General features: G+C 42.2%; 1 protein-coding gene across 3 annotated transcripts; it reads right to left on the reverse strand.

The window, feature by feature from the left end:
• Positions 1 to 14105: 14105 nt before the first annotated feature.
• Positions 14106 to 243095, reverse strand: LOC121276870 (versican core protein-like). Of its 3 annotated transcripts, XM_041185461.1 has the most exons (18): positions 242922 to 243094; positions 239964 to 240146; positions 226017 to 226092; positions 224505 to 224903; positions 219344 to 219518; positions 215428 to 215555; positions 204681 to 204974; positions 165330 to 168923; positions 89303 to 96400; positions 88922 to 89218; positions 83808 to 83933; positions 75638 to 75751; positions 49356 to 49514; positions 45152 to 45234; positions 28069 to 28213; positions 18975 to 19157; positions 15341 to 15480; positions 14106 to 14502 (listed from the first exon to the last, which is right to left on the reverse strand). In XM_041185461.1, exons 3-17 carry the CDS (start codon positions 226084 to 226086, stop codon positions 15356 to 15358), a joined length of 12990 nt encoding a protein of 4329 aa, XP_041041395.1. In that variant the 5' UTR covers positions 226087 to 226092; positions 239964 to 240146; positions 242922 to 243094; the 3' UTR covers positions 14106 to 14502; positions 15341 to 15355. The 3 variants fall into 3 exon arrangements, with proteins under 3 accessions (XP_041041395.1, XP_041041394.1, XP_041041392.1); XM_041185460.1 differs by having other exon boundaries at positions 14106 to 14429; positions 88922 to 96400; positions 242922 to 243095; XM_041185458.1 differs by having other exon boundaries at positions 88922 to 96400.
• Positions 243096 to 259190: the final 16095 nt, after the last annotated feature.

Here is a 259190-nt window from a genome sequence, read left to right on the forward strand (position 1 = left end):
TTTTAAGGAAGGTCTTGAAGAAGGGAAATGGAAGAATTTTGGCTGGGAATTTCACTGCATCTCTGAGAAGATTTTGGGACATTTTTCTATATTTATTGCAGCTAGGAATGCTATGGCGAGTAACTCACCTCCTGGCTCCCCAAAACCTGTCAACCATCTACAACGCACAAGACAGGAATGTGATGGAATAATCTTCACTTGCCTGGATGAGTGCAGCTCCAACAACTCGAGAAGTTTGACACCGTTCAAGAAGCCTCGGCCACCGAAGGTTCAGCCACCAATTATGTGATCAACGGATGGGGGAATACAGAAGATGGCACAATCATCTGGGGCAAGGTGGGGATGTGGTACCATGGCTTAGCGCTGTACAGCTGGTTGAAGCTGGCAGGTATAAGAAGTGAAAGGCAGTGATAATATTTAAATGCTAGAATGAAAGTGTTTAATTTGAGGTGTTGAGAACAGGAAGTCAATGCAGTCAGCAAGGACAGGAATGATGGGCAAGTGAATTTTTTTGTGGAAGAGAATGTAGACAGAAGAACTTTGGTAACGTTGAAGTTTACACCCAGTAGAGGGTAAGAGGACGGCCTAGAAAGCCTTGAAATATTCAGGTCAGTAGCTGAAAAAGGCATAAATCACAGAATCACAGAATGGCTTTCTGTGTTGTAATCATTCAGCGCATTGTCTCTGTGCTGGACCTCTGAAGGAGCAATTTAACACATGCCACTCCCCAGCCTTCTCCCCTAGCCCTGCACATTCTTCCTTTTCAGATAATAATCCAATTCCCTGCTGAATGCCTTGATTGAACCTGCCTCCACAACACTCTCAGGCAGTGCATTCCAGATCCCAAACACTCATGTCTATTGCTTATTTTGCCAATTGCCTTAAATCTTGTTCTCAATCCTTCAACCAATGGGAACAGTTTATCCCTAGCTCCCTTTCCAGACCTCTCATGATTTTGAATATCTCTATCAAATCTCCTTGCAACCCTCTTTTATCCAAGGAGAACAACAGTCATAACCTTTCCAACCTATCTAAAAACTGAGGTTCCTCAACTCCAGAACAATTTTCCTGAACCTTTTCTACGTACTCTCGAATGTCTTCACATACTTCCTAAAGTGTGGTGTCCAGGACTGGACACAATATTCCAGTTAGGCTGAACCAGTGTTTTATACAAGATTAACATACCCACCTAGCTTTTGTACTCCATTCCCCTATTAATAAAGCCCAGGGCACTGTATGCTTTATTAACTGCTCTGTCAACCTGTCTGGCCACCTTCGATGATTTATTCACATATACACCCATATCCCTCAGCTTTTGCACCCCACTTTAGAATTGTTTCCTTTCTTTCATATTGTCTCTGCATTCTTCCTTTCAAAATGAAGTACTTCATACTGCATTAAATTTCAGCTGCCACTTCCCTGCCCATTCCACCAACCTCTCTATGTCCTTTTGAAGTTCTACACTATCCTCCCCACATCATGATGCTTCCAAGTTTTGTATCGTTATCAAATTTTGGAATTTTGCTCCATATACCAAGATCTAGATTATTAATATATATCAGGAGGAGCAAAGGTCCCAACACCAATCCCTGGGGAACACTTCTATAAGCCATCTTGCAGTACCACTACTCTCTGTTTCTTGTCACTCAGCCAATTTCGTGTCCATCTTACTGTCCCTCTAATTCCATGAGTTTACTCAAAAATCTGTTGTGTGGCACTTTGTCAAATGCCTTTTTGGAATCCATGAACATCACATCAACATCATTACTCTCATCAACCTTCTCTGTTACCTCATCAAAAACTCCAGCAAGTTAGTTAAATACGACTTGCCCTTAACAAATGGATGAAGGTTTCCTTGGCAGTTTGTCTGAGATACAGATTGAGGAAAACCCCACTACAGAGCTGGAAGTAGGCAGTCTTTGTGATGGAGAGGACAGGGGGGCAGTGTGGTACAGATGGTGTTAGAAGCTCAGCTTAAGGATCCATAAGATACTGAGGATGCAAAGAATCTAGCTTAACCTGAGATACAGGCTAGTAAAGGGAATGGATTTGTACGGCATTTGTGTAGTATTTTACTTTTGCCCTTTGCTTGCAAACTAAGCTATTGATTTAAAAAAAACTTTACTTCCTCTTTTTGGAAATTAAAACACTTTAGCGTCCTGAAATATAATGGCCTTGGAGATCTAGAAACATAGAAACATAGAAACTAGGAGCAGGAGTAGGCCATTCAGCCTTTTAAGCCTGCTCCACCATTCAACATGATCATGGCTGATCCTCTATCTCAACGCCATATTCCAGCTTTCTCTCCATACCCCTTGATGCCTCTTATATTCAAAAATTTATCAATTTCTCTCTTGAATTTACTCAGTGACCCAGCCTCCACAGCCTTCTGTGGTAGAGATTTCCACAGGTTGACCACCCTCTGAGTGAAGACATTTTTCCTCATTTCAGTCCTAAATGGCCTGCGCTGTATCCTGAGACTGTGTGGCACTTGGTTCTAGGCTCCCCAATCAGGGGAAAGATCCTCCCTGCATCCAGCCTGTCTAGCCCTGTTAGAATTTTATACGTTTCAACCTGATCCCCTCTCATTCTTCTAAATTCTAGTTAATACAGTCCCAGTCAAACCAACCTCTCCTCATACGACAGTCCTGCCACCCCTGGTATCAGCCTAGTGAACATTCAACACACTCCCTCTATGGAAAATACATCCTTTCTTAGGTAGGGAGACCAAAACTTCAGCAATACTCCAGGTGTGGTCTCACCACGGCCCTGTATAGCTGCAGTAAGACATCCTTACTTCTGAACTCAAATCCTCTTGGAGTGAAGGCCAACATATCACTTGCCTTCCTAATTGCTTGCTGCACCTGTCTATTTACTTTCATTGTCTAGTGTACAAGGACCCCTAGATCCCTTTGTACATCCACATTTCCCAATATATCACCATTTAAATAATAATCTGCTTTTCAGTTTTTCACACCAAAGCATATAACTTCACATTTATCCATGTTATACTGCATTTGCCCATACATACGACTTGTCTAAATCACCCTGAAGCTTCCATGCATCCTCCTCACAACTCACAACCCCGCTCAATTTTGTGTCATCAGCAAACTTGGAAATATTGCATTTGGTTTCCTCATCCAAGTCATTTATATATATCATGAATAGCTGGGGCCCAAGGGCTGATCCCTGCGGTACACCACTAGTCACCACCTGCCATCTGGTAAAAGACCCATTTATCCCCACTCTCTGTTTCCAGTCTATCAACCAATTCTCAATCCATGCCAGTATATTACCCCCAATCCCATGTGCTTTAATTTTGCTCACTAGCTTCTTTTGTGGGACCGACCTTATCAAAAGCCTTCTTGCAATCCAAACATGCCACATTCATTGGTTCTCCCTTATCTGGCACAGCAAGTATTGGAAAACCATACAGGAATTAATGGAAAGAAAAGTGGCATTTTTGTTTAAGGTAGAATTCTACCTTTTATTGAACATTATGTTAACTATGTACCATACAGGCTTAGTTTGAGTCTCTACATAGAACTACCTCTCTTCATGCTCTGTTGTCATGTGATCTTCCATCACTGATGATGTAGACTATATATTTACATATTTAACATTAACCCTTTATACTACACCTCCTCCCAAATCTCTGTCCCAATAATAGATTATTTACATTATCCTACACCTCCCCCAAATGTCTTTATCTCTGGTTATGTTATGGTGGCTTCAACAATCTCCTGGACCTTGTTCCGAGGTCTCTCGAAGATTGCATAGGATTCAAGTTCTTCATGTTCTCTCTCGAACTCTATAGAGTAGTATGTGAATCTTAAGGGACTATTGGTTTTCTGTTCAGGTTATCTTCCTGATCATATGGATAGTTAGTCCATTCCATTGGTCATCTTCTTCTTGTAGATATAAGTGCACTTCTGCTTCTTCTCACTATCCCATTTTCAGTCTCTACATGATAAGACCTCAGATTTTGTGTCTTTTCCAGTACTTGGCCTTCTTGATTCTGGTCTCTAATCCAGACTGATTCACCTAGTTGGAGTTCTAGTGAACCATGCACTCTATGGCGTTGATTGTAGTTTTTGATCCGATTTGCACAATATTCTCCTTCTCCCTTACTTTCTGTGTATCAGTTGCTTTTAAAAATGGCATGAACATATGTGGAAGAACAGGAAGTCGAGTCTATAGTCGTCTTTCCATCAAAGTTTCTGACGGAGCTGAACCATTCTGAAGCGGTGTGGAATGTAGCTCAACAATGCTAAGTTGATACCATCATTTACAGTTCTTATGCCTCTTTTGGCCCCTCCATTTTTGCAGGATTCTCTAATTTTAACACACTGTTCATCTGCTTTTTGTGCTTGTTGGATTTGATGCAGCCTCTGTGTTGTTCTTGGTAGGAATTTTGTAGTCAGTGAGGTATATGACTACGTCCTCAACTAAATTTATGTCCTCCTGTTCAGACTTCTCAACAGGAATGTGTGACAATGCATCTACAGTTATTTGTTGTTTTCCTTAGATATATTTGTCTATCAGTTTCTTGCTTGATGGAAGTTTCTCTTCCATGTAAAAGACTGGTGGTTTCTTCACCTGCTGTTCATGGGAAGTCTTCTGCCTAGTTTTCTCTAGGTTTTTATATGGTTCTGTTAGGTTTTGGTGCTCCCACTTCAGGGTATTTGTTTCAGTCTCCTCAAGACCTCTGAATAATTTTTGTTATTCTGTCCTAAATTCTGTTGATTTTTCTGGGCTTCCCAATTCATCAGCTTTATTCGTGAGTTGTGGATCTCTGCAAGCTGATAGACTAAACAGTGAACTTTCTTAGTTGTGGATCACATTGGTACTGGTAATAGTTTTGAAGACTTGTGCTCCAGAACCTGCCACACCCCTATCCAGTACAACTACAACACTGACATCTACCTGACAATGTGGAAAATTGCCCAGGTAAAACCTGGACAATAGTCTGGCTTGGACTGACAAGTGGCAAGTAACATTCGTGCCACACAAGTTCCAGGCAATGACCATCTCCAGCGAGAGAATCTAAACATCACCCCTTGACAGTCAATGGCAGTACCATCACCGAATCCCCCACTATCAGCACCCTGGGGGTTACCATTGACCAGAAACTGAACTGGTTTAGCCATATAAACATTGTGGCTACAAGAGTAGGTCAGAGGCTAGGAATCGTGCAATGAATAATTCACCTCCTGACAACCCAAAGCCTGTCCACCATCTACAAGGCACAAGTCAGGAATGTGATGGAATATTCTCCACTTGCCTGGATCAATGCAGCTCCAGCAATACTCAAGAAGCTCAACACCATCCAAGGCAAAGCAGATCACTTGATTGGCACCGCATCTACAAATATTTATTCCCTCCGCTACCAAAGCACAGTGGCAGCAGTGTGTATCATCAGTAAGATGCGCTGCAGAAACTCACCAAGGTTCGTTTGACAGCACCTTCCAAACCTACGACCACTACCATCTAGAAGGACAAGGGCAGCAGATAGATGGGAATGCCATGAGCTAGAAGTTCCCTTCCAAGCCACTCACCATCCTGAATTTGAAATATATTGCTGTTCCTTCACTGTCGCGGGGTCAAAATCCTGGAACTCCCTCCCTACTGCACTGTGGGTATGCCTGCACCACATGCACTGCAGCGGTTCAAGAAGATAGCTCATCCCTTCCTTCTCAAGGGCCATTCGGGATGGGCAATAAATGCTGGTGTAGCCAGTGATGCCCACACCCCAGAAATCAATCCAAAAAATCCTGTTTCTGTGATTTCTCTTCCTTTGTACTGGACTTTAGCTGTCAACTGTCCCTTGATGTTCAATTGAGTGCCTCTTGGACTGTGGGGTCTTATGGTCGATGGCTAGAGGAAGCCTTGTTTTAACCACTGTTCTGTGTCTGACAGAAGTGAAACCTCTGCTCCAGTGCCTAATTTCAAGTTTGTTTTATATCTGTTGACCTTAATATCTGAGCTCTAATAGTTTCCATTTGATCTTGTAATTTCTCCCAAGAATGGCACTTCATTATTGTTTTTGTTGCCAACTTCTTGAATGGTAGATGAATCTTGTTTCTCCTTGATTTTTGTGTTAGGTGTTTTTTACTATGGCATACCAATTTAAAATGACCTGTCTTTTGCAGGAATAGTATTCTGCATTTTTGACAGGGAATTCTCTACCCTGTGCAGCCTTTTTCTGCATCAATGAGAACACTGAATAATGGTGACTACCCTGCCCTCTTCACTTTTGCCTTGTTTTGGATTGGGTGCGCTGTTACTTCTATGTCCTACAAACTGCATTATATCAGGTGTTTTTCTCCACAAGATTTCTTTTTTGCCTTGAATAAAAATCTGGTTTTGCTTTCAAGAGGATGGAGAAAGTGTGTTAAAGTCTCTTCCAAGACTCCTATAGCAATGTGATCTTGAATTAATTTGTCTTTTAGGGCTCCATATTTGCAATTCTCAACTAATTAATTTGGAATTTTAATGAAGGAATCTACATGCTCTCCCAATCTTTGGGTGTGTCTATTGAACTTCACCCTCTCTGTAATGGTGTTTCTTCAAAGTCTATAATAAGTGTCAAAGGCTTTGATAACGTCTTCATATGTCATTGCCCCTTTTATGCCCTGTCTGTCGATTACATAGTTTGCACTACCACCTATGGCATAGAATAAGGTACTGACCTGTTCCTTGCTAGTCTTTTCTTCTAATCCCGAATATGTTCTGTGCACGGTAAACCTATGGCACCAGCTCTGCCACTTCTCAGCTTGATCCAGGCCTGTTGTCATGTAATTTTACATTACTGGTGATGTAGACCATATATATATTTAACATTAACCCTTTGCGTTAGAGGGTCAGCAGGACAATGTGGAAGGAGGTGGAGAAGGCAGTGAGGGGCAACCCTAACACCCAAGACCTTAATCGAGTAGACCGAGAAGTTTAAAACCTCACAAGGTCAGCAAAGTTAAGTGTGATGACCGTAATCAGGGCCACGATTTTCAATTGTCCATGAGGATGAGAACAGGAGCAGGTGTGCTTTAAATGTAGTGCTCCTGGTTGGCGTCTCAGTTTCCTGGTACGTTTGGGATGTGCAGCTATTTTCAAAGCAGGGGCAGGGGCAGGAGGAGCCAGGAACCACTTCATCTCCATGTCCATTAAACAGGCCAGGGAGGGCTAGAAGGTGATTTTCAATTCACAAATCGCCAAGCAGAACAGTCTGGTGCATGTAAGTGCTTTTGTGTTCAACATGGAGAACAATTAAGTGATAATTTTATTTGGAAAAATTTTGCTGTTTGTGTTTTTGTGTGCGATCGGATGTAGTACCTATTTGTTGGCCATTTTCCTGTGCATGCAGTGAGGCACCTAGCCCTCCAATCTGCTGCCTCCTCTCTTCTGCAAGGCAGCAGCAGGCTCTGTCATGTCTGTCATCTGTCTTTGACAATCATGCAGCTCCCACCTCCTGGTAATGTCACCGGCCCAATTAGGATATCTACATTTGAAGATTGCATGAGGGAGTGATGCAGATGTGACCCGCAAATTATCCTGGGGCGGGTTCCTGGCCCTGGATTAAAAACACCTGCTCTCTACCTATATTTTAAATTTATGTATTAGCCAATTTATATTAGCCCCAAATTTAAGGGTAAGAGCCTATGAACTAAATCACTTGGAACAAATACATTACATCACTGGAGAATGCTGCAATGAATGTATGCCCTTTGGAGAACCATTTTCTTGAAGGAAACTCGCTGAGTGAAGAGATACAAATTCTCCAATAGCCACATGACCCAGTAACTGAAAATATTTAACCATTTTGTTCTTTTTCAGGAAAAAAATTGCACTTCATTTCCAGGAATGATAAAAACAGGATGATTCATCCATTAGCCCTATGCGAGTTGGAGGCAATAGCGAAAATACTGGATTCACATTTGACTAAGGTGGTGGCAGAAGAAGGTACAGGAGGTTAACAGTTAGTTTGTACAGAACAAGTACAATGCGCAGAAATAAAAAAAAAGTTTTCAATTTCCTGACACTTGTACCCTGAAGAGATTTTCATATTAGCAGAGCTTATGGAGACAGTAGATTGTGGGAAACTCTTTGTATTTCTCTGTGATTTTCTCTTCAAAGGAGCTGGAAGCTGGAAAGAAGAGAAGCAGAGGGAGATAAACTGACCAAATAGTGGGGCCCTCAACAACAGGAATTCATGCACACCATCATTCATCCTTTCTCTTTCACCCCATCAGCCCATACAGTTTAACTCGTGAATATAGGTAGTTGAGAGGGGGAATGGGTGGTGGGCTGGCAGACGCCTCTGCCAATGCTGGTACAGCGTTCCTGCCATGCCCCGATTTTATCCTAAATCCCAAGCCCCCACAGCCCCTTTACCTGCAGGCCCCCTCCTGAGGAGGTTCTAAAATTCCAGAGACGAAATCCAGACTCTGTTTGCCTGTTTCAGTCGATGTAAAACATCCCACTGGAAGAGTTTTACGGTTGGTGAGCGGGGGTGGGGCCTGCTCGCTGATGCATAAAATGACATAAAATGACTTGGGCGGGCATCCCGATGTCACCACGCATCATTTAGATTTTCAGTTTGGCGGACCTGCAGCTCCCTGCTGCGTGCCCGCCGAACTGTAAAAGGCCTATTAAGGCCTGTTAAAAACTAATTAAGACAGTTAAGTGAACTGCCTGTCCAACCTTAAGGCGGCCTTTACATTTTTCACAGAACCTCATCCACAGGCGAGATGAGGTTTCATGAAGTGTTTTAAAACTCAATAAAAATTATTTAGAAAATTCATTGACATGTCCCAGCTCGTGTGACACTGTCACATGAGGGGACATGTTTTAAAAGTTTTTTTTCCTTTATTTAAATTTTAAAACCTTAAACTGATATCCCTGATATCTCTGTGTGAAAGAGTGCAAGCCCTGACTCAGGGAATTCCACCCCCCCACACCCCAACTGCCCACACAGGGAGGGCTCAGCGCTTCTGGAGGAGTGTCACGCTGCGTGAGCCTTAATTGGCCCGCTCACATATAATGGAAGCGCGGACCCGATCGGTGCCCCCGATCGGGTTCGCACTTTCCCGCCTGCTCCCGCACAACCCCCCTGATAGGGGGGAAATTCAGCCCCATGACTCTATTTGAAGAAAAGTGACAGAATTCTCTCAGCATCCTGATTAATAGTGATCCTTCAACCAAAACAGATGAACTGGATGTTTACCTCATTAACATTTATGAGGAGTTGTTACCAGGTTTGCTTATAAAATTTACAGTGATGACTCTTCAAAAGTAACCAGATGACCATGAATCATGTTGGTGCATCCTAAGTATGGAGAGAGATGCAAATTTATTTTCCTGGTCTGTTCTCAGTTTTATTGCTGTGTATACTAAGTAGCCACATGACCAATGTAGATATTTCTTTAAGAGTCTTTTGTGCATATTGTACGGCCAGATTTGACCATTGAGCAGTTTCCAAAGAGCTGGGATGCACTTTCATAGCCTAAGTGTACCTCAACTAGGCATTTGTTACTTGCCTATGTTTGAGAGTTTCCACGGGTCAGTCTCTCTAAGGACTGAGGCATCCCAGAATTTCTGCACTAACACTTTGGGTTTTCCACAATTCTGTAGTATGGTTAAGTGGCCCATGTTCCTTTGTTCAATTGTTGCCAAAGGCTACTGACAATCTTAGAAGGGAGGTATTACCACTAGACGAGTATAGCAGAGCCCCAGGGGAATGCTTTGGGGACCTGGTTTGAATCCTGCCATGGCAGATGGTAAAATTTGAATTCAGTGAAAATCTGGAAATAAAAGTCTAACGATCACCATGAAATGATTGTTGCAAAAACCCTACTGGTTCAGTAATGTCTTTAAAGAAGGAATCCTTACCTGGTCTGGCCTACATGTGACTCCAGATCCAGACCCACAGCAATGTGGTTCACTCTTAAAATGCCCCTGAACAAGGGCAATAAATGCTGGCCTAGCCAGCAATGCCCCCATGAATAAATTTTTTTAAAATTAAGTCCGGACCAGGACCCAGAACTGGACTCCCAGGAGCGACTCACTTCCTTCATTAAATCATCTAGTTTACCAAGTTCACTAAGAAGCCAGGGTCAAGAAACTTCTCAGAGGACATATTTCTCTCCTGGTCCCAGGCCCATGTGCAGTCTTCATAGGGCATTACTTGGTCTGGCTCCAATAGAATCCTGTATCCAATGTGCTCCCTCTATCAGCTGTTGGCATTAAGGATTTTCAGCATCTAATGCATACTTTTGAAATGCTATTACTTGCCATATTCTTGTGTTTATCATCTTTATTAACCAAGAATTGTTTGCAGTTCCATTTTTACATTGCTATAGTCAGAGGATAGGAATCCTGCAGCGAGTAACTCACCTCCTGACTCCCCAAAGCCTGTCCACAATCTACAATGCAAATGTCAGGAGTGTGATGGAATACTCTCCACTTTCCTGGATGAGTGCAACTCCAACAACACTCAAGAAGCTTGACACTGTCCAGGACAAAGCAACCCGCTTGATTGGCATGCCATCCACAAACATTCACTCCCTCCACCACTGACGCACAGTACAAAATACAAAGCAGAAACTCACCAAGTCTCCTTAGACAGCGCCTTCCTAACCCACGACCACTATCATCTAGATGGACAAGGGCAGCAGATAGCTGGGAACACCACCATCTGGAAGATCCCCTCCAAGTCATTCACCATCCTGGCTTGGAAATATATCGCCGTTCCTTCACTGTCGTTGGGTCAAAGTCCTGGAACTCCCTCCCTAACAGCACTGTGGGTGTACCTACACATAGGCCGCAGCGGGTCAAGAAGGCAGCTCACCACCACCTTCTCAAGGGCAATTAGGGATGGGCAATAAATGCTGGCCTTGCCAGTGTTCACATCCCATGAACAAATTTTTAAAAAACTTCAAGTCATGAAATTTTTCCCTGATCTCCAAGTCATCGTTAATGTGCTGAACCCATCCACAGTCAGGAAGCAAGGCAATGAATCTGGTTAAAGGACAATCCACTGGCCTCATAAAAGTTAACTTGCTTTCCATGGAACCTAACAATAAAGTCAGGATAGTGTCAAGAAATGGGTTTGAACTTTCGAATTTCATCGCACCTTAGCTGTATTTATGGACCTTTCACAAATGGTGATCAAGTTGCTCATTAGCTGCTTGAGAAATGTAAAGCTACCCATCACGGCAGACACAACCTGATTGATCTTTTGCAGCCAAGTGAGGTTAGTGAATTTGTGAGGCACTTATCTGGAAGAAATCCAAAGGCGCCAATGAGTTTCGATTGACAGGAGATATTCACATTCAGAAATGGAAGTCATTTATTAACTATTAGTGGATTCAATGGTAACTTTCAAAGGAGAATTGGATAAATTCTTGATGAAAAAGAATTTACAGGGCTAAGAGGAAAGAACAGGGAAATGGAACTAATGGAATAATCTCCAATGGACTGAATGGCCTCCTTCTGTGCTGTATCATTCTATAATTTCCATGATTCTATTTCTATAGACGCATAGAAGTTTTAGAAAAAAATTGCCATGCCATTTTCTGTCAATAGTTTGCTTTGGAATGTTATTTATTTTGTTCTGCCTTTTTATTTAGACTACAATATTCAAGAAATTAGCTCACTGTGATAGCATCCATCTAAGGCAGAAGTTAAATTCTTGTAACATTACATACACCACATGGTATTCAACCTATTGATGTTCCACTTTGAGTCCAAGAGCAGTGCATATGCTGCTGTCCAACTTATCTGAGAAGCAGCATTCACCAGTACCAATGATAGTGAGCGTTGCAGGCATGGCCTCAAAAGGTTATGTTATGAATCTGATTTTCCCCTAATGAGAAGATATCACACCTTGAAATGCAAGGAAATGGTCAGTCAGCAAGAACAGAGCTCTGAGAGAATTCTGAAAGCAAGTCTGATAAATATCAGCTCCGGTAGAGAATACTTATAATTGATAAGTAAACACAATCCCTCGAGCATGGACAGCTTATTGAATAGTAGCTCACCCAGCTTCCCGGAAAATCTTGCAGCCATAGGTAAGCAATAACATAGACATTCCATGGATACTTGGCAAAACCAAAGGCAATTTTGTGTTGATAATTTCTATCTTCAATTGGAAAGCTGAGGAACTTTTAGTATTGTAGGTGAATGACCACACATTGGTTCAAGGTCAAGTCGTTTTCTGGCCACATTGCTTGGATAATTTGAGTTCATGGAATTAAAGCCAAAGGGAACAAAAAAGAAGAAAAATATAAAAACAAAAAACTGCGGATGCTGGAAATCCAAAACAAAAACAGAATTACCTGGAAAAACTCAGCAGGTCTGGCAGCATCGGCGGAGAAGAAGAGTTAACGTTTCGAGTCCTCATGACCCTTCAACAGAACTGTTGAAGCAGTTCTGTTGAAGGGTCATGAGGACTCGAAACGTCAACTCTTTTCTTCTCCGCCGATGCTGCCAGACCTGCTGAAAAATATATGTCTGGTAAGAGAGTATTAGGAAGTAGGAATGTTTTAAAACAACATTGCTCCAACAAAGACAATTGTATAAGGATACCTAACACAGGCAAACTGCAAGAAGAAATGGTTTATGATGTTCAGGTCAATGATCTGAAAGATCAGCTTAGAGTGTGAAGTCATACACAGGTTAGTTAGGGACATTGGATTTGGTTGGATTTAAGAGCTCTTGTCCTACTATAAATCAGTGTGTATGATATCATAAAACCATGTAAATATACAAACAGAGAAACGGTGTGTGTGTTTTTTTAATTTTTAGAAGTAGAGTAGGGTTGCCAACTCTGGTTGGATGTCTTCCTGGATGTTTTATCACATGACCTCCTTCTCCATTGGCCTTGCCCCATCATTGGTTGCCCAACAAGTCCATTCTCACAGGACACCACCTCCCTACGTTAACTGGGAAGTGGACGGACTCTTCATTACCTGATTGAATGATTCTTGACTGTCAAATTCCAATATCTCCAATATTTTTATAACTAATCAAAGGAAGAGTCCAAAGAAAACGAAGACAACATCCATTTTTTTTAAGTCCTCTATTATTTTTCTCCCAAGTTGCTCACAACAGTGTCCTGAAGATGAATCATTAATTCCTGGAGACTCCAGGGCAATCCTAGAGGATTGGCAACCCTACAGTAAATTAGGACATAAATATGCAAGAAAATAACTGAGCTCCACTGTGTCCCAACACTGCAGTACAGCCAGAGGCTTCAGATTATTTTTTAATAATGCTCTTCAAGTCAGTTCTATCAGTAGGACTAATGCATGAAAATAGAAACAGCATGATCAAGATTTGTTTTGGTTTCTTTGGTGAACCACAGCATGTAAAAAAAAGTAACAAAAGGTTTTCAGTATTTCGTTCACAAATACCCAAACATTCACATTATACACTATACAAGTTAAAATATAAATACAGTATTGTCCTGTGTGCATTGTAAAGAATAAAAATCATACAGAGTGATTTTTGTTGCTGCTTATAAAAAGAAAGAGAAGACCGAAATGGTTGGAATAACCAGCATATTTTCCTCTAGAAATGAATTTACTGCAATGAAAAATTTGTTGCTGACCAGGCTAGTATTCATTTTTGCAAGAGGTCTTTGTTCTTACCACACGTTAACCACTGGGTCTATAGGTCATTTAATTGATTTCTTTCCCCCAAAATCTCTCCATGACTGAATTTAAATCAATTAAATTTGGTTCCTCTCATTATAATTTCTAAATAGCATCTAATACAATTTTGCCACATATATCCATAAATTTGAATGAAAATTAGACCTCGAGAATATAAAATACATTGTCTTGAAATTTGAAACAAAATGACGTACTTAGATCTTTTCCCACAGTGCAAATTGTAAAAGCCCGTGGTGCTTAATACAGACTCCCAAGGGTTAACAGCAGAACTGTTACAAAAATATATATTTCAATTCTTCTCTGTCCTGTCCTTTCAAAGCAAATAATAAAATCCCAAGAATTAAACTAAGTTGCCATACATTATCACTAGCATATGCTATACAGCTGCCACATTCAGACATAAACATTCATTTAAAAAATGCACTAAGATGGTTATATATACAAAAATTAATTTATTTTTTTTGTTTTTTTTTACAAAAAAAAGTAGGTTTATATTCACCCTTAGAAAAAGGCAGCTCCATATTGTAGTGTGGTTAGTGAGGGCTGCAAAAAGCTGCCATATCTGACAAAGTTAATATATTAGCACTTTGACCTCAGAAAGAACCAAATGGCTTTTGGGTAGGTCATGTAGCGTCCTTTTGCACTTGCTATTCTGATTGCTTGTTCCAGGTGAGTTAAAGAGCAGCTTCACAATGCAGTCTCTGGGCTTGATCCCACCTTGCATCCTTAGAAATACAATACGCAGGGGTCTTGTAGCTGTAGAAGTGAAAGATCGATTGAGGAACGGAGTGTTGAATGTTTTTGAATCAGACAATTAATCATCCAGGCTCTGCAAAAACAGTTTCCACTTACATTAATGGGCCATAAGCGTTTCCATTCTCCGCTCACGTAAAACTGCTTATTATAGAGATCAAAATAGTGTATTTGGAGCAGCAATCAAAATGGTGCTCATGCAGCCACCAGATTACTACAAAGCAGCATGTTAACACCTTCATTTCCCTTCATACAAAATACTTGCAACAATGTAAAATGTGGCAAGAAACTAAATTAAAATATCCACTAGGGGGCACTGAAAGAACAGCTAATCATTTTATCATATGCCTGAAATGAATGCAATAAATAGTGGTGTGTTTTTTAATTTTTACAATATATTTCAAAATTAGCTCGGCAAGGTGAAAAGGCATGACTGACATGTCAATTTATATTGGTTTGCAGAAACTGCTGAAAGAAACGTAACTACTTGCATATGCTGTAATAAACAGAAAACTAATGACATTAAAAATGGTGAAAAGGTGCAAAAACACACTAAAATACTTTATAGTGTTAAAATACTGCAAATGGATGTGTAGCGTATGCACATATAAATAAAAGGTTTGTCCAAAATTTGCAAGACAACAGCGGCACGAGATTTGTTGAATGTAAAATGCTGAATATCGGAGTTATGAAATGGATGAACAAACAAAAGGCCTCAGTTTCTTTTACTTTAACTTATTCAGATCATTTTGAAATGAATGCTTTGCAATCTTTAATTATCACATTTTTGAAGACACTGCTGTTTGATCTCCCCCTACGTGTTTTGTTTTTTAAGAAATATTCCCCACCCAATGTGTTACTACAGGCACTTTTTGGAACAGATCTGGCTCGAATTGCAAGGAACAGTTTCCCACCATTCAGTGGTATGGTCAGTGCCCTGAATGGAATTTCCTGATCCAGCGATGATGGTGCCTAATGGGGTCTTGTGAGCTTTTCATTCCTTTTCGGTACAATCCATGAATATACCTTCGAGAGTTTCGTTGATATGTGGAAGCTATCAAGCACAAAAAGAACATAGAAAATTAATATACACAACTGCAATGACTCGGCGGAGTGGACAGATTTCAACAAGAAACAGATAAACTTTATTACAGAGAACTTTTCAAGGTGCTACATACTTGATCAGGACTCTCGTCAGGAAGACCCACCCCACCTCCCATTTTGCCCGTGCTTAGGGCTGATTGGTCAGAGCCTCCCAGAACATCACTGTTGCCTGTAAGACACTGGCACTGTGGCAATGTCCTTTACTTGAATGAATTTTACAGTGTATGTCTTTAATTTAGCAGTTGTCCGCTCCAGGTTTATTGGCTGTCTGTCTTCACTAAGGTACCTGAAAGTGTGCTCTCCCACCACTGTAGTTCAGGCACCTGTTATTAGTGGCTTCTCATTAACTCGGATTGTGACAATGATAAATTCGGTTTTCACAACAGTTACGTTATACAGGGAATAAACGTTGGTGTCGGCAGCTTCAGGTTCTGCTGCATTCTTTAACACAATCATGTTGGTTTGTTGTCAACCTTGGTGAGTAAGTGGCACTGTATGGCGTCATCCTTAACTCCACAAACTAATCGGTCCCACGGTGTTCCGTCAACTGCTTAATGTTCGCTACATAGGTTGAAACAGACTCTCCTGGGGCCCTATTTCTGGAATTAAATTTAAAACGCTGCATTATTTCTGATGGCTTTGGCTGGAAGTGAGTTTTCACGAGGTCCACAAATTCATTATAGGATTTAGAATTGGGCGTGCTCGGGGCCGTCAGGTTGCGAATGAGATTGTATGTCTTACTGCCACATACGCTTAAGAAGATGGCTTTTTGCCTTTCCTCCATGTTCGCTATGAAATAAAATCCGAGGCGCTCTACATACTGGCTCCAGTCTTCCATAGTCAAATCATAAGGATCAGTTCAGCCGAAGAGTAGCATGGCTGGTGAGTAGGCTTTTATTTTTCTTAAGGTTTGATGTACTCACAGTAACAAGGCGAGATATGCCTCAACATGCAGATATATTTTAACAAGAAACAGATAAACTTTATTAAAGGGAGCTTTTCAGGGTGCTACATGCTCGATCAGGTCTCTTGTCAGGAAGTCCCACCTCCCGGATTGCCTGCGCTCAGGGGTCATTGATTGGACAGCAGGAGGGGCTATACCTTCAGTTACTACAATTACACAAAAAAAAATCAAAGGGCTTGCACTCCCACAGCTATTGTTAAAATCAGGAAAAATCAGCCAGTGCTTTAAGAGAGTAAACCCACCACCTGTGCAAACACTGACCAAGTCCCATGCACAGCTCTTGACTTGCAGTGACACCATGCAATAGTTGGGATGCTGCAATCCGGCACAGTGCCTTTCAGCAAGGGAACAGATAAGTCAGCCAAATTTCCAGTTCCTGTCAATATTTAGTGACTCCTGCTAGAAAATGTGTGGTCATGGATATTGGACTTGGACAGAATAAAAACTTGATTAAGATGCCATCCATAGCTGTTGGCACTCACAATGAAGAATACCAAGTAAACCATTGGGAGTTCCATGGAACCATGGAACCACATCCCACCATGAGTATATGCCTTCTTAACAACATAGGACTGCAGATTTCCTACTGATATTTTTAAACCATCTCTTCTCAAGGATCTTTCTATTGGTAGGAAAATCAAATTGTGTCAGCATAAAAAGGAGGTGGCCATTTGTTGGACCAGCGACCTGGGTATATTTAATGGTTGGCGGGGGAGGGATAGCTTCAGTTGCTGAGTGAGGGGTGGGGGGAGCAGTGAGGTTGAGCACGCTGGAAAGTGTTTGAACTGCACCTAACTTTTCAAAGGTTTTTTTTTTGCAGCAGGAATCAGGCCTCAAAAGATTTTTACACTAGGCCCACCATTAGAAAAAGCCTGGAGATTTAAAGGGGCCTCTCAGCCCTTAGCACTCATTCCGAATTCTACAGCAGCCATTGCTGCCTCAGAGTTCGCGACCCTAAGTGGGGGTTGCAACACAAAGTTTGGGAAGTCCAGATGTACTGCATTCTGAGACAACAGATAGGAAATGGCCTACATTTTCTTTAGCTTCAAAACTACAGACATACTATAAAATTGTCGCAGTTATGGCCTGGATGAAATATTAACTTTATTTAGGAGCTAGAATCATCAGTAAAACTTGAAAGCCCAAACTAACTGCTGGCAATGACTTTATTAAGGTTAACCTTCCCAGAATAAATTCCAAAGGAGGTGCATGCTATAGCCCTAGCGGTGACAGAAATGTCATGGTACATGTTGGATTCTGTACATCAAATGGCTTGTAAACTTTCTAGGCAAGAAAGTATGGGCAATTTAATGACATCTATAATAAAACTAGATAAAAGAGTGAAACTAATAAAATCTACAACTGCTTAAGCAAGCTACAGTCCCATCGTAAATACATAAATAATTTATACTATACTTTTTTTGTATTTCACAATCTTAACTGAGTCACTTTAGTCAAAGGCAAATGCAAATAATCTACACATTCAGAGTCCTTTATTGTAATATTTCAACCAACTTTCATCGATGCCTTAGAGAATATTTTCTAAAAGACATTTATTATTTGAATGTTTTGACCCACCACAATTCCAGCACTATAGTTACACTTTTTAAAATGATTAAATACAATCGTATTTCTTAATTACTTTTGGCTCCAAGCCCTGTAGGGAGAATCATTCAACCTTTCTTCTCTATGATTAAGCTTCCAAACCAGCATTTGCAGGCAGCTGCAAATTATACTTTAACAATTAAAATAAGCATGATGAAAGGGAAAAGCAAGTCACTGTAGCTGATCTGTGCTTCCATCAGCCCTGAGTATTCCATGAGGGTGTGGGTTGAAAAATCAACTTTGTATTAGGCAATAATTTCTTTACTGCCTGCTCAGACCAAAAAAAATCTTCTTGCGTGAACTAATAGACAGCGGCAGAAAGAGATTTAACAATCTTCAAGAAATTAGCAACTTCAAGATATTTGAATATTGTAAATTCTATCTACCAAGGTGGCATGGTTGGTACATGAATTCAAGATGCTGAGTCCAAATCAAAGCATCAAATGACAAATGTGATATTGGCTAATGAGTGAACTGGTTACCCAATGTTGGACATTTGGAATAGGAAGAACTTTATTTCAGTGGGGGAAATCTATCTTGCCATAAACCTTGAGAAAACAACTGGTCACAAAGCAGAACTAACCACTGCCGTTTACAAGTAATGCTCCTGAACACCTCATTGCAGAATGGCATGCAGTTGTAAAAGGGAAGAAGTGATTGATATAAAAATAGCTGGCACTTGATCTCTACTCAATGCTTACACTGCTCCAGAAAGCTAACAGTTAAATATAGTCTGATGAAGCATCTTTTCTAGAAAATCCAACAAGTATATGTGCAAATGTTTTAAACATGACATTGACCTTTTCACCTCTTCTATCTTTCCTTCTCTGTTTTCCTCACCTTCCCCCCACTTGCAAAACATTGACAAAACTTACGTGTTAAGCAGGCAACTTTTGGTTTATCCCAGTATCCATTGGTTCGACACTTAATGATTGGAAAGTGGCGTTGGATGAAGCCGGCACTGCAGTGGTATCTGATCATAGAATTTATTTCATATCGAGGCTTCATCTTTCCAAACGTTCTAGCATTTTTCACAACAGGAGGTTGACCGCAGGCAACTAAACCAAAAGAAACAGGATGTAAATAAAAATGATGACAATTTATTTGTATGTGAATAAATTTGCTTCTTATTGTGTAAAGTAATGGCAATTGTTTAGTGTATTAAATTTCAGCGCTAAACAGCATCGACAGACATAAGTTCAAGCCATGTTCCGCTCAATTCCTGATCAGAACTGCACCAGCTTTGGAGCAGCTTAACCAAGGCTGTGGCATCTTCCAGCAGTGAGGAGATAAAATCTGAGGAGATGATTGTCATGAGTGACAGTCCTTTCAACTACAAGGTGTGAGGAAACGGAGATGAGAAACAGAGAATAGCAAGTGAAGGCGGTACTCAATGGAGTGCAAACCTGTACCATGTCATGTTAACTCAACTTTAAGCTATGTGATAACATTCATGCATTTCTAGTTGATATTTTGTTTCATAAAACATTCCAGTGGAATTTACAGTCAAGTGTTTTTCACTGTTTTAGATATAGTGCAAATTTTGTGTAAGAGAACAATTGAATGGACTTAACCATTGTTGTTTCTTTACTACAATTACACAGCTTTTCCTTGAGCCTTTTCCATGCTTGGCTGATGCTCTGTAACTACAAAGCTGAAAAAGGAAATCTTTTTATTAAGAGCTTTCATCTCACTGAGGAGGCTTCAGGCCAATTCACATCCAATGACCTGCTCTGAAAACTCTGTTCACATTTTGACAGTTGTGACAATCCACATTCTAAAACATCCAACAGTATTCGAAAAAAAAAAAGCAAATTCAGCCTATCTCCCAATGTTAATGGTTCCTTTAAAAAATTCCAGGATCTGGATCTGCAATTTTGCCAGAAACTAATCAGTTTTTCCTTGGCCCTTACCCTATCTGTGTACTCCATTTTGTTGGAATCATCCATTAGTTTTTCAGATAAATTGGCTGGGATTTTAGACTCATAGACGTTAACAGCACAGAAGGAGGCCATTGGGCCCATCGTGTTCGTGCTGGTCAACAATGATCTGACTACAGTAATCCCATTTTCCAGCGCTTGGCCCAAATCCCTAGAGGCTATGGCAATGCAAGTGAATATCGAAATACTTCTTAAATGTTATGAGAGTTTCTGACTCAACCACCCTTTCAGGCAGTGAGTTCCAGACTCCCACCACCCTCTGGGTGAAAAATGTTTTTCTCAAGAGGGCATAGAATGATTATCTAAATAGAAACAATGTGCAGGGTTACGGAGAAAAGGCAGGAGATTGGTTCTAAGTTAAAATGCTCAGCGAGCCGGTGCAGACACGATGGGCTGAATGGCCGTCTTCTACACCGTAATAATTCTGTGCATTCTCCTTTTATCTTTCTACCTCTTACTTCAAATCTATTTAAATCTGGTTATTAAAAATATGGAACACTTCACAAATTTGGGTGTCATCCTTGTGCAGGGGATTCCACTATGCGCACACAGCAAGCCAACCAAAAGTCCATTAACTTTGGCGGGACAGGAAGATCCCGCTGGTTGGAAGGGCCAGAACATTCTGGCCATTGTTTGCAAACACACTGACTAACAACCAGGGATAAAAATATTACCTCTGCACACCTTCAGTGACAGAGGTAAATACAAAGAAAGATTCCCCTGGAACGAAACATATCACCTGTAAAGTAAAAAAGATTTATCTCTGTGCAGTTTAAAGGAAGAATTTGATTGCAATACTTCAATTTATCACAACATCTGATATGTCACACATTACTTAAAATTCTCATTCGCAAACTTTCCTTATAACATTCCCTTTGCCACAATGCATTTTTCCATACCTCCTAAAGATTCCTCTATGGAAAGCATTGGCTTTATTCTAAAACATAACCCTTCAGGTTGTAATGTGGACTGTGTAAGAGAAAAAATTTCTAAGATTTTTCAAGCGGGAGAGCCAATCAGAGAATCAGGTACAGAACCGATTCAGGCTTCTTGGATTTAATAGAGGCTTCTTTAAATTCACTAAGTCTACAGGCCTGAATATTTTGTTCATCGGGCATGTGCGATCAGTGGGCCCAGAATCGGATGGGAAATGGGCCTCTGGCAGCTTTCCGCCCCTGATCCTGATTTCATGCTGGCTGGCCAATTAACGGTCAGCCAGTGTCAAACACAGGTTGAGAAATGCTCAGCGATGCCGGGGTAGGGACGGGAAGAGGGCAGGAGCCAACCTAATTCACGCTTCTAGTGAACTCCCTGAAGGCAGGCAGCTGCCCCAGGGAGCTGCAGACCTCCACAGAATAAAAGATAAAACAAAAACGCTGCAAAATGTGTAAATGCAGCACAATCAAGCACCTGAAAGCACACCTCATAAAAAATCAGTCCCCAGATATCTTGTTATTTTATTTCCCCACGGAGAGATCATTCCCACCCTGGATCAATGTTTGAGCAAAAATGTGAATGCCGCCTGGGAGAATGGCCCATCCGCCAACCTTAAATGTGAATGGGCCATGTAAAATCACTGTTAATTGCATTGATAATGGCCTTAATTGCCCACTTAATTGTCAGCGGGTGCGCTTCCGGCTGCGTGCACCCCCGCCAAGCAAAATATTGCGCGGGTGTGCGATGACATCAGGACGCTCGCCCAACGTCATCTTGCGCAATTTCATGTCTGTTAGGGTTGGGTATGCACCTGCCCGCTGAACGTAAAATTCTGGCCTACGTTTTTCGGAGATATTTCTCAGACAATGCTTTTCAATGAGTTTGATCTCGGGTCCTTGAAGGTAGACTGAATGGAATCTCAGAAGAAAATTAGATAACACAACACAAGTGTAGTAATTATGGTTTTATTTAGTGTGTATTGTACTTTTAAGAATAATATTTGTTAGGGAGGATCACTTGACATGTAGTAACCAATAGGAGAGTAGAGAAGGCTACCTCTGCAGTCAGTGTAGAGATAGAGTTGGAGTTAAAAGCACACGTGTAGTTGCTGCTGAATATATTATAAATAAATTTAATGTTTCCACTCAAGAAGTGTCTGCAGTTCAATTCTATTACAAATAGGCAACTCGGCCACCCTATAAAACCTGGCAATGAGGATAAAACAGGATTGAACAGAAAAAATCAATTTAGAAAGAAATCGACACCATACCTCGCTCAGTGATTGGAAATAGCAAGCTCCATTAGAATTTAAGAAGTTATCCACTCTCAAAATACCACAATTTGGGAGGATTGATCCTTTTGAACCAGCCACAGGTGATTGGTCTCAATGCACAGAATGCCTCACAGTCTTTTCTCAAATGAATGAAATTACAGGGGAAGAGAAGAGGCGAGCGATCCTCTTGAGTACTTGTGAGAGCAAAACCTACAGTCTGATTTGAAGTTTGACAGCATCTAGTGCCCCAGATTTGAAAAATTTCAATGAATTGCTGGACCTCATGAAGGGACATTTTCAACCCAAGCCCTCAGTCATGATTCAGAGGTTCAGGTTTAATTCGTGAAATAGAGTCTCGGGTGAGACAATTGCACACTATATGGCAAAGTTGAAGCAACTAATGGAACATTGTGAGTTTGATATGACACTGAACGACATGCTCAGAGTTCATTTAGCGTGTGGTGTGGAAGAGAACACCATTCAGAAAAGATTATTGTCTGAAGTGAATCTGGATTTCAAGAAGACGATAGAGATAGCACTGGCCATGGAAAGACAGGGTGCACAAAATGACGCTGACCTCCACATCGGGCAGGAAACCTCAGCCGAAGGTGATGCAAAAAATCAAGACCCTGCTGAGAAGCAGGAAGCAGCCTCATTAGCCGAAGGATAAAGAAAAATAACTTAGCAGTGAAATTAAAGAATAATTTTAATAGAGGTGGAAATAATCAGTCTTTTAGTGATTGGCTTTTAAAAAAAATCAAATGCTATTAATGTCACAGAAATGGATATATGATGAGGCAGTGCAAGAGTGCAAGAGGACTTGTAAACGGAAAAAGCCCACTGAAATCTACAATGTACAACAGCCTGAAACAACAAATTCTGACATTTATTTGTTGTTTAATCTGAAAGTTGAAAAGACAGAGCCAATATTTGTCACAGTGAAAGTAAATAGCAAATCACTTAAAATGGAAGTAGACACAGGAGCATCCATTACCGTAATTGGGGAGCATACTTTCAGATATTTGAATTATGGTGAGCATCAATTAAGCTTGGAACGAACAACTGCCAAGCTAAAAACACATAGGGATGAAGGCATTCAAGTAAAAGGCAGAAGCAGAGTAGTTGTCCATTATGGAAGCCAATCGGCTAGGCTACCAGTGTTGGTATTGAGCGGCAAAGGACCAAGTCTTCTAGAGCGAAATTGGCTAAGGGAAATCAACCTTGGTTGGCCAATGACATTCCAAAAGGAAGCTGGAAGTGTTCCTGTTTTGAAAAAGGAGTGTGTGAGCACTCAACAACCTGTAGAAATGCAGGCTGTCTTAAGCCAAAACCTGCAAAATCAGCAGAAGAAACGCAAAGAGACCCTGCTTGATGACAGAGCTCAAGACAATCTTCACAGAGAAAAAGAAAACCTGTTGAAAGACCTTCACACACTATGGCCAGGATTTTCCCCCCATCGAGGGCAAATTTGAAGGGCGGGCGCACTTCTGATCGGCGCCCCCGTTGGGGGCACAGCGCCATTTAACATGGGCGGGCCAATTAAGGTCCACCTAGCATGACGTCTGCAAGGAAGCACTATGCGCTTCCTGTGCGGGTTGGGGGGGGAATCCTAAAATCAAGAGTGCGCTCTTTCGAGCATGCGCACAAAAGAGCGCACTCATCTCCCTGAGGCTAAGTGCAGCCTCAGGAAGATTGGCTCTAAAAAGCTAAAAATAGCAAAATAAAATTTCCCTAACATGTCCCCTCATGTGATATTGTGAGTCCACAATTTTTACAAGAACCTTATTAAAATTTTTAAAATCCTGCATGAAACCTCATCCCACCCATGGATGAAGTTTCATGCTTTTTCTAATTCCCACTGGGGCTCCTGGCCTGCCTGGCAACCTTAAGGTTGGATGGGCAGGTACACTAATTAGTTTAATTACTTTGTTAACCATTGACAGGTCAGCGGGCGCGCAGCTGATTTTGCTGCGCCCCTGCCTACCGGAAATTTTAAATGGGGTGCGGTGACGTCGGGAGTTCCGCCCAACGTCACCACGCATCATTTTACGCATCGGCAAGCAGGCCCCGCCCCCCCCCCCGACTGGAAAATCCTGCTCTATAAGATTCCCTCAAGTTAAAGTTTGTACCTCTAGAAAAGTAAGAAGAGAAACAGAAAGAATTCAGCACTTCTCTGAAGAAACTGAAGAATCAGTTGGCAGAGAAGACACAACAATGTACAATTTTCCAGGACACAGCAAACAAATACTAAAAAAAAATGGAAGAGCTGAAGAATCAGCTAAATGAAGCCAAAGAGACTTTGGAAACAAAAGTCACAGAATTTTCCAAGAAGCAGGCAGATAATGAAATTTTGAGAGACTCAGCCACTGAGCTCAGACAAGTTGAGCTTGCACCTGAGAGAAGTCTGGCCAACAGTAAAGGCAAAAAAAGGCCGAGATTAAAGTCTGCACTTGAAGGACGAAGGCATACAAATATACTAAATAGGGCCTTAATTCTGGCAGCTTACGATTACCCTTTCATACATAGGCCTAGCAATCATATCGCAAACGCCAATACCCTTAGTCGTTGCCTTTACAAGAAAATGATGAACACTTTCCAGTTCCACAGGAACTTGCTTTACTGTTAAATTTCTTAGATTCCTCTCCAGTGTGTGCTTGACAGATTAAAGATTGGACAAGTCAGGACCCAGCCCTATCTCAGGTACAAGAACAAGTGCTACATGGTTGATGCCAAGACCCCATATCCGATGAAATGTAACCGTGCCTGAACAAAAGTCAAGAAATAACCAGTCAGGGTGGCATCCTATTGTGGGGTGCACAGGTGATAGCTCCTCCAAAGGGAAGGGATCCACTTTTAATTGAACTATCCAGTGCCCATCCAGGAATTTCCTGAATAAAGACAGTAGCACACAGCTATCTATGGGGGCCTGGGATGGATGGCGAAATAGAGAGTTTAGTAAAGCACTGTGTGCCATGTCAGCAACTGCAAAACTTGTCAGTGACAGTTCCGTTACACCCATGGGAGTGGCCAGGTAGACCCTGGGTGTGGTTATACATTGACTATGTTGGACCTTTCTTGAGAACAATGTTTCTGCTCATTGTCGATGCCCATTCAAAATGATTGGACATATACAAGGTGAAGTCACCAACATTGAGCGCTACAATTGAGAAACTACATCAGAGTTTTGCCATTCACGGACTACGAGAAATAGTCATTGCAGATAACAGCACGGCATTTATGAGTGCTGAATTTCAACTGTTTATCAGCCTCAACAGTATCACTCATGTGAAGACTGCACTATACCACCCTTCCTCAAATGGACTGGATGAAAGAGTGGTTCAAACGTTCAAGACAGGCATGAAAAAGCTAACTGGTGATTCCTTGGCAACAAAGCTAGCACACTTTCTTTTTCATTACAGTACTCCTCACACAACAACAGATGCCACAACTGCAAAGTTATTGTTGAAATGCCGTCTCAGGATGAGACTGAGCTTAATAATGCCGAATTTAGAGGGGAAGGTGGGAAGGGGTAAGGGAAGCCAGAGAACTAGATGTGACTGGCATAATCATGAGAGTAAATTTACCACAGGAGAGTAGGTATATATGAAAAACTTTGGGGAAGGACCAAAGTGGTTATCGGGTGGAATAAGTACAGTGGCTGGACCTCTATCTTAGAGGAGGTGGAAGGCCGGATTATCCATAGGCATGTGAACCATTTAAGGAAGAGAGAGACAATTCATCAAGATATGGTTCCACCAGTGACCATGACGGGGTCTGCGTTTCCTGTTGAAAATGCCCAACCCAGGACTGACATATCTGATGATCCTGTAGGAGCTGAGGATACAGAACTACAAGCACCCACCGAAGCACCTGATGTTCAGGTCACTCAGGAAAAGGAAGTTCCTGACAATGAATCCGAAGTTGTGGAGCTGCAACGTTCCACACATACCAGGAAACCACCTGAAAGACTGAACTTGTAAATTCCTTACCCAGCGTAAATATTATGTCATCTTCAAAAATATGTACTTGTAAATTTAATATCTATAGCTGAGTTAAAGGGGGAGGAATGTAGTAATTATGGTTTTATTTAATGTGTAATGTATCTTTAAGAATAATACTTGTTGGGGAAGATCATATGATCTGTAGTACCCAAAAAGAGAGTAGTGTGGGCTACCTCCGCAGTCAGTGTAGAGATAGAGTTGAAGTTGAAAGCACACATGTAGTTGCTGCTGAGTATGTTGTAAATAAACTTAAATGTTTCCATGTAAGAAGTGTCTGCAGTTCAGCTCTGTTACAAATAGGCAACTCAGCCACCCAACAACAACTTTCATAGTTGGCGAGTAAAGGGCTAAAATATGTATACATATATATGGGAGGCGGTTATAACACAGCTTTGGTATAAAGTTGCAAATCATTTATGATTTTCTATTAACACAAGGAGTTAACAACTACTGTAGAAATCTTTAATTATTGCTAAAATCCTTCTGTGTCTATTTAATGCAACTGTTTGATTATTAAAGTCCAAAACAAGGGCTAACATCGCATTATTCTGCTAATTCTGGGGTCATGGAGACACAGGCTACGAACAGCAACTGAAGTAAAGTTTAAAAAAAGGCTTTGTTATCCCTGGTACACTATGATATTTTACCTAAATGTCAGAGCAGGTGAAAGCACACTAAGGGCTGAATTTTATGGAAGGGTGCATTGCTTGCCCCAGTAGAAATGTCGAAGGGTACGGAGTGCGGGTTTTGGAGGTAGGGAGGCACAAAGGGTGGGGGGGTTATAATCTTAGGACAGGGTGACCCCAATGCTACCAGAACATCCTCCAATGGAAGTAACCCCCTCTCTTCCCACCTTTGCACTAACTTTGGTGGAAAAAACAGTTTTCCCACTGTCATTCACCTTCCACTGCCCATCCATTATTTGACCAATTAAGGGCCTCAATAGTCCTAAGGATGGGCGGGCTAGTGGATGCCTTACCCCACCCCCCCAACCCATGTATTATGGGGACAGGGTCAGTTGTGGGTGGGAAGGCGGTGGGATACCCACCTGTCATATTTTGCATGCCCCCCTCCGCCGAAAAACCAACCAGCAGATGGATGTAAGATCCAGCCCTAATGCTTATGGAGCTAATGCTTAGCAAGTAATGTAGCCTGAAACACATAGGCCAAAATCACTCAGAGTAAAACAATAAAAGGACCTAAAAACATCACAGTTCATACTCTTGATCATTAATTCCAACTTCAAATTGGCCATATTCGTCAAGTGAGGACAAGGCCAGTTCAGCTGCGATGCCCTCCACAGTTGAATAACCTGCTAACACTCTGCTGAGACTCAACACATGGAAGATAAACAATTGGTTGAAGTACTGTAATGATTGCCAGAGTCCCAGGGAGCCATGCTGTATCGAGTGTATGCCTTCAGGAGAAAGGAGTTCAACCTTATAGGAGAGTAAGGATGGAGGTAGTGAGTGAAAAATGTAGTTCAGACATAATAAGCAGAATATCGGGGCACTTTTCAACTTTTGCATTCCAGGGGCATAACCAGATTGCACAGCAGGAAATTACGCGCACCCCCTAATCCTTGACTTTCCATCCATTAGAATAAAGAGTCACAGGTTTAGGGTTTACAGTTCACTGGTATGTGCTTCCATTATACACAGGCAGTGCAGAAGCAGATGTATCCTCACACCCCTTTACTAGTTATCGCTGTTAACTTCAGATTTAATCCATTGATGGGGCTTTGCAGAAACATTCAAAGGCAAATGTGAGAAATAGAAGAGGGTGGGGACAATCACATGCATTAAATGCCAGGCCTCACCTGTGCCCTTCTTACACGTGTAGGTAAGGTGGTAGTTACATGGAACATCATTCCACTGGCCGTCCTCATGCCAGATCATAACAACACAGTCTTCTCCAGAAGAAAAGAAACTGTCGGGCTGGTGCGGACGCCAATTTTCATATTGCTGTATGAGAAGCAGAAATGATAAAGTAGAGACATTGAGCAGGCTCAACTGGTTTATCCATAACTATACACATTAGGATCAAAGGATATTTAGAACTGACATAACATTTTCAGCATTGTCAGGGGTACAGAGGTATACGAGGTCTAAAGCTTCAAAACCCAAAAGCTACAATTCAACATTTTTTTCTGAGTTATAGTTGCTGTGATGTTGATTTTTAAAAATTCATTCGTGGAACATGGGCATCTCTGGCTAGGCCAGCATTTATTGCCCATCCATAATTGCACTTGAGAAGGTGGTGGTGAGCTGCCTTTTTGAACCACTGCAGCCCATGTGGTGTAGATATTGTGCTGTTAGGGAGGGAGTTCCAGGATTTTAACCCAGCGACAGTGAAGGAACGGTGATATATTTCCAAGTCAGGGTGGTGACTGACTTGGAGGGGAACTTCCAGGTGGTGGTGTTCCCATCTATCTGCTGCCCTTGTCCTTCTAGATGGTAGTGGTCATGGGTTGGGAAGGTGCTTTCTAAGGAGCCTTGGTGAGTCCCTGCATCTGTGATTGGTATCAAAGATATGCCTAATGTTGACGCAATTATGCGCTAATTATAATAAACTGCTGCACTCAGTACAGAAATTAAGTGTGAGTAGATGAGGTAGATGCCAACATAATAATATTTTGTAGGAATAATAATGTAATTTCATTTAGAATTGAAATATAGATAGTAAGAAAAGGTTTACTAAACTGAAACATTCTAGATTCAATGTCTTATTGCTCGATGATCCTGTGTTGCAGGCATTGAGAGCATGATTGCCATATGGTCTTGTTCTATTAGATTCAATACCTCACTAGTCCTGTGCTATAATGTCTCAGTTTTGCTCCTTGTTTTAAGGATACAGAGCCTAATGCCCCAAGTTCTTGTATAATAAAGATTTGGGGCCTGGCTCACATCCTGTGAAATAAGATTTAGTGCCTATCTCAGGCCTCGTAGCATATGATTCAGTTTCTAACTGCCCTCTATCCTAAAGCAAGTGATCACATTTTTTAGGAATGCTTTTCCTTATTTGATTTCAATGGATGTCTGCCATCGTCGAGAACCAACTTTCTTGTTTCTCAATTCACGTAGACCCTTACTTAAAAAAAACTGGAATTTATTTCACTAAATTAATGAAATTCTAAAAATAAAATGTTATTTGGACAGCTCAAAAATGAAATTGGATATCAAGCTTTTTTAGTTTTTGGTTAAAAGGACCAGTTTTTACCTTTGTATGTGACACAGTGTAACAAGACAACTGATTGCAAATGTGCCAAGAAGTAAGAATTCACCACATGAGCAATTTGGCCTGAATTTTATTCCTCTGGCTTACATCGGCATGCCTATCTGCTTTCTGATTTCGTGGTCACACAAAGCATTGCTGAATGTGCTGCTGAATAAATATCCTCAATTTGATCTCTCACCTTTCACACTTTCTCACCAAAATTCAAGTTTCGAGCCTCACCATAGAGGTTGATTTTTTTTCATAAAACGATTTACTTCACAGTTCAAAAAAACCATAAATCTTAAAAATATCAGTAAATTAACTCATTCAAAACAAGATTAATAAGGACATCGGTTGCATATTCCGGTAATCCAAAAAAGGGAAAGGCAAAAAAGTTGCACTGATTTACACCCTAGCATCATGAAATGTGACCCTCCCTGCACTTAAGATTAAAGGAAACTGAAATAAATATTCAAATTAAAATAGAAACTGCTGCAAATGTGAAGATCATCAGTCAGCACAAAAAGAAAGATAAGTTAACATTTTGGTCAAAACATGATTTAAATTTTTCAGCGTTTGTCTTTATCTTTTTGTTTTGAATAAAGCCTCTCTTCTTTTTTTGCTCAGTCCCCAATCTATGAATATCAATGTCAATGTCAAGTTGCACAGTCTTGCACTCAATCATGAATCGTGTTTTACCAATTTAAAAATGCAATTTAAACAGAACATCTGTGTTTGCATCCTGCATTAAGGTCTATTCATCTATCAGCTCATTTTCACAAATCTCAACTGTTCTCCATCATTCTGAATTCAAAATCTTCATTCTCTGCAAATCATTCCAGCCTCAGTTCACCTTGTTGCTGCAGTGTCCTCCCATCCAGCTTGCATCCTCCGCACTTTTGTCTCCAGCCTATAGCACAAAGTCCTCTACCTTCTACTCCACAATCTGAGTCTCTGACGTCAAATTCCTGCATGGGATTCCCTTTCTAAACATGACTGCCTTGCTATCTTGCAAGAAGTAGGGTGGAATCAAACTAGAAGGGTTTGTAGATAAAAATGAATATCTTGAAATCCTGCTGATTACCATCTGGCCCCCTTCCTTCAGTGCTCCTCCATTTGAACATCACTTGGAAGAAACACAGAGGGCAGTTAGAATGTACTGAGTGGAGGACTTCAAAGACTAGCACAAAGAGTGACTGAGTAGCACCACTACTAACAAGCAGGCTGAGTCCTGAAGGATGTAACTGCCAGACTGGGCTAGCAGCAGGTGGTGAACGAACCAACACAGGTGGAAAAAACTTCTTAACCTCATCTTCATCAATCCACCTGTTGGTGATGTGTCCAATCTTGACAGTGTTGTTAGGAGTGACCACCACACAGTCCTTGTGGAGGTAAGGCCCAATCTTCATATTGGGGACATCCCCTTGTTATGTTATGTGCTGCTATCACAATGCTAAACGGGATAGACTTAGATTGAGCAGCTCAAAACTGGGAACCTATGGGGTGCTTTAAGCCATCAGCAGCAGCAGAATTATGTTCTGCCACAATCTGTAACATCATCCCTCACTTTACATTATCAGCAAACCATATGATCAACTCAGTTCAATGAGAAATGTAGAAGAGCATAATAGGAGCAGCATTGGGGTTACCTCAAATTGAGATGACAGTCTGGTTTAATCACAGCACAGAATGACATGCATACTAAATAGCTGTAGCAACTTGTCATAGTCAGAACTAAGCAATTCCAAAACCAATGGATCAAATCAAAGCTCTGCAGTCCTGCCACATGCAGTTATGAATGGTGCTGAACAATTAAACAATGAATGGGAGGAGAAGTCTTCACGGACATCCCCATCCTTGATGGTGGCGGAGCTCAGCACGTGCGTCCAAAAAACAAGGCTGAAGCTCTTGCAACCATCTTCGGCCTGAAGCACTGAGTGAATGGTCCACATCAGACTACTCCTGAGGACCTTCACCATTACAGGTGCCAGTCTACAGCCAATTTGATTCATTCCATGTGATATCAAAAAACGACTGAGTGCACTTGATACAGCAAAGATCATGGGTTCCAACAACATCATAGCTATGGTGCTGAAGATGTGCTACAGAACTTGCCACACCACTAGCCAAGCTGTTCCAGTACAGCTACAACACTGGCACTGACCTGACAACGTGGAAAATTGCAAAGTATGTCCTATCAACAAAAAGCAAGATTAATCCAATCTGGTGCCCCATTAGTCTACTCTCAATCATCAGTAAAGTGATGGATCATATCATTGACCGCGCTACCAAGTGACACCTACTCACCAATAACATTCTCACCGATACTCAGTTTGAGTTTTGCTAGGAGCACTCAGCTCCAGATCCAGATCCCATTACACTTTTGGTCAAAGCATGAGCAAAAGGGCTGAATTCCAGGAGTGAGGTGAGAGTAACTGCCCTTGATATCAAGGTAACATTTTACTGAGTGTGGTATTAAGGAGCCCTAGTAAAACTGAAATCAATGGGAATTGGGGAGAAAAAAAAAAACTCTCCAGTGGCTGGAGTAATGAAGCAGCCCACAGCTGCATGCAGCAAGAACTGGGCAACGTTCAGCCTGGGGCCATTAAGTAGCAAGTAACATATACATGTCACACAAATGCCAGGAGATGACCATCTCCAAAAACAGAGTCCAACTACTGTCATTTGGAATGCAAAGGCATTACCATTGTCGAATCCTTCACCATCAAAATCCTGAAGTCACCATTGACCAGAATCATAACTGGGCCAGCCACATAAATGCAGTGGCTAGAGGAACAGGTGAGAGGCTGGGTATTCTGTGGTAACTTACTTTCTGGTTCCACAAAGCGTCTCTACTATTTACAACCCCCAAGTCAGGAGTCACAAGTAATGGGTCATTCTCCATTTGCCTGGGTGAGTACAACACCAACAACACTCAAGCAGTTCAACACATTCCAGGTCAAAGTCGACCACTTGATTGGCATCCCACCTTAAACATTCACTCCCTCTTGCAACTTGCAAAGCCTTCTTTATTTGCACCCTCCAAACTCAGAATCACTGCTACCTAGAAGAACAAGGGCAGTAGGCACATGGGAACACCACCACTTGTAAGTTTCCCTCCAAGTCACACCATCCTGACTTGGAAACATATCACCATTCCTTCACTGTTGCTAGATGCCTATCTTACAACACTGCGTATACCCACATCATACAGGTTACAGTGGCTTAAGAATGCTGCTCACCACCACCTTCTCAAGGGAAACTAGCAATAGGCAATAAATGGTGACCTTGCCAGCAATGCCCACGTCCCAAGAACAAATAAAAGGAATCATAATTGTGTGCAAATGGTTATGATAGGGGCAGAAAATGAATGAATCTTCATATGGATTATGATGTATTCTGGATAAATTGTGGCCAGGATTTTCCAGCCCCTCATGCCAGCAGGATCTTCCGTCTAGCCGACGTGAATGGGGTTTTCAATGGCTTTCCGGCCCTGCCGGGGTGGGGGGTGGGGGGGTGGTGGGGGGGTGGGGGGTGCATGAGGAGTCTACCGCGGGTGGGCTGGAAAATTCTGACTTGCATCTTTAAACTGATCAAACACATTATTAAAAGTCTCTTCAGCACCTCGCCTCTTTAACCATGGCTTCTACCGCCTCATCCCAACTTGATTTCTTTGGAAGATTCAGCTCCCTATGAAGCAGCTTAGGGCATTTGTTAGATTAAAGATGGCATTTAAGTAAAGGTTGGTGTTGTTCAAAACTCTCTAATGTCAAGTGATCTTTCTCTATCATAATTTTTTTACTTATTTGCAGCAGCTTGCTACTTTAACAAGCTTGCAGGAAATTATTTAAAATGTAAACTGTGTGTAGATTCAGCTTTAAAATGATGACACTGTCTCTGAGAGCACTGGGATTTTATGGTAATATTCCAAACAAGGGTTTTGAATGGTCTTGGCAGTGCTGCTTTGTGTGGCCGTTACTAGACTGTATTAAGTGCCAGGACACTGAATCAGACTGTAACGCCTTGTCAAAATTGAGCCAAATCTGATAAAGCAACTCATTAAAAGGCTATTCCAGCCAAATTGCTTAAATATAGCAGGATTATGCTGTTTGAATCATTTACATGGATAAAATTTAGGATTCTCTACATAACGGTAACTTGCCTTCACTTTACTTTTTCATTAAGTTTTTTACACAGCATATATTTCATGGAATGTACTGTACTTTAAAGTATCCCTTTACAATGTTTATCCAGTGAAATGTATGATGAAATGGTTAAATATTCTTTGCCAGTAATGAGCCTTATTATCAGGACAGATAGGCTGTTGCCAAGAGCCACCAACACTGGCTTTCTGCCATTCATATTCCCACGAGTAGGTTAGAACGCTTGGGTGTATCAAATCAGAAGGAGAAACCCTCTTAAAGTTCAACAGGGCTGCTCTTAAAGCAGACAGCAAACACAATCATGGTTCAAACAGCACATCAGCATAAGCTGTGTATATTACTGGAGATTGTGCTAACAGAACATAGATTGTATTGTAGGTTTGACCATTTGCAAGTGAAATGAAAGGTCACAGACTAGAAATGTTAACTGTTTTTCTAACCACGGATGCTGTTGGGTCTGCTGAGTATTTCCAGCATTTTCTATTTTTATTTCACCTTTCCAGAATTTTGCCCAGATCTATACTGGTTGCAAAATACACATTGAATATTTTCACAGTATGGGGAAGGCTTCAAAAACCTTAACAGTTTGAAAATCACCTTAGTATTTCCCCTCTTAAAAGCTTAAACGTTTGAAATCAAAAACACTAGAAATTAACAGTCATCATAAAACTATTATACATTCACACCAATCCTTACTGACAGCTTTTGAAAATGCTTCATGTACCTTGTTCCATTCATCCCAATTTGGAAATAGATGTAAAATGCAAACATCAAAATTGCAGTGATTACATTGCATTATATTTAACTTCTAACTTGAAGCCTCAGGAAAAAAGGCAAGTAATGTCTGCAACCATAACATTTGAAAAGCTATTAAAACAGATTCTATCTCCTCATGAGGCTTGCTATTTCCTAAAATGACACAAGCTGTGAAATGAGGCCAAAGTAAACCATTTGATGAAGTTAAATTGGGTGACATGTCCATATTTGACCACTGCTAATGATACAGCAAGACTTACACTGTGAATCAGCAGTGTAGCCAACTCATAGAATGATTTCAAAAGATGTAGTGTTGCTGATTTATAAACTTTTATAATACTAGATGCATTTCAAGGGAATCTAGATAAGTATGCGAGGGAGAAAATAGAAAATGTAATAGGGTGAGATGAATTAAGGTGGGCGGAGGCTTGTGTGGAATATAAGCACTGGCATAGACCTTTTGGGCCAAATATTCTGGTTTCTGTGTTGTATATTCTAAATAATTCTATGTAATGTCACAGTAGCAATACACAAAACATTGCACTAAACAGCTTTAATATTAGCTTCCATGCTGAGTTTTGGGTAATATTTGCAATATGAGTTATCGCATAGGAGTAAAATATCAATTTAAATAGGGCATGGACGAATTGCAGGCAATATGAATTTTAGTCACCTTATTAATAAAATGAGCACCATAAAGTGTGTTCTCAAATTAAATATGGATGTCTAATGGCAAATAAAAAATAGATTAAGTTTTATCTTTAAATGCACCTTTAGCCACTGATCCCTTTTTTGAAAATCTATTTTGAAAACGCCAGAAGATTCAAGCACATTCGGTTGTACCAATCATTGAGTAATAACCTGGTTTACACAGGGTGCATGCAGACTGCAACAATGCTGGGGGAATGCTGAAGCAGCTGAAGATGGTTGGGCCGAGGACACTATCCTGGGCTTTCAACAACCATAACCCTCTTCCTTTGAACTAGGTATGGCTCCAACCATGCATCAAGGCAGCATTTGACTAAGTATGGCATCAAGGAGCCCTAGCAAAATTCAAGTCAATGAGAATCATGAGAAAATGCCCTAATGGTTGAGGTCATATCTACTATAAAGGAAAGTAGTTGCAATTGTTGGAGGACAATATCTCAGCCCCAGGACATCGCCACACAAAATCCTCAAGGTAGTATCCTAGACCAACAATCTTCATCAGTTTCATCAGTCATGGTTGTGTCAGATGCCTGTAAAATTAATTAGGAAGATGGGCACTTTACCTTGTTAAAGAAAAAGTCAGGAGCATGATGGAATACTCTCCAATTGCCTCGATGAGTACTCCAACAACACTCAAGAAGCTCAACATTATACAGGACAAAACAGCCAACTTGATCAGTGCTCCATCCACCACCTTAAACATTCAATCTCTTGATCACTGGAGCACCTTTACTGCAGTGTATCCCATCTATGAGATGTACTGCAGCAACTTGCCAATGTTCCTTCAACCTGGATCTGCGGCAATTGGTGGGGGAACCAACAAGAGGGGAAAAAAATACTTGGCCTCATCCTCACCAATCTGCCTGCTGCAAATGCATAGTATTGGTAGGAGTGACCACCGCACAGCCCTTGTGGGGACCAAGTCCTGTCTTCACATTCACGATACCCTCCGTTATGTTGTCTGGTATTACCACCGTGCTTAGTGGGATAGATTTTGAATAGATTTTCAACTCAAAACTGGGCATCCATGAGACACTGTGGGGCTATCACCAGCAGCAGAATTGTACTCAACCACAATCTGTAACCCCATGGCCTAGTATATCAGCAAGCCAGGGGATCAACCCTAGTTCAATGAACAGTGCAAGCAGTGCATGCCTGGAGCAGCACCAGGCATACCTAAAAATGGATTGTCAACCTGGTGAAGCTACAACAGGGGATTACTTCCATGCCAAGTAGCAAGCAAAAGACAGAGCAAGGTGACCCCACAACCAATGGATCAGCTCTAAGTTCTGCAGTGCTGCCACATCCAGTCGGGAATAGTGGTTGACAATTAAACAACTAACTGGTGAATGATGGGTGAGCCCAGCACTTCAGTACAAAAAACAATGTTAAAGCATTTGCAAGCATTTCCAGCCAGAAGTACAAACTGGATTGTCCATCTCAGCATCCTCCTGAGGTCCTCAGCATCACAGATGCCAGTCTCGAACCAATTTGACTAACTCCACGTGATATCAAGAAACAGCTGAAGGCACTGGATACTGCAAAGGCTATGGGCCCTGATAATATTCCGACAATAGTACTGAAGACTTGTGCTCCAGAACTAGCCATACCCCTAGCAAGCTGTCACAACACTGACATCAAACCAACAATGTGGAAAATTACCCAGGTATGTCCTGTCCATAAAAAGCAGGACAAATCCAGCCCAACCAATTACTGCCCCATCAGTCTACTCTCAATCATCAGTAATGTGATGGAAAGTGTCGTCAACAGAGCTATCAGGGGGCACTTACACAGCAATAACTTGCTCACTGATGCTTAGTTTGGATTTCACCAAGGACACTCAGCTCCTGACCACATTACAACCTTGGTCCAAACATGGACGAAAGAGCTGAACTCCATAGGTGAGGGGACAGTTACAACATTTGCATTTACCCAGCAAAGTGGAAACCTACCCTGGTATGTCCTTTCCACAAAAAACAACACAAATCCAATCTGGCCAATTACAGCTCGATCAATCTATTCTCAATCATCAAGAAACTGACGGAAGGCGTTGTGGATAGTGTTATCAAGCAGTATGCAGCAACAACCTACTCACCCACGCTCAGTTTGAGTTCAGCTAGGGCCACTCAGTTCTATTCAGCTCCTGGCCTCAATACAAATATTCAGCTCCTGGCCTCAATACAAATACAATACAATACAGCCTTGATCTAAACATGGAAAAAAGAGCTGAATTCAAAAGTTGAGGTGAGAATGACTGTCTTTGACATCAAGGCAGCATTTTCTGCCCCAGAGGGTTGTGGAGACTCAGTCATTGAGTATGTGCAAGACAGAGCTTGATAGATTTCTAGGTACTAATGACACCAAGTGCTACGGAGATAGCATGGGAAAATGGAGTTGAAGTGAAGATCAGCCATGATTTAATTGAATGGTGGAGTAGGTTCAATGGACTGAGTGCCTACTCCTGCTCCTTTTTTTAAAAAGTCATTCACGGGATGAGAGTGTTTATTGCCCATCCCTAATTACCCTTGTTCAGAGGGCATTTAAGAGTCAACCACACTGCTGTGCATCTGGAGTCACATGTAGGCCAGACCAGGTAAGGATTGCATTTTCCCTTCTCTAAAGGATATTAGTGAACAAGATGGGTTTTTTATGATAGTCAACAATGGTTTCATGGTCATTCCATTTACTCCAGATTTTTATTGAATTCAACTTTCACCATCTGCCGTGGTGGGATTCGAACCCTAGTCCCCAGAGCATTACCCTTGGTCTTTGGAATATGAGTCAGTGACAATACTACTCGACTTTGGGATTCCCCCCCCTGCCCGCACAGGGAGCGCATAGCGCTTCTGCGTGGACATCACACTGGGCAGGCCTTAATTGGCCCGCCCACGTAAAATGGCACCGCACCCCCAATTGGGGGTACCGGTTGGAAGCACGCCTGTGTGCACCCAACATTCAACATCCCCCCCAACGGGGGGGAAGATTCAACCCTTTGTATCATTGCAAGTGTAGCAAAATAGCAGCAACCACAATTCAGTTGATCCAAGTAAATGTGCTGCAATTCAAAAATGATCTAATTCCCAGGCAGAGAAGTTTCCGTTCTCTTCCAGCACCTGCTGCAAACCATGTGCACTGACTTATCACAACCAAATATCTTGTTGGCATTGAACATACTGTGAGTAAATTGATCCAAACTTAAGGATAAACAAAGTGAAAAGTTGATTTCATCTGATGTCACTGGAGCTTAAATGTATTACCTTCAGAAAAATATATTAAGTGGGCCCCTAATGTCAACAGATGCCAGTTTCATTAAGACTTTATCAGTAGTTCAGTCAATAACTACGGTTCGAGTTCTACCTATCTGCCTCTGGTCTCAGCTGTCATCCATAAATTTTCACAACTTCATAAAATTTGCATAGTTTTCAGGAGAGAGCAGTGAATGATTCATGTACACTCTTTAATTATGTTTATATTATATGTTTATATAAAACAAAAATTAGAAATGTTCAACTTTTAACGGTATGGTTTGGAGGAGGGAATGTGAACCAAATGACAATTGTGGACCCCCTGAAGATTTTCTTTCAGAAAATTATTTTTTCTTCTACTTTTCTGCTAATGAAGGAAATTAATTGTTTCGTGATATACAGAAAAAATGTAAAGAAACTGAATCTTAAATGGGAGGAAATTAATGAAAAATTTGCAGTGTGTTTTGTAATTAAAGATTAAAGCTTGTTCTGGGTAACAACAGAAAGCTACAGGAAGCAGTTTCATTTAAATTGCTGTGAATGACAGCATGGTCTAGTTGATAGGAGGCTATAACAGCAGTGATGTGACAGAGAGGGCCCTCACTGTTATAATGAGAATCATGCCAATAAATATCTCTACCATTAACACCTGTTCTTACTTGGGAATGAACATTAATTAGGGGCAATCATTTTTTCTGTTAGGCACCAGGATCCTATTGCCGCAATTTAATTGTGCACTCCTGTCCTTCACTGTGAGTAATATTCACTAGGGAGGCCATGTCAATGCAGATTGCCTGCTTTCCAGCCAGATGTTGACAGGTTCGAGTGGCAGAGCTGTCAATTATAGAAGCACGCCTGTCCCTGGTGAAAGAAATGCATGAATTCTAAACTGGGCTGCCGGACAATAACCTGGTTACATACGTTGATCCATCAGTGGAGGTGAAAACTGAAGATGTTGGCTGCAAATACAACTCCCGCTGGATTACGAGACGCCACTAAAAATAGCCATAGTGAAACATGAAGCCTTCTTTCCCCACTCACCCATCAAAAAGAGATAAGGAAAAAAATGAGCATAAGTCACCTAAAAAAATTGACCAATATTTACTTTCCATGCGAATTCTTTGTTTCTTAATTAATTTCCTACAGTCAGGGACATATCTTAGGCAGAGGAAGCCAAATGCCTTCCTACCTTTTGGCTTCGCTGAGGTCTCCCTGCCACATTGGCTGTACTTTTCCCCCCAAGAGAATATAGGAATTTTGGTTTTGCTGAAAATCTTATTGCTCACTGTGGAATGTGGAAGGAAAGAGATGCTGCCTCCCCCAGTTATCTTGCTTTATGGCAGATCTGCCTACAATTAAGACTGAATATGATGCATTGTGATAAAAGGTTGATTTCTTTATTAAAATATGCAATTTAAAGGATATGATACACATTCTCTGACTCCTCTTTCGAGCACTCATAATATGTACTGCACAGAAAACTCATTGTTGCCTGAAGTGTGACTCAATTTTGCAATGCACAAGTGCTTCCATGTTTTTGTTCCAGTAATTCTTTTACTGTGCTGCATTTCTGACTTGTAAATGAAGTTATTGCAGTGACTTTGAGGCTTCCTCATTGTTATACAAGCTCCATCTCAGCTTTTTCAGTGATGCATTACTGACAGGCTCCACCATGTGGTGCTATTTACCAGCACCTTGTGATTGCTGGCATCTACAGCCAAAAAACCATTTGGATCATTTCAAATTTACTATTAACTACTAACTTACCAGGGAATATTGACTTCATGAAAAATAGATGCTGTGGATTCATACATGCTGATAGGTTGTGTATCTCAACTACCTGGTGGAAACTTTTCAAGGTTACTGCTGGCTTGTAAAAGTCACTTCCTTAAAATTTGGATTTTATTGCAGTGATTTATTTACTGACAAATATACTTTTAACACAACTCAGGCTTTTAGGTGTAACTGCCTGGTTAGAAATTAACATGTGATTTGTTGAAGAATGGTCAGCATTTCAATGAGCTAATTTTATCTGTCTGGGGTATCTTATTAGCCAGAAAGGATCGGTTCCTAGAACAGAGGGAATGAAAAACTATGGTTCACTGTGGGATGATGTTGGACTGCACGGGTTAAAGTGCCCATCTGCAATCCCTCTTCTGTGTGGAGTTTTGAGTTCTCTGCCATGCAGTAGTTGAACTGCTGGCTTCGGAAGGGTTCCTGTTTCTGAGCGCTATTAATGATTGAAGCATTGGAGGGTGTGTGAGGCAAGCTCAATAATGAGGCTGTCATTGGGAAACTAGCTTGCTGACTCTCACTGTTAAAGCACAGATATGAAGAATGGCTGCTTGAACCAAATGTCAGAGAGCTGGTGGCACCTTGAAACAGATACCCACCTACAATTAGGCCCTGGGAACACAGGAAAAGGAGGATGATTGGAAATGAAAAGAAAATCTGCTATTCTGGTCAGTGGTAAAAGTTGAACTTTAATGGAGACATAGATCACAAAAGGTCCTTTCTCCTTAGTTTGTTCATTTTCGGAGCCAGGGTAATTTTTTTCAAATTTGCTGAGAAACATGTAATTAATGCAACAATGACATCCTGTCTTGTCTAATACATTTTTGCTAGCACATTCATTTGTCTGAGACACTAGTTTAAGAAGATAATGCTGTTTGCTAAGGTCATGATGTACTTGGAGAACAGATCGCTGAAAGTGTGTTTGGACAATTATGATACCATGGATCTGGCCATGAGAGAAAGCAGAGCTACTGCTGTCCAACAGCCGGGTCATTGTTTGCCTTTACTATTACTTATTTATCCATCTATTATCCATGTAGCACTGAACTTCACAGTTCCAAAACTGCTGTCCTTTGCTGGGAAGCAGGGGTACATGCGGAGTGCTGGCTCACTAAATACATATACCCACCCCCACTAAAATAATTTGTGTTGGGTAAGGACAGGATGGACACCTCTGCAATAGCTAAATAACCTGTCCATAACAACAACAACTTGCATTTATGTAGAGCTTATAAGGTAGGAAAATGTCCCAAGGTGCTTCACAGGAGCATAGTCAAACAAAATTTGTTGCTGAGAAATAAGGGCAGATGACCAAAAGCTTGGACAAAGAGATATGTTTTAAGAGGTGGCTTAAAGGAGGAAAGAGATGTTGAGAGGCAGTGAGGTTTAGAAAATGAATTGCAAAGTGAAGGGCCTCAACAAATGACCATGAATGGAGGATCTAGGAGTGTTTGTAGGGCTGAAGGAGAAATACTAAGGGATGAGGCCATGGAGGGATTTGCAAACAAGGCTAAGAATTTTAAATCAAGGCATTACTTAACCAGGAGCCAATGTGGGTTAGCAAGTGTAGAGGTGATGAGTGAAGAGAACTTGATGTGAATTAGGATACCAACCGCAGTGTTTTGGATAACCTTATTTATAGAGGGTGGAAGATGGGAGGCCAGCCAGTGATGCATTGCAATTGTTAAGTCTAGATGTTACATAGACATGAGTGAGGGTTTCATCAACAGATGAGCTTAGGCAGGGGTGGAGTTGGGTGAAGTTACGGAGATGAAAATTGGCGGTCTTGGTGATGCTGCAGATGTGTAGTAGGAAGCTCACCTTGGGGTCAGATATGACACTAAAGTTGTGAACAGTCCAATTCAGCCTTGGACAGTTGTCGGGAAGAGTGATGGAGCCAGCGACTATGGAATGGAGTTTGTGGTGGGAAGCGGAGACAATGGCTGGGTATTTCCGGCTCTGGTGCGGCAGGCCTTTTAAAACTCCATTGATTTCAGTGGGACTGGAAGATCCAGCCAGCAGGAGGGGCTGGTAAATTCCTGCCAATGGCTTTGGTCTTCCCACTATTCTGATTCCCAGATGAAGAGAGGCCACAAGTAGGAAATTGGAGGGTTACTGGCATCTGTGAAACTGTGAGCAAGAATCTGCATTGATATAGCACCTTTCATAGTCTTATGAGGTCCCAAAGTACTTTACAGCCAATTAAGTACTTTTTTGAAACATCTTCAAGGAATGAAAGTGGCGAAAACCTTGGCAAAAATTTGTATTTATATTGTTCTTCTATAGCCATTAAGTTATGATGACACCAGTGATGATAGGCCTTAGTTATGAGGGGAGACTAGAGAATTTGGGACTATTCATTCGAACAGAGAAAGTGGAGGAGAACCTATTGATGTGTTCAAAATTACGAAATTTTTTTAAAGCTAAATAGGGAAAATGATTTCCATTGGTCAGTCAATAACTAGGGTATATAAATTTAAGATCATAATCCAAAAGAATGAAAAGAAAGGTTAAGATAATTTTTGTTATGTGGTTGATTGTAAGGATATGGACTGTGTGACTAGAAACACTGATGGAAGCAGAATCAATATTAGCTTTTAAAATGTAAGTGGGTACATATTTCAAAAAGAAAAAATTACAAGAGTGTGGGGGTTGTGATGGAAACGTATTAAACTAAGTAATTCTTCAAGCAAATGGCACAGGTAGATTTAGAATGGTCTCCTGCTATCTTGTAAGAAACAATTCTACAATTTATGTAATAACACGATTGTGCCACCAAATAATATTATTAAAAGAGAGTTAGAAACTGTGCTTCTATCAAGGATTTTAAGAGTTTTCATCCAGTATAAAACACTCTTCTATTTCTCCCCACCACTGACTCAGTAATGTAGTGCAGATCAGAGGATCTCTTCACTAATTTTCCATGCAGTCATCATTACGCAATGCTCAAACTGGCCAACCACACTAGACCAATTATGCTGCATCAAAAGCAAACATACCATCAAGGAGATTTTTCTTCTCTGAGCAAACTAACTGAGAACTTCTCCCACTGGGCTTCGTCTCAGTGAGGGTAACCTGTCATATATGCCAGTTCTGTGCAATGTTGAGGGAGTTTGGTGTCTCAAATTACACTTGCAATATTGGTGATCTAAACTATTTTACCACATGCAGGGGTGACTCACCTCTACATAGAAGCTCAATTATATCAGCAACTGTTTCTGGAGCACATTGTACACTTCAGCAACAGTACCTGGGAATGGCTCAGTACAGAAAATCTATAAATATCTCTGCCAGATCACCAATAGCATTTGGCAGAAAGCATTGAACGTTTTTTGGGTTGTATTCAGAAACAGGCTTGAAACGAAAGTAGCATTTTTAAACTGAAATACCTTATATAGTCAAACAATGCTAATAATTCAAACAGCATCATGTGTAAAGTCAGTTTTTTATATGGAAGTGCAAAGATTTTTTAAGGAAATGAATTATGTTCTGAACATATGTCTGCCAAGATTTTAATAATGGGAATTGTTTGATGTTTCATCCTGTAACAGGAAACTTTTTTAGCAACATGTTAAAATGTCAGTGGTGGAATTGCTTTTGGCTCTTCATTACTCAGTTAAACTATAACTCTTAATTTCTATCTATCTTGGTATTAGTGGTTCACAATCAAATGCCAGGATGAACAGCTATGAAGATCATTAAGATTCACAAATGTTGTTGTACTGACTCCAATGATGCAGCTAAATAACTAGGAATGAGCACAAAAAGTAGTTCAAACTGAGCCCTTCTACCTTAATTAAGAACATTATCTAGGCAACTTATTTTCAGAGGTAGAGTGTCACTGTGCACGTGTTATTGATGCTGTGAGAATTCCTCTTTCCCCCTTATAGGCCGGGATTTTCCGGCCCCGTCCCAAGCAGGACCCGCCGTGGGCGAGGCGGCGCCCCAGCCGGAACTGGAAGATGGCGGCAGTGGGCAGGTGCGGAAAATCCTGCCGATAGTGCTTTCTTGTTTCCTTAATCCTTGATAGTCTAGGGAGGCAAAGGTAGTGACAGCATTACAAAAATAAAAATACCTGGAAAAACTCAGCAGGTCTGGCAGCATCTGCGGAGAGGAATGCAGTTAATGTTTCGAGTTCGAATGACTCTTCAACAGAACTTACACTTGCAATATTGGTTCTGCTGAAGAGTCATACGGACTCAAAAAGTTAACTATGTTCCTCTCCGCAGATGCTGCCAGACCTGCTGAGTTTTTCCAGGTATTTTTATTTTTGTTTTGGATTTCCAGCATCCGCAGTTTTTTGCTTTTATCTTAGTGACAGCATTATGCTGGGTACATAGCCCTCACACTCTAGTGAGGAAGTCGAGGCCTTTGTGGATGTACATCTGACTAATTTCTGGTAATGTAATATATTATGTGGTTATAGTGTTATAATTAACATTGGAGCATGCATGTCTGCCTAACCCATTGTCATCATGTAGGCAGATATATGGGATTTTATTTTTGCTTCAGTACTCAAACCAGTCTATAGCAGTTTCAGTTCTTCAGAGCATGCAATTCACACGTACTGAAATAATGAATATCACAAGTTATAACTACCTCCATTGGGACGTGTACCAGTTCTTGATGTACTTGGGAAGCCCATTTTTTAAATGCAATCTTACAATTCCTTCTCTGGTTTTGAATGATTCAAATTTCTGATCAAAGTACAATCCAAATCAGAGGTTGGAGTTTACATGAACTCCTTCCTTAGTTACTATAGTCTAGCAATCACACTCTGTGATATTACCATACAAATGGCTTGTGTAATCCTAAGCAATTTTTTTATGTGTTTATATTATTGAAGACACTAACCCATCTGTGGTATAAAGCTGGCAGTGCAGTTTTCAGAACAATCATGTATTTAACAGTGGTAACATTTGTCTAGAACCTTGTGGTTAGTCCACACTGCCTGCTCATGGGTCCCTTAGGGGTTTCTCATTTGAAAGATAAAAAGTGAAGAAATCTTTCAAAGACTAACCAGAGGGCTTCCATCAGTCCAACGGAAATCATGTTCAAACATTTTGTCATTTAGGCCAATCCATTGGTAGTCCTGGCCAATACCTATGGGGCAGATCAAAAAAGGAAGGATGTATTTAATAGCAATTCCATGTATGGCAATGATTAATCCAGCAAAATCAGGAACTTATATATACATATATATATAAATTGCTTTCCTGTTCTGTAGATCTCAAACAGAAATCTAAACAACTGGTTGTCTTTCATCCAATCTTTCTGGGATTTCAATCTTTATACATGTGAACCGCTTTCTTCATAGTTTATTTTCTTACCACTTTTCCTCCCCTCCTCCTCTTCTGAAGGTATTTTGCTATTAACATGATTGTAGTAGTTTGGATATTTCACATTTCTGGTTATCAGAACCGTTCTTAATCTATTACTGAGTTACTGTTATCAGGACTGTGCTAACTCTCTTAATTAGGAACGGTTATCAGGGTTGTATTAATTCTATTATTCAGAACAGTTATCAGGGCCGTGTTAACTGTGTAATTCGGGAATGGTTATCAGGGCCGTCTTAACTCTATTATTCAGGAGCAGTTATCAGGGCCATGTTAACCCTATTATTCAGGAACAGTTATCAGGGCCGTGTTAACCCTATTATTCAGGAACAGTTATCAGGGCCATGTTAACCCTATTATTCAGGAACAGTTATCAGGGCCGTGTTAACTCCATTATTCAGGAACAGTTATCAGGGTTGTGATAACTCTCTTATTCAGGAACGGTTATCAGGGCTGTGTTAACTGTTATTCAGGAATGGTTATGAGGGGCATTTTAACTCCATTATACAAGAATGGCTTTTAGAGCCGTGTTAACTCTGTTATTCAGGAACAGTTATCAGGACCGTGTTAACTCTATTATTCAGGAACAGTTATCAGGTCCGTGTTAACTCTATTATTCAGGAGCGGTTACGAGGGCCATGTTAACTCTATTATTCAGGAACAATTAACAGGGCCATGTTAACCCTATTATTTAGGAACAGTTATCAGGCCGTGTTAACTCCATTATTCAAAAACAATTATCAGGGTTGTGTTAACTGTATTATTCAAAACAGTTATCAGGGCCGTGTTAACTATTATTCACGAATGGTTATCAGGGCCATGTTAACTATTATTCAGGAATGGTTATGAGGGCCATGTTAACTCTATTATTCGGGAACAGTTATCAGCATCGTGTTAACTCTATTATTCAGAACAGTTATCAGGGCCATGTTAACTATTATTCAGGAATGGTTATGAGGGCCATGTTAACTCTATTATTCGGGAACAGTTATCAGCATCGTGTTAACTCTATTATTCAGAACAGTTATCAGGGCCATGTTAACTATTATTCAGGAATGGTTACGAGGGCCATGTTAACTCTATTATTCAGGAATGGTTATCAGGGTCATGTTAACTCTATTACTCAGGAACGGTTATCAGGGCCATGTTAACTCTATTACTCAGGAACGGTTATCAGGGCCATGTTAACTCTATTATTCGGGAACAGTTATCAGCATCGTGTTAACTCTATTATTCAGAACAGTTATCAGGGCCATGTTAACTATTATTCAGGAATGGTTATGAGGGCCATGTTAACTCTATTATTCGGGAACAGTTATCAGCATCGTGTTAACTCTATTATTCAGAACAGTTATCAGGGCCATGTTAACTATTATTCAGGAATGGTTACGAGGGCCATGTTAACTCTATTATTCAGGAATGGTTATCAGGGTCATGTTAACTCTATTACTCAGGAACGGTTATCAGGGCCATGTTAACTCTATTACTCAGGAACGGTTATCAGGGCCATGTTAACTCTATTACTCAGGAACAGTTATCAGGGTCGTATTAATTCTATTATTCAGAACAGTTATCAGGGCCATGTTAACTCTATTATTCAGGACAGTTATCAGGGCCGTGTTAACTATTATTCAGGAATGGTTATGAAGGCCATGTTAACTCTATTATTCAGGAACAGTTATCAGGGCCATGTTAACTATTATTCAGAAACGGTTATCAGGGCCATGTTAACTCTATTATTTAGGAACAGTTATCAGGGCCATGTTAACTCCATTATTCAGGAACGATTATCAGGGTCATGTTAACTCTATTACTCAGGAATGGTTATCAGGGTCATGTTAACTCTATTACTCAGGAACGGTTATCAGGGTCATGTTAACTCTATTATTCAGGAACGGTTATCAGGACCATGTTAACTCTATTATTCAGGAACGGTTATCAGGGTCATGTTAACTCTATTACTCAGGAACGGTTATCAGGGTCGTGTTAACTTTATTACTCAGGAACAGTTGTCAGGATCATGTTAACTCTATTATTCAGAACAGTTATCAGGGTCGTGTTAACCAGTATACAGGAATGGTTATGAGGGCCGTGTTAATTTTGCTATTCAGGAACAGTTATCAGGGCTGTGTTAACTCATTTATTCAGGAACAGTTATCAGAGCCGTGTTAACTCTATTATTCAGGAACAGTTATCAGGGCCGTGTTAACTTTATTATTCAGGAACAGTTATCAGGGCTATGTTAACTATTATTCAGGAACAGTTATCAAGCTGTGTTAACTCTATTATTCAGGAACGGTTATCAGGGCTGTGTTAACTCTATTATTTAGGTATTGCTATCAATGTTATGCTAATATTGTTAGCTCCTGACTTGGAAATATATCACCATTCTTCCACTGTCGCTCGGTCAAAACCCTGGAAGTCCCTCCCTAAAAGTTCTGTGGGTGTACCTACATCCCAGGGACTGGAGTTGTGGAAGAGGGCAGCTCACCATTACCTTTTCAACAGCAATTGGGGATGGGCAATAAATGCTGACTTAGCCAGCAATGCCCACGTCCTGTAAATGAATTTTAAAAAGTTAATTTTTAAAGCATTTTTTGAGGTGTTTGGTATACTCTTATTCACATAAAATATCACTTCTGTCTTTTGTTAGCTGCAGGCATGGAGCCGATTGAAACAAATATGTGCTTGGGATTGGATTCAAGAAAGAAATTAATTAAATACATGTGAAGCTCCCCTCACAGGTATATGGCACATATCAGCCCTATTGACATATTACATTCATAAAATTTTCATGTATTGTGAAATAAGATTACACTTGTTGAGAATTTTATCCATACGTTAACCTATGCACTGGAGAGTTTTCAACTGAATTACAACAACCTTTATTTTTTCAATGAAATACAAATATAGACTCTCAAAAATATTGACTGCTTAATCACTCCAAATAAAATCTATTCTGACCAATGGTTCCTGATGATTTGAGTCTCCAAGTTGCTGACCCTTCAGATATGCTCACCTCAGTCGCTTTGAGTTTTGTCATGTCTTCACTGGGCTGCCAGGAGCATGGGGGAGAAGTGTGATGGCCCCCCTTCAGAAAGGGTAAATATCACTAACATGCTCCAGCTGGCCCCACCTCCTGCTGGCTAACAATGGAGTCCCACAGACAGCAGTCATGAGGAAGGCAGTGACCCAGAGTTCTGTGTGATACAGATGAAAGGGGAGGTGTGCAGGCAGGCAACCTCTGAAAGAACAGGGCTAAAATATAATCTTTACAAAGCTGAACTGTTGTATATGTCAGCCAATTTTGCTTGCACTTTTGTTTGTACTTTCATGTTTGAGCTTTACCAAGGTTCTTAGCTGTGGTCTCGAATCTATTTTCTTATTGTGTTGAAGACAAAGTTGATCCATAACATTCGGAAGTTGGTTCTTGTTCTTACTACTAACATAGAATTACTTTACCTGGAAGGAAAAAAGAAAAACAATTCTCTTCCAGGCAAAGAGAGAAATACTGCAAATGCACAGTAGCTTTATTTAAATGAAAAAGAAAGGCCAAAATTTTGGATATGACTAGTCATTATAATTGGCCAAGTACATTAAACCTTTTCTTTTTGATCTGTTTTCTTTTTACACTTCAGATTTTCAGCATTTCATAATTTTCCTTTTTTAGTTTTGCTTTTTTCTAATATAAATAGCTGAGACCAGTTGATGTATAACAAGCAGACTTAATTGTTTGCTTTACCCATATAAATCACTGGGTGCATGGATGCAGAACCCACATTGCAGTCAGGCTCATATTCTAAAGATGTTAGTGGGTGAAAATACGCTCAGTTCTCCTATATATATCTTTTTCAGAAAGAACCATTTCAGAATTGTCATGGTACGTACGGTTCACAAAAAGTTGCTCCTCATGTGTGAGGATGCTGGACAGGTGAGCACCCTGCAGGCGACATTCCTTTTCTGCATCTTCCCAAGCTCGTCGGTGGCCGAAGTATTTATAGCAATGTCCTTGGAATTTGTGCCAGCCAAAATCACAGACCTCCGTATCTAACAAACAAACCAACAGACCCATCAATCAACAGTGCATTTCAATTCCAGACTGTTTCAACAACTCAAAGTGCAGCAAGTGCATGTTTGCACTGTGCGAAGCATAGTTTTCAGGAGATACAAACCATCCAAATACTGACAGGCAATGTAGATAATGAAATAAATTAACTTGATTGCTTCAAATATCCTATTGTTCCATACAGGAGAGTTAAAATGTGACAGAAGAAACTCAATTTTCTGGCAATAAAGTGGAATCTCATGAGCCTGTAAAGCCTTGCAGCATTCAAAGGTGAGGACCAATGGGACAAAAGTTGCTTTTGAGGTCCAGTATGCCCACTTCTTTTTCATAAAACGCTTGCATAGCACAATAGCACAATTGTTTTTGTTTATTTAATCACCACCAACTTTAACCAAAACAGGTAAAATATTGATTTTAAGAACATATAAACTGCATTGGCTTTGAAATTATGCTGTTTCAACTTTTGTGACTGAATACTTAACATTTTCATATTCATTCTTCATCCTGCTAATTTAAGTAGGCTGCTAATCTGTTTAATTATGCATGAATATTCACATAGCATAATTTCAAGGAGAAACAGTTTTAGGCCAAAACTGAGAAGGCTGATTTAAGATGCAATGAGCTCTATCTTACTTATGAGATATGTGCTAGGCTGAATGCACTACTTCTGCCTGCAGGGCTTTAAACAGCACAAGTATTAGGTCATTAGCAACAATTTCTGCCACACATTTGCACAGATACATCTAAACTGGGCCACCAAAGAGGATCATGGGCCCACACACTGCAGATGTAATTTTAGCTGTGACATGAAAAAAGAAAAGGACTTTGCAGAGAAAACACCCGAGTTGTCACTTTCAAATGGCTATCTGCAAGTTAATTTTTAAAATATTTTTCAGACAAGCACCTTTAAAGCAATGAATAGGGTTTGAAAATTCACCAAATAGCCCCTGTTAGCAGACCCACCCCCGCACTGCAGTGCTGATTGACTTGACCTCAGCTGGAATGCCATTCAGGGCAACATTTTCCCCCCGTTGCAGGCAGGGAATTGCCGGAGCGGGCGGTCTTCCGATCGGCACCCACAGTCGGGGGGGACGCTGCTATTTTACGTGGGCGGGCCAATTGAGGCCTGCCCAGCGTGACATCTGCCAGAAAACACTGTGCGCTCCCTGTGTGGGCGGGGGGGATTCCCTCAACCGGGGGTGCTGCCTCAGGGAGATCAGCTCCAATTGAAAACTTCAAATAAAGGTGATAAAAATTTTCTCTGCCACTGTCACATGAGTTGGGACATGTCCATAACTTTTAATGAAACATTTCATAAAAATTTAAATACCCTCATGAAACCTCATCCCGCCGGTGGTTGAGGTTTCATATTTTTTCCGAAGCCCACCAGGGCTCCCAGCCGGCCCGCCAACCTTAAGGTTGGACAGGCAGGTCCATTAATCGTCTTAATTAGTTTCTTAATGGCCCTAATAGGCTGCTGACAGTTCGGCGGGCGCATAGCCGATTCAGCTGTGCGCCCGCCGAACTGCAAATCTAAATGATGCGGGGGGATATCGGGACGCATGACCGACATACCCCCGCGTCATTTACATGTCGGCGAGTGGGCCCCGCCCCCGCTCGCCAACTGGAAGATGCTGTCCTCAGGGTATTATGGGGGAGCCTGATTGCCTCTTGGTGCGCAGGGCAATATCTACACAGTTCCTGCTTCTGAACCCTCTTCAGTGACTACTGCAGGAAAGTCATTGTACAGACAGACGTCTGATAAGGAGAGGACCAGGCTCAAAGGTGAAGCCCACTATGGTCACATCTGCCGCTGAACATGCCATTTGTGGAAAGGTTACAGAGGACACATGGCACCCAAACTACAGAATGAATCAATACGTTCAGAAGAGGAAGACAGCATAAGAGAGGGAATTGGCAACATCTACAAGTAATTGAGTTTGTTAACACCTGTTATGCCTGTGAAGCGAGCTATACATCAATAGAGAATAGATGCAAAGGGCTGAACAACAAATAAAATAATAATTATTTTCCACCCTGGAAACCATGTTGGCATGAAGCCGACTGACTCCACTCCCAAGCAGCCCCGCAGCCATAAAGCATTGTGGGGCTCATAATGAGGGCCAAGTGCATCTTCCAACCCTTGTTGGGATGGAAGTCCCGCCCTCTGGAGCTGCCAACCAATTCGATTGTCCAGCAGCTCCATCAGTCCCAGCAGCGCCAAGAGGCATCACTGGCAGCTGCCAGGACTACAGCTGAAGCGAGGAGCCTAGGTAAGACCAGAGTCTTGGGCCAGGAGGGTTTGGGAACATTAGTGGCAGGAGCATTGAGGGAGAGAGGGTGGATTTAAGAGAGGCAGTGAGTAGGAAGGAAGGGGGGGGGGGGGTTCAGTCTAAGAGGGGCTCCCACCCCACCCTTCCTTCCCTCACTTTAACCATTTGACGTTAAAAATCAGGCTTCCCACTTCTGCCCTGCTGCCCACGCCAAATGTATTATTGCGTGGGGAGCATATTGTTAGCGTCATCTCGAAACGTCAACTGTGCTCTTCTCCACCGATGCTGCCAGACCTACTGAGTTTCTCCAGGTATTTCTGTTTCTGTTTTTATTATTGTTAGGGTCAATAGGCTTGATAACAAGTTTAAGTGACCCTTAAATGGGGGGCCGATTTTGGCACTTGCCCGCACCATGTTATGGAGGTGAGCTCGGGGGTGGCTATGAAGGTGGAGGATGTGCACCCATGCCATGCCCCCCCAACCACAGGAAACCAGCCCGCCGGGGGCACATAAAATTCAACCCTATTTATCAAATGACAAGGCAGAGTACAACTCAGTTTATTTCTTTTGTGACATGGTATCATTGTATGCTGAACTTCAACCCCCCAACTTCAAAAAAAAAGGAAACTGTCGCTGGAACAATAAACCAATAACTAATTAACAACCTACTGACTAAAGTAATTCATAGTCCTGGTGATGTTTTAATAATTCATTTCCCAGTTTTGTGCATCATTGGCAAGGTCTGTATTCATTGCCCATCTCCAAGTTGCCAGGTTTGATGTAACTCAATTGTTCTCTAGGTCATGTCAAAACACAAGTGAAAGACAGCCACATACATGATGCCATTATGATTAGGAAAGAAAAGCTCCTGGCTGCTGAGAATTCACTAGGGATTAGACTGTCACTTGTTCATTGCTATAATATCAGAGTAAACTTTCCCTACAGTAGCAGTTTCTAAACTCAATAAAACTCTAGGAGGAGAGATTACATTCATCTATCGTCAGCCCATTAATAAGCAGGTGTTTGGCTGTTAAGAATGACAGAGAACACAGCACCCCCATCAAGGACCTGTAACTGGGCAGCAACACTTTCATGGAGATTTCTGCTTGCCTATGCAAGTCAGCATCTTACTTGGATTGCAGGATTTTATTTGCAATTTTAAAGTACAAATAGGCACTGCGCACAGTTGGTGCAACCAGGCAGCGAGCACCCGAACCAGCAGTCTTCAACGGGATCACTGCTGGAGGTCATTCCAAAACAAACTGAAATATGTTTTGCAGGCATTATCCTGGGGCTGGTGGAGGCATGTTCTTCCTAGCCCTTCAGAAGCCCTGTGGACCACTAATTGGGTAGTCTACACCACCCTCAACCACTACCGGCTCAGCTCATGTGTAGAACCATAGAATTTTAACTCTTCCCCCAATTTTCAGGTTTCCCACTGGTGCTCACATTGAGCAGTGGACAGCTCGCTGACTGTGATCTAATGAGGTATGAATCTGAAAATGGTTCAGATCTCCCACTGAAGGCTTTGAGAAGAGGCGGTAAAAGCACCATGTATTTCACTCCAATTTTGGGTTTACAATTAATATCACCTTTTGGAGTCCTTAGTTGCCAATGTCCGTGAAGACATTATTGACAGCAGGTTAAAGTCAGTTTAAAGAGTTCACTGGGGAGTGATGAACAATAGCCTCCCCTCCACTAATTGAGCAAATGTTGAAAGTTTACCTTGCTTTCAGGCCTATGTCAAGGGCTGTATTTTTAGCCAAACCTGTATAAAGTATGAAAGATGTTCTCAAGGCAGGAGGGTTTAATAAAATGAAATCTGATTCCATTTTTGGAAGCAGCAATAAAATTGAATTATAAACAATAAAGGTAGCCCAAATCGTTAGTAATTAGTGGAGTGGAGGATACAGTTCACTCACCGCCTCCTCACATAACTGCATAAAGTCTTTATTTCATATAATATTTCAACAGTTATTAGCAAAGTGGTTGTTGTCAATTGGATTTAATGCAAATCTGGAAAATTCAAAGGTTATTAAAATTGGGAAGTTTTTTAATAAAATAAATAGTAACACAGAAATAATTTTAAAGTCTTGTTCCTGCTGATAAAATGTTCCATCAGTTTTTCCTCGAAGACCAAAGAATTCCTAATTTCCTAAGAGTCCGATTTTACGCATATCACTTTCAATGAAAAATGTTTTAGGAACAATTTTCTGCTGCCCAAATGAACTATTTGCCAATGTGTTTAAGACTGCCTTGCTCTTTTATCTCAAAGCACACTGTAATTCCTAAGAACAAAGCAATCTCCCCTCCCCAACAGTGGTTTCAGATTTATTGCCAGAGCCTGTTTAGAGACCTCTTCATCATCTCACAGGAAGGAAGTGGAGTGTAACGATAAAGCCTGTGGTAACTCCGAGAAACCATAAGCCATGTCTAAAGAGGGCTGGCTACCAACTACGCACTGGGGAAGAGAGGCAGGCTAAATGTGACTGCAAGAAATCTGAAAAACATTTTAGGATATGGTGTTCTTGTTTGCTAACATGAAAAATAAATAGATTAGACAGGAATTAAAACATGTGGGAAGGGAATTTTGGGGATGTAATGTCATCCAGAGCAAATGCATCTCACAGATTAAACTCATATTCCACAAAAAGAATGAAAGATATTAGTCCCAACATTAAGGGAGTGGAGAGATTTCCTTTCATGCTACGTGCAGCAAAACTGCAAACGCATTTCTGAAGATTAAGTTTTGAATTTTGTTACGCAGGACACGCAGTGAAGTTACTTATATATTTCTGTAAAATGTTATCCTAGCCTTAGGACCATATATTTTTAAGGTTACCGAATTGAGCGCTTTCACAACACAAATCAATCTTTCCAATACCTGGAACTTTCCTGGTTTTGAATAAAATTGGCATCTTTGGCAAACAATTTATTTTGAATTTGGCCAGAACCTAGCACTCATGTATCACATTCGTTAAGAGTCAACAACAACAACTGGGTCTTTAAACATTGTGAAATGTCCCAAGGCACTTTGTGAGCACCATTGTAAATAAGTTGCCTCTGAGTGCTGGTGGACTGAAATTAGTGCTAGAGCTGGGGCTCCACAGACTGGCCTGTGAAAGTGGCAGGGGAGGGGAGGGGGGGGGACCTCATTTCAGTGGTCAGCAGGACCCGAGGCTGCATCTTGTCAGTGGTTGGCTGCCAGTCAAGAGCTGCCAGACAATTGGAGGGCCAGCAGCTCAGCAGCCTCAGCAGTAACGTCAGAAGCAGGACTCTGGGCAAGATGTCCATCCGCCACTTTGCTCATCATTATCCGCTGCTATTTTACTAACCTCCCATCTTCCAGCCTGTCCTCAGAGGGCTGGTAAAATCCAGCCCACTGTTTCAAACATATCTGGATGTTTGCCACTACTGGAAAACACTTAGTTTTCAATCTTCTTCTCTTGAAGATGCTGAATAATTACTGGGATACAATTCCATCACTGCCTCGTTCAAATGGTCATCCTTGAAGAGAATATTTTCCAATCAGGCCTTCAATTGGGTGGTGTGTTTTTAGAACCTGCTCGACTGTTCTGTGGCGTCAGTTTAATTTACCTATTACTGGACCATTTTCAGCCCAGCATTGAGAGCTCACTTCCAAAGTACACACATGCATAGTATAAGTACATAAATATTTTTACAAAAGATTGTAAGTATAGATTTTTAGTGGATCTGGATGCCAGTTAAACTCCACTCAATAATAGGGCCAAATTTATTAGTGAAAAAGCAGGGAATCAATTCCTGTAAGCTGGTCTCTTTGTCATTGCCCTAATCCATATATGGGCATGAGAGCTAAATGCAAAAGCAGAGGTGAGTCATTTCCCTCAGCATCAAGAATTTGACCAACGAATTCCAGCTAAACTGAAACCTATGGGGGATCAGCATGAAAATCCACCAGAAACTGAAGTTATATCTATACACACGGGGATTATAATTGTTGGAATCTGATCATGGCAACTCCACAGGGAGGATTTTTCCCTTGTTGGGCAGGCTTGGTGGGGGTGGTCGGGAAGCAGACCACCGCCTGCGATCGGGGCCCAACTGCGATTTCACACTGGCGGGCCTATGTGGGGGTGAGAGTGCAAGATCGCACATGCGCGCTGTAAAAGCTCCTTGAGGCACAGAGCTGCCTTAGGGAGATGAACAGCTTAAAACATTAAAAATAAATATTTTTAAAATGTTATAAAACATGTCCCCACATGTGACTCTGTCACATGAGCATGGATATGTTATAGATGAAATGTTAAAATTTTTATTTTATTTTTATTTGCTGTTGGAAACTTCATCCCGCCCATGAATGAGGTTTCCCAAAGAATGCAAAGGCCACTTAGCCTTTTCAGATGCCCACCAACTGTAAGGCAGCAAAAAATTTCTTTCAATTATAACTTTTAATGGCCTTAATTGGCCTTTTAATTGTCAGTGGGCACACTGCCGACTCTGGCGCATGCCCGCTGACTGAAATATTGCGCAAGTGTGCCATTCAGCTGATGAGTATAGCATTGGGAGCACTCAAGAAATGTGCAACATATCAGACAAAGTAGTCCCCTGATCAGTGCCCCTAAACTCAATATCCACCCACTCCACCACCGTCACACTGCAGTTGTATTATGTACAATCCACAGCATGTGCTGCATTAACTCATCAGGTTTTCTGAGACAGCACCTCCCAGTCCTGTGACTAGCAAGAGAAGCAATGGCATGGGATCACAAGTACCTTCAGGTTCCCTCCAAGTCACACAATTCTCCTTGAATATTGCTGAAAAAAGAGACATGTCAAAGCCTTTTGTCTTGGACTCATCAGGACACTTTTCAAGAATACCAATATAAGGGGGAAACAACAATTTATGCTGTATGTGAAGACAGTGCTGATTGGTTGGCAAGTGAACTCTGATTTGCAGAGGCGTTGCCAAGGAGAATGCACTAGTGATGGTGACTGACAGTTAACTGCCAAGTATTGTTTGAAAATATGCTGCCCAAGGCCTACAAAAGCAATGTCCCTTTATGCCCTATCTTATCTATGACCAGTTCTGCACAACAAATTGGCCAAATGGTTGGGCAAATTGTTACAACCCAGTTTTGACCAAGTTTTCCACATACACGGTGAAGGAATCCTTCACATTTGCAAAGGCCATACAGGACTTGCATATCAATATCAATGCTGTGTCCATGTGCTCATTTGACATTGATAGCCTATTCACCAATGTTTCATTTAAGGAAGCCATAGATATTTGCGCTGCAACACTTGTTCATGACAATCTAGACCTGCCACCATTGCATGAATCAGTATTCATTTAACGTATGAACTCGGCAACTTGCACAGGTGAGTTCAGTTTTAACGGCATGATCTATGCCCAAATAGATGGTGTTGCCATGGAATCCCTCTAGGCCCAGCTCTCGCAATCATCTTTTTTGGGTTCCATGAGAAACATGCCTTTAATGGAAAGACACCTAACCTCCTACCCCTCACATAGTTCTGATGTGTGGATGATACATTTGCTATATTTAAACCCACAGTTTCTTTACATGTCTTAATGGGCTCCATCCTGCGCTCAAATTCACCTTTGAAATGGAGCAGTCAAATGAACTCCCCTACCTTGACGTACTAGTTGAGAAATCTGCTAGGGGTTCTCAACCATGGTCTACCACAAGCTTACCTTCACTGGTCAAAATACGCGTTGGGATTCTTACAGTTACATAGAACAGAGATGAGGAGAAACTTCCTTAGCCAGAGAATGGTGAATCTATGGAATTCATTGCCACAGAAGGCTGCGGAGGCCAAGTCATTGAGTGTATTTAAGACCAAGAAAGATAGGTTCTTGATTGATAAGCGGATCAAAGGTTACGGGGAGAAGGCAGGAGAACGGGGTTGAGAAACTTATCAGCCATGATTGAATGGCGGAGCAGACTCAATGGGCCGATTGGCCTAATTTCTGCTCCTATGTCTTATGGTCTTATAGTTCCTGACGTTATAAGATTGGTCTTCTCGGCAATCTTGTAAATAGGATTCAAACCATTTGCTCACCATGCAAGCTTGATGCTGAAATAGGGCACATCAAAGACATCCTACAGGATAATGGCCACCCTGATCAGATGATTTGGGGCTGTTTATCACACAAGCTCATGAACAGGCCTAAGGCTGTCACTTTCAGCCCTGAATAGTGCCCGGTTTACCTCAGATTACCCTGGAAGGGCAAGGTATCTCAAACGTTTGAGCAACAGGTGAAGCTAGCTGTTTCATGCTGCTACTTTGCAATAGCAGCACGAGTGGTATTCGCCATTAACAGGCTGCTGCCGTCAAGCCGAAAAGATGTTCTGCCTGTCACACAAATGAGTAATGCGGCATATGAATTTCAGTGCCAGTGTGAAGCTATGTATGTAGGCTGTATATCCCAAAGACTGGCAGGTTGTATCAAATAGCATATCCTAGCCACTGTTTGCAACAAGCAAGGTACAGACTGTACCCAACCAGCCCATGCATGAAAAATTCAAAACACATTGTCCAACATGAGATGTGATTCTGTGATTGGACAACATTTGCTAAATAATCCTCAGTGTGCAAAGAATTATGCTGACAACTAATTTAAGATTGTCAATCAAGCTCGCAGTGTGGCACATTTGCGTGTACTGGAAGCTACATATATTAATACACAGGGCCCTGTTCTTTGCAGACAGAAAGAACATGTACACAACATTGTGTCTATTTCAGCTAAACAAAATAAGTGACAGCCATTCGCTGACTCATTCCTCAGGACAATACTTGACCAATCACGATCAAGCTGCCTGGTTTAAATTTCAAACAGTGCTTGACAACTGTCAGTCACCACCACTGGTGCATTCTCCATGACAACGCCTCTACCAATCAGAGTCCACTTGCCAACCAATCAGAATTCTCTTCACATACAATATAAATTGTTTGTTTCCTCTATTCTTAATAAGTGCCCTGATGAGTGCAAGATGAAAAGCTTTGACATGTCTCTTTTTGCAGCAACATTAAAGTTCTGTACTACCAAACAATTATTTACAATACTCCTTCAGGTCAAAATTCTGGAATTCCTTACCTAACATTATGGCAACCTCCATCATCACAAGTCCGCCTTTCTTTTGTTAGAGCTACAAGAGATGAGCAATAAATGGCCATTTTCCTACTCCCGAGGACAGTTATTTAAGAAAAAACTGAAAAGGTAGTATAAAAACAATGACTGACCATTAACAACTCCTGATGGCCTGTTTACAGCATCAACAGGCACATTTCCAAGTGTTACTTTTTGGACATCTCTGCCCTAATCATGGCAACATTGATGTCAGTCATTCTTACAAAATATGATTTTGAACACAGATTTAGGAATGGAATTCTCGTTGAAAAAGACCAAACCATCTATTTCAACTTTACCATCCTGGTACTTGCTTACTACAATAATATTGGAGTTGTTGACCAATCACGGCAATCAATCTCTATCAAATATCCAACAACAGAGCCAGAAATGACACAAGAAAAACACCAGGGCTGGAGAGCTTTTGAGAAGGAGAGGTCCAAAGTCACCATTTTCCTTCCAAACAAATTGCACTCATCACACATCTCAAATGGGGAGATGGTGGCATAATAGTTACGTCAATGGATGAGTAATCCAGAAGCCCAGATCTGGGGACAGGGCAACTGGTGGAATTTAAATTCAATTGATTAAAAATCTGGAATTAAAAGCTAGTATCAGTAAAGGTGATCATGAATTAATTAAACAACTCACTGGAGGAAGAGACTCTACAAATATCCCCATCCTCAATGATGGAGGATCCCAGCACTTCAGTGCAAAAGATAAGGCTGAAGCATTTACTACAATCTTCAGCCAGAAGTACCGAGTGGATGATCCATCTTGGCCTCTTCCGGAGGTCCACAGCATGGATTGAGCACTTACTTACTGAAATAATTTCCACAGATTTCAACAAAAAATGATTATTTATGAATCAGTTTCATGTAACTAATTTGGCATTACATTCATTATTTAATTCTTCATTTTTAAACATAAAGATTGTGCAATTCTTCCTGTCATTTATCAAAAATAGCAAATTATTACTTAACTAGGGCAGAATGACCAAATCCTCCAGGTTAGTTTTATAGGATTTTTAAAATTACAATGAGCTGTGTGCTTAAACAGACAGACTGTCATTCTCTTTAAAGATTGAAGAAATATCTGACTTTATAACATCACCCAAGGCTTTTCACTGGCATTAAGAACACGGAAATATTTAACAATGCAAACTTTGCTGGGTTTTACCCATTGGGTTCCATTCATTTTCAGAAAAAAATGTGAAGGAATCCATTCATTATATACCAGAATAGGGGGGAAAGCACTCCTTCTTTGAAGACAGTGAGATGCAGCTGTGAGAAAACCTTAGCTTAATCAAGATGTCACTTTGTTGGCAATGGGTCCTAAGCATACTGCTGTATTGTTAATGAAAGTTAGTGTGATTTGATGCTCTGTGAACATTAATAAAGTTTGCTCAGCCCTGTCTCACACACACACAAGCTTGTTTAGGTAATGGAGCAGTGCCCGAAGGTCATGAAGGCCGCCATTTAATTTAAGATGGACTGACAGACCATGTGGGTACAATCAAGTTAGGCAGGAAACTCATTTTGATAGCTGAAACAGACAATTAGTTAAAAGTAGCCTATTACTTATGATAACTGCATATAAGAATGAATTTTATATAGGTAAAGATAGGGTTGGTGATTAAAGCTTCTTTCAAGGAGCAGCATATGAAGTGATATAATCCTTAGAGCTTAATCCTTTAAAGGCTGGCCTAAATGTACCATTTCCCTAAAGCTTTTAGTTTGCCACAGTGTCATAGATGTCCAAAAATAGATTTCCCAATGATGTCACAGAAGAAATTAACTATATGCATTAAAATGTCTGTCCTCAGTCATATTTTTCTATTTCATGGCTCAGGAGCTTATACCTGGGTAGATTTAACATCCACATATGGGATGCCATTCCTTTAAGGACAAAATGGTACGGCTGGTTACCAATGAAAGACTAAGCACTGTCAGTTGCAAATTAAAACAGATGAGATGAAGTATCAGATTTTGCTTTAAGTCTGTGAACTGCTCCCCTTGTGTAATCATATGCACTGAATGTGACACTTAGGCCGGAATTTGCCACTCCCGTTAGTGTAGGCCGTCATGGCTGGTGTGAGCGGACAATATGGTGAAAAGGCCAAAAAAGCAGTTTTACACCGTCTTGGAACTAGTTTGTGATCGTCCATTCCACCCATCAATGGCGGGCCGCGTTTCCCACGCCGCACATCAGGAACCTAGTTTTAATACATTAGCATCTCATTATAAGCCCTGCTTGCTGGAATCATCTCACCACACTGGATCATCCGGGTACTCATGCCGATGTGTTTCACAATTGTACATAAGTGACGTGCACTTAGTGAGTTGCTTTTTGTTCAGGACTTCGAGATTTGTTTATCTACCCTGATTCGGGTATAATTCGTGGTCTTAGTGCCAGGCTTCACAGGCTTCACACATATCATTCTTAGGGGGGCTCACAGACAGTTCTCTGCCTACTAGACCAGCCGTTAGGCGGGGCTGGCTTTTCAATGGCTGCAAGGCTAGGGCTTGCTTGGGGAAGGGAGAGAATTGGCCTCAGGCAAGGGAAGAGGCAGCAGGGCAAGGGCTGTACTGGGGAAGGGGGTATCCCAGGGTGTGTGTGTGGGAATACATGTTGACCTGTGCAAGTGACCTCAAGATAGTGAGGCTGAGGAGGCAGTCTCCAGAGGAGATGAGGTCGTGACTACTACCATCTAGAAGGATAAGGGCAGCAGACACATGGGAACATCACCACCTGTAAGTTCCCCTCCAAGCCACTCACCATCCTGGCTTGGAAAAATATCGCCGTTCCTTCACTATTGTTGGATCAAAATCCTGGAATTCCCTGCCTAACAGCGCTGTGGATGCAACTACACCACATGGACTGCAGTGGTTCAAGAAGGCAGCTCGCCACCAACTTCTCAAGGGCAACTAGGGATGGGTAATAAATGCTGACCCAGCCAGCAAAGCCCACATCCCGTGAATGAATTTTTTAAAATGGTAATGTGAGGGTGTGTGTGAGACAATGAGTAGTGATGTCCCTTGAGCTGGTAATGAGCAAGATGCCAGTGAATGTGTGATGGCCTTGTGAGCGTGTGAGCTTAGAGTGATAAGATGGTTGCCTGGCAGCATGGATGAGATCATTCATCCGTTTTCTGCACTGGATTGCCAACCTCTTGTGCGCTGCACTGGCACTGACCACCTCTACCACTGCTCCCAAGTCAGAGTGGTCAGGCTGATGGACATCCTGCGGCCAAAGCTGGGATAGAGACCATTACGGCAGGCCTCCACAGTTACCAGAAGGCATCTCAGGGGGGCGAAACTGAATCGGGGAACTACACTCTTCTTGGCTTTTGGGGCCATGCCTTCACCAGTGCCCTCCTGGGCTGCAAGTATTGAGAAGTGTGTGCACATCTGCAGCTTAAAAATGTTGCCCTGTGTGAGAAAACAGCGAGGTAACAGTGTAGCCGGCAAATTGGAGGCCACCCACCAGCAAGACAGTTTCCTGTGGCTGCATAATTAATGAGGCAGGAATGGAACAATACAGTGCAAAAAGCCACCATTGCGGCCAGTAGGTAAAACGTCCTTTTCCTGCCCGCTACCACACTTAGTGCAAGTCTGGGATGATTCCGCCCAATGGCTCATTCTATGGTTCTACCAATGCAGTACCTTCATAGCCCAATTTATTTTACTGTGAAGGATTATAACCCAATGAAGAAACCAAACAAGAAATCAAACACAATTGGGAGATCAAAGCAAAGCAGATGGGTAAGAAGCAGGGCGATTTAAATTTAAAATCTGATTTCTTTCATTTATTTTTTTTTAAATGGAAGAGTCTAAATAAGGGATTGTAAAAATGTTCCAAACAAAGCTAGCTATTATGGTGCAAATGATCTGGCAGGTCATATTTATGATGTTATACCATACCTACCAAGGCAATATCAGCAACAACAATAACTTATATTTAAAGCAGCCTAAATTTTTGCTCCTGAGTCAGGAGCTCAGAAAATTCCTGACACCGCAAACCCCCAACATAGGAAAAAATGGCTGGAATCTTTGGATTTTTGGGCCGGTGGGGGGATTAACAGGAGTCATGTCCACCAACCTCAGAAGTCCTGGTGAAGCAGAGGCAGGCACAATATGAGTAATGTGACCTGGTTGTGTTCAAGAGGTGGGCCAGTCAAGAGTTCCTGTGGTGAGGCAGCGAGCATGTGGAGGTACAGCTTTTGTTTGGAGGAGATGTCATTCATCAATCAGGTGAGTTCAAGCTGTATTAGTTGTCCAACTGATTGTTCACACTGGAAGGGAAGGCCCATCATGGGTTTTCCATCGGAAAATATTGTCTTTGTTGCAGCCTATTCACATTGCTATGAAGGAGTACACTCAACCAAGTGAGGGCTGGAGAAGATTCACAAGACACAGCGATGGAGATTGCAGCATTTTAGCATCATCAGCTGCTCACAATATTTTGTATTGACTGAGGTTATACAATACCTCAGAGGATGACTGATACACACATTTGCCATGATGCTTTACCATTCCACCTGACCTCTTTCCATCCATCTCTCAGGTGCAGCCATGCAATGGACCCTTGACCAGGACCCTCACAGCAGCACTCTGTCATGGCACAATAGTGTGACTCAGAGAAAGCAAACCAGCAGGGTAGTTAATGTTCGGGAGCACAGCATGCCAACTGGGAGTCACAGGAACAACTTCCAGGTGACCTTGCATTTATCCACACTCATTCCCCTGGACTCCCTAACATTAGGTACTAATAAGTTAAAGAAACTGGTTTGTGTTTGTCAGCAAATAAATGCATTTGAAACTATTCAAAACTGGAACCCTTATGTGCCTTTTCTTTTCACATTTCTCATACCTCAAAGTAGACAAAAAGTGGAAGAGCGGAATGGTCTGGGCCCAGCTTTAGTGACCAAGACCTGCAGATCCTGGTGGAAGAGGTGTAGAGATGGCGTTCAGTTTTATACCCCCTTGGCCATCACAGCCCACCCAATATGACCAAGAGAACATGGCAGGAGATAGCCACCGCCATGGATGCAGCAAAGACCTTCTTGGATACAGTGCAGGAAGAGGTTCCAAGACATGCTACACTGCGGCAAGGAGAGATATTCAGCACAAATAGTTTGAGGACCAACGAATTGTTCACATCTGAATGCTGCATTTACAGTCGGAGAACTAAAATTTACCTCTCCTATAACATGGAGGCTTGTATGTCCAGGGCAGTCCTACGGTTCCATATTTTAGGATGTTAATGTACATTGCTGCATTTTCAGAAGCAAGATATTTGTTCCTGGCGGCACCCTATATTAGGCTATCAACCCTCTTCATGCTACATTTGCAGGACAAGAAGCCACATAATGACCTGACTAGCGGTGGGACCACAAGGCTACAGGTGATCTGTAATGTGGGGGAGACAGCAATGGAGGTTTGGTGGAACAATCCAGCTGGTTGTTGGGAATCGAGAGCCGCCTGTAGTAGGTGCTAAAAGTGGTGGTGGAGATACTTTAAAACATGGTAGTAATGGCAGAAGTGATCCTGTTACTTCACTGAGCACAGAGGTTTTTTAATGAGCAGGTTTGGCTACATGGTAAGGGCTCCACAATTATGGTTAAAGGCAATGGTGTGTATTAGAGCGTGCTCTCACAATGTAAAGGGCTCTATCTCATTTACTACTTTGGTGTCTCACTCAGCTCCCAGCAGTGATCGCTCACCCTGCAAGACCAGATCATCCATCTGGCATCAGGTGGCAGGAGGGGACAGTGACCAACACAGATGCTAGCACATCAGAGGGATATAGCGCGCATGTAGAGTCATTGGCACGGGGTGGCACACCAGAGTGCAGGAGGTAGTGTCAGAGTCAGAGACATCTGTGAACAGCCCCTCTCGGAGGAGGGAGGAAAGTCATGACGATGCTCCAGTAAGCAGGAATGTGGGACCTCTAGGAATCGCCTTTTGGTTCACAGCATTTGGACAATCAGCAGCAGATGTGTGGACATCTGGTGGAGTTCCCTGAGGAAATGTGAGCACTCATTGCGCGAGTGGAGGAGTCCAGCACTGTGATTAGCTCCACATTGTCCTGGGGCTCCGCAGAAGCTCTGACCATGAGAGATTGACCAATCTCATGGAGAGACACATGCAGCAACACTCAGAGTGGATGCAAAAGCAGCACCTCAGCCAGGAAAGGGGGCAAGCCTCTGTCAGTAGCCCGGATCAGTCCGCTCAGAACATGAGAACTGACATCCATGGAGTACATGAGGAGCTGCGTACCCTTTACAGGATGGTGCACTGTTGGCACAACAATTGCTGGAATGGACAACTGCTGTGCCTCATTAGTCAGCCCCACCTAAACTCCCTGAATGCCAACCGAGATCTATGGAGGTTAGTGAGGAGGATGAAGGTACCGAGAGCATCTCAGCATCTTCATCTTTTTCTAACACCCCAGCTCCTCCACCAGAGTCTTTGTCTGCTGTACTTTTCCCAGTGATAACAGCTGCCCCTGCAGAAATGCCGAGGCTGCAGTCTGAAGTAGGTCCCCGACAGGTCCCTGCATGACGCAAGCCAGCCACAACAATCCTCAAAGCCGTATCAAATGAGAACTGAGCAAAAACAAAAACTGCTGGAAAAACCCAGCAGATCTGACAGCATCTGTGGAGCGAAAGACAGAGTTAACGTTTCAAGTCCTTATGATTCTTCCTCAGAACAGAAGTGAGCAGCCTGATTCCACCTCCTCTGAGGCAACACAGGGTGGGGGCACTTCGTAGGAGTGTTTCTGAGCACAGGACAAGATGTCACCTTGATCACCAATGGGTTCACCGTGGTGACACTATTTTGTACTTAACACAAATAAGCATTTTTGTAATACATTTCACTATGAATGAAGGCGGTCGTTACCAGTGGCACTGAAGACTGAATTCTGAAGTCTGTGTCGCATTGACTCCATCAGCATCAAGGGTCTGCCCATGCATGACTGGCAGTGCAAGGCTGATTCCTTCTCCAGACCTTCACATTAGGTACTGGCACAGCAAGGGTTGTTCCTTGCAGCATTTCTTGTTCATCAATGATTGAATTCATGGGAGAAGCAATGGTCAGAGTCAAAGATCAGATGGAGTTCATCAAGTTCATTTCAAGCATGAGTGCTATGTCAAAGGCAGTCATCTGTAATTGAGTATCACACAGTTACTTAAGTGGATGTTCCTCATGGTAAGATGCCATATATGCTCCAGGGAAGCATGTTAGCTTGGTCTCGCCACTACTTTAGAAGCCTTTGCCTTCCAGGTAGTAGAGGCTGTGGATTCTAAGGGGGCTGAGTTTTCTGGTAGCATTGCCTGTTGCCAATCTCACACATTATTGAAATTGGATGCCTGTGCTGGATGGCTAATGTGGAGGGTAATTAAAGTAGGTGATGTAACACAGTCTCACTGTGCAAATGTGCATTGGCTGCAGTACTGTTAGCACATACAATCATATTTGTAGATCTGGGGTGTGAAGTCTTGCTTCCTGCTGGCATAGTATGCATGGTTTGAGTTGGCACAAGGTGGCTCCTTGGCCACCTCATTGGCAGGCCCTAACAGATATGTACAAGGTCCAGGTTGTGAAGGAATTTTAAAGGTGCACTTGTACATCATGTTGAGCCCAATGATTATAATGGTCATGGTTTTATCCATGGTAATGGCACTAGCTTTCAGTATATGCTGTTGGATTTCTCTCTTGTTGGGGATGGGCATTTGCCTGAGCATATGTGGCTTCCATGTGAAAGGTTTATTATGTGGAAGCTGCTCATCAGATACTGGCTGTTATGAATTGTGAGCTGTCAGGAGCTTAGTTGAATCTATTCTGGATTAGCAAGCTTCTGGCAATGATGCCCTCCTGCAACAAATCAGCCATGGCTACATGGGCCTGACCCTCAGGTGGGCTCCCATTTCCGCCCTCTTCCTCCTCATCCTTGTCAGATCCATGAGCGTGGATAGGAGACTCCTGCCCCTGCTCCTCATCTTCCTCATAGTGCTCCTGCTCAGATGATGTAGCTACTGGCCCAGCTTCTGCCCTCTCTAGTTGTAGGCCCCTCCACTGCACCATGTTGTGCAGCATGCAGCACAGCACAACTATCCAAGAAATGCTTGCAGGGGAATACCATTGAGCTCCATTGGAACAATCAAGGCACCTGAAGCACATTTTCAGACTGTCAATAGTCTGCTCTGTTGTAACATGGGTCACCACATGGCTGTTGTTATAGTGCCATATGGGCCCAGTGGTTGCCTTAAAAGGGGGCCATCAGCCATCTCCTTAAGGGGTGCCCCTCATCCCCCAGAAATCAACCACGGACCTGTGTGGGTGTTTGAGAAAGCTGCAAATTCCTCAGGATGAATGAGTCATGACAGATTCCAGGGTACCTTGCACAGATGTGGAGGAGAGCCTTCGTGTGGTCACACGTGATCTGCATATTCAAAGAGTGGAACGATTTCCTGTTCATGAAAGTGTCAGGTTGATGAGTTGGTGCCCTTATGGCAATGTGGGTGCAGTCAATAGCCCCCTGCACCTGAGGGAAACCTCTGCTAATTCTGCAGACCCTATGGCCCTCTGTGTCTGAGACATCACATCCATCGGGATGTTAATGGGCTCTCCTGCGCAGGAAAAGAGGGCATCAGTGACGGCCTTGATGCAGGTGTGTGTGGCTGACTGTGAGATGCTGCAGAGCAGTCTCCTGCTGAGACTGGAAAGAGCCAGTTATGTAAAAATCTGAGAGCCACAGTAACCTTGAGAGCCACTGGCAGGGCATGAGGATTGACAGACTGTGGCTTGAGATCTTTCTGGACTATGTCACATACAAAGGTGATCAATTCCCAGGTTAATCTGAGCCACCTTCTCCATTAATTCTCAGTCATATTGAGGTATGACTTCCATAGTCAGTAAACCCTTACCGCAGGGTAAAATGTGGTTGTCGTTATTCTCCTCCTCCTCCCTGGCTGTGCTTCCTCTAACTCCTCACCTGATCCCCACCCTATGGCACGAATGTGTGAAGGTGGCATCTTCATGTTGCAGCCTCTTTGCCACAATGTGCAGTCTTGCCTCCTCTGGCATACTCTCTTTCCTTCCATCTGAGTGCCCAAGTCATGAGGGGCAAAAATACCTGGCCTTCCTCAGCCATAGGCCCCACCCTCCAACTCCCCTGTGTGTCGGCCACACAGCTATGATATAATTTGTGGAAGCTCTGAGGCACTTGGTGAAACTTTTTAAAGCTCCCCAAAAGGGTACCTCACCTCTCCAAAGAACTCCACTAAGCTCAGACCTTCTCCACACATGTCTAAAGTTCATGAGTCATGTTTCACAAATCGCATTTAACTGAAAACAGCTGTGTTTTTAACTGTGCAGCTGCCTCTGTGAAACATGCATGTATGAATTATGACCCGCCCCCAATTCCACCACACCTCCCCAGTGAAAATCGTGAGTGCCGGGTTGGGATGGGGGACTTTTGGAATCGAGGCTCCTGCACCAGTTTGGCTAAGGCCTACGTCCTTCCGTAATGACGAAAATTCAGGCCAGTGTTTAATGTAATATAACATCCCAAGGCATTTCACAGGAACATTATAAAACAAAGTGTGACACCGAGCCACATAAGCAGACGTTAGGTCAGATGTTCAAAAGCTTGGTCAAAGAGGTAGGTTTTGAGAATTGACTTAAAGGAGGAAAGCGAGATGGAGAGGTGTAGGTAGATAATTTCAGAGCTTGAGGCCTAGGTAACTTCATGACCACTAATGGTGGAGCATTTATGTGTGGAGAGAAACAGTCGCTGGCCTTTCATTAGAACGGAAGAAAAATAGAAATGGAAGAGTTCAACACCTCAAATAACCTCTGCCTCCATCTTGTTCTATGTGTTTTTTCCTTTGCTTTCTTTGTTTCGCTGGGTCGGATCTTGTCTGGTTTCTTTCTTTATCCCTTCATATTGTTTCAGATGATTTTCATGTAACAATCATGCTGCATTTGGACACAATTTGTTCCTTTACTATATTCATTACCACTCTCTTTGGCTGCTGCATTGTGAATTCCTTTGTTCTTTAATCTCCCTTGGCCTCCAACCTATCACAGACGTTCTCTTCTGTTCTTCCTGCCCCCTCCCCCTTTCATTGGCTTAAAAACTCTAACATTTCTATCTTTCTTCAGTTCGGATGAAAGGCCACAACCTTTCTCCATAGATGCTGCCAGACCTGCTGAGTTTTTCCAGTACTTTTTGTTCTTATTTCAGATTTTCAGCATGAGCAGTATTTTGCTCTTGTGGAGTAATTAGGAGGATTGGGAATGCCTAAATGGCCAGACTTAAAGCAGCATGGATATCTCAGAGGGTAATGGGGTTGGAGGAGATTACAAAGCCAAGGAGGGCATGAGGCCGTGGAGGGATTTGAAGATGAGAATTTCAAAATCAAGCTGTTGCTTGACGAGGAGCGAAAGGAGGTTGGTGAGCACAGGACTGACAGGGGACCAGGGCTTGCTGCAAGTTATGACACAGGCAGCAGAGTTTTGGATGACTTCAAGATTATGGAGGGTAGAATGTGGGAAACTAGCCAGGAGTGTGTTAGAATAGTCAAGTCCAGGGGTAATGAAGACAAGGGTGAGGGCTTCAGGAGCCGATAAGATGAGACTGGGGTGAAGTCGTGCGTTGTTTTGGAGATGGCATGAACATGAGATCTTAGGATCAAATGCGACGCCAAGGTTGTGAGCACTGGACTAGTAATCCAGAGACCCAAGGTAATGCTCTGGGAACCCGGGTTGGAATCCCACCACGGCAGATGGCGGAATTTGAATTCAATAAAAATCTGGAATTAAAAGTCTAATGATGACCGTGGAACCATTGTCAATTGTCATAAAAACCCAGATGGTTCACTAATGCCCTTTAGGGAAGGAAATCTGTCATCCTCACCTGGTCTGGCCTACACATGACTCCAGATCGACAGCAATATGGTTGACTCTTAAATGAGCTCCAAAATGGCCTAGCAAGCTACTCAGTTGTATCAAACTGCTACAAAGTCAATAAAAAAGAATGGACCACACGCCACCAACCAAGGCACTGCAAACGACAACAGCAAAACGAGCCCTGTCGACCCTGCAAATTCCTCCTTACTAACATCTGGGGACTTGTGCCAAAATTGGGAGAGCTGTCTCACAGACCAGCCAAGCAACAGCCTGACATAGTCATCCTCACGGAATCATACCTTACAGATCATGTCCAAGACACCACCATCAACATCCCTGGGTATGTGCTGTCCTACTGGCAGAACAGACCCAGCAGAGGTGGTGGCACAGTGGTATACTGTTGGGAGGGAGTTGCTCTGGGAGTCCTCAACATTGATTCTGACCCCCTTGAAGTCTCATGGCATCAGGTCAAACATGGGCAAGGAAACCTCCTGCTGATTACCAGACCATATTCCAGCAATAGTAGTGAAGACTTAAGCTCTTGAACTTTCCGCACCTCTAGCCACGCTGTTCCAGCACAGCTACAACACAGGTATTTACCCAGCTTTGTGGTAAATTGCCCAGGTATGTCCTGTACACCAAAAGCAGGACAAATCTAACCCAGCCAATTATCGCCCCATCAGTCTACTCTTCATCATCAGTAAAGTGATGGAAGGGGTCATCAACTGTGCTATCAAGCAGCACTTGCTTAGCAATAACCTGCTCATTGACGCTAGGTTTGGGTTCTGCCATGATAACTCAGCTCCTGACCTCATTACAGCCTTGGTTCAAGCATGGATAAATGAGCTGAACTCCCGAGGTGAGGTAAGAGTGACTGCCTTTGACACCAAGGCAGCATTTGACAGAGTGTAGCATCAAGGAGCCTTAGCAGTCAATGGGAATCAGGGGGAAAATTCACTGTTGATTGGAGTCATACCTAGCATCACAGAAAGATGGTTGCGGTTGTTGGAGGCCAGTCATCTCTGTTCCAGGACATCGCTACAGGAGTTGCTTAGGGTAGAGTCCTAGGCCCAACCATCTTTAGCTGCTTCGCCACTGTCCTTCCCTCCATCATAAAGTGAGAAGTGGGGATGTTCACTGATGATTGCACAATGTTCAAAACTGTTCGCGACTCCTCAGATATTGATGCAGTCCATGTCCAAATGCTGTAAGATCCAGGCTTGGGGTGACAGGTGGCAAGTTATATTCGCGCCACACAACTGCCAGGCAATGACCATCTCCAACAAGGGAGAATCTAACCATTGCCCCTTGATATTCAATGGCATTACGATCGCTGAATCACCCACCATCAACATCTTGGGGGTTACCATTGACCAGGAACTGAACTGGTCTAGCCATATAAATACTGTGGCTGCAAGAGCAGATCAGAAGCTAAGAATTGTGCGATGAGTAACTCACCTCTGGACCCCAAAGCCTGTCTACCATCTACATGGCACAAATCAGGAGTAGGATGGAATACTCCTCACTTGCCTGGATGAGTGCAGCTCTAAAAATAGTCAAGAAGCTTGACACCATCCAGGACAAAACGGCCTGCTTGATTGGCACCCCGTCCACAAACATCCACTCCCTCCACCACCGGCGAACAGTGGCAGCAGTGTGTACCATCTACAAGGTACACTGTAGAAGCTCACCAAGGCTCCTTAGGCTGCACCTTTCAAACCCACAACCACTAACATCTAGAAGGTGTAGGGCAGCAGATAGATGGGAATGCCATCACCTGGAAGTTCCCCTCAAAGTCACTCACCGGTCTAACTTGGAAATATATTGCCGTTCCTTCACTGTCGCTGGGTCAAAATCCTGGAGATCCCTCCCTAACAGCACTGTGGGCGCACCTATACCACAGGGGTTGCAGCTTTCAAGAAGGCAACTCAGTACCACCTTCTCAAGGGCAACAAAGGATGGGCAATAAATGCTGACCTAGCCAGCAACACCCACATCCCGTATATGAATAAAAAAATGACTGGCTTAATTCCTGACTGTTGCCAGATAAAGGAATAGAGTCGATAGTTAAAGAAGAGAATTTGGAACAGGGACCTAAAGCAATGCTTTCATTCTTCCCAGTATTTAACTGCTTTCTGCTCATCCAGTACCACATGTCAGAAAAGCAATTTGCTAATTTAGCGACAGTGGAGGAGTTGAGAGAGGTGGTGGTGTCATCGAGCTGGATGTCACCAGCATATGTGTGAAAACTAACACTGTGCAAGAGGCAGCAATTAGATGCGAAATAGAAGGGGGCCAAGGATTGACTCTTGGGGAACACCAGAGGTGACATATCAGCAACATATTTTGAAGTATGACATTAATGATTTTACCTAAAAACTGTTTAAAAAATTAAACACATGATTGTGAGCTGCAGGTAGAGTGCTTAATATTATTAGCACACTGCTAACTCACAGAGTTATCTCCTCCTTTAAGGTAAGTGAACCAACATGTTAGGCTAATGCCTTTACACAGCACTGCCATAAAAGGACTTCTACCATATTTATACAACTCCTATAATTCTAAATTACATGTGACTAACAGATTTAGCATGTATTTCCTAGATAAGCATCTACAGACACAATTCAAATTTGGAAACCTACATTCCCCCGATCCATAACCTCCAAAGGTCATTTATCACAATCTATGTGGCACTGAGGTATAGACTCAGTTGTACTTTGTGATGACTTCTACTCCTGTGGTCGTATCCTCACACCAGACAGCTATGTCTGTGCTTTGAAATACATTTTTGTCTGATGTGGTGGAAATCTGGCATGTAATGCTTTGCCCAGAAAGTTCTGCTGGGTCCTAACGTCTGAATTATTTTACATCCCAAGGCTGCAGGCAATATAAATAGAGTTAATAGCCTCATGCCTGATTTACTGCTGAGAAAACAGAAACTTCTCAGGTGAGAAGTTGCTTTAAAAAATGGATCAGGAAGTACAGATTATCTGATAAATATAAAACATGTATATAGGCATTCAGATGTTATTTTATTTCCGTAGATACCATTAAGGTCACAAGAAGCAAGTCATAAGAAGCAGACTTATGCAATGCAGCAAAGGATCCTTCCCTCACTAGATTTGCCTCCCCTCCCAGAGGCTATCTATGGGAAAATGGAAAACCTGGTGTATCATTGTAGCTATGGTTTGACCAGATTAACAGAATATTTAACCCTCTGAAGACAGCTTTTATGTCATCGGAAATCCTGCCTCCGACCTTCTCGCGATATTTTCCGATTGCACCCATCATGACGCCCACCCCAGTTGGTAGCAGAAAATCCCGGCCGTGGAAAACTGTCATTTTAAAAACATGCATGGTAGTGAATGTGCAACAAACAATTCAGAACTCGAGCGTTCAAAGACATGAACCCACACAGATGAGTTTCCTCAAAAGCAAGCAACTTAGTTATACTTCTTTTTCAAGAATAAAACATACTTCCTGTCTGCAGATTTTATGTACTATCAGTAAGTGTGTCTTCTGCATACTTACTCCCGCTAAGCTAAATTGTATTGTCTGCTGTACATGGGATAGTTCAGCTCATTTCTTACATTTTTATGTCCAAATCTATAACCATTTTTTAATACCAGTACTAGAGGGGATTTTTGTGCATAAGCATTTACTTTGCATTTCCACATGTCTGTTGGCACCACCACATAATTACACTGAAAAGAGTGATTTCAACTACTGCCTGCAAATTTGGCATTGGTTCATGTAACAGTTCACAGATTGCTGAATAGTACAGCTGCAGCTAACAAAGAATGCAGGGACTTAACTATAGTGTGGTGTTCCAATCTCAGTCAACATTGTAGAAACATTAAGATTCAAATATAAAATGTCATGGCCTCATAAGTAATTCATTAGATTTATCTTTTCCCCAAATTTTATAGGCAATCATTAAAGGTCTCATCCAAATGAATATGCTTCCAATGTAACCCTAGACAGTGGGTATCAGTAGGCAATTTGATTGTGGGGGCAAATCACAGCTGGTAGATCACTAACAACAATAGAGCTAACTTGTGCACAGCAAGCTCCCACAAACAGAAATGTGATTATTTTTTATTCATTCGCATGGTGTGGATCTGCCAAGGCCAGTATTTAGGGCCCACCTCTAATCAACTGTGTGGTTTGCTAGGCCATTTCAGAAGGTAGAGAGTAAACCATATTGCTCTAAGTCTGGATTCACATATTAGCCAAATCAGGTAAGAATGGCAGACTTCTTCCCCTAAAGGACAGTTTCTTTTATCCTTTCATGGTTATGAATGTCACTGGCAAGACCGGCATTTGTTTCCCAACCCTAATTGTCCTTGAGAAAGTGGTAGTGAGCTGCCATCTTGAACCGCTGCAGTCCATGTGGTGTAGGTGCACCCACAGTGCTGTTAAGGAGGGAGTTCCAGAATTTTGATGCAACAACAGTGAAGGAATGGTGATGTATTTCCAAGTCAGGATGGTGTGTGGCTTCAAGGGGAACTTGCAGGTGGTGGTGTTCCCGTTTGTATGCTGCCCTTGCCCTTCTAGTGTTAGATTTTGTGAGTTTAGAAGGTGTGGTCGAAGGACATTTGGCGAGTCCCTGCAGTATATCTTCTATATGGTGCACACTGCTGCCACCAATGGTGGGGGAAATGAAAGTTTAAGTTGGCAGATGAGTTTTTCTGAGAATCCAGGAGTTTCATGGTCACCATTACTGATGCTAACATTTTATTCAAGATTTAATTTAACTAATTGAATCTAAATTCCTCAGCTGCTGTGGTGGGGCTTTAACTCATGTCTCCAGATTAATTGTCAAGCCTCTGGATTACTAATTCTGTAACATAACAATTATGTTACCTCTTATATAATGACCAGTTCCTCTTATCTATTTCGGTGGTGTTGATTGAGAGGTAATTATTTACCATAGTAAATTGTCCCAAGGTGTTAACTAGTGACTGAGCCAAATTCGATTCTAGGATCTTAATTGATGTTTTCGGAATGGCATTCCATGATTCCGTCCATTTATGATTAGAATTACTGGCTTTGCATGACTGAATAAATCAAATTTGGTTTCTCTTATAGAATTCCAGGATTTTTAATGGCATTCAGAGGGTCATGGTCCATTGTTCCATCCACTTTCCACAAATGTCACTTGAGAACAATCAGGAGCAGGACGCCAATCTGATTACTTTTCCTTCCAAGTCAGATGCGCTGAGGAAATTATAGAACCCTAGTAAAACTCACTTGAGATCAATTAATTCAGCACAGCTTGGGAATCAAACCGGGAGCCTTCTGGGTGTGTATGATTCAGACCCACAATGGGTATATTATCTTTACCAACTAAGCAATTGGAGAAACTCAATTAAGACTCTTAGGGTCAGCGATCAGGCTGTATGTGAGGCACACATTGTACAATTGTGATGCTGACTCAATGATGTGTATCTACCTCAGGCTTAAAGTGGTATATTCTTCATTGCAAAGCATCTGGTGGGCTGTTTTTGCTTGCTTGCCAAGCGCTTAAGCAGGATGTTGTAATTTGTGCTAAAAATATGTCATGGTGTAAAAACATCATAATGAAAATGAAAATTAAATTTGCAGCATTTAACAGTTGTTTCCCCCATTATTGCAATATAATAATATTGTTATTAATCACCTCCCTACTGAAAATGCAAATAGGATTAGTTTGGCAGATGTGATGAATTCTGGTCTGTTTACTTCAGCTCAATACTCCAAGCAATGAGATTGTTTAGCTAATATATCTTTGAGCTTACCTTGTTCACACAGAGCACCGCCATAGCTTGGTAAGCAGATACAACTAAAACAGTTGGCACCGTCAATACACGTGGCTCCATTGCGGCAAGGATTAGATTGGCATTCATCAATATCTGTATGAAATAATAGATTTCTTTGGTTGGTGGTTACTTAAACTAAGCACTGCTTTCACAATTGCTATGTCTTGTTATGCCCACCAGAACTAAAGCAGCCAGTAATTAAAGCAAACCATTTGGATTGGCCATGCCTCTTCAAAGAGCAAACCAGGAAGTGGCTTCTTTTGAAGGTTTAGCCTAATTTCCTAAAAAATTGAAAACAGCCCTAATTAATCAGGATAACATTGCAGTTCAAAACTTTACTGAATCTTCCTGTGTCGTCATATAAACAAACAGTAGCATTTAAAGTATTTCAAAAATTAGTGCCGTGACTGACTGATAGCATTCAAAAGATTGAAAGTTCAGGTTTATTTGGGTCAGATCTAAAATGCAAAGTAAATACAATAACTAATAAAGTTCAAAGTACAAGAAACAAATTCTTCCAGTCAGCCAAGTATTCAATTGGATATTTCACACTCCCATAAAAGGAACACTTCAGAGATAGCCTCCAAAGACCATTATTAAGTGAATGTTTCAGCACATAATCACTATCTCCATATAGCAACAGATCCGGAAATTGAATTTTGTTTTTATTTATTTGAACTGGATCTTTTCATATAAATAGCACAAATAGCTGCGTTCATAGAGTCATGGGCCCGGATTTTCATGCCTCAGTCCATGTCTGAATGGCGGGGGGGGGGGGGGGTGGATTTAAAAGTGATAGACTGGACCTGCTTCCAGGATTCCCACCCCCATTCCCATCATGTGGGATTTTTATAGCCCAGGGTGCAGGTAGTGAGCCCAGTCACAGCAGTCCTAATCCATTGTCAAGGTGGACATTTCAGACCCCCAGCTATTTGCATGGAATAGGGCCTGTTTTGGTAAGAGATGTGTTTCACAGCACCTGAGAGGAGTTCATGAATTGCAAGGGAACCCAGCTCAACTGGGGAGCCAAAAAAATACAGTCACACACTTTTGGAATTCTTTCATTGACAGGCTTTGCAATGCAACAAAAAAATTGTTCTTTCAGTTTCAATAGTTTGATGCTGTATTGTACGTTAGATGTATTTTAACTGTCATGATTGATTATAGGGCTCTGTCCTGCAAAGGTAAGTTAACCATTACATTGACCACCATTGTGCAGGTACCGGCATTTATTACAGAACTTTTTCCATTGGAGTAAGTGCCATAATACATTGAAAACTGTAGAACTGTAGAAAGTATGCTGCAAAACTTTGCTGTCATACTTTGGATTGAGATTTAAATGTTCAGAGTTTTTCAACTTTGAAAAGAAAATGGCCCTGCTGTTGAACATTAAAAATATCTAAACACCTGCGACATTCCATTGATTAACAGGCAAAGTGCTTTGAAATGGAAAAGAAACAGCATCTGCAGCTTAAAAAAAGGCTATCTGGTATTTCAGTTTCATTGTTGACATTTCTCAGGATTTGTTTTGATAGCTGGAGCTATTCTAAATACTTGGCTGAATTTCAAGTGGTCCATAACTGCTTATCTCAATGTGGGGGAGGGCTATGTTCACATTTTGATTGACAATTTTTAGATGTTATTAAAGGATTATCTTTCTTTGATGTTGTAAGTGGATGTTTATTTTTTTATAATAGATTGACTACTTGCGGGAATTTATATTTTTTGAACAGGTTTTGTGGATAAGAGCATTTTTTTCAGACTATGACAGCTCTATTAGATAGTTTTAAAAAAAATCCATTTCAAAGATATCCTGAGGTCTGCCCATAATGGATATTGGGTGAGTGGCTATGGAGGATACACCGAGGTGGGGAGGGGGGCGGGGGGGGGGTGGGGGGGGGGGGGCCCCCCCCCGGGGGGTTGGGGGGGGGTGGATTATGGGGGGCCTGGAGGTGGCATGTGGAGTGGGTGGAGGTGAGGGTTTGAGGGCCTGTCATTCATCATTAAAATTGGGCTGAGGTCCCAGAAAACTGAGGCAGCCATTCCAGCCTGCCAGCCCAGCCATCCACCCAACTCCATGGAACAAAAATATGGCAGGCAAGGGCCCTTTTAAAGGTGAAGGATCTGCCAAATTGGGAGGTTCTTTGACTCGGCCTTCCAACTTCTTCCATGAAAATCAAGGCCACAGTGTCTTCGAGTCATTATGGTACAGAATGAGGCTATTCAGCCCACTGAGTCTATGCTAGCTCTCTGTAGAGCAATACAGTCAGTCCCATTAAACCCCCTATCCCTGTAGTCCTGAAAGCTTACTTCCCTCAGATACCCATCCAATTTCCTTCCGGAATCATTCATCATCTCCACTTCCATCACCCTTGTAGGCAGCATGTTCTTGGTCATTACCACTCTGTATGTAAAACGTTCTTCCTCACAGCCTCCCCTGCATCTCTCATCCAAAACCTTGGCCTGAATCTCATGCTCATTGGGTATGCGTGATCGGTGGACGCAGAAGGGATCATTTGGATATGTACTTCCTGCCGTGATTGGTCCGCGAACGTGATTTCACGCTCGCTGAACAATTAACTGGCAGCCAGCGTGAAATGAGTGCGGGATGAGGACGGGCGCCAGGGAGAAGGGAGGGTGCGGGCTGGCGCTCCCTGAAGGCTGTTGGCCTTTGTGAAGCTGCCTCAGGGAGCTGCAGTAATTTAAAAATGAAATGAGGTCAATAAATTGCTGCAAACTGTGACAATACCGCAAATTCATGCACCTGACAGCAGCCCACATAGTGGATCATCCCTCAAACGTCTTCTTTTATTTTATTTAACCCTGGCCATTTTATCCCTCCCTGGATGTAGCTTGTAGTGAAAATGTGAAGGCCACCTGGCCAATTGGCCCATCCGCCAACCGTAAAAGTGGACAGGCCACTTAAAACCGCTGACAAGTGGCCCTTTAAATGCCCGCTTAATTTTCTGCAGGCACGATTCTGACATCCGCGCTTGCCTGCCGACTGTAATGTTGTGTGCAAGTGCAACGATGACAGGACACACGTCCAACATCCTCTCAAGCAATTTCACATGATTATAGGTTGGGTGCGCGCCAGCACAATCGACGTAAAATTCTGGCCCTTAAATCTGTGTCCCCCAGTCCTTGCAACAGCAGCTAATGGAAACAGTGTCTGAAATATATCTACATTTTACATAAAAATTTTGAGATAGCAACAACGCTCTCTGTCCTTTCAAATCAATGCATAACTCGAATACTCGCAGTCCATTGTTTCCTGCAGGGGTGGTACAGTATCTTTAAAAGTGCTATTATTAATTCTTCCAGATGATGGTGCTGTTACGTCTTTAAATCAATTACATGGGCCCTGTTATTTGTGTTTGCTCCAGACAAGCTGCCCAACCTCAGCCAGTTGCAACATACGCACCTAAAAGTTGCCAGTTCCTCTGACTAACTTTGAGCAAAGTAATGATAAGCTGATCAGTAATTTAAAGAAAATTCAATTAGACTCTCAATATTAAATTCTTTCTGAAAGAATAACAGGATTTTATTCTATTGTTGCAGAGATATTAATAATTTAATTCTCTTTGTAGACATATTTTATATGATTAATGTGACTTCACTACACACAGTGACTTAGCAATCTTCAAAAGTGTGATTTGCGGTTTTGGTGGAAGAACAGCATGGAGGATCTAACCCTGCCCAAATTGGATGCCATGCACCTTCATGGAATTTTCAGTGTTGGGCTAATTATAACATTTTGGATATTTCCAGTGGGCGCCCTGCCTGTGCTGAGCAGGCTGCCTTGAATGGGGTGCAAAATGGTTGCTTGTAAGTCTTGGGTGAAATGGAGGTGGTTGCCTCTGGGGAAGTTTACAGCTAAAGCTGGAGAAGAGGAAGGCTAAACTTTGTTATAATTCCGAGGTGTGCGGCAGTGCAATCTATTGGCCTGTGACACTTTTTAGATTGTCTCCCCCATACCATGAAACATCAGAAGTGTTGTGCCATTCCCTGTATCTTGCACTGCTATGACAAAAAGATGGAAAATGTGAGGTCTGGCATCACTGTGTCATTGGTATGTAAATTGAATATTTGGGGGGATGTATTCGATGACTGACATAACTTCTGATGATAGCAATCCATGGGGAGGTGGCTAATTCCCCACCCTCAATGATCACTGATTCACTAGAACTTGGGTTGAAACAAAACTCTTGCTTGAATATAATGGCCTCAATTTTACCTTTGGCAAAGTGTACGCGACCAGCAGGCCAGGGAGCGGCCGGGAAACGGGCCCTCAACCGAGATCGGCTCCTGACTGCGATTGGCTCCCGATCGCGATTTCACGTTGGCTAGCCAATTAACGGCCAGCCAGCATGAAACACGCGCTGAAAAGTCCAGCGCTGCCGGGGTGGGGGCAGGAAGAGGGTGGACAACGACGTTTCTGTGGGCATGGGTGAGTGCTGAGAGAAAGCTCCCTGAAGGCAGACAGCTGCCTCAGGGAGCTGCAGACCTGAAAATCATCAAATAGAGTTTTAAAAAGCTGCAAAAAAATGTCCATGCATCACGATCAGGCACCTGAAAATATCGCTGATAAAAATGCTGTCCACAGAGTTTTATTTGTATTTTTACTTCATAACAGAAATTTCAACCCACCCTTGGATGAGGATTGATGAAAAATGCAAAGGCCACCTTGCCAATTCACCCATCCCCCAACCAAAAGGTTAGATGGGTTCTGAAAAATCTGAGTCAATTGCAACGTTAATAGCCCTCTTAACTGTTGGCAGGTGCGCTTTCGACTTTTGTGCGCGCCCGCCGAGCAAAATATTGCGCAGTGCACAATTACATCAGGACACTCACCCAATGTCTTCTCACACAACTTTATTCCCAATCGGGTTGGGTGCATACCCGCCCGTGGGACATAAAATTCAGACCAATGACTGCATTTGTGAGGATTACTGTTATCACGGTGAACGTAGCAATACTGTTTGGACCAACAGAAATTCATGCAAAAAATCTTTGAACATTCCAGGAGCAGGTTTATATTTTTTTGTGATATTTTGAATTGTTTCCCATGATCAAGGTTTGTGGCATCAGTTATTACAGAGACATGGCTGCAGGAGAGGACATTGATTGGGACTTGAATATTTAAGGGTATAGGGCATTTAGGAAGGATAGGAAATGAGGAAAAGGTGGAGGGGTGGCTTTATTAGTTACTGATGGTCTTACACAATAAAGAGGGATGATCTAAGTTCAGGAAACCAGAATGTGTAAATGGTTTGGGTAGAGATGAGAAATGGTAAAGGCAAGAAGTCACTTGTGGGAGTCGTGTACATGCCCCCTAATAATAACCACATGGTAGAATGGAGCATAAAGGAAGGAATAAAAGGAGCTTGTCAGAAAGGCACAGGGATAAGCATGGGAGATTTTAATCTACATATAGACTGGAAAAGTCAAATGAAAAAAAGTAGCCTAGATGAGGAGTTCATAGAATGCTTCCCAGATAGTTTTTTAGAACAGCATATTCTGGAGCCAACCAGAGAGCAGGCTATACTAGCCCTGGTATTGTGTAATGAGATGGAATCAATTAATGATCACATAGTGAAGGTGCCCCTAGATAGCAGTGGCCATAACATGATTGAATTTTGCATTCAGTTTGAAGGAAAGAGGAGTGGGTCCGAGACTATGTCTTTAAACTTAAAGAAGAGCAATTATGAGGGCATGAAAGCAGAGCTGGCAAAAGCAGATTGGCAAATTAGATTAAGGGAAATGCCAACAGAGATACGGTGGCAAACATTTAAGGGGATATTTCAGAATATACAGAATAGATACATTCCAAAGAGTAAGAAAAAGTCCAAGGGACGGATACACCATCTATGGTTAATTAGAAAGGTTAAAGATAGTACCAAACTTAAAGTAAAAGCATATAATTGTGCAAAGAAAGGTGGAAGACCAGAATATAAGCAACAGCAAAGGATGACTAAAAAATTAATAAGGAGGGAAAAATTAGAGTATGAGAGAAAGCTAGCCAGAAATATAAAAAGTAAGAGTTTCTATAAATATTTAAAAAAGAAATGAGTTAACAAAGTGAGCTTTGGTCCTATAGAAAGTGAGTCTGGAGAATTGATAATGGAAAACGACAATATGGCAGATGAATTGAACATGTATTTGCATCGGTCTTCATTATACAGGATACAAATAACATCCCAGAAGCAGCTATAAATCAAGAAATGGAAGGGAGGGAGGAACTCAGTAAAATTACAATCACCAGAGAAGTGGTACTGAGTAAATTGTTGTAGCGGCTGACAAGTGCCTGGGTCCTGAAGGACTTCATCCTAGGGTCTTAAAAGAAGTGGCTAGTGAGATAGTTGATGCATTGGTTTTAATTTTCGAAAACTCCCTATATTCAGGGATTGGAAGATAGCAAATATAACTCAGTTATTCAAAAAGGAAGGTGGACAGAAAGCGGGAAACTACAGTTCAGTTAGTTTAACATCTGTCATAGGGAAAATGTTAGAAGCTACTATTAAAGAAGCTATAGTAGGGCACTTGGATAAGCTCAAGATAATCAGGCAAAGTCAATATGGTTTTGTGAAAGGGAAATCATGTTTAAGCAACTTATTGGAGTTCTTTGAGGAATTAACATGTGCTGTGGATAAAGGGGAACTGGTGGATGTACTGTACTTAGATTTCCAGAAGGCATTTGATAAAGTGCCTCATCAAAGGTTAAAGAGGAAATAAAAGCTCATGGTATAGGGGGTAACATATTGGCATGGATATAGATTGGTTTGCTAAGAGGAAGCAGAGAGTAGGCTTAAATGGGTCTTTTTCAGTATGGCAAGATGTAACGAGTAGTGTGCCAGAGGGATCAGTGATGGGACCTCAACTTGTTACAATTTATATAAATGATTGGATGAAGAGATGAATGGCATGGTTGCCAAATTTGCTGATGACACAAAGATAGGTAGGAAAGTAAGTTGTGAAGAGGACATAAGGAGGCTACAAAAATATATTAGATAGGTTAAGTAAGTGGCCAAAGATTTTGCAAATGGAGTATAATGTGGGAAAATGCAAAATTGTACATTTTGGCAGGAAGAATAAAAGAGAAGCATATTATCTAAATGCTGAGATATTGCAGAGCTCTGAGATGCAGGCGGATCTGAGTGTCATTGTGCATGAATCGCAAAAGGCTAGAATGCAATGCAGCAAATAATTAGGATAACTACTAAAATGTTATCATTTATTGAAAGGGGAATTGAATATAAAATAGAGAGTCTATGCTTCAGTTATACAGAGCACCAGTGAGACCACACCTGGAGTATTGTGTACAGTTCTGGTCACCTTATTTATGGAAGAATGTAAATGCTTTGGAAGCAGTTCCGAGAAGGTTTACCAGACTAATACCTGGAATGGGCAGGTTGTCTTATGAGGAAAGGTTGGACAGGCTGGGTTTGTATACACTGGAGTTTAGAAGAGTGAGAGGCGACTTGATTGAAACATATAAGATCCTGAGGGGTCTTGACAGGGTGGATGTGGAGAGGATGTTTCCTCTTGTGGGAGAATCTAGAACTAAGGGTCACTCTTTAAAAATAAGGTGTTGCCCATTCAAAACGGAAATGAGGCAATTTTTTTTTCTCAGAAGGTCGTGAGCCTTTGGAACTCTCTTCCTGAAAATGTGGTGGAAGCAGAATTTTTGAATATTTTTAAGGCAGAGATGGATAGATTCTTGGTGAGCAAAGGGGTGATAGGTTATCAGGGGAAGGCAGGATGCAGGTTTGAAGTTACTATCAGATCTGCCATGATCTTATTAAATGGCAGAGCAAGCTCAAAAGGCCGAATGGCCTACTCCTGCTCCTTGTTCATATGTTATTACATCTGCATCTAGCTTGGCATTTGAGTGCTAGCAATGTGTGTGTACTTCAGATAACATTAGTAGAGTGTATATGAAATGCACGGAAGTCATTTGTTGTGTTTTGTTGGAAACAGAATCAGATTGCTGACATTATGTGTGGAAGCCCATCTACTGAAACGCTGATTAAAGCCTAACATTCCTATAATGCTGGCATTCTAAGAATGAACCTAAATTGTTTCCAATAAAAATAGTTGAAAGCATTGTATATCACTCAAACACCATAGTGTCTAAATCTGCTCTTACCTATTTCACAGTGCTCCCCAGTGTATCCTGGCAAACAGGTGCATATATAACTAGTTTCTCGTGGGTAACAACTGCCTCCATGTTGGCAAGGGTATTCCTCACATGGGTTAACTTCTGGTATTACAGCTGAAAGCAACAAGTACAGGATAAGCATGGTTACTTTTTAGCCTCTCAATATTTCCTTTTTGTTGCAGATACACCTAAGAAAAATCAGAGTGTGAATAATCGTAGCCACTATTAGTTTCAATGGTATGTATTGGATGGAATTCAGTTCACTGAACTTTTTACAAGATAGTTTCTTAATTTTGATTTTTCTTTATTGGAGTACCACTTCTGCAAATCAGTACCACATTTCCTTCTCTTAGAAGGAGAGCCAGCCTTCAAACTGTACTGAAAGCATTAGCCAACCTGCTGTTAAAGGGTTAACATCTTCACAAACTGTTTTACATTGTTTCAGAAACTTCAAACATATTTATAATCAAAGAGTCTTCTCTAATAAGTGACTCTCTTTTTTGAGTATTTGGATAGTTATTAATAGCAGATGTTTATTGGAAGTAGCTGAGTGCTAATGTAGAATGGCAAGTGCACTGCCATAGTGTTAGCAGAAACTTCAGCTGTGGACACGAGTAATTTTATGGATCAAATTGCCTGAACTAATATTTTAATCTTGCTATGACATAAAAGTTCTCTCCTCAGGATTCAACAGTCAGAAATTTTGAGCAGAAGTCAAAGAAAATACATTTTAGAAGAGCAGGAGGTTAAAGGCAGAATCTTTTAGACCCACCAGCAGTGGGAATCATAGTGGGGGGGGCACTTAATTTGATGGGAGGCAGAAAATCTGTTTCCTAGCGGCAGGATAGTATGTGCGAATTTTGTTTTCTCGATTCTCAGGCAGGTTAAAGGTGGGTCGAGCTTCCTGACGATGGGGGAAAAGAGTGTGTTTTAAAGGGCAGGTTTGATGGTATCAATAGTGCGGTCCGGCGCAGGGGTGGGGAGTGAATTCAGGGTACTGGTAGTAGGTGGAAACAGTCACAGTCAGACGGAGGAGTCAGATGCAGTAGGGTGGCTGGTTCAGGGTGAGGGCCTGGTAAGTGAAGATCTCATGGAAGGTCAAGGAGACAGACTAGGCAATTGGCTCAGATCATGAGAGGGGGCAGGGGCTGGGTGGGCTTGGAGATGGTAATAGATGTCGGCTCTGAGGGGGGGGAAAGGCAAGTGGAGGTGGATTGTGATAGGGTCAAGGGTAATGGGGGAAGGTTCAAAGGTGACAGAGGGGAGAGGAATGGTGATATTGGGTGGGTCAAGGGTGATGGGGGGAAGTTGGTGCGAGGGTAGAGGGTGGTGGACTGAGTTTGGAAGGTGACCCGCATCAATTTTCAAACCTAACCTTGAATACACAGTTAGTCAGTAATGAGATCCCTCAATGTGGGTCTTTTTTGGGTAGGTGGAGTTCAAGGTCAGCACATGTGGCTGACTAAAGGGACACCCTAATAATTATGAGGCAACTGGATACCAACCATGCTCAGTTGTGTTCTCCTCTCTATAGTGAAGTCAACAAGGCAGCAGGTTTGTTCCTGACTCATGGGTCTCATAACCTCGAGATCTCAGAGCTGCTGTTCATTCTGTGCCATTTGCCATTGGCTACAGTCAGAAGCAGGGATGAAGTAAGAGAGGGAGGGAAGTGGATGCCTCCAAGGGGCACAGCTGGTGGACATCAGTCAACTCGCAACTTCAAACTTCCATCCTCCCAGGTGAATGGTCATGCCTGACAATAGCTCATGTGGTTAGTCTTTTTATGCTGCCAGGCCAATGGTCTCTCTGTAAGAAGGGAGGGTATTGGAGGCAAACTGAATAGTGTCTAAAGGCGGGTTCTTGCACATGGCTCTCTTAATCCTGGTCAAAGAGCAATGTATAAATGGGAGGAACACCCATCTCTGGTCCTACATATGGAAAGGGTTAGGTGGGAATGTCATATCTCGATGGAGGCCAGGTGGAGGGCTTATCACTGGCCTGCTGCCTTGAGATAAAGGCAAACCTGTAAAGGGTATGCTCATTAAATTTATCGCTTCAATTTCTTCACAGGTCCACTGAGGCCTCAGTGATCCAGGCTGCAGGCAACCCTGCCTTGGTAATGGCTCTTATCCAGATAAGGAGAAGAAGGGCCCATCGTAGATTGGCACTGGGCCTGATGGAGCAAGGGCCTGAGCGGTAAGAGGTAGCAGAGCCACAAGAAGGTCAAGATGCTGGTGAACAAGGTCCACTGCAATAACAAGCATTGGCCCAACCATGGGTGTATCACAGGTGGTCCTCTTATCTAGAAATGAGCGAAAGGCAATGCCAGAGGTGCCTTCAATATGTGCCTGGTTGTGGATGCTCACATCTGCAGCTTCTCCAATATGAGCTGTGGCTGCAAGGACTCTGGAGGAGTAGCGTGGAGCTCCTGGCCTGCAGTGAGTGAATGGCTGCCTGAGTGCCATTTAAAAATGACTCCAGGGCCTTCAACCTCATGAGGTAATGGCAGGGCAGGCAACTTCCTACCTGCCCCGCCACGTGATTTGCCATGCTCCTTGCAGATGCATAATTAGTGAGCTGAACAGCAGAAGATCGTATGTGTTCAGTCCACCTGCCACTGGGCTCCAGATTCTGCCCGAAGTAAGGAAATAATTGAAAGAAGAAAAGTATCTGTAACCAGGAGTATTGATTTGTGTTCAAACTCTTGGGGTTATCAGAGTCTATTTGGCTACAATGGTTTATAATGTAACTGTATAAGTATTTGGAAAATGTAAGTTGAACATAACAAATCAGAAAAAGATGACAACAGATGACTTGTTGGAATATCCTTGAGTCCTGAACTAATAGATTGCAAAAGCAAAATTGTTCGCTCTGTAGACATAATAAGAGCAATGAGACATCTGGGAATGCAGTGGATCATGGGATTAACAATCAATTTCCTTCACCAGTGAGTTTTAAGAATTGTGACAAAAGAATGGAGCAACTGAGGAGGGTAAATGGGAGTCATATCAGGCTCAGAAAAAGAAATACAGAGAGGGGGAGATAAATCAGATTGAGAGAGAGAAAAGAGAGACAGAAAGGAAAAGTATTAATTTTAAAGTTTGACATTCTTAAAAGCTTTAAGAACAATCTTCCACCTGAAGGAATTAGTCTCCACAGTTTAAACTGTTCAATTTTTTGGCCAAAGAGGTTGAGTAACATTGCATTGGCAATTACAACATCATTAAAAAATGTGAGTTCTTAATTACAAGACTCAATGTTCTGTGGTGAGTTTAATGGACAATTAAGATGCAAATCCAGCAAGCTCTTAAAGCTGGGAGGCTGATGAGGAGATGCATGAAGCATTTGGTAATTGGTGTAAATCGACCAGCAAGTTCAGGAGACATTTCATTTCTTAATCCACTGAACTTGCTGACTAATATATACATTAAAATTGCACCAGAAATACATTGTTATTTTTACAGCAAGATCCAGCCTATTATTGTTGTTATGGTATATTAAATTGAAGCCAAATGAGACAATAATACAGCAATTCTAAGTTGAGTTATGTTTAGTTAGTGAACAGTCAATACTGTAATTCTGAAACCTTTATATTATAATTAAGTTAACAATCATCTTATCATTGATTAAGTAGAAGTAGTAAATTAAAGTTATTATTAGCTGTTCATCAAACTGTTCAGTTCATTTCAAACCTAATGTATTTGTTGCTCACAGTGCAGCCTCCTTTTGCACGGGAAACCAAATGCAAATTAGGTGCTCACTTTGCTGAGCATCTCTTAACTGTTCACAAGTGCAATCTGAAGCTTCCTCTTGGTTTCCATTTAATCCTCTATCCTAGTTTGACCCCTTTATCTTTGGTCTGCTATCCTGTTCCAATCAAGCTCAATGTAAGGCTGAGGAACAGCCCCTCGTCTTCTTAATGAGCTCTTTGCAGCTTTCTGGTCTTAACATTAACTCTGTTTATTCCTTAACTACAGCTTCCATTCCTCTGTGGGAGTAGGAATTGATACTGTGGGAAAGGGTTGCTAATATTTCTTGAAATGGGGGAATGGAGCGGATTGGTATTTAGATTGTGGATTCCCTATTAAAACATTACTGATGGTTACTGTTGTCACCAGAATCCCTGGCCACGGGAGCCTGCTTTGTATTTTGCTGTTTCCCATGTTTCCATTTCTACGTATCCCTGTACTGTATTTTGTTTCTCCGTATGTTCCTCCTTTTGCCTCTTGTTGATACCACTACTTTCACTGAATCATTTTGTGTTCTCCATCCAAGCACTTCATAGCTCATTCTACTCATTTTCCTGTGTATGTGCTTCTTTTTTATCTTCCCTATTCCCTTTTGCTTATTCTGTTCTGAACGTTGTTCCTCTGTAATATCTTGCAATCCTGAGGAAGAATCTTACACCTGAAGTGTTGACTGACTGACTTCTTTTTCTCCACAGATGCTACCTGAGCATTTCCATTATTTTTTTGTTTTTTGAGTCATAGATATCTACTTGGTGAGTCAATAGTTAAATATGTCCCTGTAATTTGATCAGTTTATGTAGGACAACTCAAAAGCCAAATTAGGGTTCATAAGTTTAAAAAAAACTAGTAACAAGCTTAAAGCTAAAACTTTTATTCCTACAAGACAGACCTAATTAATAGGTTTCTCTATAGCTTTCATCAATGTCACACCTAGGCTATATTAGGTGTTCTTATGTGGAGCAAAATCAATTCTACTTGCACTCTGTTCTTGGTAAGTATTTGATTTGGCAGAACTTTCCAGACAAGCACTAACATTTCTCCATTGAAAGAAATAGAGTATAAATATACAAACACTCTTAGTGCACAGTCTTGCCTGCTGGGAGCACACATCAAAAAAAATGGGTGGAATTCTGATTTTCCAACAATTTCCCAATACCGTGCTCCCAGTGGGTGAGGCTCTGCCCCAGGAATGCTCATTTGGAAAGTGTCCCTTAAAGTAAAAACATTTAGGAATATAAATTACCAAAAGTAATGTGATTGTTACACTAAATATTTCAACATTGTATTTTTCTTTGCATCATCATTTGACATTAAAGATCTGGAGGCAGGAGTAGTCTGACTGATATTTCATACCTGGTACATGAACAGTCTCACCATCCTCTGGCTCACCAGTAATTATTGGTTCGCTCGTGTTACTATGTTCCCAAGACTCAATTTCAGAGGTGGTCTTCGAGCGAGCTGTCATTGCCAGTGTTGTTTCAGTAGTTTTGTTGTCAGTTTCTACCAAATCAAAGATAATTTTACCAGAATCATCAGTACTCTTTATCAATAGTTGAGGTGTTTGTGTGGATCTCCAGTCTTCTGGTCTGTCAAGTGGTGACGGTGAAGGAACGTCTTTGTGAATGTCAGTGCCACTTGTTAGAGATTGTTCTACAAAAGGCAAAGTAGGTATTGAAGGGGATGTCTTGAACTCTTTTAATTCTGTGACCATCTGAAATGACACTACTGTTATACCTTTGAAATCTTGCTCAACAAATAAGCCCAGATCCTGTGAAGTGCTCTCATGTAAAGAGGATGATACTGTTGTAACTCTGACAGGTTCGGCAATATCCTTTTTAACCTTTTGTTCTGTGGATGGCCATAATGATGTAGCACTGACTACAGTCTCTTTAGAAATTTCAACATAATTATTTTGCGCTGGTGAAGCTTCTACTTCTCCAGGTTGGGCAGTGTGTGGATCTGGTGGCAGCATAGTTCCTATAAAGTGTTCTGTAACATATCCTTCAATATCATGTAAAGCAATTTTCCCCACTGTGCTTGGGTAAGCAATTGTTTGTGACACAGATGACTCCTTTTCCAACATTTTGGTGGGAACTGAGGGAGTTGCAGGACTTTCTACTCGCTGTAATTTCAAACTGAGGTCTAACAAAGATGATGCAGTAGGCTCAGTCCTGTAGCCCATTGTCTGTGAAAACTCTTTGTGACTAATGGTTGGCTGTATAATTATCTGATTTGTTTCAATCTCTTTTGTGGGAACATTGTCAAAGATCGCTGGTGAAGGCAAACTTTCCAGTTCTTCCAATTGAATTCCGTGTGTTGTTTGTTCCATTATCGCTGTTGTCACCAATTCTTCATCATGCTTCTTTTCAGGCAATTCAATTGATAAACCTTCTTCTGCATTTGTTGTAACTTGTGCAGATGGGAAAGTAAAGTTATTAGTAGATACATAAGCATGTTCTGTAGACAGTTTTTTCAAAGTCAGAGCATGCTCTTCAGAAGAATACACAAAAGTTTCTTTTGTTGGTAAACTCACAGTGTTCGTTGTTTTAACACCAAGTTGAGATGAAGTCTGTGTGGAAGGGGCAGCCTTATCCAGTAAGTGGGTAAATGGTTTACCTTCAGTACTTACAAAATATTCGCCAGAAAATTCCCCTTCCAATAAACTGGAAGCTGGCGAGCCTTCAATTTCCTTATGTTCTGTCATAGGATGAATGTATCCTCCACTTGCATGGGCCTTTGAACCATTGACCATTTGATATGTAATTGATTTTTCTGAAAATGTGCTTGGGCCATCTGCATCCTTTAAAGAAGCCTGCACAGTGAATGTGTATATGTCACCCTCTTCTTTACCTGGAATTATTCGTGACACAGGCTTCTTGGTGTCTTCATTGGGTGAGATAGATACAGTTTCTAGAGAGGTGTCTGCAACATGTTGAGGTATGATTGTGGTCATAAATAATGGTAATATGTCCTTCTCTAACTGTGGTTCGGACATATCTTTTCCAATTTTATCCAAGGAAACTGTTGTGCCAGCTGTATTGGTTATTCCTTTCTGCTCTGGTGTTACTGTGATTAGAGGTGAAGACAGATCTCCAGAGCCATCAATTCCAGTCTCTTCGTCAGTCAAGATGCCAGTGGCAATGTACTTCACTGCCTCAGTTTGTGCAATTTCTAATCTTTTTGTAGCATTATCAGTTGGCAAATAAGTTGGAGACACACTTAATTCCTTGTCAACATCAATTATAAAGTCTGATACAGTAGTAGCTCCAAATTTCTGTTCTTTTTTAATATCTATTCCGTTTTCCTTACCACTAACATAAATTACACTAATATTTTGAGGTGCCAGAGAGCTACCTGTAATTTTATCTTCTGGCAGTTGGTCATCTCCTCCATCAAGCACAACGGTCATGTTTCCTGCTGTCCTGTCGTAAGGTTTTACAGTTCCCTCTTGGGTTTCATTCAGCTCTGCTTTAACAGTTTTTGGCAAGGTTTGAATTTTTTTATGATCCACTTGACTGCTTGCAGTGCTAGAAATTATTTGTTGTGTATAATTTGTTTTGTCACCTGCTTGGATGCTTGGGCTATCAACCAACTTAGGTTGAAATTTATCCTTTCCTCTTTCAATTGAAACAGGAGTTCCAGTAGTTACCGGTGACATTTCCTTTAAATGTGCGCTACTAACAAATAATTTAGGTTCTTTCGCTAAGGATACTTCACTAGACTGAGCAGAAACAGTAGTAGATAACTTAATGCCAAGTTCAATCTTTGTAAATTCACCAGAACTTTCTTCTTCTGTAAAAGGAACAACTGTTTGTTTGCTTCCTTCAGTAACATATATAAATGGTTCCCTGGAAGTTGATGACTGCCTATGGTATTCTACAGATGGTTTTGATCGTGGTTCACTAGTAGCCTCAATTATCTCTAGTGCTTTGGATGTGGACATCTCAGTTCTTTCCTGATGTGCAGCCACAGTAATTGGCTGAACTTCTGCTTCTTGCTGGGAAAGTATTCTATGAATACCTTCACCAGAGCTTTCCTGCTCAATTAATGAAACAGTTGTGTTTAAGCCTACTTCCACAGTTTCTTCACTTATCTGCATTGTACTGTCACTTTCCATCTCACTTAAGTCTTCTTCCCTTTCACTGCCTCCACCATCTCCAGGATAAACAGATAGCAAAGTATGGTCTTGTTCAACTTGTTCACCAGAACCCTCTTCATCAGCAACAGGGGGTTGTTTATGTGCAACTTTCGCTGTTTTTGTGGTTTCTTCAATTCCTGGAGAAATCCCTGAAGGCTTCATGAATCCATCTCCAGGCAGCCCATCCATCCCAGTGACTGTTTTAGTTAATTCTGATGTGAATTCAGGAGACTTTTCTTCAATTGCTGGTGTAACAGTGATATGGGGAATTCTCGCATCCATGGTTTTTGTTGTGACTGAGACTAATGTATCAACAGTTTCCTTCTCACTAACCGAAATTGTTGCTGGGATTCTGTCTGCAGGTTCTGTATGTACTGTTACCATCAATATTCCCATCTCTGTTTTTGTTTCTGGTAATCCTGGTATGAATATTCCAGCCTTTCTATCAGGTGCAGCTGTGACATTGGTTTGGAGAGTTTCTTCATCTAAAGAAATTTTGCTCGTCACTGGGACTACATGGCTGCTCATTTCTAAAGTAGAAACATCTGGAATTACTTGCATAGGTTCGTTATTGGTAAACGTTCCTTCACCTGAACTCTCAATATCTGTGAATGCTGTTTGTTCCTGCAAATCTTTCTCCGTTTTTGTCGCTGCATCGATTGTTGGGGATTTTTCAGAAGGTTCCATATCCTTTCCTGGCAGCTCTTCAATCTCAGTGATCACTTTTGCTGCTTCTGATGTGAATTCTTGAGAATTTTGTTCAGATGCTGGTGTAATGGTGACATGGGAAACTCTCACATCCATTGTTTTTGTTGTGACTGAAACTAATGTATCAACAGTTTTCTTCTCATCAATTACAATTGTAGCTAAAGGTTTATCTGCTGGTTGTGTAGATTCTTCTACTGACAATTTTTCTGTTTCAGCTTTTGTCGCCAGTAATCGAGATGTGGCTATACCAGACTCTTCAGCATGTCCAGCTGTAATAGCGTGGAGAGTTTCCTCATCCAAAGTTGTTTTGATCGTCACTGGAGCTACATGGCTGGTTGAAGTAGAAACATCTGGAAGTGGCCTGGCTGGTTCTTGGATGGTAAATATTTCTTCACCAGAACTCTCCATATCTACAAAAAGTGTTGTGTCCTCCAACTCTTTCTGTGTTTTTGTGGTTTTCTCAATTGCTGGATATTTGTCAGAAGGCTTCACCGAGATTATTCCTGGTCGTTTTTTTATCTCTGTTGTGATCACTTTTGTTGCTTTGGATGTGAACTCTTGAGAATTTTGTTCAATTGCTGGTGTAATGGTGACATGGGGAACTCTCACGTCCGTTGTTTTTCTTGTGACTGAAACTAAGGTATCAAAAGTTTCCTTCTCGTCAATTAAAATTGTAGCTGAAGATTTATCTGTCAGTTGTGTAGATTCTTTTACTGACAATTTTTCTGTTGCTGGTTTGGTCTCCGGTAATCCTGTTGTGGATAATCCAGCTTCTCCATCATGTGCAGCTGTAACATCTGTATGAAGAGGCTTCCCATCCAGTGAGATTTTGCTCGTCACTGTAATTACATGGCTGCTCATATCTAAAGTAGAAACATCTGAAATTGGTCTGGCTGGTTCTTGGATGGTAAATTTTTCTTCACCAGAACTCTCAATATCTGTGAAAAGTGTTGTGTCCTCCATTGTTTTTCTTGTGACTGAATCTAAAGTATCAACAGTTTTCTTTTCATCAATTAAAATTGTAGCTGAAGATTTATCTGCCAGTTGTGTAGATTCTTTTACTGACAATTTTTCTGTTGCTGCTTTTGTCTCCGGTAATCCTGTTGTGGATAATCCAGCTTCTCCATCATGTGCAACTATAACATCTGTATGAAGAGGTATCCCATCCAGTGGGATTTTGCTCGTCACTGTAATTACATGGCTGCTGATATCTAATGTAGAAACATCTGGAACTGGCCTGGCTGGTTCTTGGATGGTAAATATTTCTTCACCAGAACTCTCTATATCTACAGAAAGTGTTGTGTCCTTCAACTCTTTCTGTGTTTTTGTAGATTTCTCAATTGCTGGATATTTGTCAGAAGGCTTCACCAAGAGTTTTCCTGGTCGTTTTTCTATCTCTGTTGTGATCACTTTTGTTGCTTCGGATGTGAATTTTTGATGCTTTTGCTCAGTTGCTGGTGTAACAGTGACATGGGGAGCTCTCACATCCATTGTTTGTGTTGTGGCTGAGACTAATGTATCAACAGTTTCCTTCTCACTAACCAAAATTGTTGCTGGCGATTTATCTGCCGGTTCTGTATGTACTGTTACCATCAATTTTCCCATCTCTGTTTTTGACTCTGGTAATCCAGGTCTGAATGTTCCAGCCTCTCTATCACGTGCAGCTGTGACATCGGTATGGAGAGTTTCCCCATCCAAAGAAATTTTGCTCGTCACTGGGACTACATGGCTGCTTATATCTAAAGTAGAAACATCTGGAACTGGCCTGACTGCTTCTTTGATGGTAAATATTTCTTCACCAGAACTCTCAATATCTGTGAACGCTGTTTGCTCCCGCAAATCTTTCTCAATTTTTGTGGTTTCATCGACTGCTGGGGGTTTTTCAGAAGGCTCCATATCCTCTCCTGGAAGCTTTTCAATCTCTGTGATCATTTTTGTTGCTTCTGATGTGGATTCTTGAGACTTTTGTTCAATTGCTGGGGTAACGGTGACATAGGGAACTCTCACATCCATTGAATGTGTTGACACTGAAATTAATGTTTCAATAGTTTCCTTCTCACTAACCAGAATTGTTGTTGGTGATTTATCTGCCAGTTCTGTATGTTCTGTTACCACTAATTTTCCCATCTCCGTTTTAGTCTCTGGTAATCCTGGTGTGAATATTCTATCACGTGCAGCTGTGACATCGGTGTGGAGAGTTTTCTCATCCAAAGAAATTTTGCTCGTCACTGGGACTACATGGCTGCTCATTTCTAAAGTAGAAACATCTGGAACTGGCCTGACTGCTTCTTTGATGGTAAATATTCCTTCACCTGAACTCTCAATATCTGTGAATGCTCTTTGTTCCTCAATATCTTTCTCTGTTACTGTGGTTTTGTCAGTTGCTGGCATCTTTTCATCAGGCTTCATGTCCTCTCCTGGCAACTCTTCAATCTCAGTGATCACTTTTGTTGCTTCTGACGTGAATTTTTGATGCTTTTGTTCAGATGCTGGTGTAATGGTGACATGGGGAACTTTCACATCCATTGTTTTTGTTGTGACTGAAACTAGTGTATCAACAGGTTTCTTCTCATCAATTAAAATTGTAGCTGAAGGTTTATCTGCCGGTTGTGTAGGTTCTTTTACTGACAATTTTTCTGTTTCTGCTTTTGTCTCCGGTAATCCTGTTGTGGATAATCCAGCTTCTCCGTCATGTGCAACTATAACATCTGTATGAAGAGGTTTCCCATCCAGTGAAATTTTGCTCGTCACTGTAATTACATGGCTGCTCACATCTAAAGTAGAAACATCTGGAACTGGCCTGACTGGTTCTTGGATGGTAAATATCTCTTCACCAGAACTCTCAATATATGTGAACGCTGTTTGTTCCTGCAAATCTTTCTCCATTTTTGTGGTTTCATCGATTGTTGGGGATTTTTCAGAAGGCTCCATATTCTCTCCTGGCAGCTCTTCAATCTCTGTGATCATTTTTGTTGCTTCTGATGTGGATTCTTGAGAATTTTGTTCAGTTGCTGGTGTAACGGTGACATGGGGAACTCTCACATGCATTGCTTTTGTTGTGACTGAAACTAATGTATCAACAGTTTTCTCCTGACCAACCAAAATTGTAGCTGCAGATTTGTCTACCAGCTGTGTAGGTACTTGTAACAATGATTTATCTGTCTCCGGTAATGCAGGTGTGGATAATCCAGCCTCTCCATCCTGTGGAGCTGTAACATCTGTATGAAGAGGTTTCCCACTCAATGAGATTCTACTTGTCACTGGAACAACATGGCTGCTCATTTCTAAAGTAGAAACATCTGGATCTGGGCGACCTGGTTGTTTGATGGTAAATATCCCTTCACCAGTGCTCTCAACTTTTGAAAATGGAGGAACTTGTGGTTCTTCTTGAGTATCTCTGGTAGATTGGGCACCCTGTGTGGCTGATGAGATGATCCAGTGTTCTCCATCTTCCACCGCCGAATGAATTTTTATTGGGTCTTTTGTAACTCCTAGAACTTCAGTTTCATTACCAGTAGGAACTATTTTCAGTCGCTCAGTAGAAATTCCTAGTTCCTGTGTTCCAGCAATTCCACTTTCAGTCATTAAACGAGTCTTACTATCATTGTGTTTTTTTGTAATATCCACATCTTGTATTGCTCTTATGGTGGGTGATGCACTTTCTAGTTGGCCTGCCTTTGCTTCCTCCCCATTTAGTTTCTTATAGGGGGGGTCAAATTCCATCTGGCTCTTCCCACTAATAAAGCTGAGTGATGGAGGGACATCCTCTGTTGTAGCTGCTGTTACTGCTTGTGATTCAGATAGAAATGAAGGCAAGCTAAATCCTCCACTGCTTTCTGCTCCATCATCCTCTGACACAGCAATGTGAATGTGTATGAGATTAATCTTGGAACCCATTGCCACATCTTCAGTTGATTGATTGTGTGAGATTGGAATTGATTTGGTCGAAGTAGTTTTGTCATCTTCGAGTTCTCCTGGTTCAAGCCCTGAAATTAAATTCACAAAATATATGTCAGCTACAGGCATAGAAACATAGGAATAACAGCAAGCTATTCATCCCCTCGAGCCTATTCTGCTTCTCAATTATCATTATTTCATGACGAATCTGTGTCTCAACACCTTTTATCCATCTTGGTTCCAAATTGATATGGATGTGCCTACACCACAAGGACTGCAGCTATTCAAGAAGGCAGCTCACTACCACCCTCTCAAGGGTAATTAGGGATGGGCAATAAATGTTGGCCTGGCCAGCGACAGCAATATCCCATGAATGAATGTAAAGAAGTACCTTTAACTAACAAAACTCTATCAATCTCTGTTTTTAAAATTTCAATGAACTTAGCCTCAGATTTTTGGTAGAGTTCTAGGTTTCCACTTTCTGAAATGATATGCTTTTGCTCCGGCTGCAAAGAATATGAAAGAAGCTTTTTTTTTGGTTTGGGAAGCTCCTGAAATCCCCTCTGAAATGCCAATTGTTATAAGTAAATAAAAAAGCATTGAACAGAGCAGTGATCCTCATAATGATGCTTTGTTTAAAATACAGCGCCGAGAACTCCAATTTACTGCGCAGTTTTTGTCTACTTCCAGTTCACAAATGAAAAAAAAAACAGGCACATGTACACTCCTTTAGTGATAATGGGTGAGGGAAAATAGTCAGACTTGACAAGTAAAGAGCAAATTATTGCAGATGCTGAAAATCCAATACAAAAACAGAAAATGCAGGAAGCATTTAGCAGTTTAGTCAGCAAATATGGAGAAAGCAGACATAGGCCGGAATCTTCGGCCCCTGCAGGAGGTGAGGAAGGAGGCAGGTGGTCCTGAGAAAATGGCAGGATGGCGTCAAGGCTGATACCCGACACCTTCCTGCCTCCACTGGAATTAAGTTCCAGGTGGAAAGGTCCATAGTTGACCCTCCCACACCGCCTCCTCTTGAGTCCCTGAAGTGCATAATTAATGATGACTTAAGGGCCTCTTCCTGCCTCCGCTGCAATCTGCCCAGGTTTCCAGGTGGACCTTCCAACATGTGGGCTGCATGCCTGGTAAAATTGTTCGGCTGCATGTCAGTTGGAAGGGTGGTGTCCCTCGATCTGCACTGATCTGTACATGATCAAAGGCATGGACATGGGGCAGGGGAGTGGCCGCTGACAGCCAGCCCCCTTCCCTTGCTGCTGATCCCTATACACCCCCTCACCCCCCACTACAACACTTATCTTTTTCCTGGGCTGCTCTGTAATCCTAAAACTCCGGGGTGCAGGGAGGTGGTGGGGGTGGGGGTGGGGTGGGGAGGGTGGTGGGGACTGGGGGGAGGGTGAAGTTGTTCCAGCAGCAACCATGGCATCCACTGCGGAGCTGCTGAGTGCAAGAGCTGCTGGCCAACAGGGTGGGAAGTCATCTTCGCAGGGTCCTCAGTCTGGAGGAAGACCCGCTGCTGTCCACTTAACTGCCTGAGGGGTAGAGGATACTATGGGCCTTCCTCCTCAGAGTCAGTGTGGGTGTCTCACCGCACTTTCAGGCAGTGAGCGAGACACCAACCAAGAAGGAAAGCTTCCGCCCACAGACTCAACAGAGGAAATTTTTATTTGTAGGGGTAAGTGGGTTTGGGAATGGGCACTGAAATTAACAGTGTGTCGGGAAGCCAGCTCCAACTCACCAATTTTTGCATCTAGCAGGGCATTAAACCACATGTGAGCAACACCCTCAGGAAAGGCAGGTTGTTAATTTCAATATGCCAATAGCTAAAAGATCAACTCCAACACAGGATTTGAGATTCTACTATGGCGCCACAGATTTCCCAGGCTTCCTGGAAGTCACCACAGAGAGCAAGGCAAGGGCACAGCAGAAACTCAGGAGGATTCAATAAATTATATGCAAAAGTTCCCATTAGTAGAGAAGCCTCAGAGCTGATTTCTTACCAAACTGTGTGAAAGCCTCTTGCTCACAGTACTTGTTCTGACAGGTTACTTCCACTACTTTGGAGATGATATTCATTACTTTGAAGGTTTGTGCATCTGATCTCCACTTGCCATCTGTGATCGATCAGATCAGCAAGAATGACACTTAATGCTATATTAGCTTGGACTTCAGATGAGAACCAAGATAATCAGTTGCATCGATAGCATCGGAAGGCACAGGAGCAGCAAGAGGACCAACAGCAGGAGGAGCACCAACAAGCGCAGCAGCAGCACTCTCCTCACAGGTCTGCCATTCCGCAGGAGGGAGGGGGTGAGTGGAGAAGCGCAGCTCACAGCAGCTGAGGTGATAACCCATATAATATAGGTTGGAAATGTCTGAACACATGTCATAGGGGGCTCAGGGTCTCAAGTCAGATTGTGGAAGACATCTGTACAGCCTGTTGAGAGAAGATGTGCTGCCAAGTAAACTTAGTGTAGTGGCGTTACCACTGCCTGCCAAAGTCACCACTAGCCTCAACATCTTTGCCTCTGGCTCCAGGGATCTGCTGGAGGTATTTGCACAATCTTGCAGACAGCCATCCACAAATGTATCACACGTAGGACTAATGTCAAGTTTGTCTGGGCAGGCAGCTATGTTTGCCACTGATGATGCCAGTCAGAATGGACAGGTGCTTGGGTTTGTGGCTTTGGCTGGCTTCCAACAGGCACAGGGAATCACCGCCTGCATGCATTTAGTGATCAAGGATCCTCAGATCATCCAGAAGTATTCATCAAATGCATGGATGTCCACTCCACACAGGTATTCATGAGATTCCAGGGAGTTACAATGATGCATTCATCCTGCAATGGCCCATCCTCACTGATCTCTCTGCACCTCGAAATAGACTTACCAGCTGCCTGCTTGGAGACAGGGGTACCCACCTGAAACATGACTGATGACACCCTTGAGGAACCCAACCAATGAGGACCAGCAATGTTACAATGAAAGCCATGCAAAGTATGTGTCACTGAGCTGGCCATCGGCATGCTGAAGATGCCTGGGCAGCTCTGGAGACATCCTTCAGTATGTACCAGTCAATGTTTCCAGAATGGGTGTGATTCACTGCACTCTGTACAAAATTGTGAGCCTGGATCTTCATGAGGAACACAGCACAGAGCACAGAACCTCTACAGAGGAGGAGGAGGAACAGTAGGAGGATGAGGAGGAGCTGGAACATGCTGTGATTAATGCACAACAGTAGCACACATTACTGCCCAAATATGGCTGGAATTCCTTCATGATGGCAAGGGTCAGTTATGTTCCACCAGTGCATACACATGCAAAAGCCAATTGTGGCCACCACCCCAACCACCACAGCGGCCCCCCACCCACCCCCACGCCCCCCACTTCCTTTCCCTCAACACACAAAACAAAGCAATCCTGCAATCAGCCAAACATCCATTTCACAGTCACCCATCGCCTGATTTTAAATTTTGTCTTATCATTTTGTCTTAGCCGGAAAGACAGTGGAACAGCAATGGCAGGAGTTTCTGGGAGTAATTTGGGAGACTCAGCAACAAATTTATCCCTAGGAAAAAGAAGCATACTAAAGGGAGGACGAGGCAACCATGGCTGACAAGGGAAGTCAGGGACAACATAAAAGCTAAAGAGAAAGCATACAATGCGGCGAAGAGCAGTGGGAAACCAGGGGATTGGGAAGCCTACAAAGACCAACAGAGGACAACTAAAAAAAAAATAAGGAGGGAGAAGATTAAATATTAGGATAAACTAGCCAGTAATATAAAAGAAGATTGCAAGAGTTTTTTTTAGATATATAAAGGGTAAGAGAGAGGCAAAAGTGGACATTGGGCCACTGGAAAATGACGCTGGAGAACTAGTAGTGGGGAACAAAGAAATGGCGGAGGAACTGAATAGGTACTTTGCATCAGTCTTCATGGTGGAAGACATGAGTAACATCCCCAAAGTTCAAGAGAGTCGGGGGGCAGAGGTGAGTATGGTGGCCATTACCAAGGAGAAGGTGCTAGGAAAACTGAAAGGTCAAAAGGTGGATAAATCACCTGGGCCAGATGGATTACACCCCAGAGTTCTGAAGGAGATAGCTGAAGAGATAGTGGAGGCATTAGTGGTGATCTTTCAGGAATCACTGGAGTCAGGGAGGGTCCCAGAGGACTGGAAAATTGCTAATGTAACCCCCCTGTTTAAGAAGGGAGTGAGGCAAAAGATGGGAAATTACAGGCCGATTAGACTGACCTCAGTCGTTGGTAAGATTTTAGAGTCCATTATTAAGGATGAGATTTCAGAATACTTGGAAGTACATGATAAAATAGAGAAAAGTCAGCATGGTTTCATCAAGGGGAGGTCATGCCTGACAAATCTGTTAGAATTCTTTGAGGAGGTAACGAGTAGGTTAGACAAAGGAGAGCCAATGGATGTTATCTACTTGGACTTCCAGAAGGCCTTTGACAAGGTGCCGCACAGGAGGCTGCTCAGTAAGATAAGAGCCCATGGTGTTAGAGGCAAGGTACTAGCATGGATAGAAGATTGGCTGTCTGGCAGGAGGCAGAGAGTGGGGATAAGGGGGTCCTTCTCAGGATGGCAGCCGGTGACTAGTGGAGTTCCGCAGGGGTCAGTGTTGGGACCACAACTTTTCACTTTATACATTAATGATCTAGATGAAGGAACTGAGGGCATCCTGGCTAAGTTTGCAGATGATACAAAGATAGGTGGAGGGACAGGTAGTATTGAGGAGGTGGTGAGGCTGCAGAAGGATTTGGACAGGTTAGGAGAATGGGCAAAGAAGTGGCAGATGAAGTATAAGGTGGGGAAGTGTGAGGTCATGCACTTTGGTAGGAAGAATAGAGGCATGGACTATTTTCTAAATGGGGAGAGAATTCAGAAATCTGGAGTGCAAAGGGACTTGGGAGTCCTAATCCAGGATTCTCTTAAGGTTAACTTGCAGGTTGAGTCAGTAATTAGGAAGGCAAATGCAATGTTGGCATTTATTTTGAGAGGACTAGAATATAAAAGCAGGGATGTGCTGCTGAGGCTTTATAAGGCTCTGGTCAGACCACATTTAGAATATTGTGAGCAATTTTGGGCCCCGTATCTCAGGAAGGATGTGCTGGCCCTGGAGTTGGTCCAGAGGAGGTTCACGAGACGATCCCAGGACTGAAAGTCTTAACATATGAGGACGTTTGAGGATTCTGGGTCTATACTCAATGGAGTTTAGAAGGATGAGGGGGCATCTGATTGAAACTTACAGAATACTGAAAGGCCTGGATAGAGTGGACGTGGTAAAGATGTTTCCATTAGTAGGAGAGACTAGGACCTGAGGGCATAGCCTCAGAGTAAAGGGAAGACCTTTTAGAACAGCGATGAGGAGAAACTTCTTTAGCTAGAGAGAGGTGAATCTTTGGAATTCATTGTCACAGAAGGCTGTGGAGGCCAGGTCATTGAGTGTACTTAAGACCGAGATAGATAGTTTCTTGATTGGTAAGGGGATCAAAGGTTACGGGGAGAAGGCAGGAGAATGGGGTTGAAAAACTTATCAGCCATGATTGAATGGCGGAGCAGACTCAATGAGCCGAATGGCCTAATTTCTGCTCCTATGTCTTATGGTCTTATTCATCATATGTGAAACAGTCACTTACCAGGCGGCAGCTAAAATTAGCAAGATGGGAAAGTGAAGTTAACCACTTATATGGCTCAAAAATGTAACAGCAACTTAATGATCCAACATTGTGTAACACGTCCAACTGCACACTTTTGTGCAACTGCAAATTTATACTCTTCCTCTTCCTAACACTTCCATTTCAGTTACAATGAATGATAAGACAAAATTTAAAACCGAGCAATGGGTGACTGTAAAATGGATGTTTAGCTGATTGCAGGATTACTTCGGGCTGAATTTTACATCTTGTGGGCAGGTGCGCGCCCAACCTGATCGGGTGTAAAATTGCACAATATTACACTCGGCAGGCATGCGCAAAAGGCAGAAGCATGCCCACCGGCAATTAAGAGGGCAACTAAAGGTGGCCTTCACATTTTTCATCAAACCTCATCCAAGGGCGGGATGAAATTTCCATGATGAAATAAAATAAAAATAAGTATCTGTGGATAGCATTTTTATCAGCTTTATTTTCGGGCGGTTAATTATGATTCATGGAGACTATTTTCAGCTTTTAAAGCCTTCATTTTAGCTTTTACAGGTCTCCAGCTCCCTGAGGCAGCTGTCTGCCTTCAAAGAGCTTTCTTGCAGTGCTCACCCATGCCCACAGAAATGTCATTGCCCGCCTCCACCCTGGCAGCACTGAGCATTTCATGGCATGTTTCGCGCTGGCTGGCCATTAATTAGCCAGCCAGTGTGAAATCACAGTCAAGGGCCGATCGTGGTCGGCAGTCTGTTTCCTAACCGTTCCCGGGCCCATCAATTGGGCCTGCCCACCAAAGGTAAAATTCAGGCTTTTGTGTTGTGTGTTGAGGGAAAGGAGGTGGCATGGGGCGCAGGGGAGGGTGGTGCAGTGATGCTTGGGGTGGCAGCCACAATTGGCTTTTGCACATGGCTGCCTGGCGAATGCACTGGTAGAACATGACTGACCCTTGCCATCATGAAGGAATTCCAGCCATATTTGGGTAGTAACATGTGTACTGCTGTGCATTAACCACATCACGTTCCACCTCCACCTCATCCTCCTGCTGTTCTTCCTCCTCTGTAGTGGTTCTGTGCTCTGTGCCTTGTTCCTTGATGCAACCCCTGTGGCTAGGAGACCTATGAGTGAGAGTAACGTGTTACATGGATTATTAGACAACATTTGTTCAGGGTGACTAAGAGAGAAAGATGTAGCATTGCACATGGATGAGGGTGAGTAAGTGTCAATGTTGGATGTAGTGTAGAAGTGTAAAGACAGTGAGGGATGGGTACACCTGCAAGGTTACGTTGCTTGTTTTTTTATTCGTTCATGGGATGTGAAGGTCGCTGGCCAGGCCAGCATTTATTGCCCATCCCTAATTGTCCTTGAGATTGAAGTAGTGAGCTGCATTCTTGAACCGCTGCAATCCATGTGGCGTAGGTACACCCACAGTGCAGTTAGGGAGGGAGTTCCAGGATTTTGATCCAGCGACAGTGAAGGAACGGCGATATATTTCCAAGTCAGGATGGTGAGTGACTTGGAGGGGAACTTCCAAGTGGTGGTATGAGGAATGATGTACTGGGCCAGGAAGGCAAAGTGAGGAATTTTGGGTGATACACACAGCAGAATATAGGTGAATGTACCACTGTGCTCACGTTTCCTGCCCTGATTAAATTGCTTTCGGCATTGAATCCAGGAGCATGGCACCACCCCCTCCAGCACAACCTTCAGCCTTCTTGCTTTCACTTGTGTGCTTCTTCCTCAGCCCTTAGGGAACAGTATCTCCCTGCAGGATCTTACAGCCCTAGCATCACATCCAGGGAAGCATCACTAAAGTGAGGAGCAGACTTGGAACATTGGGAACTGGATTTTCCCACTGCTCCCAAATGGAGGCAGGACCAGGAAAAACATGGTTGGAGGTTCCACCTCCATTTTCATCCTCGGCCATTTTCCCAAGGGTGGAGGAAAAATCAGGCCCTGGAGAAAGTCCACTCCTTTCAGGAACTCATTAAAAGCCACATGGGCTCATTAATTTGCCTGCCAAAGTTTAGCAGATGTTTGGCTTCAGGCCAGCTGCACAGAGGCATGAACCATGGATTGGAGATGCGAAGAGTTTAAAATGTAAGCAAAAATGATTTTTAAAGTTTTAAGGGCTTACCCTTTTTGCTGTTAAAGTTCTATTACAGGTCAGTGGAGGGGGCAGATTTAAGAAAATTGCCAGTTCAGGGCTTCCTCACCCTCTTGGTATTGCATACCATCGTGTGGGTATTGGAGCAGTGGGCGTGGCTGTTTGGATTCCATCTGGGCATCATAAAGGGCACAGATGGAAATGGGTGCTGCACACTCAGAGATTGAGGCTATTGGAGATGAGGAACAGCAGCCTGCACAGGAAGGCCAGGTTGCTGGACATCAGGAGGCCAGAAGAGAAGGACTGGGGAAGAAGGAGAACAGATCTACAGGCAGAGGGGAAGCCACCTGCAGTTGACCAAGAACCAGTGGTGAAAGATGCTGAGGCTCTCTAAGGAGATAGTCACAGACATCAGTGTGGACCTTCACAGCATCTTACAGGCGTACAGCATCTAACACTGGTGCGTTACCCAAGTGACAGATTCCTTCTTTACTGATGTTGGACAGCATGCGAGGATTACAATTGATGGGCCATCATGGGATCAGAGGACACTGGGTCTGGTGCCTAGAGCACCCTCAGGCCAAGGGAGCTGATGCTGAAGTGAGAGGTGCCCCTGCTGCAGGACAGGAGGCCTCCTCCTAGCATATTCCAGGAAGAGGACCTTCCTACTCTTCCTCATGGGTAGAAGGCCTCTGGCTCCCCTGTGCCCCCTGCAGTTCTTATGGTGCAGTGGCAAGCTTTGGCGCAAACTCTCTCCTTTAGGATGAGCAACAGCCTTAGTGATTGCTGCCAAGGGTGTCTGAAACCTGTCTTCATTCCTGTCCCCACTACCTTTAACTGGGTGGGAAACCCACCTCATCCCAAAACAGGGCTCACCCCCATGAAAATTGCAATTGAAGTCAGATTTCTGGTGGAGACAGGTTTCTGACCCAAAAAAAACCCGCCTCCTGTTTCCCATCTCCAATGGAAAAACCCAGCCCTGGGACTCCATTCTGACAGTTTCTTATTTTGTTCCCTCATCTCCAAAATCCATCACATGTTACCTTTGCATTGTCCCTTCAAGTATTGGTGATTAAATCAATTAATTCATCATGACCCGTCATCTTGATTGCTTGGTAATCTCAGAAGTCAGGTGCAAAAACAATGGCTGGGTTAAAAAGCCACTAACAGACACACTGCAGTTAGTTCTCGGTTTCTTGCATGCTAACAGGCTCGCCCAGCCCCACAGCTCCCAGTGTGACTTCAAGTCAAAAATCCACCCAACATTTCAGGTGTTGCCCATTCCCCAAAGCTGAAAAAATAATCAAGTCAATTGAGCTTTGATATCAAAAGGCACAATTCTTGATCCGATTCTCAGTGTTTCAAATATTTCTGTACAAAAAAGTCCTATGAACTGGGCCTGTTTGTTCATGCCTATCCTATTCCGCCTTAGGACATTGTTGAGCTGGCTAAGCTTTTCCTTTCAGATCTCCCAACTAAATGGCTTAGTACAGCTGTGACAAAAATTAGATGGTTTAAAAAAGCATCAGATCACTAGGATAAAGAAACACCTCGAGCTGAAATTACAGTTCTCAGCACTGTAATTGTAGTGGATAATTGGCATAGTTTGTTATGCTGTGCAAAGAGTAATGGCTACAAATTGTGTTTAATTATTCATTGAAGCCCATGATATTATTAGTACTTTTGGCCTGTACAATCAATAACTTTAAATTAAAACATTTTACTTCATGATAGGTAAGTTAGCTACACAGACTAATAACAGTACTAATAGACTCCAATAGTCTCTGACAGTAACAGTAATTGCAGCCTTTCATAAGATCCTCCTAGAGTGGGATGCCCCCTACTCCATGATTCAACACCACTGCCAAACACATAGATTATCATTATTCCTATCCACCAGCATCCCGACTACATCATATTGAGCTCTGCTGAAAGATTGCTGACCTGAAACATTAACACTGGGAGGAATTGTCCCAGAATTGCACTAAGCGCGGCAGTGGGCGTGAAAAAAGACGTTTTACTTGCGATGGCGGGTTTTTACACCTTATCGTCCACTTCACAACTCATTTATTAAGCAGCCACAGGAAACATGCCATTTCATTGGCAGGCAACCTCTGAGTCACCTGCCACACCATTACCTCACTGTTTCCTCACCCCAGGTGTCATATCTAAACTGAAGCTGCGCAGATAGTTCTGAATGCTTGCAGCCCAGGACAGCTCCAGTGAAGGCATGGCCCTGAAAGCCAAGAATAGGTCAGTGACCTGTGACTGGACTAACTTTTGGAGACCTGCCCATGATGTCTTCCACCCCTGCTCTAGCAGCAGCAGGTGCAGTAATCTTACTATTCCAGCTTGGGAGATGGTGACAGTGTTGGTCAGTGCCAATGCTGCACACAAGGGATTGGCCATCCAGTGCGGCAAGAGGATGAATGATCTCATCCATGCTGCCAGGCTAAGGCAACCATCTCAGCACTCTAAACTCACACACTCATAAGGTCATCACACATTCACTGACATCTCAATCACTGCCAGCTCAAGGGACATCACCACTCACTCTCACATCTCCATCCGGCCTCAACTCCTCTGGAGACTGCCTCCTCATCCCACACCATCTTGAGGCCACTTGCACAGTTCAACTTGTGCTCTCACACACACCATAGGATAACACCCTTCCCCACAACAGCCCTCGCCCTGCAGCCTCTTCCCTTGCCTGAGGTCACTTCTCCCCCTTCCCCAAGCAAGCCCTAGTCCTGCAGCATTTGAAAAGCCACCCATCTTATGGCTGGTCTGGTTAGTGCCCATAAGCTGTCCTAAAAGTGATGTGGTGCTGTCTGCAAAGCCTGGCACTGATGACCGCGAGTGTTGCCCGGTGCAAGGTCAGCAAACAAATCTCGAAGTCCCAAGCGAAGTGCAGCTTGTCGGGTGCACGTTGCTTATGTACAGTTGTGAAGCAGGCCAACATGCAATCATGCCAACGTGCCCATATGATCCAGCGTGGGGGATGATTCCAGCAAACAAAGCTTAAAATGAGATGCTAAAGTATTGAAATTAGGTTCCCGAAATGCGGTAGCGGGAAACGCAGCCCACCATTGACAGGTGAAGCGGATGATCGCAAACTGGTTTCATGATGGCATAAAATCAATTTTTGGCCTTCTTGCCACATTGTCCACTCATGCCCGCCATGATACCCGCTGCCAACAGGGGCAGAAAATTTCGGCCCCTGTTTCTCTCTTCACAAACATTGTCTGACCTGTTGAATGTCTTCCAGCATGTTCTGTTTTTATACAATATTGGAGGTAGTTTTCAATCATAATTTCTTTCTAGTTAAGGCACTTACCAACTGCACTGCATGCATCTAATTTCCCCAAGGCTGATCTTAAGCTATTGTAAGCTGGATTGACAAAACTCAATACTGTTGCTAAGTATTAAAAGTTGGGTTACAGCTTGTAATAATATAAAAGTAGGAGGAGACCATGTAGTCCATTGAGCCTGTTCCGCCATTCAACTGTGACCTAACTCCATATGCCCACCTTTATCCCATATCCCTTTGGTTAACAAAAATCCATTAATCTCAGATTTAAAACTTACAATTGACCCACCATCAACTGCCACTGGAGAAGAGAGTTCCAAACTGTTACCATCCTTTGTATGTAGAAATGTTTCCTAACTTCATTCTTGAAAGGCCTGACTCTAAATTTAGGCTATGTCCCCTAGTCCTAGATATCCCAACCAAAAATAGTTTCACTCTATCGCCATATCTGTTCTCTCAATATATGGAAAACTTTGATTAAATCACTCCTTCACCTTATCAGTTCCAGGGAAAACAACACTACCTTCTGTAATCTTGCCTTGTAATAACTGTTGGAGTCCAGGTATCATCCTAGACAATCTAACTTCACTTCCTCCAAAGCCAAAATATCCTTCCTAAGGTGTAGTGCCCAGAACTACTCACAGTACTCCAGATGTACTCTAACACTCTGTTATACAGATGCAGCATGACTTCTCACCCCTTTTACTCTCATCTTCTAGATTTCAATGTCAAAATTCCATTTGCATTTCTGATTTTTATTTTGGGACCTTTCCATGACATTGTAATGATTTATTTTTGGATCTCCAGTGTTTCTAGCCTTTCACTATTTAGAAAGTGCTCTGCTCTAACCATTTTAGGTCCAAAGCCTATGTTCTTGCATATGTTGAAATCCATTTGCCACAGTTTTGTCCATTCACTTAATCTATGAGTATCCTGTTGTAATTTATGATTCCGCCAACTGTTTACAATGCCACCTATCTTTCTGTCATCAGAAAACTTAAATATGTAGCTCTCCACTCTATTAAGTAAGTTGTTACTAAATACAGTGAATGCTTGCGGTCCCAACTCAGATCTCCATGAGGCACCACTAGCCACATCTTTCCAGTTAGAGTATTTGCCCATTGTCTCTACACCACTCACCTAACCATGTCAATAATCTGTCTTCAGTTGCATGAGCTTTAACGTTAGCTCACAGTCTCACAAAACATACTTAGATATTCCCCTGTCCGCTACTTTACTTGCTTCCTCACAAAATTCAATTAAGTTCATCAGGCATGGCTGACCCTTTACAAATCTCTGCTAGCTCCCTCTGATCAGCAGAAAATTTTCAAGGTGTTCAGTCACTCCATCCAATCAACGTGGTTTTGTGAAAGGGAAATCATGTTTAACCAATTTATTGGAGTTCTTTGAAGGAGTCTCATGTGCTGTGGGTAAAGGGGAACTGGTGGATATACTGTACTTAGATTTCCAGAAAGCATTTGATAAGGTGCCACATCAAAGGTTATTGCAGAAAATAAAAGCTCATGGTATGGGGGTAACATTTTGGCAGGAATAGAAGATTGGCTAGCTAACAGGAAATAGAGGGTAGCCATAAATGGATCTTTTTTCTGATTGGCTGGATGCAACGAGTGTTGTGCCACAGGGATCAGTGCTGGGGCCTCAACTTTTTACAATTTATATAAATGACTTAGATGAAGGGACAGAAGGTATGGTTGCTAAATTTGTTAATGACACAAAGATAGGTAGGAAAGTAAGTTGTGAAAAGGACATAAGGAGACTACAAGGGACATAAATAGGTTAAGTGAGTGGGCAAAGATCTGGCAAATGGAGTATAATGTGGGAAAATGTGAAATTGTCCACTTTGGCAGGAAGAATAAAAAAGGTTAATATCTAAATGGTGAGAGATTGCAGAGCTCTGAGATTCAGATGGATCTGGGTGGCCTAGTGCATGAATTGCAAAAGGCTAGTATGCAGGAACAGCAAATAATTAGAAAGCTAATAGAACATTATTGTTCATTGTGAGGGGAATTGAATATAAAAGTAGGGACGTTATGCTTCAGTTATACGACACAATGATGAAACTACATCTGGAGTTCTGTGTACAGCATTGGTTGCCTTATTTAAAGAAGGGTGTAAGTGCATTAGAAGCAGTTCAGAGAAGGTTTACTATGTTAATATCTGGAATGGGCTCTGTAGAAGGGTCATAAGGACTTGAAATGTCAACTCTGTTTCTCTCGCCACAGATGCTGTCAGACCTGCTGAGTTTTTCCAGCATTTTCTGTTTTCACTTCAGATTTCCAGCATCTGCAATATTTTGCTTTTATCCTGGAATGGGCGGGTTGTCTTATGAGGTAAGTGTGGATAGGCTAGGCTTGTATCCACTGATGTTTAGAAGAGTAGGAGATGACTTGATTGAAACATATAAGATCCTGAGGGGTCTTGACAGGGTAGATGTGGAGAGGATGTTTCCTCTTGTGGGAGAATCTAGAACTAGGGGTCACTGTTTAAAAATAAGGGGTTGCCCTTACTTTTTAAGACAGAGATGAGAAGAATTTTTTTTTCTCTCAGAGGGTAGTGAGTCTTTGGAACTCCATTCCTCAAGCAGCAGTGGAAGCAGAATCTTTGAGTGTTTAAGGCAGAGGTAGATAGAATCTTGATAAACAAGGGGGTGAAAAGTTATTGGGGCAAGGCGGAAGATTACAGCAATTTCAACCATAATCTTATTGAATGGCTGAGCAGGCTCAAAGGGCCGAGTGGCCTACTCCTGCCCCTAACTTGAATGTCTGTTTGTATGTTAATTATCAACACTTATTAATTTCCCAACAATGACATTAGACTTGCTGGTCTATAATTCACTGGATTCCCTCTCTCACTGTTCTTAAATAAATAGTCATTTGGTGGTACAGAACTTGAGTATAACTCAAAAATGAGACACTTTTTGTCAAAAGCTTTCATCTTGCACTCATCAAGACAATTCACAAGAAAATACCAATGTCAGGGGAATCAACATATTTATACTGTATGAGAAGAGAGCGCTGATTGGTTGGCAAGTGGACTATGATTTGTGGAGGTGTTGCCATGGAGAGTGCACCAGTTGGTGGTGACTGACAGATAACTGCCAAGCATTGTTTAAAATTTAAACCAGGCAGCTTTACTGTGATTGGTCAATCAGAGCTGGTGAGGACTCAGGATACAGTATCCAGATGAGATGAGGCCAGATAGAGGTGTGTGAGAGAGAGGGAGTGGTGATGTCCCTTGAGCAGGCAGTGAGTGAGGTGCCAGTAAATGTGTGATGGGCTTGCAAGTGTGTGAGTTTAGAGTGATGAGATGATTGCCTTAACCTGACGGCAGGATGAGATCATTCATCCTCTTTCTACACTTACACCTCTTCTGTGCAGCATTGGCACTGACCACCACTGCTACCGCCTCCCAAGCCAGGGTAGGGATATTACTGGAGCTCCTGCAGCCAGACCGGGGTGGAGGACCTAATGGCAGGTCTCCAAAAGCTGTTTCAATGATGGGTCACTGAACTCTTCTTGGCTTTCAGGGCCATGTCTTCACCGGAACAGTTACGGGCTGCAAGCATTGAGGACTGGGTCTGCAGCTGCAGTTTAGATGTGACACCAGGAGTGAGGAAACGTTGAGGTAATGGCATGGCAGGTGATTCAAAGGCCATCGGCCTGCAAGAACGTGTGTTTCCTGTGGCAGCATAATTAATGAGGCAGGAAGCAGACGAAACGGCGTAAAAACCCGCCATTGCAGCCGGCGGGTAAAAAGTCTCTTTCACATCTGTTACCCCACTTAGTGCAATTCTGGGATGATTATGCCCTTAGTGACTGTTTTGTATTTCTCCCTTTCAAACACTACATTGACTTCAATCATGTTATGAACAGTACTAGATAAATGTTCACATACAATCAGACGTAAACAAAAATCTGGCTTAATATTCATTGTTAAATCTAATACTGATTTAAAAAAAACTATCCTGGACGCATTCAAGAAAGTTGCTGTCTTTCTGACATGAGCTCGTCTGCTTATCCCAATCTATATAAAAGTTAAAACTTCCACCTCCACCACATGGACAGTAATTCAGCAGAGCAGATCAACCAGCCCTTAAAAAACCCACCTATTTTGATCCCGTTGCAGTGAAGGTGAAAATGTACCCCTGAGGTTTACCTGCTTTCAATAATTTGCCATTCAGATACATCATCAAGGCGCTGAAAACTAGGGCAGCATTTTTATTTAAATTTCTCATCGTTATCCATCATTTTTGTTTGAAATGGCTAAAACGCAATCAACTCAGTTCAGCTACCCCCAGCTTCAGTATTCCAATACACCAAACTATTGGATCGAAATCATGCTGTGCAATATTAGTATGGTCACTGGATACATATGAAATCTTTAAAGAAGATTCTTTTTATGAAGTTTGCTCTTTTAATGATTTCACCCTCCTATGATTTTCACCATAGTTGTTGGTAATCAAGCACATCAACATAAAGAAGGTGCCCAAGAAGGTGCCCTAATCCAATCACAAACATTGCCTAACACATCTGTACAACAAAAAATACTATCAAAGTACACCCAAATTACACCTTGCATCACCTATGCATTTAGGACATCTAATCCTATTTGTGTCAGTCTGTGCATTTATTAAGTGGCTTCTGCAGTTTGGATCAAATTCCTTCCTACCAAATTGGAATGTGATACCAAAACTCGCCAATAGTTTATTTAAATTGTCAGAGGTGACATTTCTTGGTAACCTACTTGTATTAATCAACATTCAACTCAGCTGTGCATCAGATGCTATTAACTAAATAACTTTGCTCAGATTTCCAACGCTATTGTAAAATAATAAAAAAACAGATAAAGCTGTTAAACTGCAAGACATTTTCATAAACTAAAATATTATAATCTCATTATATTTTTGTCTTCGGTGCACAGAACAAAAATAATGAAAAACAGAAACAATGTCCTTTTCTGACTGGAATCAGCCTGGGAATTAAATTGTGACAACTTGCAATTCCTGAGAATGCAATTTCACTACAGGCAATAAAAAAATTAATACTCTCAAGCTGCCTATAATAATTAACCTTTAACACATTTAAAGCTATTAATAAGTGTCTTCACTGGCAAAAATCTTGAAAACGTTTGTAGCAGAAGTGACCCAGTTCAATCAGAGCTTTTTAAACCTCGAGTTTCTTCATTCACTGTCACAACGAAGGTCTAGAATTTCCTCAGGGCTTCTCTCCTGTAAATGGGAGTGTTCTATCCCATCTAAAATGAAGTTACAGCAGCAACGAGGTAGAATGCCCAAGGAAATTCCTAGAGCAAGTTTATTGATTGTTGTAGAGGCCTGCTGCCTGCAGTAGTGTCCACTGTAAATTGTGGACTCCACATACCTTCCGTGCTCTTAATCATTCTTCCTTATAACACACCTGCCAAGTACTACTAAAGTCATGCTATCAGGTAGAGAATTGCTCAATACTATTCAGGTCTTCTTCTAATGTGGCAATGATTTGAAACATCTTATGCTAAACTCACTTCACACCAGGCCTGGCCAAGTACAAAATTATCAGCTTCACTCCATCATGTTGCTTAGTAACGCTACTCGAGGCAGGAGAGGGAAAAATGGGTACAGGGCCAGAGGATAAATGAGACATATAATTTGCAAAAGATACAACTCCAAGCAATGGTCAACCTTTTGGACATGGGGTCAGCCTTGACTCAGTTAGCAACACTCCTGCCTCAGAGACAAAGGCTCAATAATCCAGGCTGACACTCTGATGTAGCACTGAGGGGATCTTGCACTGTAGGAGGAGCCATCTTCTCGGGTGAATGTGAAATATCCCAAAGCTCTGTTCAAAGAAAAGCCTGAAATCCTTTTAGTGCTAACGCTTATTCCTCAGCTATCACCACTACCAATAACATGATGTCATTTGTAAAAAGCTGCTTTGCATAAATTGGTTGCTGTGTTTCCCTATATTTTAAATTTCAATTTTAAAACAAATGAACATAAGAATTAGGAGCAGGAGTAGGCTACTCAGCCCCTAAAAGTAGTTTGCGAAGCACTTTAGGATGTGATGTGAAACACATTATGTAAATACAAGGCATTGCTTTATTAGGTTACAAAGCCCTTAAGCAAAAATTGTCTTTCTTGAATGATCTTTGGAGCCAATTTTCCAACTTCACATTTCTGGATTTTTGCCTGCCCAGAGTACAGAAACAATACCTGTTGGAAATTCAGGCAATGTTATCCATGATTTTCCAATCAATTCAGGAAATGTGTCAGGATTTCCAAATATTAGTCCCAGCAGGCAAGGCTGTGAATGTAAAGTTAGAATTACCCCAGTTAGGTAATTTTTTAGAGGTTTTTGAATTCTCAAAGCAGTATTGACCACAGTTAAAAGTTAATTACCACTGTATATTGATAATATTGCAAATGCCTACTAAAGTTAGCAACAAGTAAACAAATGGAAAGGGGAAAAATATAACAGATGGAGAAGGTGTTAGAGAGAGACCTGCTTTGATTCCAGATTAATGAGCTTGTCGCCCGCATTTTGCAGAACTAAAATGCAGATCAAAGTTGCCAATGGTCGGTCAATTGAAAGGTCTGACCACATACAATGCCACTACTGCAATAGGGTAAAAAACAGGGAAAAATGTAAATGAAAGCTCAAGATGAACAGCTGAACAAGATATGGAAGCATGAAGCATCTTTTTACATGCAGGAATCGATGACTAATAATCTATTCAGACCCCATTTTCCAGGAATCTGAAATTGGAGAGAACTAGTGCATTGTATGTCTTTAAAATCAGGGTAGGTGATGGTGTGGTGGTATTGTCGCTGGCCTAGTAATCCAGCGACCCAGGGTAATGCTCTGGGGACCTGGGTTTGAATCCCAGAGCAGATGGTGGAATTTGAATTCAATAAATATCTGGAATTAAAAGTCTAACAATGGGTTACTTGTTGCATGGTTCCTAGCCTCTGGCCTGCTATTGCAACCACAGTATTTATATGGCTAATCCAGTTCAGTTTCTGGTAAATGGTAACCCCCAGGATGTTGATTGTGGGGGATTCAGTGATGGTAATGCCATTAAACATCAAGGGGCGATGGTTGGGTTCTCTGGTGTTGGAGAAGGTCATTGCCTGACACAGTGGTGCGAATGTTACTTGCCACTTTTCAAGCTCCATATTGTCCAGGTCTTGCTGCATTTGGACATGGACTGCTTCAGCATCTGACGAGTCACAAATGGTGCTGAACTTGGTGCAATCATCAGTGAATATCTCCATTTCTGACCTTATGATGGGAGGAAGGTCATTGATGAAGCAGCTGAAGATGGTTGGGCTGAGGACACTACCCAGGTTGACACCCCATTTTTAGGTATGCCTGGTGCTGCTCCTGGCATGCCCTCCTGCACTCTTCATTGAACCAAGGTTGATCCCCTGGCTTGATGGTAATGGTAGAGTAGGGGATATGCCGGGCCAAGAGGTTACAGATTGTGGAGTACAATCCTGCTGCTGCTGATGGCCCACAGCGCCTCATGGATGCTCAGTCTTGAGTTGCTAGATTTGTTCAAATTCTATCCCATTTAACACAGTGGTAGTGCCACACAATACAATGGAGGGTATCCTCAATGTGAAGGCAGGACTTCATCTCCACAATAACTGTACGGTGGTCACTCCTAACGATGCTGTCATGGACAGATGCATCTGTGGCAAGCAGGTAGGTGAGGATGAGGTCAAGTATGTTTTTCCCTCTCGTTGGTTCCCTCATCACCTGCTGTAGACCCAGTCCAGCAGCTATGTCATTTAGGACTCAGCCAGCTCGGTCGGTAGTGGTGCAACTGAGCATCTCTTGTTGATGGACATGGAAGACCCCCACCCAGAGTACATTCTGCGCCCTTACCACCCTCAGTGCTTCGTCTAATTGTCAATTGTTGTAACAACCCATCTGGTTCACTAATGCCCTTTAGGGAAGGAAATCTGCCATCCTTATCTGGTCTGGCCTACACATGACTCCAGACCGACAGCAATGTGGTTGATTCTTAAATGGCCTAGCAAGCTACTTGATGTAAAAAACTGCTACAAAGTCACAAAAAAGGAATGAAACCGGATGGACCACCGCATTGACCTAGGCACCGGAAACTACAACGGCAATCTCAGCCCTGTCAACCCTGCAAAGTCCTCCTTACTAACATCTGTGGGCTTGTGCCAAAATTGGGAAAGCTGTCTCACTGACTAGTCTAGCATCTTCGTGGAATCATACCTTTCAGATAATGTCCCAGACACCAACAACACCAACCCTGGGTATGTCCTGTCCCACCGACAGGACAGGCCCAGCAGAAGTGGCAGCACAATGGTAAACAGTTGGGAGGGAGTTGCCCTGGGAGTCCTCAACATTGACTCCGGACTTCTTGATTTCTCATGGCATCAGCTCAAATGTGGGCAAGGAAACCTCCTGCTGATTATCACGTACCACCCTCCCTTAGCTGATGAATCAATGCTCTTCCATCCTAAATACCATTTGGAAGAAGCACTGAGGGTGGCAAGGGCGCAGAATGTACTCTGGGTGGGGGAATTTAATGTCCATCACCAATAGTGGCTCGGTAGCACCACTACTGACTGAGCTGGCTGAGTCCTAAATGACAAAGCTGCTAGACTGGGTCTGCAGCAGGTGGTGAGGGAACCAACAAGAGGGAAAAACATACTTGGTCTCATCCTCACCAACCTGCCTGCCGCCGATGCATCTGTCCATGACAGTATCGGTAGGAGTGACCACCGCACAGTCATTGTGGAGACAAAGTCCCGCCTTCATATTGAGGATACCCTCCATTGTGTTGTGTGGCACTACCACCGTGCTAAATGGGATAGATTTCAAATAGATCTAGCAACTCAAGACTGGGCATCCATGAGGCGCTGTGGACCATCAGCAGCAGCAGAATTGTGCTCAAACACAATCTGTAGCCTCTTGGCCCACCATATCCCCCACTCTACCATTACCATCAAGCCAGGGGATCAACCTTGGTTCACTGAAGAGTGCAGGAGGACATGCCAGGATCAGCACCAGGCATAGCTAAAAATTAGGTGTCAACCTAGATGGTGTCCTCGGCCCAACCACCTTCAGCTGCTTCATCAATGACCTTGCTCCCATCATAAGGTCTGAAATGAGGATGTTCACTGATGATTGCACAATGTCCAGCATCATTTGTGACTCCTCAGGTACCGAAGCAGTCCATGTCCATATGCAGCAAGAGCTGGACAATATCCAGGCTTGGACTGACAATGGAAATTAACATTCATGCCACACAAGTGTCAGGCAATGACCACCTCCAACAAGAGAGAATCCAACCATCGCCCCTTGATGTTCAATGGCACTACCATCACTGAATCCCCCACTATCAACATCCTGGGGATTACCATTGACTGGAAACTGAACTGGACTAACCATTTAAATACTGTGGCTGCAAGAGCAGGTCAGAGACTAGGAATCATACAACGAGTAACCCACCTCCTGATTCACCAAAGCCTGTCCACCATCTACAAGGCACAAGTCAGGAGTGTAATGGAATACTCTCCACTTGCCTGGATGAGTGCAGCTCCCATAACACTCAAGAAGCTTGACACCATCCTGGACAGAGCAGCCCGCTTGATTGGCACCACATCCACAAACATTCACTCACTCTACCACCAATGCACAGTAGCCGCAGTGTGTACCGTCAACAAGATGCACTGCAGGAATTCACCAAGGCTCCTTTGACAACACCTTCCAAACCCACGACCATTACCATCTAGAAGGACAAGGGCAGCAAGTAGATGGGAACACCACCACTTAGGAATTCCTCTCCTAGTCATTTACCTTCCTGACTTGGAAATATATCTCCGTTCCTTCACTGTCATTGGGTCAAATTCCTGGAACTCCCTTCCTAACAGCACTGTGGGTGTACCTACACAACATGGACTGCAGCGGTTCAAGAAGGCAGCTCACCACCACCTTCTCAAGGGCAACTAGGGATGGGAAATGCATGCTAGCCCAGTCAGTGAACCCCACATCCCATGAATAATTTTTAAAAAATATTGCTTTCAAAATCATCCAGTATTTACTAAATATTCTGGTGGCAGTGGCAAAACACCAATGATGCACTAACCTTTATTTCTTATTACGTTTTCAGGCTACTGAATTGAGCGAGTATAGATTCTGTCTATACATCAATGGAATGCTAGTGGTTCATTAGACAGTTAAAAGAGTAATAGATTTAATAGTGGGAAGACTTCATAAGATGTGAATGAAGAAATAACTCCACATTTATTAAATTTTTTACTGTTTTGTTTTCATCAGCAAAAATAAAACGTTTCATTGGATATATCAATTCTTTTGTCTGACATTTTGATTTTCTCTCATTTGTTTCTCTTACCCTTGCTCTCTTCCTTTAGATAATTACACATCCACAAATATGGAGATTGATGAAACAAATGGTTGGAATGTTTTGCAGATGCAATGGCTGGAATTTTCCGCTCTTGCCCATGGTGGGAAGCGTCATGGGCAGGACCGGAAAATTTGGAGAGGCAGCCAAACATCTATTAACTTTCAGTGGGAATTTCCGGTCCCGCCCGTGTCAAAGAATGAAAATAATGAAATGTACTGAATCAAGTAGATCAACCAATTCTGAATAACAATATTAGTGATTTCAAATAAAAAGAGAAACCTTTTAATACATCAGGACAGGCTGCTCTGTTGCTACTTGTTCCGTTGCTACTTGTTCAAAACTTGGTCTCGTCTCTGAAGAGTGTTGCTCATTCTCATTATTTCAAACTAGGGGAAATAAACTATATGTAGCCACCTTTACAGGTCAATAGTTTAATTCTTAATCAAATGAAGAGACAAAAATGTGCCCAAGATTAAATCATCTCTAAAGCAAAATCAAATATGGTTAATGATGTAAGCAATTTATATAGATTCACTTTAATTATGACCAAATCTGAACCTGATGTTTGGATGCCTATAAAGTAGGGAGGAAAAGGTAATGCAATGCACAGTGGCAGATGGGTTGAGACTGAACTTAAAAGTTGTGTTTGTTCTGTAACAGGACACTGCCAAGCCCTAACATCAGAAAAGCCTCCAGTGTGCGATTCTCAATTCCCACATAATCACATCAGCTCCTTCCACAGAGCCTAAGGCTTTGATTCAGATGGAGGAAATGGCTGGCTGGTGATTTAACCTGTCAATAAATCTCACTGTTCAAAGCAAGTTTAACCCATTATTTCCCATATGTGACAGAATCTCTTTCCTGCTAGAGGCATTTCAATAGACGGACCAGTAAGTCAGCCTATTTGATTATTTAGTGAAAAAATATCAGAAAACCTGTATTTGGAGTGCTCCAATTGGCTCCAGGAGTTTTGCTCCATGGAAGTGATGGGGAAAAAGAACAAAAATGTTAACAGTCAATTCTTAAAAGGCCGTTTAATTCTGCAAGATTGGGCAGGCGTCTCATGTGGGACATTGTCAGAGAATTTGCTGATTGCTATCTTTAATTTTATTGTTTTACAAGCATATCCACAGATCCCTGAAGGTAGCAGGGCAGATAGATAAGGTGGTTAAGAAGGCATTTGGAATACTGGCTGAGTCATAGAATACAAGAGCAGGGAGGTTATGCCGGAACTGTTTAAAACGCTGGTTAGGCCACAACTGGAGTATTATAGGAAGGATGTAATTGCACTGGAGAGGGTGCAGAGGAAATTCACCAGGATGCTGCCTGGACTGGTGGGTCTGAGCTATAAGAAAAGCTTGGATAGGCTAGGGTTATTTTCCTTGGATCAGCGAAGGTTGAGAGGGGACCTGGTAGAGATATATAAGATTATGAGAGACAGAGAGGGATAGGAAGGCACTTTTTCCATTAATCGAGGGGTCAATAACCAGGGGGCATAGACTTAAGATAAGAGGTAGAAGGCTAAGAGGGGAGTTCAGGAGAATTTTTTTCGCCCAGAGGGTGGTGGGAGTCTGGAACTCACTGCTTGAAAGGGTGGTTGAGTAAGAAACTCTCGTAACATTGAAGAAGTATTTAGATATTCACTTGCATTGCCATAGCCTGCAGGGCTATGGGCCAAGCACTGGAAAATGGGATTAGTGTAGTCAGGCCTTTGTTGACTGGTAGGGACACGATGGGCCGAATGGCCTCCTTCTGATCTATAAATGTCTATGAGTCTATGAGTCTATGAGGAAAGCAGAAGACCAGCAAAGGCTCTGCAGTCCACCTGGCCAGTCCCAAAAAATAAATGTTTCTCAGTCTCCCATTCCCTCAAATATTGATGTAATTGCTGCTTCACAGTTGATTTTCAGTCACAGGACTGGGAAATTTCACCTTTGAAATTTATCAAATGTTGACATCTTTGGGTTCCAAGCCTCAGTGTGATTCAGTGGCTATACACAGAAGCTCTATGAAGGTTGGGTTGGGTTGGATTTAGCTGTGATGCTCCCACTTAACCCATTTCTGACTGATTCAGAGTTCAAAGATATTCATGAGAAGTGGCCAAATAAGCAAAGGTACAAGGGGGGTGCTGCTGTTGTGTGGGATCATGCCCAAAATGAAAAACCAATTTAACGAGAAAAGGAGTCAGGTAAAAGTGGTTAAGATTGATGTAAGTTAAAAAGGTTATTTTAACTCATTAAAATTTCAATATTATTTAAAAACTTTTGTCTGCAAGTAAATGGATTATGAAAGATGGTGAAGAAGATGGTGAATACAGGTGCAGCTCCTTAAGAATGTCATGCTTTCTACTATTTACCTATAAAAGAAAAAATATATAATGTGGGAAATTTGTGTAGTCTTTATAACCAGGAGCTTGAAATACTGAGTTGGGGAGGAAGAGCGCAGAAAGCATCGTAATCTCTGCGACACAACTGCCAATTGCAGGATAATTGCTGGGCCTGGATTTAATCAACCAGAGTAATTGTTGCACACACTCTATCATTATGAAGCTTTCCTCAATCAATGGGAATTTAATGAATACGTGCAGAATAACATCAGGTTTTAGATACAATTTTTATAGTTGTTAAATATAACTAGAAAAGTGTGTAGAAGGCTATATCATTTTTGTAAAGTAGCATTTTACCATAAACCGTTTTCCTTCAAACACAAGATTCTAAATAATTTTGCAACTTCAGTGAATTAAAAATAACATTTTTACGCCACTACAATTGTTTTTCCAGCAGCTGTTTTCTGACTCCTCTTCTTAAATTGGTGATTCATTTTGGATATGACTCCACAAACAACCGCAGCGCTCTTGTACTCCTAACATTCATTGCACCAATGAAAACCGTTGGAAAAACCTGCGGTGCCTATAGCACCCTTAATAAAATGTCTCTCCCCAAATGTTAACCTACATTTTCACTACTCATGCATCGATAGACTACTATTTTCTGCACGCACTTCTGTCTTAAACATTTCAACATTTCTATTTTTCAATTTTATTTTTTTAAAAAGGGAATCTATTGTTAGTGCTTAGCATACTACCCACAGCTGAAAATCTTCACACGTGGGATTCGCCCAAAGTTGATCGCTCTGAAAAATCTGAATTTGTGAAACTGTAGGTGGTTGCCAGGCTGGAAACAATGTCGGGACATTTGGTTGCTTCAGAGGCTCCTTTGGCAGAGCCACAAGACACTTAACATGAAGGGAATTCAACTTCACTTGCCCTCAACACATCTTCCTATTTCTTTGTGAAGTTTCTTAAGGTAGTGTGCTATGCAGTGGCCAAGAACTTCACCAAGGAACGAAAATGCACAGACTACTTCTGATTCATCATGTCAAATAACAGACATGTTCCCTGATTCGCGCTGCTATTGCTTTCAAAAGAGATGGCCCACAGTTTTAAAAGAACATCAATTCCTTCTGTGATAACACAGAAGCAGCTTCCTGTGAGCTTCCCCTATCAATTTTAAGAGTTTTCCTGAAAATAATTTAGTAAAAACAGAGAGCTTGACTTTTAAGATTCTTTCAACGGAAACAAAGCTCATATACACTGATGTCATGTATATCTTATAATGTCACACTGGTATTTTCAGAGCACTTGCAATGACCCATAAATGTCTAGCTTCATTCGGAAATATCCAACGGAACTCAGGGTTAACGCCTCATATATGTCAATCTTGCTGCCACCAGGGACAAAGATAAATAGCGGTTGAGTTGAAGTCATTGCAAATTGTTAGAAATTTTAGAAACTTGCCTTTGAAAGTTGAAAGATGAGCAGGAACTAGCTACAGGATTACTGGGAGAAGCTAAGGTACAAATGGTTGATTCTTTCCTTTTGCAGAAGAACAACCATCATGTTTTTGGAAAGGAAGCTGCCATAAGGCAGAAGTCCACAGACAGCTATTTTAAAGAAAAGAAATCTTTTTTTTTCTCTCTCTCTCTCTCTCTCTCTCTCTCACTATGCTTATGTCAACAACAAATAAGGAACTTTGCCATGGCGGTTACATTTTGATTAGGAGCCAGCACTGAGAAATAGAGTACTGTTCCAATTGTGCACCTATTCAGAATTAAGCACCCCCAGGTAACATGTTCTATAGAGAAAAGATCCTTGTACTCTGCCGAACAATGACTCTCATCTTCAACCATAGAAGAGCAATCCCTAATGCACTAATGTAATTATTTCCATTTCCCAAGCCAACACTCTTTGTGGTCTCTGTGGCTGCCAATTTGTTGCTGCATGGGAAATTTTATTCTGTGTATTCTAACACACTGGAACTAGGTTAAGGCAAGCCAAGCACATTTCACTTAGGACTCTTACAGTCAGCAAAGAGAGACTTTCATCCATCTGTCTTATCTGGATTTACACCCAGCCTTTGACATTAAGGGACAGCGTGTGGAGCCAATGCAGCATCCAGTCCTCCATTAAAAGTGTATATTTTAAATATAAACCTCCTTTTCAGGAATAAATATATTTTACAAATAACACAATGAAATTACAAAATGTTCAAAGCCAGGTCATTAAAAACTTTGCCTTTGTTCACGGCAAATGTTTCACTCTCCTGGACATTTGTTTTGATTTCTTGAGAATTCTTTAAAGAGCAGCCACAGATTACAGAGGGGGGAAATATGGGCTTCCCCCCGCCACCAACCACCCAACCACCCCCCCCACCCCCCCACCTTTCCCATTAATTACTAACTCTATCCATTCAATCACCTTTTAGTCACGAATGTTTTGCGTTATTTTTACCTTTCCTTGTGAAAAAAATATTTTTAAAATAATGACATGCACTACATTCCAGTGTAGTTCAAAAGCCAGTCAGCATATAGGAAAAACTAAAAACAATCAAGCGGATGAAAGATTGTAAATTAGTATTTTATAGGGCATTATTTTCACAAGTCCCTTTCTTAGGAGAGCTCCAGAACCGGAGCTGTAAATGAACCTCAGCCATGCCATTCAGTTACAGAGCTTTGCTAGTGGTTATACTACAAATGTGAACTCCAATTTGTGGCAGTAACCAGACTATAGTAGCACAGCCCCCTCCCCACGACCCATCACCATCACTCACCTATGGCCTCATGAGATCCAGCAACAATACTTGGCCTCTGGTGTGTGTAGTACCTCCCTAGTGACGCTGACATTCAATAGAGCTACTGACCTCTGATGGCTAACAGCCATCCTTGACCCGGGGAAGGCCCGCCGCTGCCCAGTTAAGTGCCTGAATGGCACTCAATTTAACAGGCCTTCTTTCAAAGGGACAACACAGGGCTCTCGCCAGCTCTCCAGGCAGCAGGTGAGACCCTGCCATCTCCATGAAATACTGACCAGAGGGGCATTTGCCAGAGGTTTTAAATGAAACGTATCTCTGATTAGTCAATCATGCAGTCTGTTGAATCAGTTCAATAAAGTGGTCCTAAACAAAGAAATAAAATCTGCAAAAACTGCAAGCTATTAGAACCAATATTAAAGCTGCCTGGGAGACACTCATGAATCTGGGATACTTGGGGATAGGATTTCCATTTACAATGATGTTTGTGTACAGAAGGTGGGAGACAAGCCGAGTGTGCTCAATTGGGCAAGTCAGATAATAAGCTTTCACATAGAAAGGAGGCTAACAATTCCTGGCATAATAGTAAATTGATTGTGTATAAAATATATTAAACAATCTGGTGCTGTTAAAAGAATGACTGCACTCTTTGCTGAAGGCCAAGTAAAGTTGATTCAGTTGTAAAAAGAGCCTGCATAGTTTGTCCAAATGGATTACAAATAAGCAGAGGAGTGTACACCGAGACTGATGTGTTGGAGGCCTGCCAACACCGAAAGATCAATGACAAAATATGGCTCAAATACACCAGTCAGGATAGCCAAAGAATCAACCATTAAACCCCCACAACCTAATATTCAAAACATCTGAAATCTGATTTGAAAAAAGTAAGGGCTGGGGGGGGCACGGGGAGGGGTGCTGGGGGCAAAGCCACCTATAGCATATGTTAATGATTTTTCAATTTGCATCCTGTTTGGCTGAATTGTCCATTGTAAAGATGCCAGTAATGAACTAACATTGCTTAATTTATTTAAACCCACACAATTGTATGAGACAAAAGGATAATTTGCATCAAGTACAATCTATGAATAAGGGACTTTCAAAAGTAAAAGTCAAGAACAGGATAATTTAGACTGGCTGATTAATCTGTTGATTGATGTTTAATTGACACAGCTTCTTTTGCCTGAGGGCAATCCTTTCTGTTGGTCCTGAGATGCTGGGAAAGAGAAGGTTTTTGTTTCATGCTGCAATTAAAGGTTGGGGCCTCCTGTATGACTCCATGCTACCATTACCCTCACCTCCTTTGACAGGCCTTTGTGCAAGACCTAATTCATTCATATTTAAGTTTGTTTACAGTAAAGGTTAATATACTCCAGCAGAGAATGTGCCTGCAGCTGTCTACCAAGAGATTTTACAAATAAAATGGATATCACATCTCTTTTATATTCTCTACCTGAGCTGGATGTTAGTGCTGAACTAGCAGAAAAGTCACAGCATATAGTCTCGTATCCTGAAGAGGTCAGGGTTAAAAACCAAACTACTGACACTACTGTAATAAAAAAAAAGCTTGGTCAAGGCATGAAGGTAAAACTATTTTTAATAAACCTGAAAATTCATTCATTTTGTATTTTCCAGGAACTAAACAGAACAGAATAAGTACTTAATTTATAAACAGTAATTTGTGACTTTTCTTGATGTATCTCTTCATACAGTTGTCTCTATGTTTGTCTCTCACTCTCTAAATCTTCCATCTCCCCATAACTCTTTGTCTTTTGTGAATTTTAAATGGAGGTCTTTAGTTGTTGGCTACCCTAGTGCAACACCTTCGCAGCTGGCAGCCACATCAATATAAAGCTGCCAGATTTTCTGAAACCAATGATCCGGAGGAACTGTTTATTATTGATTGTAGTTGCTCTTCCTCATTGGAAGTGCTGGTGACATTATTATGCCTTATCTGCATGCTATTCTCTCTGTAGCGAGGTTTTAATGTCACTACATTGTGCATTTGCAAAATGACATGGACCATCAGTACATGTGTAGAATGGTAGGCTCCACACATTGCAGGTTTCAGGAAGACCAAATGCATATTATACAGACAAATTATGATGGCTCATCACTGGCTCAGTTTCCCAAAACTGAGGCTGCAATATAAAAATTATTTTTCACACATTCTTTCTCTATGTTTCCCACACTAATTTTCTCATTATCCTCCCTGATCCTTTCTTCCTCTTCAGATACTTTTGTATTTAATGCTTCTGGTTGTGCACTACCAAGGTGTGTGGGTCGACCATTTTGTCATCAAAGTAAGGGAACCAGTTTTAGCAAGTAAAAGCAGAGAGTCTGCATATAAACACCAGCCTTCCATGATCCAAACAACAGAAGGACTAAATGCGTAAGTGGCTTTTCTGTAGCTTTGCTGCCTCGTTCCGTTGCATTCGTGCTTCCCCCTCTCAATATTTCATCTTCTCTTTCTTTATGTCCCATCTTATTTCCTCTAACATCCCAATGAAGCCTGGATACAGTCTTAGGGGCTCCCTCTCCTTGTGGCATAGAACTAATCTTATCTTCCCTTGTTATAAAGGTTAAAGGTTCTCCTCTTGAGCATCAGCCAAATCCTCAATCATGCTTCAGAAGAACGGGACCACTACAGAAGTCTCCAAGAGAGGAAATGTGCATTATGGAATTGGACTTGGATAGGGAGAATAATATGGGGCATGGAGTGGTTGGTGATCACATGACCAATAATACATTCATAGGTATGTGGTTACATCAGATCATCAAGATGTCTGAGAATGGCCATAAGCTTTTTTTCATCTGTCCACGAGATGTGGATATTGCTGTCTAGACCAGTATTTATTGCCCATCCCTAACTGCCATTGAGAAGTTTGTGGTGAGCCGCCTTCTTGAACAGCTGCAGTCCATGTGGTGAAGGTACATTTAGAGTGTTGTTAGAGTGAAGGAACAGCAATATATTTCCAAGTCATGGAGGTATGTGGCTTGGAGGGGAACTTGCAGGTGGTGGTGTTCCCATGTTTCTGTTGCCCTTGTCCTTCAAGGATGGACAAGGTGGTAGAGATCACAGCTTTGGAAGATATTGTCGAAGGAACCTTGGTGAGTTGCTTTTATAGCTAACAATTGCTATTATTATTTATATTTTATAATAGGTATTGATTGTATGATTATAACTAAAATAATTTCATTTTTGAAAGGGCTTACAAAATATTCTTGTCTTATGAAGAATGGTTGAGCAGGTTGGGCCGTTACTGAATGAAAGATGCTCTTACTAAAACATATAAGATTCCAAGGAGACATGACTTGGTAGATGTTGAGAGGATGTTTCCCCTCATGAGGGAATCCAGAACTAGGGGGCACAGTTTCAAAGTAAGAGACCTCCTATTTAAACTGGAGATGAGGAGAAGTTTCTTCTCTCAGAAGGTAACTAATCATTGGAAATCTCTGCCCCAGAGAGCAGTGGAGGCTGAGTCATTGAACATATTCAAGGCTGAGTTAGATGGATCTGTGGTCTTCAAGGGAGTCAACTATTATGGGAGACAGACAGGAAGGTGGAGTTAAGGCCGCAATAAGATTAGCCATGATCCTATAGAATGGTGGAGCAGGCTCAAGGGGCCAAGTGGCCTCCTCCTGTTCCTGTTTCTTATGTTCTTATTCCCAGACAATTAACTATTTCACTGTAGTGGCACTTCTGTACCAAATAAGCTAGATCTTAAATTCATATAGATCAGATAAAACACACTTTGCCGATATATCCCTCAACTAGCCCAATAAATCTAACCTAAAAGTATAGTTTCCATATCTGCAATTTACTTATAAATCAAATATGCTTCATCAGCTTATATGTACTCAAGACTGGCGCTGAAAACTGAGAAGAAAGCTGAAGCTAGTAATGGAGCTTGAAGCCAGGAAGCAGCATGCCTGATGCTGAATCTAGAATAGGTACATGTCAGTAGTGAAGCTTGCATCACATGAATAGATAGAGAAGAGTGGGATGAAGTGATATAAAGCAAGAGTGGCTAGAGTTAGGAATTGGGTCCCATGGTCACTCTAAGCAAGAGTGATGAATTCAGAGAAAGCTCATTACAAAGGGTCTCCATTGGAATATTAAGGATTAGTCTTTGGTTATGAGGTAATCGGTACTATTTGAAATAACAAATGAAAATAAAGGACAACTGGAATTTTATGCATCTAGATTTTGGATACCTTTCTTTGTGGTTAAGGAGTGATAAATATCCAAAATTACTGGGATTTTTTTTTTGCTGGTTATTTTATATCTTTTGTAATTCGATTAAACATTCTACATTTTCTTATTCCATGAAGTTCTATGACATGGAGTGCAGAGCTAGATCAAATTCAGCAATCTTCCAGTAATGCATACTGCAGCAGATTTCTCTCCTCTTTGTTCTCCTATTAATTTCCACACAGCCACGGCAACTGCCCCACCATCTGTCGGTAGGTAACATGTCCAAAACAGTCGTGGTGATGCACGGCTAGCAGGTGTGCCACTTCTGGTTCATATTGAACAGGACTGATATTGCTACCAGTTTTGTCATATATAGCTAGAGAAATCTAACTCATAAACATTAAGATTAAATTTTAACTTCATTCTATGCCAAAATTATAATTGAAAAGACTTACATGAAAGAAACTTACTCATCATTTTAGAATGATTTAAGTTGGAAGTAATCCATGCAGTTCCCCTAACGGTAACTTTGAATAGATGTCAGTGATCACTATAACTTTTTGGAATTATCCTTTACACAGTAACAAGTGGTATTTATATTGTACGTAACAATGCGTCCCTCGATTCTTTGCAAGAACAGCACTGGACATCATGCAGTGGAGAAGTCAGGAAATGGCCACATTCAAAAAAATTATGTTTTATGAGGCTTTTGAAAAGAAAGATAGCAATACAAGGAGACTTAGTGAGAAAGTTCCAGATTACAGGGGTATGATAACTGGTGGTCATCAATCGAGGAAGAGATTGGGAATGCACATCTGACCAGAGTCAAAAAAGCAGGCTGGATGTTTTGGGGAACCATAAGAAGGGAGTAAATCACAGTGATAGAGGGATTATAGGCATTTAAAATTAAGGTTTCAATGGAAGCAAAAGAAAAGAATGTAGATGGCTGTTGTCCAGAGGTTAAAGTAAGCTATGTTGGCAATTGACCAGATGTGGGTTTTCAGCTCAGGACAATGTTGAGGATGATAGCAGTTCAGTCTAAGCAAACTAGCCTGAGAGGAAGGTATAACCCCAGGCACCTGTAAAAATTAAAGGCCTAGATTTTCACAACCGTAAGAAAATGCTGAACAAGCCCAAGATTCAGAAATCCAACCTCCTCCAAACATAGCACATCCCATTTTCGCCAGGGCAGGAATGGACCTAGGTTGGAATTCATGCATGTGCATTTTGTGGAGGAAGCTGCCCATTTAAATCAGCAGTTGCCTCTACTCGTGTAGTTTTAGTGAGGTAAGTGTATGAAACACGATATGCTAGGAACAGGTCTGAACTTTTGGAGTCTTGTGGAGAGGTGGGGTACCCCTTTGGATATGGTCCCAGGACAGCTTTGGGGAAGGTCGTGTGCCTTTAGGGGAGGTTAGGTGTCCCTTCAGATTGTTAAAAGTAGGCATGAATGTGCATAAAAATTGCATAAATTAATTAACTGCCAAGCTCATAGGAATTGTCAAAAGTGTCTTAATAAACTATCATAAGCAACTGTCAAAAGTAACTGTCAAGCTGTCAAGGCATTTAAAACCCCTTTAAATCTTTGAAAAATTGTCTGGCATGTTTAAAAAAAAAATCCTTGCTATTTTACCCTGTTGATATAAGCCTGAAGGATACATTACTGGATTAGTGCTGCATGACTCATTTCACAACCTTCAATTTTCACAGTAGGGTGCCTTCCATTTCACAGTTTGATTGGCAGCTCCAAGTGGCTATAGACGCTTTGAAGTGAGACTGTGAATTCCAGTGTTTATCTTTATAAGGAATTAAGCATTTCAACCAAATGTTTGTTTTATAAGAATGTAGTTGAAGGAATGCAAATGTCCTGAAAGATTTTTAAATGCATTTTATGTATTTAATGCATAAGATTTTTAATTTTTTTAATTCTTTAAATAGTGAATTTATAAATAGGCACTTAGAACTTCATTTTATTTAATCTCACCCTGGCTCCTCAGATCTGCCCATGATATTGGGTGAGGTGGCATGGTAGGTGTAAGGGCAAAGTGTGGAAAGTCAGGGGGTGGGGGGGCATGGGTTGAGATGAGTTCGCACTAAGGTGTCATAGGGGCTATAAAGGGCTATGGCAGGGGTGGGTGGGAAAAAGGGCATGAGGTGGCATGGAGGGTATGAGTGGCCAAGGGGACTGGGTGTGGGTGCACGGGTTGTCAACAGATAGGACAAGGGGTGTGTGAAAGATTGAGAGTGTGTGAGGTGTGAGGGCTGTTTTATGTTTTAATGTCTTTTTTAAACATCAACACACTTCGGGAGCACAGAGACAGGCTTTCCGCCCAGCCTGTCTGCACACACGGCAGCCTCTTGCATTCATTCTGAGGGTGGTTCCAGAGAACCCCCAACACTGCGGAACGAAAAGTTCCAACTTTGAGGCACTTTTTTCTCGGGCCCGATTTGTGGAGCCAGGAAAGTCCAGGCCAGAGTCTCACTTCCCAAAAATTTCTCCAGTGGTTCAGAGGATAAATGAGCGCAGATTGAATGAAAGTCATTACAAACCAGGAAGGTCTCCAGTCTGAGTGAACGCACCCTAACTGGAGGCAATGATACAAGTGCCCCAATAGATCATTAAAGACCGTAAGAGAAAAACAGATGAGCCAGGTTTGCTGGTCATTAACACTATTTCATGGTTTTCTGCTGGAAAGTACGTGTGTGGATGTTGAACAAGTTCACTTTCTAATTTAGCTATAATGTCCCAAGAATTGAATAACCTGTCAAAACTCACCATCTGGTCTCATACATGAAGAACAGTCTTTCAACACAAATTGGAGGGAGGCCAACACCCATTAATCACATTATGAATTATATGCTGTCCCTTTTCAATTGCTCCATACATTTCTCCACTGACACATTTGGTAAATACCAGTATAGATAACTTTATTTGCTGAGGCTTTGCTGAAATCAGGACCATTCTTCAAATAAATCATTTACTTAAAATAGGTAAATAAAGGACTTCATTATTTGAGAATAATACAAACAAGGAAAATAAAATTGCCATATTCAATAAGATTGCAGCCTTGATGATACTGTTCAGAAATTCTTTTCTTTCCATTCAGAACCCTTTTGAGTTTTTTTTATGTTTTTTGCATTATTCTTGTGAATTTGGACTTAAGCAACCTATCCTAAACCCTAAGTTAATATTGGTTTCCCAGCATCACCAACCCAAATGTGATCAGTGCCCAGCATATTAAGCAGCCAATGACAGTCTCCAGAAGATTCAATACACAACACTGCTTACTAAACTGCCACTGGGTGACTCTGTACTTGAAGTACTCATTCTCTGGTGTGTAATTCTGATCTGAACTCCCCTGAGCTGAAAATCTGCTTGACTGGGCTCATGCATTTTACATTGAGTTTTTGGCCAGGCTTTAGTCTCCATGTCAGGGTATGAACCGACTAATAAAATTTAACAAACTGCAATCTGTGTAGAGTGACTGCCTCAAATGAAAGCGGTTACAATTTGCAGATCATTCCACCCCCACCACACCCACCCCCAAACCCCCTCCTAGCCAACCCTTTTGGGGAAACCATTGTTGTACAACTGCTTCTCAGAACTTTTAAGCTTATCTCAAAGTGGGTGGGCAGTTTTTATGGCAACCAGTCAAACATTGTGCAGCAGAAGCTGTATAAATCTCCAGTGATATTTCTCCAACATGCAGAGCTGGATTTGTTTTTTTAAGAATTCACAGTCCTCTTCTCTGCTCACAACTTCCAGACTGACCCCGTTCCTGGCACCCAACAGGAGCACCTGTAATGGGAGATGTTGCGCAGACAAACACCTGTTCTCCAGAGGGACTAGGACCAGGAACAGTTTAAAGGAGCCTAAGCCAGGTCTGTGACACAAGGGATGAGAGAATAGGCATAGTGGGAAATAACAAATTGCGCAATAAACAAGAAATGTCTTTTATTCCTGGTATGACCTTACATATGGAAATCAGACTAAACAAGTAACATTTCTACTAATTGCAAAACCAAGTTTCACCCAACTCTGACCTCTTTTAAAACTGCTAACATCCTGTAGCTTCAACTGATTTTCCAAGTTTCAGAAAGATTATATCTGGGCTTTCAGACACTAGCTAAATAAAATATGTTAGATTTGTGGTTCAACAATAACTTTATTGTCTATTTATTGCTAGCTTTTTTTGAACTCATCAGAAGTGCCTCCAGGTCAATGAATGCATCAATACTTTTGAACAGTATAATCTCAATGATCAACTTTCATGATACATCAAATCCACAATTTATACATAATCCGTTCATTGTACTGTTATTTACTTATTTCTAAGTATTACAGATTTAGAAGTTTTCAAAGCATTTCTCCAAAATAATAGAAATCTTAGAGCTTTACCCACACAGATCGATAAATGGGGTGGAAATTGTAGGTTGTAAACAGTAATTTCCTTATGGCCCTCTGACCATAAAAGATGCAGTAGTGTATTTGAGGGTTTAATGGAGTACATATGCATAGTCACACCTGTGGTGGTGCATTACAGCTGTTTGCTCTCTTGGGTCAAAGATCTATAAGTTATACAAGCGCCAGAGGCTGAAGGGAGACTTTTAAGGCCTTTCACATGAAAGACCATTTGGAACAAAGGAACAAATCACCAGGGTGAGGATTTTATACTCATTCTACAACCACAATTAAGGTTCTGAAAGTGGGATTATCAGCACAATGTCTTATCGATGTAGTTTTCTGATATGTGACATCATTTGTGTCACATAAAAGTGATCATTTGCAGATGGTGTATTTGTGACAGAATTGATGCGGTTTTCTTTTCTGTCCCAAATGGTAAAGATCATAAGAGAGAGACTCCAGAACATATTGTAAAAAAAGAAATTGCTGCACTGAATTTACATTTTTCTTTTTGTTTGCAGAAAGACAATGTGAATGGTGAGGAAGAAGACGATGAAGAAGAATGGACATTAAAGAAACATTTAATCCTTCATGTGTCGCCCAAAAACATGGGGCTAAATTGTACACTGAGAGCAGGCTCCCCGCACCAAAGTGCAAATGTTGGGGGCGAGCCCACCTCTCATCCCGCTTTAATTTGTCAGCTGACGAGGCTTTAACTATTGTGAAGCGAGGCTTTCATCCCTCTTCTGGATGAAGTCCCGCCTCAGAGAGCTGCTGGCCAATTGGAGGTCAGAGCTCTGCAGTAACTGCAATGCTACCAAGAGCAGTGGCCACTGCCGATACTGCAGCAGGGTTGGAAAGGACACCCATGGATGCCCGCAAACTCAAGTAAGTCCGGGATCTTGCCAGAGCAGGCTGGCAGGCCTCAGAGAAGTGGGTGGGAGACTTGTTGGACAGGGCGGGGGAGGGAGGGTGGACGCAGGGAGGAAATACTGTAGGGAGAGGTCTCTAATTGGCACTGAGAGCCTGGAAAGGAGGAACCCGCCCCATTTTCCTGGCTGGCAACCTGCAGGGTCAAAGCTACCAGACTGCACACTGGGTGCATGCCTCTCCAGCTGCCCGTTAAATATAAGCAGTGGCAGAATGAGGTCCTTAAGTGGGCATTGATTGCCCATTTAAGGGACTCAGCTGGACCACGGGCAGGCGACCCACCCAACGCCTCCTCAGTCACTTGTAAAATCACAGCAGGACTGGTAGACATGCCACTGCTGGCACAGGTCCATCCACCTGCTTTCCCACCCACGGGTGGCCCATAAAACCATCCCATGGAGTAACATGACAGCACAAACCTATGGCAGCCAGACTTTTCTTAAGTTGATGATGCATCACACTGTGTGCATATCTGTGCATAGCAATGGAAACTTTCTTGCCAATAGAGGTTTCTGAGACCTGCAATAACCAAGCCAATAACTGGACACAACACTGGAGTATAATTCCCATTTGTTCTTGTGTAGGAATAAAATATGTCCCAAATTGCAGGGCTGATGTGATTTACATGGTCAGATGGCTGATTCAGTAGCACCTGTCTTGATCTGGTATTGCAAGATTGGGTGGTCCATTGCCTCACTGTCCAAGATGGACTTTCCTGACCAACAATTAAAAAAATCTTTAGTGTCTTTGGCTCTGTAAACAGACATTTTGTGCTAAGGCAGAAAGTAATTGATCTTCTCTTAGAACAATCTGGAAAAGATTTGATGTATTTCAGAAGGATGCATGCCGGCTCTGAGATGGTTTTAATTCAATTCAAAAACCTGAAGAGCATAAAAGGTGGAATTCCCACACCAGTCTGACCAGGTCCTCAGAGAGGTCAGCTTGACATAATCAGGCAGATGGACAATCCGCACATTGTCTCCTACCAGAAAAAGGGTGGAGAACCCACTGCCTTCCCACCTCTGCCCTGATTAAGTCCAGAGCGGGAAGGCTCATGAGCAATTAATTCCTACTTAAGAGCCTTATCCCATTATCCCAGGGCAGGGCAGTCACCACGGGGTCAGCCCAAAAAGCAAACCATGGGCTCTGAGGGCAGGTATTACTCATTGTTAGGCACTCAGTTCCTGATCGAGGGGCCTGGCATTGGAAAGGGGGCAAAGCCCGCTGAGAGCCACCCCCTGCCCTTGCCTCTTAACATCCCCTCTCCCTTGACCCCTCTCCCACCCTCACCCTCCTGTGGCCTGGGTCCCTTGCTGATCCTTGGTCTTTGTTGAGTACACTGATGGCAGCTACCACTGCTCCCCCTGTGGCACTGCCTGCTATGAGGAGCTGGTGGCCTTTGATTGGCTGGCAGTTCTCGGAGGAGAGGGATTTCTGCCCCCAGACTCCTTGATCCTGGGGAAGGCCTGCCACTGGCCACTTAACTGCCTCACTGGCACTTAATATGGTAGGGCTCTCGTCAGCTCTCCAGCTGGTGGGTGAGATACTGTGGCCTGAACTAACACTGCCCCTAGACTTCCCAGCAAGCAGCAATAGTTTCTATCTACCCTATGAGTTCCCCTTAACACCTTGAAAGCTCTGATCAAATCTTAACCTTCTAAATAACAGGGAATACAACCCTAGTTTGTGTAATCTCTCATCATGGTTTAACTTGTCCTGCATTCCCTCAAAGCCAAAGTATACTTCCTAAGCTGTGGTGCCCAGAGCTACTCACAGTACTGCAAATCTGCTCCAACTAGTAACGAGCTTTCTTTTTAACTAAATTCATTTTGCTTAAATAATAACAGAAAGTGCTGGAAAAACTCAGCAGGCCTGGCAGCATCTGTGCAGAAAGAAACAGGTTTAACGTTTCAAGTCCAATATGAATTTTCTTATTCTTCTTGTTCCAAAGAAGAGTCAAATTGGACTTGAAACATTAACTGTTTCTTTCTTCACAGAGGCTGCCTGACGTGCTGGGTTTCTCCAGCACTTTCTGTTTTTATTTCAGATCTCCACCATCCGCAGTATTTTGCTTTCATTTTTTTTACTTGTTTTGGGACTTGCAATTTCCTAACTATCCATTTTGGTACTCAATAGTTTAATATATCTACATTCATCTGTTATCCGTATACACTAAAAATCCTACAAATAGCAGGCATTGCACTTTAAATGTTTTTCTGGGCATTTTGAGTCAATCAATAAAAGCACTTTCTATTTATATTGTTATATCTCATATTCTTCAACTTGAGGAAAGCCTTAGAAGATTGTTTAAATTAAGTGTTTTATGAGCAGAATATATACATATCAATTTTTTTTCATTCGTTCATAGGATGTGGGCATCACAGGCCAGCATTTATTGCCCATCCCTAATTACCCTTGAAAAGGTGTTGATGAGCTGCCTTCTTGAACCATCCATGTGGTGTAGGTACACCCACAGTGCTGTTAGGGAGGAAGTTCCAGGATTTTGACTCAGTGACAGTGAAGGAACGGCGATATATTTCCAAGACAGGATGATGAGTCACTTGGAGGGGAACTTCCAGGTGGTGGTGTTTCCATGCATCTGCTGCCTTTGTCCGTTTAGATGGTAGCAGTCGTGGGTTTGGAAAGTGCTGTCTAAGGAGCATTGGTGAGTTCCTGCAGCGCACCTTGTATATGGCACACGTCTGAACTATCATGTTAGTGCAGTCTGATTCAGCATATTTCTTCACTTACTGGGCAAACACAGACAGGTAAAACTTATGGAAGATTCAAAATATGTACAGTTACAAAATACTGTGCACTAATTTTGTCACCTATTCATGCCTGCCTATTATTGAAGTCCATATGGATAGCTGCACTATGATCACTTCGCCTGTCAAATTATAATTCCAAAACTGCAACAACTTCCACCTTGAAAAATTGCAGCACAGATGCAGTAGCACCAAAGAATAGGTGCAGGGAGAAAAGTATCTGAAAGTGATCGAGGGTGTGAGCCCAACCCTCTAAACAGCAGCAGTTAGAACTTAGCACACAAAACTCTGACACCAATAGATGACAAATCAGAACTCTGTTGAGGACCATAAGGGGTTGTTTGACACCAGTCCTCAGACTATCACCACCTGTGCAGGAGCAGAGAATAATTTTACATAAAGGGAACTCATCATATAACTGGCGGGTATCACCAAAGGACAATATGTGAAGGAAGCTCTCAGTTGCAACTTTGGCACGGGCTGTTACATAGAGTTGCTCAACAAGAACAGAAACTTCAATAATGAAATGTATCTGACAGATTCATAGGGCAGAATTTTCAGCTCGGCAAGCGCGTGCACGCCCAACCTACTCAAGTGTAGCGAGTGATGACATCGGGCGAGCATCCCAGCATCATCCTGTGCTCATGCAACATTTCAGTCGGCGGGCACACACGGAAGTCAGAAGTGTGCCCGCTGACAATTAAGAGGGCAATTAAGCCCATTAAAGGTCCAATTGTCCCCAATTTTTCACTGTCCATCCAACCTTACAGTTGGCGGACAGGCGAATCTGCCAGGCGGACTTTGCATTTTTGATGAAACCTCATCCAAGGGCGGGATGAGGTTTCCATTATTTAAAAAAAATGTAGGGCTGAATTTTCATCATGTATATGTTCAGGTGACTGATTCTGATGCATGGGCATTTTTTGTGGATTTTAAAATCTTCATTTATTGCTCTTAAATTATTCAGCTCCCTGAGGCAGCACTCTGCCTTCAGGAAGCTTTCGTTCCACACTCCCCCCGTGTCTGCGCTTACGCCAGCGCCTGCCCTCCTCCCACCCCCACTCTGGCAGCGCTGAATATCTCAGCGCACGTTTCATGCTGGCTGACCGTTAATTGGCCAGCCAGTGTGAAACTGCGGTCGGGGGCTGATCGCAGGTGACAATCTGTTCCCTGGCCGCTCCCGGGCCCACCAATCGCACCCACACGCCAATCTAAAAACTCTGCCCATACAGAAAGTAATCTGAATAAGAATATTATATCAGTAACGATGCAGCCACCTGATGCTGTGAAGATATTTGGTGGCATCCAGCACTATAATGTCACTATTGATGTGTGTATTAAGGGCACAAAGAAGGATTAGACTGAAGTCAGTATTGTTCCACAGGTGGTCCAACATTGTTCTTTTGTTATCAAAGTAAGCAAGCCTGTTGTATTTGCAAGAAGCAATACTCAAAGTCCTAGGGGAAGGCAGGATGTGAGAGCAGCTTTATTTCAGAGCCCACACAGTCATTTCTATGGGGCTAAGTGCTATTTCTTCATATGTAATTATACAGTAATTAGTCCAAACACAATGTGGGTTTGTTACTGGAGTTCTAGATGCTGAAAGGCATTTGTCATTTGTTGTGAGCTAGTGATTTAAAAGTGCTGGAATGCACATAGTGAGTCTTGAGGTGGTAAAGTTGACAAAGGCAAAAGAACAGCAACTACTGCAATCTTCACCAAGAGCTCTAACACACTTTCATATTCAGTGGCTTAAGTGCGGGAAAATTGTCCCAATATTTTCCGCAAAACAACTTGGGAATTCATGAGAGGCTTGAACCAGAATATCTAAACGTCCATTGTTACTCTTACATTTTTGGACGCATGCTAATATACATTTGAAGTCTGGAGAGTCTGTAATTAACCCAATGCCACCTTCACATGCAAGTTGTCTAGTAACGCTGCAGTAATACCACAAAATATTTGCCTCCCTATAGAGTCTGGTCAAATTTGACATAGATCAGAAAGGTTTCTAAATTGTGTTCCTCTGCGAGTGAAACAAAGATCTATTGTTGAAGTGATGCAGTTAACTCTCACCAGGGCCTAATTTGAACTTAAAATTAAGTGAAAGCTGATTGCATGAATTAAGCCAAAGCATCAGGAGGATTGGCGATGAGGCAGAAGATAGAGCTGGAATTTCTCCAGGGAGGTAATAATTGCCTCCAGTCAGGTTGACCATCAGTAATTAGTTTAGATTAAAGTAAAAGTTTATATATTTAACCAAAATAAATATTACTGACTGCTGGCCCATTCCTTTTTATTAGCAAAATGAATTAAAACTGCAGGAGGTTTTGTTGTGGTCAGGCCTGGAGTGGGAATTTTTATTCAACACCTGGGCTGAATTATCCATAAAGCTGTGAAATGTCCAGCAGCAGTGCTTAATACCACTGTTTTGCTTGTCAGAATCAAGCACTTCAAAGCAATAGCCACTGAGCTCCTGGATACTGTTCCTTTTGTTGCTCTGAGCCCTAGAAAAACGTCCACTTCTTTTAGTCGATTAACCAGAGGAGTCATGTGGAAATTTACACTAATTCCAACTTCCTCAAGCATGAAAATGTAGCTACACTCCAGTGAAAGGCAAACCCAGGGCACAAAAGTAGTTACTCAATCCACTGACCCACGCAGCCCCTAAAGCAATCACTGGATGATCTGCAGGATTCCTGCACAGTCCTCTTTTCTACAATGGCTGTCTTACACTCATAAGATGCCATCTGTTGAATGAAACATGTTAAGGTTTTACTGCAGGGTCAACTTTTGCTATTAAATTAATTTACGAGGCTCACTTTGGAGAGGTTGTACAGGGAAACGGGGATGTGTTCTTAGCCTCTCAGTCTTTCTTTGGCTAGAAATGCAAGATTAATGCAGTAGTGGATTTAGAATGGCAATGAAGAGTGTCTAGCTCTTCCTGTGTTTGCTTTATTACTGATACAAGCCTTCCTGCTGAACTTTTCCTCCCTATTCCTGCTGATCGTCCACCTCTACCTGTAAGGTGCTGAGGTTAATTTTAAAACAAGGAATGCTAGGTACATGCAAGTTAATGTTGCTCAATGAACAACTTGATGTAAAAAGTGGTCCTGTCTGCAGCCATTTTCCATTCTCAAAATAGAGACAAAACAAACTGATTTGAGTGTAATGTCCAGTACTTGTGTTATGGACACCACAGTATTGGGATTTTCAGTTTTGCAGGCATTCTGGACAGCTGCATTAAATTAATGCTGGCCCTTTTGAATATATTAAAAAAGGGCCTTGAATCTGTTTAAGGACCTCGTCCTGAAATTTATAGGTGTTGAATGTGCAGGCGCTGAACCCACTCTGTTTAAATTTATACAACTCAAAGGCCACTTCTTGAAACCACAGGAGCACACACCGATACAAAGTAAGCAGCTAAGAGGGACTGCGGAGGGGAATCACAGTCACGGACCGGGGAGGAGGGGGGGGTTGCTCAGACAGAGAAAGCCCATATTTTTCTTGTGGGGTCCAGAGGAGATTTGGATGAGTGTTTAAAGTTGCATTTAATTAGACTGGCACAGAAACAGACTGGCTAAACATCTCATTCCATTTTAACGTTCCTTTTTTCTGCTTTCTACTGAGGAGCAATCTGTGTAGTGGATAATAAAACTTATGTAGCGGATAGTAATAATTATTAAAGAAACACTGACCCCCCAGCAGTGGGGCATATTCCCAATACAGTACATATGCTTAACTGAGATTAGTGGCAAGCTTACAATGAATTAGTCCTCCAGACTCATTAAGATAGCATTGGTGAATTTGTGACAATTCACAGCCCCAGAGGCAGCTGACAGGTATAGTGTTGAGAGGAGGGGGTGGTGGCAGCAAACTCAGCCAGCACAGACACAAACTGGGGTCTCAGGAGAGTCTAGGGAAAGAATATTGTGAGGTGAGCAGGGAATGGAGGGCGACGGGCATGGAGCATTGACCAGAAGTGACCCAGAGTGCTTTTAATGTGGAACCAGGATGATCAAATAAAAGCAAGTTAAAAATCTTTGAACTTACCTCTTGAGTGACAGCAGTCAGCAGGTATATTTGGCAAAGCCTGAAACAGGCATTTAGACCCTAACTTATGTACTTTACACAATGCTAATTTTCAGCAAGCAAGCAGGATGCCTAATGAACTCCTAACCAATTGACCCTTAGCGGCCATTTTTCCACCAGTAAAATGTCATCAAATTTACTAGGCCTGCATGTTAGGCACTAGCAGGACATTTATAGGTGTACTTATCCTGATATTTTTGCATTTTTTTGTAATCAGGACTCAATCATATACTAGAATACGCACAAGGCAATGAATAACCTGGAAAAGTTGTTTTAGCCACGCACCATCCATAATATGGATACCACACGCTATTTTGTTTTGCATTAGATAGTAAAGCAACAGGATTCAGGCACATACAACTGTAGCAGGCCAGCATGTTTCTTTAGGTTGCTGTTAATGTAGACACTTCAGAATTGTTTCTGGATATCAACAGTCAGTAGACTATCTCACCTCAGCAAGTATGTTCTGGCAACCCTGGTTCAACAAGTGGTATAACCTTATTAGCAAATTTGCATCCCATTGCTCAACAGGGATCTAAAGCAGCTCCAAAGGATTTGTGTGTCTCACTAATGACAAAATCACATGTACAGCATTATAAAAGTAGGTCAGTTGGAGGGAGATAGTTAGAGAGCAGTCTACTGGGGAGAAAATGTTTCCTTGTGGCAATGGGTTGCATGAGGAGAAATGGATTGATCAAGGCAAAAGTATAAGTGTTGTACATGGGACAGAAGTTTTCTAATGAGAAGCTTTACAATAACAGGACAGAGCAGATTTCAGACATGTACATATTACCCAAAGCCCCTGCTGCATCTTATTAGGGTATCTGAATCCTTCATTGCATCGCTGCCTTGAAATGAATTCTCCAGTTATTTGACATGTATCATTGACAGCATTAAGAATGGTTGACAGAGTTTATCAACAGGCAACAAATTACAGAAAAGAAATGGTTAAAATATTTCAAAGACTCAGGTTTTTCCTTTGATTCCCTTGCGTACTAGTAGACTGATGGTAATTATTGTCTGTAGTTATTGCCTTTCACTTGCAATGCATGGAGCACTTCTTATAGATTTGCTCAGTCTCTACCAAAGAAGAAAGTTGTTACATTTTTTTAATGAATTAATCTTGAGTACAACTCAACTGAGACAGTACAGGCCCTTCTGACATCTTTTTTTGTAATGTTGAAAATCTGATGCAATACGTCTCATTTCTTGGGCGGGGAGGAGAAACAGTAACTCACCAACACATTAAGAGAAATGTAACTATGGGAAATCTTCTGTAGCCGTAATCAAAATCTGTCTCATTGGGATATTTTAGTTTGCGATTAGTTTACATCAACAAACTACTGTCAGTAAGTTAAAAAAAGCCATCTGTTTGAGAATGAGCATATGGAGCGAGCTAGTGTCTAAGACATAGACTTAGAATTTTTGGCCAAATTGAGGCTGGAGAGTCTAGTGGAAAGCATAACATCTGTGTCCTGGGCTGTATCCTTCTGAAAGAGGACACACAACATTTACTGACTCACTGTGAAAACTGGGAAAGTGCTGTGCTTGAGTCATGGTCAAAGCAGGTGGCCAAGCTGAAAAATTCATCTGGGCAGGATGCATTTTACTTCTAATTTTCTCCACAGAGTCATAAACATTAACTTACAAGTTCTAGGCACAAAACCCAGTCTTCATTATGTGTGTCTCTTATGAAATGTTCTGTCAGATAGTTTATATTTTCTCTCTTTTTAAAGATGTTTTTCACCTTGTAGAAAGCGTTTTTGTCTGTACATTTGTGTGTGCACAATATACATTCACTCAATACTTTATACCACCACACCTCACCACACCACATGCCCACACCCCACCCCCCAATTCACAAAGAAAGATTTGTACAAAATGTTGTTCAACTTAACACAGTTTTAGTTTGGTGTCAGACATATTCAACTCCTGCAATAATGAAAACATAATAAAATCATTTATTCGCATTTTATGCGAAAATAGGTGCAAGCTTAAGCTTTGGTATAACCAGTTAATCCAGTTACCAGATATTCCACAGTCTTCAGCTGTCCATCTCTTTCTTTGTTTAAAGGGATTATTTAACTGAATGGGATGCATTTTTCTTGTGCACTTTTGATCTTTCATCTTAAATAGCGCTTCCTTGCACAGTTGAAACATCTCAACAAAAGCAACTGGAGTTGCTGTGATTATCTCCTACAAAAAAGAGCTGAATAAATATTTGATCAGGAAAGGGAATGAATGTTACAGAGATAAAGATCAAGACTGTTCCTTGGAATACAACAGTCCCTATTGCTGCTGGCATCACAGAAACGTCACTTCTAAAAAATGAATGGCCAGAATTGAATAATGAGATAACATTATATTGTTATATTATTTGCAAAAAATTAGGCACTAATTATGTGGATATATATCCTGAGGTGCCACATTCACTGTAGCACTGCAGTCATGTGCCAAGTAGCAATGTATGAGGCCACCAGCCACATGGAGAGCTGAAAGAAATACACCCGACAAAACTCCAGCATTTTGAGTCTTGATTGAAGTGTAATTATTTCTAATTTACAGGAATCAGAAGACAGTCGATAGTAGGAAAGGTACATTTCAGGGGCAGATAAACTCACTTCCCCTTGCTTGTAAAAACTCCAACCTATGTTTCCACAGATTAAGGTTTGAATTTATTCCCACAAGAAACACAGGTCATGTTCTCTTATGCTGGACAAGGTGAACCAGCTGGTTCTGACCTGCATTATCCAGTTCCTTTAGATACTAAGAATAGCAATCATGTCGCCTTCCTTCTCCTTTCCAGTTAAGAATATGCCCAAAATTTTCAAATGAAATCAAAATAGAAGGTATACTTAATTGTGTAGAAGATCAACTGAAACTGCAAAGGGATATTGATAAAATGGAAGTAGTAATGGGGCATTTGGAAAGTCAAAATGCAATCCATCAGACTCAGCATGGTTTTATGAAGAGTAAACCAGTTTGACTAAATTTGCTAGAGTTCTTCGAAGATGTGACAAACAAAGTGGATAATGGGGATCCTGTAGATGTAGTATACCTGGACTTCCAGAAGGCCTTTAATAAGGTGCTGCACAAAGGATTAATACGCAAGATAAGATCACACAAAGCTAGGGGTAATATATTAGCTTGGATAGAGGATTGGCTAACCAACAGAAAGCAGACAGTCAGGATAAATGGGTCTTTTTCTGGATGGCAAGCTGTAACCAGTGGGGTGCCACAGGGTTTGGTCCTTGGGCCCCAACTATTTACAATCTATATTAGTGACTTGGATTCAGGGATAGAAGGTACTATAGCTAAATTTTCAGATGACACCAAAATAGGTGGGAAAGTAAGCTGCAATGAAGAAATAAGAAATTTACATTTGGACAGGTTAGGCAAATGGGCCAAAATTTGGCAGATGGAGTTTAACGTGGATTAGTGTGGTCAGAAGAATAAAAAGGTGACTTATTATTTAAATGGAGAGAAACTTCAGAGTGCTTCAATGCAGAGGGATCTGGGTGTCCTCGTGCTTGGATTGCTGAAAGCTAGTATGCAAGTACAGTAGGTAACATAAGGAAGGCAAATGGAATTTTGACATTTATTGCTAAAGGAATAGAGTATAAAAATAGGGAAGTGTTGTTGCAACTGTACAAGGCATTGTTGAGACTGCACCTGTAGTACTGTGCACAGTTTTGGTCTCCTTACTTGAGGAAGGATGTAGTTGCATTGGAGACGGTTCAGAGGAGGTTCACTAGATTGATTCCAGAGATGCGGGGCTTGTCTTATGAGGAAAGATTGAGTAGTTTAGGCCTTTACTCACTAGATTTTAGAAGGATAAGAGGAGATCTAATTGAGGTATATAAAATGCTAAAGGGGATAGACAAAGTAGACGTAGAGTGGATGTTTCCCCTTGTGGGGCATTCTAGAATGAGACGCCACAGTTTTAGGCTAAGGGGTGGTAGATTTAAATCAGAAATGAGGAGGAATTACTTTTCTCAAAGGGTCATGAATCTATGGAATTCACTACCTCAGAGGGCAGTGGATAGCAGGACGCTGAATAAATTTAAGGAGGAGATAGACAGATTTTTAATTAGTAATGGGTTGAAAGGTTATGGGGAGAGGGTGGGAAATTGGAGTTGAGGCAGAAATGAAATCAGCCATAATCATATTGATTGGCGGGGCAGGCTCGAGGGGCTGAATTGCCTACTCCTACCCTTGTTCTTACGTTCTTATGTTCTTATGAGTTTGGACTAATAAGTGACATATGCAAGTCAATAAGTGTGAGGTGATGCAATTTGGTTGAAAAAAAAAGCACTGGCAGAATTTTACGGGTGGCGGGCTTCCCACCCACCATCTGAAGAGTCGGTGAGAACCACATTCCCACTGGTGTCAGCTGTTCCACAGCCATTTAACGATCCAAGGAGCATAGGCTGGAGATGAGACTTCTGCACCTAACTTGAGAGGAAATCCCACAGCACTGGGAGCATGGCAGCTGGAGCACCACCGGGAGCATGACCACTGGAGCACCATTGGAAGCATGACCACTGGAGTGTCACTGGGAGCATGGCCACTGAAGTGTCACTGGGAAGCATGGCCATTGGAGCGTCACTGGGATCCTGGCCACTGGAGGACCACCGGGAGCATGACCACTGGACCGTCACCGGGAGATTAGCCACTTGAGTGTCATGGGCAGCATAGGCACTGGAGCATCACCAGGAGCATGGCCACTGGAACATTACTGGGAGCATGGCCACTGGAACATCATGGGGGGCATGGCCACTGCTTGGAACTGCAGAGTTTTTTTATCCAATCAAGGGTTGTGGGCTTCACTAGGTATGCCAGCATTTATTGTCTTTCCCTAATTGCCCTTCAGAAGCTTGTCTTCTTGAACCGCTGCAGTCCATGTGGTGTAGGAACACTTACAGTGCTGTGACCCAGCAACAGTGAAAGAACGGCAATATATTTCCAAGTCAGGATGGTGTGTGACTTGGAGGGGAACTTCCAGGTGGTGGTATTCCCATGCACCTGCTGCCCATGTCCTTCTAGATGGTAGTGGTCGTTGGTTTGGAAGGTGCTGTCTAAGGGTTCCACACTATAGTAAATATATATAGAGAGGGTACAAATGGATGAGGAAATACAAATACATGGAACCACTTGAAAAATTATGTCTTTTTTTATTTGAATATCATAGATTGCCGGATAATACAATATAAGTGTTTGAAATTAGGAAAAGATTGGGCAGGGTTGATAGAAGTAGATTGTTTAAAATAACTGAGTATCAAGAAAGAGAATCAACTGACAAATGCAAGAGATTTAGAATAAAGAGGAGAAGAAACTTTTTCACACACAGATTCTGAACCATGGAATTCACTTCCAGGGTTAATGATTGAGGCAGAAACTATCTCCACATTCAAGATTAGATTGGATTGGTAGCTCTTGAAGGGATGTGGACCTGATTTGCTAGATGTGTGGATCTGGAAACTACAAAAGCAACACTTAAAATTGTGTGCAATCACCAATAGTAAAATACCTGATGTTTTCTATAAAATGGTCAGTAACAGAAAGCTGATGAGTAAATAAGAATACAACATGCTCTGGGTGGTTTGAACCACAACTGCAAACTTTCTCACTCTTGCAGCTTATAACATCATGCGAAGCCCTCAAAAATGTTCCTCTATTGCAATGTACTACCAGCCAGCTACTGCTCTCTGAGATCTTAATTATTATTCCGATAACATACGGTAATAAATAAGTCTCAGATTTTTTTTCTTCCTGTCACATGCTGGTGTCCAACTGGCAAAACTTGGCAATGCTGGAGGAAAACATTGGCATAAATGGCATTTGGAAGGTAGTTCATTACAACAAACAAAGAACTTTCTTGGATGGGTGTTACAAAACTGCTGTGTTGTTATGTTTTATGGCTTCATCTGAACCCATGAATTGTAACTTTCTCCGAGGCAACTGTTACTCTACTTCTACTACGCTATTGTTACTAGCTGCTTTATTTGGGCGCTCCTGTTGTTTCAGAGCAGAAACTGACCTACTTTGAACATCAAATAAAATAAACTTAATGAGTTCATTTATGAAGTGTATTAACAATTCAAAATGAAAATAAATTGTAGTCAATTGCCACCCAAAACCTATGCAAGAACGATGATTAAAGCCCAAAGGAAAGGGATCTGCAAAGTAATGTGGAACACTGCAATATTATTTTTGATTTATAGTAATATTAAATGTCCTCATCGCCACAGGAGTTCTTCAGGGCAGAATTGCAAGCCCAACGTTCTTCATCTGCTTCATCAATGATCTTCCTTTATCATAAATTCAGAAGTGAGGATTTTTGTATTTGATCGCCCTGTTCCATTCCATTCACAAGTCCTCAGACAACGAAGCAGTCCAAGTCCACATATAGAAAGACCTGGACAAAGGTTTGGGCTGATAAGTGGCCAGTAGCATTCATGCCACATAAGTGCCAGGCAATAGCCATCTTCAGCAAAAGCGTATTTAACCACCTCCTCTTGATATTTAATGTCATTACCATGATCAAATTTCCCCACCTTCACTATTGACCAGAATCTTAACTGGACCAGCCATACAAATATCGTGGCTACAGGGCAGGTCAGACTCTGGGTACTCTGTGGTGAGTGATTCTCTGCTCAACTTGACAAAGTCTTTACACAATCTACAAGGCACAAGTCAGGAGTGTGATGGAATACTTTCCAATTGTCTGGATAAGCGCAGTTCCAACACCAAAGAAACCCTACTTTTGAACTTTAATCAGCTAGGACAAAGCAGTCTGGCACCCCCTCGACCACCAATACATTGTTGCTGCAGTGTGCACCATCTAAAACATGCACTGCCTCAAGTCATCAAAGCTCCTTCGACAGCACCTCCAAAACACATGAATCTATTGCCTAGAAGGACAAAGGCAGCTAGCACATAGGAATACTACCATCTGCAAATTCCCCTCCAAGCTATACATCATTGTGACTTGGAAATATATTGCCGTTCCTTCGGTGTTGCTGGGTCAAAATCCTGGAACTCCCTACTTAACAGCACTTTTACCACATGGGCTTCAGTACTCAAGAAGACATATTTATATCAATTTTTATAAGAAATCAGGATCGATATGAAGAAATGGAGAGTGCATTGAATCAGCTCAAGCACTGGAGTAGATTTTCAACATGCTGCATGGCAGGAAGCTGGTATTGCAGATTGGGTCGATTATAGAAAACACCCTATTGAAGTAAAAAGAAAGAAAATTGGGCAGTTTTTATAACAGGTGACTTATCCATGATGGCCGTTTAACACCTAGAAGATAGGTTGAAAATATCTCTGAGTTAGAGGTGCTGAAGAATCAGTCAGCACTCTATAGGAAAATGAAGGGATGTGATGTTTCTTATAAATACAAATGATTTGATCCCATGATGAGCACATCTGACTACAGAACATGAAGACAAGTGTGATGGCTTTATGTCCTGAACTATAGAGAGCATAAAGGTTACATGTTCAATTTCTGGATTGCAGTGAATTAGCCCATCTCAGAAAGACAGCTAAAGAGTTATTGGCCAGAGCGAAGGAGAGGAGAATTCAGCAGGAACTACTAAAACTGATCACTAGCCCATAACATCTGCTGAAAAGTACTCAAGAGGTGGAATTTTGGTGAGAACACGATAGCATTTGGCTCCGATCCCAGCCCTAGCATGGGCCACTACCTCTAGGAGTGCACAAAGAAAGCTGGTGAAGGAGGTGAATACTAAAAAATAATCAGCATTATTAGTTCATAAAGGTGAGCATTGTTATAGATGCCAGATGATCTCCCATAACTAATATGGATAACAAGGTTTATAATTGTCCAACATATCTTAAGGGTTCCCAATTTATGGTGATTAAATATGGCATTGTGCTTTAATTACAAAATATTATAGGAATACTACTGTTATTTTTAGATCCAAGTTATGTCATGTGTATGGCTAATGCAGTTTGCTGTGCCCAGATTTCCCAGGTAGCAGTTCGGTTAAAGGTGTGCAGCACTATCAGAAGAGTGATATCATGTGGCTTTGAACTTGGAGGGCAGTCCCAGGGTCTGTGAGCAGTGAGAGGAGTGATGTGGGAGGCAGAGGGGTGTTGGGAAGGGGGAGTCCTTGATTCTTTAACTGGTTAGAAGTGCTGGAAATGACATGCTTAATGCCTGGAAAGGATGAAACTGATGGCAGGTAATAGTGGTAGGAAAACAGTGTGAGGACACTAAAGTAGTGTTTGCAAGTTTCTGCATTAGGTTATGTTATCTGGAAGAAATGGGAATGGTATCTTGGGAGTCTGTGATCAATAGAATGTGTGCAATTGGATTAGGCAATAGCAGACTCTGGAAACATTAGGGAAGGGATTATATAGATTTGGAACTCTTAGGAGGGATGTTCCCTGTTGAAACATGGCACAGAAGCTTGGTGCACAATTGCAGAGAGGTGTCTTTGGGTGTGGGAGGATTGGGTGTAGGATGTAGAAGCATTAATAGGCATCTGGAATCTCTCCTTTAGTTCCCCACCCTTTGGGTGGGGTTGGTAGTACTTTTGAGCGGGGAACTGCAGATGATTGAGGCTTCCATGATTTCCACCCTTTCCCTTCTCCCACCCCCATCTTTACTCCCCTAAGTTAATGCATATTTTACCAGTTCTGGAAAGCCTGTTTGATATATTTAAAATACCTTACGCTGCTATTTCTGAAAATGTGCCCCAGAGGAAAAGCTCTATACCAGCATTCCTAGCTGTGATGTGGGAACTATCTTCAATTCCTTTAATGCCTTTACCACATTTCTCCTATTTCTTCTAGTGCAGTAAGCAATTTAAGAAACTTAAAAAGTTGGTTGGTGGGTCATGCTGAGGCTGCAGCTAAAGGGGTTTTTGTGTGAACGTGCCTGCCTCTCTCCTTCTCTTTCCATCTTGTAGAAGTTTTGGTCATCTGCTCTAATATCTCCTTCATGTAGCTCAGTGTCCAATTTTGTTATTATGTTTTGCTATGTTAAAGTCGCTGTATAAATACAAGTTATTGTTGGCAGCATCAAGCTCGGGGAAGGCATGAACATTCAAGATGAAGGCTTGCAAAAGTGAGAAATGGTAGGAGGGACTGTTGAGGCAAGGAAGTCCTCCAGTGTTTGAAAGAGTTTACAGGCAGGGAAAGGTAGCCAGAAGGAGTGTGTTGATGAGGGATCTGATGTTTATTGATGTCAGGTGTGTGTCGCAGCATTACCTAGCTAGTACATGGAACTAGGATCTCAATCAAAGATAAGGATAACAAGAAGATAAGTTTAACCATAATGACAAGTGAACAGACAAGTCACAGAAAAAATGGGCTAGATTTTCACCTCAGTCAGGATGACTCAGGAGCCTTTTAAAAGTGGTAGCTGGGACCCCTTTCCAGGGGTTTCTAATTTTAGGGAATGCCTTTTAAGGTTGCAGGCTGTTGACCCGAATTAGCCCACAACCTGCATGCCTGACATGGTTGGCTCCATTGCAAGGATAGGCATGTCCTGTCCTCTCCAATTTTCATGGAATCAGGCCAGCTTTTCAAGATTTATGGTTCATGGCAAATCAGAGCCCAGAGTTACAAGAGGAGACTTTTTGAAATTAAAGTTCAAAAGGTCCTCCTTATGCCCACCACCCCTGTGACAAGCTATGACCTCCAAACATCCCCTATAGACCCTCATGCCCCCATGCTAGGCTATGGCACGTCCATGCCCATTCAACCACAATACACTGTATATAAACAATGAACCCTATAGTGACAGTAGGATGTGTAAAGTTTTTTTTTATATATAAAACTTTATACAAGCTTTAAAAATGCTTCATTATGTTTTGGTTAAGAGCCCAGGAATCCACTAGCTTATTGAAATACCTGAGCCCCAGAGAAAGCATTGCTTGATTGACAGCTCTGGCTCTCTGATCTATGCTGTCAATTTCACAATATTTATTTGAGGGTTCAAGTTCTTGCAGTTTCTGCTATGAAAATTTAAAGGGTCTGGATAATTGACACTTTTGTTGGTCTGTAATAAAAATGAGTTTCTTTAAGAAAGTAGAAAGTTATCAATGAATGACTGTTTTATTTTAAAGCTTTTTCTACTCATCCACTGTCACTATAGCCTTCATTGCTTGTACACAGTATATGCTGGATGAATGTTCAGGGAAGTGCCATAGCTTATTACGAGAGGCATGGAGGACCCATAGGGGTTGTTTGTGGGGCGTGGCTTGGCATGGGGGGCATGAACATTGGAACATAGGACTGAGGAGTAGGAGTACGCCAGTCAAACTTTCAAGCCTGCTCTGCCATTCAATAAATCATGGCTAATCTGGTTGTGGCCTCAACTCTACTTTCCTGTCTGCCCCCACCCCCCATAATCCTTGACTCCCTAGTCTATCAAAAATCTGTCTATCTCTGCCTTGAATAAATTCAAAGACCAAGACTCCACTGCTCTCTGGGGATAAAATTCCACATACTAATGACCCTCTAAGAGAAATAAATTCTCCTCATCTCAGTCTTGAAAGGGAGACATCTTATTCTTAAACAGTTTCCCCAATTCTAGCCTCCCCCACAAAAGAAAACATCGACCCAGTATCCACTCTATCAAGTCCCCTCAGGATCTTTTTTGTTTCAGGGAACCATAGGGGTTGTTTAGGCTTGGCATGGGGGCATGGGGAGAGTGAGTGGCGAATAAGGACAGGTGAGGGGTAAGGGCTGGAGGGCCTTTCTGTTTTTATTTTAACTGGGATGAAGTCCTACAGCACCGAGGCAAGCCTTTTAAACAGCGAATTCCTCATCCGGCAGCCCCTGTGGCTGCTTCAGCACTTTTTCCCAGGTTGGCTGGCCTGATTACAGCCTGCACCCACAGCCACCCCCCACCATCCCAACCAACAATGGAGGTCCCCTTCTTCCTGGGCACTTTCTCCCGAGGCAGGCAGGGCAGGCTGGGAATTTTCCCAACTCCTGCTAACATCGCAAGGATGAAAATCCAATGTAACAAAAAACTGCAACAGGAAATAAGTGTTCTACTTAGAGGCAGAGTGCATTATTTAAACTCCTAACCTATTAGAGACATGTGTCAGACAAAAGAAAAGCTGGTTGTTAAATTAATTGCAGGCGTATGAGAATTGGCTTCACACTGACCATGCTACCATTTTCATTGCATAAAACTGCTCCTAATGCCTTTTACATTGCTCGAGATCATGCCGCAGCTGCTCCGTTTATTTGGATACTTTTACTGGTTGCATAAAAAGACAGAATGACCCACTCCAAATGTCAGATAAAGTGTGTTCAATAGTTAGTGCATTCATGTAGTACGTTGTAATAACATTGCAAAACAATAAATTGTTTTTAATTTCCTATTGCACTGCTACCATTAATGCTGGAACAAAACAATATAGGTCTGTTAAGTTCTTTCAGTAAATTGATACTATTAGTTATTTTTGTTAATTTAATAGGCGAGGATTATTATCGCTTGTCCTGGTAGAATTTAATTTTAAAATTATAAAATGGAACAGACTGAATTTAAATGGTAAGTTGAAAGAAGGAAACAATCTCATTATAGAAACTTCCCAGAGTTAAAAATGTGATCTTGATAAAAAAAGTGAGGCCCATATGTGTGTGCAGTTTAAAATCAACAGGAGTTCTCACAAGCTATTCATCAATGCCTGGCTATGTTTCTTTTACTTTCTAACATGAGACAATTGTGTTTAGACATTTTTTATCTCTTTCTCAAATTTTTATTCCAGAGTATACAAACAAAGTTTCTGAATCATACATCCAGAATTTTTACATCATATCTTTGTTAGTATATATATTGTCACATTATTTAGTTTAATCAATAAATAAGTATTCCATGAACGAAAAAGCTACTTATTACGTAAATCTTTTTTGAAGTAAGAGAAAGGCAGATTTATTTTTTTAACATATCAGTGTAAGCAATAATTGTGTGCTCCAGATGGGAACTGTGTTTTACACCTGCATTTTTGTCGCAGACCTGCTTTAGAATCCAGTGCAGCTGGAATTACATAAAGACAAATGCTGATGTTCAAGCTGCACCGACGTGATTGCTTTCGAGTTACAATTTGAGACTGAATTAGATCACTGTATATCTTTTCACAGTTGGGTAAGGTATATGCAGGCCAGTGACTGCAAAGCTGCTTCAGTGGCCTCTAAGGAGGACTAAGCTGCTAAGGCTCATAGGGGTTAGATGACACAGCCAGCTCTGCCCTCAATAGGTAAGACTTGTTTTTATTTATGTTGCTGCTGGGCAGAGTGCTGCATCTGGAAATGTTCAGAGACCAGGTTCTTTTGATGGTGTTATAAAAGCAAAAAACTGTGGATGCTAGAAATCCAAAACAAAAATAAAAATACCTGGAAAAACTCAGCAGGTCTGGCAGCATTTGCGGAGAGGAACACAGTTAACTGTGTTCCTCTCTTTTGATGGTGTACAAGGTAATGTTCATTTTTCTGCATTGCTACTAACAGCAGGACTATGATTGACAATACAGTAAGCGCTCATCAACACTGAACACTTCCAGGCTCTGTGATACTGGGCAGATGCAAACATGAAATCTTTTCTACATGGTGTTTTCTATTCATTCACAGGACATAGGCATCAATAGCAAGGCAGGCATTTATTGCCCTTTCCAGATTGTTCCTTGAGAGGGTGGTGATGAACTGAATGGCTTGCTAGACTATCTCAGAGGACAATTAAGAGTCAATGACATTGCTGCAATCACCTGTAGGCCAGGCCACATAAGGATGGCAGGTTTTATTCCTGCCCTAAGAGACATTGGTAAACCAGATAGGTTTTTACAACAATCTCATAGTTTCAGGATCACCAGTACATTTTATTCCAGGTTTATTTAATTAATTGAATTTAAACACTCACTGCTGTAATAGGATTTGAACTCATGTCTCTAGGTTATTAATCCAGGCCCCTAGATAGCTGGCTCAGTGACATTACCACTATGCTACTGTCCTCCCCTTAGCGATAAAGTAGCTCAAAGCTAACTTCAGAACCACATCACCTACTGAAACCACACCTGGCTCTATTAGGTGACTTCCGTTTAGGTTAGGATGGCACAAGGTTGGGACACTATCTTACTACTAACATTAAAAATATTTCAAAAGTGCCCAAATGATCAAATCGAGCACTTGGGCATTTATAACAGGCTGGATTCAGGTGCAGGATGTGACCAAACATGGATTGAATTATAGAGGTTAATGGCAGGTACTAAAATGCTCAGATCTTAGGGTACTGTGTGCTTAACTTCACATTAACATTCCATGTAATTGTCTTCATGACACTGTTCCCTTTGATCACGATTAATTGACTTTGAATAACAGGAGTAGGCCATTTAGCCCCTCAAGGCTGTTCTGCCATTCAATGAGATCATGGCTGATCTGTGACCTAATTCCATATACCGCTTTTGTCCCAGATTTCTTAATATCTTAGCAAAAATCTATCAATCTCAACATTACATTTAATAATTAACACAGCATTAATTAGTTTGCGGAAAGGAGTTCTAAACTTTTACATCCTTTGTGAGTAGAAGCATTTCTGAATTTCACTCTTGTAAGTCTAGCTCTAATTTTTAGACTGTACTCTCTACTCCTGGGGCCAAATTTTTGGGTCGGTGAGCGGGTAGAGGGTCCACTTGCCACGTGTATAATGATGCGCAGCGACGTCTGGTGTGCATCCCGACGTCACCACACGTCATTTAGATTTCCAGTTCAGTGGGCACACAGCCGAGTCAGCTGCCCACCCGCCGAACTGTCAAAAGCCTGTTAAAAATGAACTAAAATAGTTAAATGAGCTGCCCGTCCAACCTTAAGGTTGACAGGCAGGCAACGAGCCCAGGCAGCCTTCGCATTTTTCATGGAACCTCATCCACAGGCAGGATGAGGTTTCATGAAGTTTTTATAAATTAAATAAAGATTTTCATTAATGTTCCTTGACATGTCCCAGCTCATGTCATATCTTAAAATATTTTCTTTCCTTTATTTGGTTTTTAAAAACTTTAACTAATCACCCTGAGGCACCTCCGTGCCTCAGGGAGATTTCTTCGCTCTTTCGCGCACAAGCCCGCTCCCGCCCACCGTCGCACAACCACCCCGATGCGGGGAAAATTCTGCCCCTAGACTTCTCCACTAACACAAATAAAAGTCTATCTATCTTATCTGTTCCTCTTAACGCCTTGAAAATTTCGATCAAATCACAACTCAACCTTCTAAACTCCATGGAATACAAACTAGTTTGTGTAATCTCGTCTTGCAATTTAACCTTTGGAATTGAAATAACATTTTCTATACTGCATTCCTTTCAAGACCAATATACCTTTCCTAACATGTGGTGCACAGAACTGCCCACAGTACTCCAGATGTGGTCTAACTAGGGCTTTATGTGGTTGAGGCATGAAATCTATCCATTAGCAATTTTGATTCTTTTCATTACTTATCGACGTTTTAGTGCTCAATGTCCCTAGACCCCTAAGTCTCTTTGGACATCCATTGTTTCAACCTTTTCACCATTTCGAAAGTACTCTGTTCTATCATTTTTAGGATCAAAGTGGATGACTTCATACTTTAAAATCCATTTGCTACAGCTTTATCCATTCACTTCATTTCTCAATATCACTTTGTAATTTTATGCTTCCATCTATACTGTTTATAAGGCTGGACAGGCCACCTGGCATTGACCGAGGCACTGAACACAAAAAAGGCACACCTAAACAGCAAACCTCTAAAACCCTTCTGATGAACTTCAATTTTAGCTAATAGCCTCCTATCAAATGTCTTCTGGAAGTCCATATAAATGACACCCATAGACATTCTTCTGTCCACTACTTTAGTTACTTTTTCAAAAATTCAATCCGGTTTGTTAGGCATGACCTATCTTTTACAAATTCTTGCTGGCTCTCTCTCTTCGGTTGAAAATTTTCAAGGCGTCCAGCCACCCTATAGACTCTTGTCTAAATCCCCTGATAACTAATTTTAAGCCAACTGGTCTAAATTCCCTGATTTCCCTCTTTCTCCATCCTTAAATAGTGGAATGTAGGCACAATTTTCATACGTGAGAAAAGGCTACAAGATATTTGAACTTTACAGTGTTCAGCAGTTCTGCTGAGGGTGAAAACATGACACTTATCATGGGTACAAAAGTATAATACTGCAGATGCTGGAAATCTACAATAAAAACAGAAAATGCTGGAACTACTGAGCAGATCAGGCAGCATCCGTGGTGAGTCAAACAGAGTTAACATTTAAAGAGTTAACATTCTGACTTTTTGTCAGGACTACATCATTGACCTGAAACGTTAACTCTTTCTCCCTGTACAGATGCTGTCAAACGTGCTGTTTTCAGGTAGACAAAAGAGAAAATATTTAGGTCTTTATGAATTAGCTCTCCCATTGTGGAACTCCACCTTCCAGGAGCATTTAATTGGAATTTGAACAGCGATGACATGCTTCTGATGGCTGAAGCTCTGAGCTTGGATCATAAATGCATCAAAAAGAAATATTGGATAATGCCATCTGTGGTCTGGTTCGGTCAAACTTAAAATATAAATTTGCACCAGGAAAAGGGTTAAATATTCAAAAGTTGCATGTGCTAACAGGTTGTTGATCTTAAGCAGTTAGTAAAAATACTGCATGAACCTACAAAAGGATATAACCTCATTGTTCCCCTGGCAATTCTTGATGAATGCTTTGCATTGTATTGAGTAGACAGATTACTCTCAGGGAACCTCAAATGGATAATTCACCCACTGGTTATCTCTTCCACTGTCTTATCTTGAATTAATATATCCTGTTGTAGTCCCAGTAAAAATCTCGGCTTGCTTTGCTAATTCATCGTGAGCTGATCCAATTTACAATGCCATATCTATTTTCCTCTTCGTAGAACAATGAAATTCTGAATCCATTTCAACAATGTAAATTTAGAAGGAAAGGATTCATTTGCACATGAGCATTTAGCTTTTCCATTAAAGTTAGAACTCATTTCTAAAATGAGCACAATCTATCAGCACTTCAGTTATCAGCAGCGCCTCTTCTGTGAAATATTAACTCTGAGAGAATACAACAGGTTTGGATCATTTACCCTCTATGTTTTGATATGATTTGAATTTCATTATTATTAAAGCCCCTCAGAGTCTGATCAAAAACAGAACCCAACATGCCAAATAATCCAATGTAAAGCAGTAACTATTGAGAAATCAGTTGTTTTTGGAAAGCTTTCCTACAATCATTTTCAATGTCAGACCCCAAGAATTGGGGCCACTCTTGAACTATGTGAACTTTCAATTAGGAAAGTACAATTAATTTTATATTAATGTTAAATAGAATTTAGCTCTTTGGTTACTAAATGGTCTGACTAGCGGAATAGCAACTTAGCACCTTTTTTCCATGGTATGGCCTGTGCCAGCTGATAGGGCTTGTTAGATTGAAGAATTAAGTTGCAGACCGCATATGGAGTACAAGCTAATGATGGTGTGGTATAAAAATTCAGTAGAAGCCTTGATTCATTAGGTGAAACTTGAAGCCATTTCACAGATTTAAGTGATGTTAATTACTGTATATTAAAACAACTTGATGTAGTTTTGCCAGTCCTTGATGCAAGCAAATTATAAGTTCAAGCAATAATTGCATTATTGTTGCTTTAGCAGCAACATATTTTGTGTTATGTATGGTAGTATGGCTATCTGATAACTAACTTCTGAAAATAATGATAAAGTGATCTAAATGATATGCAACGACACACAATGTGGTACTTCAATAGCACCTTTAAGGTAATAAAGCAGGTTTAAACCCCTCTAGATGCACCACACTTACATGGGACTATGTAAGTTGATACCTGTGGGAATACAATTACAAGTGCAGCTTGGCTGCCCATTCGCCCTATGGTCCAAGGCTGCCTGCCCTTCCAGAGAAATACTTTTTGCATCTCCCCTCAACACTAATACAAAATGGGTCAGTACTAAACATTTTTTGAATAAACTTTCCTCATTTTCTGTGTTTGGGATCTACTCAATGCACTCTTGTTTTATTTATTTCTGTATCATCTGGCATTAAACATCAGCATTCAAAGAACTGAGCAACAAAATGGTCAGGGCACAGAAAAAATACAGATGTGACGCCTGCCAGGAAGTGCTTTGTGCTCCCTGTGGGGGTGGGGGGAGGGAATTCCCTCAGTTGGGAGTGCGCTCTTTCGTGCATGCGCGCTAAAAGAGTGCACAGATCTCCCTGAAGCTAGGTGCTGCCTCAGGGAGATGAGCTCCAATTTAAAACTTTCATTAAACATGTTTAAATTTTTTCCTGCCATGTCCCCTCATGTGACACTGTCACATGAGTTTTATTAAAACCTATCTTAAAGATTTAAATATCCTCATGAAGCCTCATCCCACCCGTGAATGAGGTTTCATGCTTTTTCCGAAGCCCACCAGGGCTCCTGACCTGCACACCAACCTTAAGGTTGGACAGTCAGGTCCATTAATGACCTTAGTTAATTTTTCAATGGCCTTAATAGGCCGTTGACATGTCGGCAGGCGCGGAGCTGACTCGGCTGCGCCCCTGCCGACCTGAAAATGGAAATTACGCGGGGTGACGTTGGGAGTTCCACCCAATGTCATCCTGCATCATTTTACACAATGCTGAGCAGTCCCCCGCTCACCAACCAGAAGATCCTGCCCACAGTAGTGATTACTGAGACATGGCTACAGAAAAATCAGGACTGGGAATTAAACATTGCGGGATATAATATGTTGAAAAAAGATGGAGAGGAAAAGGGAGTGGTGAAGTAATGGTGCTTATTAGAGATAAAATAATGGCAGTAGAAAAAGTGATGCAACCATCAGAAAAACAGAAATAGAATCCGTCTGGATAAAGCTTAAAAGTAATAAAGAATCAATCACACTAAGAGGCTATAAATAGTAGAAGGGAGGTGGGGAGGAAGAAATATGCCAACAAATTAGAGAAATGAGTAAAAACATAGAATTATAAAGATGGGGGATTTAAACTACTCTGGAATTAAATAACCAGAAGAGGTAGTCAAGGGCATAAGGGAGTTCCTGTTAGACTCGTGTGGAGCATATACAGTGGCATGGACTGGTTGGGCAGAATGATCTGTTTCTGTGTTGTACATTCTATATAATCTGGGGTATACCAGTATAGATCTAGACAGGTTTCTCAACAGGGGGTGCATTTAAAATTCATTGATCATAATTTTTTTTTGGGATGAGTAAAATTGCTTTGGTAATGATAGTTACCCACACCAAAATATGTTATACAGTCACATTAATATCACAATTTGAAAGGCAACTTGTATATTATACTGAAAAGGTAGATTAATGTAACATTAGAAATGAAAAACATTTGGCCTTGTGGAATGGAACATAGCCTAGGGACCCAGCTGAGAGGAACAGATTAATAAGGGTGAGTTGGCACTTATGAAATTGAGATATATTTTGCAGTAATGACCTGGTTAGCCTTCACTAAGACATTGGCCCTAAAATTGCTCAACGCCTCCAGTAGGCTCCCAAAATAACACTGTGATAGCTTTAAGCTCTGCAACACCCAATTTGCTGGGTCACATACTAGAACAAAGCCTCATCCATCCCAAACAAAGCCACCAGGTGCAAAGAGACCAGGATTGAAGATGTTGGAAACCCCACACTTGGAGAACACAGACCTTCAACCCATCAAAAGGCTGATGCACCATCAGAAGCTGGAGCACCAAGAAGGAAAATTGTACCGACCTTGGGATCAGCAGTAGTGGAGTCCTGGGTTCAAGACCTGAGTCACAGCAAAGAAAGAACCTTCTTATATATTGCTAGTTTCAGCTTCCTTACCATTTATTGTCCTTTCAGGGAGCAGACCAGCTAATCCAACATACTGATGACAGCTAGACTTTCTAGCCTGTGTGAGGCAATTTGCATCAGTAATACACTTAGCAAGGATACAATGTATCAAGGATACATTTGTTTCCTATCTCTAATTGCCCTTGAACTGACTGGTTTGCAGGGCCAGTAAAATAAAGTAATATAAGCAAACCAAAGGACATTAAAGTTAACGTAAGGGAAGTAAAGTTAAGACATGGCAGGGCAGCTCAGTCATGTGGAAAGCGTGTCCTGTTAAATGTGGGAAGTCATGGACACGGCTGGTGTCCTAGACGAGCACATGTGCAGGAAGTGCTGCCAGCTGCAGAAACTTGAGCTCCAGGTTTCAGAGGTTAAGCAGCGGCTGGAGTCCCTGTGGTGCATCTGTGAGGCTGAGAGCCATGTGGAAAGCATGTTCAGAGAGTGGTCACACTGCAGGCTAGGAGCATGAAGGCAGAAAGGGAATGGATGATCACCAGGCAGTCTGAGAGAACCAGGCAGGTAGTATAGTCCCCTGGGATCCTGCTCACAAATTTCTTTTCCATTTTGCATACTGATTAATTCCTCAGGGGAGTGCAGTCAGAGCAAAGTTTGTGGCATCACGAGTGGCTCGGCTATATAGGAAGGGAAGAAGAAGAATGGAAGAGCAATAGTGATAGGGGATCCATTAGTTAGGGGAACAGACAAGCACTTCTGCAGCCATCGATGTGACTCCAGGTTGGTATGTTGCCTCCCTGTGCCAGGGTCACCAAGTGGCTAAAGGACGTTCTTCTGGAAGAGGGTGATCAGCCAAAGGTCATGGTCCACATTGGTACCAATGGCTTAGGTAGGAAAGGGGATGTGGACCTGCGATCAGAATTTAGGGAGCTAGGTCGAAAATTAGGAAGCAGGACCTCAAATGTAATCTTCAGATTACTCCTAGTGCCACGTGCCAATGAGTACAGAAATAGGAGGATAAGGCAAATTAATGCGTGGCTGGAAAGATGGTGCAGGAAAGAGGGCTTTAGCTTCCTGAGACGAACTCTGGGAGAGATGGCACCTGAACAAGCTGGACGGGTTGCAGCTGAACAGAGCTGGGATCAAGTTCCTTGCAGTTCATTTTGCTGGTGCTGTTGGGGTGGGGGGGGTGGCGCTTTAAGCTAACTGGGCAGGGGTGTGGGAAGAGGAGAGAGTATTAAAGAGGAATACCATGGTACACAAGGGAAAGGTGGATAACACAAGTGTTTTTTATTCATTCATGGGATGTAGGCGTTGCTGGCTGAGCCTGCATTTATTGCCCATCACTCATTGCCCTTGAGAAGGTGGTGGTGAGCTGTCATCTTGAGCCGCTGCAGTCCATGTGGTGTAGGTACACCCACAGTGCTGTTAGGAAGGGAGATCCAGGATTTTGACCCAACGACAGTGAAGGAACGGTGATATATTTCCAAGTCAGGATGCTGAGTGACTTGGACGGGAACTTCCAGGTGGTGGTGTTCCCACTTATCTGCTGCCCTTGTCCTTCTAGATGGTAGTGGTCGTGGGTTTGGAAGGTGCTATTGAAGGAGCCTTGGTGAATTTTTGCAGTGCATCTTGTAGATGGTACACACTGCTGCAACTGTGCATCGGTGGAGGAGGGAGTGAATGTTTCTGGATGTGGTGCCAATCAAGCGGGCTGCTTTGTGCTGGATGGTGTCAAGCTCCTTGAGTAGTGTGGGGAGCTGCACTCATCCGGGCAAGTGGGGACTATTCCATCACACTCCTGATTTGTGCCTTGTCGATATATGGACAGGCTTTGGGGAGTCAGTGGGTGAGTTACACATCACATAATTCCTAGCCTCTGACCTACTCTTGCAGTCACAGTATTTATATGGCTAGTCCAGTTCAGCTTCTGGTCAATGGTAACCCCTCAGGATGTTGATCGTGGACAATTCAGTGATGAAGCCCAGGATGTTGAGGTCGGCGAGGCGGGGCGGGGGGGGGGGGGGGGGGGGGGGGGGGGTCGCCTACTCGCCAATACGTAAAATGATGCAGGATGACATCAAGCAGAACTCCTGATGTCACCACATGTCATTTCAATTTTCAGGTCGACGGAGGCGCAGCCAAATCAGCTGTGAGCCCGCCGACCTGTCAACAGCCAATTGAGGCCATCTAAAAAGTAATTCAACTAGTTAATGGACCTGCCCATCCAACCTTAAGGTTGGTGGGCAAGTTGGGAGCCCTGAAGGGCTTCAGAAAAAGCATGAAACCTCATCCATTTAATAGAAGTTTGATTAAAAGTGATGGACATGTCCCAACTCATGTGACAATGTCACATGAGGGGACATGTGAGGGAAATTTTAATTTTGTGCATTGACCATTTTTAAATTTGGCGCCAATCTCCCTGAGGCAGCACTTAGCCTCAGGGAGATGTGTGTGCTCTTTCACATGCATGCACGATAGCGCTTCCTGGTGGACATCAATCTGGGTGGGCCTTAATTGGCCCGCCCACGTAAAATGTTGGTGCGCCCGCTCCTGAACTTGCCCCCAAATGGGTGAAAATTCTGCCCGATAAAGTCATTGAACATCAAGGTTAGGTTCTCTCTTGTTGGAGATGGTCATTGCCTGACACTTGTATGGCGTGAATGTTACTTGCCATTTGTCAGACCAAGCCTGGATGTGGTCCAGGTCTTGCTGCTTCAGCATCTGAGAAGTTGCGAATGGTGCTGAACATTGTGCAATCATCAACGAAAATCCGCAGTTCTGACCATATGATTGAAAGAAGGTCACTCATGAAGCAGCTGAAGATGGTTGGGCCGAGGACACAATGTTGGGGAATTCCTGTACTGGTGTTCTGGAGCTGAGATGACTGATCTCTAACAACCATAACCATCTTCCTTTGTATGACTCCAACCAGTGGGGAGTTTTCCCTCTGATTCTCACTGACTCCAGTTTTGCTAGGACTCCTTGATGCCACACTCAGCCAAATGCGGCCATGATGTCAAGGGCAGTCAATGTCACCTCACCTCGAGAGTTCAACTATTTTGTCCATGTTTGAACCAAGGCTGTAATGAGGTCAAGAGCTGAGTGGCCCTGGCAGAACCTAAGCTGGGTGTCAGTGAGCAGGTTATTGCTAAGCAAGTGCCGCTTGATAGCACTGTTTCTGACCCCTTCTATTACTTTACTAATGATAGAGAGTAGACTGATGGGGCAGTAATTGGCCTGGTTGGGTTTGTCCTGCTTTGTGTGTACAGGACATACCTGGACAATTTTCCACATAGCCAGGTAGATGCCAGTGTTGTAACTCTACTAGACAGATGCATCTGTGGCAGGCAGGTTGGTGAGAATGAGGTCATATCTGTTAAAAGGTGAAGTCAGACTAAGGGAGAAAGTGATGAAGTCTAAATCAGGGTTACTGTGCATGTATGTGAATACATGGGGTATAGTAAATAAGAATGGGGAGTTACAAACGCAGATTGCCATTTGGAAATATGATGATGTGGCGATAACAAAGACCTGGCTCAAGGAAGGGCTGAACTGGGTGTTAAATATTCCTGGGTACAAGATGCTTAGAAAAGATAGGAAAGGAAGGAAAGGAGGAGGGGTGGTGGTATTAGTTAAGGTGAGCATTGCAGTGCTGGAGAAAGAGGACATCCCAAAGGGTTCAAGGACAAAATCAATTTGGCTAGAGCTAAGGAACAAAAGGGTGCAATTACATTGCTCAGTATAGTCTGTAGACTGCCAACTAACGGTAAGGTTGTGGAGGAACAAATCTGCAGGGAAATTACAGAGCGGTGCAAACATTATAGAATAGTTATAATGGGGGACTTTAATTACCCGAATATAGACTAGGACAGTGGTAGTGTAAAGGGCGGAGAGGGGCAAGAATTCCTAGACTGTGCTCAGGAGAATTTTTTACAGCAGTATGTGTCCAGTCCAACAAGAAAGGATGCACTGTTTCTGAAGGGGAAATCATATTTAACTAACTTGCCAGAATTTTTTGAAGAGGTAACAGAGAGAGTTAATGAGGATAATGCTGCTGATGTGATATACATGGACCTTCAAAAGGCATTCAATATAGTCTCACATAAAAGACTTGTGAGAAAAATTATAGCTCATGGAATAAAAACAACAGTAGCAGCATGGATACAAAATTGGCTGAATAATAGGAAACAGAGGGTAATGGTTGATGGATATTTTTTTGGGCTGGAGGAAGGTTTGTAATGGAGTTCCGTAGGGGTCGGTATTGGGATCCTAGCTTTTCCTGATATAGATTAATAATCTAGATCTTGGTGTGCAGGGGACAATTTCTAAGTTTGCAGATGATACAAAACTTGGAAGCAACGTAAACTGTGAGGAGGAAAGTATAGAACTTCAAAAGGACATAGACAAGTTGGTGGAGTCGGCAGATAAGTGGCAGATGAAGTTCGATGCAGAGAAGTGTGAGGTGCTTCATTTTGGTAGGAAGAACATGGAGAGACAATATAAAATAAGGGGTATAATTTTAAGGGTATGCAGGAGCTGGGAGACCTTGGTGTATATGTGCACAGATCATTGAAGGTGGCAGAACAGGTGGAAAGAGCAGTTAATAAAACATACAGTATCCTATTAATTAATAGGGGCAGACAGTACAAGAGCATGGAGGTTATGCTGAGCTTATATAAGACACTAGTTAGACTCAGTTTGTGTACAATTTTGGGTGCCACATTATAGGAAGGATGTGATTGCAGTGGAGACAGTACAGGAGAGGTTTACAAGAATGGTTCCAGGGATGAGAAACTTGAGTTGTGAAGATAGATTGGAGAGGTTGGGATTGTACTCCTTGGAGAGGAGAAAGCTAAGAGGAGATTTGACAGAAGTGTTCAAAATCATGAGGGGTCTGGATAGAGTAGATCGGAAGAAACTGTTCCCGCTCATCAAGGGATTGAGAACGAGAGGGCACAGATTTAAAGTGATTTGCAAAAAAATTTTTCACACAGCGAGTGGTTCGAGTCTGGAATGCACTGCCTGGAAATGTGGTGGATGTAGGTTCAAGTGAGGCATTCAAGAGGACAATAGATGATTATTTGAATGGAACCAATGTGCAAGGGTTCAGGGAAATAGCAAGAGAATTGCACTAAGTCATGATGCTCATTTGGACAGCCAGTGCAGACATAATGGGCCGAATGGCCTGCTTCTGCACCATAACAATTCTGTGATTCTGTGATTTCGGAGGGCAATTAAGGGCAGAATTTTCCACTCATCAGGTGGATGTGCGCCCGACCCAAACGAGCGTAAAATGATGCGCGATGATGTCAGATGAGCGCACTGACATGATCACGTGATATTTCAGTTGACAGGCACACACAGGAGTCAGCAACGTACCCGCCGACAATTAAAAGGCCAATTAAGGCCATTAAGGTAATAATTAAATTAAATTTTCCCCAGCCTGTCCAACATTACAGTTGGCGGGCAGGCAAAAAGGCCAAGTGGCCTTTGGAGTATTTAGGAAACCTCATCCATGGCCGGGATGAGGTTTCCAACAGCAAATAAAAATTAAATATAAATGTTTAAATTTCATTCACATGTCCCTGCTCATGTGACAGAGTCTCATGAGAGGACATATTTTTAGCATTTTTAAAATCTTTCCTTCTTATTTTAAAAAATCTTCATCTCCCTGAGGCAGTTATGACCTCCTTCCCTGCCCCCTCTATATGCAGCCCTGAGTGCTGCAGCATTTGTTTCACACGGGGTAGACTTTCATTGGCCCACCAGTATGATATCACAGTCACAGCCTGATTGCAGGTGGTGGTCAGCTTCCTGACAAGCCCACTTGATGAGGGCAGCCTAGGAGTCAACCACATTGCTATGGGTCTGTAGTCACATGTGAGTCAGACTTCCTTACCTAAAGGACATTAGTGAGCCACCTAAGTTTTTACAACATTCAATGATAGGTTCATAGTCATCATTATTGAGATCTTTTATCAATTGAATTTAATTTACACCAGCTGTCATGGTGGGATCTGAACCCATATCCCCAGAGCATTAGCTCAGGCCCCTGGATTGCTAGTCTAGTGATATTACCACCAGGCCACCGTCTCCCCTTTCAAGTTATAGGGCCTCCCACTAGCCCCACATTTTCCAATGAGGTCAGTGTTACAGGTCCCTAGCAGGCATGATCTGCCTGTGATTGTTCGGATCGCAGCATAAGGAATTACAGAACTTACATTCATATGGCATCTCTTGCACCCTCAGGACATTCCAAAGCACTTCACAGCCAATAAATTACTTTTGAAGTGTAGTCGCTGTTGTTTGTAAGCAAAGGCAAACTTGTAAGCAAAGGCAAACACTGCAAACCCCTGAACAGCAATGAGATGAGTGACTAGCTGTACCATTTTGTTTGGTGATGAAATGAATTCTATGTTTTTCTTCAAAGTGACATGAGTACTTTCCATTCATCTGAACAGCCAGACAAAGCCCTGGTTTTGTATTTTTTTTCTGAAAAATGCAACCTCTAATAATGATACATTTGTTCTGTCCTGAACTAACGTGTCAACGTCAATTATCTACTTAGTCCCTCCATGAAGCTTGAATTCATCACCTACAGCGTTAACAGGCAGTGTCCTACTACTGAGTTAAGCTGGTTCTAACAACATGACTTTAACATTGCCCTATTGCGAGATGGAACATTGCTAATTAAATTAAACCTAGAATATCTCATTCAGCATTTGTGTCTTTTAGAGAAGTTTTGAAATCCACATGAAAAAGATAACCCTAATGAAACCAAAACAATTGCTTCCATCACTCTGCCAACAAGCCACTTGTTTACTGGAATGTAAAGATTATATCTACTATAACAATTATATTGATATATTTAATAAAAGAACAACGAAAAAGCCATAGCACTCAGATAGTGGAGTACAAAAACAATTTCAAATCATGATGCCATAAAACCAAACATAGCCTCTATATAATGGCTATGGTAAAATTGGTTTCCAACACTATTAGGATTCTATCTATTTTGAAAAGCGTCAACCACCACCATACTAATTCTTGGATAAGAGATTGAGGTTCATCAAAATCATAATGTCACCAATGGCTAATAAAATTTAAACAACTGACCCTTAATAGATACAACAGATTAACCCTACTACAACAAATACATATTTATAGAAATATGTTTTTAAAAAACAAATAAAAATAACTTACCTTGGTCGGTTGGTGTTTTCTGCGCTGTAATATTAGCAATTAACTTTTCTTCAATAGTCAGAGGCTTCTGCTGCTCCTCGCTATCTACTGGAGTTGGGGAAGCCGTGGTTGATGATGAAACAGTGGAAAATGTTGAACCTTCCACAGCCTTTTGAGCAGCTTTAGAGTATGCAAGAGAAGGTTTAAAGGTTGTCGATGCCAATTTTGTTCTGGATGATGGTGTGGTGAAATATTCGTCATCGATTTCCGGTTGTGATACTTTGCTAGTCATATCAACCTCCAAGATATCGGGAGGCAGTGTAGCTGATTCACCAATAATTACAGTCTCTTCGGCTGTTGTCTCACCAGGCTCATTTTCAATAATAATTGGAGTTATAATCGTTTCAAAATGCTTAGGTTTCACAGAGGTTTTTAGTTCACGTTCAGTCGTAGAAGTACCTGTACCAGGTCTAATTTCAGCCGATGGAGCTGTGACTGTTGACAACATTTTAGGTACCATTGAGGTTATGTTAATCTGTGCTGTGGTGAAGGGTGCAGAGGTTTCTGTTTTAATATCTGTAGATCCTGTGGTTTGATAGCGTGTTATGTTTTCTTTCTGTATAGCTGTGGGCTCTTCTGTAGCCTCTGTTTTTTCTATTGAAATGGGTGGGGAAATAAAAACTGATTCATTCTGGAAAGTGGAAATTTCTTGTTCCAATTTAGGCATTTCTGTAATTTTAGGCATTTCAGTAATTATTACAGAGCTTACTTTATCAGGGGTCCTCTCAACATCATCTGAAGTGGGGTATTTTACAAAAATGCTTGTTTCAATCTCAGGGGTTAAAACGGCCTCCTGTGTTAAGACAGGATGGTGGGATGTTGCTTGCTCTGGCTTATCCTCAACCTTAGCAGGAAATGTTGATGTTGATGGGGTGGTTGTACGTAATTCAGTGCTCTTTCTCAATGTGCTATCTTCCTTGCTCACATGTTCAACTGTAATCCTTTCAACAGTGCTCATTTCTAGCTTTTCCTGGGGGCTTGCCACTGTGGAACTTTCAGTAAGTGACACTGTATTTGAGAGAGTAGCTATGGGCGCAACTTTTGTGGCCTCATAATCTAAATGTATTGGTCCTACTGGGTGAGTTTCATCCACAGACACCAATTTAGTTTTTGCTGTTTTCTGTGGATCTATCATTGTAGTAATATGACCTTCACTTTTTGCTTCTGATGTTTGTATGGTTGCAACTATGTCATATGTGTCATTTTTTTCCCCCGTTGCTGAGACTTCCGGAGTCTCAAATGTTATTTTCTGATCAAATACAGAGAAGTGGATTTTCTGACTTTCCTCAATAACTTTTGTTTGAGAACTCAGAACAGTGGTGACTGGTTCTGGTGCAAAAGAAGATGTGGACTCATCCTTTGGTAACCGAGTTGTCATATCCACTTTTCTATCAGGTTCAACAGTTGAAACATCTGGTTCCACTTTAGAGCTTGTAACAGTGTGGTCTTTTCCCAACTGGCTTGTGCCATATTCTGGTTCCTTTTCCTTGTATGCATCTGTTTGATGACTTACAGAAGCTACCTGATCGAAATATTTTGTGCCACTTTCTGGTTCTCTATCTGCATCTGGGGTTGTCTGAATTTCCTGAATCAATGGACCTTCAGTTATGATTGGCTCTCCAAGTCCACTGGACTCATACGTACTGCTCTCATGTAAATCCTTTATTGTGGAAATCCCCAAAGATAATATATCAGAGGTGGTAGTTTCCTCTATCTGGTCAGGCTTTGTTGACTGTGCCACTGCCTGAATGACCTTACTTTGATAAGAAGTCAAATCTTCATCCTTGGGGCCTTTACCTATATATTTTGTTGATGAAACTTCCATGATGCTTTCTGGAGTGCTAATTGTGTGATAAAAAGTGGACAGTAAAGTAACCTGTTGAGGTTCTAACGTGGCTGATTGGACTGTTGACCTTTCAATTAACTTAGTTGACTCAGTATGAATAGCCTTAATGTCTGTGTCTTCAAAAGCTCTGCTGGACACTATTTCTGAAGAAAAGGGTTCAACTTCCAAATGTGGCTCAGCCTTATCTATTTTACTGGTGTGTGGTAATGAAACGGAAGTTCCTTCAGATTCAGCAAAGCTCACTTTTGTAGGTACAGAGACTGTTGGTTTTATTGTAGAAAAAGCGTATGGTAAAATAGTTTCTGCATCGGCTTTAATGGTCCCTGGCTCAGCTGTTTTTTCTCTTATAGTTCCTGGGGCTACAACAGTACCAGTTACAGGTATAGCAGTTGCTGAGCTGATTCCTGACACAGTTGTTGCCAAGGTAACTTTTTCAATATGCTTGGTTTCTTTCTCTTCAGTTGTTATGGATTGGATTGTAATGATGCCAGTATCTTGTGTGGAGGTACCCACCTCTTTCTTGATGCCCTGTTCTTTCTTTGGTTCAAAACTGAGGTCATCGGTTACCATTGGGGTCAAATCTGTTCCAGTATCATGTTCAGCAGACACTGCTTCATGTACCATTAAAACTGGTACTACTGATGACATAATGAATTTCTCATCACCTTTATCTTGTATTTTCTCACCATCTCCAATCTTCACTCCATCCTTATATGTCAAATCTAGTTCACTAATGCTAGCTCCTGTAACAGTAGCAGTTTCAGTTATTTTCTCAGTCTCTTTTTCAGTTTCCAGCTTTTGTCCCTCAATCTCTGAATGAGACACTGAAACGCCCGTGATGTGTGCTTCTTCGGTTAGTTGCCATTTACCAGTGGTTGGCAATGATGTGGTTTCCACTGAAAACATTGTCCTGTCATCCTCTCCCTCCACTGGCTGAGTAATCTCACTTGCGTGTTCTACTGTTATTTTTACAGTATCAATTGTTGCCAGTGTTGTGCTGCTGGTGGTTTCCTTGATCTCTTGTTGTCTAATAGTTTGGGAGTCTTTTTCTGAACTTTCCATTCTCACAGTGCTGGCAGCTACAGATAATTTCAGCTTATCATCCTCACCCGTTACAATATCCATTTCTGCTAACAATGTGGTTTGTGTGCTAGGTTGAATTTTTTCTTCCTTTTGGGCAGGGGTACTTGTACTTTGAATTTCTCTTGTAATTGATGGTCCAAAGGGGGCAGCTAAAGTCGCTGTCTCTATGACTATATACCTACTCAAGTCTTCAACATGTCCAACGACACGGCTTTCACTTTCTTCAACTGGAATTTGCACACTGTGTACAACTGCAGGTATCTCAGTTCTTGTACTTTGTTCTACTGATGTTTTTACAGTGGTTTCATCACTAGGCCTTGCTTTAATACTTGGAATTACACTGTGGCTTTGTGTGAAAACTTCATCCCCAAGTTTGATGATATCAATTTTCACAGGATGAATCTCAGTAGTCACTACAGCACTTGATGTAGGCTCAGTGGCTAAATGAGCACTTATCTGAACTTTTTCTTGAAAAGGCTTTGAATCAAGACTCCTGCTTTGATTATAACCTTCAACAGCGAATGTGACAGGTGGTTCTACCTTCTGAACAGTCAGATTAGTTGCAGCTTGATGCACTGCCTTTAAGCCCGAAGCTATTTGTGGTGTTGTTTTCTTTACAGGCCTACCTATGAACACATAAAAAGAAAATGTTGGAATTTTGTCAGATTGCTTATAACAAACCAATTTAGGGTTATATTTTATATTACACAAGAATAACAGTAAAAAATACAAAAGCCATTATGTTTTCCATTTAATTCTACAAAAGTATTGTGGAAATTCCTCAGTTTGATCTGGCAAGCTCCTGTGAAATCTTTAGCAGAAGCCCAACACAGTGTTGAGGCTGGAATTCCTGTCAGAGTGGTGCAGGTGGGGACTCAAGATGTACTATTAGTGACATGGGCTACTTAGGCCCTATGTAAATTCGGTGACCTCCCCAATTCCACATATTCTGAAGGGGTACAGTAGCTTAACAATCATTTCACTGGATTAGTACACAGGAGACCTGTGTTGAAATCCCAACATGGCAGCTGGGGAATTAAAAATGCACTTAATTAAATAAATCTACAATAAAAATATAGGAACAAAAGAAATAGGAGCAGGAGAAGGCCATTTGGTCCCTTAAGCCTGCTCCACCATTTAACTAGATCATAGCTGATCTTCTGCCTCAACCCCCAAAGCACTATCTTAATATGTTTACTCCCTAGGAATCAATCAATCTCTGTCTTCAACATTCTCAATGACTGAGCCTCCGCAGCCCTCTGGGGTAGAGAACTCCAAAGATTTACCACCCTCTGAGTGAAGAAATTCCTCCTCAACTGAGTTCTAAATGGCCTACACCTTATTCTGAGGCTGTGTCCTCTGGTTCTAGCCCCCCAAACCAGAGGAAACATCCTTTCTGCATGTTGAGCCCTGTAAGAATGCTATATATTCCAATGAGATCGCCTCTCTTTCTTCTAAACTGGAGAGAATACAGGCCCAGTCACATCAGTCTCTCCTCATAGGACAATCCCACCATCCCAGGGATCAGTCTGGTGAACCTTCATTTCACTCCCTCTATGGCAAGTATATCCTTTCTTATCTAAGGAGACAAAAACTATACGCAATACTTGAGGTGCAATCTCACTAAGGCTCTACACAATTGCAGCAAGACATCTTTACTCTTGTACTTAAATCCCCTTGCATTGAAAGCCAACATACCATTTGCCTTCCTAATTGTTTGCTGTACTGCATGTTAGCTTTTAGTAACTCATGAACAAGGACGCCCAGGTCCTTTTGGACATTAACACTTCCCAATCTCTCACCATTTACAAAATACTCTGCATTTCTGTTTTTTCCTGCCAAAGTGGATAACTTCACATTTTTCACATTATATTCCATCTGCCATGTCCCTCCCCACTCACTTAGCCTGTCTAAATCCCCTTGTAGTCTCTTTGCATCCTCCTCACAACTTACATTCCCAATAAGTTTTGTGTTATCAAGCTTGGAAATATTACATTGGGTCCCCACATCCAAATCATTGATATAGAGATTGTGAATAACTGGGGCCCAAGCACTGATCCTTGTGGTACCCCACTATCCACAGCCTGTCAACCTGAGAATGACCCATTTATTACTACTCTCTGTTTTCTGCCATTAACCAATTTTCAATCCATGCCAATATATTACCCCTAATCCCATAAGATCTAACTTTGTTTACTAGTCTTTTGTATGGGAACTTATCAAAGGCCTTCTGGAAATCCAAATGCACCACATCCACTGGTTCCCCCTTATCTATTCTGCTAGCTACATCCTCAAAAAACTCCAACAGGTTTGTCAAACATGGTTTCCCTTTCATAAATCCATCTTGACTCTGCCCAATCCTACCATTATTTTCTAAATTCCCAGTTATCACATCCTTTATAATAGATTCTAGCATTTTCCCTACCACTGATATCAGATTAACGAGTCTGTAAGGCCCCATTTTCTCTCTTTCTACTTTCTTAAATAGTGGGATTATATTTGCTGCATTCCAATCTTACGGAACTGTTAGGGGAAAATTAAAAATGCTAAAAGAGAATACAATGAGAATTTACTGAAAAACCCTAAAATCTCCAGGCAGGCATGGCTGCTAAACATATTAAGAGATGAACATTGCTCAGCCTTGAGAGTCAGACTGGAAGACTCAAGAAGGGACATAAGTTAGATTAGGTGTACTCCCCTCTCACATAGGGAAGGGGCAGATGATTTTAGCTTAGATATGGGAAGACATACAATGGACAAAGAGGGGGCTTTGATGAAACACAAACAGTCTTGAGCTGTGAGAATCAAAGTCTTTGCATACATATTTTAATTTTGATTGGGTAATATAATTATGTATATATAATTTAGAATAATTGGTTAGCAAAATCACATGTTTATGTACTCAATAGGATAGTTTTAACATGGGATCGGTGTGTCGGTTACCGATTGGATGTATTCAAATGTACTCAAATGTATTGTGATAAGAAAAAGTACAAAAGTAATGAAATGTAATCAGTCTGGGAGCTGGATCTTCATTCTTAGGAATGATTGCGGCTCCCTTGCATATGCTTGAATAAAACCGGTAAAAGGAAGCCTGAGTCTCTGTGGTCGCTGGGTGATCGGGGATTGTAATTTCTCCTCTACAACTGGCCTCTGTGGTAGTTGCTGGATTGGAGGGAGTACCTTCTTCAATTGGCACAGTCGGCAGGATTTACCCAGACCTCTGTGAAGGCGGAACAATGATCTGGTGAGTATTATCTTTTTGAAAGATACTCTCCGGTTGTTCGCATCAGACTAGAATGGAGATCTAATAGGGTGGATCTGAATGTTTCGGCCAGGGAGATTCAGGTGGACAGTTGAGGCGAGTGAGCCTCGTGGAGACGGAGTGTCTCGGAGGAACTGTGGGTCCCTGTTTAATATGTGAATGTGAGTATGACTGACAAGGATGAACTCGAATTTGTTGCAGAACGGGGAGGTGAAGGAACCATGTCCCTTCACCTCACCAGGAAGCATAGAAAGTTGATCAGCAAAATGAAACAACAAGGGTGGCAGCTGAGTCATCCACCGTTACGCTCCAAGGAGTGGTGGAAGCTCAGACTAACGATAAAACTGACAAAGCTACAATACTCATTATGAGTCTGTATCTGCAACAAACTAAACTAATACAGAAATACATCGGTCAAGTTGCACCGGTCGCAGTGGCAGGGAACCTGAAATGTCCCCTACTGAATGTTTGTAACTTAAAAGAAAGGAATTGATCTAAGTTTCAAGAGCTGTTTGTGCTGAGGAGAGAGAGAGAGAGAGAGAGAAAGGGGGTACCCCTAGGGGGTTAATGAGCAGTGACAGGCATCAACAGAGAAAATATGAGCTTCAGTCAGTTTGATTGTCCCTAAAGGTGGAGCCTCCAAGATCCCTTTATCCCCCCACTGCTACTTCAAGCTTCGTTTAGAGTTAAGTTCAATATTATAGGAATATAAATACATACCTTTATATATATGTTTGTTTGTGTGCAAGGAAGCATTTGTATGTGAGCTTTAATGTGTTTTCGTCCCTAAATTGTCATGTGTGTGTGTAGTTCAGCACGTTAGAGTCAAAAGCCCTATATTAGATTAAAGGAAAGGTATACTCAAACATTCCAAAGTTGTGTATAAGGTTTGAGTTGAGATTTCTGGCAAAAATCGCAATTTGAAGGTATTGTAAAGATAAAACAGGGCTTGCTTTTGTTTGTGATGAGCCAACCCTTGTACCACCCCCTTGCAGACTGGTAGGGAATAACCCTCATCACCAGCTTCCAAGCTGATTGGAATTGATACATGAGTTGGTATTCTAAATTCTGAGGGGAAAAAAAATTACCTGAAATTCAGAAGGATTCTAGGAAAACCAAAAGACATAAAGACATGGTCTAGGTAGTTCCAACTGATAAAAGGGGTTTTTTTTTTGAAGAGATGAATTAAATATTAAAGGAAATCTGCATTCCAAAATTTGAATTTGGGACAATCTTGAGATGTAAAGTGCATTGTAATTTAACAGATTACTTATGAATAATGAGGATAATGAATGTGTCGATAAACATATGGGACTTCTAATCTGAATACAAATCATTATACATGAAAAAGAGGCTGTTTTAATTTTGATAGTGTACATTACAGTTCTTACAAAGTTGAAATATTTGAGGTTTGGTTCTTGACGAAGTTCTCAAAAGGGAATTTTTATTTTAAAAGGCTTTTGACAACAATTGGCACTAATTCAATGCTGCAAGCTTTTGTATTTGTAAGTCTGTTCCCAAAATGTGAAGTTAAGCTCAAGAGATGACAAAGTTTGGCAGAAATCCAATTTTTGGCTTAGTTAATGAATCTAGGATAATGCTAAAAAAAGTTAGACATAATTTAGTGGGTTACCTTTGAGACAATAAGATATTGTTTGAGAAGAAGGAAGCAAAACATGTCAATGCCTGATTTCTGTTTTAAAACTGTTATGAGAATACTTTATTGGACTGTAAAGTCTTCCAGACAACCTAAACAAGATAAGATGGTAGCTATTGCATGTGTAAATTGGTATGAGGAAGGGATTAAGGATAGAAGAAAGAGATAGGGAAAGAGGACACCACAATGTACAAACTATTTTAAGGAAACTGAATTTGATAATCTGGCCATCAACTGAGACATTGGAACCACACAGGAGAAGATAAGCAAAGACCTAGAGTCAGAGATCCCCGTTGATATGGAATAGTTAATTTGGCCTAAAGAGTAAGGAAACATTTTAAACGATCAAGACAATAGAGAAACTGACTTCAAGAGAATCTTAGGATGATCGTGGTCAGAAAAAAAACAAAAAAAAACCTTAGAGGTAAAACTATTCGGAATCTGTAGTTGAGGTAATTGAAGGGTAAGGAGAAATAATACTTAACAACAATTTACCACAAGATGGATACAGGTAAAGAGAAAGTTGGGAAAAAGCTAAAAGATGTATTACTGACTATATTAATGTGCCTGTGAGCTACGAAGAGTAAGACCACAGGATTAATACATTGCTGACAGGCAGAGTTAAACGGCTCCCAGAGAGAACTGCCACTGGAAGTGAAGATAGTGAGCCATTGAAAGATAGGATAAGAAGGTGCATTGTAGAGCTGTGTAGACAGCTTGAGGAATTTTGAAGTCTGACATGAGACAGCAGCAGGAGATAGTAAACTGGAAGGAGTGGGGTGACTACTCAGATGGATTCAGATCAGGGAACTCATGCCACAGGGAGAGGACTTGCATATGACTTGTCACAACTACCAGGATTCCATAAAATGGGCTAGAAGCCAATTGAAGAGGATAGTCAATGAATATAAATTTCGAATCGTTCTGGGAATTAGAGCAAAAGCACAGGCTAGGCTAAAAAGAAGTATAGTAGGAGACATCGGAGGGCTATTTGGGAGTGCCAATTCCATGCTTAATTCAGGTCAGATCTAAGACTTAAATGATTATGCCTCCTGGGTGGCTGCTGAGACCACCCGAGGATTGCACTACAGTGCGTGTGGGACAGGTTATGCCCTAACATCCGTGGAGCTACAAGGAGAAGGTCTGCTACGGATCCTTAGGCAGACTGCAGATGGGATAACAGACACAGCCGAATCGCAAGCCAGAGGGAGGGCACGCGATATGCTAGCACGAGATTTAATTGATGGGGTAAAATCCGACATTGAAGATATCAGGTTCAGGACAATTCCCGAACAGATGTTCGAGTTAGTCTACCAATTAAACCTCGTAAATTTACGCCCGGAGCGGCAGGAATTGATAATTATGCAACCTCAAGGTGGAGGAGAGGATGGAGTTATAAAATTTGGCATGGCCATTCCCCAAGAACATCATCCAGATGGGCCTTTCCTGAACAGCTATAGGTTCGAGTCCCTAGGAGTAGACAAAGGGGGGATGGTATTCCGTGTAGGGCTACATGGAAATATACCCTATGTAAAAGACACGGTACTGATGAGTACTACAGATTGTTGTTCAGAATCAAGAAGTTACATGGTATGCTCATGCCAAATGCTGGAGGTATTTACAAACACCAGCAAAGTTATATTCACCGATTTACCGATTCAGGAGCATTTAAGGCAATTCAGGTATTCTCACTCAATGGTGCTTCATGACCAGCGAGGCTGAGTTCCTTTATGGGGACTTACTTTGTGCTAGCAACTCGCATTTCTGAACAGATGACCGATCCATTTACTACAGGAGACTTGCATTTGCCAGGCAGAGCCACAGGATACTTGTTTAGCCCTTGGTAGGATGACACATTGTTCACTGATCAAACTCCTGTCAGAATAGCATGCCTAACCATGCAGGAAGCCACAAGAATAGTTCAATTGTATGTAGAAGCTTCCAGAGAGCAAATCGCGAGGAGGCGTTCTCAAGTGGATTTAGCCACCCAACCAGCCAGGAGGTTAGCCCAATCAGCTTCTTCCTATGCTACAACCAGAAGATTGATGAATTGTTGGGAGACTGTTAGAATGGGTATGACGATACCCACAGGAATCTTATAGGCTATCAGACTCTGCTACTACCAATGTAAAACCTGGAAAGGGACTCTCCAGGCACAGGCAGCAACAAACCAAAGGTGCGCTTCAGTTCTCCGACCTATGCCTACTTCAAGGGGAAGGACAGAAAAAAGGAAAGTTATGTTATACAACCAGGTGGTTTAGGATTCCTCTGGCGGCCTGGACGACTGGCCACCCGAAGGACCAGAAGAGGAATTCTCAACTTAAGGTGTGGCCAGCTTGGGCTTTGTCAAGGGCCAAAAGGGGACTGTTACGGGAAAATTAAAAATGCTAAAAGAGAATACAGTAAAAATTTACTGAAAAACCCTAAAATCTCCAGGCAGACATGGCTGCTAAACATATTAAGAGTTGAAGATTACCGGATGAACATTGCTCAACCTTGAGAGTCAGACTGGAAGACACAAGAAAGGACATAAATTAGATTAGGTGTACTCCCCTCTCAGATAGGGAAGGGGCAGATGGTTTTAGCTTAGATATCGGAAGAGATACAATGGACAAAGAGGGGGCTTTGATGAAACACAAACAGTCTTGAGCTATGAGAATCAAGGTCTTTGCGTACGTGTTTTAATTTTGATTGAATAATATCATTATGTATACATCCTTCAGAATAACTGGTCAGCAAAATCACATGTTTATGTACTCAATAGGATAGTTTTAACATGGGATCGGTGTGTCGGTTACCGATTGGATGTATTCAAATGTACTCAAATGTATTGTGATAAGAAAAAGTGCAAAAGTAATGAAATGTAATCAATCTGGGAGCTGGGTCTTTATTCTTAGGAATGATTGCAGCTCCCTTGCATATGCTTGAATAAAACCTGTTAAAGGAAGCCTGAATCTCTGTGGTCGCTGTGTGATCGGGGACTGTAATTTTTCCTCTTCAACAGGACTCTGTGTTAGTTGTTGGACTGGAGGGAGTATCTTCTTCAATGGAACCATTCCAGAATCTATAGAATTTTGGAAGATGATCATTAATGCATTCACTATCTCTCCAGCCACCTCTTTCATCACTCTGGAGTGTAGATCATCAGGTCCAGAAGATTTATCAGCTTTCAGTCTCATTAATTTCTCCAGTATGACTAGTAGTCTCATATTCTACTTTCCCTTTTTTTTTATCAGTTTCTTGGTCCTCCTTTGCTGAATGCTTATAAGTTCCCAATCAGGCTTATGACAATTTTTGGCAATTTTATAATCCTCTTCCTTTGATCCAATACAATTTTTCACTTCTCTTGTTAGCCATGATTGGATCATTTTTCTTGGTGTGTTTTGTGTCTCAAAGGAAGATATATTTATTGTAAACCATATATTAATTCTTTAAATGCTAGCTATTGCCTGTCTACTGTCATATCTTTTAAGGTAGTCTCCCAAGTTACTGCAGCCAACTTGCCCCTCATTCCTTTGTAGTCTCCTTTGTTTGGACTTAAGACACTAATTTCAGATGAACTACATCACTTTCAAACTTACTGGAAAACTCTACCATATTATGGTCACTCTTCCCTAAAGGCTCCTTTACAATGAGATTATTAATTAGCCCTTTCTCATTGCATAATACTAGATCTAAAAAAGCCCATTGCCTAGTTAGTTCCTCAAAAAGCTGTTCTAGAAAGTCATAATGTATATAGTCCAGGAATTCATCCTCCACAGCATTAGTGCTAATTTAGTTTACCCAGTCTATATGCAGATTGAAGTCCCCCATGATTAGTGTATTACCCTTGTTACATTCACCTCTAATTTCCTTATTTATACTGTGCCCTATATTACCATTACTGTTTGTTGGCCTACAAATAACTCCTACCAATATTTGCTGCCCCTTGCTGTTTCTGAGCTCCACCCAAACTGATTCTACATCTTAATCTACTGATCTAAGATCCTCTCTCACTAATGTACTGATCTCATCCTTTGTTAACAGTACTACCCTACTTCCTTTTCCTTTTTGCCTATCCTTCTTAAATGTGAAAACTCTTGAATATTCAGTTCCCAGCTTTGGTCACTCTGTAGCCATGTCTCCCTAATGGCAAATAGATGATACCCATTTACTGCTATTTGTGCCATCAATTCATATACTTTGTTGTGAATGTTGCATGCATTCAGGTAGAGTGTCTTTAGTTTTGCCCTTTTAACATTTTTCAGTATTTTGACCCTATTTGATGCTGGCCTTTGTTTCCGCTGTCTTCCAATTTCGCTTGCTACTTTTCTTCCTACCATTACCAGCTTGGTTTCTCTCCTATCTGAATTCCCTCTCTCTGCCAAGCTAGTTTAAACCATCCCCAACTGCACTAGCAAATCTCCCAGCAAGGATATTGGTCCCAGTCCTGCAAAGGTGTAACCCATTTACCTTGAACCAGCCTCACCTGCCCCAGAACCATTCCCAGTGCCTCAGAAATCTAAGTCCTCTCTCCTTCACCATCTCTCCAGACATGCGTTCATTCGCTCTACCTTCCTATTTCTATACTCACTGGTACATGGCACGTGGAGTAACCCTGAGATTACTGCCTTTGAAGTCCTGCCTTTTAATCTGTTTCCTGCTTTCATCTGAAAGAAATCACTTTCAGGACCTCATCCCTCTTTCTAACTGTGTCGTTGGTACTAATATGGGCCACAACCTCTGGATGTTCACCTTCCCCCATAAGAATGTCCTGTAGCCACGCGGTGACCTCCTTGACCTTAGCACCAGGGAGGAAATTTGCAAGCAGCAGAAATGCACGTCTGTTCCCCCAAATATTGAATCCCCTACCCTTATTGCTCTTCTACTCTTCTTCCTCCTCTCCTGTGCAGTTGAGCCACCCATGGTGCCACAGACCTGGTTCTAGCTGCATTTCTCTAAGGAATCATCATCCTCATCAGTATCCAAAACAGAAAACTGGTTAGTGAGTGAGATAGACTCAAGGAACTCCTGCACAACCTGCCTGGCCCTCCTGGACTGCCTGGCAGTCACCTATTCCATCTCTGCCTGTATTCTCTTAACCTGCAGTGTGACAACCTCCCTAAGCATGATATCCACTTAGTTCTCAGCAGCACAGCTGCGCCAGATTGACTTCAGCCATCACTTGAGCCCTGAAACCCAGAACTCAATTTTCTGCAGCTAGTGACACTTCCTGCACATGTGGTCATCTAAGCTACATGAAATGTCCATCACTTTCCATATATTACAGGATGGCATTCCATGTGGCCAAGCTGCCCTGTCATACCTACACTTTTCTTTACAGGCTATTTATTATAAATCCAGAAACTAAAAAGCTAGACCCTACTGTTCCTAAGATTTAATACTATGAATAAAACTTAATTATTATTACTAAAATACCCAAGGTTTGAATAATAAATGAGCAAAATACTCACCAACCAATTACTTACCTATTTCCTGTGACATCACATTTCTAATTTTTTCAGAACGCGGCCGGTCCACAGATTGAGCCGCTGATCTCCACACTCTTCTAAGCTCAAAGTTAAGGTAGCTACTTACGTGAACATCATCTCTTCCCTCACCAAATCCTGTGACTCTGTGACTAACTGCACTCGGTGACCAGCTGCTGTTTTTGTGCTTGCTTACTTCCTGTTTTTGTGTTTGATTACTATCATCTGTAAGGGTGGCCATGAAACTGCAGGATTATCTAAAAAACATGTGGTTCACTACTCACTACTGTCCTTTAGAGAAAGAAATCTGTTGTTCATACCTAAGGCTATCTGGTGACACCAGACCCACAGCAATGTTGGGTGTGGGTTGTGGGGGAGGGGGGATGGTGGTGTTGACTCTCAGCTGCCCTCTGAAATGTCCTTGCCAGCCACTCGGTTGTATAAGGATGGGCCATAAATGCTGGCCTTGCCAACAATGCCCACATTCTGTGAGCTAATGAAAAAAGAGTGATCCTATTTCGATTGCGGAGATCATATGGAAATTTAAGCCCCTAAGTGTTGCTTAATCAGTCTCCTAATTCCTAATAAATTTGAAATTCCTAAATTAAAATGTGCCTATGATAGGTCCTAGGTAAATATGTTTCATGCCAGAAAAAAAGGACTTCCAACATCAATCCATCATGTCAGGAACAAGAATAGGAAGCATATCTGTTGTATAGTTATGGTACTGACTTCTGCTTTTTTCACCCAGTAACTCACTTTGCAATTTGCAGGGATCAAAGCCAAACACTTTAGAGGTCAACATAGTAAGCATACAAAGCCAAACACTCCCAGTGACTCACAATTGTCACTTGAATAAACATATAGGGCTGAATTTTCCCTGAATAGCCTCTGATTCTCTCACCATGCTGTTACCTCACTACTTCCTCACTCTGCGCGCCATATTTAAACTGCAGCCACGTGCACAGTTCTCAGTGCTTGCAGCCCAGGACTGCTCCAGTGAAGGCATGACCTCAAAAGCCAAGAAGAATGCAGCCCCCAGATTCAGTGACGTGAACCTGGAATGGCTTTTGGATGCTGTGGAGATCCACCATGATGTCCTCTACCCCCACTCTGGCTGCAGGAGGTCCAGCAATCTCACCACTCCAGCTTGGGAATCAGTGGCAGTGGTGGTCAGTGCCAACGCTGCACAGAAGCAGTCAGCCATCCAATGATCTCATCTGTGCTGCCAGTTTAAATCAACCATCTCATCGCTCTAACCTCACACACTCACAAGCCCATCACACATTCACTAGTGCTTCACCCATCGCCAGCTCAAGGGACATCACCACTCGCTCGGTCACCGACACCCTTAAATCCCCATCTGGCCTCATCTCCTCTGGAGATTGCCTCCTCATCCTGTGCATGGCTCTACTCAGCACACACACACACGCCTGGCATCCTTCTCATCTGCCCTGGCACGTGCCTTGCTCACACTCTCTCCATCTTTCTTTATGCAGGTCAAGGCCACACAGAATAAAAGGGAGAGGTCCCAGACCCAGGGTGGAGTACCAGACATCAAGGTCCTCACTGCCTTTGAAAATCATGCTATTAAACTACCAGAGACGACATGGACTGTTCCTGCAGCGACTGTGTGGTCAGCGGCAAACACCCACCTGCACCAGATCATCCCTCACTCAATATTACTGTGAATGCTCTCTCCTGTTTTTCACTTGGCTGTCATGCACTAATTATCTCTGCTTTCTTTCATAGGCAGCTCTGCCAAGCACCCAACACTCTCAGCCAGCCAGGTTCTCAGCTCCAGTTAAGAAGACACCTCAGATGGGGAATTAGAAATAAGCATTCTCGAAGACCCATCACAGCACTCACCTACACCCTCCACCAGTGCAGAGACACACAACCTGGTGGGACCGAGATCTACAACAGGATTTGGGTCACAATCTGGCGAGCACAGCGCACAATCTGCTCCACAACAGGCGGAGGCAGGGATATCTGAGGTTGTCAGCACTCAGAAGACTAGTGGAGGCAAGGAGTCTGTTGAGTCCAAGTCAGCTGACGAGCCTCTGGATTCGGTCCTAAATCAGTTGGTGGAGCTGCAGCAACAATCATGGGAACATCGAGAAGGAGTATCAGCTGCACTCCTCAGATTGCAAGGCATAATGGAAGAGTCCATCTGCCTTCAGTCCGAGGTAAGAATGTCATCATGCCAATGCATGGAGGTCAACACTGGTAGGATGGCGGCTGCCATGGAGACGTTGGTTGGCCTCCAACAGTGTCAACGCAAGAGGGGTGCAGAGCAGCTTGATCTCACTCCAACTGTCTTTTCTCCTCAAGGAGTCAGCAAGGGCCCTCGGGCGCCCATAGGGAGGACAACCAGCAATGGGCACCCAGGAACCATCCACCCAGGTGACTCCAGGAGTGTCCAGTCAATCCAAATCCCCTTTTCCTATGACCCCATCATCTCCATCTCCAAAGTCCAAGGAGGGTGGACCTGCCCCACAGCAGGACACCCAAACCAGGCCGGAGTCCTTCAGGTCTCAGCCCTCCAGAGGATGCCCGCCAAGATCGTCACAGACAAAAAGGTATCGCAGTCAGCAGGCTGCCTCCACCTCCACTGTGGATGTCGGGATGCACCCAGACATAGTGTTAGATTTAGGGAAGCCAAATACTATTAGGAACACAATGGTGGCACAGGTGTTCACAATATGTATATAATGTGCACAGCTTTAAATACAGTCACACCCATTCCACACCCTCTTTTGTGTTTGTCTCCTTTTCATGACAAGATTTGTTGCAGTCAATCAGGTGACATGCCATGGTCCCTCCCCCCACTTTACACAGTTGCCACTATCATGGGCATCTCATCTATGTAATCTGCTTCAATTTCACCACAGTGTCTGGCCATTTTCAGATTATTTCTGACATCAGAGGTGCCTCGTCCTCAATTTTAAGTGTGCTTGTGCAAGGCTCATCCTTCACATGCTTTGCAGGATCATGTAATGTTCACTCATGGCTGTGACATAGAGGCAGAGGTGTTCTCCCCTCCAGGTGGCGTGATTGAAAAGTGAAGGTGTAGTGTCGAAGGACAGATGTGCTAACACATGGAGAAGGGTCATATATCCTGGAACTCAATGTACTCTGTCTCTGCCAAGGCTTTCACGCTATAAGCCCAGACTCAAAGCTCATGTGTGCTCCAGTATGGTAACTGCATTTGCGATTTTCTGACTGTACAGCTAATAAGCTGACCAATAAGTGCGAGCTCATTGCCACTTCAAGTTGATGAAACTCTGGCCTCTCAGCATTACTATTATCCTGGCACTCAAATCTACAGCCCTGAGCATCTCTCACCGTGTAGTTGTCTGTTCGCAGTCATAAGACTTTCATCTCAATGTACAGATGCAGCACTGTGCCTCCCCTCACATGAACATTGGCTGAGAAAACTGATGCTAATTCCAAATGGTCAAACCTGGCAGGCAATGGAGCCTTTGAGCATAATCTGGACGTGCACATTGTTGCTTCCAACAATGCTGCCAGATCAACTTGGACCTACCCTGTGTCAGTATGGAACACCCCTCATCGTTGTCGAGGAAGTTAATGTCAAAGACCTCTCAGTCCTCCCATGTATCACTTGATTCCATTGTTTTGTGGTGGATATCCGTTTGTTAGCCCATGGACATTCAGAGATGGAAATGCATATGCCCTATGTGCATCTCAGCCTTCATCAACTTGAGGCCACTTACACAGTTCAACATGTACCCCCACACATACCCTGGGATATCCTACAGCCCTAGCCCTGCAGCCTCTTCCCTTGCCTGAGGCCACTTCCCACCCACTCCGCCCCTTCCCCAAGCAAGCCCGAGCTCTGCAGCTGTTGAGAAGCCACCACTGCCTTACTGCTGGTCTGGTAGGTAGAGACTTGCCCGTGAGCCTCCCAAAAGCGATGCGGTGTTGCCTGTGAAGCCTGGCGCTGAGTGAGTGCTGCCCGAAGCAAGGTAGGCAAACAAACCTCGAAGTCACAAGCAGAGCACAGGCCACCAGGTGCACGTCAGTTACGTATGATTGTGAAACAAGTCAGCATGACTGCATGCGGATATGACCTCATGATCCAGCGTAGGGTCGGGTAGGGGGGGGGATGATTTCTGCCAGCAGGACTTATAATAAGATGCTAATACATTGATGGGTGGAACGGACGATTGCAAACTGGTTTTGTGATGACAACTTGAAATTGATTTTTGCAATCTCCTGCTATTTTCCGCTCACGCCCACTGTGAATGGGGCCGGAAAATCCTAGCCATAGGGTTTCCATTACACATAAATGGGATTTACCCCAAAGTTTCACCAGCACTTTGGAAATAGTCAGAATAAACTCACCTCACAAAATATTTTCAAAATGGGTTACATGTTAAATTTTAATGTTCTCTTTATAAATTAATAACCTTCATTTCGGATCTGTCTGCAAGCAAAGGAGTCCATTATGGAGCACCGCAATCCTGAATATACCTTGCTGGTCTGCATGATTATTTTTAAAGCTATTTGGCAACAAGGCAGAGTGAAGCCCATTCTAAGATCCCAGGACCTAGCCACGCTAAAGGGTAGGCTGATAAACAGCAGCAGGTAAAAGAAACACATCTTTAAGTGATTTTTATTCATAAGTAATGAGATTTTGTAAACAGGGATTATTTTGAAACATGCTTCAGAATGTAATTTCGGGTTGAATAATTGTAAATCTTTACAGCACTACAATGAGACTTTGGCAGCTTTGACAGTACAGTGAAATAAATTTTGCATTAATGTGTTTTGTATAAAAACATGGGGATGAATCACCCGTGAGCATTTCCTTAATGATAATGATTAGTTTTCATTTTTAGAAGTTCTTTAAAAAGCACATAAAACCAAGAGTTGGCTTATTTGCTTTCATATTTAAACCTGCCATTTCCTGACTTTTTAGACTGGCTCCAAAACTACTAAAAATCGTAATTCAAGTCAGACAAAGCTGCTTTTGGCATCAAATAGCAGCTCATGGTCAGGCACAAGACAAAATGAATCATTTGTCACAAAAATAAACATTTTCGGCATCACCTCAGAATAACTGTATATTTTCATAATATTGTGGTTGTTGTGACGTTATAAGTAGGCATTAAATTGAGATGGTTGCCTTTTATTTTTCTTCTAATAGTTTAGTCCTAATGTGTAGACAACTCCTAACTACAGGAGGGGGCATGTTTCTAGGCTAAGTGAGCATTTCAGATAACCACAGCCTCAGCAGGATTGCTGCAGCCACATATCGCACTACTAGTTGAACTATTGATACAACAGCACGCAGAAAAGTTAGAGGTTGGAATTTTTCAGACCTCCCCCCCTACTCAGTGCAGCGGGTTCCGCCACAGGGAGCCGGTGAGCCATTGAAATCTCCATTCACATCGGCGCGAGGGGCTCGAAAATTCTGGCCAGAGACTTTACTGTATTTAAGGTTTCTTCCACCTCTCATTCAGATCAATGATGCCAATTGGCTTATTAAGTACCAAATTCAATAAGAAAATTTACAATTAAGCCAATATGCCTTAACTTTATACCAAATATATAAAGTTGCTTGTCTGCTCATCCTAGTTGATTATCTCAAGTTACTCCGAAGAACACCACAACCAGTGCAAATACTTCACCATATTTAACATAGTTCAAAATGTTCTTTCTAACCAAAAGTTTTGGGTAACATATTCTGGATTTATTGTGCTTTTACAGTTTAAATGAAGGATGGTATGAAAATTTCAAATACCCACCGTTATGATTTACTGAAAACCTCTGAAAAATGTCTAGTGTAGCCTTGTGGAAATTTCACATGCCTACCATTACACATTAGTTCTTAATCCGCAATTAGCCACTTCTGGTGAGGAGCTGCAACCACACAGAGAACAAGTCAGGAAACCGTGTGCCTGCAGTCTGAGCCTTTGTCCTGTGCGCACTGCAAATACCAGCCCTCACTGGCAGCAACCAATCATTGAAATAGCCCCTTTACATTCTTCTGGCTATGTTTAACTTGAGGCATGCTTGATGTGCAAACTATTTGCTTAAAATAAGATGGTGCACCTTTCTCACATCTCAATTAATCTCACCATCAGAAAAATACAACTTCGCTAAAAATAAAAGTAGGTCTTTGATCTGTTTTCTGAGCATGGCAGGAAAAGTATTATGTCGGAGTGTGCACATTTCCAAGTACAATGTTATTACAAAGTTGCAACCAGTCATACTCATACATAGGAAAAATCTCAACGTGTTTAATGATGCACCAGTAAAGTTCACGTGTTTTAATTCATGGGCCTCAAATTGTTGCAAGAATGGCCAATTTGTTCATCGGATGTGGCCATCATTGGACCAGCATTTATTGCCCATCCAAAACTGCCCTTGTTCAGAGGGCATTGAAGAGTCAGCCACATTGCTGTGGGTCTGGAGTCACAGACCAGGCAAAGGACATTAGAGAACCAGATGGGTTTTTACAATAATGGTTTCAGGGGCATCATTAGACTTCTAATTCCAGATTTTTATTGCATTCAAATTCCACCATCTGCCATGACAGGATTCAAACCTGGTCGCCAGAGCATTACCCTGGATGTCTGGATTACCAGCCCAGCAACAGAACCACTATGCCATTGCCTCCCCTGTGTGACAGTCACAGGTATATAACCACAAGTACTTTACAATAATGCCTGCCTACAATTCAAAGTACTTACTTGTTTGCAAAGCTCATTGGGAAATCCTAAAGATGTTATGCAAATGCAAGTCTTTTCCTTTTTATTTCACTCCAGCTCAAATACTTTAAAATTGCAGCATATGTTTGGAAGGATATACTTTATTACTGCATTGCTGGTTGTTTTTGCGGTTCAAGTGGACATGTACTAACATGCCATGTTATTCCACATTGCAATCATTATCAACCCTGTCAAAAATGGGGTTAGGGTAGTTGTCCCTCTTGATCTAGTATGCAACTAGACAGGAATTCCTAAATTCAGCATAGCTAGCTCATCATCTTTATTTGAATGTGCACTCTGCATGTTTTCCATTCACTGGATTGAACAGTTCTAAGAGGTCATGATGGACATAAAACAGAACTACCATGTAGATAATGGTAATTTGGATATTCTACTCAAAGGGCAACAGCTGAAGGTGACCAAAGCCAAAGCAAACCACTCGCTGAGCCACAACGTGCAGCACGCATAATTGAATGAATACCGTCCCCCATATCCAAAGCTTAGGGGAGAAGTTGAGCAGACCTGCGAGCTGAGTATTAAGTAAGGTTATCTATAGATTGACCACTCAAATTAAGACTATGGCCAAAGTCTGGATGTTTTGGATATGATACAGCATCAGCAATGAAATATGGGAAGCACTGCCACAATCTCTTGTATCGGCCACAATCACGCTTCTACATCCATAATGCTTCATATTCAACTTTATGGCTGGCACATAAAAATGCTCCTAACATCATATGTTATTGTGGGTTGCTTCACCTCAAGCATTTTTCATTGTATTTGTCACTTTTTCTTTACGATAAGGAGGTTTTAATGTGTGACTAACTTAATTATGAACAACAAATTATGTACTATAAAAAGGCTAATGTGCACTTCATGCAATGGCCCCCCAAAAGGGTTGGAAAATTTAGCTTCAACTGAATTTGACACCTCCCATATTAGGCTATGGGCCTAGCTGCCCAATTTGGAGAGGTGTGCGCCCAGAACAAAAATCACAAAATGGGTCCTATTCTGTTTTACTGAAACCCTGATGACAGTCAGTATTGCAGAGTGTGCTTTAAAGAAGAAAGTTATTTCAAGCTAATATTGACTCCATTTAAATTAAATGTTACTGAAACTGAAGCAAAGTCATTTTTGTGGTAAACAACTGAAAGCAATCAGTAATGGAATATTCAAACAACACCAGTGGAACTGGGAGAGAAATGGACGACAATTTATAACATGCAGAGTGGTTGACAGGGCCCTCAACCATGTCCGGCCCATCTCCCGCGCATCCGCCCTCACTCCTTCCTCTCCCTCCCAGAACCATGATAGGATCCCCCTTGTCCTCACTTATCACCCCACTAGCCTCCACATTCAAAGGATCATCCTCCACCATTTCCGCCAACTCCAGCATGATGCCAACACCAAACACAACTTCCCTTCACTCCCCAGATGGCATTCCACTGGGATCGTTCCCTCCGGGACACCCTGGTCCACTCCTCCATTACCCCCTACACCTCAACCCCCTCCCACGGCACCTTCCCATACAACCACAGAAGGTGTTACAACTGCCCCTTTACTTCCCCCTCCTTATCGTCCAAGGGCCCAAACACTCATTTCAAGTGAAGCAGCATTTCACTTGCACTTCTCTCAATTTAGTCTACTGCATTCGCTGCTCTCAATGCAGTCTCCTCTACATTGGGGAGACCAAACACAGACTGGGTGACCGCTTTGTGGAACACCTTCAGTCTGTCCGCAATCATGACCCAGACCTCCCTGTCGCTTGCCATTTCAACACACCACCCTGCTCGCAAGCCCACATGTCCGTCCTTGGCCTGCTGCAATGTTCCAGTGAAGCTCAACACAAACTGGAGGAACAGCATCTCATCTTCTGACTAGGCACTCCACAGCCTTCCAGACATAACATTGAGTTCAACAACTTCAGATCATGAAATCTCTCCTCCATCCCCACCCCCTTTCCGATCCCCCTTTTTCCAATAATTTATAATTTTTTAATATATTTTTCTTTTCCCACCTATTTTTAAATCTATCGTTTTATCTCCACCTTTTAGTCCATTCCAATCCCTTCCCCTCACCCCACCCCCACTAGGGCCATCTGCCACTTGTTTGTCCTGCCTTCTACCCTTAATGTCACCATTAGCACATTCCTTAGATAATATCACCACCGTCAACACCCCTTTGTCCTTTTGTCTACCACATCTTTGGCAATCTCTTCTTTGCCTCCACCTATCAGTGGCCCGCTATCCAGCTCTACCTGTCCCACTCCCCCTCTACCAGCTCATATGTCACCACATTTCTATATTTCTTTAGTTCTGATGAAGAGTCATACAGACTCGAAACGTTAACTGTATTCCTCTCCGCAGATGTTGTCAGACCTGCTGAGTTTTTCCAGCTATTTTTGTTTTTGTTTCAGATTTCCAGGATCCGCAGTATTTTGCTTTTATTTATATTTTAGCCAAGTGCAGTATACACTTCTAATAGTTACTCAGATTGAGGCTAAGCCATTTATAGAAAATGCATTTTTTTGTATCTGGAGAGTTAAGGAACACACAGAAATTTTTGAGTGTTGCTGAAAAAAGATTTCTTGTGGAAACCAATGAAAATGTTAGCACCATATTCTGAATCTGTATACACTGAACTTATGAACTTAGCAGTTGAATTCAGCTTTAATGACATAAAAGCCAGCTCTGAAGAAGGGTCATACAGACGCGAAACATTGATTCTGTTTCTCTCTCCACAGATGCTGTCAGACCTCCTGAGTTTTTCCAGCATTTTTTGGTTTTATTTCAGATTTTCAGTATCTGCAGCATTTTGCTTTTATCAGCTTTAATGACACTATGTATACCCGAATAGATGTTGTTGCCATGGGTTACCCTCTAGGGTCAGCTGTCACTAACATTTTCACGAGAAACGCATTTTCGATGGAATGATCCCTAACTTCCTATGCTTTGCGTATTTCTGATACATAGTTGATATGTTTGCTATATTTGAATATGTGGCTGTTTGTAAGAATTTGCTTACACTTCTAAATGTGCTCCATCCCGCATTGAAATTTATCTTTGAAATGGAGCAGTCTAATAAACTCCCTTTCATCAATGTGCTAGTTGAGAAATCCACTGATGGGCTCTCTACTATTGTCAACCACAAGCATACCGTCACCCATCAATATATATGTTGGGATTCCAACAGCTCCACATGCTACAAGATTGACTTTATTGGCAATTTCGTAAATAGGGCCTGAGTCATTTGCTCACCGTGCAAGCTTGACACCGAAATAGGGCACATCAAAACTATCCTGCGGGACCATGTCTATCCCAGTCAGATCAATGCTCACTGTGCATCATGCAAAATGATGAATGAGCCTAAGGCTGCCAATTTCAGACTGAAAAGTGCCCAAACTTACCTCACCTTACCCTGGAAGGGTTAAGTATCTCAAAAATTTGAGTAGCAGGTGAAGCTAACCATTTCACATTGCTACTATACAGTAACAACATGGGTTGTGTTTTCCACTAACAGGATGCCTACCAGACAAATGAGTAAAGTAGTTTTTGAATTTCAGTGCCATGCGATGCCAGATATATAGGTCGTACATCTAAATGACTGCCAGCGGATCATATCAAACAGCACATCCCTTCAGCTGTTCACATTAGGCAGAGCACTGACTGTACTCAACCAACCCATGCTTGCAAAACTCAGGACATAATGTCTACCATTAGATGTAATTAGATGCAATTAGGCAGCACTTCTGAACAATTGCAAGTGTTATAAAAATTACACTAACAACCAATTTAAGATTATCAGTCAAGCTTGTAATATAGGTCACTTATGCTTGATAGAAGCTACATATATTCATAGAGCGGCTTGGTAGTACAGAACTTGAGTATTGCTGAAAAAAGACACATGCTGTCGAAACTTTTCGTCTTGCACTCACCAGGACAGATTCGCAAGAATGTCAAATTTCAAAGGGAACAACAATTTGCACTGCATGAAAAGATGGTGCTGATTGGTTAGCTGATTGGTTGGATACAAGAGCAGGTCAGAGGCTAGGAATTGTGCGATGAGTAACTCATTTCCTTACTCCCCAAAGGCTGTCCATCATCTACAAGACACAATTCAGGAGTGTGATGGAATAGTCCCCGCTCACCTGGATGAGTGCAGCTCCATAACACTCAAGAAGCTTGACATCATCCAGGGCAAAGCAGCCCACTTGATTGGCACCATGTCGACAAACATTCACTCCCTCCACCAGCCACACACAGTTGCAGCAATGTGTACCATCTGTAATATGCACTGCAGGAATTCACCTTAGACAGCACCTTCCAAACCCACAACCACTACCATCTAGAAGGACAAGGGCAGCAGATAGATGGAAACACCACCACCTGGAAGTTCACCTCCAAGTCACTCACCATCCTGACTTGGAAATATATCACCGTTCCTTCACTGTTGCTGGGTCAAAATCCTGGAATTCCCTTCCTAACGGCACTGTGAGTGGACCTACACCACATGGACTACAGTGGTTCAAGAAGGCAGCTCACCACCACCTTCTCAAGGGCAACTAGGGATGGGCAATAAATGCTGGCCCACATCCCATGAATGAATTTAAAAAAGGTAGCAATAATTGGTAGTGATAAAGGCCTGTCCTCTGTAGGATAAAGGAATACATCCAGATATTGCATCTTTTTTGAATAAATGAAAACATGAGGGACATTAGCTCCATGGTGCATTCACCATGGCAGTGTTTCTGCCTATCAGGGCCAACTTGCCAACCAATCAGCACCCTTTTCTCATTCAGTGTAAATTGTTCCCTTTGAGACTTGGCATTCTTGTGTCTGTTCTGATGAATGGAAGATGAAAATCTTCGACAGCATATCTCTTTTTTCAGCAATGCTGTTGTGTACTACCATCCGACTAAATTTTTATGGTTGGTTTAACATAAATATGATAAAACTAATATAAAAGGCTTACCAAGGTTTTTAAGACTAGGATAGGAAGCTGCAGCCAAACATTTTAAATTTTTAATTACTCGGGTCAATTATTTTAAATATTTCATTTCCTAGGTCTTATATAAGAGTGTTACTTTTTAAAAGGAAAAAGGCTTTAAGTACACTGAATAAGCAGTTTGCTCCAATTATCTTTCAAATATACATTGAGATGTTGCTTATAATAAGCCTGTACACAGCATCATCAATGTAATGCAGCTTTGGCTGCATTAAAGTGTAGGGTTTTCGGGTGTGAAGTCCCCCAGAGAACTCAGGCAGAAAGTGTGAGCTCATTTCCATGGAGCAAGCAGTCTGGGAACTTTTCAAACTTTCATTTCGTTTTGTTTTTACTGTGAGCACAGAGCCAACAGGAAAAATCTGCTAGCATTAACTGCAATCAGATGTTAGTGAGCGAACCACTTCTGGGGACCATCTTCTAACTCTATGCTGCAATTGAAATGGTCGGAAAACCCTGTGTGGCTGGTGTCCGAGTTTCCAGTGTGTGCTCTCAGGGGCAAGGTCCCCTGCTAGGATTGTGAAGAGAGAAATTTACCCTTAGCATATCTGCTTACAATTATTCTGAGCTCCAATTTGCCATGCTGAGGAACGAAGAAGGAGCAATAATTTTATGAGGGTCTGCCTACCTGAAATCACTTTAATATCTCATATTAAAACTTTTATATGAGCTATCACAACATCCTAAAAATGACTGCCAGGTGACTTGCCAAACACTTATGAACAAGTCAGCAATCTCAATAACAGACTGGGTAGAGTCAAATTTCCTTGGTATTTCCACTTGACTCCTGTTGTAGTTTGGGCAGAGACCCAGCAGAATCATCTAGAAAATGGTCAGGAATCAGATGCACTGTATCCTGACCTGAACTGGGGAATCCTAAGCACCTGTGTACGGGACAGAGCCTCAATTTAAAATTCACAAGGAGAGCCAATGTCAGAGGGAAAAGGGATTCCCTTTGCTGAAAGTTCCCAATTCCTAGGGCAGGTAAGACACCTGGCATAAGAGCAGATCAGCCACAACTGGGGGACTGGGAGAGAGGAGGAAGAGCCAAGGCAAGACTTTTCCCTTTAAAGCTGAAGTAAGTTTTAGGGTCACCCCTCCCCATCCTGCTTCCACAGCAGGGCTGCGTGCAGATTCCAAAGGATGCCAGTCTGCACTGGAGCCTCTGATAGAATGTAGAAGGAAGGCACACAAGGTACAATCATGGTAACATGGCATCTGTCAGCTTGATGCAAATAGCGTGCCACCCCTAACCTCACAAACACTGGAAGGCTCAGTGATGGGGGTTCCATAACTGCCATGATCATTATTTCCAAATTTTTGGGGTTGAAATTTATATTATTTTGCTCTATGTTTACCCTAAAATCGAATTCCCACATTCCTTAGAGGTGCAATGTAATCATAAAGATTTGAACAAGGTATCTAAGTGCAGGGCAAGATAGAAAAGGTAACTTAACAGATCATGAAACAACTTGAAAATGGCACATTGAACCTTGGGCCAGGATTTTCAGCTTGTTGTGCAGGCAGGCGCCAGAAACACGTCAGACACACGAGCGTGAAATAGAGTGTGATGACGATGGTCGGACAAGAGCTGGCAGCACGTCCGCCGACAATTCAGAGGCCTATTAGGGCCTTCAAGCAGCTAATTAAGTAGAACTTTTCGCTGCCCATCCAATCTTACGGTTGGCTGGCGGGCGAATAGGCCAGGTGGCCTTTGCATTTTTTGCGTAACCTCATCGACGGGCAGGATGAGGTTTCCAACAATGAATTTTTTAAAAAATCAATAAAATTTTTTTAAACTCATTTTTAACATGTCCCTCTTCATGTGACTGAGTCACAGGTGGGGGACATATTTAGATTATTTGCGAAATCTTCATTTTTCATTTTAAAAGCCTTCAGCTCCCTGAGGCAGCTCTGTGCCTTAGGTGAGTGTTCCCCCATGCATGTGCAAACTTCAGCGCTCACGCTCCTCCTGCCCCCACCCCGGCAATGCTGAGGCTTTTAGTGCGTGTTTCAGGCTAGCTGGCTGTTAATTGGCCAGCCAACGTGAAATCGCAGTCGGGGCCCGATCGCGGGTGGTGGACTATTTCGTGGCCACTCCTGGGCCTGCCCGTCAAGGGGAAAACTCTGCCCATGAGATAAATATCCCTAAAATTGGAATGTGTGGGCATTCAGAGTCTGCATGGCTATAAAGCACAGGTTTGTTATGACGATTGCTTAAAATAGTATATCCTGTAGGGTTTTACCATATTACACAAAGGCCACGTAAATCGTTTTTCTCTATGTGTTTAGTAGGTCAATCTCCAACTTCTACTGCTCATTCCCAGATACAGCTGCTTTTCATTATTTTAACCTCCCTCCCCCCTCCACCCTTGTATTGTATCCTCAGTGGCAACTTCTAGTAGCAGTCAGTGATGTAAGATGTGAGACAGATTTTCCCAATAAAAAAACCATGAATCTATTAACTCTCCACATCCAATTATCTCAGCAACATCTGTTTACATGAAAAGCCTTTTTGTATTTTTGTCAAACTTTTCATTAATCAAACTGGGGCAGAAATATTTAAAGAAAAGCACTGGGAAAAATATACACCCGTTTATAAGGGTGGGATGTCTAATTTTTCATGCACTCATTACTTTTTCCACAGTCACTCTATATTGAAAAATATGTGCACTTTTCTCACAAATTCAGTAAGAAACAAACACACTATGAGCTTTGTCTTGTGTGAATTAAAACTAAGTTGCTGATCTAATCCAGAGTAACCGGAAAGTATTAAACAAGATATGCGATGTATGTGAGTACATTTTATTTTAAGAATCCAGCCGTCTCCCTTCCTCTCCTGACTCTGTACTCGGGTACAATTCCACTAGTATTGGTACCTTGCCCAACTTGCCACATTTTTCCACATGGATGTCAGCAAACCATTTGACTGCACAGAGGCATAACAAGCAAACTCAATTCTGTCCATACCCAACATCCACTCACACTCTCACCAGGACTGTCAATGAATAATAGACAGGAGCAGGACACCTGACTATTCCCCACCCCATCCCCCCAACACACATGAGACTACTGACCCAACTACTACCTGAGCTGAGATCAGTTGATTAAACACAAAACAGTAATCAACTCTGAGGTGCTCCTGATCTTCCTAGCTCATCATGGCCTTATCAATTTGAAGGGAGTTATGTTTTCAAGAAGTAATCAGAGTTTTAAATCAGGCAGACAAGAAAATTGTTCTCATTAGCTGTTGGTACAAGGACCAGGAGAAATATGTTTAGGCTCTGGGCAAGAGGTGCAGAGGGAATGTGAGGAAGAACCTTTTTACACAATGAGTGGTAATGACCTGGAACTCACTGCCTACAAGGGTCATGGAAGTGGAGATGAAGAATGATTTCAAAAAGAAATTGGATGGGCACTTGAGGGAAGTAAACTTGCAGGGCCACAGGTCTAGAGCAGGGGAATGAATCTAATTGGATTGCTCTACAGAGACCTAGCATGGACTCAATGGGCTGAATGTCCTCCTTCTGTGTCATAATTGTTTTATGACCCTACGACTCAACTTATTATATCAGGATAATTTTTGCACTGCATAGCGACTGGTTACAGAGCAACATTGCCCTGATAAATTTTATAGAGCGCCCACTCCCTCAGTTGATGGAGGAAGCGAAAGGGGAATGAAGTTAAAATCATAAGAGAACAAAACCAGAAAAGATTTGAAATTTTTGTTAATTTTTTAAAAAAAGAAATATTCATATAGTTAATTCCTATTATCCAACAAACTGTAGAGTCACCAGTCTGAGTGAACTCTGTAGAGATATATTAAAAGATGACATAATTCTTAATAACAGGAAGAACATGTGTTCCACAGACGCTGGTCAGAGTAGAAGTACCTGCCTACTTGAAAGGGTTCATTGGCAATGTGCTTTTATGTTCCAACTTAACAAATCCGATCTTTACATGAAAGTAGATCAATCATCTTAATTTATGACTGTGATAGTTAAAATAAATATGACTTATACAGTCTCTTGCTCTTTTTTCCAATGGAATCCTGAAGCAGCAAAGCAACAAAATCTAGCACTTAACTCAAATGCCAAAGAACTAGTCACAGTAACTTGGTGTACAAACTCATCAAAATTTCCATTTGGTCAGAATGATAAAGTTCAATGAAAAAGCCAATCTGAAACTTTAAATGTAGGTCTTTGGGAGTTTTTTTAAAGCAGCAATGGCTTCAGGAAAAGCTGTTTAACAGGTACTTTTGCTTGAGGAGAGAGAAGCACCTTTGTCTTTTTTGTCACAGTATCATGCATAAAAACACACTAATGAATGTCAATGTGACTTATGTTGATTTTTTTTATTCTTTCATGGTGTGTGGGCATTGCTGGCAAGGCAGCATTTGTTGCCTATCCCTAATTTCCCATAAGGTGATTGTGGTAGTGAGCCACCTTCTTGAACCGCTGCAGTACATGTGGTGTAGGTAACACCCACAGTGCTGTTAGGGAATTCCAGGATTTTGACCCAGTGATAGTGAAGGAACGGCGATATAGTTCTAAGTCAGGATATTGTGTGGCTTGGAGAGGAACTTGCAGGCGGTGGTGTTCCCATGCATCTGCTACCCTTGTCCTTTTAGGTGGTAGAGGTCACAAGTTTGGAAGGTGCTGTCCTGAAAGCAGTTCCTTGTGCTGGTCTATAATTCCACAGGTGGGGTATGCCTCGAGAGCTTCAGCCCAGTAGCCAATCCTTGCCTGTTAGCCTATGGCATGTGTGACAGAAAGTGCATGGATAATGGGAAAAATCACAATCGAACCTGATCCTGTTTTAATCTGCCACCTACAGATCAGTGAAGCTTACAGCACAGCAAGAGGCTTTTCAGCCTATTGTGCCTGTGCCAGGTGTTTAAAGAACTTTCCAATTATGTCTTCCCCATTCACAGGATATGAGTGTCACTGGCAAGTTCAGCATTTGCTGCCCATCCTTTGAGAAGGTGGAGATGTAAACCAGGTGGATTATAGATTTTCATTGCAATTTTCTTATAACTGAGCGGCTTCCTAGAACATTTCAGAGGGGAGGTAAGGGAGATCACATTGTTGTGGGTCTGAAGGCACATACAGGCCAGACCAAGATGGCATATCTCCTTCCTAAAAGGGCAAGAGTGAACCAGTGGGCTTTTACAACAATCAAGTAGCTTCATGGTGACCGTTACTGTTACTAACTCTTTATTCCAGATTTATATAAATAGATGAACTTAAATTCCCCAGATGCCCTAGTAGGATTTGAATTTAAATCTCTGGATTATTAGTCCAGCCCCCTGGACTACTAGTTCAGTAAAATAACCACTATGCTACTTCACCTGTTTTTTTTTTCAATCGGTCCCATTCCCTTGCCACAAGACCATAAGACATAGGAGCAGAAATTAGGCCATTCGGCCCATCGAGTCTGCTCGCTGATTCAATCATGGCTGATAAGTTTCTCAACCCCATTCTCCCGCCTTCTCCCTGTAACCTTTGATCCCCTTACTAATCAAGAACCTATCTATCTCGTTCTTAAATACATTCAATGACCTGGCCTCCACAGCCTTCTGTGGTAATGAATTCCATAGATTCACCACTCTCTGGCCAAAGAAGTTTCTCCTCATCTCTGTTCTAAAAGGTCTTCCCTTTACTCTGAGGCTGTGCCCTTGGGTCCTAGTCTCTCCCTTGCCCTTTGCCATTGATTTGCAAATTCTTCCCCTTCAAGTATTTGTTCAATTCCTTTTCAAAAGTTGTTGCGGCGACGTGTCGTGTGCAATGTGGAACATTAATCTTTAATTTCATCCACTGGTGTGATGCCTTGAATTGTTTTGAAAAAGGGAAGAAACAGCTAGAACTGCAAAGCGACTGGCCAGAATTTTTACCTTGATGGGCGGGCGGGCCTCACCTGCTCGGCGGCGGGTAGGCAGCCAAACTCCGCCGCAGAAACAGGGCCTGCTGCCATTTTGAGTGGGCAGGCCAATTAAGGCCCACTCAGTGGCCTGCCTGACAGAAAGCACTATACGCTTCCTGTGCGGGGGTGGGGAATTCCCCATCTGTCAAAGTGCGCTCTTTCACGCATGCGTGCGAAAGAGCGCACTGCTCCCTGAGACCAAGTGCTGTCTCAGGGAGATTAGTGACAGATTAAAAATCTTTAAAAATAGAAAAATATTAAAATTATTAACATGTCCCCCTCATGTGACAATGTCACACGAGATGGGACATGTTAATAAGAAGCACATAAACTTTATTGAAGGTTTTAAAAACGGACATGAAACCTCATCCTACCAGTGGACGAGGTTTCATGTATTATCAGAAGCCTGCTGGGGCTCCTGGCCTGCCCGCCTGTCTTAAGGTTGGACGGGTAGGGCATTTAGCAAGCTTAATTACCCTGTCAATGGCCTTAATTTGCCATTGACAGGTCAGCGGGCGGACACTGATTTCACTGTCCACCTGCCTTCCTTAATATTTAAATGGACCGGGATGACATCGGGGGTTCCTCCCGACATCATCCCGCGTCATTTTCCCGTCAGTGAGCGGGCCCCACCCCCAAATCGCCGACGGAAAAGTTCTGCCTGTGTTTTAAAATGGCTGCAGAAGTCACCTGACCTGAAAATTGGCCAAATTTCTAGAAGCTTCTGAAAGGGGATTACAAGAGGACATGGCTGGGCAGTTCCCCTAATGGGCTTCACACTCGCCATTGTCTGAGCTCTCTGCAAAACATAAGGACAATAGGCCACCAGACTTCCTGACTCCAGAAACTGCCAGGAACAAACAAGGACTAAAGAAACTTCATTCTGCAAGGAGGATGCTAAGGATAAAAACAAAAAAACTGCGGATGCTGGAAATCCAAAACAAAAACAGAATTACCTGGAAAAACTCAGCAGGTCTGGCAGCATCGGCGGAGAAGAAAAGAGTTGACGTTTCGAGTCCTCATGACCCTTCGACAGAACTTGAGTTCGAGTCCAGGAAAGAGCTGAAATATAAGCTGGTTTAAGGTGTGTGTGTGGGGGGCGGAGAGATAGAGAGACAGAGAGGTGGAGGGGGTTGGTGTGGTTGTAGGGACAAACAAGCAGTGATAGAAGCAGATCATCAAAAGATGTCAACGACAATAGTACAATAGAACACATAGGTGTTAAAGTTAAAGTTGGTGATATTATCTAAACGAATGTGCTAATTAAGAATGGATGGTAGGGCACTCAAGGTATAGCTCTAGTGGGGTTTTTTTTAATAATGGAAATAGGTGGGAAAAGGAAAATCTTTATAATTTATTGGAAAAAAAAGAAGGGGGAAACAGAAAGGGGGTGGGGATGGGGGAGGGAGCTCACGACCTAAAGTTGTTGAATTCAATATTCAGTCCGGAAGGCTGTAAAGTCCCTAGTCGGAAGATGAGGTGTTGTTCCTCCACTTTGCGTTGGGCTTCACTGGAACAATGCAGCAAGCCAAGGACAGACATGTGGGCAAGAGAGCAGGGTGGAGTGTTAAAATGGCAAGCGACAGGGAGGTTTGGGTCTTTCTTGCGGACAGACCGCAGGTGTTCTGCAAAGCGGTCGCCCAGCTTACGTTTGGTCTCTCCAATGTAGAGGAGACCACATTGGGAGCAACGAATGCAGTAGACTAAGTTGGGGGAAATGCAAGTGAAATGCTGCTTCACTTGAAAGGAGTGTTTGGGTCCTTGGACGGTGAGGAGAGAGGAAGTGAAGGGGCAGGTGTTGCATCTTTTGCGTGGGCATGGGGTTGTGCCACAGGATGGGGTTGAGGAGTAGGGGGTGATGGAGGAGTGGACCAGGGTGTCCCGGAGGGAGCGATCCCTACGGAATGCCGATAATGGGGGTGAAGGGAAGATGTGTTTGGTGGTGGCATCATGCTGGAGTTGGCGGAAATGGCGGAGGATGATCCTTTGAATGCGGAGGCTGGTGGGGTGATAAGTGAGGACACGGGGGACCCTATCATGTTTCTGGGAGGGAGGAGAAGGAGTGAGGGCGGATGCGTGGGAGATGGGCCAGACACGGTTGAGGGCCCTGTCAACGACCGTGGGTGGAAAACCTCGGTTAAGGAAGAAGGAGGACATGTCAGAGGAACTGTTTTTGAATGTAGCATCATCGGAACAGATGCGACGGAGGCGAAGGAACTGAGAGAATGGGATGGAGTCCTTACAGGAAGCGGGGTGTGAGGAGCTGTAGTCGAGATAGCTGTGGGAGTCGGTGGGTTTGTAATGGATATTGGTGGACAGTCTATTACCAGAGATTGAGACAGAGAGGTCAAGGAAGGGAAGGGAAGTGTCAGAGATGGACCACGTGAAAATGATGGAGGGGTGGAGATTGGAAGCAAAATTAATAAATTTTTCCAAGTCCTGACGAGAGCATGAAGCGGCACCGAAATAATCATCGATGTACCGGAGAAAGAGTTGTGGAAGGGGGCCGGAGTAGGACTGCAACAAGGAATATTCCACATACCCCATAAAGAGACAGGCATAGCTGGGGCCCATGCGGGTACCCATAGCCACACCTTTTATTTGGAGGAAGTGAGAGGAGTTGAAGGAGAAATTGTTCAGCGTGAGAACAAGTTCAGCCAGACGGAGGAGAGTAGTGGTGGATGGGAATTGTTCGGGCCTCTGTTCGAGGAAGAAGCTAAGGGCCCTCAGAACATCCTGGTGGGGGATGGAGGTGTAGAGGGATTGGACGTCCATGGTGAAGAGGAAGCGGTAGGGGCCAGGGAACTGGAAATTGTTGATGTGACCTAAGGTGTCAGAGGAATCATGGATGTAGGTGGGAAGGGACTGGACAAGGGGAGAGAGAAGGGAGTCAAGATAACGAGAAATGAGTTCTGTGGGGCAGGAGCAAGCTGAGACGATCGGTCTACCGGGGCAGTTCTGTTTGTGGATTTTGGGTAGGAGATAGAAGCGGGCCGTCCGAGGTTGGGCGACTATCAGGTTGGAAGCTGTGGGAGGGAGATCCCCAGAGGAGATGAGGTCAGTGACAGTCCTGGAAACAGTGGCTTGATGTTCAGTGGTGGGGTCATGGTCCAGGGAGAGTTAGGAGGAAGTGTCTGCGAGTTGACGCTCAGCCTCCGCGAGGTAGAGGTCAGTGCGCCAGACAACAACAGCACCACCCTTGTCAGCGGGTTTGATGACAATGTCAGGGTTGGACCTGAGAGAATGGAGTGCAGTAAGTTCAGAGAGAGACAGGTTAGAATGGGTGAGAGGAGCAGAGAAATTGAGACGACTAAGGACCTGTTCTGTTTCAATGACACCTTGATAGGTTTGATAATGGGAGTTTGAAACTCTTTCATTCATATGGATTGCCCTGTAATGTGGTAATAGCCAGCTGTTATCTGATCATAACCCCATTTGTGAAAAGCTATGACCGTAAGGTTGTATGTTTGTTACAGCAAAAGAAGAGGTCTGTAGAATGCACCAGTAATATCAAGAAGATGATTGCAGAATGTAACATCACATCTCTCACTCTGCTATTCTCAAGTTTGTGACCCTATCTCTGTTACATTTTGGAATACATCGCAGAGAAAGAGACTTTTAAAAGAAAGGAACTTCAAATGTCATAGCATCCATTTTGGAAAAAGACAGATTACAGCTTAAAAGAGACCGTCTCCAGCTTACATCAGCCATGGAATTTCAAGGCCACCAAAAGAATGTCGGAACGTTTTTTTTATTCATATACAGGATGCGGGCTTCGCTGCCTGGGCCAGCATTTATTGTCCATCATTATTTGTCCTCGAAAAGGTGGTGGTGAGCTGCCTTCTTGAACCGCTGCAGTCCTGGTGGTGTAGGTACCCCCACACTGCAATTAGGAAGGGAGTTCCAGGATTTTGAGCCAGCGACAGTGAAGGAACAGTGATATATAAATCAGGATGGTGAGCTACTTGGTGGGGGGGGGTGGAATTCCAGGTGGTGGTGTTCCCATGTGTCTGCTGCCCTTGATCTTCTAGATGGTAGCAGTCACGGGTTTGGAAGGTGTTGTATAAGGAGCCTTGATGAGCTTCTGCAGCACATCTTGTAGATGATACACACTGTTGCTGCTGTTCGTCAGTGGTGGAGGGAGTAAATGTTTGTGGATGGGGTGCCAATGAAGTGAGCTGCTTTGGTGTCAAGCTTCTTGAGTGCTGTTGGAGCTGCACTCATCCGGGCACTTGTGCCTTGTAGATGGTGGACAGGCTTTGGGGAGTAGGGAGGTGCGTTACACAGTTGAGGGCCCTGTCAACCACCGTGGGTGGAAAACCTCGGTTAAGAAAGAAGGAAGACGTGTCAGAGGAACTGTTTTTGAAAGTGGCATCATCAGAACAGAACAGAGAGGACTCCTGCCCTAAGAAGTGAGCATGGAGACAAAGGCGGCGGAAGAAGAGTTCAGCATCATGCTGAGATTCCTTGTTCCAGTCCTACTCCGGCCCCCTCCCACAACTTTCTCCTGTACATCGATGATTGCTTCGGTGCTGCTTCATGCTCTTGTCTGGACCTGGAAAATTTTATTAATTTTGCTTCCAATTTCCACTCCTCCATCATTTTCACATGGTCTATCTCTGACACTTCCCTTCCCTTCCTTGACCTCTCTGTCTCAATTTCTGGTGATAGACTGTCCACCAATATCCATTACAAGCCTACCAACTCCCACAGCTACCTCGACTACAGCTCCTCACACCCTGTTTCCTGTAAGGACTCCATCTAATTCTCTCAGTTCCTTCGCCTCCGTAGCATCTGTTCTGATGATGCCACTTTCTTCTTCCTTAACCGAGGTTTTCCACCCACAGTGGTTAACAGGGCCCTCAACCGTGTCTGGCCCACCTCCCGCGCATCCGCCCCCGCACCTTCCTCTCCCTCCCAGGAATATAATAGGATCCCCCTTGTCCTCACTTATCACCCCACCAGCTTCCGCATTCAAAGGATCATCCTCCACCATTTCTGCCAACTCCAGCATGATGCCACCACCAAACACATCTTCCTTTCACCCACCCTGGCGGCATTCCACAGGGATTGTTCCCTCCGGGACACCCTGGTCCACTCCTCCATCACCCCCTACACTTCAATCCCCTCCCATGGCACCTTTCCATGCAACCGCAGAAGGTGCAACACCTGCCCCTTTACTTCCCCTCTCCTCATCGTCCAAGGGCCCAAACACTCCTTTCAAGTGAAGCAGCATTTCACTTGCACTTCCCTCAACTTAGTCTACTGCATTCGTTGCTCCCAATGCAGTTTCCTCTACATTGGAGAGACCAAACGCAGACTGGGTGATCGCTTTGCAGAACAACTTTGGTCTATCCGCAAGCATTACCCAGACCTCCCTGTCGCTTGCCATTTCAACACTCCACCCTGCCTGCTCTCATGCCCACATGTCTGTCCTTGGCCTGCTGCATTGTTCCAGTGAAGCTCAACGCAAACTGGAGGAACAGCACCTCATCTTCTGACTAGGCACTTTACAGCCTTCCGGACGAATATTGAGTTTTACAATTTTAGATCATGAACTCTCTCTTCCATCCCCACCCCCTTTCGATCCCCCCCTTTTTTCCCAATAATTTATATAGATTTTTCTTTTTCCACCTATTTCCATTATTTTTAAATGTATTTCCATCCATTGTTTTATCTCTACCTTTCAGCCTTTTTTGATTCCTTCACCCCACCCCACCCCCACTATGGCTATCTGTACCTTGCTTGTCCTGCTTTCTACCCTTAATTAGCACATTCCTTAGATAATATCATCACCTTCAACACCTCTTTGTCCATTTGTCTATGACATCTTTTAGTTATTTCCACCTATAACTGGCCCTCTATCCAGCTCTACTTGTCCCACCCCCCTTAAACCAGCTTATATTTCACCTCTCTTCTATTTTTACTTAGTTCTGTTGAAGGGTCATTCGGACTCTAAACGTTAATTGTGTTCCTCTCCGCAGATGCTGCCAGACCTGCTGAGTTTTTCAAGGTATTTTTGTTTTTGTTTTGGATTTCCAGCATCTGCAGTTTTTTGCTTTTATCTTAGTTTTTTTCCTTACTTGTTAACTCAAGAGATCTGGCTGTTCTCTTTCTTCACATAACTTTACATCCGGTCATGTACATATTGAATTGAAAAATCACAATTTACTAAAAATTAAAATTCTGCCACAGCTAACCTCAGGAGTGGAAAAGAGAGGAATTTATTCACCCCTTTAGATTTGGTTGTACCAATGTTATTATCTCTGCTACCATCGCTCTTTTAAGCATTATGGGTAATAATAACCTACTGCATAAAATATTACAGGCAAGATAGGCCAAATATCCTTCTTTTTTATGATTCTAAGATTTTGAACTTCTCTATTAAACTTATGCTTAATCTTCTCTGCTTGAAGGAGAACAATCCCAGCTTTTCTAGTCTCTCTACATAACTAAAGTCTTTCATCCCTGGTACCATTCTACCAAATCTCCTCTGCACTCTCTCCAAAGCTTGGCACCCTTCCAAAATTGTGATGCGCAGAATTAGACACAATATTCCAGCTGAGGCATAACCAGTGATTCATAAAGTTTTAGCACATATTCCAACTCTAACGATAGCTCCCTATCATGGGGGCCTCATCAACTGTGGTCTCCCAGCTGCTACCTAAACTTTGACAAATTAATTTTTTTACAGACAAGGAATCAAATCTGGGATTTTTCTGGTTTGGATGATGAAGATTACACTGGGGAATGCATTTTCCAATTGAGTTTTTATGAAGCTGTTGGCCACAACTAATGGCAGATGAAAAGCATTTAGTACAAGCACTCTCATTTCCAAACAAACTAACATTCCTTTTACAACCAAATTCTCTGTCAGATCTGTTTTAATTAATCTCTCAGTGTGTAAATGTCCCTGTGAGTATAGGGGGAAAGGGACAAAAGAGTGATGAGGAAGCATGACAAGGCAGCCTTGACATCCTTCCAAAATTGTGATGCCCAGAATTAGACACAGTAGGCCAGTTGAGATATTAGCAATGGGTTATAGGGTGGAATTTTACACCAGCGGGATTTTACAGTCCCGCCGAAATCAATGGACTTTTGAACGGCTCGCTGCATTTTATGGCCCCCACCCCTGCCGAGACGGGGCCATAAAATTCCGCCCATAAAGTTTTAGCACATTTCCCAGCTCTAATAATAGGAAAGAAAGCATGAGAGGCAGAAGAGGAAAACAGGAGAGATAAATAAAATGATATGCAAGAGCGAGAGGAAGGCCAGAAACGTGGGACGGTGGCATGACAGGAGAGAAAGACATAAATAGACAAAAGACAATAAAGAGAGGAAAGCAGAAGAGAGACAAAATTGTAAAGAAGAAAGAACAGATAATTGAGAAACACAGAGACAAATTATAAAGGCATATTGACAGAGATTCACATGTCAAATTAATTTACTGCTTCCGATGTCTCACATTCGTGTCTCAAAGTAGAAGTGAATATTCAAAATTGTAAGGCATATCTCCCTAGGCAGGACTGGAATAAGTGGAAAGCTCCTCATCACCTGCAGTTAGTTCCACAAATTCCCAAAGGACATTGACAGTAAGGAAGGCATCTGCCAAATTTAGATAGGTATATTAAGAAGTAATAGAAATACATCATATGTCATAGATTCTATCACTTTCTCCTTTGCAGTGCATGTATTCCCATCAATCAATTAGACACCCACTGGCTTCAGTTTTGTCAGCTCCATAATAGAAAGTCTTAATATCATATGCCTCCTCTGGAAGTAAAGGATCACACCTACTGCAACCCTACTACAGGTAGGCTTCCTGATACAGACATGAAGGAGCCCAACGCAGGGATGCAAGTTTGAGGCAGTTGGAAGTTCTACCTTGCTGAAGTTGCTCCATGGTAGGGTCTGGGGAGAGATCTGTCCCCTTTGTACCTGTGTAAATGTGTGCTGTGAACTCCCTTCAACAGCCATACTGCAGGAAATGAGACCACAATCCCTTCAAAAAAAAAACCATGACACCCCAAACACTACTCAGTTAAAGCTAAAGGAGATAATCCTATAGGTTATTTCTTTCACATTATTTCCATTTTGTTGTCCTGCATGCTTCATAACATCCTAGAGGTAATTTTATATTCCCAGCATGTAGTTGCACCCACCAGGATGGTATATCAAGAGCTGATGGGACAGAAAATTGGATATGGTTCATTGAACATCAGGGTCCACATTTTCATTTGCATTCCCAACAAGTAAAGGTGAATTTATAAAGTTTACCCTCCTATTCTATTAGCAATGTTAGTGCAAATTTCCAGACATTTATTTACCTCGGAAGCAGTAGGCATCAAACTTCGTATTAGGATCTGGAAATCCAGTTCTGTTGTCATATCGATACTTGGTCCTCACTCCAACAAGGCCCCCTCCACACTGACTCCTGGCATAGACAATAGGATAACGTACACTGCCATCTGCCAGCCAGCCATAGTCGCAGCGATCCAGACCTTGCTTCCACGCAGCATGTAACTGGCCAGTTGTGGCTAACTGTGCGTTCCTACGCTTGCACTCCCGCTGTGATTGAGCAAATGTCATCTTTCCTGGTGCTGACACATGGAACACAAACCCTATTAAACAAGAGAGAAAGATCAGTCTGACTTGGTAATGACATCCTAAGAAATCATAGTACTAAACAAATTGATATCTAAATTGCCAAATTCCCAAAGTATTTTAATTCCTTTCCAAAACCATTTTCAATAAATAGTTTACTAATACATTTTTGTTGCTCCCGTTCCCTGTTCTGGTGTTATGCTTGTCCCTAATAATTAATACTTGAAGGCTAAAAAATGATATATCTATGTTTTTCTCTCTTTGCTCCTCATAGTCTCAACTAACACCTTTCTTGAGTTCAGGCAGTTGTTTCTGTACCTACATTGGCATTTGAAAGGGAAAGGTTAATATCTGTGTACCTAGAGATCAAGTGGGATATTCTTGTCTGCATATCCCAGTATGATGCCTCGTAATGTGTTTGCCTACCATGAAATCAAGGAGGATATTTACCACTATTGTTATCTCATCATTATCCGGAAGCTACATCCAAAGAATTCTCGTTCTTTGTCTTTGATATTACCTCAAAACATTGGAGCAGATTTTCCAATTCCTACATCTAGTTTATTGGATCACTTAGATGCAGCGCAGAGAAAAAAGTCAGAGGAGGAGGAGTCAATGGGGTGTGCTACCCTTCCTGCCCAGTCTTCCTCTATATGTTGTCCAAGGGATCCAATATGCCTAGGCTCAGGAAGAGGAAAGTCTGCCCAATGTCAGTTTAATTCAAAACAAAAACAGAATTACCTGGAAAAACTCAGCAGGTCTGGCAGCATCGGCGGAGAAGAAAAGAGTTGACGTTTCGAGTCCTCATGACCCTTCGACAGAACTTGAGTTCGAGTCCAGGAAAGAGCTGAAATATAAGCTGGTTTAAGGTGTGTGTGTGGGGGGCGGAGAGATAGAGAGACAGAGAGGTGGAGGGGGTTGGTGTGGTTGTAGCGACAAACAAGCAGTGATAGAAGCAGATCATCAAAAGATGTCAACAACAATAGTACAATAGAACACATAGGTGTTAAAGTTAAAGTTGGTGATATTATCTAAACGAATGTGCTAATTAAGAATGGATGGTAGGGCACTCAAGGTATAGCTCTAGTGGGTTTTTTTTTTATTTTATATAATGGAAATAGGTGGGAAAAGGAAAATCTTTATAATTTATTGGGAAAAAAAAAAAGAAGGGGGAAACAGAAAGGGGGTGGGGATGGGGGAGGGGACCCATCCCCACCCCCTTTCTGTTTCCCCCTTCTTTTTTTTTTTTCCCAATAAATTATAAAGATTTTCCTTTTCCCACCTATTTCCATTATATAAAATAAAAAAAAAACCCACTAGAGCTATACCTTGAGTGCCCTACCATCCATTCTTAATTAGCACATTCGTTTAGATAATATCACCAACTTTAACTTTAACACCTATGTGTTCTATTGTACTATTGTTGTTGACATCTTTTGATGATCTGCTTCTATCACTGCTTGTTTGTCGCTACAACCACACCAACCCCCTCCACCTCTCTGTCTCTCTATCTCTCCGCCCCCCACACACACACCTTAAACCAGCTTATATTTCAGCTCTTTCCTGGACTCGAACTCAAGTTCTGTCGAAGGGTCATGAGGACTCGAAACATCAACTCTTTTCTTCTCCGCCGATGCTGCCAGACCTGCTGAGTTTTTCCAGGTAATTCTGTTTTTGTTTTGGATTTCCAGCATCCGCAGTTTTTTTGTTTTTATGTCAGTTTAATTCATATCTATTTCGTTTTGCTCTTTGCTAGCTGCCCATCATCACAGACCTCCTTCAAGGTGAACCACCAATGGCTTTCCAAAACTGTCACCCCTGCCTTGTGGTTGGTTGGCAGGGATATGCTTAAAGAGGAGCACTGTATATTCGGAGATTTGTAAAGAGATAATAGGTTGCCTTCTCAGGCTTTGACGCTTTATCAGAACATTCTAACAAACGGTCAGTTGCCAAAATGTTAACCTGTCTTTCTCTATGCAACTGCTGACTGCTAGTCTAGCATTGTTTGTCTTCATTCTATATTTTAAACATTTACAGTATCTTTTCATATGTTTTGGGGAAATTCTTGTTCCTTCAGCCTGTCATGTTCAATTCCCTTCTCTTATGCCCTGAGGGGTAGAGCACTTCACCTCCAAATGTTGCTCCATGCAAAAAACAGGATGCAAACTAAACAAAGGGACGCAGGTTTTCAACTCAACACATTGATTTTGATTGAAATAAAAATGCAGCATTTCTATAATGGGCTACTGATCCGAAAGACCAGTTTTATGCCTGCCACCTAAGTTAAAAAATAACCCCAGCCAGTAACTCAAATAGATAACCATAAGTCCTTGGCAGCCCTGGAACACACATTCACTTCTCCTTGCTGTCGCACAATAACTGTGCTGGTTTGTTACTTTGTTCAACTCATAACATCATAGCCCACAAAGCACAGCACAAATCCTGTAAGAAATCCTCTGCTGAAATAACATTTGATTTATGGGAGAGAAGTCAGGTCTACTTGTAACTAGATCTTAAGGAGGTAGAATACAACAAAGAGACTCAAATAATAAAACTTAAAACAAATGCATAAAGTAACCTGCTGTGAAGGAGACAAATCTCAAACTTTGAAGCCACAACTAATTAATGATAACAATCTTGTTATTCCAATCATCAAAGGAGTCAAGTATTTCAAGGAAATCTGTCATCCAATTCAGACAGAAAATATATCCGTTCAAATAAGGGCCCAGCTGCATGACCTCATTATTTCCACCAATAGTACCAATTACTACTGAACCATGCATCTTATTTATTAGATGTGATAACCATCATTTAACTTTAAGAAACTCAGCTTTAATCCTTAGCACCTACAGGGAAAATATAATCCTTTTAATTTATTTTTTTAATTTTCCTCCTTCCTTCAGATTCTAGCTCATGCCACAAGTACTGCAGCCACCTCAGGTACATCAGTGAAGTGGCATATTCTTTAAAAGTGAGGCTGGACAGTGATGGCTGTATGTTCAATTTGAAAGGTACTCACAAGCGAGTCCAATCTTGTCCTCACCTTATGCGCACACACTTTAAGCCAGATCTCACTGTATACTGATCAGGACCAGAAACCTTGGCTGAAAATTTTCAATGGCAGCTTTAGCTCAACTGTCAGTCTCGGTTGAGAATAGCACAAAGCAGGGAGCAAATGTAAAATCTTCCAAAGCCCTAACAAGTATTTTAATGTGTAAGTGACCTGCTGAAACATGCTGCATCCTACTCCCTCACAAGCCTTAGCACTAAACATTCACTATAGGGATGATTTTTCATTCATTAAATAGTTTTATTTACCATTTATCATAAATACACTAGAAAACATACTGATCGGAACTAAATTAAAAATATTATTGCTTCACAAGGAGTTCTCACTTTTAAAGAATATGTTCAGTTAGAACAGCAATGTCAGCAATTCAAAACACACTAACAAACACTTGACCTTATTCTTTCATTATTCACATGCTGTTATCAGCAGGAGGACTAATGTTTTGCAAGTTATTTAATGAACCTTTCCTTAATTTGTGTGCAAAGGATTCATTAAAATTTGAGTTTGATTTGGCAAAGGCAGAGTTCTCACAACCTTTGAAGAAATGTCATTTTGGGGAGGATATTAGAAGTTGGTAAAACGTTGCAAACTCAATTAAAAGAGGGTAAGCAAGAACGTGAAATGTTGAAGCTCACTGGTGAAAAATAAATGATTATACGTATGCGTATACAGACTGTATGTAGTGAATGCCCCTGTGCCCCTTTACCCATACATAGGAACATAGGAGCAGCCCATTGAGCCTGCTCTGCCATTCAATATGATCATGGTTGATCATCCACTTCAATGCTTTTTTCCCACACTATCCCCTAATCCCTTTATGTCATTCGCATTTAGAAATCTATCAATCTCCACTTTAAACATACTCAATGACTGAGCTTCCACGGCCCTCTGAGGTAGAGCATTCCAAAGGTTCACAACCCTCTGAGTAAAAATATTTCTCCTCATCTCGGTACTAAGCCTCCTTATTTTGAAACTGTGTCCCCTGGTACCAGAATTAAACAATATTTTATCCTTGTTTTGATAGCAAATGCCTACGACAACAAATGCAAAATTTAGTCAGGCAATCCCACGTCTGCTGAAACTTCTCTGGGCCTTACCTCTGTTTCACTAAGCTAAATTATTGAACGAAAACGGAAACCATGACAATATTTTAACTTGCTGCTAACAATGGACTGTATGTTGACTCTGGCTGAGAGAGATCCTTTTCCTTATCTAAAGATGCAAGTTGTATCCCCACACAATCATCAGCAAATGAATGAAAGAATCTCAAGTATTTTCCTATTGCACCACTTTATGTGGGCATTGGCATGAAGAATGTCTGGCTTTCTCCACTAAAGTGTCAATGAAGTTATCCAGTGAGTTATTGAGCTTATACAGATCAAGAAGCTCACAGGTTTTGTCGATTCAGCGTGCTATGTCAAGTTAATTGATCTCCACTGAGGGAAAAAAGGGGGCTACAGTTTGTCATGGACCCCCGGGTTAGAAAGGGGAAGATCAACCAAGATGTTTGCTCCTGATCACTATTAACCAACCCTTGTTAAAAGCACATGAGCATGTGAGGCTAAAGTAAGACATGACCATGTGGTCAAACATCTTGCCAACGCTCATTGTTAAGGTTCACACATGGCTGGCTTGTCTAAAGTATTGCAGGGTCTATGACACCTGTGGAATCAGGGATCAACCAGAGATCTTTGTGATATTTGTTAATACTCAATGACGCACCAGCATTGTAGAGCAGGTGGAGGAAAATCTTTTCATAAATCTTTTGAAGTAGCAAATTTGAATCAAATGGCTCTTTACTTCAGGCATTCCAGGTTCCAAACTTTCTAATTAACACAAATGACCAGCAATGAGTAAACCCAATAACAGGAACATGAGTGAGAAAAGATTTATTTTGACAAGTGTCAGTTTTGTAAGGTTTCACTTCAAGGAGATGAAGGATTTGGAAAATAATCATACCTTTTCTTTCATATTGTGATTTTTCCTTATATTTATGGCCAAAATAAAAAAAAACTAATAATGTGTTCAGTTTCAGGGAACTGGAGATTTGTCTCCCACCAAAAGACACCCAGAGATAGTATCATTTGAAAACAGCATCATGACAGGCCAAGTGATACGAAGCCGCCTCTTTCTTCACAAACTGTAATGAATATGTAAAACACAGCTAACGTGGAATATTTACAAGATTCAAAAATAAAGTGTTCCCTTACAATTTTCTTGTAAGGCTTTATTTTAAAAAATATTATATCCATCATCAGTTGCAATTAGCAACCAAATGGTTCCATCACAGTAATCATGAGGTAAAGTTATGACCTAGATTGCTGGTTTTAATTTACCTTCAGCTTGATGCAAATCGTGTGCTTGATTCCAAATGACAAGTGGTACATGTGATTCTGCTAATTCAGCACTTTGGGAAGAATGTGTGCCCAAAATCAACAGCAAGCAACTGATACTCTAGCTTGAACCACAACATCAGAAGGAAGTTTAATGGATGACTCAGTTTATACAACAGGAAACCGTAATTTTCCATACCAAATACTTGACTGTTCCCATTTACTTTAAATAGCCAAAATTATCTGACATTTGGACAATATACGTCAGAGAGTACTGCTTCACTGTTCTCATTTCAAGGAGCTTCATAAAATGAAACCAGAATGGAAAGCGCCAGGTTCAATAAAGAATGGGGTGAGAATGTGAGAGGAATGGAGCAGAAGGGGGATAGAGCTTTTTTAGATTTCAGGAGTGCAGCTGACACCCATTTACCCACCATTGTCTCCATAAACTGTGGCTCTACAAACTTTCCATCAAGTATGTCTGTTTCAAGAACATAAATGTAACAGCTAGTCCCCTTGCTTAGAGCATATAAATTCAGACATTCTCAATGTGACCAACACTGAGTGTGCAGCCTCAACGGAGTGTGAGAGTTTGGTGAGCTAAGGGAAACTTAAACATCTTTCTAAAAAACCTAATCTTGTTTATATTTAACAATTAACTGCAAGGACTATTTAAATTCTAAGTTTCATCCAGTGGCCTCTCCAGGCAACAGCTGAAATAGTTACTGGAGGAAACTAGCTTGAATTGATCTTGATGTACCTGGGCTCAGCTAATCCCTCTGTTTAGAGCATATAAATCCAGTCATTCTCAGTGCAACCAGCACTGAGTGTGCGACCTCAAGGGTGTGTGAGAGTTTGGTGAGCTCAAGGAGTTCAGTGAGGAAGGAAAGGAGGTGCTCCTTTGCTTTTTCAAACTTTTTCACCCTATAGGAACTGGTTCTTGCTCTACTACAGGGTGAGAAGATAACTGTTTGGTGAGTATCTGAATAAGTGGTCAAGGTCTATTCTATCCCTAAGGTTTAAAATAGTACAGGAATTTGTGATAAGATTAATAAATATATTAAAAAATATAAATAACTGAATAAAATAATTCGATAAGTAATTTAAGCACAAACATCTGTACCGCTGAGATGGTCTACACCTGAACCGTGCTGGGGCTGGTATCATTGCGAGCTGTATAACTAGGGAAGTAGAAAGGATTTTAAGCTGAATAGCTGGGGCAAGGGCTCAAATTTGGGAAGATGTAATAAACCAAAGAGTAGAGACAAGGCAAGAGAAAAAGGTGTTAATATGGGAAATGACAATCAGACAGTGACAGGAAGGGACAGCGAGTACACACCAAAAAGTAAATTAGCAGATAAGGCGAGATGCTACAAAAATAATAAAAGGACAAAACTGAAGGCTCTGTATCTAAACATATGTAGCATTTGAAACAAAACAGGTGAAATGAAAGCGCAAATAGAAATAAATAATTATGATCTGATAGCGGTTACAGAGACATGGCTACAGAATGACATAGGTTGGGACCTGAGTATCGAAGGGTATGTGACATTTAGGAATGACAGGAAGGAAGGGAAAAGGGAAGTGTTGGCTTTGTTAATTAATGCTGGTATTAGCGCATTAGAGAGGGATGACCTAAGTTCAGGAAACCAGTATGTAGAATCGGTTTTGGTTGAGACGAGAAATGATAAAGGCAAGAAGTCACTTGTGGGAGTGGTATGCAGGCCTCCTAATTGTAACTACGTGATAGGACGAGTATAAAAGAAAAGATAATGGGAGCTTGTCACAAAGTGATAATCATGGGGGATTTTAATCTACATATGGACTGAAAAATTCAGATGGGCAAAGGTAGCATAGGTGAGGAGTTCGTAAAAGGTTTTCAGGATAGTTTCTTAGAACAGCACACTTTGGAGCCAACCAGAGAGCAGGCTATAGTATACCTGGTATTGTGCTATGATTGATTGATAATTTCATAGTGAAGGCACTCTTAGGTAGCAGCGATCATAATATGATTGAATTTTACACTTGTTTTGAGTGAGTAACATGTGCGTCCAAGACTAGTATTTTAAACCTAAATAAGGACAACAATGAAGGCATGAAAGCGGAGCTAGCTAAAGTGAACTGGTAAATGAGATTAAGAGATGGGTCAATTGAGGTTCAGTGGTAGACATTTAAAAGGATACTTCAGAATGCACAGAATGCACAGGTGCACAGATATATTCCAATGAGAAAATTCAAACCCCACAATCTGGGGTTTGGCTAAAAAAAAGTTAAAGACAGCATCAAACTTAAGTATTTTTTTTTTAATTCTTTCATGCAAGCTGGGCACCACTGGCAAGACCAGGATTTATTACCCATCCCTTTGAACAAGGGCAGTTAAGAGTCAACCACATTGCTGTGGGTCTAGAATCACATTAGCCAGACCAGGTAAGGATAGCAGATTTCCTTCCCTAAAGGACATTAGTGAACCAAATGGGTTTTTATGACAGTCAACAATGGCTTCATGGTCATCATTAGACTTTTAATTCCAGATTTATATTGAATTCAAATCCCACAGTAGATGGTGGTATTTACTGTGGGATTTGAACCCAGATCCCCAGAGAATTGCCCTGGGTCTCTGGATTACCAGTCCAGTGACAATACCACCACGCTGTCACTTCTCCCTATAATTATGCAGACAGGTGGCAGATCAAAAGATTGGAAAGAATATAAAGAACAGCAAAGAATGACAAAAAAAATTAATAAAGAGGGAAAATTAGAGGACAAGAGAAAGCTAACTAGTAATATAAAGACAGAAAGTAAGAGTTTCTATCGATGTTTAAATAAGAAGTATTAACAAAGTGAGCATTGGTCCTATAGAAAGTGCACCTGGGCAATTGATAATGGCAAGTAGGGAGATGGCAAATGAATTAAACAGGTATTTTGCAAGAGGCTTCACAATAAAGGACACAAGTAACATCCCAGAAATGGCTGTAAATCAGGAAATGGAAGGGAGGCAGGAACTCAGGAAAATTACAATCACCAGGGAAATGATATTGAGCAAATAGTTGGGGCTGTAGGCTGACAAATCTCCAGGTCTGGATGGACTTCACTCTAAGGTCTTGAAAGAAGTGACTAGTGAGATAGTTGAAGCATTGGTTTTAATTTTCCAAAACCCCTTGGATCCGGGGAAGGTTCCATTAGATTGGAAAATAGCAAATGTAGTCAAAAGGGAGGGAAACAGAAAGCGGGAAACTACAGGCCAGTTAGCTGAACATCTGTCAGAGGAAAAACTTTAGAAGCTATTATTAAATATGTTATAGCAGAGTACTTAGAAAAATTCAAGGTAATCAGGCAGAGTCAACATGGTTTTGTGAAAGGGAAATCATGTTTAAGGAATTTATTGGAGTCCTTTGATGGAGTTACATGTGCTGTGGATAAAGGGAAATCGGTGGATGTACTGTACTTACGATTTCCAGAAGGCATTTGATAAGGTGCCACATCAAAGGTTATTGCAGAAGATAAAAGTTCGTGGTGTAGAGGATAACATAATGGCATGGGTAGAAGATTAGCTAGCTAACAGGAAGCAGAGGGTAGCCATAAATGGGTCTTTTTCTGAGTGACAGAATGTGATGAGTGGTGTGTCACAGGAATCAGTGCTGGGGCCTCAAATTTTAGAATTTATATAAATGACTTGGATGAAGGGAGCGAAGGTATGGTTGCTAAATTTGCAGACGACACAAAGGTAGGTAGGAAAGTAAATTGTGAAGAGGAAGTACAGAAGCTACAAAAGGGACATTGATGGGTTAAGTGAGTGGGCAAAGATCTGGCAATTGTTGTATAATGTGGGAAAATGTGAAATTGTCTATTTTGGCAGGAAGATTGAAAAAGAAGCTTATTACCTAAATGGTGAGCGGTTGAAGATCTCTGAGATTCAGAGGGGTTTGAGTGTCCTAGTGTATGAATCATAAATGGCTAATATGCAGGAAGGTTAATAGAATGTTATCATTTATTGTGAGTGGAATTGATTATAAAATTAGGGAGGTTATGCTTCAGTTGTGCAGGGCATTGGTGAGACCACATCTGGAATACTGTGTACAGTGCTGGTCTTCTTGTCTAAGAAAATATACAAATGCGTTAGAAGCAGTTCAGAGAGGGTTTACTAGACTAAGAACAGGAATGGATGGGTTGTCTTATGAGGAAAGGTTGGACAGGTTAAACTTATAGCCACTAGAGTAAGAGGTGATTTGATTGAAACCTTTAAGATCTGGAGGGGTCCTGACAGGGTGGATGTGGAGAGGATGTTTCCTCTTGTGGAAGAATCTAGAACTAGGGTCACACTTTAAAAATAAGGGGTTGCTCATTTAAGGCAGATATGAGGAGAGATTTTTTCTCTCTTCCTCAAAAGGCAGTGGAAGCAGAGTCTTTGAATATTTTTAAGGCAGAACTAGATAGATTCTTGATTAACAAGGGGGTGAAAGGTTATCGGGGGTAGGCAGGAATGTGGGGTTGAGGTTACAACCAGATCAGCCATGACATTATTGAATGGCGGAGCAGGCTCGAGGGGCTGAGTGGCCTACTCCTGCTCCTAATTTGTATGTTCGTAACAAACCACACTTCTTTATTTTCATGCACCAATAGATGTACAAGCTCGCTGGTGAGGCAAGTGAACAGGTTATGCTTTCCTGAAATGGACAAGCTGTCAGTGACAGGTGCCAACAGCTCACCCACGTTACTTAAATGATGTTCTTTCGAGAAAAAGGCAAATGTGTTTTATATTAGCAGGGAGGTAGTACTCTACTATATTAATGCAATACTTAGGGAATGTTGAAGATACCATCTTTCAACGGAACAATTAACTAGAGGCTGTGTGTGACTGTTAAGATGGATGTAAAAATTCCATGCACATTTTCAAAGAGAAGGCTTGACTACAAAGTGATGACAACACTCCAAAAGAAATTCATAGGGCCCAGCTGAATTTCTATCCCATTGACAGCACGGAACATTTTATGAAGAATTATTTTAAAATTGCCAACAGGAAGGCAATGTTACTGATGAAAAGGGCCAGCCACCACAAACGCTTCTTACCATTTGTGTCTCCCACATAACAGTAAACATCGTATGTCTCACTGGGGTCTCGTATTCCATACGTTCTGACACCTGGTTGCCCCCTTTTATCTCCATAGCAGCCAGGTCTTGGCTTGGTGATTGGGTATCTAAAAAGCAAAAAACAGAAATTATTGTATGATAGTATTATGGATTAGTCAGTGAATAACTAATTAACAATCTTAATCAATAGAACACAAAGGATGTCACACTGTTTTCCCTTTGTTCTCTGTATGTGGATGGTACTGGAAAAGCCACTTTACTGTCCAACAATGGTTACCCTGAGAAGGTGGTGGAAGGCTTTATTGAATAACAATTGCTTCAGAGAGCATTAGGGGTTCACCATATAATTTGGGAGGTGAGGTGTGAGATTCCTTATCCTGAAGGGCGTAAGTGAAACAGTCGGCTTTTTACAACAATACAGCAACTTTCATGGTAATTTTTTTGGCACGAGCCTACAAATTGATAGATTAATTCAAAAATTGGAGGTCACAATGGTGAGACTGGACTCAAGGGGTGGAATTTTACTGGACCCACAGAGGTGCTGTTGCAAGCATTAAAATCTGAAGATTGCATTTCAGGTTGGCTCCCCAATGTGTTCCCTCTTCTAAGCTATCTTGCCAGAGGCAGGGTCAACACACTAGCTGGTAGCCAATTAGGCCACTTTACGGGCCATTTAGGGGAAAGATACTGCTGCCAGGTTCTCCCCAACATCAAGGTTCCCCCCCCGCCGATTGCCACACCAAAACCAAAGCCCAGCCTAGAAGCAGCCACTCAATGACAGGCGTCGGGGGGTCTCGACAGCAGAAATATTTCACAGGTGGTTAGACTCTCCCCTGCTTCTTTGAATTGTTGCCTACTCCCCTAGCTACAGAGCTGCCATAGCAAAATATTACTGCGATAACTTGAACTCTTACGAATTGTCCCAATAGGGAGGTGCAATGCATAGCATTTTGCAGTGTTAATATATGAATTTATACCCATAATTGCCCAAACAGTGAGTCTACAATCCTGACGAAATCATCACAGTGAGGGGTCAAGTTGCGTTTTCTAAAAGGTGGAAGAAAACCTAGCATTATGTGGTGCCTTTCACATCCTCAGAGTAACCCAAAGCATCTTACAGCCAATAAATTACCTTTAAAGTGTAGTCACTATTTCGTTATCAAACGGTATCATGAGATCTTTTACATTGATCTTAACAGTCAGGAAAGACCTTGAATAAATTTCTCAATTAAAAGACAACATCTTCAACAGTGCAACACTCCCTCAGTACTGCACTGAAATATCAGCCTAAATAAAAATGAAAGAACAAACAAAATAGGAGCAGAAGTAGGCCATTCGGCCCCTCGAGCCTCCTCCACCATTCAATAAGATCATGGCTGATCTGACTCTAACTCCATTTTCCTGCCTGCCACTCGAATTATATGTGCAAAGAAATGATGTCTTTTGAACCTTCTAAGGCAGAAATGTCAGCCAAGTTGGAAATATCAAAGTTACTTTTACTATTCAAAGAAAATCATGCAGCTTCTTTCAATGTTCTGGCCAAAAGTTTTTTTTATTCATTTACGGGATGTGGGCTTCGCTGGCTGGGCCAGCATTTATTGCCCACCCCCAGTTGCCCTTGAGAAGGTGGTGATGAGCTGCCTTCTTGAACCACTGCAGTCCATGTGGTGTAGGTACAGTCACAGTGCCGTTAGGAAGGGAGTTCCAGGATTTTGACCCAGCGGAAGTGAAGAAACGGCGATATATTTCCAAGTCAGGATGGTGAGTGACTTGGAGGGGAACTTGCAGGTGGTGGTGTTCCCATTTATTTGCTGCCCTTGTCCTTCTAGATGGTAGTGGTCATGGGTTTGGAAGGTGCTGTCAAAGGAGCCTCGGTGAATTCCTACAGTGCGTCTTGTAGATGGTACTTACTGCTGCTACTGTGCATCGGTGGTGGAGGGAGTGAATGTTTGTGGGTGTGGTGCCAATCGTGTGGGCTGCTTTGTCCTGGATGGTGTCAAGCTTCTTGAGTGTTGTGGGAGCTGCACTCATCCAGGCAAGTGGGGAGTATTCCATCACACTCTTGACTTGTGCCTTGTAGATGGTGGACAGCTTTGGGGTGTCAGATGGTGGTTTACTCATCGCACTATTCCTAGCCTCTGACCTGCTCTTGTAGCCACAGTATTTATATGGCTAATCCAGTTCAGTTTCTGAACTTTTTTGTACATCAAACAGCATCAACAAAAGTGGCATCATCAATCATCACATTGCCGTTTCTGGGACATTGTTAACTGCAAAATGCCAATTGCCTTATCGATGTAATATAGTGACTGCACTTTGAGATAATACTTTGGATATAAAGCACTTAGATGAAATAAAACGTTAATTCATGTTTTCCATTTTGTGTTTGAAGTACCTGTATTAATATCCCTGTGACTGCAGTGAGCCACCTTTTGGTGGGAATTGTGAGTTGCTATTGAGTCCATTGACCTCAATTCTCACCTGCTAAATATTCACAGCCAGTTTCTTTCCTCTAGTAATCACAACATCAATACCACCATAAAATTAGTACCAGCAAAGTACTGAATGAAGATGTTTGGATTGAAATGGAGAAGCACAATTACATCATTACACTGTGCGCATATCATAGAACAAGTCTTTGTGCCCTCAATCTGCATCTAGTGAGAAAATGAATGACCTCCCAGCAGCACTCCTCCAAAGCCAGATTTTATTATAGCACTAATTTAAAAGCTCCTTGAGGCACCTTCTAATCCCAAAGCAGACGACTGCATAGAAGTATTGGCAGAATCATCAAAGCAGTAGCTAACATTGCTTTTAACGGAGTACATCTTTTAACGGATAAATAACTGATTTATTTGATAAGTTCGTGACAATCCATTATTTTAATAGCAATAAATGTACAGTCAAAGACAGTTAAAGTTTATGCACCAATATAAAGGCAAATGAACTAGCTCCAGTTCAAATAGCAGAGCTTTCGTAATCAGGATTACATTGGCACAGGTCCTACATGTGTTCAACAACAACAACAACTTGCACTGATAAACCTTTAGCACCGTAAAATGTCCAAAGGCACTTCATAGAATCATAGAATAGTTACTGCACAGAAGAAGGCCATTTGGCTCATCATATCCATGCTAGCTCACCACAACAGCAACTCAGCTGGTTCCACCCCCCAACCTTTCCCTGTAATCCAGCAAATTATTTTTCTCTGTGGGTGCTTATCCAAATCCTTCTAGCATTGAATCTGCCTCCACCACACTCTCAGGCAGTGCATTCCAGTTCTTAGCCTTGCAGTGTGTAAAATGGTTTCTCCTCATATCACCAATGGTTCTTTTACGACGCACCTTAAATCCGTGTCCTCTGATTCTTGACCTTTCTATCAATGAAAACAGTTTCCCTCTATCTCTTCTGTCTAAGTCCCTTGTAATTTTGAACACTTCTATCAAATCTCCTTTCTAAGAAGGATAACCCCAGCATCTCCAATATATGCAAATAACTGAAACCCTTCATCCCTAGTACCATTCTCTAAAGCTTTACTGCAACATCTTTAAAGTCTTCACATCCTTCCTAAAGTGTGATGCACAGAATTGAGGCTGAACCAGAGTTTTAAAAGCATTCATTATAACTTCCTTGCTTTTGTACTCTATGCCTCTATTTATAAAATCCAGGATCCTTTGTGCCTTTTTAAACACTTTCTCAACCTGCCCTGCTACCTTCAACAATTTTGGCATATATATCCCAAGTCTCTCTGTTCCTGTACCCTCCTTAGAATTGCACCCTTTATTTAATATTGCACCTCCTTGTTCTTCCTACCACTTCATGCTGTATAACTAAACTGTTGCTTTATCAATTTACAACAAAACATTGGTTTTATGCACATTAATCAATCGCTTACCTGACACTTCGATCAGAAAGCCAGCCAGCATCACACTGATCAAACCCATCTTCATACGAGGCCTGAATCTGTTCAGGGGTTGCAATCGTTGCACTATTATCCTGACAGACTTGTTTAGCCATCTCAAAGTTCAGTGAATACCTGCTGGCTGCTGCCCGATAATGGAATATGACACCTGTGGGTGGAATGGTAGTCCTCAGTAAATGCACCAAAGGCATGGGTGGATTAGTTTTCTTCCCTTCTCTTGAAGGCAGTGATTCATGTTGGGGTATACAATCAATATTGCCTGCAATCCTGTAACCTCATTGAAATAGGTAATTGTCACAGTGAGCCAAGACAGTGAGGAACCAGCTTTCCTCTGCTTTAGAGGAAATGTCATTTTCTTGGGCACAGGTCAGTGGAGATCAACTATGCTAGATGTCCACAAGCATTGCATCTACATAGCCCTGTATCCCATCCATATGGGGGAAATGGCAGTGGTATCAGATGTCATTCACATTATGGAAGCCAAAGAGTAGAAGGCACAGTGAAAGTGAATCTTAGAAGCTGTGCTCAGCCTCCACATATTGAAAGAGTTGAGAAAATGCCACCAGAAGCCTACATGGAACCATTATTTCAAAGCCAGCAAGAAGGATCAGCAGGGCTACAGGCCATTTGGCTGGTGTGTTTGGAAAACAAATTAGAAACATCTTTAGCATATTATAATTGAGAAAGATTACTTGTCATGATTCAAAAACAAGCAGCCCAATGACTCAGTTTGTAATGCTCTGTCGAGCAAGGAACTGAAGCTATGGAGAACCGACCCCTAGTCAATTCCTGCTGTGTGCCAAATTTAGCCTTGTGTTGCAGTATGGAAACAATAATTAGCCTCAACCCTTCTGGACTAAGGAGCAGAGAATTCAGCTCATCACCCCATGACTCTTGCCGAAACATGCAGGCGTGGGAAAAGGGATGGACTTTGTCAGTGTTGCTCACCTATGCTCACCCTCACTGTCTTACATTTGAAGATAATTTAGATGGATAAAGGAAATGGTTGTAATGGTGAAACTGAATCTGTGTGTCAGTGCTTACAGAAACAGGGAGGAGAGGGGGGACTGAGGGGGAGGAATGTATAGAACATTTGAGGTTAATGTTTGATATCCACCAAGAAATATAAAATAAGTTCTAAAACTATGGAAACAGAGCAATAGTTGATAAATAATTGTGATAACTGTACAAAAAGTACACCAACTAAAACATATTCTTAGGGCTACCTAGGCAGTTTCAACCATAATTCAGCAGCCTTAAAAATCGCTTAACTACTGCAGTCAGGATCGCACGGTCTACTTTTTGAATGTGATTTAATCCCTATAGCACTACATTCCTTTTGAGAAAGAATGTTTTCTTAGCACCTCCAGAGATGGTCTCAAATAAATTGGGTCAGGTTTATGTTCATGCTTTGCCAATCCCTAGCATCAATGTAGCCCAGTTCTGACGTATGCTGATTAGTTCCATTCACTAGTCACAGAGAATTAGTGAAGGTGGTGCATGAGTGAGATGTCTGTATCTGTAACCTATACATACCCTATCTTTCAACTTGAACAAGGACATATCAGGCTGGATGTTCCCCTGTGGTTATGATGATTCTCTCACAGTGACATGCAAAATGGGCTAAGGGCTTGTTATTCTGGATCCTGCCAATCTTTAAGTCCGACATATTTTCCACCAGAAGTGGCAGTAGACAATAAAAACCCCCACCTACTTATATCATTTTTACATATCATCATTATTGCCCTGGCAACACTTGGAGATTATGAACACTGTGGAACACATTGTCCACTGTTCTTAAGCAATGCAGAAGGCTTTGATAAATTTAAATGCCCATCATAAGGAGTAAAAATGATGCAGGCCATTGATATACTCATTTACTGCAGCAAATTTTATTTTGGTTTTTGCTGCAAGCTACTTTGTTCCTCTGACACTACTGTAGCTATTTATACATGCCCCCTTCCTTTGTCCCACCATTGGTGATTGTGTGTTCAGCTACCTTGTACACCGCATTCTGGAATTCTTTTCTCCAAGCTTTTCTCCTTGTCCACCTTCTCATCTTCCTTGAAACTGCTCTTTAAAACCCACTTCTTTTGACTATTTGGTTACTTTTCCTAATATCTCCCTCTTCTGCTGTATAAATTCAAGTTGTTACTACAATGAAAAATAATCCCTGACTGCACTGTGTAATTGTTATTGTGTGAGTACTGGGAAAACTGCTTGAATTTCCTCCCGTTCTTCCAGTTACCCATTTCTCACAGATTAAAACTGTACCTTAAAGATCAGGGAGAATTTGATTTTCTTCTCCCAAACTGAAATACAGCAATTTCCAACTTGGGCATCTTTTAGTAATCTTTAAAGTGTTGTGCTTTTGCCTTGGGCAGAGCTAATTTCCAGAGAAACCATGCACTCAAGGGGGGGACCATTTAACGGTGATAACCAATTAAAGAAAGGAAGGCGTGCATTTATATAGCACCTTAACACAGCTCTCAGAAATGTTTCAAAGCACTTCATGTCATGATAAACATTGAAGTGTAATGGCTGCTATTAAGACGCTAAACAAGGTGGTTATGGCTGACAAGGGAAGTCAGGGACAGCATAAAAGCGAAAGAGAAAGCGTACAATGCGGCGAAGAGCAGTGGGGAAACAGGGGATTGGGAAGCCTACAAAGACCAACAGAGGACAACTGAAAAAGGAATAAGGAGGGAGAAGATTAAATATGAGGGTAAACTAGCCAGTAATATAAAAGAAGATTGCAAGAGTTTTTTTAGATATATAAAGGGTAAGAGAGAGGCAAAAGTGAACTTTGGGCCGCTGAAAAATGACACTGGAGAACTAGTAGTGGGGAACAAAGAAATAGCGGAGGAACTGAATAGGTACTTTGCGTCAGTCTTCACAGTGGAAGACACGAGTGACATCCCCAAAGTTCAAGAGAGTCGGGGGGCAGAGGTGAGTATGGTGGCCATTACCAAGAAGGTGCTAGGAAAACTGAAAGGTCTGAAGGTGGATAAATCACCTGGACCAGATGAATTACACCCTAGAGTTCTGAAGGAAATAGCTGAAGAGATAATGGAGGCATTAGTGGCGATCTTTCAAGAATCACTGGAGTCAGGGAGGGTCCCAGAGGACTGGAAAATCGCTAATGTAACCCCACTGTTTAAGAAGGGAGTGAGGCAAAAGACAGGAAATTACAGGCCGATTAGCCTGACCTCGGTCATTGGTAAGATTTTAGAGTCCATTATTAAGGATGAGATTTCAGAATACTTGGAAGTGCGTGGTAAAATCGGGCAAAGTCAGCATGGTTTCATCAAGGGGAGGTCATGCCTGACAAATCTGTTAGAATTCTTTGAAGAGGTAATGAGTAGGTTAGACAAAGGAGAGCCAATGGATTTTATCTACTCAGACTTCCAGAAGGCCTTTGACAAGGTGCCGCACAGGAGGCTGCTCAGTAAGATAAGAGCCCATGGTGTTAGAGGCAAGGTACTAGCATGGATAGAAGATTGGCTGTCTGGCAGGAGGCAGAGAGTGGGGATAATGGGGTCCTTCTCAGGATGGCGGCCGGTGACTAGTGGAGTTCCGCAGGGGTCAGTGTTGGGACCACAACTTTTCACTTTATGCATTAATGATCTAGATGAAGGAACTGAGGGCATCCTGGCTAAGTTTGCAGAAGATACAAAGATAGGTAGAGGGACAGATAGTATTGAGGAGGCGGGGAGGCTGCAGAAGGATTTGGACAGGTTAGGAGAATGGGCAAAGAAGTGGCAGATGAAATATAACGTGGGGAAGTGTGAGGTCATGCAATTTAGTAGGAAGAATAGAGGCATAGACTATTTTCTAAATGGGGAGAGAATTCAGAAATCTGGAGTGCAAAGGGACTTGGGAGTCCCGGTCCAGGATTCTCTTAAGGTTAACTTGCAGGTTGAGTCAGTAGTTAGGAAGGCAAATACAATGTTGGCATTTATTTCAAGAGGACTAGAATATAAAAGCAGGGATGTGCTGCTGAGGCTTTATAAGGCTCTGATCAGACCACATTTAGAATGTTGTGAGCAATTTTGGGCCCCGTATCTCAGGAAGGATGTGCTGGCCCTGGAGAGGGTCCAGAGGATGTTCACGAGAATGATCCTAGGAATGAAAGGCTTAACATGTGAGGACGTTTGAGGACTCTGGGTCTATACTCGATGGAGTTTAAAAGGATGAGGGGGGATCTGATTGAAACTTACAGAATACTGAAAGGCCTGGATATATTGGACGGGGAGAAGATGTTTCCATTAGTAGGAGAGACTAGGACCCGAGGGCACAGCCTCAGGGTAAAGGGAAGACCTTTTAGAACAGAGATGAGGAGAAACTTCTTTAGCCAGAGAGTGGTAAATCTATGGAATTCATTGCCACAGAAGGCTGTAGAGGCCAGGTCATTGAGTGTATTTAAGACCGAGATAGATAGGTTCTTGATTGGTAAGGGGATCAAAGGTTACGGGGAGAAGGCAGGAGAATGTGGTTGAGAAACTTATCAGCCATGATTGAATGGCGGAGCAGACTCGATGGGCTGAATGGCCTAATTTCTCCTCCTATGTCTTATGATCTTATGGTCTTATGGTTATTTCCTTGTACCCAACAAGACCTCACAAGCAGCGAATACTTTTGGTAGTGTAAGCTGAGGGAGGACATTGGTACCAGGAGGACTCCCTGCCCCTCTTTGATTATTTTAATAGGAATTAAGCATCACAATAAACAAGATGGGATCTTTGGCTACTGTCTCACCAAAAGAATCTTAACAAACAGTATCTGTCAATACTACAGTGCAGTATCGTCAGCTCATGTGCTCACATCCTGAATTAAGTTGATAAGAGATAATATTGTGACAAATGTTACAATCTTGTACTTCTAGGTCAGATAAATGTTACTTTTAATTAAAGCAGAAACTTCTACATCTAAAAGAAATACAATGAAACTCGACCGGCTATATAGACCCGTTTTCTATTGAGGTCTACATGTGCCACAGCTAAATCTGTAATGGAACGTTTGCTATCAATACAAGCAAGATCCATTAGTCCAATAATTCACCATTTGACAGATTTCAATGTAACTGCAACTGGTAATCCATTAGATGAAAATCACTTGGCACAGAGAAACTTACCAGTAACATCTAATGAGACAGTGTCTTGCTCATCTTCAATGCCGATCATTACCTCACAGCGGTAAAGACCAGTATCACTTGCTCGCAGTCGACAAATGGTTAGTGTTGCATCGCTCAGACTCTCAGGATGTTGGGGCACTGCCACTCTACCATCATAGTCAGCAGCAATTTTTATCACACCGTTTTGTGCCACCAGAATTAAGGTTTCTTTTTTGATCCTTCCATCTTTTCCTTCCTCTATTTTTGTCCACTTAATGCGAGGAAACTCCTGGAAAGAATGGTTGGATGGTGAAGGTGTGGCCAGCATTGAATAGTGGCATGGAAGAGACACAAAGCTAGAAAGGGAGCCTTTTACATGGGAGCTCCTCTTAATCTTCATTCTCATCATCCTGTCGTGTGCTGAGGACAAAGGAAAGAGTTATCATTCGTAAATTAGGAACAACTTGAATTTGCAAAAACATTTGCGACAAAAAAACCCATCTTTCTTGAATCAGAGGCCGGCCACACTTGCTTTCTTCTTCACTCTTTTGGAAAAGTTTTTTAAATTTCTGTCATTTAGAGCTTATCAATGAAATGGATGCTGGAGCTTTCACCTCCTCAGGTTAAATGGCTGTTTTAGCACTTTCTGTTAGCCAGGAAAAGCTAGATAGTTCCCCCAGGGCCCTCCACTAGGCCTTTGGATTTCCGCAGCTTCAATCACCCATATTCCAATTGCTGCCCCACCTCTTGCAGTTGCCAGCCACCATCCCCAGGAGTCCCCAGCTGAACCCTCCGTGCTCATGCCCTTCTGTCCACCGACCAGACTATCAATTTGCCCAGCTATCACACAGGAGATGAAGCTACAGAGTGTCAATGAGGTTCTGCAATCCGCATCTGTGGTCGGATTCTTTAGCTAATTTCTGGCTTTACCCTGCCCTCCCCTTTCCCCCACCCACAGCCCCCCACACCACGATCGTTACTATCATAGAGCCAAAATGTCTATCTTGACCATTTTAGCTGCAGCAGCAGCATTGCATTTCTCCCCCACCAAGGCAGAGGATCTATAAAGGACAAAAATAGCACCTAGAACCCTCCATGAGAATGCACTGAGGAGAATTGTGCTGCTGGTCAGGTGTACAGCATAGGCAGGGTGAAGAACAATTTTAGTGCATTTCCAGCGGTAATTCTACCAATGATGGGGATCCAGACCTTATTGTTTAAACTACTTTTACTAGACTGTGAAATGTCTAACATCATTCCACCTAAGCACTTCAATATTGCTCCTTTTAGAATATCAAAATCACATAGCTTTCCAACAACTGATTTATTCTAGTTAATACAAGCATTTTTGAAGTAGTGAAATTATCCACAAGTGGTGCAGTCTTGTAATACTTAACTGGCTGACTATTTTAAAATACGTAAGGACAATAAAGTGTCTATAGTTACATAATAATATTTTAAATTCAATCCATTGTCCTACAGTGCGGAAATGTAGGACAAAGCAATAACACAACTGAGCAAATGCAGTCTTACCTGAGTGCACTGATGATACAATTGTCCACGTGGAGCATATCCACAGGATATGTTTTAAATGTAATATCATTTTGACCTAAGGGGAAAGAAAATACATTGTCCATAAGGTTGCACAGAACTCTTCTAACTAATTAATACCATAACAGGGGAACATTCTACATCATGTGAATTATAGAAAAATACTAATAGCTACATGATCTGCTGCTGCATGCAAGTGAACACGCAGTTTGAGGGCTTGCTTTCTAGGAACAAAGAGCTGAAAGGGGTCAGCACTCACATTACACTGCTAACTCTCAAGATTATGAGCAGTGAAATAAGTGTAAGACTATTTTATCATAGAAGTCAAGTAGTTGAACTACAAAGTACAAGATAAATCAGAACCTGATAGAAATGGGAGACATTTGAATACACTTTGCTGAAATTGCCCCACAGTCAGTTCTTCTGTAGTGTGGGCTAATACAGGAGGTACAGTCGAGCAATTCCTCCTACGGTCACAATTGATTTGAATACTGAAAGTTAATTGGAAAAACCGCATTCCCCCCCCCTCAGTTGAATGCAGCAAGTTTCCAGTGTAGATGCCCCGATGACAGCAGTGCAATATATTCAGGCAATAAGGCAGCAGCCACAAAAATAATAGGATATCTAGTTGGGAAATGTTCAGCCAATTAAGAAAAAATCTTGGAAAAAAGAATAAGTGAACTGAAATGTATATATCTGACATAAAAACAGAAAATGTTGGAAAAAAACTCAGCAGGTCTGACAGCATCTGTGGAGAGAGAAACAGAGTTAACATTTCAACTCTATATGACCCGCCGTACAGACTCGAAACATTAACTCTATTTCTCTCTCCACAGATGCTGTCAGACCTGCTGAGTTTTTCCAGCATTTTCTGTTTTTATTTCAGATTTCCAGCATCCGCAGTATTTTGCTTTTATCTACTATGTATATATTTGACAATTGATTGACAAGCAATGTGTTCAGATTTCTACCAAAATGAAGATGATAAAAGGCAATTAATGGATTTGACCCTCAGACAACCTATGATCAGTCTAAATATTCTCAACACAAACATCAAAAATAAAAAAAAGTTAACTTTCTATCTTTTCCAAGTAAGCATTTCAGTTTTCAATTCCAATCTAGTCAAGCAGTGCGAGCAGAAAACACACCCAAATTTCTGCTTACTATTCTCAGTGCTGTACTGAAAAAGTCTAGAATATTAGTTGAAAATTAGTTCCATACTCAAAAAACAAAATCAGGATTGGCTGGAATTTAAATTTAAACTTTACAGTGAAGTGGTATTTCTGCTGCATCTGGGTGATTGATTGGATGGAAATTGGGCAGGGTCCCTAGCCAGCATACAATCTCTCAACCCATTTTCCCTCTGTATATTGTGCCCAAACTATCCCAATATACCCAGGTGTATGAGCAACAAAACCTGGCCCAAGGAGTTTATCCAGCAAATAGCTGAGCTATACAAGAAGACCCAAAGTTCAATTGCAACAGTTGCATGGGAGCACCACCATCTACAAGCTTCCTTCCAAGCTACACACCATCCTGACTTGGAAATGTATCGCTGTTCCTTCACTGTCACTAGATCAAAATCCTGGAACTCCCTCCCTAACAGCACTGTGGATGTACATGCACCACACAGACTGCAGCAGTTCAAGGAAGTGGCTCACCATCACCTTCTCAAGGACAATTAAGGATAGGCAATAAATGTTGGTCTTGCCAGCGATGCCCACATCCCAGGAATGATTTTTTAAAAAGTTTACTTTGAGTTAGCTTACCTCACAAGAGATAAAAATTGACCTGGGTACCCAGTTTAGACAGTACTCTTACCTGCTAAATTTCTGCTAAGCAGTTTGTATTCTCCAGGCAATGGCTAGCAGCATTTTCTGGTGTCAAAATGTAAACATTGAAACTTAGGAACAAGTTGCTTAAGAGATCTTAGGTCGAATAACAAGATGCAAAAGACAACAATCAGGCAGGAGGAAAGGACTGCATTTATTGTTGGCTGATTTCTTTAAATATGTTGATTTTACTTTCTACCGAGATTGGCTTCCAAGACCAACTGCTACTGAGACAAACCAGTTGCAAGATTGTACTAGGATAACAATTTCTCCTTAAGCCCCAAGCTCAAGCCAACCCAAATCTCAATCTGCAAACTGTGCTCTGAAAATCTCCAAAAGGCAAGAAGGAAAGGAAGAACTAAGCCACTGATGACTTGAAATGATCAATTATATAAGTTTTCCTATGGTACTATAAGGCAGAACTAACAGCAATTCTCAAGGCCATGGGCCAAGATGAATGAGAAAGCCACGTCTGCAGGAACTCCTGGGAATGGGTTTACAAGTATATAAAGCAGACCAGCAAAGTAGGAGATGTTAAAACTTATTCTACATAATGATGTAATTGTTTTTTTTACTGTAGTAATGTTGAACCAGGTGTTATATGTATGTCATACGTTTTTTTTTCCAAGCTTTTTGGGCTTGAACATTGAGGATCACCATATGGTTAGGACTATAATCAACTTCATATGGCATTCTAAGCAAGTAAAGTGAGACAACCAGACTCAAAAGTAAAGACTTTTTCTAGGCTGTAGAGGCTATACACAGAATGATGAAATACAAAATTAGAAAGACATAAACTATGTTAACAGACAAGTTCCTTAAATAGCAGTTATTTAAAGAAACAAGCCCTTTGTTCATGTAAATATAATACAACAATTCTGTGTTGGCCACATGGTTGTTTAGATAAAGACATGAGCATGAATGTTTCACCTTAAAAGCAGAAAGGAAGGGTATGACATTTGCTGGAGGCTTGCCTATAAACCTCAAAAGCCACATTCTCAAGGGAAGGCAGACAAAATTATAGGTTTCTTAGGTTATTTCATTTCTGTTACAAATCCAACAACAACTTGCATTTATATAGTGCCTTTAATGTGGCAAAGGATATTAAGCTCCTTAACAAATTGGGATTGGACGCCGGCCCACAAGAACAGTTGAAAAGGTGGATTATGAGGCTATTCTTGAAAGTGAAGAAGGCTTTCGGAGGGGAAGAGGGCACGTTGACAAAAGGAGGGAGGGTGACAGAAAATCAGAGTTAAAAGTTTGAATAATGCAAACTGGGACATAGGATGAAAGGCAATTGCAAAAGTAGGGTAAAGGAAAGGAACAAGGAATAATTTTTACTTCAGATTTCCAGCATCTGCTGTATTTTGCTTTTGTTGGAGGAAACAAGGATTTGCAAAGAATAACAAATCTTACATGGTAACTTGATAATCTGAAAACTGCATACACCTTGAGTGCTGTCTTAATATTTTACCAATACTGGAAGATCATTAAGATTCCTGAGGTTGGATTTCACGGGAAGTGTATTGCTCACTTTCCCATTGTAAGTTGGCCAGCAGCTGGCAGACCTAAAAAAAAGCCCGCCCTGCAGCAATAACGGGCTGCCGGCAGGCTAAACAGGCTAAGAGTGGACTTCGACCCCTCGGAGGGAGGAAATCTGACTGGCCAGCAGCTCTGGCAGCCCCAGCCACGCTGGAACTGAGTAGTGTACACTGCTGGGACTGCTAGCTTGCACACAAAGCAGATCCTGGAGTCAAGCAAATCCGAGGTTTTTAAGGGCAGGGAGGGATCAGGAAGCCTAGGGAGGGGGGTTGGTGAGGGAGGTGGAGAGGTGGGTTTTGGAGGCCAGGTGAGGAGGAACAAAGGGTGGGGGGGGGGGGGGGGGAGTGGTGTAGCATCTTGGTGGGGGTGCACCCAATGCATAAAAGGTACCTCCTGAATGTTATGCCCCCCTTGCTTCCCGTCTTTCAAAAATATTTTTCAAAAGCTGGCTCCTCACTCCCATCTTTCAGTCGTGCCAACCATTTTATGCTTGGACAGTATGAAATACTGGTCAATTACCTTGGTAACAAGCACAATTGCCCAATAAACATATTTTTTTAAATGGTGGGTGGGCTGCCAATTTCAGCACCCACTCAGCCACCATATTATAGGGACAACGTTGGGGGTGGGCAAAAAGACAGTGGGCTTTCCAACCCTCACATTTACATTTACATGCACCCCGCCCCCCCCCCCCCCCCCCCCCCCCCCCCCCCCCCCCACCCCCCCCACCCCCCACCCCCACCTCCCCACATGCCTAGAAACATGTCCGGCCAGGTGACTATAAAATCGAGCCCCTGTGTTTCTGAATCACTTGAAGAATAAAGTTAAATATTTTAAGATGATTCCCATTCCAAAAACAAAGCGAAGCACACTGTTTTACCACATGGGTATTGCTTTGCTTACAGTATTAATAATCTGTGACAGGAGATTAGACATTAGAAAAAACTCTCCTGTCAGAACTTGTAATGGGGCTTAAAAGGATCAACTGAGATGTTCCTCCTAGTGTGTAGTTTACCTGCTCCAAACTATAAAATTTGAGAACTCTTTCAAGATGGAACTAATTCAAAGCACACTGTTAGAGTCTGTGTGTGACACCATTCTCGGTATCATGCATGTCATTATATCACATCAGAACAGCTGTATCATTTTACGTGGAGTCAAAGATTTAGCAGAAATATTTAACCACGAATCTTCAGCTTCTTCCATCTCCTAGCACCCACCCTCTGTCCCCATCTCCACTTTGTATTTAAAGACATGGGTGTGGCCGGGCTTGCATGCTGGTTTACAATTTTTAACTTCTGTGGGTGAAAGTGAACACCACTCCTCATTCCACCTGTCAGCATCACTCCCTGCTTCTAATGTTTACAGCTCCAGTGATGAAACAATTTTTGCGGCTGAGAATTCTCACAATAGGTTTGCATTTGCAGATCAAGAAGATGGATAGAGGAGAGGGGGTTGGCCTTTGTGCTTTGATGGGGGATCTTCTGTGAAGGGGAGAAATGTTTGGAAAAGGAAATGTACCTGTAAGTGGAGAGATAGGTGAATTGGATAGAGTTTGGAGAAGTAATGACTGATGTTTAGTTAAATGGTGGGTGGGCCGCCAAGGGGGGCAAAACATAAATCCAAATATCACTTCATGTTTCTAGTTTTTTTTAGGTATAAGATCTATTAATTGTGGTGCAAAAGCAAACCAGAAAGCAACAATTTTGTTGTAAAAATTCAAATTTTCCTGGCTAATGGGCTCCTTGGCCCCTTTTGATACATATGCAGTAATGGGTATGAGGTGGGGTGTCAGTTGGAAGTGCATTCCATTTTAAATTTGCTGCCTGCACTGTGATTAAGGATGCGGCAAGATAACCTGGAGATGTAGATGCTCCATCAACCCAACCAGGACAGACTGAATTCTTCTACCAAGCTAATAATCAATAAGGGTAGTGATTCAGAAACTTCCAGTATTAAAACAAAGGGAAGCAAACTGTTTAACTTCATGGGTATCACTCTTCTCAGAGTATTAATAATCTCCGACAGAAGATTATACACTAGATACTAGTTCTAACGGAAGGTCATCAACCTGAAACATGAACTCTGTTTCTCATGCTCACTGAACATTTCCAGCATTTTCTGCTTTTATAATGATAGCCAGCTTAGCACCTCAATTTGATATGCAACCATCTCCAGAAATGTAATTGACTGCAAGGTAGTCTACCTGCTGGACAATGAGCCTATTCTAAAGGTATACTTGGTGCTGAGTTTGTCTCCCAGGTACACAAAGGCCCCAAACTAGTGAGAATTCAGATGCAATTCCATAATTCACCTCTGCCACATGTTTTTGTGTGTGTTTATAAATGTGTGTGTTCACATGAAAGTTCATCTTTGATCATCCAGAAACTTCTAAGTTACACTTCCTGATGTCAAATATTGGTGTCCTCTGTTGGAAACTGCAATATCTTAAATTGGTTCTTTGTAATGTCTGAGAGCAGCTGTAACGATGCCAGCTCATCGTAAGTACTCAGCTCCTGAAAACCTTCTATTGAGGATGTCATTTTATCAAATTTAGACAGAGTAGGAGAAATGAGCACAAGGACATGTTAATGTCAGACCAGTGGCGACTGATCAAGAGCACTCAGTACACCTGCAAAGAGAGTGCGGGGCTATCCAAAGAATAAAAACGAAACAGTAATTTGATCTTTGAACTTCTACCATAATGTAATAGGCAGTTTGTTTGTGATAACAAATATATGGCAATGTTGTGGGAACTCAATCATGAATTTGAAAGGCCAGCTGCAAATGCAAAAGGCATTGGTGAGTTATGATTCTTTTTTACACAGCGGAAGGAGTCTCTTAATAGGGACAATAATTAGGTGTCCTATTTATTATAAGGGTGTGCTAAGAAAGGTATTCTTGGGTCCTTCACATGACACTGGCAATTAAATGATTACCAGCTGTGATTAGACATTATTTTTTATTTTTTATTGCAATTACTACCATATTTTGTGTAGGGAAATTACCAGTAACATCTATAACTGTAATAAATAATAACTGTAATAAATGCATCAACCTCCTGTTGTTTTAATGGTACTTTAATAGCTGTTGATACACAGTGTTTCAAATGTTTAAGGCTTGGGCCACAGCAGGGTTGTGCAGCATGTGGGCTGTCCTTGCAACAGCCTGGAACACAAGATTGACAGGCATCTAATTCGTTCTCTCAGCTGGAAAAGTGAATAACACTGGAAGACATTGGAAATGGAAACAGATGAAAAAGAACATATCTAATTTCCAAAACCAAGATTTATTTTACTCCTCTGGAAATTTTTGAACTTAAAAATGTTACCATTGCATAAAGCTTGACATGATGGAAAATAATATGGAAGGTATATTGTGGTTCATGCTACTGAATCAAATAGCATGCAACAGCCAAAAGATATTTGATTGCGTGGAACGCTTTGAGATGATAAAGCAAACTTCCTGTTTGGAACATGCGGTTTTTACCAAAGTCTCCATGTGGCAAGCTCTTACTCTCAATTGGTCTATCCAGGACAGTTGGCAAAGAGGATGTTATGTCTCTCCTTATGGAAAGGAGGAGGAAATCAGAGGCCCACTCTGATTAAAGGGCATGCTAATGGATCAGCAAGTTTATCCAGTCAGTACTCTTTAGGTTAGAATCAGGATTGATGTTATGACGGCTGGGTTCAGCTAGGGCAGAGGTGAAGCAGTACAGTTTGTCACAGCCCCGAGTTTAGTGAGAGGAAATTCTGTAAGGTTCACAGTCCTGAACTTTTTTATGTTTGTGGGGATTGGTGAGGAAGCTATCACATTGCATTATAATTCCACCACCCCCAGCCCCCTCCACACCCTGCTCATAACCAAATAGAGCTGCCAAACCTCACTACTGAGTGTCACACATAAGTAGTCACTTGGTAAAATATCAAAGGGTGACTCGTCCATATAGATTGTACCCAGCTAAGAGTCAACACACACTCCACCCTGCTCTCATGCCCAAATGTCCGTCCTTAGCTTACAGCATTGTTCCAGTGAAGCTCAATGCAAATGGGAGGAACTGCACCTCATCTTCTGACTAGGCACTTTACAGCCTTCTGGACTTAATATTGAGTTCAACAATTTGAGATCATGAACTCTCTCCTCCATCCCCACCCCCTTTCCGATCCCCCCCCCCCGCCCTTTTTTCCCAATAATTTATAGATTTTTCTTTTTCTACCTATTGCCATTATTTTTAAATGTATTTCCATCCATTGTTTTATCTCTACCTTTTAGCCTTTTTTGATTCCTTCACCCCACCCCACCCCACTAGGGCTATCTGTACCTTGCTTGTCCTGCTTTCTACCCTTAATTAGCACATTCCTTAGATAATATCACCACCTTCAACACCTCTTTGTCCTTTTGTCTGTCACATCTTTTGGTTATCTCTTCCTATCACTGGCCCTCTATCCAGCTCTACTTGTCCCACCCCCTTAAACCAGTTTATATTTCATCTCTCTTCTATTTTTACTTAGTTCTGTTGAAGGGTCATTCGGACTCTAAACACTAACTGTGCTCCTCTCTGCAGATGCTGCCAGACCTGCTGAGTTTTTCCAGGTAATTTTGTTTTTGTTTTGGATTTCCAGCATCCGCAGTTTTTTGCTTTTATCTTCAAGAAAGGAACTTGGTTTAGGGGTAGTTTATTCAGCTACTTAGCCTATTCTACTTTTCAATGAAATTATGACTGATGTGTACTTCAACCCCATTTACCTGCCTTTGCTCCAAATCTATTGACACCCTCATCTTACAAAAATCTTATCAACCTCAGTCTTGAAAAGTTCAATTGTTCCTGCATCCACAGCCTTTTGGGGGAGAGTTCCAGATTTGTACTACCCATTGTGTGGGGAAAAGTGCTTCCTGATTTCACTCCTAAATGGCCTGGCTCTAATTTTAAGATTATGGGATGGATTTAATCCTTCTCCACTGATGAGTTTGAAGGAGGGAATCTGGTTAACTCCAGGGGATGGGCTCCCTGCTGCCTACCTGCCCACCCACCCCTGCCCTCACCACAACTAAACCAACTGAGTGGGTCAAATAAGGCTTTTGAGTGGGAAATTAAGCCCACTTAAGGGTCTCTTCCTGCCACCAGCATGATTTAACTGGTGGTAGGAGGAGTCCACATCAAGTGCCCAGCCTAGCAGGCTGCCCTCCCACCATGGCTTCTCAAACTCCAGGCCTCCCCCACCACCTGTTCACCCATCTCACCGGGACCTGATGAGGACTCCTTTAATCTTTTATAGTTGAATTATTTACTTTTCAAAAAGTAACAATTGTCTCACTCATGGAACCATGTGCTCTGCATCTGCTCATTAACAGTGAATTAATTGGATATCATGGGATCACTATTTAACAACCCTGCAATGTTGAAAATTTATATTTTTTAAAAAAAGTCTGATGAAAAGAAAAGCAAAAATGAACAAGCACTCTTATGATTTAAATTGGAATTCAGAGTCTCTAATTTAGCTTTGTGCTAATTCTATACTGTTCCAGTTTGAAATCTGTGAAATTCACAGGATGTGTGTCTTCCAATATCAAGAAATACAAAAGTGTATGGGGCTAACTTAATTCAGTGTAAATTAAATTGTAACACATAAAAAATGCAGATTATTAAAAGCAACCTTTAGAACTAAGCAATGACACCTTACATTTATATAACATCTTTGACATAATGAAACATCCCAAGGCACTTCACAGGAGTATTATAAAATAAAGTATGACACCAAGCTAATGCAATATAAGGAAATGTGAAGTCAGATGACCAAAAGCTTGGTCAAATATGTAGATCTTAAAGAGTGTCTTAAAGGAGGAAAGCGAGGCAGAGAAGTAGAGAGGTGTAGGGAAGGTATTCTAGAATGTGGAGCCTAGGCAACTGAAGGCATAACCACCAATGTTTGAGTAATTAAAATTGAGGATACATAAAAGGCTAAAATTATAAGAGTGCAGATACCTCGGGAGGGTTGTGGGCTGGAGGAGGCTACAGAGTTAGGGAGGAGCAAGGCCATTGGAGAGATTTGAAAACAAGGGTGAAAATTTCAAAATCAAGGCATTGCTTGACTGGGAACCAATCTAGGTTAGCGAGTACATGGGTGATAGGGGAATAGGACTTGCTGTGAGTTAAAGCACAGGCAACAGAGATTTGGATGGCCTTAAGTTTACAGAGGTTAGATTGTGGAAGATGAGTCAGACCAGCCACGAGTGCATCGAAATAGTCATGTCCAGAAGTCGAAAGGCATGAATGAGGGTTTCAGCAGCAGATGAGCTGAGATAGGGTTGGTGTCAGGCAAAGTCACGGAACTGGAAATGGACAGTCTTAATGATGGCATGGACATGAGGTCAAAAGTTCATCTCAGACTCAGATGCGACATCAAGGGTGTGAACAGACTGGTTTAATGTTAAACTACTGCCAGGGAGAGGGTAGGAGTCAGTAATTAGGGAACTGAGTTTGGAGCATGGACTGAAAACAATGGCTTCAGTCTTCCCATTGTTCAATTGGAGGAAATTTCTGCTCATCCATTAGTGGGTGCTGGATAAGTAGTCTGGTAATTTAGCAGCAATGGAGCAATTGAGAGAGGTGATGGTGAGGTGGAGCTGATGTCATCAGTGTACATGTGAAAACCAATGCTATACCTTTGGATAATGTCACCATGGGCAACATAAATAAATTGGGGGATAGTTTTAAGGTTTGAAAGATAGTTTTTAAAGACAATAAAAATTGAAACCTTAGCAGCTTCCATCCTTTGCTTTACAACTAAACACCTAAAGCAGTTCTGTTTAAACAACTCAGCATGTGAATGCTTTGAGATATCTGATACCAACATTGATAGGGTTTCTGATTAAAGAGATGGGATACATGTTTTCTGAAATCCTTGCACGTATCTTCAGTAGTTCAGTAGAGTCAGAGTGAGTTCCCTTGCCCTTGTAGCTAGCTCATGTAGTTTCTATGTTCAAAAAAGGGCACAAATCAAAGCCAGGGAACTGAAATACATTATTGGAAAAATGTAAGATGGGAGCATAAGAGATGCTTTCAATGATCATTTGTAATAGGTTGTGTCTAATAAATTTGATAAGGACATGGGGCATTTGAGGAATATTAATAGTGGTGTTCCCCCAGGGATTTGAGGTGCACTATGATTCACTGTTCTTATGAATGAAATGGGTAGTGGTGCTGGGAGTATAGTCAGTAAGTTTACAGATGGCACCTAAGTCAGCCAAGCTGTATGGGGCAGGCTTGATAAACCAGCTAGTCTTTTCCTGCCTGTCAATTTTGCATGTTTGATGCTGATCCATACAAGTCAGAAAAATCCTTTATTTGATCCCCATCCTGCACTAGATGACTTCAGCTGCAGCAGTGGTGGCCAATAGTTTGTTTTATTATGCCTAAAGCTAGGCTGTCTAACTCTATGACTCTATAAGATGGGGTTGTGGGACAGAGGTGTTGAGGAATAAAATCACTCATTGTTCCCGCTTCTCACCTTTATCCTACAACCCCAATAGAAAGTGCAAGCATTGGATGTCAGGCAAAGTTGTAATAAACTCCACAATCAAATTACCTCCCACCATATGCTAGCAAAGGCTTTCATTTACTGGTATAAACCAATTCTAAATGATGAAGAATGGATTCCAATTTTGTCATAATGGCAATGTGTGAACAGTCAATGTTCATGGATCAGCCCAAATGCATTAGAGTACCGATATGGACATGTTCCGGAGTACACTGGTGGTGGGAAAGAAAATGGTGCACCTGTGAAGTTATGGACTATTAAAAGAAAGTGTCAGAAATGGGAACTAGATTTACTAGTCTTTGAGAGGCTCCAAAAATATTGACAAGCTGAAGAAAAATACGATTAAGAAATAACAAGGAAAAATGAAGAGCAAGGTAACCCAATGTGTATGCATGGGTCAGTAGACAAATGACACAAGTAGCTCAGCACTCAACTCTCTCTCTCTTTGATTGCTTCTGAAGTGAAGCTGATGTGGCATTAAGTGTAGCCAGGAGGGTTTTCCACTCCAGGACACCATTCCTCTAGTTGAAAATGTATGCATGCCAGGAAGAAAAATGGAGACAGACTGGAGACTGCTTCTGACAGTTAGCTTCAATGGCTGTGCCAGCTTTATGCTCCATCTTAGCTGCAGCCTGTTCTTGGAGTAGTTGGCATTATTCCACCTCTGCCTCTATGTTGCTCCAGAGCCTGTGAAGATGATTTACCCTTGGTCGCTTCCAGGAAGGTGCAGATACAGTCGGTAGCATCCTGGCAAACGTAACCACTAGGCTATGCCGGCTTTTGATCACAGTGTCATGTAAAGCATAATGTGGTGGGGTGTTTCTGAATATTATCCCACATTAGTTAGCCAGAACTTTACAGATTATTGTTTTTAAGATTTGAAATGGCAACCTACCTTGAGAGGAGAAACTTCTGCATATACCAATCCTTTGCTAAGATGAGGTACATGTACCTCTATTCATAGCTGAGGATGCAAGGGGACCAGTAGGTAAACACAGATATTGAGCTATATAGGCAAAAATGTCACAGATACAATTTTTTGATATGTGATGTGTTAACCAAGTCAAAAATTAGCTTCAGACCTTGAGAAAGGGAAAAAAGTCAACGAAGACTCCTAATACTGATTATTTTTAGCTTATGCCAGCTACATCCCAAATGTCAGATAAAGTCAAATTGGGACAAAGGCCATAATGCCTTGCACAGTCAAAAAGCCTGCCGGTGCTTGTCATCTTAAATCCACAAGTGAAGAATGGCCACTCTGGTGAGAGGTCATCCAGGACCTATGGAACTGCATAAAAACATAAGCTGAGACTCTGGAGTAAAAGCAAAATATTGTGGATGCTAGAAATCTGAAATAAAAACAGAAAATGCTGGAAAAACTCAGCTGGTCTGACAGCATCTGTGGAGGGAGAAACAGAGTTAACATTTCGAGTCCGTATGACTCTTCTTCAGAGCTCCAAAGAAGAGTCATTGGGGCCTGAAACATTAACTTTAACCTGGAATATCTGAAACTAAAAGGAAGAAAAGGTGAACAATAAGTTTTCAAAATAAGTAACTTAAACTGATAACTCCTGAGGTTTCACAACAGTCTAATATAAAATCACTTTGAATGTGTTAACATTAACTGAGTAAAGGATTCAGAAGCTAAATTCAGCTAAACTGGATAATAGACAGGATTTATTCATTTTTGTATCTCCTGGAAGGTAATGTTCAAAGGAAATAATAGTGCCAGATCACAGAAGCATGTGGGATTTAAACAGCCTTTTCTGTTTTAAGAATTGAAGTTCTGAAATGCCCATCTGCATTGGCCTATAATAAGAAACCAATTAATAGCACTTTCATAAGCACATCTGTGGTGTCCACTCATGTTAATGAACACTACCCAATCACTGGCATCCAGTACTTGCTGGCACCCAACAACTATCAAGCAGATAGTGATATTCCCATTCTAGGTCATCATATTATTATTACAGAGATCCATATTCTGACACCACCTACCAGATGCAGCCTTATCCATTGGCTACGACTGATTCTATGCCAAAACACAGACAAGGAGAGACACAGCATAAATCCTGCAGCCACTGGTCTGTCACCATCCTTCTGCACACCTGGTGATCCTTAGCAGTTTGAATATTTGTGATTAGAAAATAAATCTGTTGTCGGCCTGCACGTGACTTTATTTAACACGGGGACCTTGGAGTGCCGTCATTGTCCATATGATCTTGACAGGCTGATGGTCAGGTTTCAGTGACATGCTGCATCACCATTAGCAGGACCACCCAGCTGCTGCAACCTTCTACCGCCTTCACAGCTGGTGAGATGCACAGTCTCCCTTTGCCTGTTCTGTCGATGAGGGCTTTTTGGACTGCACTTTGTCTGATACCTCCCCCTGGCCTTGCAACCATGGGTGGCCCTATTAGGAGCAAGGAATGCCCAATGGCACTGCCCAAGGGATCGTGGGAGTGCACAGGTCTCTCCACCAGGTCAAGGTGGCAACCCAGGGGTGTGAATGAATGTCATTAGTTCTAAAATTGTATATATATCATGTATATAACGCTATAGATGTGCTGAGATAAAACCTGACATTACTGCAGCTAACGTTACTTCATGGAAGAAGCACTTCAGTTCAACTCATATGGTCCAAGATCAGGGTCGTGTGATTTGATTATGGAAATTCAGTAAAACACATGCTGCTGGCAACCAAAACGAGTAAATCTTGTTGAAAGCAAAATAAACTTAATCCCACCGTGAACATTAACTATATGTAGAATAACACAGGTAGAATTTGCTTTAAGCCATCACGTGTAGTTTCTGGCAACATCTGAACCCACCGATGCTTCTCCTAGCTTGCAGCACACTCCGATATATATACTGTGCTAAATAGAACGCACCCACTGTAAATGGACAATCACAAAAGACTGCCCCCATGCAGAATGTATTGAACTTTGCATTGAATAGTTAGGCATTCGCCGGGTTAACAGCTGCGCTTTGTTACGTTGAAATCTGTAATCACTTACCTGAAACCAGATCCGAAACCAATGTTGGGATTTCAAACTCCTTTCTTTCTCAGTCACCGCCAACAAGGCGATTACACGCCTGTCCCGAACCTAGCTCTCTTTTTCTTGTAGAGGGATCCACTGGTTGCACCACCAGTTTCTTCATCAAACGTTTGCCGTTGCCAACCGGATTAGGAAAGACGCCTGAAACAGACACAATTGATTGAAACGTTATCGATTAGACACCGTGATGTATCGCTTTGTCACCCGAGAAGGCACTGCCCTTCCTTTTTGGAAGAAAGCACAGGCAGGGGGGAGATTGTCGCTGTGATTTTTGGCGCGGGTGTCACTTTGAACATTGATGAGAAGATTTTTTTTAAGTGATACATGGAAACACAGTTCAAACACACATGGTTCCGGCATATTTCCCTGCGCTGAGCGCTCCTTTAGATCAAAGAGTTTGTAGCAGACGGTCAATTACAATTGATTCATTTCCCCTTCCCCCTCTTGCCTCCCAAACCCCCCTCCCCATATAACAGAGCAGCGGAGAGGCTCTCAGTTCGCTAGTGCCAGTAACAATGCACAGGTTGGGCTGTGTGACATGAGGCTTTTTTTAGCCCCTTTATCCATCTCCTCGGAGTTACTCATACTTTCCTAACATTTCGTGTCACTTTTAAGCATTAAAATAAAATATTTCGTTTAAAAAATCGCTCTAAAGGAAGGAAAACGAAATGATCCAGTTACGCCAGGGTGCTGAGAAAATCTGGCACTAGATTGCTGTATCTTTTCTATAAAGTATACAATCTTTCAAAAGGAGAAAAAGTACAAATGATAATTTTTCGATATTTTATACCCATGCATATGTTATAATCTACATAGTGCGAGTCCCGAGTGCAACACGGGTTGTCCATGAGGGGGCGCCACACCCCACCAGAACCCGCCCCTCAAGCAATTCCTAGCCACAGTCTGAAGCGAGTTATTAAAAGGCAATCAGTCTGTCATACACACTACCGTGCTCGTGTCAACCCTGCACCAATGCAATGAATGGCACCAATGGAAACCTTGGCTGAAAGAATCTTGGGAGGCTTCTAGTAACGAGGTTGCACAAAGAAATTACTTTTCCTCTTAATGAGCCGCTTCAGATGCTGAGATTTCTTATTAAAAGTCCTGTCCATTGCTGTCTGAGAGGCCGTTCTGTGCTCCTTTAATGTTGATTTGCATTCTAATAGGAATTTTACCCGTTTTTTCGCTAATCACTCACCAACAGTGTTGTCTAAGTGTCAGAAAGACAATGTTACACAGAATGAGAGACAGTTTAAGAAGCTGGACACGGTTCAGATATTTAACATATTTCTCAGATGTTCATACACACATGTTCTCCGCTCACTCGGGAACATCTGGAGATCAATGCAAATTTTGGGAGCAATGGCATTGATTTTTCTTAATTGTGCCAGAATATATAATTTCCAAACACAGACCATGGATCAGAAATTTTCAGTTGGGTGATAACTTTCCCAACTGAGTCACGTTCCTCTTTTAAACCCTGTGACCTGCTCGTTATGCAGAGATCCTGTCTGAAAAAGTTTCGCGAGATAATGCTAAATAATGTTTTATTGTACAACTTGAAACCATGCCCAGTATCCAGCTGTAATCGCACAATTAATGAGCTCTGGTAGGGAATATTGGATTCAAATTTAAGTGGGGGTGGGGGATCAAATAAATCTACCCAGCAGTCTTTTGTTCACTCAACCGTGCCCGAATTTGAACAAAATGGATTTATTTGAAACGGAATTTATTCAGTTATAATTTTCGTTGTTACCAGGAACCGCTTGTGTGCACCAAACCAACATATATTCGTTTACCAAGTGGACAGGTGATTGAAATGTGCTTAATACGGAATGTTTTATTCTCCCATGCCTGTGTTTCTGAGGTTTGTTTTGCCAAAGGTAAACAATGGAGAAGTAATGAAAGGGACGTTTCTGTCTACGATCAAAAGAATTTGCTGCTTGCTGCAAGGGTCCGTTTGCTCCAGTGACTCCCTCTGAAAGCTTCTGCTAAAGAGAGACTCTCTACCGGCCTCCAACTTCCCTACATCTATCACATTGCAATTTGCATTCTGCCTCCCCCTCCCCAAATGACTCTGAACAGAACCAACGCTATCTAGGAACTACATCAGACCGCAAAAGAAATGGGCTCAGATTGAAACATTAAACATTACAATCGCCATTCTTTCCCTCGTTTGTCTTTCATTGCCCTTTTATTTTCATATTCTTTTACAAATGTTTAGATGTATTCTAGACATACCCACTCGCCACAACCACAACCGCACATACACCACATACATGCATGCAAACTTACTCTCACACACTCAACCACATAGACACACCACTTACATGCATGGACACTCGCCACATACATCCACGCATACACATTCATGCTCACACGTACATATTCATACCGCACACAAAACATGCACACTTGCATTCACACATCACCTTATGCACACACACATATAACATACTCGCCCAGACACATGTAAGATACTCACGCGGTACATACATGTATACATATACAGCACGTTCTCACACTCGCACACGCCCTCAAACTCATTCAGAGGTCTAGAGACAGGATCGCATTCACACACAACACGCACACTCCTGCTCCTCACTCATACTTTCATTGACTCTCCTCAGTTTTCTAACATGTGCTTGCCCTGTCTCTCATTCATCGGCCTCCTTTTCTGACATTCTCCTGCGTTATTTCCCTTCTATTCTTTCCGTTCCTCGCATCTCTTCTGCTCACTTCCTCCTTTTAATCATTATTGTCGAATACTCCCCCCGCCTTTTAAGTGGTATCTCCAATACTTGCAGTCTTTGTCAAACCCATTTCAACTTTTACAACAATTTCACCCACTCCTATCGCATGCGTAGAGCACAGCATTAAAATTCCGTTACAATACGATGAAAAAATCTACTTTACCTCTCAGAGATCGGGTGCACGAGAAAGTCCTTTTAAAACGTGGCTTGTGGTCCCACACACAAAAATCGCAGTAGGTCCTGCAGAAACCGGTATCTGAGAAATGCTAACAGCGTTGTCCCTAGCCTGGGCTCTACTCCCCCAGTCACTCTTAACGACTTATCCCGGTGCAGAATGTTTAATCTTGGGCACCAGTGCCTGCTCTCAGCCGGAGGGGAGAAAGAAGCAAAAATCTAAATTGCTGCAAGTTCAAATGCGGGATTTGACACCTATCATTACTCCGTCAGCACTGCAGAGGAGGGGCCCCCAAGACTTTGGGGCTGGATTGCCGGAAAAAAAGGACATTTGAATCTCTGATGAATTACAAAGAGCCAATTGATGAAAAGACTCCCACGGCCACCTTAACCCTTAAAAGGACATTGTCCACTATATAATGTCTGGTGTTTTTTTTAAACCACCAGGCCACGTATTAAGATATCTCTTTGAGATATCTGGTCTCTGATGAAATACATCTGGCCTATCATTTCTTCAAAGATGAGTTTAAATGAAGGTGGAAAATAAAGAACTGCACCATTTATAGCCTATGGTGAGACAGGATAGGGCTGAGTGCCCGCGAATAGCTGGGGAGTGCAGGTAGCACGGGAAGCGATTCCTAGTTCTCAGTGTAATGGCTTCACCGAACATCTAGTGTAAGTTAATGACATTTAGATATTAGAGTCTCACCGCCCCCTTCCTTCGGTTTTCATTTTGTTCAAAGGTTCTTGGGGGGTGGGGGAGGGAGGGTGCCCAGCAGGTACTGAGAGGATGGAAACCGGCTGTTGCCGAGCTATTGTCAAACTGTTCGTTAAGCATAGCAAATTAAGATCTGATCTGCTTATCAGCTTGGTAAATAAAGAGTTAACTGGGCAAAGCAGTATTGAAAGTTCCGACAGAAAGCGAGACGCTGAATCTATTAAGTAAAATGATAAGACAGCTAAGAACAGGCTACCGATTAAAAGCGTTTCTCAAACATGGATTTTCGTTCGCGCTGTCTGAAAGGCAGAGCCTTCCAAATGACTGTGCTGTCTGCTAAACTGCGAAACCATTTCAAAAAGGACCCTTAGCTTTAACTGTAACCTTTCACTTTTATTACATACACCAGGCAGCGGGGAGCAACTGTCCCGAGCTGATCTGTACTGAAAGAACTAAACCATTCAGCCTAAGATCTGATTCGGCTTCAGAAAGGACGGCAGATTTAACATGGGGAAGGGGGTGGGGGGGTCCCGATGCAGCCCAATTCTCAGTGAGAATTGTGAGCTACAATTCAAATCTCCCGTACGTCATCTCAGTCCCCCCTCCCCCCTCAATCAACGCTAAAAGTCGAGTGCACTTATTAAACCACCGGAACTCAACAATGTATATTTTCCGAAGTTAAAATGAGGCGCACCCCTTCCCAGTCGTGCAATTGACGCCGCTGCAAAGTGGCTGCAGTATCCACCTCCCTCCCCACTCCTGGCTGCGCTCAGTGCTGATGCGCTCCAGAAATGGAAAATCCCAGGTTTCGGAAAGGGCATTATAGTTTCCAACAAATTGGAGGAAGCTCTTCCGAAACACCGAGGATCGTCAATGCAACAACATTAGTACGAGTATCAGTGCGAACAAAGGATTTCATTAAAATGTAACCGTCACTGTGGGGTGCAAAGCGCGGTTGAGCCTGAGAACCGAGAGTTCCAGTAACTAGCGGGTTTCAGTGCCGCAATCCAACTATAACCATTTAGGAAGTGTAGGTTGGACTAGCCGTTAACTTTGTATCTCCCCTTGTAATGTAGCATTGCATTGTGGTAGACAGCACACGAATGTTTTGTATTCTCGTCACTTTTAGATGTATTGGCATGGCTCCTGCTTCGCGGGCAGTCGTTTTGTGGGCTTGGAGATGGACTAGGGTTAGCAGGAACTGCAATCTGGTTTTACTATTGGAGATTATCCAAACCGCGATCTTTCTTTAGGGTTAGAGTTAACATGACAGAAACGGGGCTGAAATTCAGGCGTACAGAAGGTGCTACCCTGATTTAGAGTGAGAGTCAATAGCCAGAGGGATTTTGATTTAGGGTGAGAGTGAATAGCCAGAAGGAACTTAAGAGGCTGGTCTAACTCGGCGCTGCTGTGCCTCCGCTCCCAGATTGCTTTATGAAAATGTTTCTGGCGTCTGGACGAGTGGACGGCTGGCTTCTCACAGACTTTTCACTTTAGGACATAAGTGACCTGAGAAGAGTTTCAACTGAGCATTTGCCTCTTGCAGGGGGTTGCATGTGGTCTGTGCTGTGAATGGGAGAGAGGGCGTGTTGAACAGCTCCTCCTCTCTGAACAGCGCCACTCCCTCTTGAACGAAGAGCTTTTGTCATTGAATAATTTATTCAGTCTCCAACACAAGGGAGCGGGAAGTTGCAGCTCGAATATTGTGGAGAGCAAGTTCTGACGAAATCATTTCCTGAAACTGTCTCCCTGCTGTAAAGTAATTAACCTCAGAAAATCGGGCAACTACATAAGACCATTGCTCAGTGTCGCCTCAGTTAGTCTGAGATGTAAGGTGAAGAGAGTGCGAGCCCAAATTCGAGTCCCGCTTAAACACGGTGTCTTTCCAATGTTGCCGATCAGAGCAAGCTGCACTCAGACCATTGCCGACTCCCCAATACTGTCTGTGTCAAATTAAGTTTGTAGCAAGGATTTCTTAAAATCGTCTCCAATACCCGATCTTATGCAGCAAATGAATATCTCAGCACATTTTCTAGCGCTTTCTCACAACCAACCCTCCCCAAAAACAAATAGGAAGAGTCAGTGGGGACAACTCTGAGATTGAGGCTGGGAGACTGGAGTCGACCCGAAAATTCTCCCTAGTGCCAGATCAGCGACTGGAGATTTCATTGGCCTGTTCCCAACTGGGAGCCACTAATTTAGCACCAATGGTGGCTCTAACCATGTCAAACCCCAGTATCCTGTGAAATAAAATTTCATTTATATTTTAAAGTCTTCGTGCGCAAATTTCTTAATACCCAACAGATTTTCTTCTAACCAGCTGGAACCGGATACAAGGCTGGGTCCTTGGATCCACTTCAAAATCTGCGCTTTGAATAAAGAGGCTTTGCCGATCTCGTCATTCCTGCTATGGGTTATTGAGGTAGAATTTTTTTCACTGGGCTGGGATTTGTACAAAGATTTCCACTACTGAGGGGCGTTTTTAATCATTCAATGGATGTAGACTTTACTGGCAAAGGCAGGTTTTATTGCCGATCCTTAGTAGCCCTTGACAACACAAGTCTTCAGCACTACAGCCAGAATGTTGTCTGGGTCTTTGCTGTATCTAGTGCCCTCAGTTGTTTCTTGATAACATGTGGAGCGAATCTGAATTGGCTGAAGACTGGCATCTGTTAGGGTAGGAACCTCAGGAGGAGGCCAGGATGGGTCATTCATTCATCACTTCTGGCTAGAGGTGGTTGTACTCACGTGCTGGGATCCACTATCATTGAGGATGGGAATCTCTGTGGAGCCTTTTCCTCCAGTTATTTTTTTAAAGTATCCATTGCCATTCACAGCTAGTTGTGTCAGGACTGCAGAGATTTGATCTTATCCCTGGATTGTGGAATTGTTTAGCTCTGTTCGGAATCGTTTAGCATGGTAGTGCTTTTTTTTATTCATTCACGAGATGTGGGTGTCACTGGCTAGGCCAGCATTTATTGCCCATCCTTTATTGCCCTTGAGAAGTGACAGTGATGGAACAGTGCTGCCATACAATACAATGGAGGGTATCTCAGAGTAAAGATGAAACTTGGTCTCTGCAGGGACTCTCCTGCCAATGCTGTCCTGGTCAGATGCATCTGTGACAGGTAGGTCTCTGAGGACAAGGTCTAGTAGGTTTCCCCCTCTTGTTTGTTCCCTTACCATCAGCCACAGCCCAGCCTGGCAGTTATTGTCCTTCAGGACTTGGCCAGCTCAGTCAGTAATGGTGCTGCCGAGCCACTCTTGGGGATGGACATTGAAGTCCCCCACCCAGAGTACATTCTGTGACCTTGTTACCCTCAGTGCTTCTTCCAAATTGTGTTCAACAGGGAGGAGGACTGATTCATGAGGGGAGGGGGTTGTGGAGGGCAGTAGGTGGAAATCAGCAGGAGATTTCCTCACCATTCCCCTGATGCCATGAGGCTTGATGGGATCTGGAGTCAACGTTGAGCATTCCTAGGGCCACTTCCATCCCCGCCTCCATACCACTCCTTGTCCATCTGCCAGCCACTAAGTCAGAATATAACCATTATGGTGGTGGTGGTGGAATCTGGGACATTATCTGTAAGGTATGATTCTGTGAGAATGATTATATCAGGCTCTTGCTTAACTCCTCTATGGGACAGCCCTGCCAATTTTGGCACATGCCTCAGATGTTAGGAAGGAGGACTTTATAGGGTCGGCTGGGCTGGGTTTGTCTTTGTTGCCTCAGAATCCGATTATTACATTAATGCCTGTCTGGTTTTATTCTTTAATATTATACTTTGTCACGGCAGTTTTGTACAATTGCACTGCTTGCTAAGCCATTTCAGGGGACTTTATAGAGTCAACCACATTGTTGTGGGTCTGGATCATATGTAAGCCAGACTCAGTAAAGACAGAGGATTTCCTTCCCAATGGAGCAGATGGGTTTTGATTTTAAAAATCTGGTAGTTTGAGGAACACCAGTGCTAAGACTATACAGTTAAGGAGTCCTGTCATCAAACTTTCTACAGTTTCAAAGTTGGAAGGTCCATTTCCAGGGGAGGCATTTTTTTAATCTTAATTTCCTGGTGAAGTTTGGAGACAAAAGGCACCGTTGCTTTAAGGGAGGGGGCGAAGAATTGGAGGGAGAGTGTTTTAGTTGGGCCTTGCTGTTCGGTAACTCCTACTTGTCAGTGAAAGTTCTGTGTAACCCGCTTTCAGCGCCGGTGGTATGTGGATTTCCTGGAATCTGCTCACCTCTTGGTCTAAAGGACCGGCTGCAGTCATTGTCCGCCCCTTTCTCTCTGGGTGGGTGGACTCACGGGAGCTCCACGGGTCATTGTAATCCCATTCTAATCAAGTTGTCATCGATTTGCCGCACTAACTGTGTGTAACCAGTCACATCGAAAGAAGATTGAGGACGTGCGGTTGGGGCTGCCGATCATGGGAGACGGGCAGAAGTGAACTGCATTAAAGTGAGGAAGAGGAGGGGGTAGATTCAGAACCAAGACATCAGGCAGAGAGTGGAAACGAAATAGAGAATACGGGATTAGGAGAGCAATGTAGAGAAATCAGAACCAACAAGGTGAGAATAAAAGCATCCAAACACATTTCCAATACTAATAACAGTTATTAGGGTGTTTTCATTTTAATTTGCTCTTTCCTATTGCTGAGAATTGTTCCGAAGTGCCTGGGCCCTTTGACAGCACGCTGTCTTTCACACGTGAACCAAGAAACTGAATGGGAAGAAGACGGGCAGTGTGGGGGAATAATATAAAAGCAAAAAACTGCGGATGCTGGAAATCCAAAACAAAAATAAAAATGCCTGGAAAAATTCAGCAGGTCTGACAGCATCTGCGGAGAAGAATACAGTTTCGAGTCGGTATGACTCTTCAACAGAACTAAGGAAAAATAGAAGAGAGGGAAATATAAGCTGGTTTAAGGGGAGGTGGGACAGTTGGAGCTGGATAGAGGGCCAGCGATAGGTGGAGAAAGCCAAAATATGTCATAGACAAAAGGACAAAGAGGTGTTGTCAGTGGTGATATTAGCTAAGAAGTGTGCTAATAGGTGACATTAAGGGTAGAAAGCAGGACGAGCAAGGTAGCCCTAATGGGGAAGGAATCAAAATAGGCTAAAAGGTAGAGGTAAAACAATGGATGAAAATACATTTAAAAATAATGGAAATAGGTGGGAAAAGAAAAATATATATAAATTATTGGAAAAGAGGGGGATCAGAAAGGGGGTGGGGATGGAGGAGAGAGTTCATGTTCTAAAGTTGTTGAACTCAATATTCAGTCCAGAAGGCTGTAAAGTGCGTAGTTGGAAGATGAGGTGCTATTCCTCCAGTTTGCGTTGAGTTTCACTGGAACATTGCAGCAGGCCAAGGATGGACATGCGGGCATGAGAGCAGGGTGGAGTGTTGAACTGGCAAGTGACAGGGAGGTCTGGGTCATGCTTGTGGACAGACCGGAATGATGCCCTCACAGCCGGTATCCACATATTGGGTTTGCTGCATGACAGCACAGGAAGGCTGAGGCCAATAATGCTTAATTGTTTATACAAGGAAAATGTAAACATGGATTTCTCTACCAGACAATCTGATCGTTTATTCTCAAAGTCAAAACCGAACATTCGATTTCATTCAATTATCGCCTAGTTGTCCAATCCAATTAGAGGAGGCAGTGGCATAGTGGTAATATCACCGGACTAGAGACTAAAGGTAGTCTTGTAGCGCACTGGGCAGTTCCACTGCCTCTGAGCCAGAAGCCCTGGGTAAAATCCCATTCTAGTACTTGATGGCTAACGAAGGTGCATTCACAACATGGCCAAACAGGTTGAGTATCAACCTACAAATCCTTCCAACATATACTGAAAGTATACAGTAAGAGCGGGAAAGATTCTTGGTCATGTGATGGAAAGAAATTGGAAGTTCCACCAACACTATCCCGACTAAAACATGCATGCAAAAATGCATGTTGCCATAGCAACTCAGACTCCCTGAGCGAACTGTAATACCCCACCAGTAATCTAGAGGCCCAGGCCTAATGCCTTGGCGTCAGGGTTCAAATCTCACCACTGCAGCTGGGGAAATCTAAATTTAATTCATTCATAAAACTCTGGAATTAAAAGCTAGCATCAGTAACGATAGCCATGAAACAATTGATGATTATTGTAAAAACCCATCTGGTTCACTAATGTGCTTTAGGGAAGGAAATCTGCCCTCCCTAACTGGTCTGAATCCAGGCCCACAGCAATGTGGTTGACTCTTAAATGTCATCTAGCAAGCTACTCAGTTGTACCAAACCACTGTAGAAAAGTCAAAAAGGAATGAAACCAGACAGAGAGACCACCCACCATTGACCAGAAATGACAACAGAACACACAGTCCTGTCGACCATGCAAAGTTTTCCTTACTAATGTCTTGGGGCTTATCCCAAAATTAGTTCCACAGACTAGTCAAGCAACTCCTTAACATAGTCATCATTACCAAATCATGCCTAACCATCAGTGTCACAGAAAACTTCATCACTATCCCTTGTGGCAGGTACAGTGGTGTACAGTCGGGAGGGAGTTGCCATCAGAGTGCTTAACGTTCACTCCGAACTCCATGAAATCTCATGGCATCAGTTCAAGCATTAGCAATTAGCAGTTCATTAGCAGTTCAAGTTCAAGCATTGCTGACCACCTACTGCCCACCCCCCACCCTCCTCAGCTGATGAATCAGTGCTCCTCCATTTTTAACCAACTAGAAGAAGCACTGAGGGTGGCAAGGATACAAAATGTACTCTGGGTGGGCAGACTTCAATGTCCATCACCAAGAGTGGCTCAGTCGTACTACTACTGATCAAGCTGGCTGAGAACTGAAGGACATAGCTGTTATACTAGGCCTGTAGCAGGTGGTGAGGGAAACAACAAGAGGGAGGAACTGACTTGTCCTCATCTTAACCAAGCTTTCAGTCCATGAAAGTATTGTAGGTGTGACCACCACTCATTCCTTATAGAGACAAAGTCTTGTCTTCACATTGAAAATACCCTGCATCGTGTTGTGTGGCACTACCATCATGGTAAATGGGAAAGATTTCGAACAGATCTAGCAACACAGAACTGGGCATCCATGAGACACTGTGGGCCATCAGCAGCCGCAGAATTGTATTCAGCCACAATTGTAATCTCATGGCCTGGCATACCTCCCGCTCTACCATTACCCTCCAACCAGAGGATCAAGCCGAGTTCTATGAAGAGTGCAGGAGGGAGTGCCAGGAGTAACACCAGGCATACCAATAAATGAGGTGTCAATGTGGTGAGGCTACAGCACAGGACTGCTTGCATGCCAAACTGAAGAAGCAGGGCTAAGCGATCCCACAACCAACGGATCAGATCTAAGCTCTGCAGTCCTGCCACATCCAGCCATGAATGATGGTGGACGATTAAATAACTCACTGGAGGAGGTAGCTCCTCAAATATCCCCATCCTCAATGATGGGCAAGCCAAGCACATCAGTGCAAAAAGCAAGTATGAAGCATTTCCTACAATCTTCAGCCAGAGGTGCCATGGGGATGATCAATCTTGGCTTCCTCCTGAGGTTTCCAGCATCACAGAAATAGTTGAAGGCACTGGATGCTGCAAAAGCTATGGGAGCTGACAGCACCCCAGCAGTAGTATTGCAGATTGGTTCTCCAGAACTAGCCATGCACCTAGCCAAGCTATTCTAGTACAGCTACAACACTGGCATCTACCTGGCAATGTGGAAAATTGCCCATACGTGACCTGTACACAAAAAGCAGGAGAAATCCAACCCAGCCAGTTGCCACTCCATCAGTCTCCTCTCGATCATTAGCAAAGTGATAGAAGGTGTCATTGACAGTGCTATCAAGTGATACTTGCTCAGAAACAACCTGCTCACTGATGCTCAGTTTGGGTTCTGTCAGAGCTACTTGGCTCTTTATAGCCTTGGATCAAGTATGGACAAAAGAGCTGAACTCAAGGGATGAGTTGAGACTGACTGCCCTTTACATCAAGTCTGCATTTGACCAAATGTGACATCAAGGAGCCCCAGCAAAATTGAAGTCAATGGGAATCAAGGAAAACTCTCCGCTGGTTGGAGTCATACCTAATATCAAGCAAGATGGTTGTGATTATTGGAGGTCAATCATTTCAGTCCCAGGTCATCACTGCAGGAGTTCCTCAGACCCAACCACCTTCAGCTGCTTAATCAGTGACCTTTGCTCCATCATAAGATCAAAAATGGGGATTTTCGCTGATGACTGCACAGTACCATTTTGAGTTCCTCAGATGCTGCAGCAGTCCTTGCCCATACGCAGCAAGGCATGGACAGCATTCAAGTGGCAACTAATATTTGCACAACAAAAGTTCCAGGCGATGAAAGGAGAACAAGAGAGAGAATCTAACCATTGCCCCTTGACATTCAATGGCATTCCCATTGCTGAATCCCTCACTATCAAAATCCTATGGGTCACCATGACCAGAAACCTAAACTGGACCAGCCATGTAAATAATATGGTTACCATTGCAGGTCAGAGACTAGGAATTCTGCAGCGAGTAAAAATGGTGAATTGAAATGGCAAGTGACAGGAGGGTCGGGGTCATGCTTGTGGACTGAACAATGGTGTTCCACAAAGTGGTCATGAATGGTGGTCTCCCCAATATAGAGGAGACCACATTGTGAGCAGCGAATATAGTAGACCAAACTGAAAGAAGCACAAGTGAAGCGCTGCTTCATCTGTAAGGAGTGTTTGGGGCCTTGGACAGTGAGGAAGGAGGAGGTAAAGGGACAGGTTTTACATCTCCTGCAATTACATAGGAAGGTGCCATGGGAAGGGGTTGAGATTTTGGAAGGGGTAGAGGAGTGGACCAAGGTATCACGAAGGGAAAAGTCACTACAGAATGCTGACAGGGGGGTGAAGGGAAGATATGTTTGGTGGTGGCATCACGCTGGAGTTGGCAGAAATGTCAGAGGATGGTCCTTTGAATGCAGAGGCTGGTGGGGTGAAAAATGAGAACAAGGGGAACCCTATCATGGTTCTGGGAGGGGTGGGAAGGAATGAGGGCAGAGTGTAGGAAGTGGGTCAGACATGGTTGAGGGCCCTGTAAACCAGTGTGGGGCATAACCTTGGCTCAGGAAAAAACAAAGACATGTCAGAAGTGTTATTGTGGAAGGTAGCATCATTGGAACAGATGCAACAGAGGCAGAGAAACTGGGGGAATGGGACAGAGTCCTTACAGGAAGCAGGGTGTGAGGAGGTGTAGTTAAGGAGACTGTGGGAGTTGGTGGGCTCGTAATGTGTATTGGTAAACAGTCTATCACCAGAAATGGAGACAGAGAAGTCAAGGAAGAGAAGGGAAGTATTGGAGATGGATAATGTGAAGGTGAGAGAGGGGTGGAAATTGAAAGCCAAATTGATCAATTTTTCCAGGTCCAAATGAGAGCACTAAGCAGCACAGAGACAGTCATTGATGCACTGGGAAAAGAGTTGTGGGAGGGGGCCTGAGTAGTACTGGAACAAGGAATGTTCCACATACCCCATAAAGAGACAGGCATAACTGGGGCCCATGTAGGTATCCATAGCCACACCTTTTATTTGGAGGAAGTGAGATACTTTTTAATTGTTTAATGAGAGAACAAGTTCAGCTAGACAGAGGAGAATGGTTGAGGTGGATGAGGATTGTTTGGGCCTCTGTTCAAGGAAAAAGCAGAGAACCCTCAGACCAACGTGGTGGGGGATGGGGGTGTAGGGGGGATTGGACGTCTATAGTGAAGAGGAAGTAGTTAGGGCCAGGAACTAGCCCTTGTTAAAATGACATAGAGGAATCATGAATGTAGGTGGGAAGAGACTGGAGAAGTGGAGAGAAAATAGAGTTAAGATAGGAAGAAATAAGTTCAGTGTGGCAGGAACAGGCTGAAATGGTGGGTCTACCAGGACAGTCCTGTTTGTGGATTTTGGGAAGGAGGTAGAAGCGGGCTGTGCGGATTTGAGAGACTATGAGGTTGGAAGCTGTGGAGCGAAGATTTCCAGAGAATATGAGGTCAGTGACAGTCAGTGACATGTTCAATGATGAAGTCATGGTCCAGGGGGAGGTAGGAAGAAGTGTCTGAGAGTTGGCGTTCAGCCTCTGTGAGGTAGAGGTCGGTATGCTAGACTACAACAGCACCACCCTTGTTGGCAGGCTTGATAACAAAGTCAGGGTTGGACCTGAGAGAACGGAGTGCAGCAAATTCAGAAGAAAACAGGTTGGAGTGGTTAAGGGCAGCAGAGAAATTAGATGGCCGATGTCATAATGATAATTCTCAATGAAAAGATCAAGAGAAGGTATGAAGCCAAAGGAAGGGGTGCAGGTGGAGGGAGAGTACTGTAACCTGGTGGAGGGAGAGTACTGTAGCCTGGTAAAAGGATCTGTTGAATGGTGGGAGGACTCCTGCCCAAAGAAGGGAGCACAGAGACGAAGGCAGTGGAAAAAGGGGCTGAAGGGATGGTTGCCAAATTTGCTGATGCCACAAAGATAGGTATGAAAGTAAGTTATGAAGAGGACAGCATTAGGAGGCTACAAAAAGATATAGATTGGTTAAGTGGATGGGCAAAGACCTGGCAAATGGAGTATATTGTAGGTATAGCAAGTGTTATGACGCTGCAGATGATGTGTGCCAGGTGGATCAAATCCGTGTGGGAAACTTGATCACACAGTCACAATAGTTTTGCAATTTGTATTTTATTTTGAAATGTGAGCCCTAAATTCAGAAGTAATAAGTCTACCACAACTTCAGAGGTTTTTAGAAAACTAACTTAAACATTTATTAACGAAAGAGAAGATTGTGGCCAGTAAATACAATACCCTGGACAATGCACAAATACTGGAAGCTTTTCACACTTCTGGTAGATCGTACAATGCAAATTCCATTGTTCCCATAACTTTACTTTTCTCATAATGTAAATCTTTTCATAGTGCTAATATTATCAGTAATCTTGGGAAAAAGAAACACACTGCCTGGCCTAGCTTCTCTGGCTAGGTGTAACGTGCTACCATCTCTTTGAAATTCAAACTACCCTGATTTATCTAAAAATGCAAATTCTCCTTACATCACATTCTAAAACTTTAATCATGTTTACTATTTAGCATTTCGAATTTAGCTTCTTTTTGATGAATCAAAGCCTCCAGACCAGCTATCTCCAATTCAATTAAATCCCACACACACACACACACACACACACACACACACACACAGGAACTATCAAAACCCCACTATTAACCTACTTTTACAATAAATCACAATAATATCATGAGAATTATTACACTTTTGTGACACAAGCAATTAGGAAAGTTAATAGAATGTTATCATTTATTGTAAGGGAAATTGAATACAGAAGTAAAGAGATTATGCCTCAGTTGCATAGGGCACTAGTGAGACCACATTTAGAGAAATATGTACAGTATTGGTCATCTTATTTAAGGAAAGATTTAAATGCATTGGAAGCAGTTCAGAGAAGGTTTACCAGACTAATTCCTGGAATGGGTGGGTTGTCCTTTGAGGAAAGGTTGGACAGACTAGGTTTGTATCTGTTGGAGTAAGAGGTGACTTGATTGAAACATATAAGATCCTGAGAGGTGTTGACAGGGTGGATGTAGAGAGGATGTTTCCTCTTGTGGGAGAATCTAAAACTTGGGGTCACTGTTTGAAAATAAGGGATCACCCAGTTAAAAGAGAGATAAGGCAACATTTTTTCACTCAGAGGGTCGTGAGTCTTTTGACCTCTCTTCCTGAAAAGATGATGGAAGCAGAATCTTTGAATATTTCTAAGGTAGAGGTGAATAGATTCTTGGTAACAAGAGAGTGATAGGTTATCAGGGGTAGGTGGGATGCAGATTTGAGGTTACTATCAGATCAGCCATGATCTTATTAACTGGTGGAGCAGGCTCGATGGGCTGAATGGCCTAGTCCAGTTCCATGTTCGTAAGTATGTATGTATGTTAAGAAGAGTTCAGCATCATGCTGAGCCTGAAATTCATTAAGGTGAGGGTGTAAGCAATTAAAACTGGATCCTTTGCTGAGCACAGAATGTTCTGCTTCAGAGAGGGGAAGGCCAGTGAGATCATGGCAGGAGCTGGGATTAGAAGAAGGGATGTGGTCAGAGGGCAAGGAAAGGGAGGGAGGACCTGGATGGGCGTGGGTTAGAGTTGTTGGAGCTTGTGTTCCTTAGAACTTGAAAGGAAGAGAATAAGTTTCTTATTAAGGCATCGGATGAGACAGAGAATGAAATTGGGGACAAGGACAGCTTTGAGATAGGGTCCATCTGTGCTGCTGGAGAGAGAGGTCGAGTGCATACATATGGCGGTGCATGGCACTGAGTGTGGATCTCAGGATGCAGCGAGAACAGCAGTCTGAGGATTACGTCCCAGAGATACCTGTAATCATGGGTGGATTCGAAACATCGGGTAAACCGGAGGCAGAGACAGTCGTTAAGGAGGAAATATGGTGATGAAAACAAGTTTTGGTAAACACCTTGTCAAACGCCTGGAGGGAAATGGAAAGCAATGAAGGAAAACAGACTGAAAAAGATAAACGGAAATCCTGTCGGAGAGAAGAGCAGTACTTCTTCAAGGTACGTATTCCTGGAAGAGAAGTGGCAGTGAATTAACACTAATATAGAAGCAAAATACTACAGATGCTGGAAATCTGAAATAAAAGCAGATAATGGTGGAAAAACTCAGCAGGTCTGGCAGTATCTGTGGAGAGAGAAGCAAAGTTAATGTTTCAAGTCCATATTTTGCTAGTGTCTGTCTTGGTGAATTTTGACTTCCAATGATGACTCACTAACACTTGATACTTCTGTAACTTTTTGGTTATACACACTCATGAAATGATGTCAATTGCTGTTTGAATATCAAAAATGTTTTGCAGCTGTTGTTATTTCTACATCTCATTTAACAACTGGACCCCATTTCAGGTCTCAGAATTGTTTAAATGAATAGCGTATATTCTTTAATTGGTGAGAAAGATCATATTTCATTCATACCTGCAGCATTTGTGATTCATAGATGTGATAGAAAAATGTACCTTTTGATGCTATGGGCCATTTCGTTCAGTGGGATGAATTTCTAATTATGCTCACACTCTAACTTGGGTAAGTGAATCTCCCAAGGTCTGATTGTTTAGAAATCAATCTGGCAGCAGTGAAGTGCAAGGAGATCAAAGAGTTTAGCTTTGTGAAGGAATATTATCCCCCACCTCACTTTGTAGGTAATGATATAATGCATCACTGAGTCGGCTAAGGTGTGGATTAGTCTCACAGTGCACTATTGTTTTAACTTCAGAAATTCTCTTTATTCCAAGAGTGTAACACTTTTCCATACTTGCAGCAATGAATCTTCAGTGTGCAGACTGAAATTGAATGACACCATTTAATATAGTTCTGTTCTTTGCCAAATACAATTTATGAACAGCAAGGCCATTCACTGTAAGAATCAGTCATTTGATTACTTATTAAACCAGCTTTGTGATGTTTGGTAGTTTGCAGCTTCTGGCTTCATAAAATCATAGAATGATATAATAGAGAAGCAGGTCATTTGGCCCATTGTGTCTGTGCCAAATCTTTGAAAGAACTCTCCAATTCATTCCTCTCCCCGGATCTTTCCCTGTAGCTCTGCAAAATTTTCCTCTTCAAGTATTTATCCAGCTCCATTTTGAATTGCATCCACTGTTCTTTCAGGCAATGGCATTTGTTACAAATAGGATTTGTGTCCGTTTCAGTCCATAATCAGGACAAATGTGTGTAAGGTGTATGCATTTCCTTATCCTTGGAGTGATTTTTCTTAATTTAAAATAAATCCCAGCAGCAGGCTTTCTGGTGATTTTTTAAAATATGAAAAGGGTATTTATTATCACCAGCTTGTCCCAGATGTTTGAACACAATGTCACCATCACTTGTCCCACTTACATTATCACACACACACACAAATTAGATACAGATTAAGTTAAAGCCATAATTATAAAAAAGTAATTTATCAGTCTTTATTTTGATGCAGGTCTTTTTAGTTGAGTTGATAACTTAATTGGAGTGAAGGTCTTTTAGAAACAAAGGATTCTCATGAAGCTGGGAAGCCTCTTGTAGACAAATAGCCAGGAGGTTGATTCTCTGGTGAACTTGAAAGCTGGAACAAGTATAGTACTTTGGCTGCATTTGAAGACTTTAAGCTGTGATGGTTCAGCTATTTCAGATGTTTCCTGGTGCCCTTAAAAGTCCAGTAGTGTTGCGGCCTATGTAAGCAGTTTGTTCTTCCAGAGAGAGTTTCTTTTAAACCTTAATCTATCTTTTCCAAAGTGGTGCTTGGAGTTCCTTTCTATTAAAAGTCTCTATCTCTGTGATGTATTCCAAAATGTAACAGGGATAGGGTCCTGAACTTAAGAATAGCAGGGAGAGAGAGGTGATGTTACATTCTGTAGTCTTCTTCTTGATGGTACTGGTACTGGTACCTGCTGCAGACTCACTTTGCTTTAACAAATGGACAAGCTTATAATCATAGCTTTTCACATGTGGGGTTTCAATGGTGTGCCAGACAATGGAGGGAAATCTATGATAATGAAGGAGCTTCGATCTCCCAATATTAAAGCTGTTAAGATCCTATGACAAGGTGCGATGTACCTGGATCCAGTGTTGCAAGTGCTTCAATGACCTGTTGCGCTCAGGAGGGGTGGGTATCATGTTGGAATTGGTCACTTAACCCAGCAGATAGGTTGCGCCCCCCAACCCCCACGCCTCCCCAAGTCTGAGTGTAGTGACGGGATTGAATCATCGACAGCACGTGTCCTTTGCTGGGTGGGCCCGCAGATATTGCCCATGCCGAGGTCACCCTGAGAGAGTGGTGAAGAGATGGGTTCTGCACCCACATCAGCAAGTGGTACGCTGAGACACACATGACTGTTTTAGGGGCAACCTGGAGGAGCTGCACCTAGGTGCAGTGCTGGAATTCCAAGACATGTCAAAGTCAGGATAATGACATGCTGGGAGGGGAGCTTCAAGGTGACGTGGCACCAATTGACCTGCTGTCCTCTGCGCTCCACGTTCTTGTGTCTTCGTGCTATGGAAGGTTAGACCATGCGGTGCCTGATGTGGTGTAGGCAGCGTTTGACCAAAGCAGAGGAGGGGTGGGGACAGGCCTAGCATCTTTGTGTGAGTGTTCGGCAGCAGTGGGCTGAGACGACACTGTTGCCCTGCAATGTCCGGTTGGGATGGGTTGTCCATGAAGACAATCCAGGTACAAATAGCACAAATCAATGCTCTTCTCTCCTTTTCAGGAGAAGAATGCACATAACGCCGCTGAGCGGGTGAGGACATGCGGCGGGCTGGCACAGTTAGTGATTCTCAGTCACTTCGAGCAGGAGGATCTAGATTTGGAGAGGCGTCATGCGCTCAGGTCCACTGGTGTCAGTGAGGCTGGGGTGCCACGGGCAGGCATGTTTGCCCAGCAGTGAGGTCTCCATTGTTCTCCCAGCAGCCATGGCAGTGCTGAATGTTCAGTGATTGACATTTGCAACATGGCTT

The sequence above is a fragment of the Carcharodon carcharias genome, chromosome 4, assembly GCF_017639515.1.
Source record: "Carcharodon carcharias isolate sCarCar2 chromosome 4, sCarCar2.pri, whole genome shotgun sequence".
Lineage (NCBI taxonomy): Eukaryota > Metazoa > Chordata > Chondrichthyes > Lamniformes > Lamnidae > Carcharodon > Carcharodon carcharias.

What these genes read in the sequence shown, in the direction of transcription:
- LOC121276870 (XM_041185460.1), bottom strand. Translation starts at nt 226,086, where the DNA reads ATGATATTACATTTAAAACATATCCTGTGGATATGCTCCACGTGGACA. An exon ending in TGTATCATCAGTGCACTCAG is followed by an intron (nt 224,904 to 226,016) that starts GTAAGACTGCAT and finishes CTTTGTCCTCAG; the next exon opens with CACACGACAGGATGATGAGA. An exon ending in GAAAACACCAACCGACCAAG is followed by an intron (nt 96,401 to 165,329) that starts GTAAGTTATTTT and finishes ATTTAATTTCAG; the next exon opens with GGCTTGAACCAGGAGAACTC.